The following is a 227,877-nucleotide window of genomic DNA, read 5'->3' on the forward strand; positions in this document are numbered from 1 at the left end:
AGTATTCAATAGGACTCCTAATGTGGATTCATCCACAAATGAAAATAGTACCTAAATGCAAAATGTACACCTGTTTGTTACAGATGTGTATTTTCTTACAGTGCCTAAATGTTATGCTGTTAAGTGTCAGTCTCCTCAAGTAAAATTCATAAATGCAGTAAACAATCAAGCGTGTTATTATTCCATAGATCATCTGTCATTCAGTTATTCAAATATGAATGGACACGTCTGCTCTGCTTGCTCATTCTAGTTAAATACATTATTACAATAAATAATAACAATAAATAATTTAATAGAATCCAACAGAAATATTTACATCAGAATTACGGATAAGCCTTTGTAAAACAAACACTTCGATACAAACAAATAGAATGCATATCCTTCAAAAACACATTTTGTTAGTAGTTAAAATGGAGTTGAGTTACGAATTTGAAGTACATATTCTGAATTGTAATGTAGTACTCTGTGTGTGTATGTGCATCTGAGAGGCACATTCTCTGATAAATGTTGTTTTATGTGCACTCCTTGATGCAACAAAGTTAATATTCTTCAGTTGATAGGTTACCCTTACAGTATTTGTATGTATATATATTTTTCTACCCCAATATATTTAAATTAAAACTACACAGAATACACAGCATTAACAAATAAGGACTCTTTTTATTTGAAATTATTCACCTTTTACACACCGACAGTTACTATACACAAGCCTTTGTGGTCCCTCTGGCCTGAGACATGGTCAGTGACAATGGGCCTCATTCACCACTCACCAATATGAGCGTAGAAACTTTGCACACAAAAAAGTGTGGCAAATTATAGACGGATTCATGACACATGCGCATTGGTCATTTTTGTATTGAACACAATGCGAATGGTATTAATTCAAATTTGTTTTTGCACTAGATATTTCTGAGGAAAGCTGATCCTTAGAGGCTAACTATAAAAAACAATGAAAACTAAAACAGTTACATTACATTACAAAAAGTAAAACAATTGCACGGTTTGTGCACAGATTTGTGAGTTTGCAATGTTTATGAATGAGGCCCAATGTGTCCTGGATATCAACTAGAATGGCTTATGGCAGATGAGAAGCACACACACACACACACACACACACACACACACACACACACACACACACACACACACACACACACACACACACACACACACACACACACACACACACACACACACACACACACACACACACACACACACACACACACACACACACACACATTCAATTACACACATACTTATTCACATGGACAAGCACACATGCAGGAGCACGCACTTCTACACACATACACATATACTGTACAGATACAAAAACACACATCACGACACATACTCTAACAATCTAACACAGTCTAGCCATCTAATGTAGACATCAACAGAGAAGGAGCTTAAAGTGCATACAGGAACTGAGGAGGGCCTTACTCGCTCTTTTATCAGTTACAGCCTTTTAAATTACGAGCGACAGTAATCCTCCACTAAAGCATGATCTTAGTGCCACGCTGTATCTTTTCAAAAAGCATATCCCTTCCCTATTTGTAGCTCAAACTGTGCCTTGCATCATGAAATAAAGACACTGCATAGTTCACGGGGTTAGTCTTATACATTATTGCGGTACAATGTAGAACCAGGTAAGGGGTCCGGGTGTGATCCGTGGGCTGCAGGTTGGCACAGAAAGCATGTATATTGTAGCCCAGGTCTCTTCAGTGGGATCAGAGAAATTAATCCATCATGAGAGCGCCCATTGCTTCGCCGGGTTTAGCTTTAAATGCGGGATAATCCATGTGAGGAGAGGTGGGAAAAAATGTTTCCGGATGCATAGAAGGAGTGCAGATGCTGGCACGACTCCTTGGCCTGGTCCTGGTGTAGCACATGTTTTGGTCCTTAACAGGAGGCGGTGCAGATCTCCCCCCCCCCCCCCCAGGGTCAAACAGGTCAATAAGGGGCAAAGAGGAGTTGTGGGTGGGAGGTCCTCACAGGACCAGGGGCCGGGCGGAGCAGTGCAGCGGGGAGGGTCTGAGTCTGGAAGAGGTTAGGGGTCGAGGCGTGGTTAGTAATGTGATTAGTGCGGTGCGTGAAAGAGTTGCTGATGGCAGCCGCCACTGCCGCTAGGTGAGCCGGTATGATCTGTGTGTTCAGAGGACACAGGCGCTCCTTCCCCAGGGACAGCTTCACCTTGCAGAGGGAGACAAGATACAGTCAGTACAGTCTATGTGTACACAGGTTGTGCACAATTATGGCTACATGGTCTGTTTTGGTTATAATTGTGGTTTAAATATTGTACGCCTTCAAGTAAGGTCAACTATGTATGGCTGGTCAATTGATGTACAATAATAGAGACTAAGCTGAACACTAGTAGCTTTGAACTGTTGAACATTTGTAACTTGTACCACATGTCTTTTCTAACTGTCTTCAATAAAGTAAAATAAAAGTAATAATAATGTAAACAAAAAGGCCAGATCTATATTAACATTGCATATTCTGCTAAAATTAACTATTATAATATAAATACTTTCACCATTACAGATTAAAGCAAAAGTCAGCAAATGGTAAATGTCATCTAAACATTATATTTTTCGATATTTGGAGACACAATTTGGTCCTTACCAAATTACTGGTTCAATACCAAGCACACTAGCCTACTAAAAGAAGAGGCTTGAATGGAGTCTGTGTACTGCAGAGGTGCCCTTGATCAAGTCACCCTGCCCCCACACTGCTTTCCAGGTGCTTCCTAATACTAGGATGGCTTCAATGCAGGGACTACATACTGTATGTGTGTGGCCCTGTAAACATGTGGGTGAACATTAAAGGGGATTTGATTTCAATCTTGCATTTCCATTTCATTTCCATACAAAATAATTTGCCTATTAATCTAAACTGTATAAGCAGGAAATTAATAAACTGTTATCTTGATAATGCAAAACAATTCCTATTTCCAGGATCCCCTTGTTAATTAAATATTGTGGTTTTTGTACGGTTGGTTGGACAAAACATTTTTGTGTATCACTAATGGCGCATTTCCACTACAGCGCGGAGCGCGGTTTAAACGTGCCGTGCCGTGCCCGGCCCGTTTTTGGTTGCGTTTCCACTAGGCGTAGTTCCGGCTAGCGGGTACTTTTTCACAGTTTTTCTGGCTCTCCAAAATCGAGGTTCTTTCCGGGCCAACAACCGGGCTGAGTATGCTAAACTAGTGAGAGAATCGCTGGCAACTACAACATATTTTACCGTGATTTAGTTGTAATACACGTTTCAAAATGATGCCGAAGTAACAACATACTGATACCGGTTAGTACAAATGTATGCTTTGACAAGTCTGCAGACAGACGGCAGGCGAAAAACCTTTTAAAATGCGTGTTTTCTGAATGGAGATTGGCTAAGCTAACGTTGTATATGCTCCGACCGTCCACACTCACAACAACGGCCTATACAGACATAAATAAACCAGCGACTGTATTCGCCATGACACAGACAGTCTGTGGTTTTTACTTGTTTAACTTTTGTCTAGTTTCTGAACAGATATGAGGAGCTGTGAGCTCTGAGGGCTAACAGCTAACGGCTGATGTTGGTTTTGTATTTCGCATGGAAGATGACGTCACAGCTCCGCCTACACTGCATTACTATAGTTACTACCCCAGTTCCTAAACTGTATTGGAAACGCAGCATAAAGTGAACCTGGCCTAACAAGGCCTAACGAGGCCTAGCCATACTGTACTGAGGCGAGCGAGGCCCTGCAGTGGAAAAGCGCCAATAGTGCTCTGGGATAGTCTGGTTTTTATTATGTTGTTTATCTCTTTTGTCTTCGGGGTTTTCCAGACTTCTCTGTTACAATCCTGGTTCCACAGAGACACCATGGTGATGTCACAAACATTAGTTTTCTTAGAAGAAACGTAGTTATGGTATGTTATGGCTGAGGACATTGCTTTTGAAGTGCAGTGTGCAGGCACAGAGAGAGAGGGGGGAGAGGGGGGTGCAGGGGAGCAAACAGGTGCCAGAAATCAGATGCTAAGTGCTCCAAGTGTTCAACATAATCTGAGGCACAAAAGCTTGGATTGGATTTTGCTATTTCAAAGTCAAAATCCATAGTAGTGTGCATTGAAAAAGAATAAGGAAGAAGGAATGCAAGAATCTACAGAAGGACAACTGGGAAAAAAGCATTCAACCTCCAGAACCAGCCTAATAGGGTGAAAAGGTCATCAAAGTTATCTGGCTTAATCTTCTGTATCAGTAATGGAAAATCTACGGTCTCACAGCACCGCGATGGCAGCCGTTGTCATGGGTTATCAATCACTGACTCAGGCATCGTAACCCTATGGGAGGCATTCTTTGCTCTCCACTCATCAAAGAAGCTTCTCTCCGTTAACTCAGTCAATGATGGGTTTCAGAAAAAGTCATTTCCCCCACACTGGTAACCCCCGCGCATTGTCTCGGCAAACAGTGTGTGTGATTAATGCCTTCTTCTGGGGGCTTCTGTAAGATGGAAAGTCAGGCGCTCCTTTATCTTTCCCACGTTTAATCCACACGACTCCTTCATGCATCCTACCAATCCTCGTCATGTGGCATTCAATCCTCCTGGAGTGTGAGACTGCTGGGGGTTCAGTGGCACAGGACAGTGAGTACCAGAAAGTTTAACTTAGTAAAACATTAAGAAAGTCCTTTCAGTTCACTTCTCTTATTCTGTGGTTTGAAAACTCGCCTGAAATTAATTTGGTCTTGATGCAGAAGCTGAGCTACTCAAAAATAGTTAAAACTGACATTTACAATGACTTATAAATAGTATTTGACCCAAGTCCGCATTCCACCTCCAGCGTGCTGGCTCAGAGGAGCCTTGATTCATGCCATTTTTGTCAATAAAATATCAAGTTTTCAAATTAAATCCCACCGTGTTCTGCCAGTGAACTTTAATAAAAGGTAACAGGTGAACCGTTTATGAAAGTTGACATGTTATTGAATTAGCTGACGTCAAGCAAATTGAATGCTTATCAAAGAACAGAAACTTTAGAGGAGCTGTGCAGGACTTTTAGCTGATAAAGAGAAACATTAAACTGCCAAAATTCTGCATGCAGTTCTTTCCAAAGTTTTCTCCTATTAAAAACAAGCAAAAATGAGGGGTACGTAATCGGTATGGGCGCAGACCTATGAGTGACTAGAACGAGAGAATGACACTGAACTCAAATATCAAACAATAGCTGTTTGTCATGGGTTGTCTGTCTCCAAAGAGGCTCTTAGAACTGAGTCATCGTTATTGTTGTGATAACATGATTAAAGCGTGCAGTGACTCACCGGCTGGTTCGTCTGTCCTTGCGGTTTGCTGTACGGGCTGTATTTCGGTTTGGCTGGTTTACCTGCTGCTCTGTCTTTATGACGCCGGCTGCTGATGTGCTGAAAAGGAGACAGACATTTTTGTTTTGAATGTTGCAGACAGGTGACAATAGACAGGTAGGGTTCAGGATGTCACTCTAGTGTGGTTAAAGCAGCAATAACAATGAATGAATGTATAAACAGAATAGAACAGTTCAACAAATTGGTTTCTGTGTCTAGCTCTCTCTATATTCATGCCAAAAGTCTGTATTTACCTGAGTGTAAAAGTACATCTGACTTCATTATAATTAAGGAAAGTTCCCTGTTGGTGTTGCAAGAGGTAACCAATGAGGCCAGGAAAGTGGAGGCAGGAAAGAAGTAAAGGTTCTTTCAGAAATCAAGCATTTGCACTGCTGCCTCTATTGTGATCAGTTGCGAGTAAAAGGAGAAGCAGGCCGGCTGCAGCTATTAGGAACATGCACTTCTTTTTGCCTCTTACATGATAGCTGAACTATTTGGCCACAGCCACACCGAGGAAAACAATGTGAGAGTGGTTCGGGATCGTGTCTAAAAGGTAACCCTACATTTAAGGAACTTTGTGAAAATTCTTAGGAAACTCACTATCTGACATCTTATCCTTACCTTAAACATAAGATATCTAACTTGAACCGAACAAAGAGACAGATCAATCAGCAAACACAGTCTTTGCGTAGCATCCTCTTCCAAGTTTCAATAGTCTTCATTCAACAATGTTTACGATGTTAGTTAGCTAACTTCTTTGTTCATCATGTCAAATTGCAACATCTCCTTTCATTTAAGATACAAATCACAGTTTTTTGGCTTCCCAATGAGATTAGATTTGATACATGGCAGCAACGAGTAGTGTACAGGTTGATAAAATAATTGTATTCAACAACACTGGGGGACAAAGTGTTGTGTCTTGCTGCCACCTACTTAAAATACAGAACCTGTCCTGATGACAATAAAGCTATGGCCCTGGGGTCATTACAATCTGAAAGTTTCCTCTTTTCATCTCATCATTTGGCAATCTAACAATGTTTATATTGATTGTGGGAAAGATCAGGGGGGTCAACAACACAATAAGGATCTATCTTCTGGGGATCACGAATACCCAAAGCAATCCATTTATCAGATTTCGTGATAGGTTGTTAGTGCTGTTGTTCAAAAGAAAGGTTAGTTCCATGGCAAAGCTGAAACACCACTTTAGATGTGGCATCTTTCTCTGGATTTTCCAAAGAGAAACTGTGAAAATCCTCATTATCTTTTTATTACAGAGGTGCTGTGATGCTTTACAGTTGCCTGTTACCTCAGCCTCAGGGTGGATGCCATTTTGGGGCAGATAGCTTATCATACGTTGAGGTGGGAACCCAGAGAGGGGGGGGGGGGCAAAACTAAAAATACACCTTCTGTCTCAAGGGCGTAAAGTATTACAGCTCTAAAGGTTTCATTGCGAAGGAAACCACCCATGGTGAAAATTACTGCAGTTATGGCACTGCAGCAAAGTACAGCGCGGAAAGCATTCATATGACGGATACATATGCTCATGTAAAACATTTTCTCATACACAAGAGATATGAAGCTTTTCTGATATTTAAAGACCAGAGAGAAAAGTGGATGTGAATAACCAGGTAAAATACAAGAGGCTGGAACACAGAGATCCTCTGTAACATCAAGCCAATAAATAATTCAAAAGGGATAAATGTTGACAGTAAAAGGCAGACGTCTAAATGTCACAAGTCCTTGCAGTGGATTTAAAAATCGCAATGTTCCTCTGGTTTCAAGCTCTAACAGAGATTTGTCATGCTGGATTCTTTTCACAGAGAATCACTACTGTCTTAAAAGTACTCAGTAAAAGCCCCTCCATGAAAGATTCATACAAAGCCTCTCTATTTTCAGTAAGGGAGCTCAAGGTTAGCTCAGACAAAACCGAGTCGTTTTCTAGTATTGTAGATAAAACTCCCTCTGTGACAGAATGATCAGCAGCTACAAGGAAAGAACATTTGCGGGGTGCCCCAAAGCAAAACGCAGGATACACAAACCCAGGAAGAGTTTTCAGCCAGGCCTCAAAAACATCACTAAGAGATAAGTTCATGTCATCCTTCAAGGGTAACCTAATTTTGCTGAACATATTGTAAACTAGAAAATCTTTTTCTTATTAGAAGAAAGGGATTAGCAGAAACTTGACTCAGTTAAGTCTATTTATAATGGAGAGACCTCATTTATTGGTCATATGCTTTACCAGATTTCTTAAGAGTTTTTGCAAAAGACAGGGAAATCTTAGCTGTGACAGCGGCGCAGCAGGATGAAAGGAAATATTATCAGGAGTGGCAGTGAGTCTTTGTATCCCAGCTTTTCTTCTTTTTTTTTAATGCAACAAAAAGCTTAATCTGACACTGAAGTAAATTAGTCTTAATAAGAAGGTTTTCACAGATGAACAGCAACCTAGTTGTGCAATTAACTCGGTAGACTGGGTGCTTGATGACACATTGAGGCTAAGTAGTAAGAAATGTTGGTGCATCAAAAGAGGAAAGTTACTATCATGTACCCCTGTATTATTTCATTTTGAGATTTACATTACATATCATTCCTCTCTTTTTCTGTAAACCACTGCTCTAATTTGGTTGAGTTCATATTAAACTCAAGGGTGTATACATATATTCTCTTTACTCATGTCACAGTGTATAAGCAAAGCAATGAATGATGACTGAATTACATTAAGTTGCTTTGGTCTCAGGTCCTGATGCTTATTATGACATTGTCTTAATTCGGTTCATTTTACTGTGACAATGTGGGTAATGGGCTGAAATATATTTTTGCATAGTCATTTTCAATATGAAAGATAAGTAAGAGGTTATTACCATTCCTCTAGTTTAATGGAAATAATGAAAAATGGGCTTATTTCCCTTATTGTTATCTAGTTGTTCAAAGATAACAAATATATACATTTGTTATATCTGATAATGAGAAAATGCAGTGAAATATTATTATTTTTGTGTCTCTATAACCCAGGTTAATCCATTACAATGTAACTAGTAGTTTGATTGTATTCCAGTCCAATTCCTGTCTATGTCCTTTCATCGATCCCTTTTGCTTGAATTTATTTATAAAAGCTTCAGTTAAAAAATGCTTTGTGTGCAGGAAAGAATTGGTTGATCATTTCAATGTTGTTGTGTGTCCCTCTCACCTGTTTTAGCTGAGTCTCTGAGTTGACATGCACATCACACGTCTCACAGTGAAACGTTTTGTTCTGCAGGCCCGTTAATGACTTGACGACTGGAGCCAGTTTGCTTTTGACTCCCGGCCGAGGGAAAGACTTGATGGAGCCCATGCCGGTCCTGGCCTCGAGCATCGTCTTGTGCTTCGTACCTGCAGGTTCAAACAGAGGCAGCGCGGTCAGTACATTAACGTCACAAAACAGATGCTTGCCTGAAGGAGAGGTGAGATCAGAGGCTCACATCTGTTATCCCTTTTTCTGGTGTGGGAAGTATGAAGGTCAGACTTATAGATTCATCTACAAAGCCCCTGATAAAAGTAAAAAAAACCTTGTTAAAATTGTTCAGGAAAAATGTGATGTTTGCACAAATCTTTCAGTTTTAGATGTCCCCGCAGGGCACTGTTAGCACTGAGGTTTAACTCAGCCTTTAAGTGACTGAACTTGCAAGTGCAAACACCATTTTTATTCCCATTTCCAATCTCTGCTAATACTCCTCTTGCCGTCTTTCACTCTTAAAAGAGGAGCAGCAGCTGCCATTCTTAAGAAAAATCCCACCAGCATCAGGGTTGAAATATATTCTTTTGTTAAGTTTATTGTATGTGAAGAAGGTTACTCGCTGAATTTCTACACAATTGCCTAGGATCAGTGTTGAAGTGTTCTTTGGCTTATTTATTGAAGTATATTGGCTGTCTGTTAATACCTAATTAACAAATACACAGAGTGGGGATATGAAATAAGTCCTCTATATCCATTAATCATAATTAATGCACAGAAATGTCCCATTGTTTTTGCCTCGTCCAATTACTAATGAACATTTAATTAAATGTTTGAACAAAAGAACAAATCAAATAGCAATCTATAAAGAGTTGCTTGGCAGACACAAACAGACTGACACCCCCTAGATTGAAGGCAGTCCATAATAAATTACACAAGTGACCTCAAAGTTATTGATAGCCAAGCAGTGAGGGTCCAATGTTAACTCATATTGATCAGGCTTGTTCGACAAAGAGTATATGACCTTTTAATTAGCAGCCTGCCTAATGTTTTACGAAACTACATTCCCACACAAATAAACTGCAAAATCAATTATGTTTTGAAGGAAAATGTGTTTTTCTCCCAAATAACTATCAGTTTAAAACACTTGGTAAACGTTGAAAACTGAAAGATAAAACAAAACAAAAACACAACAAGACTACTTGGTTAGGTTTAGTTACTAGTTTTAACAAGTACGTACCTCATAATTAGACTCATAACAGACATGTGTGTGTGTGTGTGTATTTGTGTAAGTGTGTGTGTATGATTTGAGTTTTAATTAACTTGCCAGCCCCGGGACAGATCTACTTGATTGTCGTGTGTGTTGCTGAGGACCCAAAGGAGTGCCGTGCCGTACTTGTAGTTGATAATAATTTAATTCCAGTTTTGGTTAAATTGCTGAAGTCACTCAAGTGATCTTTATAATTTATTTGCAGCAGATTTAGCAAACGTCTCTTACCGCTGTTGTGAGCGTCTAGCTGTGACGCCGAGTTGACCGCCACTTTGCACAGCGAGCAGTACAGAAGACGACGAGCTTTCTCCTCTTCTGTTTCAGCATCCGTCTCGACCTCGGGTTCGGCCTCAGGCTCCAGGTCTGGTTCTGAGGGTGAGTTTAATGTTGAGTCCCCTCCAGCAGCTGAGGTAGTCTCGGGGGCTGTGGCTGCCATAATGCTCGGGTCTATGGGTGAGGCCACGAGGGCCGGCGTTGGCATTGTGAAAGTCGTCAAGGATACCAACGGTAGCGCCGGTCGGAGCACCGGAGAAAGCGGCAGGGGCATTGCTCCAGGAACAACATCTGCAGAGAGAGGGATTATTGTGTGATTTTAATCGTATTTAATCGTATTCATCACTTGGATGCAAATAATTATTGTGAGGCTCAACCAACCTGTGGCTAAACAGACTTTGAGATGTGGATTTAAAAGATACATTTACTAAAATAAATAGCTGTATCTAATTGCAGTAACAAGATGGGTTTCATTAGGGTTACGTGAGCGTTGGGTTAAAAGACAGACATTCTGTTATTTTGTTGGTTTTAGCATGAGTGAACATTAAAGGTTAACACACTGCCAAACACAATAGGACTGAAAACAAGTTATGAAGACCAGAACTGGCAACACCAACAAAACACTAAAGCAAATGAATAAAATATCTTCTCCAAACACACAACACATGTGCAGCATTTGACCAAATACAGAAAGATGCACAACACCAGGGAAACATTTACAAATCCACCAAAAGACACAACTTAACTACTTGGTAATGTTAAGGCAAGACAACTACTTGGTAAGGTTTAGTAAAACATTGTGGCTTGGATATAAAGATGTTTGTTTGTGACGTATTTTATGTTATTGACATAGATTAATGTTTTACCCATTCATCTATTCCCCTCCGTCTCCTCAAATTTGCAGACTACCACAGACTATGATTATTAAAACATTATACATTTAAAACAAATGTAATATGGGATAAAATACTAGATATGCAGGAAAGTTTTGTAAAGACCAACTCAAGCAAACCAAGAAGCCGATAATAATCAGACTTGTATTGTCAGTGTGTGAGATCACATTAACATGTAACACAAATAGCTTCGGGCTGTGAAAGAAATGTCTGATATTTTTAGGCAAAGGGACAGCAGCAGATCAATATATTTGACTCACAAAACAACAGCACATGTCAGTGTTTGGAATACAGAGGACTTGCTGCCACATATACGAAAATCTAATTTTGCCTTGGGAGCACCGCCTGATCGATGCCAATGTGTCGGAGTTCTCTGCACTCCAGCTTCACGAAATGAAGATCATCCCGCTACGAGAGCAAATCAATAGTGAATTATGTCATGCTATTTTTGTGAGCCATTATATATGGTCCTTATTTATCCCATTGGAGGTGTTGGCAGTTGGCGTCGCAAAACAGCTCAGAGTTACATTGTCAACAGGTTCACTTCTGTCAAAGGTTAAAAAAAAGACATGAAAGGTTAGGAACCATCATTCTGTTACGACCTGTGTTTAAATAAGTATGGCCTCCCCTTTAGATAAGAAGGATCAGGAAAGAGCTTCTGGAGAGTGGTCTCTATTTATTCAAGCTGAGTTTTTGAATAGCATCCAAGGATTGCAGCTTATTGCAATGGCACTCTGAATAAAAGCTTCAGCTAAATGCTTTAAATGTATGTAAATATATGCATTGTCAAGTATTTCAGTGTTGTGAGCATCCAATCCATTAACCTTTGAAATAGGTTTGCGGCACACTTGTTGTTAGACTCTTCTTACAGTTGACTGACTCCAACTGTGAAATTTGCTGCACTTTCACGAAACTCGCTGAGTTCCCTGAATGCAGATCTCGAAAAGTAATGAACAGGAGCAGGTGGTAGATAACCGACAAAAATATGTCATTTGCATTGAAATGAAGAGGAAAGCTTTAGGGTGGCTTGCTTCAGTGATATGCAACAGAATCATAAAACGTGTGATAAATGCCAGACCTTTTGCATAGTTGGTGAGCATCGAAGTAGAGCTTAAATGAGAGTGATGCTGGTATTTGAAAACGTATATTTAACAGCGCTTTTACAACACAGGGTTCAAGAGCAGGACTATTATTTCGAAAGGGCTCTCTTTTTGAGGGCCAAGCCATAGTAGCTGATTTTCCACCAGGTTGGAAACAATTACCGAATGTTCACAACATGGATCCAATGGGATCCAGGCATTGCCAGGAGAAGGAATTAATGCATTTATTTGTATTTGATTCAAGTAAGGAATGGTGAAAAGTTAATTCAGGTTTCTCAGAAAAAAAACCTTGAGAAAAAAACCTTGAGAGTAAAAGACTGGAAGGGGGTATCAGGTTATCAAAGACTGTTTGCCATCTTATATAATATGTACTATCCAGGACTATGTCAGGAAACAACTATTTGTTCTTTAGTGTTTGGTCTGACAAGCAGCCCATCTACTCTTTGAATGAAACCCAACATCAGCAGGGAAATCAAGAGCCTTGCCACACTCTCAGCTCTCCCCTCAGCATGACAGTCCATTACAATTCCCACATAACTGCAGAGAAAGCATCAATCCGCATGTTGAGCTCTATCTCACCCTGACTCTTGAACAAGACCAAGGTACTTGAACTCTTTCCCTCGGGGTAGATACTGTTTTGTAAAAAGCAAAATTCAAGTCTGATGTTTTCAGATGCACTGTTAATATCCATCTCCATCTTCTCCCGCTTATCCGTGGTCGGGTCGCGGAGGTAGCAGTTCCAGCAGAGAGCCCCAAACTTTCCTTTCCCTGGCCACATCAACCAGCTCTGACTGGGGGATCCCAAGGCGCTCCCAGGCCAGCGAAGAGATATAATCCCTCCACCTGGTCCTAGGTCTACCCCTCAGTCTCCTCCCAGCTGGACGTGCCTGGAACACCTAGGGAGGCGCCCAGGTGGCATCCTAACTAGGTGCCAGAACCACCTCAACTGGCTCCTTTCGACGCGAAGGAGGAGCGGTTCAACTCCAAGTCCCTCCCGGATGACCGAACTTCTCACCTTATCCCTAAGGGAGACACCAGCCACTCTGCGGAGAAAACCCATCTCGGCCGCTTGTACCCATGATCTCGTTCTTTCGGTCATGACCCGTCCTTCATGACCATAGGTGAGGGTAGGAACGAAAATGGCCCGGTAGACAGAGAGCTTTGCCTTCTGGCTCAGCTCCCTTTTCGTCACAACGGTGTGGTAAAGCGACTGCAGTACCGCTCCCGCTGCTCCGATTCTCCTACCCATCTCACGCTCCATTGTTCCCTCACTCGAGAACAATTCCCCGAGATACTTGAACTCCTTCACTTGGAGTAAGGACTCATTCCCTACTTGGAGTGGACAGTCCATTGGTTTCCTGCTGAGAACCATGGCCTCAGATTTGGAGGTATTGTTAATATCTCTATATTTAAAATGATAAACTGGATTTCATGGGATTGTGAATAAGAGTGCATTAAGCGGCTTCTTTTTTCAATCTCCCAGTGTTTCTGCAGCAGTTATTTTATACTGTTTAGAGGGCCCTAGAGAGTATCTGTCCATCACCTGACCAGATGACCTTAAGCAAGGGCATCTATAGATTAAGGTTGCCATCAGAGGATTGATCGTTGGTCATGCAATGTTGTGTAGCGATAACTAATTGACCTCTACCCGTTCATCTGTGTGCTTTCAGTGGACACTGCCTGTGAACTGATCTTAAGAAGAACATATGGCATGAAAAGGCCATTAGGCCAAAAAAAAAAAAGGCCAGGCTGTCACACTCAATGCCATGACTGGAACATTTATTTAAAGACTTTGGACTCTGAGAAGGGGGTCAGTGACTTCAGTTATTAGTTGTGCGTAATATATGTTCTGTTTAAATTGAGATAAGGCTGAATACGCTACACGCAAGAGCCAGACAATCTATACAGATCTTCTTATCCAAAACGGCTATTCTTAGATTTAATAAAATCACATTAATATTGATACAAACAATGGAAAGAAGACATCAGCACTCCCACATTTGCACTTTAGCGAAAGCAATACATATTTCCGGGTAGGTTGATATCATCAGTTACTATTAAACCCAAATAACAAACGACATCAATGACCTTAGTGTAATGTACATTAACATGTCAGATCAAGCCCAAGCCATTACCAATAGAACAATAATTAATCTGTGAACTATTTATGATGTGGCTGACCTTGTCACTCTTGATGAATAATGTTTATGCCTTGAGCAGAGCGGCAGTGACCTCTTCGCCCCCTGCAATTAGCAACCACCTACTCCGTGTCGGCTCTTGTGTGCCAGGCATCAAAACAACCTGAAATCACAGAGATTAGCTCACTCGATTTCACCGTGCTCACCAACGAGCTTAAAGCTGCCATCACACCTGCTTCTCTGGGCAGCTTTTCAATGGCACGGACACCAGGCTGTGTGTGTTTCCAGAAAAGTGCAAGTAAAGGTTTTGGTGGTGATGTGAGCCAGCAATGTTTTGCCTGTGAATTGTTATTTAACTGCTTTTGGCATATTCTCTGGTCATTGTTAGGGATAATGTGTTGGTGCCGTGATGTGTTTGACCGTTTCTTTTTGAAGATGGCCCTCATTTTTCCTCTTTCATTTATAAGCAGCTGGGAAGTATAATGTCTCTCTGGAAAAGACTGACTGCATTGACACAGGGTTCGGATCAGAAACGAGCAGTTGGGGAATGGTAAATTGTTTTGGTGTTATTAACAACATTTTGACAATATGCTTATTTGCTGTGATTTGTGGAATGACAAGAACAATAGAAATGTATTTAATATGAATTCAGCAGATGGCTCCATGATATGTTGAGCCTATCTTAGCACAGAGACTGAATGTAAGGGGAAAACACCTTCCAAAACTTTTATTGGATGTATTCTTCTAAAAGGTTGAATTTTGAATATCTCAGCTTTCACTCACTGGCTTTTTTACTGAGATATTCAATTTCTCAGTCTCCATCAGTGAATGGTGTCTGCTAAGCGTTTAATAGTGAGTGTGCTAAAATAAGTATACAATTTATCAACAAATCGAATAGGTGTCAAAACTGTGCAAGGATGATAAACCACCATGTTTGCTGTGTCAAAATTTCTTCTTAACTCCCCAAACTAATGATAATTAGCGAAACACCTATACATTCATAACTCTCTTGTAAAACCCAAAATGGTCAAGTGGACATTTCTGATATTTTCTGATCAAACAGACACATATGGGCAGCTCTAGAAATGTTGTTAGGCATATATTTCACTTTACAGAGCCATGCTAAGCTAGCTGTTTCTCCATCCTTACAGTCTTTATGCTAATAGGCTAATCGATTATTGGCTCCATCTCAACGCACAGACTTGAGAGTATCAGCATTCCTCTCATCTAATTGGCAGCAATATAGCAAATAATTGTATTTCCCATAAAAATTAGAAAACATTTCATTTGAATGATGTGTAAAAACAGCTTTGGAGTCGTTAGAAGACACTTTTGACACAAAATGTTTGGCATATATGAGATCTTCATGGTTCTAAGCTAGGCTTACAAGAACCCACCCCTGTCATTAAAGTATATTGTCTAAATGGGCCTTCATATGCAAGAGAAATTTGCCACTAGTATTTCTTTTAATTCTATCCCCAGTAAGGACTACACAAGTCAGAGCTGATAGCTGTTTAATCTCTGTCTAACCGAGCAAAGAAGCTTAACATATGAATCGATCAACAAGAGCAAAACAAGGTTGTGTCTTTATCTGCCTGCTTATAACAAAGGCTGGTTGGTGAAGCCATGTTAAGCCATGCATGTCTTTGCCCTTGTGTTGGGGTGAACCCATCTACCAAAGTGTCATTAAAGAGCTATTTGCCATTGGAAGGGCAGGTGATTAAAGTGTACTTTGGCTTTCCTAGGACGCCATGCACTCTGGGAAACCTCCAGTCATCTGTATCCCCAGTCCGTGTGACCTGGCTGGCTCTGCAAAGCCCAGTTAAGAACTCAATCCCCTCTCATTAATGGAGGTAATGACTGTGATCAATCTAAAGTTGGTATGGGCAAGCAAGTCCCGACAGAAAGATTTGGAGGACGAAAAAGAGATAGGAAGGCCAGGTAACTGAAGAGGATAAGCAACAAGAAGAAAGGAGGATAGATTTGGAAGGATGGAGCTATAAAAAGAGAAAAGTTCAATGAAAGTGAAACTGGAAAGTAAGCAAACTTTGAAGCAGAGAACAACATTGAACGTTTGTGAAATGGGGTGAAAGGAAAAGGGGTGGAAGTGGGTAAGGGACGTGAGAAGGTTAGGGGAGAGATAACATTGAAAGAGAGTAATCGAGTATGGGACACAATTAAAGAGCAAGAAATGTAGAGGCTAGGAGTGGTGAAGGCAACAAAGATGGAAAGAATCAAAAGAGAGAAAAGATCAGGACAGGTGCTGCGACCCTTGGAGATAGGACACTGCCTCTTTTCATTCCTCCATTTGTACCTCAGCCTCTCACACCTCTCCCCAGAGATTTGCTTTGGCGATAGACGAGAAACGGCGCTCTGAAACCCTTCCACTCTACTTAGGCTTTCAGGCAATCACAGGACTCCCTACTGATCTGATTACCTTTCTCAATGAAGCTGGATCAAGCCCTTTAATTAAAATGATTGGGCCTTATTATATGCCGTCACAACTTAAAGGACAGAAATCCCTCATGGCTCTTGAGTTCTGTCAAATCACATTCGACGGCTATGATTTCCCCCCCCCCCCCCCCCCCCCCCCGCCCCCCTCCCTTCTTGTGAGTATTACAAGCGAGTAAATGAGAAAACAGTCACAGTTGAATATTCCTAAAATAAAAGATTGATAAGGTAAGAAATTTGCATTCACAAATAAGTGTGCATCCACGCTTGCAATAATCTTTCTTGTTGAAGGGGAAAAAGCGACATTATCTCAGATATTTTACAAGCGGCAGGAGTCACTGAATCGAATTTGAACTGATTTATCCCTTTCCAATTTCCTCCGAGCGCAAATGATCCGCAACTAATTTCTGTTGGGAAGTTTCAGTTACACATCAGCATCCAAAATCCTCTCAAATGAGAACATTTGAAGCATCGCACAGGTATAAAGCCAATCACACACTCATCAGGTTTGCTGCCTGTCTGACGTCTGCCTGTAGGCGCTTTTTCCAACCCAGCGCGCAGCTACGAAGTTAGACAGAAAGACAGTTTTTTCTTTGGGTGGAAGAGGGTGCGGCAAGGGTGGCAGAGGGCGTCGGCATCCGATGGGGACCTGAGGAAGATGGCTGTGTGGAGGGAAAAAGCCTCAGATAGCCTCCTGGCTCCCTGCAGCCGGCTGCATTGTACAGCTGCTGTCAGTGCTGGCATGGCTCCCCTGACAATCTGCTCTTTAATAGCTAATATCAGGGTACATTTCCTCAGGCACTGGACTGGAACTGAGAGATGGCGGGCTGTGCTGTGGGCATTTCTCTCTCCCCCTCTATCTCTACTCTCTGGCACTGGTGTAAGGACACACACACACACACACTCGCACGCACGCACGCACGCACGCACGCACGCACGCACGCACGCACGCACGCACGCACGCACGCACGCACGCACGCACACACACACACACACACACACACACACACACACACACACACACACACACACACACACACACACACACACACACACACACACACACACACACACACACACAAACTTGACAGGCGGCCGCTGAGTCACCCGGCTAATACTATCTCACTGTATCCAGCTGTCCATCCATCTCAATTCAACACACACAAGTTCAACGGTGGAGTAAAGAACGCGGATGCTCGGCGCATTTGATGAAATCGACCCTATGATTACCATCTTTCATGCAGACTCATTATTCCCCGATGATGCACTTATGTTCTTCGCACAACAACTTCAACTGCCCTGAGCAGATGGACTAAATGGACACTTTTGATTTACCTCCATTACGTTGTGTAAGGAGTTGTTAATGTTAACTCTAGCAATTTGTTTTTGTTGCATCTCTTGTTACAGAGTCTTCCATTAGATAATATAATAACACATAGAAAATGTTATGCCTACCATCATACAGGAATCCACTAAGCTTCAGCTTAATGTAAAAACTTTCAATTAATTCAATTTCTAGTTTTCATTTTCATACAATTAGAACTGTTGGTGGTCGAGTTGCATTGTGGGTAATGTAGACACCAGGGTTTGACAAGGAAGAAGAATGTGTAGATTAAAAAACTCTGTCTTACTCGGTATGTATTTGTTTCCTTTCTTTTGAAATGTCCATTGAGAGTCTAACAATGTTATGTCTTTAATGTAATATAGCAGACTTCCCAGCATGCACTGTTTGAGAGTTAAAATCTCCAGACACCCCCCAAATATGAACAAGGCCACTAGGAGCAGATTGACATTTTCATTGTTAGATCAATAAAAAACAAATAATGTGCAACTAAACAGCTACACTTAATGATGATTACACTTCATTTATCTGTTTCACAATTCTTAAAACTTTTTTTTAGACCACAAGAAAACTTAAATGTTTACCTTAAACCAACATAAAATGTGATTCAAGCTCTTGTTAACAAACAGCCCCTGATTGACACAATCAGGTTTCTTTCTGTGACAAAAACTGAGCAATTACCCAGCATTGTTCCCTGCATGGATATGTTGTGTTTTGAAATACAATGATTACATACCAAAATGTGTTTTTCTCTGGTAATGTTAGAGCAAAACAAACCTATTGAAAGCCGAGTCTGAAAAGGTAATATTTTCCCTCCCTGTTGATTCTGCCTACTCTCAATATGGCCATTACTCTTCCCTGAACTGTGCTTTTCATTAGAGCCAGTTTGGTGCCACTGACATACCGTCAAATATTTCAGCATTACAGATAATGCAGCATTTACCCGCCTCGACAATTAATTCCTCTGACATCTGAGCACATTAATATTCATTACCCAGTGCCATTTGTGACAATCCGCCGCCCCCGTGCACTGTAGATACGATAGTGAGATGGTGCAGAAATGTGCCGGGGGTTTTTAAGGGCACCGAAATGATTAATAGCTATTTGTCTGTTTGGTTATGAAGGCTTGTTGTTTAAGGTCTCTTGAGTTCTCCGTCTGTATTTAATGTGTTTACAATTTGATATTTTTTTAAAGTGCATGTTTAATGTCAGATATAGTGCACTACGGATTACAGATGGCTATCTTAGTGCAGAAACAATCTGTTAAGCACTCCAGTCATGGATGTGTTGTGTTGTTGGAGTAAGTCATGAACGTATTATTTAATCTTCTATTACGTATGCTTCTATAAATATATCGGGCTTAATTGGATATGTGGGCTGCATTACATTTCCAGTGGAACATATTTGCTTTACATTGTTTAGTAGAGTGCTTCTTTCATTTAAACTTAAAATCTGCCTAGTTAGTTACTGAGTCTTCAACGCTCAGGGTTCCCACAGCACATGAACACCCCTCAGTTCACAGCCGTAATGTGGTTGTATACATATGAGTGAAAATGAGCTAGCAGCTATGTTCTGCAAAATGTGATCCTTTGAAAGGTTCAAGTTTACTGGAGTCATGTATCTAATATTTAATGAAAATGTATTGTAGCGACTCTGATAGGATGCTGAGGGTGTCACTCAGGTATTCCCCATCTCTCTGCCAATCATAGAGCTGCACCGTGATACTGGTTGAGGTGCGGGCCTGTGGTTGGGGGAGCAGACGGGGGAGGGCGGGAAGTTGTGACGTAGTCTGGGTTATAAAGGTGTGTGTGTGAAAGTGAGAGTGTGTGAGGGTGAACCTACAAGCTATATTTGTACCTGTGATCCTCAAAGACAATAAGAGTTATTAAAGCCTAATAACTGGAAGCCTGGTTCCGACTCCATCTGTGAACGTTACAGTATATTTCTTTCATTTATTCTAAACATATTACAAAGAGGCAAAATAAAAAATATATATAGCAAGCAGCACTCATTAAACAAGATTGTTCACGTTCATCCTACCAAACACTTACTCATCCCTACACAATGTTCCGTACATCTTCTTTAATTGTATAATGTTTGGAATTTGCTTCTAAAGCCAAACTATCCCACCCAACAATCATTACTATTCACACTTTTTATTGGGTATGAACTGTGAACACAATATTTTTGAAATAAAATGTTCTTGAAGTATAGCCAGTCGCTTTTTTTTTTCGAAATGTAAAGCAAGGGGGCGGGGTCTGCGTAGCCGGTGTAGAGCATGCAGGAGGCAAGAAGGACGCAGATCTGCCTACACCGCGGCCACGTAGCGGCTTTTGGAAACGCTGCATGGAAACAACACCATCGACACGTTCATTCGCTAACAGAGAATTTATCAGGGAATGAGCGGTTATATTCACACATGGGCATAATTGCACTTCGGACGTATACTAAGTAGGTTGCAGGATAAAGGCTGTTTAAAGTCCAGTCCAAATGTTTGGGGTGCTTGCGTTCTCACTTACAGCTCCTCCGGGTAATATTCTGATAATTTCAGGGTTGCAGTGCATGTGTGAAAGTGGCTCTAGAGACCTTGTAGATGGCCGCCGAAGGGAGCATAACGTCACCTGAAAGCTCTCTTACGGTAAATGTTGGTTAACTGCAGTGCGGATTAGCTCAGGGGTTGCTTAAGTGCAAATTGCTCCACTTAACGGTCTGACAGTATTGCAGTTTAGTAACTTTGGGATGCGAGACAGAATGCTGCCAGGTATAAAGCTCTTAAAATACCAAAAGACTGTGACCTATGTGAGGTTGAATATGTAAAGTTAAATACTGGTTGTCTCTTTGAACTCAGGAGAAGAACATATATTAATATTTTTAGCATTTATGAACCAGAACCTTCCCTTCAGAGACATCGTATGAAGACCGGTTTAGAGCATAAGAACCGTTTAATGGCTCAGTTTTCACCTCAAGCGTTAAACAGGAATAGGTCCGACTTGACAAATAGGTCATGGTGCACATTGAGCTACAGAAATGTGCTCCTAATTGAAAAATGTGTGGAACATTGGAAGAAGACATGGGCAGAGGTGAAATTAATCCCAGAGTGTGATGGCTCAATGTGTTTCCAATCCCTTTAAAAGTCTATTGCTACAGATGAAGGGGAAGACTTTCATTGGGCCCATTTCATGACATTATAACAAGCAGCTTAAAGAGCATTAAAGGGGAGGAGGTCGTGAGAGCAGGGCTCCTCGGCAGATGTTATCTTCCACAGAACCAAAGTAAAACACTGCAGATAAAATCATTTAAAATAATCTGCATCTGGTTCCTGTCAGGTAACTGAAGATGCAGTTCTTGTTTGTTTACTTTTTCAACATGTTTTAAAGTAGGAATCCCGCCGAGAATAGAAATGTTTTTCGTCAGACACCTGGCCAAGATAACTGGATTTAAACAGCCACCTGTCTGCTACGTGATGAATATTAAGTTACACACTGTCACGGCACAACAATGTGCAAAAACTCAAATGCAATTAGGAAAAGGGATGAAAGGTAGGTACACATCCAATATATGAGGCATGACTTCTGGAGCAGGCGGTTATATAAGTGGCAGCAAGATGAAGATTTCAGTATGCTTCAAACAAACTAGTGTGTAGCGCAGGTCTTCCAACAACTCTGAAGGTTTAACCTGATTACATTTAAAGGATGAAATACATCCCCACTGGCTGCCACCTTGACCTCCTTCCCAGATCTCTATGGCTATTGTGTCTCTGCAGTCAATTGTACAGCCAATCGATAATGTCACACCCTTTTAGAAAGTCTCTCCTGAAAGGCATGCATGGCAAGTACAAGCTTAACAAATAAAAAGGTGACAAAAGTAGAACAAAGAGGGTGTTCAACACAATACTGCATAGTTGCATTCAGACTGCAGACTGAAGAAAACGTGGCATTTTGACGCTGCATCGAACAAACACAATGAATAACGGAGCTTAGTTTTTTCCTAGAGTGCTGGTTGTGATCAGGACAATCAAACAAACGTTTTGTTTGAGGCATAATCAGGCCCTGCCTAATTCTTCTCTACAACTCTACAAATTCAATAAGTCAGCAGCCAGCCGTTGGCAGACCAGCCAACACAGGGTTGTGATTTAATCAACAGTGTCCAGGTCCTAAAGTGATTGCATGTTGTTTGCAGCAAATGTAAAATGCCAAAAAGGTGTTTTTTTTGGGGTCCAACGTTCATCCTCAACAATGGCAGCAGCTTTAAAAAGACCACAACAAAGAACATGTGTTGGGGAATGTGCAGCAGGCAGGAAAACACAAACCTTTCCTGTCGGTGCCGATGGGGACCTGCGAGGTGTTGATGCCCTTGGCGATTTCTTGGTTGGTGGTTTCCTTGGTGACCACTGAGCCTTTGAGCTTACTCTTCGGAGAGTCCAGGGCTTTTAGCTTCTTGGCATGTTTTGTGCCCTTGTAGTGGGCCAAGGCTTGGCTCTGTGAGGAGAACAAATAACAGGCTCGATTTAGCGCTGGGAAAGCAGCTCAACACAGAGCCAGGATGAAATAGAATATGAAAACTATAGGAACACAGTCACTCAGCGAAGCAGACTGAACACAATTTGCAAGGGACAATTGATATGTCTTTCTGTATAGCAAAAAGTGGAAACAAATCTTCTAGTACAACATTGTTCATAAATCCATAAATCCAGGTACTAGGTTAGTAATTTAAATGCTGTGTTTTGGCAGTTGTTTTTATATTTTTACCCAAAAGGATTTAACATAATGAAAGCACCATTGGAAATAATTAATTGTTCCATAGCAATGATCTATAAGAAAGCCTTGATGTCCATAACAAATAAATAAATCAAATGTATTTGTCCCTGAATAGTTATTAACATTTCAAATTTGTCTGGCTATTGTAACTAAGAGACGTCAATACAGGGACAATGTGATTATGAAGCCTATTTCTTCATTAATAAAAATGGACAAATAAGTGATTCAGATATTTGTGTGACCCTCGATGTATAATCTATGAAGCCGCTGTTTGTTTTAAAGTCTGATCACGTAGCGCCACTAAGTTTCACCTTCAGGAAATACTAACAGGCATACAGAAGTGGGACATATGCAGGGACTTTGAACTGTCCTTGTTTATCTTTGCTCATGCCCGTGCATACTTCGCCTGTGGCAGGAACGAAGGTATCAGGAAAAATGCAATTGCCTCTCGGAATAAATAAGCAAGCCAACCACGCATCCCCGGAAGACATTTGGAAGAATCTTTATTTATGGGACCCAGTGGGGACATTCACTAAAGGCTGAAAGAGCACATTCCAGGTGGTCCCTCTTTGCATTACAATTTAACCAAAGAAGTATTCCTTTCCTTTCCTTTTGTTCCTCTTCAGCAAGAACAGCCAGTTCTTTTTAGACAGTGGGGGATGGAGTACTCTGATAAGGTGAACGCAATCACCAATCACTGTGACTACACCCAGCATGGAAATAGCCCATGTATGCCAATAAATCCCCCAATCAAAAAGTACAAGTTAAACTCCTAATTCCAAAATGTAAATACATATTTTCGTCAAATGTATATTAATATAAAAAGTTTACTATTTTTATAATTTACTGTCAATGGTTTTGATGTTGTAGTTCCTCAATGTGGAGCCAATTTTAGTGACTTTGTATACTTCTGGGTAGTGGGAACTGCTCTCAAGCGTGTCATATGTTTTTAATGTAAAAATAACCCAGCAGCTATGTCAAATATAGGTGCAGTTTATTTCCCTCTGAAATATAATGGTGTGGAAGAATGAAATAGCCTAAACTGAAATATTTAAGTAAAGTACATGTACCAAAATATGTAAGGTTATGTAATTACATTCCTCTACTGGTTGTAAGCAGTGGTAAGATTGGTCTAATTGTGAGAAAATAGGCTCATTATTTGTGACAAAGCTCTTAAAGCATTTTATTTTAGTTAAGGCAAGTATCACTTAAATTATCTTTATTTTCTTACAATATTGATCTAATATCTAATATCCATTGTGATTGTGAAGGTGTATGTGAATGGTTAATTTAACAAGACATGTAAAGAGATTTAATTATGTGGGGAGAATACATTTAGTTCAAATATTTTGTTGGCAAAGCTAGTTTGTTAAAAGGGCTTAAACGTTTTCCTTTCATTCCAATAAAAACATTTATGGATAAGGAAGGCGTCACTTTTTCAAACTGAGTGCACATCTTGTTCTGGCGTGAAACTATTCATTTTGACCCATATTCATCACTCCCCAGGTACTGAAGACATAACTTATATTTTGTCATGGGACTCAGGTGATATGAATGGTTGTTGAATGCGACTGCGCCATAAATTCATCTTTCATTAGAGAAATGGAACGAAAGAATTGCCTGAATTCCAAGGCTGACACATGCATGATTAAAGCTGTGAAGGGAATCATTTGTTTTCCTTGCAGGTGAGCTGTGAGGGGGGAAAAGACATCAAACAAAATCATAGTCGGAGGGTTTTAAGATTAAGAGGAGCTGTCTGGAAACCAAAAGGTCACCATTTAAATCTCCATGTATCAATCAACGGTCATGAGAACTGTTTTTGGCACAGTAAGTAAACCTGAATTTGAGCGTCAGCTGAAGTGTAAACCTAATTCAGTTCTTCCATTAAAAGCTCTGACACATTTTTGCTCAACTGGATTCTTACGAGCAAGGGGCTACTACCTGAAAACACAATTTTTTGAGTAATTTCACAAGAGAGATTTCTGCATTTGTGCTTGTGGTGTGCTCCTGTGTGCTCGACCTCAACTGTTAAGTCTTAACTAAATATAATAATACCAAGGAACCATAGCTTGGATAGTATTTATTCAGTCCTAAGAAAAATAACATTTTAAATAAACAATTGAAACTTGAAAGGATGTTTTAATGGAACAATGCTGTTAGTTACTACTTTCACCACAGCAAACACATTGTAGTTTAAACCACTTAAACAATGTCACTCTTGGATAATGTGTCCGTTTGTCTTTTGGACATAGTTTGTAATCTGTACTCAAAGAGAGTTATTGAATGCCTTGTTCCGCCCATCGCAAGCTGATCATTATTTCCGTGTTAACAATTAAATAAATAACTATGTGTGATGTGAAAGAAGCTGCTTGGGGCTAAAAATCCACAGAAAATGGCCACAAACGCATCATTTTCCCTAAGCTCTAAGGACCGATTTGGTTTAATGGCCCTTAACTTTATTGTTTGGGTTTATTCTCACTACACTCATCAGCTTTGCCTGTTCCTGTTTTTAACAAAAAAGCTCTAAATAGTGGAGTATCTGCTGCATCAAAGCCAGATATACAAGTAAACAATTAGACAAACGGAGCAGGTCTTTGAATGAGTGTGTTGGTCTGTGTCTGCTGGATCTGCAACAGTTTGTCAACCCATAAACACTTTCAGAAGGTGATAATATGTCAGTGTTATCTTTACAGCCAGGGGGGGAAAGCAATGGATGCAGGTGAATGAAAGCCAGGCCCGGTTCTACGGGGGTGCATAAGGGTGCATTGCACTCTCAGTTGAGTCGTTATGCACCCTCATTTGAAAAATGAAAAGTGAAAAAAATGAAAAGTGAAAAATATTATATATATAATAATAATAATAATAATAATAATAATAATAATAGTAATAATAATAATAATAATACTAAGAATATAGTATAATTGTGGTTAAATAACATTGTCTGCTGCATTTATTTGGTCAATTTAAATGGTAAGTAAGGTTTTATGTCAGGTACGTGTGACCTGTGCCGCTGCACGTTCATCATCTGCAAGGTGCTTACACAGCAGTCAATGATGGACATCAGAAAATGGTTAAAACAACCAGCCCTTATCGCCAGCAGTAACACTGCATCTACTGCAGGTAATAAGAGTTCAGATCATGGGGACATTACGTTACCCGCGGCCACTGTCGTGGACACTAACGCCCGACTCGCTGGCTATGCCCGCCTCGCCCACGGAGGCGGAGCAGCCGCAGCCGTCTTCGTTGCCCCAAACACCGCCACCCCTCAGCGGCCCACACGTGCCAGAGGACCTCGGCAAAACAGAGCCTGCCCAGGTATATTTAAAAAAGTACTGTTAACTGTGTTCGTTATTCTCCCGACCAGGAGAGAAGCTTTAAACGGAGACTAAATGGAGTCTCTGTGAAAGTTCAATTGGGTACTTTAATTAAAAAAGGCGCGGGTTGGACACAAGCATGATATTGTTCAGTCAGACAAACAGCTGTGATCTGGCTCTCCTCGATAGGGAAGAGAAGAGAATGGATCTCTCCTCCGGTGCTGTTTATATATCCTCTGCTGGCTCCTCCCCGCCAGCCGGCTCACCTCGTCTCCAATGTCCATTATTGCATTTAAACAGAGGATAGGTTCTTTTCACATTCAATATATGCTTAACACGCCGTTTCTCCTCATATTCTCTTTCATCACTTTTCATTTAACACATTCTAAACGCTGTAATCAATACTCTAAACCAGGGGTGTCCAAACTTTTTTTCCTGAGGGCCACATACAGAAAAATATACGAAGGACTGGGCCACTCACTAGACGTGAAGTATACTGCCTCACTTCTAATGCACTAATATTGGTAAAATCAATCAAATGCAGATAAATTACGTTTGATAATTGAACATGTTTGAAGAAAAAAAGCCTCCATCACAGCTCTCCATTAGTAGATTTTAATTTTGTTTTTTACAAATAAATAAATAATTGGGCTTGTTAACACATCAACTAATGTTTGTTAAAAAATTCAACTTTAATTGACTGAATTTATTAAGTATTTGGGCTTATTAACACATGAAAACTGTGTGTATATTTTTAACTCACCAGTAATGGGAAGAATGTTGCACTCAGTGGGAGCAGTGATGCTGCGCTTTGGTCTGAAGGATAGCTGGCAGGTCAGGAGTAAGTTTGGTGGTTGAGATGCGAAGGACGTCACAGAGATGGCTGTCGGTCATTCTGGTTCTCAATCTGCTTTTGTTCAGCGTTAACAGAGAAAATGTCTGCTCACAGATGTATGTTGAGCCAAACAGACTCATCATTCGTTTTGCGTGGCGTCTCATCAGAGGAAACTTGGCCTTTTCCAAGCTCCGGTAGAAGTCAGGTAGGGAGAGAAGCTGATGTTGATTCTTCAGAGAATCATCACACTGCATTTCAATCAGTTCTAATTGCAGACTCTCTTCCACTTCTTCTGCATCCATTGAAAACGGAGCCGCAAACAGTGTGATTTTCTTCTCAATGACAGAAAAATCTTGAAAGCGCCGACTGAACTCTGTAATGAGAGATGTGATCACAGACACATATTCTCCCATTTTAGCAGAGAGGGCATCTGGAAACGCGCATTTGATTTCGGTCAGCGTGGGGAAGTGCGCTACATTGAAGTTGCGCAGTTGTGACTCGAAGAGACGGAGCTTCGCACGGAATGCTTTCATGTGCGCATACAGCTGTGATACCAGCTGCTCTTTGCCTTGTAGTCTCTTGTTCAGGGTGTTGAGATGATCAGTGAGATCAACTAAAAAAGCCAGGTCTGCCAACCATAAAGGGTCACTGAGCTCATGCAGAGGTCTGCCCTTTTCTTTCAAAAACGTGTCGATATTTGATCTCAGGGAATAAAACCGCTGCAGCACAGAGCCACGGCTAAGCCAGCGCACATCAGAATGGTAGAGTAGGTCCCCGTATTCAGCATCGACATCAGAGAGGAACGCTTGAAATTCTCTGTGGTAGAGCCCTCGTGCCCGAATTATATTGACAGTTTTCACAACTGTGTTCATCACATCGCCAAGCTGGACTGACTTGGCACAGAGGGCTTCTTGGTGGATGATGCAGTGCATTTTGACAGCCTCCCCTCCGCTCTCTCGCACCTTGGCGCATACCATAGATGCCATTCCTTTGCGCTCGCCTGTCATTGCTGGAGCCCCATCCGTTGTTAGTCCACACAGCTTGTCCCATTTAAGTCCAATCGAGTCAATTGCATCTGACACAGCTTCAAAAATGTCCTTACCAGTTGTTGTCCCCTTTAGACTCCGAAGATCAAGCAGTTCCTCCGTAATGCAAAAATTATCATCAACTCCCCGCAAAAAGATTAACAGCTGTGCAGTGTCCGTGGCATCTGTACTCTCATCACATGCAATCGAGTAAAAATCACAAGCACAAGCTTTATCTGACACTTGCTGCTTTAAGTTAGCCGACAAGTCTTCAATTCGCCGCACAACCGTATTTCTAGACATGCTAACGTTGTTAAAATCCTGCATTTTCTCCGGGCACATTATTCCCACGACTTTAGTGAGGCACTGTTTGATGAAGTCACCGTCTGAGAAAGATTTCCCATGTAGGGCAATGAGTTGAGCTACTTCATAACTGGCTATTGTAGCATTTTCTTGAGCTTTGTTTGCACGGAAAAAAAACTGTTGCTGGGTTAGCAGGCTAGCTGTCATTTGCTTCACCTTCTCTTCCCGCTCGGCGCCAGTGTAGGACGTGAAGGTCTGATGTTTCGTCTCGTAATGTCGTCGTACATTGTACTCTTTCATAACGGCAACCGTTTCATTGCAAATCAAACACACACACTTCCCCTTGGTTTCTATGAAAAAATATTCATTTTTCCACCGAGTCTGAAATTTTCTGCACTCACTTGCGATCTTGCGTCTTTTTGGTTCCGCCATTTCTGGTGACCCTGAGCAAATTTTTTCTTTGATTGCTTGCTTTGTAGGGACGCTGCCTTGTTAAAGACAGTAGCTCCATCTAGTGTTGAAACTAAGAAGTACAATACAGTTAAACGCAAATATTATGTGTGGGCCATAGTCCATTATACTTTTAGATTTTGAAACGGGCCAATTAAAAATGGTTGGCGGGCCGCAGTTGGCCCGCGGGCCGTAGTTTGGACACCCCTGCTCTAAACAATACTTCTCGGCTCGTTTGGTTTCCGGTCATTCCGGATGTTGTCACATGCTACTCTCGTCTGTAAACAATAATGTATTCAAATAAACTGTACCTTCATTTAATATTCAGCATGGTAGTATCTCGACATCTATAGTTGTAGTGTTAAGTCAGTAGGCTTCGGTTTGCACCACTCTATATCATTTCGCTACTAAATTCACCTCTTCAGGAAATCGTATATTAGCCACATGCTAAATGCTAACCGTAGATGAAGGATTTTCAGAATAAAAGCTTAACTGCTTGTGCACAAGAATTTCTGGTTTTTCAGTATAAAAGAGCATTAAAACTGACGGCATGTTTAAACTACATTTCCCCATTAAAACATTGATTTGAATTTCTAACAGTACCCAACTCGCCTGTACAGTGGGGTAAGGCACTCATTTTGCAGCTCATGGTTTCAAAACAGAGATTGGCTGGAATATTCCTGTAAAAAAGATGCCATCTATGCATGTAGACATTTCGGTTCAAGTAAGTCAGATGCCTTCACCACAACTGGCTACAACAACTGGCGCCATGCTCTTGTACGTGATAAGGGACTGGGAAGGCATGAATAAAGCAAAGAGCTCATAGATCTCTTCATTTTGCTCTCAAAGTGCACCAGATTGATGCTTTTAACTTCAATATTTAAAAAAATAATCTTCTTGTTAGGTCCACTCCCCAAATATAAAAATAGCACTTTACCACTGCACCTTCTCTAATCTCAGATGCACCCTGAGTCATTTTGTTCTGGAACCGGGCCTGATGAAAGCACTGTTATTAAATATATAATTTAATACACTTTGTTTTTACAATATAAATAAATAAAACCTACTACTCTTCCAATGTGAATTTCCTTTTTAGCTTATTAGATACAGTAGATGAGGTGAGGTTAACACTTGAGGTAATCTGAAAACTATTTGCTGTAACTTCAGTGGTTCAGTCTGTATCAGATAATTGCAACACATAGTTTAACGTTTCATAACCTGCATCGTTGCCTTTATTTAGAATTGCGTGTTACATCGGACATCCTCCTTTTTGTATTTAGGAAATTATATTCTCAATCCCAAATTCCTGATAAAAAAACATGGCATGTGGATAAGGATTATAAGAACACATGTAATTGAAGGTACTTTAAATACTAATAGTAGTCTGTGGTTTTGCGTCACAACATATGTCAAACAATCTCAGTAAACGGGAGAGGCAGGGTCTTGGAAGACGACAAGACCAACTTGAATTGTTGAGATAAAATGTATGAAATCTTTCCAAATCCATCAAGAAAAACAACTTGACTGAAAAAAAATCACAAGTTTCACAAATTAATTACAATATCAAACTGGTCGATGTTTTGCTGAACAAAAAGGGAACATTTTAGGTTTTAAGAAAAGGGGGGGGTTTCCAAAACATGTTGTTCTGGTTTCTATATTAAATTAACTCAACGTGATTTGAAAAAGAATGAGCAATTTCTTCCATAAACAGACCATTCTGGTAGTCAGGGTGATTCAGGACAGAGCAAAAGCTAAACACGGAGGAAAGTTTACAAATGTGTTTTTTTATTTCATTGACTCCTGCTCTCCAACAAATGCTCATAAATGTAATGTTTCAAATAAAAGTATCTCCAAAGCTCAACATTGATGTAATGGAGGGTTACCAGCTTAAATCATTTTTATTTGTGGAATAGTTTACTCAAGAGTATTTAAGTGCAGATTTTCCAAAAAAAATTGTTTTAATTTATGGAGTTGGAGTCTTCTCCCACTTTTATTTATGGTTCTGAATTTATGCACCATTTTAGCCAGGCATACATTTTTGTGACCTAGTTTCCGTGAGTGTATGCCAGGGTGTGTAGCCAGTACTGTAGAATTTTAAGGATGGAAGGACAGTCTATGCCAAAAGGAAATAAAAACATTTTATGAATGTTTTCCTCCTCTGCAGCACCTGGTTTTATTGTATGATTATTACCCTGAATATACTTTAGTTACATCCAAATACAACAGTGTGAATTTGTCTAGGGATACATGTGTGAAACCAGCAGTCCTTATCTTCCCACTTGAGTCAACTAATGCTTTGTTTTTAAAATGCAGAAAGGTTTACTCTCAGCATTAGGAAAATCAACACCTGTGTTGTTTACAAACCTTTTCAGACCTCCCATTTTAAAGAGCATAGATTCCTCCCCACTTAGTGAAGTCATGAGTTGACACGTGAATGTAATCACCAAGCTGATTCCACCCAACACACATGTGCATTTAACCAACAGGGGAAATAAGTCCCCTGTTGAAAATGATAGTTAATAGTAAAGTTTTATCAGCAAAATGTAAGAACATTTACTTCGATCTGCTGAAAACAAAGGCTGCTACAGTATAATGTCATTTACATTGATTTGTCATTGCTCATGCATTAAAGTTAAAAAGGTGGAGCTAGGTGTTAACCTTTTTAAATACAGATAATAGTGCAGTACTTCCAAAAATGTATTAATTGGTTAGGATGTATGTAAGATCTGCTACACAAAAGAAAGAAACTCTGGACTTACAATTTAGCAATTCCCATGAATAAAATCAAACTTTGTTCATAGTTAAAATGTTTAATAAGAAATGTAACAGTAAAAAAAATGTACAATGAAGCAGAGCCCAATAAAGAAGCATTCAACATGAACATGATGCCTTGTCCTTTGATAAACACAGGTAAAGTTCAGGCCTTGTGATGAACATTTTAAATTAAACTTTTGAGTCCAGAATTAATTTGACAGAGCAGGACTAATGAGAAAATCATGCCCAGGATCATCAAAATGCCAAACCCAAACGCAATGCCTATGAGGGTTTCTGATAATCTGTCCAACCACGTGAAAATGTATGTCATACACGGTGTCGCAAAGATCTCACGTGCTTCCAAAAGAGTGCAGTTTCTGGAGGTGTCTGTGCAGTTACAGGAGCCTGGCACCACTGTGGCATTTCCCCAATCAAGATGTCCAACGAAGAAACCGCAACAAAAATTGGTCCTTTCCACATCCTGAAAGGCAAGCTGAAAATCTTCAGGCTGTTCGCTGAGCGGTAGCAGATCTTTCATGTGTTTCTTCACAATCCCCTGGGAAGATGCAGTTCTTGATATGGCTCCCAACACTCCCACAGACAACAGCATGAGGAACATTACCAGCAGGCCCATGAAGAAAATGGCCAGCAGGCAGCAGCTCTCGTGAAGTGCTCCACAGCAGCCCAGGAAGCCAAATGCCATTGTCATGGCACCGACAAAAATCAGGAGGTTTACGGCTGGGAGAAGCTCAGCTGTGATCTGGAAGTCTGCTTTGTTGATCCTGACATATGCAGAGAAACTGAGAATACCAATTCCTCCCAGGAAAAACAAAAGGTTGAAGTTGAAGAGAAGGTATTTGACGAGCTTGCTGACTGCCATTGTGTCAGGAGGTTCAACTCAACCATGAGGCTTAATGAGAGTCTCCCTGCAGCTGGGTGCTGCTGCTTAAATAGGGGTGGGAACCTTTGACTCTTTGTTGGGGGCGTGTTCAGGTTATTGGGGATCACCTTGTTGAAGCAGAGAACAGAGAAAACTGACCTGGTGGAGTTAAGAAAAGTTGTCCTCCCAATTATTCAAGCTATCCAATCACAGAACCTCCCGGTGCTATCACACAAACACTTAGGGAGACTGTTGTTACTCAAACAATGTCATGGCATGGAGGGACAGGAAATCATTCAAATGTAACAAATAAATATAAGAAAATATCTAAATCCAAAGGTTATTTTCCTTTGAGTATGTATTACTTTTCATGTGGCCATTACTTTAAAAAAACAAACAAGAATGAAAGTAAAAAGATTAAAGGTGGGGTATGTAATTTATTTCAGAAACGTTTTTTGTTCTATTCCATGGAATGCTCTTAACATCCCGATAGCAATGAATATATGAAATGCTTTGACAATAAATACATTAAAAACATTCTGGTCCTCGTCCTTCAGCCCAGAAGCCGCTTGGTCCTGGTCCTCGTCCTTCAGCCCAGAAGCCGCCTGGTCCTGGTCCTCGTCCTTCAGCCCAGAAGCATCCTGGTCCTCGTCCTTCAGCCCAGAAGCCGCCTGGTCCTGGTCCTGGTCCTGGTCCTTCAGCCCAGAAGCAGCCTGGTCCTGGTCCTCGTCCTTCAGCCCAGAAGCAGCCTGGTCCTCGTCCTTCTGCCCAGCAGCAGCCTGGTCCTGGTCCTCATCCAGCAGCCCAGCAGCAGCCTGGTCCTGGTCCTCGTCCTTCTGCCCAGCAGCAGCCTGGTCCTCGTCCTTCTGCCCAGCAGCAGCCTGGTCCTGGTCCTCATCCAGCAGCCCAGCAGCAGCCTGGTCCTCGTCCTTCTGCCCAGCAGCAGCCTGGTCCTTGTCCTTCTGCCCAGCAGCAGCCTGTTACTCGTCCTTCTGCCCAGCAGCAGCCTGGTCCTTGTCCTTCAGCCCAGCAGCAGCCTGGTCCTGGTCCTCATCCAGCAGCCCAGCAGCAGCCTGGTCCTCGTCCTTCTGCCCAGCAGCAGCCTGGTCCTCGTCCTTCTGCCCAGCAGCAGCCTGGTCCTCGTCCTTCAGCCCAGAAGCAGCCTGGTCCTCGTCCTTCTGCCTAGCAGCAGCCTGGTCCTCGTCCTTCAGCCCAGAAGCAGCCTGGTCCTCGTCCTTCTGCCCAGCAGCAGCCTGGTCCTGGTCCTCATCCAGCAGCCCAGCAGCAGCCTGATCGTCGTCCTGCCAGCAAGGATCTCCCTCTCCCTGATGATCAACAACCTTCAACTCCTGAAGACGACTGTCCATCCCGGTCAGGTGAGGGTAGATTAATCATTGACAGTGATGTAGAGAGTGAGTACAGTTCTGACAGTGAAAGCCCAAGCTCTGATTCCAGCCCTGTCAGCCTTACAGCTGGTCAGCGAGTCAGCATGCCCCTTTACTCGCCCCCTGAGAGTAACTCGGGGTCCTTCTCACCAACTCCGGAATATCCAGACCCCCCGACCGAGGGAGGCTCAGGGGGAAGCCCCGTCTGAGGTCTCAAAAAAGAGACCTGCAAGTAGAAACTTGAACTTAAATGGGCAAATGTAAATAAATCACCATAGTTCATTTTATAAACCAATATGAGCTTCTTAAATGTCGCAACCTGGAATGCACGTGGTGTTCAGTCTAAAAGACTTTCGAGAAAGGAAAATTAAATATTTATTAAACACTAATTATTAATTCCTCTTTATGCGAGAACTTAGACTGATTACCACCAGTGATGCTGATGATGTGTGTAAAATGTGGCATAAAGGAAAAAGTATTATATCCATCTGAGAGAATAGAGCTGACGGAGTTGGTATTTTCTTCAAAGAAAAAGACATAACTATTATCAGAAGAAGGGACATAATCCCAGGATTTTCTTTTTGCAAGGGCGGATATTAGGTGGGGATTTTAATACAGTATCAGAAGACATAGATAAGAATGTGATATAGATAATTACAGACATTTAACTATAATAAATACTGATTATAAGATACGAGCACAAATAATAATGAATAGATTAACAGATATACTAGATCAAATAATAGATAAAGAACAAGCATGTGCCATAAAAGGTCGCCATATGTGGGACAACTTAACAAACTAAGAAGAAGAAAAACCCTGGACAAATGTTGAGTCTGTGACCGAACTGAGTCTCACTGGAATATAGACGTGCTCTCTGTTTATGTTATTTATATATTTATGCATTGTGTGTTATGTGTATTATTAATGTAACTTGTGTATATTATGTACTGCCCAAATAATTTAAAATAAAGTTTAAAGAAAAAAAAGAAAGAGGGACAGGAAATCATTAAAATGTAACAAATAAATATACAGTGTTGGAGCGCTGAGGACGGTGGTCTGAAGCCCACCTCGGCTCCGCGCGTCCCTTGATGAGCTGGTTAAATTATAAAAGAAGGAATTCGAAGCACCAGGATAAAGGATAAACAATAATCTGTTTTAATGGTAAAAAACAACAATACCATTTTTAAAGGAGTACCCCTGCTCTGGTCCTATTGCTGCTAGATCTTAATATCTTGGCAGCATGAGAACAAAGAGACCGGACAAAGGACACAACAGGGATACATGTCATTACAAAGGGAGGAGTTGTGTCGGATGCTCCTCCCAGAGGGGTCATCTATTGGGAGATACAAAAACGATGGCCTGTCGCAGCGATTTGGTGTCTGGTACGAACTGCTCCGAATAACAAATTTGTTATCTTGCATCTTTCAGCCTGCACACACGCACACATTTTGCATTTTGGCATTTTTAAGATATAGTTCTTTATGGTTGGCTAATACAAGTAAGTTACTTTAAGGTGGAGCTAGGTTCGACCTTTTTTAAATATTCAGTTAGTTAAGGGCAGTACATACAAAACAGTATTCATTTGGGAAGATTTACACAAGTTTTGCTACACATATGAAGAAACCTACAATGTATCAATTAACATTTAATAAAACTGCTTTTTCCACAGTTAAAATGTTTATTAGAATCAGAAACAGGGTTATTACCAGGTAGGTTTACACGTACGAGGAATTTGACTTGTTGTCGTGTTGCATACATAAAAGTAAAACAAGAATTAAAAACACAGGTAGAGAACTAGAAAAATATTAAAAAGAATTAACCAGAAAAGCTGCATAAAACAGGTTAAAAACAATTGTTGAAAAACGGTTTTAAAAAAATAAAATGTACAGTGAGGCAGAGCCCAGTAGAAAAGCATTCAACACAAACAGGATGCTTTGTCCTTTGATAAACACAGATAAAGTTCCGTTGTGATGAACACTTTAGAAAGAAAGAAAGAACCTTTTATTTCCATCACGCAGCTGACAGAACATGATCGTTGAGAAAATCATGGCCAGGATCATCAAGATTCCAAATCCAGACGCAATGCCCATGAGGGTTACTGACACCCTGTCCAACCACGTCATATAGTACGTCATACACGGTGTCGCATAGATCCTACGTCCTTCCAAAACAGTGCAGTTTCTGGTGAAGTCTCTGCAGTTACAAGAGGGCGGCACCGCTTTGGCATTTCCCCAATCATGATGTCCACCGAAGAAACCGCAACAGAACCCGGTCACCTCCACAATCTGAAACGACGCCTGAAAATCTTGCGGCTGTTCGCTGAGCGGTAGCAGATCTTTCATGTGTTCCTTCAACATCTCCTGGGCAGATGCAGTTCTCGATATGGCTCCCAACACTCCCACAGACAACAGCATGAGGAACATCACCAGCAGGCCCTTGAAGAAAATGGCTAGCAGGCAGCGGCTCTCTTGAAGAACTCCACAGCAGCCCAGGAAGCCAAAAGCCATGGTCATGGCACCGACAAAAATCAGGACGTCTACGGCTGGGAGAAGCTCATCTGTGATCTGGAAGTCTGCTTTGTTGATCCTGACAAATGCAGAGAAACTGAAAATACCAATTCCTCCCACGAAAAACCATAAGTTGAAGTTGAAGAGAAGGTATTTGACGAGCTTGCTGACTGCCATTGTGCCAGGAGGTTCAACTCCTCAACCATGAGGCTTAATGAGAGTCTCCCTGCAGCTGGGAGATGCTGCTTAAATAGGGGTGGGAACATTTGGCTCTTTGTTGGGGGCGTGTTCAGGTTGTTAAGGATCTCCTTGTTGAAAGTAAAGAACAAAGAAAACCTATGTGGTGGAGTTAAGAAAAGATGTCCTCCGAGTTTTCAAACTATCCAATCACAGCACCTCCTGTTGCTATCACATCATCCCTTAGGGAGACTGTTGTTACTAAAACAATGGCATGGAGGGAAAACAAATCTTTGAAATATAACAAATAATGATTAGAAAATATCTTAATCTGATCATTTCTTTCCTATGAATTTGTATCACTTTTCATGTGTCTTTTACTAAAAAAAACAAAAAGTACGGAAGAAGTAAGACTCAGCATTTTATGATATTAAACAAAGAAAACTCATTAAAAAATCTCTTTCATGTTATTACATTACATGTTACTTGTTAGACGCTTTTATCCAAAGCGACTTACATACTCAATACTGTGGGCAATCCCCACAAGAGCAATTTGGGGTGAAGTGTCTTGCCCAGGGACACAACGACATGCTGACTGCAGTGGGGTTTGAACCTGTGCTCCCCTGATCCGAACACCAACGCACAACCCACTGCGCCACACACCTCCATGTACAGTATGTTATGTATTTGATACGAGCAAAGCATGACAACAACTATTTTATCTACAAAAGAATGTATTGTATGCAGTTATCCGGTTACATACAGTATGTCTGAGTTCAAAGGGATAACTTCTTACAAAGCACTTAAAACTCAAGCAGATTCAAATCTATGTTTAACTGAAACATGTTTTCTGTATTGTTTTGAAGCAGAAATGTCTTGAGTTTAGAATCATGTCTATGAACAATTATCATGAAGTTGAAAAATCAGTGTATCCTTGAGCCCAAACAAAACAGAACTGTGTTTTGGTGCAATCTTCTCGGACAATGAAACAACACATACTTATCATGTTCTTCGTGTTCTTTTAACTTTAGAAAATGGCTTCATATAAACTATGCTCATCACTGTTTGTGATTTGGTGGCGCCTTTTTGCGACCATTGTTCTAAAGAAATGAAAAGTGCTCTATTCTTATACCCCTTACTTTACCACCCAGTGCTTGTTTCAACTACAGCCAGTCTGAAGCTTGAAAAGCTTTGGACAAGAACACATCACACACAAACATTGAGCCAATATTCTCACCCAAATTTCACTACGGTTGGAGCCAGGGTTTGAACTTCTCCCTTAAGCTCTAAATACAACTCTTCAAGTCACTTGTTGTTTGCACTCCTGCAACACCATGAATGCATTGTGCCATTATCTATCCAATATATTGTGTAACCCCCTCTATAATGTCCAGACTTGTAACAGGGCTTCATTTTTGAGTGTTGAAAAACTATAAACTCAAACTACATTAAGTTAAAGCCACTTCTGTTCCTACTGAACCCTATTAACAAGCGAAAACCCATTCAAAATAGGTGAGTCATTTCCTATTCCAAGTAGACGTGTATGTCATTAAGTTTGTTTTTTCTAGTATTATTTTATGTATTACGCAGAGTAAAGCAGTGTTAGTAAACAGTGTTCATTTCTTAAATATATTTTAATATACAGTGTCTTTTAAAAACTAAAACCTTATTTGATGGTTGTTGCAACAATGGAAAAATACCCTTGAATACACTGGAAACGAAAGCCGGGTGTAAGTGGGTTTTCTTTCACAATGGGAAAGGGGTTTGAGTAGAAGAAAGCCTGATCAGAAGGTAATAACCTTTCTGATACTGGTTTAATGTTAACTCTGCTCCAATCTTTAGAGTAATGTTCTTGAGTACCTAAAATACTTCCTGTCCTCTCATAAAAAATCCTACGATAAAAACAAAAATAGGATTATTGTCTACATCTAATTGTAATTATTGAATAAAATGTAGACTCCAAATCTCCTTTGGATGTGTATCTTGTAAACTATAGGTCGGTTAAGTAAACTTGTAAAATGTTCTAAAAACATGACGCATAGAATGTAAACATAAAGAAAAGTTCCCTGTTAAAGGAGTAGATCAGATCTGGTGACTCACTCGCTGTCAACAAATCACAGACGTAAGTCCAAATGACCTTGACTCACGCGTGCATCTCGTAAAGCAGCAACAACCTAAGATCGTTTGAAAAAGAGAAGCTTTCCTGTTTATGAACTCACATAATTGTCTAACAAACAGACTTTCTGCTCTCCGACAGAGCAGCTTGGATCTGTATTTAGCAGAACCCCACAGGCTTCCTCCTCTGCATCATCCAAGCTGCAGTTTTATTTTATGACAAACTGTCACTGGAGTTATTAAGATTCACTCCTGCTGTAGCTGTGGTTTAAATAGAAAGAAACAACACCGCCTGGGTATCTGAGGGGTCCCAGCTCAACACAGCCCCACCTGATGATTGACAGGTAAACACAGAGTCTATCTCTCTAATGAAGTGTTCAAATGAACTGCTGATGGACAGTAAATATATACGGATATAGATTTCTCCATGTAAAACATAATAAGCGTATCCTCAGTAATCACTGACAAATTCAGTGTGAGAAATAGATTGATTACTCCCTTAATGAAAGAGCGATGACATTGCTATTTAGGGATGCTACTGATTTAACAACATGCAGCAGCAGTAATTTTCCTTTCAAATCCTTTTGATTACTTTGGAAATGGAATGGAAATTAGATGCGAGGGAAATCGAAACCCATCTGCTAGTTCATCGCTTAGATTTAGCAAGCTTGTATTAATGCAATGCATTTCACTATTGTACTGAAGAGTGCACATATGAGCTAATGACTGTGGAAATACTTCAGGATAGACACAGAGTTTGTAAAAGGATCTCCTTCCTGTAGTCGGTTTTGCTCATATGATGCAATATATGGAAACTTTAAGACTTGTGATCGAGTCATAATGAAGCTGCCGTGGATCAGGATGAATCCAGAGAAAGCTGTAAGTGAATACCCTGAACACCATTGGGGGGCATGCTGGAGACTTTTACATAAAAAGCACCCCCTGTGGACTTAAAACGGTTCCCATTGACTCAACTACTTCTGTTGTTTTATCATCGTAAAGCTGACGGTGCTTTGTTTCAATATGAATGGGTAGCTTCAGGCTGGTCACTGATGTGTTTCCCCGTTCTTTTGTTTTGTAAATGGTGTAATTGGTCTTTTCACACATCAGTCTGACTACAGTTGGGTGTAACCACTAGATCGCATCACATGTTGAGAATTTCCGGAACTCATTGAGAAGCCTAACAACCATTTGTGGTCCAAGCAAGTATAACTATTGTTAATAACTTATTGCAGATATAGATTTTGGTTTCCATATCGTTGTTGACACGAACAAACAGTTGTGTAGCTAATTTAATGAATACTCTATAGGAAGATAAATGAGGTCAAACATGTGTTGAGCGCCTCTCTTCACTGCAGTAAAATAACAGGAACAATCTCTTCACCTTTCTTTTACACTTTACATTTGTACCACAGTATTTTACAAAAAAGACCTGACATTCTGTTTAAGACAACCAAAATATCACCCTGAACAATCTCCATATTTGCCTAATTGTCATTGCTCTGGAAATATGATGGGACATTTATGGACCATTTTGCACATGGTTTATTTACATGCTGAGGTTCAAGATAATAACATTTCCTATTGCTTATATCACTCATTGTCATGTTTTAGTTGTTGTTCGGAGATTGTGGAATGGAAAAAGGCTTGCCTGCACCTCCACGTTCATAATGACTGCGGCTTTGATATTTATCAGTAATGTGTCTTTTTGACTTGTACACAGTAACACAAACACAGAGATGATTTGTTTTTTCACATCTTTTGGTTCATCTGACAAATGAGAGCCTCCGAATTTAATGGTAAAATAGCAGCTAACTTTGTGTGACTCTCCATCAACCTTTTGTCTGATTCACTCTCAAATTTTATCTCTCAATGACCCGTCATTAAATCTTCATTTATCTCTTTATTTGTATTCATATCCCTCATCCTTCTTATTTTGATAAATAAAATATGTATAACTATGAGCATGTTGTGAAATATTGACGTCATGTGAATAATACACATAGGATAAAGCTGTTTGAATAATTCAGAACCTATTGAAATGAACGTTAAATCCCATTGTCACCTTTTCTGTGTCCCACTGCCCTTTCAAGTTTAATTCAGTTGAAAAAGAAAAAGAAGGAAAGCTCAATGCTATTGATGGCATTTCATGTTCATGAATGTTGCGATAATATTGATTATTGCAACTTCTATAGGATGCGATAATCTGATGTTAATGGCAGCCGTATTTTGAAATGTTGGAATAGATGGTTTGGTATCGAGCTTAAATCCTTCACTACTTGTTAACATGTTTACTGCTGAATTTCAGTACTCCTTTAAAAAGATGAGTCAGAGTAAAAGGTTTTCCACATGCTGTGTATTGCTATGCAAAATAGAGGCTCTGGACGACAACCATTCAGACCTAACTTCAGGCACAATTGAATTGACCTGAAATGTACAAAGACTTAAGAAACGACACAAAGATGGTTTCGAATGAGTTCCTGAATACACCAGACGACCAACTAAACGGCTGGAGCTCCCGTGCTAGACGCCCCTGCAAATCACACAAATTAGCACCAAAACAAAGGAAAGCTGTGGCTGACGGGAATGTGATGTGTGTTTTTAGGTATTCACAAATAAAGTGAATGGACAGACACAATCTATGAACTGATGATAGCTATGCAGTAAAAGTCATAGAATCACAAGAGATATTACAGTCCACCCTGAGAGAACTGTAATATCTCACTCTAGTCTTTGCTAATAGTTGTGCCAATTCATCCAAAACATGCCAAGAAATGTCATAAAATAATGAACATCTTGAGTTGGTGATGAGGGATACACCGTAGTTCAGTTAATACATCCTCTGCAAGCCACACATCTTTGGAACAAAATCTTGGCAATCCATATTCCAGTTTTTGGAATATTTTTGCAAAGAAAATAGGAACTGGCAAACAGACACATAGCCACACTACTGGCATGGCTGAAACACATTACTTCATATGTTCAATTACTTTTTTAAATAGTGCTGCATTATTTATTTTTTACCAAGGTGTACTACTTTTTTTTTTTTTTATCTTAATAATGTGTGCCTATATTTTTATTTAATGTACATCTATTATTCTTTCTGTCACCTGTGTTCTGCCTTTTGTCTGTACCTTGCTGCTGTGACCCCAATGTGGGACGAATAAAGGTTTTCTGATTCGGACACGACAGCATACTTTTTTACTCAGTTTTCTACTGTTACTAATGAAATAAATATGACCTGCCCTAACATAATTCTATTTATGTGAAGGTCATCAAGACTGACACCAGAGCAGGTAGGTTGTAATGTGGTTTTGGGGTGTTTTCTGTGTATATTTGTGGCAGGAGCAGTGGCTCACCTGTGAGTTGAACCTTAGCTGGCAAACGCTGCAGGAGACGTGCCTTCTCTTTACGGTGGGAGGGAGGCCGAGGGTGTGATGGAGGACAGCTTTCTGCACAGGGTCCATCTGGAGGAGAGAGACACAGAGAGAGGCTAATTAAAACAGTTGTCAACTGGCCTGTAAATCTCCACTCGATCGATCACTCGGCTGTAAAGAGGAAAGATGCTGCCTGGAACTTTATAGAAAGCCGGCAATTCATCTTTTGCTTCAACAGGTGATTTCTGTCTCTGACATTAACAAAGACATAGTCTGGAAGTAATTCAATATTTGATTACTAGAGGCATTCTCTCTATCAGTGTTTAACTTTAAGGGACCTTAATGTAATGGCCATAAGCAAAATCCATCAAGTGAGCACATTACTTTACACTGCAGGCATTTTTGCATCTCTTTATTATCAGCAATTCCCCAGAAAAGACAAAAAAACATTGATATATTCAACAAGTTCTGTCTGTGACCACAGTTTGACAATGATATTGTTGTTCCCAAAAAATTTAAACACATAAAGGGCTGTTCTTTAATTTGGTGAAATAGATATTAGTCAGTGATGCATGACAAATACTCAATAATAATCTAAGCAATGTAAAAGGATACCACATGCAAACGGCTGACATCTTTGTCCATGGCAGACGTTTTTTGAATATAAATACGGTACAAATAGGGTTCAAAGCCTCACTAGATCCAAGGAGAATAAGTTCTTCAACTCCCTTTTCAACTTGACATAAGCGCCACGAGGTTTTTATCATGCCTAGCAATTGACATATTTTTCTTATGAGAAAGAGCTAGGAAAGAAATGATAGATAGACCAACAATCTGTAGTCCCATCTGAAGGAAATGAATTCACTTAGTTTATTTTGCAGTGAAGACATACTGTGCCTGATGCTGCGACTGGATGACAGCCCAGCTCTATGTTGAGGGGCACAAGCCATATCAAGCTGTTGCTTCGCTGAAAATACCTGTTGGCAAAATAAATTCCTTGGGCCTCACGCTAAAAACCCACCAAGTAAGCAGGTAAATCCTTTCATTTCTCCTATGTATAAATGAATGTGATGAATGGCTCTGGCCTGTGTCATGCATACTCTCATCACTGTGGCATTAGTTGCACACTTCGCACTGGTTACAATGCAATATGTGCTTGTAAGGTTGATCACAGTGTAATATGACCTACTCTATGTATAATATTGCTTTGGTCCATCTCTATGATATGCATGTCTCGGTCACAGCTTCCCATCGAAGTCATGCATTGCTTTACTTTTATTTTTTTTGTTTCAGCATTTGAAGTTTACATAATATCTTTCCCTTTTTCTTTTATGATACAACATTTAGATGTATTAATAATACATTTTTGGTGCCCTAATACAACAACTGACATTGCAAAATGTGTTGTGCTTTTGTTTGCTGATTACCTAAAGCAATTTAAATTCACCTAAATTCACAAATAGCCTCCACATTCATGTTTTGGGCTAACAAGGAGTGTGTACGCTCCTGCTCTGCTGCACGCTGCTTGTCTGGTTGGTATCTGCCTCCCTGTGTGTGGTGACAGGGCTTTGGGGAATGAACAAACACATCCGCCTTGCAGAGAAAGTGTCTCAATAGGCCCCACTTGGCTGCAAAAGCAGAAAAGGTGCCGGCAGTGTGTGAGAGGATTAATCCACCATGACAATTGTGCTGCAGAAGGTATAGGCACTATGCTGTCACTTTCTGTGGACGACGTTAGGCTGAACTGTGGCTCTTTCTTTACTGTTTGCCGTTTTCAAAATACTTACTGTATATGCAGAGGTTGAAAAAGTTTTCTGAGAAATTGACCTTTGGAAAAACATTTGTTTCTACTAGCAGTAATCATCTATGAAGGTTTAATTTACCCTTATGCTTTATGTATATGATACATCCATTTTGTTTATTGATATTATATCATTGACATGATAATACTGATGATCTGATAATTGTCTTATTTCCTATTTTTATTCATCCATCTTTTACATATTTGAATTGCCAACAATCCTTTTAAAATTAATTGATTGTTATGTTTTTATTATACAAAAACATGCTTTGAATGACCTCTATTTGTTTAAAAGAATCACAGAGTTATTTGTTTATTGGATACGCCTGAAAGGCTAATGCAATGTATTATGGGTACAGTAAATCCTTTTTTATTAAAGTCAAATGTTTAAAAGGGAGGTAGTTTCAACTATGGTGATGTTTGAGGTTGTTGTTGCTGGTCTTTACTGGAAATTGTTCAGGATATTTGGATTTTCACCGACATTACCCTGGAGCAGGCATGGACATCCGGCAAACAATTTTTGAAGACTGACGCAGGAAGGCGAGTAATCAGGTGCAGGTGACAGGGGTGGCTGGAACGCTGCAGCAGCTTGGAGACATTGACAATCTGGCAAAGACTGGCTGTAAACGGGTCTCTGTATTCACACTGTGACGGGCTGAATGAGGAGCAGCTGGGCAGGCTGGGGACTGGGTCAAGTGATTTCTAGAGGAGGTAAACTCACAAGGTCGACTAAAGGGGTATGTGACGTAAAAACATGGAACGGAAAATTCCAGGAAAGTCAGAGTTTGAAAAGAGAAGAAAGAGGTTGAAGAGTGGGAACAGGGAAGCCTTGAACACGTCGCTATGACAGAAGCTCTGCTCGACGGACGGCCTCCATCCCTCCAGGCCGGTCAGGGGGGCCACCAAGAAGTTGGACACAGGATGACTTGTCTTAGAGGGACTGAATGATAGATAGTTTAATGAGACAGAAGTTCAAACCTATAGCATTCAGCCCATAAATTGCTGCGTGGAGTTGGTGTGACTGTCAGATAGCTTGTTTCAGAAAGTCATATACATTTCCTGATTCAGCCCTGCCACATATGACTTCAGCAAGGTGTAGTTGGATGGGGTTTCCTGAACTTCAACCAGCTGACCGTTCTGATGGAGTACACTGGGGCCTTTATACTCATGTGGTTCTGAATTTGACATCAGAAATAATGCAAAAAGGTGCAATAAATGCTCATTACTCAGGATGTTTTGACGGAGCAACGGAGTCAAAATCTATGAATGTAGTGTACACTAAGAACTGTACATTTTGTATCCTTTTGATCCGTATGCCGTGTCTCCAATAAAGGGAGCTGTAACTGTGGGATCTTAAATGGTTGCACTTATACAGATTGAATTCACTCAATCGTTTCTGGCAGAATGAATGCACTTGCTTTTAGACATGTAATCAAAATCTGGCTACAATAAAATGTTCCCCTCACAGCTAAACAATTACAACAATTGAGTTGTCAGTGAAGTGAGAGAGTCTCACATGAATCACTCACAGAGCATATGTTCACAGACAATACTCAGTGATACTCCGTTGTGACACTTAACATAAAATGTGTTGTGAGGAATGGCATTTTGCTTCAGCTATGCAGCACATTTATATTTCTGATAGGATTGTATCCACAGACTGTGCTTCGTGTAACCCTGAAAAAAGGTGCTGGTCTCCAGGGAAACTATATACGTTATTTAAGATAAAATTATCAAACTGCTACAACCAGGACAGATGCTACATGCTAATACTATTAGCTAATATATTTTTAATAGAATCGGAGGGATGAAACCCCTCTATAATGGTCACACATGCAGAGCACACAGCACACACAGTAAAAGTTGGCCTCTGTATTTAACCCATCCTCATACCAGGAGGAGTCTAATAGGAGCAGTGGGCAGCTATTGCACAGCGCCCGGGGAGTGAGGGGGGAAGGGGGTTGTCCGGTGCCTTGCTCAAGGTCACCACGGCAGGGCCCAGGAGGTGAACTGGGACTTCTCCAAGTAGAAGTCCACACTCCATATTTAGGTCTGTTCGGGGACTTGAGCCGGCGACCCTACGGCTCACAGTCCAAGCCCCTACTGACTGTGCTTACAGGATGTTGTAAGTAATGTAATTTTTTTTTTTAAAAAGCCTATCTTACCAAATGTTTCTATATTATATGATATCAATGACTCTGAAATTAATGTTTTAATTGTCTTATATCGAAAGAATGATAATTTGTTCTCTGTCGCTTTTTTAGCATCTTGTAGCTCCTTGTGGTCTTATTTACCAACGTTTCTTAATATGACCTATCTCTCATAGGAACACACAACCACACACTGCATTTCTTTATATCTGTTAGTAAATGCTAAATGGTCAATCAATGGTGTGATCAAACAAATGCACTCTACCAGCTCAGCACCAAACATCCCCAGACGCAGTTAGCAACTAATCATAGTGGGACACTTTGCAGCTAAATTCCAGATATTTCACTTAGGAATAGTTTTATACTAAAACAGAGACACAATTAGAATGGCTATTGCTCTTATCATTAGTAGAAACACACATTTAAATGGATGCTAATTAGACTTGATGTGTAATTTGGGTAATGGTTGCCAACACGTGACATATATCGGCTTCAAAAAGGTGATAATATATTCAGTTTAGGACATTTCCCACTGCGTGTGGGTGGCCAAAAAACTCAACCAATGCAGATTTAGGGAAGAAACAAGTCTGATTTGCTCTTTATATGTATTCATATACGATGGATATTGCACTTCAGAGACCATATGAGTGTAAGGTCTACTGGATGATGCAGATGGAGAAAAGGGCATCTCAGGTCCTTTTCCCTTACTGCTTAAGCGCAATTTGCAGTTATTCTGAATTGTAGCTCTCATGAATGTCGAGAGATAATAAAAGCTTTAACTGCTTTACCAGTCTTCAAAAGGTGGAATGGTATAAAACACTTAACAGTTGGGGAAACACATTTGATACATTATAATTTCCTGAAAATGTGTCCTAAAATGAAACTACTATATTACACAGGAGAGCATTTAAAAGCAGCTAATGTCAGGGAGTAACCTTGCTGTGCACACTCAGCCTTATGAAACAGGCTGCATTGAATGTGTAGGCAATGTCAAAGAGGTAGAAGCAATAGCACCCACTTCCTCTATTGAAATGCACATAATGATATTCAGTGAGATGTGCAGCTTTTCACAAAACACTGAAAACGCTGCATTACAATATCAGAGCGGGGACTTTCCTCTGCCTTTGCCCTGACACACTGTGTTGCTGTCGTTATGCAACAGTCTACCTTTGTACTGTAAATCTCGCTCAAGTTTTTGGGATGGGAGTAGAGGATGACACATGGGACTGGCGAGGCTCGCTGGCAAAGGGGAAAACACTAGAGCAGAGAAGCAGACTCACTGCAGCCTGCTGGGAAAGCTCTGGAAAGCGAACGCCAGTTAAAAACATCTGGGCCACGAGAGAACGGATGACCTCTTCTTAGAAGCACGCACTAGGCAACATGTTATTTCTCCTTCACTGTGGCTCAGATGCTGTGAAATGGATCTGTGGTGTCGACGCCACAAGAAATGGCACAAATCTTGCACAGTGATTAGCAGAGATTTAAGTACGTGGCAATGTCATTAATCACCTGGTATAAAGTGGATCTGTGAGAATATATTCCACTGTGCTATTATTGGCAGTGTCGCTATTTCAATCACAATTCAGTGCCATTATTCCACCACCTACTGTGAATCATTTCCATGTTTCTTTCAAAGAAATCCCCCTGTCACATAGCATTTTGCCTCTGCTCTGAAACATGATGTTCAGGGCTCATCTGCAGAGAGCAGCTGCAATGCTCCGGCTCCCATCACCCACCCACTGAGCTACACACTCCACAGGGCCACGCCTGCTAGGGACGGGAAATGTCGCCGGAGCAAATGTACCATGACGCACATATAATGCACGCCCAAACACACAGTACACACACACAGTACACACACAGTACACACACAGTACACACACAGTACACACACACACACACACACACACACACACACACACACACACACACACACACACACACACACACACACACACACACACACACACACACACACACACACACACACACACACACACACACACACACACACACACACACACACACACACATTTCAAGCCTGCAGCAGCGTACAGTGTCATCTTTCAAATCACTTCCTGAAGCACTAATATGCAATTTTTAGTCAGTTGGTTGATTTCCAGCTCTAGGACTTGTCAATCATCTTGATGAGCTGTCTGCCTTGAAACAGCTCCTCGCCTGAAGCTGAGGTAACCGTAAAGCCGCCGCAGACGATCAGAGAGCAGATGGCAAACACAACCAATCCGCAATTAAAGAAAAAGAAATGTCTGCAGTGTTTTTGGACAGGTCTTGTACTCGCATAAACATCCTAAACAGTCAAAAAAGCTATTTCAAGTGAACATGGAGGGTTACGGATGTATCACAGTGTCAAAGACAGCCATGTGTGCCTTAGCTGATTTATTTAAGTAAATGTTGCATAATGAAGCTTGAAATAGCTTTCATTGGGATCCTTGTTTTTATTTAATGGGTTATTTAAAAGGTAAGTCTAGCTTCCTAGAATTAGGAGGATTGTTTCTAAACCTCCTTTAATGTTTTTCTCTTTCTGCCTTCAAGTACACTTTTTAATTATTTAATGACATTTCAGAGGTGTTTGACCATTAACAGCAATTCAAAAGCTTGACGATAAATAAAGTATAACTTTTAAATTGTTAATTTGATTTGTTGGCCTTCTGAGAAAAAATGCATTAAGATTCAGTTACCGTAACAATGTAAGTAAATCAATGTTTCCATTCACCCTGATCTCTGTCTGTGGGTGTCTCCTTTCATTCCTCTGTCTGTCTTTGATTCGCACTGAAGTGTCTCTGTCAGAAGAAACGTCGGCAGCGTGTAGACAGCGAGGGGGTTTAAGCAGATCATTTGCTGGATACTATCTGACAGCCCACAGAAGGCCTGTCCGTCTCAAAGTTCAGCACAGCAGCCGCCGCTGACGCCCTGCCCCACTCAGCGCTGCCAGACAATGTGACAGGACGAGACAGTGATGAGCTGAGAGGCCGGCTGACGGCTGATAAAAGGGACGAAAACACACACTGAGTGCTATCTGTTTTGGTCGCACAAGGCTTTTGTATGCCAACCGTCCCTGGTATCGGCTTGTGTGTGACAGAAGGAGCTGGTGTGGAACAAACAAGCTGGGTTTAAAATACTCAACAAAGGCTCAAATAATCAATTATGTGACATGTTGGTTTAATTCCTCTGTCCAAATGCTTTCTGAGGAGATTACAATCTTTGAAGGAGCATTATTGCCCTAATTATCCTGCATCATGTATGAGGTTTGTTTTCTGTTACGTGATGTGTTTGTGAAAGCATGTTATTGACTTTTTACAGAAAGTCCCACCCCGCAGTAAACAAAATATTTTCTCTACTACCAAAAATTGACATATAAGAGAACCTGCTTTCCACCAGGCAATAACAATCACTTAGTTGTTAATTATTGATGCTGTTATGGTTTGTTTGTCAGTAAAGCCAATCTGTATTTGGTTAGTCATCTTATAAGCAACACATAAAATGGTGGTTTTCCATCAACAGTATAACTCAAAGTGTTTAATTATGCATGTGAATGAATACATCATTTATTTGGTCAAACGAATTATCATCAGAATATCTTGGAGGTGTAAACGTGCTGTCTACGAACACAACTGAGAGCACTACAGCTCATGTTTTGGAGAGAAAAAGAAACACAATCTCACACTTGAAAAAATCTATATTATTACAAAAACAACTTGACAATCTTTCTTTATATTTTGCCTTCATGTTTGTTTAAAACAAATCCTTTTTTGAGTGAACCAACCACAGGATTCTTTTTGAAAAATGATTTGAAAAACTTCTGTGAAATACACCTGCTGATCTTATAATTAAACTGCAAATGCCGTGTATATGTTTATGCAAATCATTTGGTAACCATGGTAACAGAGCAGGGTTTTTGTAATCAATCAGTCAAACTGAGTTGGCAGCGCTTGTATCCGTGTACTTCACTTCATTAACTCCATTAAAAAGTGTGTGACATAGCGATCCCACAGTAATACCCTGCGGATCATGGCTGTTCAAGCCTCTTTTTTATTATTCACAACATTTGGTCGATTTGCAGTCTAATAATTTTAATAATGTTCATAATAAGTTCTTTCTTTTACACATATATATACATATGAAAAGCTTTGAAGTACAGCAGGACCTGCAGTCAGTCATCAGACTTTGATTTCCCCATGAGTCCAATAAATGAAACTCCTGTCTGTATGACTTCATGTGTACTCCTCTCTGTTCATTTATAAAGAAAAGTCAGTTTGAACACGAACCTGCAAGAATAAACCAAACAGTGGGAGTCAACATTTTTGTAAAACATGGCCATGGTGGTGAAAAGAAACACATTTTGACAGCAGGTAGGAGAAGGAGTGTAAACCACATGCGCTGATGTCAAATTCTATCATTTCATAGCCCGATTTTCCACCTGAATGACTTTCAAACGAGGTTAAAGAGACAACACTCAGCATATCAGGAGATATAAACACAGGTAGCTTTAGGTGTTTCAAGATAACGGCCTGTCCACGCGGCGGCGTGCGTTGAATAAGGGGACGTCACGCTTTGCCGAACTGCATTGTGGGAGCTTCGTTTTGCTCGCGTTGCTCGCTTCAAAAGTTGAGCAATGTTCAACTTTTGAAGCTTCGACGGAAGCGTCAGCCAATCAAATCATATGCCAGTACAAGCTCTAGCCAATCAAACCGTGTGCTTGTGAGTCCAGGGCAGGAGATTCATGTGATTGGTTGTTGGTCGAGTGTCAGACACGCCCGCCGGCAAGCTTCAACGCACGCCACCGTGTGGACGCTGCGGGGATGCTTTCATTGTTGTGGTGGGTTCAGTCTCACTTTGAAGAACGTGAGACAATTCTAGGTTCATTTGTTTTCAGGGAAAAAATGATATTCTTCAGATGTTGCAACGTGTTTAAGCAGCCAGATCAGAAACAACTAGATTGTACTCCTGTCTATAGAGTTTTCTAATAGTTTTAACTGAATTTCATCAGAATTTTCCAGATAAGTCAAAAATATTTTTGCTTTCCTGTGTCATCTTGCAAGGCGGTTTTACCTACAAAAAGTAGCGCAATATAATGTATGTATCATAAAATCTTGTGTATAAGGATATGTTGAAGTTCTACTTAGAATGTAATAATATAAGAGAAATAACCACAAAAAACTGAAGAAATTTGCCCAAAGAAAAGCTAAAAACCAACTGCAAAACCTTCATTTCAAATAATAGGTATTTCATCGGCAGCAGTGTCAATTTTAAATAACCATTTATGAGTTCTTGAAAATGTCTATAGAACCGCTGGATAGCACATACCTGTCCAACAGACCCCTATCTTTTGATCTACTATATACAATGTAGTCTATATTTAAATGTATGTATGACAGAAGCATGGAGTGTTTATACTGGGTGTTCTCTTCCCATGCTCCAGAAGTACGCAAGAATCTTTTCTGTTTTAGCTACAAGGAAATATACATTTATATCTAGTAAAACACATATAGAAAGAGCGAATGAGCGGTCAATGAGGGCTCCACTGGTGAGGTCTGAATGCTCTGTTCACAGCCGTCAGCCTCACTTACTATTAACTAAAGTGGGACGAATGACCTGTCAAATGTAATCCTCCCCCCTATGTGTCTCCCAATTACCTCCGCCGCCTGACCCAGTGCGTTAGTTCATCATCAGCCGATGTCGTGGATTGTTGCCACACGGGATGGGCTTAAAGAATTAGCAAGTCAAATCTGATGGGGGGATTTCATTGGCTTATAATGAGCGATAACAGGCTCTTAAGGTGTTCGTACAAAAACAGAGAACATTAGGATACGTGAGGAAAGTGAGCAGGGAGTGTCCAACAAGATATTAGGCCAATTAAATGTAGGGTGACTCCGAACTGTGCTAGTTGAAAGGTAAAAAATCAGCGTTAAATAACTAAAGCCAGTGCTTAATATACGACTGAAGCCCTAAAACTAAAAGGAATGTACCGAAAGGATATCGAACAAAAGTAACAAAATAGATAACATTGTTAGTTAGTAGTTACATAATCCAAATGCAGTGTACAGACGTTTTTGCCCTTTAAATCTCCATACTAGATTTATTTGGTAAACGTATTTGAGTGCAATTAGGAGCAGTAATGGGTGTAATGAGTCTAACAGGCACACACACAAGGACCGAAACAGTGACAGACAGGAAGGCAAACACAAGAGATTTCTTTTGTTGAGCGCTTCACTGGATAGGAAAATTCACAGTGTCTGTGCTTTGAATGAAATTCATCAAATCTGCTTTCCGTCTTCAAACGCTCTTCCATATTTTATCGAATCTAACTGAGTTACGAAAGATTTATTTGATCATTCTCAAACTTTGAAGGAAAAGTCTGTTTCCACTAGATGATAAAACTTGTTTATCCGCCTTTTCTACTCAGCTGGAAATATATCTATTTGGCATTACATTCAAGCAGGTAAGTGTATTAACATTTTTGTTAATATGTAGTGTTTCTGTCCAATTACAGAATAATGAGGAGCCAGGAACTATGCACATTTCATACGTCTCATTATTTCCTTTCAAGCCAGGTTGCCTAGTAAAGAAATGGATTGCCAAAAGAAGGAGAAGAGAAACCAACATGAAAATAAACGTGCTGCACGGGCCAAATGGAAGTTCTGTTGTGAGGAAGGTTGAACATAGGTCTGTATTTGCTTTCACTGGCTATCTCTTGTTGTTTTTATATCTTTATATGTTTTCCACTCTTCAACACTCAACCCTCTCCCCACTCCAAACACAATTTCTTGTTTGTCTCTTCCTTTTCAATTATTTCTCAATTTTCTGAAACCCTGACCCTTTCTGTCCCTCCTTCCTCTGCTTTCTTTGCACGTGCCCTCTCAAAGACATGGTGTTTTTTTCACCAGGTATGAATTTTCCCTCCAGATTTTCCCATTGCTCTTCACCGCTGACCCCTCTCACACAACTGGCCCTATCAGGATGAAATATTGAACTAGGAGAGCCCCCTCAAGGCATTTGGCAGCTTCACAGTCTCTTCCCCTCTTCAGCAAAGATAAAAGATAACAATATAACACCGTAGCCCCCCTCTGCACCAGGTCCTCCTGCAACGTTAAAAAGCATTACATTCAGCACGGCTGTTATGCTGCTAAAGCTGGCTACAAGGCTTCCACATAGACAGTTTAAAATAAATATTAAACTAATTAAAGGCTTTTCTTTGTGGCCAATGAGTCCTGCCTGTCCACAGAATCAAGGCTTTGACATCTGCCATCTTAAAACATCCAAGGTCCGATAAAACAAGATGAAATACTCCATAGAACCAGCATTTCTTGTACAATGTTAATTAACAAATGCAAGAAAGCTTTCGTTCTGTTATTTAACATTGTTTTAGATTTTTTTTGTCACAGTATGACAGAATGAATCGCAGTTTGGTTGAACAAAAAAAAATCATATTTGATGCTGCAGTGGACTGCATAGAGCATGTAATGTCTTACACTGCCAGCTCCCACATACAAACAGCTTATAAACGAATACAACTGTGTTATCTGTAAATGGGTGTATTAAATAGTGATGACATTGCAGCCAATAGTAAAAAGGAACATGTATAAAAACTGTGTTTTTAGTACCTATCACCTAACGCTGTACAACAAGAAGTATAACGCCACCTACAGAAATCAGCATCAGGTAAGATTTCAGTAAAGCAAATATTCAAAAATCCTACTAATCAATACAAAATATACAATATTTATGAATAATATTTTGTTTATGGAAAGGATCATGGGCTTTAAATATGTGTTCATCTTTTATTATTACTGTTTTAAAGTAAAAAAAAGTCGGGACATTAAAAGTGTTTTTGCATCTGATTCATCGTCCTTGCTGTGAAACTCAAGCGGATGGAGTTCGATCGTGTTTTTTGCTAAATTCCCTCTCAGGCTAATTTCTAATCTATCATTCTATCAAAGTGATCCAGCTACACCCACAGGATGGAGGAGAGTGTCTCACTCATGACAGGGTTCAATAGAAACTAAGATTAAACGATTTATCTTCTCATAATATTCCACCATGAATATCAAACAAGGCTGATACCGGCGTGGTAATGAGAGAGGAGCCCGAGGAGTGTGGCCATCTATTGGATTTAAAAAAAATCAATGCCCTTAGATGGAAAAAATGCATGAGCCACCTGCAGACACTGGATCTGAACAATGCAACGTATCCCTGTGACTCTCCTCAAAGAACCTGCGGGTCCTCGTGCTTCTTATCCTGCTTTCATTCAAGTTAGTATTCGTTAGCTTCACTTAATGCAGGAAAAGTTTGCTGAGCACGCATGCCCTTTATCAACACTCCCTGATTTTCATTTATTTAGTTTTACATATTAATGCATATTATGTGCTATAGAAAAGCCTACAGAGGATACAAACTCATCAACTCCACTCGAGGGGCTTCCCTTCTGGTTCTGTGTGCTCCTCAAAGAGCAACACAACGACATTTATTACATTTACTCTACATGGATTTCCCAAGGCAAAGCTAGGAATTCAAACTAACTTTCCGCCCAGTTCCCTCAACTCCAAAGCAGCTTCCAACTTCTTAACAGGACTTTGCAGCAGAAATGATTTATGGTTGACCCTCGTTTGAGTTCTCTGAGCACACAGGGGACAGAGTTGTGTAAGAGAGAAAAAATGCTACTCGTGAGAAAAATAGGTACAAAATAGCTTTTCAGAGGGGAAGTATCAGTGTGGACAAGAAGGGTGTGTCCAAAGACCTCGTGTGACTGTCAGCCCCAGGCCGCCTCATCAAAACCATGATTTAGTCCTGAGAGTATGTCACTCTCATAAATCCTTGGGTCAACCCTGTCTCCGTTCAAAAAGACACAGTTGAATTCTCCCTCTGGGACCGGTGTGCTTTTCATTATGGGAACAATGGTGTTGCAGGTGCGAACTCCTTGCACTCACGCTCCAGCTGGTTTTGTTTTGACATTAAAACACGGCACAACGCAAGTCCAACGCTGACACACACACACAGAGTTGAGGGGATTACTGAGGGACAGATGTCAGAGACAGAGTATGTTCCGCTCTGGGAAAGTCACACAGCTGTCTTTAAGGGTAATAGCACACGGTTTTCATGTGTTTGCAATGTGTGTGCAGTTTGTTATATTTCCCTGATATAAACATTTCTTTCAGGCAGAAACAATCCCCGGATGAGTTAAGCCTCAATGGGCAAAGACAAACCACAACTTTTCAGGCTAAGTAGCGGCAGGCCTCCAGTGAGACGGGCTGTTAACGTGAGAGAGAAGAAGATAAAATGAACATGAACTACTCTTCCTGTAAACATCCAAATTGAACCCAGCCATAATATCACAACGTCATCCAGGGCAATCATTTCCCAACTCTTTGGCTTGTGAGCTTTTAAAAGGAAAGAGATTTTCACTAACAACCCTTTGTCACGGTTAGAATAAAAGAGTGATGTTTAATCATTTTCAGCAGCCTGACAAGGTAAAACCATCCAGTGTTTCAGTAGTGAGAGAAAAGTATTACTTATGATCTTACCAATTGATGAGTTTCAGGTTTTTTCGTGCGAACTAAAGCCTTTAGATGTGAAGGAAGCAAAACGTTCTTCAATATGATGGGAACGGCTTTCACTCGTGGAGCAGTTTTACATAATTCTTTAATTATCTGCACTTTTGTGTTTGGTAGGAAATATACACACATTTTGACATCTGACAGTAAAGTGTATTTAACCGTTGACTAGACTGGAGTGTGTAGTCTAATCTAGAGTAATGTTACCTACTGTGAGTTCTATTTTAATTGCATCCACTCAGCAGGGGTTTAACCACAATTGGCCCTAAACTTAACAAACTCTGGCTATTTGTAATGCTCATGCCTTCAGATAAGTTTTAAATGAACAACAGGTGGCAGTTTTTATAAACCTCAAACTGTGTGCATTGTCTATGTCCGCTGCTTTTAATGTTGTTTACAGAAATGCTGCTCATCATTCTCTCACAAACTTAAAATCAAATAAAGTGCTGCTTTTAACGGCAACACGAATTCTTGAATCTTTAAATTGAGTCATTTTCCCCATTTTAGGATGAGCAGATGGGGATTTAAAGCTGACATATTTTTGTTATCGCCTCAAAGAACCTCAAGCACATGGCAAATAAGCAAAAACAGATTGTTTCTATCTTCCATTCCTCTCCTACATGATCCAAGCCTCTGATGTGCAGACTATGAAGCACTAAAACACAGGAGAGAAACAAATACACATCACTGTCCTTCAGCTCAAACCTGTGTTCATCAGTTATCGCACCGTGGTTGACATTTCACGGAATTCAAACACCCAGAGGACTTTTAAAGTTGTTATGCTGACTGGTGTGGAGTACCTAGTAGGTCACAGAGACAAGGATGAGACACTGTACTGTAGCATCGGCACAACTCGCCTGGGAAGCTGGCTCTAAGCTCCTCTATAAAAAATCATCTTGAGCTCCCCATTATTATCTCTGCATTCCACAGGAGAGAGCGCGGAGAGCTGGCAGCTATCCAGAGAGAGTGAAATATTATCGTGGGAGAACACATAGAGACGAGCTCCGCCAACATAAAGCTTCCACTCAGTTCAGGGGGTTAAAAAGCCCCAGAGCACGGGCTAAATGATAAGGGCCGCTGCGCTGCACATTAGACAGATATCCACTCCACTCCACTCCACTCCAGCAGGTGTGACTCGCTGGAGGGGAGCAGCGCGGTGGTCCCGCTCGCTCTAAAGCTTTGATCCTTTCCAGTCGTTTGGTGCACTCGCACGCTTCCCACTGGGATACATTTTATTGAGTCCATCAGATGTTTATGGGACATGTGTAAATCAAATGAGAGTATGCAAAACAGACCGGACTTGTCCTTTGTTCTTTTTATTTTATCTTCACACAGCATGATTTGGGTGATCATTCTTCATTTGAAAGTCAAAAATAAATACAAAAAGCTGAAGGGAAGAAGGAGCTGCTAGTTCATGAAGTAGTTGTACTATGCTGGATCCTTTTTGTACTCAGATGATATCCAACTAAACGGAATAGTCTCTTCGATAATGTAACAATACCATAGGTATCGGATAATCACTTTGTGACGTTATTGTAAGACAAAATTGAAATGATAATATTGCTTCCAGTTTTAATCACTTCATCTCTAGGTGTTACGGCTAGGCGTGTTGACAACAGCCCATTCACATATCCAGCAGAAAAACAGCAACATTAGCCCTCATTTGGAGAGGGAATCTCTAGATTTTCAGCTGCAATTCAAAAGGTCATATCATCGGATTAATACAGAACATTGAGCGAGAACTAAAGCAGTAATGTTTAAGGCTTTAAAATCAATCGGAGAGCAGAAAGATGCTAAAATGCTCCAAAGAGCCGAGAGAAGCAGAGTCAAATGATAATTATTAAAAATGTTCACCTTACATATTGTCAATCAGAGCAAATGGTGGAATGAGCTCCCCATTGAAATCAGGACAGCAGAAAGCTTACACATCTTCCGGCGCAGACTGAAAACTCATCTCTTTCGACTCCACTTCGAGCGATAGAACTATTAACAAAGCACTTGTATACTAATAAAGGTCTGGCTTATCTAAAGCCAGTTGAGTAGCACTTGAAATGTTTTAGCTCTATGAAACCTGATGTATTTATATGATTCTGTTTTCTTCAAGTTTGTATTTTGTTGGTCGAACGCACTTATTGTAAGTCGCTTTGGAAAAAAACGTCAGCTAAATGCAATGTAATGTAATGTAATATATAAACACATCTCAAATACATGATAAACTATTTTTGGCATTTTTTGTGGCCCTTTGGTAATTGGCCATCCCATAATACTACAATACAGATGAGCCTCAGCTTCTGTTGCTATGGAGAGCTTTGGACAGAGGTGCAGATGAAATTTCACGCTGAAAAACTCACCAACTGTTTCTTTTCTGACCCGTAAAACAAGGTTCATCTCACCTACAGAGCTCAACCGTTCCTTCAAACAGCCATCAATGAGTCCATCATCTGACTGATAGTAAACACATCGGGGATTTGATTCTTGGAAGTGCTCCACTGTCACCTTACATCGACCATGGACAAACCAATGGGATATTTACTTCTAGTGCCGTGAACGCACAATAGGATTTCTCTGGCTTCACTGCGTTATGTGCTTTGTCGAAAAGCACATTACAGCCATTGAAGCTAACATTGACTTAGCGAGGGTGGGTACACATTTAAAATGGACTGTGATGCTGTCGTGGGAGCACACGGAGGCCTCTGTGTCATTGCTGCTGCAGGACTACAAAGCAATTTCCCAGCGTGCAGATCTGCGCACAGAATCGATAAATCACATTCCTGATTACTCTGCAGGCGGAAATGGAGGTTGTATTGTTTCTTCAAGACAAATGTAAGCTCTGGGCAAGATAGATCTTATTTCCCGGGCCAAAGAAAGACACACACACACTCACACAAACACACACCTCGACCACTCTGTTAAACTGAAAACTACTTTTGCCCCGTTCACTTTTCCCTTTCATTACACTCCAAAACTCAGCCGTTCCTGTTGAGCTCTCCTTCCTTTCCTCCCCTTTTTCTTCTCTCGTTTGCTCCATTTCTTTCGAGGTGGCAATCTCAATAACTCTTCCACGACTGAATCAATTGAAAGTTGCAGAGCAATTCAAAAAGTTCTTCAAAGCTCTCGTTCTGTTTCTTTCCCCATGGAATGGCCTCTTTACTGTAAATTAACTTTAAAGCATCCTCAACACATTGAGTTTCAAATCAGGTCAACAGCAACACAGTATACAGTAGGTTTAGGTTCCGAGGTATCAGACTTTTTTAGAGGACATAATATTCAGATGTTCAGGTTCATAACTGTATTTGGTGCCTCTACTTTGACATGTTTACATACTTTAACATTCAAAAAGGTCTTTATTGTTCTCATACTGCCTGTGCTGCATCGCCTCTTTTCACCCTCTGTCTGAAACCAGAGCCCAGTCTGCTCCGATTGGTTAGCTGGCTGGCTCTGTTGTGATTGGTCAACCTCTTAGAGTTGTCCCGCCTCTTTGCCTATCACATAAAATGTGTTGGAGCGCTGACCAATAGAAGCACAAGTGTTACATAATGATTTCATTATGTTATGGAAGTAAACAAAGGAGTCCAATGGAGGCGTTTCAGGCAGGCGGGGCTGAGTGTGTGGAAGGCTCGTTTAAAGGTTTCAATATGAGTGAGGCTGGTTGTTTGATTCCTCAATTGTGCACTCTATGCCCTTTTTTGTTTTTATACAAGCGCCGTAAATGCCTGAAGTTGAAAAGATGTATGATGAATAAAGGATGAATAGTGTTGAATGTTGCTGGATACCCAGAGCTATGTGACTAAACAACACGGTACCATGATAAAAACACTAGTCCTTGAGTGAGTGTGGTACTTAAGATTTCCTTCATTCAAAATGTTCAAAATGTGTAAAAGCTACCATTCACTTTTATGTTTTTCTGTCAAGCTTACATCGTTGGTAAAATATTTTGAAATCATTCTGTCTGATCTGGCCGCCTTCAACAACATAAAAAGGCAGAGAGATTCGCCTCGCGTTTTCAAGCTGCAAAACCCATTCTCGCTTTTTCTGTTGCTTGGTATTCTGATTTTAGCGTTCAATTTTGATGATTAAGTTCACTGATTTCACTCCGGCTGCAGGATTAATTCGCTCATTATGCGTTGAGAAAATACATTGAATTCCTAACGGCAGGGAAGTAATACATTGTGACAGGTTGGTCATCATTTCTCGTGCTTGGCTCTAAATCCACATTCTGTCCCTAAAAAAAGAAATAAAGCAAACATTGAATCTATTCCCTAATCATATGAAAACAAATGAGGAATGTTACGTTAGACAGAGCCCGAAAACTGTGATTGCAACAGACATGTTTAATTCATTTCATCAAGATCTGTCACTGATATATTTATCAACAGGCCAAGCCGAGGTGCTGCCATAAATGAATATAAGGCCACTGACTCGGATGTGTCCAACTAAGGCCTACATGTTGATTACATTCTCCACAATGGAATTTGATATTACACTGACATGCACACTTGCACATAGACTTTTATAAATATTTACCAAATTCATAATTAATCACATATATATTTATGCCCCATTACATTGTTACATTACATTTATGTATTATGTTGCTTCTTTGATACCTGCATTTTCTATGAGGATTAATAAGGTTTATATTATCTTATCTTAAACTGTGAAAATTAGGCAATGGAAAATCTAAAGTAAGTCAAGTTTAGATTTTGAATAGAGATATTCATGTGAATATTCTGTTATCTTCATCTTGCTTCGTGTGTTTTTTAAGAGAAGGAAAGTGTGATTAAAATGCAGCCTGTTTTTCTATTTATTCCATCAACATATGTTCACCACATTTAATTTACTCATGCATGTAAGCTATTCATTCGTGCACACTTCAAATTATGCTCATGTGCCTCTTAATTATCTTTGAGGTGTTTTTCTACACCTGATCCAACTATGGTTCGTTCAACTGATTGGGCTGGATCCTAGGTGGGAGAAGTACTTGAGTTAAAGGAGAAGTACCAGAGTGTAGAAATACTCTGTTACAAGTAAAAGTCCTGCAATCAAAAATATTACTCAAATAAAAGTACAAAAGTACTAACATCAAAATATAATCATAGTACCAAAAGTATAAGTACTCATTATGCAGATTGATCAATTTCAGAATAATTTATATTATATGTTTTTTTATTATAATTATTGATGCATTAAAAGAGTTATCAAAGCTGGTAAAGGTGCAGCCAACTTTAATGACTTTGTATACTGCACAGAACCTTTACTCAGTTACTTTACTCCAGGTGTTATTTAAGTGTTGATTATATTTCACAACATTAATCCAAGTAAAGTAACTGAAGGTACAACATTAATGTAGTGGAGTAAAAGAACACCATTTACCTCTGAATTGTAGTGGAGTAGAAGTACAAAGTAGCATAACATTGAAAGTACAAGTTCGCACTTGAGTAAATGTACTTAGTTACTTCCCACCTCTGGGCTGGTTTTGAGAACACACACACACGACTGTAAACTCACAGGTGACGAAGAAAATCAGATCAAGAACAAGCCTCAAAGTCACGGAACGATCCTGCAGAGTTTAGAGAATTGCGACAATGAACAGATCTAAAGGAGGCTGCAGAGAAAATACTGCATGAAACGTTTTATTAGCCCAGCCTATTTCATTTCTATTTGTAGGAAGTTTGGAACAATTAGGACTCTTCCTAGAGCTGAACAAACCAGGGAGACGGGCTGCTGTAAGAGCGCTGGCATGGATCCTTAAGGATTCTCAGACCGTGAAAAACAAGATTATCTGGTCTGATGAAACCAATATCGAACAGTTTGGCCTGAATTCTAAACGTCTTGTCTGGATGAAACAAGAGTAAAATAGTGAAGCATAGTGGTGGCAACATCATGACTACATTTACGTCTGTAACCTAGTTGTTACATACCCATTTTGAGCCAAACCATGATCTTTATTTCTAAAACCAACAAATTAATGTAATTGCCTTTTTGTTTTGTTTGGTTTTGTTTTACAACTCAACCAACTGTTTAAAACCGCATCCATTACGGTTTAAACAGTTGGTCGGCACAATAGAACGCTTCCCTCAAAACATGATCGAGAATGTAGTTCAGTTGTCTGGCAATGGGTGACTGCAGAAGGATAGATACATACTTAAGCATGACACTATATTAAAACAATACCTGAATAGAATAAGACAAATTAGAATAACCCATTTATTAAAAACTGAATTTATTCAAATCACTCAGGGTTGTGTTAGGCCTGAAGAAATAGGAGTGGAAATAAAGAAGCTCATAAACTGCTCCACACCTGGTAATAAAAGAACGACCACCACAAGACAACACTCTCAATCTTCCTCTCTTTTATGAACTACAGAATGACTTTGTTTGTCTGAGAGCTCCTTTCAAACTGGAGCCTCCACAAAGACCTTTTTACTCCCGTGTGTCTCTGAGCACATGCAGTTACATGCATGAAGGGTTTTTTTATGTCCTGAAACCACATTTTTCTGTTACATTTCCTTGGATTAAGAGGCTCACTAGGGAAAAAAGAGAGAGGGAGAGAGAACATGCAGTTGGATAACAAAAAGTCTTTCTTCCCCTCCGGCTAAAGACTTCCTTGAAGTGTCAGTCACTACGTCCAGAACAGGATTGCACAAAAGCTCGACAAGAGACTTTGCTATTAGTCCCATTTCATGCAGGTGTGGACACGCACACACTTTTAGTATTCTCTATTTTTCTTTTGCACCACAAGTGAAAAACACATCCAATAATGTGAGTGTTGCTGGGAGGAAGTGTGCCGTTATTGTGTTAATGGAAGAACTGTCATCATATATAGGATTATTTCATGTTGTTTTATAATAAGAGAGTGTAAATGTTTATTGAGCCCTGAGGGCACGTAAGCATATCTGACCTCATCTCCAGCAGATATTAAGAGTGTGCCGTCAGTGGGAGTTCAGATGGAAACTTACTTCAGCCGTAAATCACACTCTGCTGCAGTCAATCGAACAGCTGTTTGGTTTCTGTGTGCAATTACAGAGATCTGCATCTTCTGATACACTGCTTGACTGAAGTCATATTACCCATATGTGGAGGCAGAAAGAACATTTTTTGTTAAAGTCAAGAAAGTTATTTGCATACTTTAATCTTGAGGATATTTTTGTAATTCCACGTGGCATGCTCGATTTGTAGTTGGAAACAAATGTTACATTTAACGGTACAAACCCTAAATATATCCCTAAGCTTTTTTTTATCCTTTCTTCTTGTTTTCTTCCCTTCTGTCTTTCTTTCTTTATGTGTTGATTTCCTTCAATCCTTTTTTAGCTTTTTTTCTCAGATGTTTAACTTCCTGGCTTTCTTTTCTTATATTTTTCCTTATTTATTATCTTCTTCAATGGATCTGAAAGCCAACAAAATCCTTGCAGATTCAAGGTTGTACTTTCACTTCAGGTACAATATGTTGCCACTAAGTTTGCTTTAACTTGACTCAATATTTGAGTCAAGGACTTTTCCCCTGTGGCACTGATTTGACATCTCAGCTCTTGGTTATTATAAGATTTGTAAAACATATTTTCCCACCCATGAAACCACACATAACACGTAAAGAGACACGGCCCACAAGCTTGCATCAGGCTCCTTTGTTGTACCCTTAAAACAACGAACTTACACTGGTTTTAAAAGTGCTGAAAAAGTTGAAGCCTGCAGAGTGTAAACCAATAAGTTATGTTTGAAACCAGAGGCTGGTGTCAACTCGTGCTTTTACAACTGATTATAAATAAATCACGAGCTGTGAGAAAAGTTTGAGAGAATAAGTGACAAAAAGGAAAACTGAGAGAGAATGAGAGGAAAGCGCAAGAATGCTGTGTGTGTGTGTGTGTGTGTGTGTGTGTGTGTGTGTGTGTGTGTGTGTGTGTGTGTGTGTGTGTGTGTGTGTGTGTGTGGCCTAGCATTACTATCCTTGTGGGGACCTAAATCTGTTTACACAGTCCCGTGTGGGGACTCGCCTCCCTTATGGGGACATAATGGAGGTCCCCATGAGGGGAATCATTCATTTTAGGGGGAAGACTTGGTTAGGTTTAGGATTAGTTTTTTTTAAGGGTAAGGCATGTGTATGTTATGGTTAAGGTTAGGATAAGTCTCCAGGAAATGCATGTACGTCAATGTAATGTCCCCTGAAGTGATGTATACATGGTGTGTGTGTGTGTGTGTGTGTGTGTGTGTGTGTGTGTGTGTGTGTGTGTGTGTGTGTGGGTGTGTGTGTGTGTGTGTGTGTGTGTGTGTGTGTGTGTGTGTGTGTGTGTGTGTGTGTGTGTGTGTGTGTGTGTGTGTGTGTGTGTGTGTGTGTGTGTGTGTGTGTGTGTGTGTGTGTGTGTGTGTGTGTGTGTGTGTGTGTGTGTGTGTGTGTGTGTGTGTGTGTGTGTGTGTGTGTGTGTGTGTGTGTGTGTGTGTCAGAGAATGAGAGGTGATTACTTCGTGTTAATCTAGTATCAGCTTTCCACCACTTGGAGGCTTCCCAGTGTATTACTCATTATCCGAAGACAAGTCTATTAAATACAGATTAGACTGGGAGAGAGAAGGGACCAGTATTCCTGACATTTCTCACGAAACATCTATCATCAAGGGTTAGGTTCTCGCCTTGATGTCCCCACTTTTCTTTTTGTTCCTTCATGTGTGTTTTTCCCCTCACTCTTATCCAGCTGTGCTCCATATTTCAACCCGTTCTTTCCAACAGATTTTAAATTGAGCTATCCATGTAATTCAAAAGAAGACACTGAACAAAAAAAGCTTTTAGACTTTTATCTGTCAGGGTTTTTCTTTTTACCAGGAGTCATCATGTTGTTTTGATGGCCTTGAAGATATGAGCTGCACATGGCCACATATTTCTTCATAATTACTTTCTGCTTTTAAAAGAAAAATCAATAGATCCATATGAGTGTGCGTACGAGTCCTGGTACAGTAAGTGCATAGTGGATGAGTGCTCCATTTAAAAAGGTAGTGCCTCAACAATCGCAAATCCAATAAGGTCTGTGCAGCCACATGCTAGCATTGCATTTCAGAAAGCTGTTAACATCAGTTCTCGATTCTGGAGAAAGGGTCTAGTATAGAGTTTGTTTCCGTGCCTGTTTAAAAAACGATGAGCTATACGGGGAGTCTTTTAAATCTATAAACATGATGCATCCTTTTCCACATCAACTTAACAACATAGAAATTAATATATAACTTTAATATTGCAACATCAACAATGAATCATGACAGGAAGGGGTCGCTACTGTGTTCAGGGCTACACCGTGTTTATTATTTTCATAATCGTCTAATCTGCAGACTATTTCTTTCCATTCATCAATTTCATCGTCTGTAAAATGTTGGAAAATACAAACATCTTGATTTACCTGAATACACAATTAAAATGGCTTGTTCAAATCGGATTGAAAATGTGTTTAATACTCCAGAAGCTATGAAAAATGTGGCTTCCTTGCTTTAAAAATTACAATTATTCAGTCATTGTTTCAAAGTAATTGCTCATTGTCCTTAATTTCCAAACGGAGATTAGTGCAACATGGAGTATGTTTTAGAAACGTTCATCGCTCTCAGAATGTCTCACAGAGATAAGGCTTACTTAGTCATTACTCCGTAACCTACTGCACATTTAAAATAAATGGTTCAGACTAGAGTAAATTGCCAACTGGCTTTCAGCAATTTCTATTGTAAAATATATTTCTGTATTGGGTTTAAATTAAAAACAGATGTGGAGATGAATAAGAAGATGAGTTGCATTCGGCAGACATATTGCTTAAGATATAAATAACTATTAGTGAGTTTTGGTCTTGGAGTCTAAAGACAGAGCTGTCAATAAATCTCCAGGATAAAGTTGAATATGCAAACTGGCAGGAGAGTAAGAGCGCTCTCAGAATAATTGCACATTGTCCACAAATGCGTCTCGGGAAAAACGATGCGTTTGCCATAATAGAAAAACACAGTCGAGACTTCTACATATTGCATACATATTTGCATAACAAAACATACTCTCAGATGGAAATGTACTCCTCTAAAGTGGATAGTCAGAAGCTCAGAACCATTACAAATATTCCTGTTGTGCTTTTCTTTATAGTCTTGCATTAAAAGCATATTGAATTAGATGTACCCAGGCTAACAGAGAGTGCATTTTATATATATATTTTATTAAAAAAAAGAGAGATGCATGAACTTGACAACATCAGGTTGAGGAAGGTCAGACCTCGATGCCTTGAAGCTGCTCTTTGTCTGCAGCGTTGAATCAGTGATAACGGTTTTAAATAAAGATGTCTCCAGATATGAATATTTCAGAGATATATAACAAATAGATGTGGAATCCTGAACATAAAGCAGCTGCAGATCATGTGACAAATATAGGATAAAGATGAGACTCACCGCGTTGAATCCTTGGAAGAGGCTGATGGCTGCGGCCGTATCCAATGGAAACGGGAAAAACTGCTTCATGCCCAGTGAGGTCTGGATGCCAGGCAGGGTGGGACGCACCAGGGTGGGCATGAGGCCATTTTGACATGTGTTACCTGTAGGAGGCAGAGCAAAGGCAACATATTGAAATGCAGATGGCAGCAGGGAAACAAAGCTGAGCCGAAATCTTCCGAGTGAACCGTCAGAGTTTGTTTAGTCTGTAAAACAATGTGTCTCTGCACTGTGTAACATCTTATCTGTATTACTCATACATTCAAGTATGTAACTCCTCTGTTAACAAGGCAGCCAAAGTATGCATACCTTGCATTAGTTCCAGCGAGTTGATTTGATTTATATTAATACCAGGAGTAAAAACAACTTTTCAGATGTTCTACAGTGGGTTGAACCTCAGCTGGAGGCACGGAAATCCCCCAAAATCTCCAATTTGGATGGTTTTAAAGCTTCAACACTGGAGTACCTTGAACCTCATTCCTTTTTGAGGATTTCCATCATTTAAAAGACATCATTTTATAACATGGTTTTTATTATACATCACAAACTCCCAATACCTTCATTTTCTTTCCCTCATTTTTGGGTATGAGAAATTTTTTTTTTGGCTTTTTCATGTCATTCATAATTTCTTTTGACATAATAATATCAACTGAAGGTCTATGTTTTCTGAACTTTACAAGGCTTTAAATAGCAGAGTTGCAAGCTCCAGAATAACTTGTCGGACCTGGGGTTGAGACTATACAAGGTCAAGAGTGAATTTCCATGCTGAAATACATTTATAGAGATTTTGCATTATTTTTTCAGCATTTCTGTATGGTTTTATTTCAAAATATCAGTATATGATTACATAAATGTCTTTCTTTTCTTTACAAACTCTGAGAACTTAATTATTCATAGTTTTCATGCTTTGACGCTGAATGCCTGATGTTTGGACAAAATTAAAAAGGTCAATTTTTTAATCTCGGCTATTATTGAAGTATGTGTACATTCTGAGGTTTGTCAACCCGTTAACACCACGATTACGGCCCGTCTACACTACAGGCATCAAAAAATCTTGAAGCTGGGCGTGTCTGAGGCTTGGCGATTTCTCACGCCCAAGGCGACCAACAACCAATCAGGAATCTCCCGCCCGCCCCCGGCATACAAAGCAAAAAACATCCCGCTTCTTCAACGAAGTAAACTGGATATAAACTCCCCAAACAGTTGAAAACCTACCAGTTTCACCAACTGTCTCTGCCACCTCCCGCCATGCCTGGTTCCTCCGGTTTAGGTCCCGGTAGGTGAATAGAGTACAGTCATACAGGACTGGGACACTTGCCACGGCAATGATTAATTTATCCTCCATTTTATGACATATGGAAAATAGTCAAGACCTGCGGTATCAGCATACACACGGTTTGATTGGCTAGCGCTTGTACTGGCGGGAATTGCATAAACGGGATTTGATTGGCTGATGCTAAGCATCGAGCCTCAAAAGTTGAACATGGGCAACATTGCTCAAATGCAGTTCGGTGAAGATTAAAAATCTTCTACGTCACCCCATTCAAGTGAATGGGCGAAGCGTTGAAAGCATTCGATGCCTGTAGTGTAGACGGGCCGTAAGAATGGTCTCCATTGGCTCAATGATTGTGTCTGTGATAAATTGACTTAAGACTCAAGAATTCTGGATTTAGTTTCTTCTTTAAATCACAGTCAAACCCATATTATGCACTTGGAATAAACTGTAGATGCAGATGATAACTATGTGACACAGCGATGATGTTAATCCGTCCAAAACAGATGTTCTCATTCCACAAAGAGCTGATGTGGAATGACTGTAACAGGCACAGTTTGTCTTCTGAGATGAGTTAATAGCAAAGCAGGCCAGGCCTTCACATCTCTAGGAAAAACAAAGTAAATACTTTTATTGTCATGTGAGTTCGCCACGCCAGCAGATCGCTTTAAAACCCACAATTGGAAACAGCACACGGCTGATTTCAACACTACAGGATGAAAAAAAGGCAAAGAAAACCGTCATAGCCCTCCAAAACATTAGGAATTAAAGAAGCCATTTCACGAAGCTGTAATCAGAACCAGAGGGATGATTTTTGTATTGCTGCACATTTAACAACAGTGGAACTCTGGGCCAGCATGGCTCTAAAGCGCTGGCAGATACTGTATCAAACCGCCGTCTTGAGACAAATAAAAACACGGTTTGCCACGTTTTGGACCCCAGGCTGTGGTAAGGGGTAAATAAAAGTCATAAACACAAGAGGAGAAAAGGGAGAAACCACAGACTGTCTCCCCTTCTCCCACTCTGTCTTCGCCCTCCAGCCGCGGAGCGCTGCCATCTGTTGGAAAAAGAACACATGCCGTCTCTCATGTGGAGGCACGTCTTCGTCCCAACTTTAGCAAAGCATGTCATTCTGTAGGGATCATCCAACCATGCCATCTCTCGACATGCCGGCCTGACGTCAACCCACAAGCACGCCTCACCACGCGCCGGCCAAATCCAGCACTCATGGCCCGACAGCCAAACACACCAGGGCTGATGTGGGGGATTAGTCTGCAGCGAGATGAAGACTGACAAACTGAAAAGTGCATTTTGACGATAGGGTCATGTTTGGTTTGCTGAGTGATAGGAGATGAAATATGATGTGTCATAACGACTGGAGTCCTTCATGACAAAACATCACACAGAGATGATTAGTTTCACATTACAGTCTTAAGTGTTTTGTATTGACACTGTAGCCGCTTGAAGAAGTATCCTATTCAGACCCTACAAGAATAAGCTTAAAACACTCCATATGAGAACTCATCTTGCACTTAAAATGTCCCTTCTGTAAAAGGAACATGGTTAGAAGTACATTAGGCCTTCTGTACCTTTTAAATAATATTAACGTGATACTTTTTCTTTTTAATGTTGTACCTGGGCAAAGAAGAACTATTTAAACTACTTTATTTCATCGCGTGTAGTTCGATTTTTATCACATTTTAAACGTTGATCATATGTTCACAAAAAAAAATTCTACAACCATGTTGGGCACAGATGTGTTTCTTGCACAATCCAGCATATATAATCCTGCCTATATTTCACGCAAACTAAACACACTTCATCCATTTCAGGTGCAACTACAGTGACTCCATGTTTGGTTCTGAGAGCTGCTAAACTGAGGGTAACCCACATTCAATTTCAAGTAGACACAAGAGCACACATGGGCAATGAATATGCTATTCAGTACTCAATTAGTTTAGCAGGGATTGGAAGTAAACCATATTTGAGGACAAATTACAATTTTAATATAAAAGGCATCGCAGTTTTTCCCAAATGTTGTGACAATCTATTCAATACGTCTTGAGATATTTCCGTCTGGACAAAAGAAGTGAAGCCACTGGATCCAAAACAGGCTGATAAAAAACTAACTGACTAAGAATAACTTTTATGAATTTTCGATCACAAGTCCTCACTTGCAGACGAAGGAAAGAAGAAATTGATCATTGCCATCCTTAGAGACACGATGCTGCATGGCTAAACAGCAACATTTGTAAAGCTTTAATAGAGTTTCCAAATAGTATTGCAGTTTGAAGTATTGAGTGTTTGAGTAATACTTATTCTTCCTCAATGTAATTGTCACTGGATTTAACCTTGTTCACCTCATATACCTTCCACCCCCCGTTCGAGGTAAAATAAGGCAAACATATTTTTATTTTGTCTACCTTTGTAAAATATAACACGCAACAATCGCAATCCAGAAAAACATGCCTGAACAAAAAGTCACATTCCAGCCTGCTGCAACAGTTTCAACGCTTTCAGCCTGATCATCTGTCATCATCAGCAAATGTGTGAAAAAAAATATTAAGCAGAGCAGAGAAATTAGCCCTGGCTGCTATTCTGATCTTTAACCCTGAGTCTCCACACGGACTTCAAGATGCTTCAACACTAATGCAGAAAAATCCTGTTACAGCATGCTCTGGCACAGAAGCACAGATGGCAACCATAATTATCACTTTGTTAGAGATGTCAATATTTGACTTGAGTTTGGCTTAAAAATGTTAATATTTGAGTTATGTGGCCCGCTTCTAAATGTTGACTCCGTCGACAGAGTGCAGGGCCCCGTGTGGCCTGAGTCTCGACGGCATGCGCTGTCATCTACTTCGCATAGAGAGTGGCTCGGGAGAGTGAAAGGTCAGCAGGCGAAAATCATTAAAATAACTGAAAAGAGACTGTCTGAGCAGCCTGGGAGTTAAGTGTGGAAATGTGGAAAAAAAGACAGTTTTGCCATCAGCCTTATATTCAGTTTTTTAGTCTGCAAAATTTATTTATCAAATCAAAGTAATCAAAACAAGTTCAAGCCAAACAAATAGAAATCATAAATTCAAATGACAGCCTGGTTATATGTCATTGCCCCATCTGTACCATGTCCCCCTGCACTCATTTCTTTACATAGGGAATGAAGTCTTGTATCTGAGGGACAATTTCTCACTATGAGCTTCTCATGCAACGACCGAGAGGAGGTATGTGCTGGTTAAAAGTGAAATGTGAGGTTGTGAAATGTTTGCCTATGTAAATTGTAGCCACAGATTTATTTAAAGCCACACAGAAAGCTGCAAAGAGTGCTTAAAACCAACAAACACCAGGAATTCCAATAGAATATGTATCATAAAAATGTGATTTAGAAAGAATGAAAGAATCAGCTGATATAGCCTTGGTGCCACACAACCCCTCCTCTCTGTGTACTGCATGCATTGCTGGAATACTACTTTTTCTGCATTGTCATTTAATTGCACGTGAATTAATTTCTAAATATGCAATATATAAGCATATTATTAAAATATTAAAAGTCTCAAAAGTAGTTTTTGCACAACTGTTTTGTTCAATCCGATCTTGTCTGCATCAATTCCAGATACCACAGGCAGCTGTTTTTAGCAAAAAAGCCAGAAAACAACTCTATACCCAGCACCAATTGTCAAAGTCAGGGACTAGCCTGTAAACATTTGGCAGCTAAAGAGACAAAACGGAGCTGGAAGGAAAGTGAATTGCACGTACGGTACTCACATCACCAGAGACATGTCTCTAAATGAATGTTAATGTTCCCTGATGTTTGCTGGATGTGTAAACAGTTTGCTAACACATTACCCATAACACATTTATAAGGCATTAATATATTAAACGTGTGTTTTCCAGCTTCTCTCAGAGTAGCCAAACGAAACAAAGTAACGCAGCTTTAAAAGCTCTTATCATGTCAGATGATATAATGCTTTAGGGGTGCATATTCTAAAACACAATTTTAATTAAATTACCACAAACCAGTTGACACAAACTGAACCTAGGGCTTTTTGAGATTGCTTTTCTGCCTGCTTTGCCCAGAAGTGTAACGATGCAAAAAAAAAGATGAAATCTGACTTCCAGAAACATTTGAAACAGATTAAAATTGATGAAAGTTTTTTACCCAGTGGCCTTTGTTTATCCATTCTCTTTGAGGCTGTGTTTAATGATGCAGTTTATACAGTGTTAGACAATACGAGCAGTTCATTGGACAGGATGTGTGTACTGTACATCAGGGTGTGTTTCAGACTCGGCTGTCCTCTGCATTGCCCTTCCTGAAATATTCCCTTATCTGGGCTGAAGCGCTTTTTACTCCTGCGGCATTATGTCGAGAGAGGGGGAGAGTTAAAATGATGTCTGGAGGACGCCGTCTGGCATTAATAATTAATCATCTTGCTCCGCTCTGCTCCACCGTCCTCCTTTTAGTGTCCTGAACCTGGCTGCTCCCCCGATAAGATCTGCCCAGAGAGACTGAGAGTCCACACCGCCGGAGAGCCTCCAAATAAAAAGCTTGCTCTGGCACATAATTCCTTTTCCCTCAGTAAACATAAATCCAATTATTAGATAAATCTGAATTTCTCTGAAAGTAATTTGTATGCTGATGACGCTTCAGATGTGATTAACACCTTTGTGTTTTCCTGGAGTGTGCTGATTGTATTCTGCGGCCCTTAGCATGCTCTCAGATCAGTACCACGCTTCCAGCGAGGAGGATAAGATCATTTCACCCCTATTACATCGAACAAAGTGAGCAAAAAGGACAGATTTAAAGCATTCTTATTTATTTTGCTTTTAAGCTAAACTTTCACTGATTTTCCAATTAACCTTTGCAGGATAAACTCTGTGTTCGTAAGAAATCCCATAAATCTCACAAGCGTGTGGCTTACAGCATGCACTTTGCTCCGAGGTGCATAACTCCTCTCCAGATTAGCATACTGTAGCTTTTGCTGCTGTCATGACTGAGGCTCGCTAATAAACTCAGCTGTCTCTGAACCAGACCCCAAAATCACTTCCTATGTGCTCTGTAATCTGAGGTTAACCAAAAATATGTTTACGTGCCATTTAACGCCGACCACAAAGCCAGACACACCGGATGGTTTTCCTCCGGGCCCTCGACGAAACAACACTAATAGCTTGTATGATTGCAGCACCAACTAAAGACCTATTATCCTGCTGGGTTACGGCTCTTTTTACGGCCTTCTTTTGATGTATGCAAGAGGAGCATTTTCTTTTGATCTGTTTATATTCTTGTCTATTTTGGCACCGAGGTCAAGAGTCTCATGATATATCACCGGATAATAATTACTTTAACAAAAAACGTGTTCCAATTAGGTAGCAGCAATGCAGAGTTGCTGAACAAGCAGTGTTATTAATCTTTTAACAGATACCATCTATTTTCTCTCTGGAGTGCAGTGCGGTTGTGCACTAAGGATTCATAAATGTTAAAGCAAAGCAGCTCACAAGTACACAAACACAGTGACCTTTACTCCTCTTGTTGTTTGCTTCACATTGAGCCCTGGAGATAAGTTTGTTCTTTGTCAAACAAAAAAACGTATGAAAAGAAACATCACCAACTCTTCGTTTGATTTCAGGTTAAAAAGGGGACAATGTCCAAACCCATCCATTCTTTGCTTCCCAGAAGCTGCGCACCTGACTGATGTCGGCGGTCGATTCTCAAAGGGCTGAAGCTGTCTCTGCACCTGAAAGCTTATTCATTTCTAAGCCACCAGCCCCCCCCCCCACAACCCCCTCCTTCTCTGTGTATGGCATAACAAGAGAAAATCCTTCTCGCACTTACAAGCCACAGTCTGTAACTTCAGATCACTTTAATCCCCGGGATGAAAAAAAAAATCGTTTTTCATTTAAGAAATCACCCCCTCAGCGCTCCGGATCCCTGTGTAATTATTCCTCCTATGTGACTGTAAGCCAGCCGTGAGAAGAGCACTTGACGAGGAGCCACTCGCGCATTAAGTCTTCCCAAGCCTTCTCCAGTCTCCTCCATAAAAAAAACTAATGGAAGGGGCCTTTCCTTTGATTTCTGTAAATATACTATACAGATGAGAATATCTAGTGGCTCTCAGTGTTGCCATCTCTGATCTTACTTGAATTCCTACGAACAGTCAGCTGGTCACAATGAAATCCGAAGCTTGTATTCTCAGCAGCAACACCACCTGGGATTCAGTCCAATAAACCAGAGCATGAGCAACACAAAAGGGGGGTTACCTGAGGAGCAGGTTCATTCAACAGTTTTGGGATTCCTCAGTGTGCAACTTCCCTGTAACAGCACCCGGCTCCCCCATCCATCTTGTTTAGTTTCAAGAACAAGATACTGGCGGGCTGGAACCCATTTACATCTAGGAGAGGGGGGAGTGTGCACTTATACTGTACATTTGACTGTGATAAAACCCATGCAGTGAACACACACACAACATAAAAAACAGAATCTCCCCAGTGTAACTTCACACTGTTTTGCCTTTAATGTAAACCAGCGCTTCTCCTGTCTGTGCTCTCAGTAACCAGAACAAGTCAAAACAAACACTCTTAGATGAAGGAATCTGCGGACACACACGAGGATGAAATTATGCGCGTGAGCACAAATAAATAAAAACTCACCAAAAAACATGCTGCTCTCCATGACTCCTCAGGCTCTGGGATGTGCTGTATTTCCTCTCTGGTGCCTTGCCAGTGTGTGTGTGTCCATGGAAAGCAGCCTGGGCATGTCTCATACACTCCTCAGGGGTGTGTGTGTCTGTGCATGTGTGTTCAATCCAACTGCAGCGTCAATGGCCAGTCTGCGCTCTGCACGCCGCTGTCTGTGGACCTCCGTATCTGCCTCTCTCTCTCTCCTCGCTCTGGTCCTCCCTTGCTTGTCTCGTCCCCTCCCCTCCTCTTTAGCTCCCCCTCCTCCTCCTCTGTCTTCCCCCTCCTCTGTCTTCCTCCTCCTCTCTGGCCCCTCCACACACTGGATCCCGTCGCTTCTTTCTTCTCTCCCTCCGAGTTGTCTATCTACATTTTCCAGCAACAGCCTCTTCTCCACAATTGCCTATCTCTCCCTCTCTCTCTAGATGTCTCATCTTTGTTTTATGTGTCAACCAAGCCTCTCTCTCTTACTCTCACTTTCCCCCCGCTGCCTCTCGTTTATTTGATCTTATTCCCCTCTCCCTGCTTCCATCTCCGGCGCGCTCCTTTTTTCTTTATTCTGACTGTTCCCTTGCTTTCCCATGAATCTCTCTCTTCCTTATCTCGCCCTCTGTGTTTCAAACTCTGTAAATATCTTGCTGCCTTTCCTCACTTACTCTTTTTGTCTTGTCATTTTTCTCTCTTTCATTCAGCATGTTTAGAAAAAGTAGAAGGTAGCTGGAAGAAATTAGGTTATGTTGGAAATGTAAAGGGGATTATCACCACACTGCAGTTCCACTCAGTTCTACAAGTGTTTTAGTAATTTCAGCTGTTTTGGTTTAACAGCCCACAACTTCTGGATCACTCTCGCTGCTTTCATCACCCTCATTTTCAGCCACGACACACTCCAAGACCCCACCTACTCTGTATTAAACTGCAGGCAGACACAGTAAGCAACTAGCTGGTGAACATAGTGGAGAATTAAGCAACTAAAGAGTCCAATAGTTTTCCCAGGAGTCGGTGGAGACCAAAAACAGAGCTAAAGAAAGAGTGAATATTGCACTTGCTTTCAACTTATAACCAAATGATTTCTAGAAGGATTTTCTTTCTTGTTTTTAACAACTCTCAAAGAATGATAAGTCAACTCGATTCACAAGCAGGATGAATACAAAATCCTGCACATAGCCAAGTTAACTTACGAGAGGCACTGCTCGTGACTCTTGTTTAGCACGACTGTCATTAATCGCACTCCACATATGCCATTGAGATGTTGAAAGCACCTGCTCTCTGAACCAAAAATAAAATGACAGTCGTTAATGAGCCTTTTTTCTAGTGTAAGGAGAGCATTCACTGCTGCCACTGGTGGCCAACGTGTTTTAATCACGAGGTGTAAAAGCTCTTCTGAAGCCCAAAAATGTCTATTTCTAGTCCAGTTAGAAATTGCGAAACATCTCTGGCGTCTTTAATTTGACCTGATTTGTATTGACATTAACGGGAAAATATGTATTTTCTTCTTCATTGTTACTGTTTTTCTTTTTTTGGCAGTTTGGATTCTCTCCTTATCTCAGCCTTATTTTGGAACCATGGTTAATTTATTTTTAATAGTTTACAGAATCTGTGGAGAGGACTCTGTTTTTTCTTAAACTGTGCATTTTAGAGATATCTGTCAAACCTGATTTATGTATACTTATGCAGGCTGCAGTGTTTAGGTAGAACTTGTATTATCTTACTTTCAAACTTAGATGCATAACAATCTTCCTTTAATCCTGCTGTGCTGTCACACTGATATTTTCCTTCCCTGAAGTAATTTCTGGAGAGATATAGAGAAGTAAACAAGTTTCTCAATTTCTCTTTATCCCAATTATGGAAACCAGGTTTCTTGTTTACTTGACATCAAAGAAATCAGATTAATGCACAAAGCTGACAGTAACACAGTTACTTAAGTGTGTGTAAGTGCACTGATTGATTTTCTTCTTTTACACCTCCCTTTCACCCTTTGTGGATGACACTCGAGTAGTATGAGTAGTTTTTTGCCCCTCTCTAGCTGGTTGTAATCAGACTCAACAGAAGCTGATATCAGACTGCTGCTGCTCTGCTTCTGCAGCCATGAGACTCTGCTGCTCCTCTCTCACACACACACACACACACACACACACACACACACACACACACACACACACACACACACACACACACACACACACACACACACACACACACACACACACACACACACACACACACACACACACACACTTTTTAAAAGACACAAAGCATGATAACTTACGAATACAGATAAGAAGTAAAGCTCAACAAGATATGTATGTAGGCTGGAGGCAGCAACAACAATAAAACACAAGCACGCATGCGCACGCGCACGCACACACACACACACACACACACACACACACTTAAAAACAGATAAACAACCACACTTTTGAAATGAAATACACACTGAACATACCTTTGAAAGACGCACCCAATTCCTGACATTTGTAGACTCACATGGACCCAAACAAAGGCAATATGAAAACAGACTCATTTATCCACAAAGAAAAGTCTAGTGAACCTGCACACCTGCTTAAAGGCCATTGCACAGCGGGGTCATGGCGAATAAGCTTAACAAAAACAAAAACAATACATACCGGTATCGACTAAAATTCGCGGGAGTTGCAACACAGACGTGAATTATTTGCAGAGTCAGAGGACGGAACTTGGATCGTATTGAGAGTAGCGTCAGGTAGTCTGCATGAGGTGAGTTATTGTTGAGTCTCAGCTAATGTTGTTAGTTGCTATATTATTGGTAAATGTGAGTTCCCACTGGTAAACAGTTTGGCAGGAAACGTGTCTAGGGCTTTTATTGTGAAAGGACGGAAGAAGTGGTCTGTCAATGCTGAAAGGAAAAATAAAGTTTTTAGTTTTTTTTAAATAGTCAGGTTAGTGTCCAGCTTTTTTTTCTCCAAACATGAAACAAAAACATTACAATTCAAATAAAAAAGAGGTAAACAAAACAATTATATGCAACAAACATATGTAAAAGCCCATATTGTGATATTTGTTTTACGAGCACTAAAAAAAGAATATTTTTAGGTGATTAGAAATGGCTTCCAAATGTTTGTCAAACTGTAGTCCTCCATTCAAAAGGATGTTTACATAATAACTAAGAGCTGACATATCATCACAGCTTCCCACCTGATAGAATATGTACTGAATGTAATTGTAAAGAATTGATTTGTCTGCGTTGTCCAAACCATGGGGGCCCTTTGTATCAATTTCGTATGTCTTTATGATGCAGTTGAGGCACATCAGAGGAGGGGGAAACATCTCCCACAGACATTACAGCTGTTTTGAGCTTATAACTCAATGTGCATATTAGTGAGGCGCAGAGGCAGTGTATACAAACTGGTCAGTAGAAGCAATGACATGGATAGACATCAATCTTTTTTAAATCAGTTTTCGGTTACACCACTTGTTAACTACTAACTTTTGTTGCCATGCTGGAGAAAGCTAGCAGGTCCACGCATGAGTTTACACCTTGTGTGTGCTTTTTAAAGGCTTGCTGGTGTGTTTAGCGATAAGCTAATAATCCAAATCCTTTCTAGTTTAAATGTTTTCCTGTTGCAAACATATACACACACAATAAAGCAATTCCCGAGCAATATGTCTATGAATGTAATACATTGGTTTTACAAGTGATATCAAAGAGAATCTGGAGGCCATTAAATGCAACAACTGTCCACGTCCGTTTCCAGAAATAACCAAGAAGATAGCAATCGGTTGTCTCCTAATTGTCAAAGTTTTATTTTTCCTTCTCAATACCCCAAAGTTGTTCCACTGGTAGTGACAGTCGATGGTGTTGGTTGTTATTTTAAGGATTCAACTCGCAGGATTGTCATCATCACACCTCCAGTGTTTGAGGTGTGAATGCGAAGCTAAAAAGCAACAAGAAGGAGCAGAATCAAGCATAATTTGTCTCTAATCAGCTCTCATTATGTTTTATTGCATCTCACCCAAACTGATAGACAAATATATTTTAGAAGTTTCTCTGGTCTAAAACCTGCTAACAGAGGCAATCAATGACTTTACGTTTATATATGTGTACATGTGGTGAACATTCATTTAGTTAAAAGAAGCATATCTATGCAGAATAGAGGAAAAAAGTGAATGTGTGTGTTTGATGCTATTCCATGCCCATGTTTAACTTCCGCCTGGAATTATGGTGCATACACACACAGACACACACACACACACACACACACACACACACACACACACACACACACACACACACACACACACACACACACACACACACACACACACACACACACACACACACACTTTGTCTGATTGGCCCACTGTAACGCTGCGGCTGAAGGTCAGACAGGATTGACCGCTTTTGAGCCCCGGCTGCTGGTATCGACTAAGAATAAGATGGTTTCTCGATCAAAGTGATGTACCCCCACACACACACACACACACACACACACACACACACACACACACACACACACACACACACACACACACACACACACACACACACACACACACACACACACACACACACACACACACACACACACACACACACACACACACACACACACACACACACACACACACACACACACACACACACACACACACACACACACACACACACACACACACCCCTAAACGCAAACTGAGATATCAAGCCAGACAGTTGGTGGCATCATCAGCTGTCTGCTCAGAGTGGGGGAAAAAAACAGAATCAAATATATTATATGTTCTCAAGTGCTGTGTGTGTGTGTGTATTATCCCTCTATGCTATCATCTCCTTCAGGCTCCTCTGCTGCGGCCATTTTGCACAGCACAGATGTTTTCAATTAATCCTGAATTCCCATTTTCCCTGTCCACCCCCCACCCTCTCCCACGACTCCCCTACAGAGTACAGCTCCAGTAAATAAGTTTATTCTATCTGAAATGGCAGCTCTCCCCTTTTTTCTCTCTCCTTCCTCTTTATCCTCTCTCTCCACTTCCATCTTCCATGCCTTTATCCTCATTCCCCCATTCTGACGTTTTCCACCACGCACCGGCTGTGGCGAATATGTTTTTTAACCTTGACTCGCAGGTGTCAGTGCAGAATGGGGCATTATTTGTCACCATAAATAGCGTTTTAAGCAGCGGCAGCAGCCCTGCAGGAGAAGCCCAGTGTGCCTCGCGCTAGTGCTACCCGGGATACTACATTAATCTTGCTGTCACTTCCGCGACGCTTTTCATTAGTTATAGGGCTATCTGATCAACAGGCAGACTCTCCACTTTTCAAAGCAGTCCACCAGCAGCCAGGGAGAGGAGAGAAGAGGAGCTGGAGGTTTGTAAAGAGAATGAGACTTACAAATAATCAAAGGAGGACTTCTGATCAAAGTTTTTTGGAAGTTGGACCCATGTGGCGCTACTGAAAACCTGCTGACCCTTTAACAGAAACATTATGTGATATGAAAATCGAAAAAATGTGTTTCTTATCAGTTATAACTTGTCCGTTTGGATGATTTTATCTAAATCTCTCTTTATAATTGGTCTCAATCAGATTGTTTTATTAAACACAAGCAAAACAATCTGTCAGAGTGTTGAAATAAGGACATTTACTTTACTCAGAAAATAAACTTACTTGAAAAGTCTGCATACTTACAGTTCAATCCCTCAGATTTTCATAAAAAACAAACTTCATTCTTGTTGGCACTTTTCAGAAATATCCATTCAGTGTATTTACATTCTGTGATTAGTTTTCCACATAGTAGCTTTCATTGTTTGTGGCGGAGTCCACCGCTCCTGGCCTGGGTTCAAAATGCCTTCACATGCACACGATTCACAGAAAACAACACATGCTTGTAATCCAGCGTTACTGTTTGCTATTCCCTTTCATTGATATCAGCCTCGCTGTAGCTTTTCTGTTGTTTTTCTCCAAAGTAGCTGCTGAAAGAGTATTTACAGTAGTAATACAAAAAAAAGGATGTTACCATGGTAACCACGGGTGTGGTTAAATCAAGCAAGACTGAAGTCATATTTCTAAGACTTCATGCTTGTGTGATTGCCTGCCTCTTTAGTTTTATTTCAATTCTTATTCCACAAAAATGGCCTATAAAGGAAACAAATATAGTAAGAAGAGCAGCTTCTAAAACAGAGTATTTGCATCTGGGTTCAGTTCATATTCTCATGCTGCAGTTATTAAGATGAATATTAATGTCAGCTTGTCCTCACTGACAAGTCGGTGTAATGCAAGATGTTGTAATGCTCTGTAACATCTATTATCGACACACCTCTCTAGCGCGCCTAGCTGAAATGTCATGACAACAGAGTCAGGAAAAAAATGAAATGTAATAAGCTGAAGCTTTTTTGAGGAGCCATTATGAGTCATTCACAGAGAAAAATATCATAACCACACAAGTTGAATTTCTACACCAGATGAGAAAACTCGGGCCCACATTGGCTTGATCAGAAGTTTTTTTAAATTTGGCTCAGCATTACGCTGATGACTGATGACTCTCATTGAGGTTTTATGAACTGCTACATAAACCTGCGCCATGTCCAATGTGGCTTGTGTGTAACCCACCTCCACGTGTGCCGACTACACTGCGGCCTGCTTCCCTCCCACTAAGCCTTCTGGGATTAAATATGGTTTCCCACCATTTCCCCTCCATGTGTTTTAAATCTTTGGCTAAATAGCGAACAGACGAGAGATAACAGCTCGTACCTGTAGGGCAGAACACTGGCTGAACAAAGTAGATGAAGCAGTTTTATTCTGAAATGTAATATACACACCTGAAACAAATGCCAGTATTCTGAAACCAAGCTGGCATGCGAGTAAAGCTCATAGTTGTTTCCAGTTACAGCGATGAGTCATCCAAATCTGTGTGGAGAATAGTTTTATTTTTTAAAAGATCAATGTTATTGAAATATTGACTGAAGGGTTTCTTCGCTGTGAGTTTAAAGCCAGGTTTGATGGCAGACTATAGCAGTTAATAAATATTACACACATAACACCGCTGCAGTCACACTCCCAGTTACCTTTAGATTGAACATGGAAAATAAATGTGGTTTGGTTTCAGGTTATCTGTTTGAAAATGCTGCGGCTGCATACTCTGCAAAGCTCGGCCGCTTACACTGTTGATCTGTCTCTCATCCTGTTTCTTTTTTTTATATATGTTCTTGCCTCAGAGTTTCTCAGCAGAGAGGATCAAAGCGTCTTCGTAGTACTTTTCAACATCCTCCTAAACCACCAGCACCCCCCTTTTTTACCCAATAAGGTAATTGGAAACAGACAGTGTGCGGCACCCTGCATGGGTACTGTGATCGTTAGCAGGAATAAAAAAAATGAAGAACAATGATTGCAAGAAGTTTAAAGTTTGACTGCTAAACAGTGTGTCTGTGATACTTAATTTTAACATCTGAACGTCCTATTCAGAAGAGATAAAAAAATAAGATTAAAAACCCTAACCCTAATTTAATACTTTATTATTAAGTATCAACATCTGGGGATGTTCAACATGCCTTTCATCACATTTCAAAAGGATTTTTATTTTCATTGTATTCTGTCAGAGAGTGGTAGATACACGTTAGTTTTCAGATAAAGATTGCAACATCAACATGAGATGTGTATCGTTGTCCGATAAAAAAAGTGCTTTCCAAAAATGTGGACATATTTAGTTTGTTGGACATGATTGATGATGATATTTCTTTCTTTCTTTCTTGGCATCTTTTGCCTCATTAACATACCGTACATGGAAGAAACTGAAACATTGACTTTAATTAAATGTATTATGTCAACACATTTCACGATACTGTATTAGGTTAGTTTCATAATATTGCTTTAATTTAATGCAGTTATGTGAAATCTGTTGACATAGTACAATTAATTAAAGTCAACGTTTCAGGTGTTTCAGTGTATGTAGCAACATGAAGAAAAATCAGTCAAATCCTTAGAAATGGTAATCCACAGCACAGGGCTTTGACACCTGAGACCAGGGTTGTGTATTCCCCGTGTGGTTAGGTTTACGCTACAAGAAGATCCTTTTGTTAATGTTCAGGAAAGATGGTGGTTTTGGTTTTTCTTTTATATAATATTACTACCCTAACCTCAAGTGCATTGAGATGCCTTAAAATAACTTTAAAAACTGTGATTTAGTTTCCGGAAGGAGATGAAAACTGTTGTCCCTCAATGTTTTTATAGATATATTTTGTTATTATGTTGATGGAAACATAATGAGGTATTATATTAATCTCATAATGTATTAAATGTTGGAAATAAGGACATATATAAGTCTGGAGATCCAAGATGTTCAAGGAAACTCATTTTGAATTGAGGACCATTTGTATTTTTTCTCTTCAGATTGTTAAGGTTTTACCACAAAAGTATAAAAAGGAACAATCTTTATTTGATGCTTAACATTTAACCTCACTGAATGAATCAATTGTGGAGAAATTGATATTGTTGCAGGAGTAACTTAAGGATACAGCTTTTCAATTTTCACCTCTTGTATTTTCACTTCCCACCTCTGGATGAACTCTGTCAGCCCATCTTATGTAACGAACATCACCAAGTATCAGGTCTCATTATCAGCCTTTTATCAGCCTGTCATTCATCCACCTTTCACATGATGGATTTTCCACTCTGTAACTTTGTAATGAAATCTCATTTTCTGCACACATTTAATTTGTTCATTTAATTGTTCAATTATATCGTGAAGAATAGCGCAGTGTCCGCAGCCCTGAAAAGGATCTTAAATTGAGTAAAACAAGTTGAGGAGCTGCTTTGAATACATAAATGGGAAAAGACGAACTGAGACTCTTCCTTTCGTTTCAGCCGAATGCGTTTATCAGGCTGTGGGAAACTTCAATTACACTGAATGTTTTGTAAGTTAATCTTTTATCTAAAGGTCTAATCCGTCCCAGAGACTCCTTACCATACAATATATGGGTCGCCCTGACTTGACAAGCTGTTAATCTTTAAAGAAATTCGATTAGTCTGACTTTCAAAGGAGAATTGACGAGTCTCAGTTCTTTTTTAACCCAAAGCACTGACTATTTCTAATGTTTTTGTAGGAAAGTGGGGATATTTAAAGGTAAAGCAAGTGTTAGGCTTCAGAAATCCCCACTAGTAAGAAACATTTGTCAGTAAGTTTTATTTCAGGGAATTAAAATAGTGCAAACATCCTGGTTACTTTGATCTGAAAACACCACACTGCCCAAGCAGAAAACACCAGGGAAGTCATGCTCTAGCCATAAAACCAATTCCAGATTTACTCAGCTTGGCTGTTGTGATTCCCTCCACCTCTATTTCCCTCTCTCTTTTCAATCTCACTCTCCTTCTTTCTTTCCACTTTATCTGTCTTTACAGCTTGTAAAGCCGAACAGGCAGAAAGAGATGAGGCGAGGTATTGATCTCAGGGGGAGGGTGAATTGCTGCAGTCTAACGAACACAAATTGGTGTCAAAAGCTCATCACTCGACTAAAAGACAAGTTTGCCTCAGATAAATGTTTACCGCCACTCAAAGACATCTAACGGAGAAAATACAGGGTTAACGAAAGTCCTTAGACAAAGGAGGCATCAAAGTTTAAAGATGATTTAAGTGGAAAATAGACCTGATGTAAATGTCAGCTCTGATGTTTTTCCTCTTATCTTGGACTGTTTCACTCTTTCTCTACGTGTTGATACATACTTTGGAGACACGAGACTGTAAAAAAGAGCCAGCTTACTTCAAGCCTTCGGCGATGAAGTCACTCTATGTCAGGACAGAAAAGTCAAAACAAGAGTTCTGCAATTTCTGTAAAAACATGGTGAACTCTGGTGGACACTAGAATGATGTGATCTAAGACAACAGGCGTCCAAAATGGATTTTATTCACAGGCACTTCGACCGCCAGCGGCTGTGATTCCCCAGAACTGAAGCGAGGATTATTCACTCCACTCCCCCTTTAGACACGAGAGCAACGGTGGAACCTCTACCTCTGCCAAACTCTACACGCAAAAGTTCCCAGTTTTAACAGAGTCTAATTGGATACTGATGTGTTCCTCAAGACCTACGCCAACTCCATAAAGTCCCCTTTAAAAGTCATCGCCGGCACTAAATCAGGAAAAGCAGCAACGTGTGCTAGAGATGGCAACTATCTAAACATCTGTTTTTACAAGGAACATAAAGAGTAAACTGTTGTTATTGCAACACAGTCCGCAGTTCATAACCCCTGGAGATGCAGACAGAACACCATTACAAATTCAGACATTGACACATACTGTAACATTCATTAAGACAGAGTGCAGGCGTTAAGACTCATTGAATTGGATGAGATCTCTGTGGCGGCTATATATGAAGAAATATCGCTGGCTGGCTGATTATGTTGAAAGACGAGGAGGTATTAGCGGTGGAATGTCATTACCTACACACCAGGGATGGCTTTCGAGTGCTCGAAACAAAGTGTGTCGCTGTGGTAACATTGTCAAGTCAGGCCAGATGACTAAAACTTCAAAGTATCGTCCAAGAGTCTGCACTTTATCCTGGTTGATCTCTGAATGGGACTCTTTCCGTTGTTGTCGTTGGCGGTCTCAGGCCTTAATTAAACCTGCCAGGAACGGGGCGTTTCTCTGGGAATAAATCAGGGAGCCTGCTGAGTAACACAGTGGTCCTAAAGCTGTTCTGGTGCGGTAATATCGATTGCAGCCCAAGCGGCTCAACCAAGCCTCCAGTATGTCGGGTCAATGCGGATCTGATTTGCATCACCGTCTCAGAAAACTGAGTTGGAAGTTTCCTTATGAAATCTCCAGATGAGCGCCTGGTGCAGCTGCTGAGTCTGTATTGAGGTCATTATGGATGCTAGAGGAAATGACAACTGAGACAAACCAAGACTTATCTTTGCTGCACTTACTGTTTGATTGTGTTTCCATCCGAATCAAAACCTTGTGCGGAAGAAGCAGCAAGATATCTTAAAATTCAGCTTGTTTGTTTGATTGCTTGGTTGGTTGCGTCAGTATGCGTCTTGCCAAATAAAAGTGTATCGCTTTTTATGTTTTATTGGGAGTTCTTTATAACAACCAATGAACCGCACATCTTTTACAAACCTTAGCCTGCATTACTCTGTAAACATTTTATTTATTCGTGTTCTCATTATGCTTATCTTTTTCATTCATTTATTTTAATTTATTTTCCAGCAGTTTAAATATGAAAAATAATTAAATAATTACCTATAACTTACTGGAGGAACATAGCTTCTCATTATGAGCAGGAGAAGTAATTATAAGTATCATAAGAAACATAATGTGAACATCCTCTATCCTATTAACAATAGGTGGCTCAGGTGGCCTAAATTAATGTAGGACAAAGACTTATTTTCTCACAGTAGATGTCCTGTTTTTAAAACTTTACTGCAAAGCAAAACCCAGTGGATATTTTACTCAAGAGGTGTAGATCCTGGGATTTAAAAAAATCAATTTTCCTATAAAATCCGTCTTCATTAGTTTTTTCAACAACCAAGAATGTTCCTGAGATCAGGAATGCACTGGGTTTAGTAAGCACTCCACTGCCTATACAAGTATGTCACACATCCACTCGCCGTGCTTCAAATGCATTTTGTGATCCGATCCAACATTTTCTTGGCAGGTCAACAAAGGCTGCCTTTGTAAACCATCTGAAAAAATGTTTGCTGTATTTTCCAGCGTCTCTGGATTAGCGAGCTGAGAGGAGAGAAGAGGAGCTGCAGGAAATTAATGCAGCAGGTCGACCCTACAGCCAACGTGTCAATGAGCCTTCTGCCTAATGAGTCCTTCATTTCACGACAAAAAGACAGACAGATCTCATCAGTGCATTGTGCTAAATGGACCCAGACCTCATTGTCGAGTGTGTTTATTTTAATAACAGCTAGCGGGGATCTGTATTAACTCTTGTCCAGTATTTCATTTATATTTTTCTGATAAGTCCTAGATGTCTCGGGATAACTGTTTGGAATATGTAATTTGCACAAATGGGAAATACACTGAAACAAGTTAATAATAATAATAATCAATGTAGTCATTTGTTTACATAATCTGATCACTAGTTTGGGGTATTTCACCTTCTTTGATTGTTGGTTTTCAGAAAACAATATCAATTGGCGCGTTCACACCTGAGTACTTTTCCCCCAATAGTTCATCAGAACTCAGATATATTTGCGTTCACACCAAAAAGCCCCCTGAACTAAATTAGTTAATCAGAACCATTTGTACCCCCTTTTCAGTCCCTGCTAGAGAGCAGGGACTTTCGTGGGAGAAAAAGGTTCCTATGTCTGATTGGCTGGGCGGAATACAAACCACACCCCGTAAAACTCCTAAAAGGTTTTGTGAAGCCGCCATTTTATTATCCTCACGTTAGCATTATTAGCATTAGCATTTGCCCAGCGCAGAACACATCCATGGCGCAGAAACTCAGAGAGACTAACTTATGGCAACACAAAAGAAAACATGGGAGAGGTGTCGGCGTTCTTCTACTGAAGCCAGTCCCCAACTCCGGGGACTTCTGGCCGGGGACTTCGGGGGGCAGTATACGCCGTGAAGTTGTTTGCGGCCTGCCAGTAAACCCAAAGCAGAAGAAGAAGAAGTCACGTCAACGGCTTCATTTGACTAATTCACCCCCAGGGACCAGGGACTCATTGCGGTGTGAACGCGATCTGCTTTAGTTCATCAGAACTAAAAGAGTTCTGATGAACTATTGTGGGAAAATAACTTGGTGTGAACGCCCCTATTCGGTCTTACAAAAAAAACATGGATACCTTTTTTGTGAAGTAGCAGGATTTTTGTGAAGTAGCAGGATTACCATTACCTGCTAGTCTCTGCAGATTTTTTCGTGTGTATTGGTGCTTAACATTTGCCGTGGCATCATTGTATTCCCTCCACCTCTGTTCACGCTCAACTGGGAATTGTACTTGTATATTCTTTTATATTTTCTTCTATAGGGCTTCAATCATAAATTCAACACAATGTATCACTCAATAAAAGACATAACCTCGAGGTTATTTACAGGGAGCTTCCAACTACTATCATCTGGGCCCATAATGCACGGAAAGAATGTGCACCTTGTCACGGGATGACACCCAAAGCCTAATAAATCCCGCTGCTGCCACTGGACCACATGACAAATGGAAACCTCCTCCACCCAAACTACCAGCAGCCACACACCACCAGCAGTCACTGTCAAGGTTACCCAGAGCGAGGCACTTTGTGAGGGATCAGCACTCTTTATTTTCCATCATTGCAGTCCTGAACCCCACACAGCTGGATTGGAAGATGTCCAGTGTGAGGAAGTGGGGGATCAACGTGTGATGTCTAACTGACAGCTGAGGGAACAGACTGCCCTGAAAGAAACTCATATAAAGGCAAAGCATTCATTTATTCATGCTTCAGTTTAATTAATAGTATGCCAGAGGTTAAACACAGACAGTTTTAGAAAATAATAAAATCGTTTTTCATGTCTCCCACCTCTCCCTGCAGTCAAATCCATGCTCACGCCATGATGTGACCAAGCTTCCCCGTTCTTTAAATCGCACTGTTTTCAATGTTGTGAACTAAATATTTTAAAGCATGGATGGAACCAAAACAAATTCATCCTTTTTTCTTTCATTCATTTGATTTTAAATCTCTCATAATGCCCAAGATCTCAGAAACAGATTGGAGTTTTATTAAAACAAACACAGCTGCATTTGGAGCATAAATAATCATATTGGTTGGTTAAAGCTCCACAAGCAGAGTCAACAAACCTATTTCTTTCAGAGCCAACGAATGGAAATCGTCAACTGATGGAAAGAGGAATATTGATTGGAAATGAAATACAAATATGAAAGGTAAATAGGTTTGGTCAACATGACGATATGAGATAATGGACATTAGTTCGCTTTCTGTAATCACACATGTTTGTTGGTGCATGTGTTCAGCATGTACACTCATGGCAAGTAAAATGTGTCGGTTTTACATCTTTGTGAATGTAATGTTTCCATCCAAATGTCTTAAATATACCAAAATTATGAGGACATTTAATAAAGATAAGGTCAAATCATGTTTGATTTGTTCTTGTTATGCAATTATTAAAGGGGACCTATCATGCAAAATGCACTTGTGTACGTCTTTTATGCATGAATATGTGTCCCTGGTGTGTCAGGGAACTCACCAAGTGTCAGAAAACACAACCTTCTCTCTTTTCCTCCATACCCAAATCTCTAAAAACGGGGCTGCAAGGGAGCTGATTATTATTTGAATTTTTCTGATGTCAGAAAAGGGGTGTTCCGCCTATATGGGCAACTCTCCACCTATCAGGGGAATGAGAGACCGCTCGAAAGCGCTGGAGACGCTGTAGTACATATGCCAGGCCTGTAAGTGGCGCTGTAGTCTGCCACAAAAGCAGAATCAGCCCCTGCAAAAACAGGACTTGCAAATAGAGCGAAATGAGGCATGGCTAAAATGCATGATCTGTTTGGTATTTTGAAAAAAAAACTTCACAGACATGTTTTATATAGGTATGGCCCTACAATATATGTTTCAAATATAGCATGATAGATCCACTTTAAGTTAAGTTTATTAAGTTTATACAACGTGATGTAATTGCAAGAGCTTAGCATAGGTTTTTGGAATTATAACCACTTTATTGTATTTTATGTTTTATAATTTTAAGCAATCATATTTTGTTTGTCATTTTGGCACAGTGTTTAAGTCTAAATACTACAAGTGAGCCTCACCTTTTACGTTAGCTGGAATCTTGTGATATTACGAAAACAAATGATATGTGTTGAAACATATCCATTTCACACGCTATGTTGAGTTTGGGTTTCACATGTGTTAAAAGTCTTGCCTTTCTTATAACCATCCTGTTTGAAGTCCTCCCTACTCTTACTTTATTGCTCTTTATCCTTTCCTGCTGTCCTAATGCTTCTGTCATAATATCTACAGTCTCTGGAGTTTGGAGTCATGTTCTGTATTGATATTGGGGAATAACCATGTAAATAAACAATAACTCTTCTGTTGGTGAAGTTACGTTCAGAAGTTAGTTATTCTCTATTCACATGGAGTACCAAACCCATATGAGGCTGATAACCTTGGAAGTGGTTGACCTTGGATGCAGTTGCGACGGAGAAATACCAGTAAGATAAATGTTTTGTCATGAATTTGTAATAAAGACACAGGAAAATACTGGCCCAATTAGTCTAGAATGCACACTTTAAAACAAAACAAGGATTCTGACAGACAAGAAACACAAAGTGGTCTACGCCACAGTTGATCATTTGGAGTGTGCTGCCCACCTGTAACGCATCATTAGAGAAGAGAATCGTTGCTACTGCCACGTACGAGACTCACCAGACTTCTGCTATTTCCTGGTTATTATTTTTCCGTTTGATAGCCCTGAAACTGGAAGTGCAGGTATTGTTTTTCATGTTTTTTCATTGTTTTTCTTTCCTTATTGAACGTAACACTACACCCAGAGAAATGCAAATTGTGTTGTATTGCTTCCTTGTTACAGAACGTGTTTTTGGCTATTTATTTTAAGAGATTTCATTAAAAACATTAAAGCAAAGTAAAACGAATAAAGGAAAGTGATGCCAGGTGAGTGGAGGGTTTCATCACTTGTTATACGATGCATAACGTTAAGATTTACAAAAGAGATAAAAAAAACAAGAGGGCTTAACTAAGATATTAGCAAAAATTGTTGCCATGTGGATCTTGTTAAAGGAACAAAGTCGACTTTGTGTATTCAGCAGCGGTTTTAAGCTCTGAATAGTATGATGGGAGGCTGAAGAGAGGCTGGGAGATTAGAATAATAACATAATGATGATTAGATATTTCATTATAGTTGTTAACTAAGAGGAACATTAAAGGCTCTCATTACAATCAGCTACAGTGAAGGAAAGTTGTTCACGGCTGGCTCCATCAACACCCCAACCTGCCAAGGGTGACTCAGCACAATGCAGAAAACCACAGCGTTTTCACGAGGCACATTACCAATTAAACAGAACATCATGAAGGTGAGAGCACATTAGCAGCAAGTTCATTAAAATGATCAGTTCTTCAGGACCAAGTGCGCACACATAAAGACAAAAATACATAGGTGCAAATGTTTTCCCACAATTTGTAACAAAATAAACTAAAGAAATCAGACACCTATTAGAACATCTTCTAGGTAGCTAGTACTTAATTTGCATTTCATTTGTAATCACTTTTAAGACTGAGCAAAAGGCAAGATCAATCAAAAGATAAATTTTTGTTGCTGTCTGGAACAACTGTCCTCCTTTTTCCTTTGCAAATTCATCCACAGGAGTAAGAAAAATACTCACTCTAATAATTGATATGCATGTACTGTTTTGGGCTATGTAAAGGCCCGGACACACCAATCTGACAACAAATAACTGAAGCAGACGGACCCCGACTGTTGCGTCGCCTCGCGCCTCTGTGTTTTGGCCATGTGTCGCACTGGAACACACCGCAAAGACTTCAGCCGACGGCCAAGAAGCACGTACGAACTGTGCTAGCGTGAGTGGCAATAACTCTCCTTACCAGCAGGCGGCGGTAGTGTGTATTCGTCATTCAAAAGAGGCAACAACCGGAAGACAGACTGCGCGATAACCGAGAGAAGAAGAACAGACTGCGTGATTTAAACAAACAACAAATAGCGTGTGCGTTCCATTTTCACTCTACAGCGAGAAGCTCATGGGGCTTTCCCCAACCTGTGTCGAGAGCTGGAGTTCAATAAAATCTCAGATTTGCCTTCTTAATAGTTTGTTTAGGTCCCTCACTTCCGTTTCGCTTCTCATGCACTGATTCGCTAGTTTTGAACAGCCAATCAGAGTGATTTCTTTCGCAGACTGCCTTTGGCCGACAGGGGTCAGGTCGGCTGAAAAGACCCGACGGTGCGGGACCTGTGCGGGACACACCAATCCGAATAGGGCGTGTCGACGCTCATCGTCGGCCTGACGCCCACCAACGCCGATAATCGGGTTGGCGTGTCCGTACCTTAAGAGAGTATCAATATATTAATGTGGTTATCCTTCTATCATGTATGCCTTCATGTGGTCCCCAACAAACAGATGTTTGCTCGTCTTCGCTGAAAGAAAAACAAATTAAAAAGCTTTCATATTTTAATGTTTTCACACTTTTAGCCTTTAAGCTTTGATTTTCTTTCCCCCACAAAAACATCAAAACAGTTTTCACTTGTTTGGAGCTGCAGCTAAAAAGACAGACAGAGAATTCAATCAAATGAAATAGGAGGTAATATCATGCAGACTCTAGACAGCCTGGGAACAAGGCTACCAAAGGATGTACGTGAAAGACAAAGAGTTTTTGTTGTGAAGCTGCAGTGTCTGAAATATCAACGAGGCTTCTAGTCTGTGGAGTATCATTAGTCGAAAACACTGGGCTGCGAAGAAGAGTCTTGCTGCCTCATGCTCATCATCAGAACAACTGCAGAAAGAAAGAAAAGGTACAAACTCAGCGAGGGACAAAACACTAAGCTCAATTCAGAGAGAGCCTGAACGAGGCTACCACAAACATCGAGGTAAAACAAAATAAAGAGGTGACATTGGGACATCACCCACTCTTTTTATCTATCTTTTTGTATGGGTTGATGACATCTGCACCCGTCAGCAGGCCAGCAGAGAGACACCATCTTATTTCACTCCTGTAAAGTGACACAGCATCTCCCTGAAGCCTTATCTGCAGCAACAAGGTAACACACAGCGCGCCGCTCCACTTAGATATCTGCAAACATATAAGCAGAGAAATGTGACAGAGCCGACTGCATCTCAGCCGTTATCACCCAAACAGGAGCTAATGTGTTTAAACACTGCCGCTGTTTTCCTGTTGAATCCCTCCTGCCTGATCAGATAAATATGTCATCAGAAAACTAATAGATGAGGCGAACTCTCAATCACGCAACGGAAAAAAACATGCTCCAGATATACATACAGAAGGCTTGGTAACCCCTCGCATGATAAATAGTAGCTGACAACAGAGAGGCCTGTTCATTTATCATCTGAGGGGGAAAATATATATCCCTGTGGACTTCTTTAAAAACCTTATGGGAGAGTCACTCACCAAAGAAGCACATCTGCGATAACCTAAATTAAAACCTAGCGGTGCTGTCAACAAGTTTGATTTATGTTTTTAACATCACAGCAAGCAGATGTAGAACTTTCAGCTCTTAACAGTTTTAAAATTCTTGATATCTTTAAAAGACAATCTAACAAAACACTGTCGGGTATGGACTGGGAGGAAAAATATCTGATCTGTTTCACATCAGCACTATTTACGGAAAAATGCCACACGTTCCACCCTGGGAGCTGTATCACATTTTCCAGATAGGTGTAATTTAATCTAAGAGAACATCTCTCCGAGTTTGTTTTGAGTGTTTATTTATCCGGGGAATGACAGCTGAGCACAGTGTCGCCCCTTTTCACTCATTCAACCCACTTCCACTGTTTCCCAGCACGGCCACCGTCTGCTTTCTGCTGCTCACCGAGCCGCTCTAAAGGAGCTCTTATGAGGACGCTGCTTATTGAGGGAGCGGGAAGTATTATTCATTTATTTTCCCCTAACCAAATTTTCCCAGTCAGACTCGGAACTGGTGAGTGTCCAATCTCAAACCTGATCGTAACCCCTGCAGACGGTTCCTTGCTCTTTTTCGTGCACTGAGTCATATAGCATAAACTAATTAGTAGTGTTGTTCTCCGTGCATCGATAAAAAAAACAATCTTGCTTTGTATTGTGCTTTCCTTGTGACAACTTCAGTTTATATAATATTCAAGGTCACCTATTATGCAAAATCCACTTGTTTATGTATTTTCTACATAACCATGTGTCCCCTCCGTGTAAATAGATTCTGAAAGTTTCAGGAAAAAAGATTCTCTCACTTTTTGTCCTGATCCATTTATATAAAAACCTGTTGATCTGATCAGATTTTGGCCATGATGTCATAACGATGTTTTGCCCCCCCCCCCACCTTATCACCTGAATCTCCTCCTAGAGCACCATTGTGTTCTTTTTAACCAAATCTCTCTCAGAGGGGCGTGGGGAGGGGCTGCTTATTCTCATCTAAAGTAACAGACAGAGAATCAGCACTTTTGAAACAGGGCTGAAACAGAGAGGATTATGGGATGCTGCAATGATCTGTTCGGTGAGCCAAACACTTCAGAGACATGTTTTGTATATATCTGAGACCTTTAATATATTGATTTAAAACAGTATAATATGGGACCTTTAAGACTTTTGTCTCTCGGAAAAGGTTAGTGATACATTTATGATAATAATTATCAGATTATGTTTGAATAATTCTTAATGACAACTGCTGTTTTATAGAGAATGGTGTTGTATGATCCGTTGAGTATTGATAACCAGAAAGAGCTTCCTTTGTACAGATTCAGGGCCCTGGAGCAAATGTCACTGCCTTTCAAGCCCACATTTCAGAAAGGACAAAAGGGGTCAACAGCAGACTTATTTCAACTCATTCCTTCAGAGCCTCACGGTGTGGAGAGGCTGTATTGCCCTTTGAGGTGGATATTGAAAAGACAATATAAAAAAGTAGACAGCCCAATCCATTATTCCTCTAGAATTACATTTTCCTCAAAAACAGAGGAGCCTTGTGAGACCCAATTCCCCGTGCTCCAGGAGATGGAAATAATTTGGCCCAAGTTGGCTAATTCTCACAGACTATGTACTCCTCACTGACAGCAAGGATGGTGTGACACCAAAAAAAAAGATGGGTTTCACAGAGGAAATATAAGACTGAAATGTATTAGACATAACTCACCCATAGCAATTGGAAAAATCTGGCCACACAACCGCTACCAAAGATGATGAGTGAGCTTTAACCTCATTGCTTTTTTCATAATCTGAAATTTTTCAGATTACGAAATGTTTCTGTCAGCGTGTTGAGCAACCAAAGCAACACGCCTTTTGTTCAGCATTTCAGTTACAGAGAGAAAACTGACAAGAGAGAACAAAATGAATTTGGGAACAGATGGCTCCCCTTGAGAATGCCTGAAGGGTGTGATTCAAATTAAAAGAAAATGAATTATATGAGTGTTTTCTGTTTTTGTGATTGAATTGTGCCGTAGCGACTATCACCAAGGGACAGAAGTGAAAATAAAACAAGTATTGTGAAATGAAAAACTCTGTTGTCCATAAAAACATTAATGATTTTTCTAAATGTTTGATGCTCTGGGATATGAGGTCTTGTATCCTCCTTAGAGCTTCAGACATAAATACATTACAGAGAGCAGGTTTGGGTCTCCTCTGCAGCTGTCTCGTTTTGATGACATCAGCAGGAAGATGTCTTGTTGTCCGGATCGGTGGCGTCATCGATCTGAGAATCAATTCGCTCTTAGAATAACCACCAATCTGCATCTGTGAAGGCCAGATAATCCAAATGCATTGCTTATGTTATCTGCCATTGAGTAAGAAAGCTTCTATTCTAAAGCAACAATCAATGTAACAAGAACTTTAAACTGAATGTATAGTAGGTACTCATAGACTCAGGGCAGGGGGACCTCCCTTGGTGACCCCATGACTGAAATAAATGCAACAAAGGCACTCCAGGATGCACTTCCAGTGGAGAAAACAAGATGCAGTTCTCTAATGGGTGCTTTAAAAAACATAAAGTTATACCGTGTAGGCGGTCCTAAGTAATAGAAAACCTTCTGTCTTCTGCTGGGGCAATTTTTTTTATTCCTTTTCCTGTTCAAAATGAAAATGTACATGTTAGCATACTGGCATATGTTAAAAAACAGAAAGTAAGGGGTGATGTGATCTCGTTATTTTTGCAGGTACAGTATTTGGGCGCTAATCAGAGTATTGGATTGAATGAGATCTTCACCCGATGATGACACTTGATAAAATCTTGTGATCAAAGTACAGTTCATTCTTTGGGTACAATAAATGCCACTTCCAAATATCACAGCAATCTATTAAATAGTTATTTGATAATAGCGAACTGTAAACCTCATGGTATCACTACAGGAAAGGTCAGGCTATCACCAAAGTAATTAGGGATCATTGTCTGGGGAACATGAACGTTCATCAAGCAGTTTGATATGTTGCTGTTCCTGCTCAACCCAGTCTCAGAGCATTTTGTGTTATAGTTACGAAATGTATTTAATCTATTGATACGTGATACGTGACCAATACCATTTTTGCATTTTTTCCGTGTCACGCAGAACGATTTTAAAAGCAATGCATTTCTATTGGTAGTATGTTTCGTGCCTGCACCACGTCTTTTTGTCCGGTCGGGTGTTGGAAGACCGGAAGCTGTGTGGTTCATAAAAACATTTTCTTACTCGATATCTTACCCTAACCATTTTATTTTAAAATGTATAATGTCAGAGATTTTTTGCTGTCCGCGAGGAAAAGAAATGGGGCTCAGAGCCTCAGAATACTGAAATCTGTATTTTTTTATAAAATAATTGTCCTTCTAATTTGCTATTATTTGGTGCAGGCATGAAACATAGGCTACTACCAATAGAAATACATTGCTTCTAAAATTGTTCTGTGTCAGAATACTGAAATCTGTATTTTTTTTTCCTTCAAATTTGTTATTATTTACATTGCTTTTAAAATCGTTCTGTGTGACATGACAAAAATGTGAAAATCGTGTTGGTGAACACGAATCGATAGATACATTTTGTGACTATAACACGAAATGCCGTGAGACTGGGTTGTCCTACTAGTGGTGCTTGATGAAAAGTTAAGGAATTAAGTTGTTCTTGGGCAGAACATTTTTATTTCATCCAATATTCAATGTAGATACATTTAACTCTCCATCTTTTTTTTCATTAGTTTTTACTTACACGCTATCATCTCAAATCATATTAGATTCAAACGGTTCATTGAGCTTATCACAGGAATTCAGCAGTTATGATTCTAAATCCAAGCATTAATTCGCTCTGCAAACCCCGGGCACCCTTAGTCCCAGCCGGCATTCGTTGATGATGTTTTAAAGCTTTTAATTGGGAACTGCTGTTTCTGGTTTATTTAATGGTTTTGGTAACATATCCAAATGTTGCCCTCGATTTTCATGGAGTGTTTAATGCTCAAACAACGAGAAGCAGAAGCAGCAGGAGATTTAAAGATTTAAAACATGACAAAAGAACATGATGCCTAAAAAGATATGAAAAAGGTTTCCCCACCAGGGCAGGATACTAAGAGGTAGAGATGGGGTTTCCTATTCTTGAAAAATAAATCTGCTGGCAGCTTTCAATCTTTGGTTGCTCCCATATTTGTTCCCTCATTGATTCTGACCACAAGAGGAAAGAAAGTGGCTTCCAAAACAAATATATTACGTTTTTTTTATGGCCAAACTATTTCATACTTTGAAAACAAGCAAACTCAATACAAGTGTCCCATTGGATTGTATTTTCTTTCCACCTGTTCAATGTTATCCTAATGTGTTTCTGTCCCCCAACTTGACTCTTTTGGTCTCTTAATCCTTATGTTTGTTTTTGTTTTTTTTGCCATTTTATGTAATCCTTCCCCATTTGTATTTGTATATTAAATGTTTTATTTTGTTGCCAAAGACCAGGACCTACTGGCAAAAGAGATATGGTTTTTCAATGGGACGTCTTTGAATAAAGAAAAAAAGGATAAATATTAAATCTTCATAGAAAAAAATGTTTGGTTCAATCTCAAATGAAGCTGGGAAAACATCAATGGGTTGACATAAAAGTGGTGTGTTTGAGTGAGCTGCATGCTAAAACAGCACAGGAATCCATTGAAGTGTTATCAGCATAAGTTTCACTAAATGGAGCTGCATACCAAATTGTATGAGAAGCTTCAGAAGCTAACATTTGCCGTTAGATAATAAACATAAAAAAGCTGCAGGCCCGATTCATGTAATAATCACATCCTGTCAATTTCACAAAGGAATGTTTGGATTATACCATCTTTGTTGAGACTTTATATTATTCCACATACATTTTATTGGAATAAGTTACAGATTTGTACAACAAAGCCTACACATGCTTATTGTTTATATACTGAAATAACCGTGTCTTTAATCACTTCTGTATCTGCAACAAACCTCATGACTGAGAAGAAAGAAAGTGATTAATTAATTCAATTTCTTGTCAACCTCGTGAAAGCAGTGTGACTCCAGTTTACCATTCCTCCTAAAATTGGAGATTCCAACCACTTAACAGTCAGACTCATGAAGCCACTCAGCGAGACAAATAAACTACTTGATCTGAAATAATTCAATCATCTAAAACTCTTCTTCAAAGTATGTAGAAGTTGCACGAGCAGGTAGAAATAAAGCTGGAATTAAATCTTGTGTCTCTCCGCTTTAGAAGACACCGTGACTAGTCGGTGAAACTGCATGAATGATTTCTATCGCTTGTCACAACGCTGGCAGTTTCTTTGATTTAGCTCAGATGTTGCTTTTTTGTTTGTTTCACAGTCTGCCCGCAATGAGCTTTGATCGAGATTTGAGATATCCGAGATATCAGTGTAGCAAAGGGTAACATAAAAACCTATTAAAGTTCTCTGAAAAGGATATGAAATTACATTACATGTTACTTGTTAGACACTTTTATCCAAAGCGACTTGCATACTCAATACTGTGGACAATCCCACAGGAGCGATTTGGGGTGAAGTTTCTTGCCCAGGGATACAGCGACATGCTGACTGCAGTGGGGTTTAAACCTGTGCTCCCCTGATCCGAACACCAACGCACTAATCCACTGCGCCACACACCTCCCTGAAATGAATGATATTCAAGATTTCTGACACTTTTACAGTTCCAACGGTTTTTCTCAGATTTATGTCTGTATGGCAGATTTATTTAAATGAATCGGTTAAAAGACAAATAATTAAACCGATCCCCAACTGTGCTTTTGATGAAAAGTGTGTTGAATGGTGGTCTGGACATCATGCCGGGTCTGGCGTCTGAAACAAGCTGAGATCACATGTTTGGAAATGAAGGGGGGGGGTACACTATTTCCTGTGTTTCTAACCAGATTTCTATTCACCAAAAGCCCAAGCTTGTCTAACTGACAGCTCCATTGACAGCACACTAGTGACACATTGGACCGGGCGAATAATAACAGAGACTCAAACTGAAGAATAGGCTGCCCCAGTTGCCCTTTGTCAGCGATGCCTTCAAATTCTGAGGAAAATAGCTGGGTGAGACACTTGTGAGCAATTACTTTTGTGGATGCTGTAACTGCAAGAGAAATTATATCCTGGTCTAAATCAGTGCAGTCTAACAGCCTTTCATTTACTGCCACTCTTTTATAAAAACTGTAAGTTTCTTAATGTCAGGGTGCAGATGTGGAATAACCAATATACATTTGTCTACTTCCCCGTTGATAAATCTCTCTGTCCATTCATCTTTTAGTATAGTATGTTATAAATATTTCCCTCCCTCTCTCACCGGTCCTATCACTTCACCACTTGAAATCCAGCAGTCTCAGGCCGCAGGTTATTTGTCACCCCTCATTTCTTCTTTGATCCCCCTGCTTTCCGAGGCTTAGGAGATTCAAGCCATCCCCGTCAAGTCTTTTGTAATTCATGACAGGCTTCTTTCTTGGGAATTCAATACATTTGTTTTCTTTTTCCCCCTCAGAACCAGCCAGCTGTTTCTGCTGCGTCCCATAATAATCGTTCGTTGGTATTTCTTGGTTCAGACTATAGCAAAGAATTTGCATGCGTGCCAGCGGGTAGTGAAGGATTGTGCTGTTGCTTTACTGGCCCACCTTGGACACCAGATGATGTCAATTCCTATTGAAATAATTGGTCTTAATAGGAAACAGGAGGGCTTTGATATGTGTTTCATCCAAAAATAAAAATAAATTATTATTATTCGCGATCAAGTATTTGCTTGTTGGAAAAGGCAAAAGAACAGTGCCTTCTTCAGGGATAACTGATCTCTTATTGTTCACTTATCTCCTCCGCTTATTCATCAGAAACAAGGAAAGACTATATTAATCAAAGAAAGGAATAGAGCTGAAAGAACACCGGGAGCAAGAAAACAATATCAGTAAAAAAGCCGTGTTTTGCCTGGGAATTGAGCCAGTGTGTAAACTAAGACTTTGGTTCTCTGCGCAGCATGTGGTGTTTAGTTGTGTCCAGGCCTCTTACCAGCTTCTGCCTTACACAGGAGGAAAAAATTAGGAAAGAAGGAACATTTAATTGTAGCATGCTTGAGTTAACCACTTCAGTTGTGAAAAGGTCACAGTTATTAACTTACCAATTGTCAGCCGATCCGGACTGAGGATGATAATATGTGAATTTGTTGAACATGGTGAGCTCAAATCACACAGGGCGGCAGAAGGCCTGGGTTGAAAATGTCATCCTGAGATTTGGATCTGAATCTGGAAGCTACTGCTTTTCCCAGTATTTGCAACTGTTTGAGCCCACACATTTATTAAATATAAATTGTAATACACACAGATTTTATCGGGGTTTAATCACATCCTGTCTAGTCTGATGCTTTTTTAGAAGTTAAAGTGACTTGTCGAGGAGCTGCACGTCACTGATAGCTTCTCAGCCACTGTAGGTTTAAGCCAGAGGTTACATTAAGACTTTCCTGCAAGTTTAAGATGCCTGGGGAGATTTTTTTAATTGAATGAAGAAGAAAAGCTCAGTAGTCTCATTTAATCTAGCAAAGCCCGGATCACTTTCAATACATCCATCTAGTGCTCTGGTATAATCAACATGAAATCAGGTTTAGCTTCAGGTTGCTTTTATTTACCTGAAGGTACATTTGATTGGCAGTAGATATACAAGGAATTTGTCCTGACACAAACTTAATAAATAGCACTGATATTACACAAATCTGATTATATGACTATATCCTAAATCTTGGTATTTGCTCACTGATCTCTTGAAATGTGCTTCACACTTCACCACTTTGAGGAAAGTCACCAAAGTTTTTCTGCAACCAACACGTACACATGTCTAGTTTTTGTAATGTATAGTTTCAAATGTTTGCTTTATTTGAATTAGATTTACTATTTTGTTACCTCACTGTCTTAATCACCTATTGTCCTGTGACCCCTTTAGGAACCGTTTTTTATTAGATTAGACTCCACTAACCTTCATGGTCTAGCTGTTTTCAGTTTATATTTGTATATGTCGCTATCAAATAAGCCATAAATAAGTAAGAAACCATCGACTACCAGATTTTAAACTACAACACCCCCCTAATACACTGTGTGTGATCAGTATGCTCAGTATCTCTTTGCTACTGGTACTGTAAAAACACTTTCTTAGTGCTAAAGGTTCGGATATGCTTAGTCAGTTGCATGACAACAGGTAAAAGAAAACATGTCCTTGTTCCAAATGGCCACACTCAAAGCCAGGGCAAAACGGCTGCCTGTCAAAAGGGCAGCTACAGTTTTCACTTAACTTATCTCTCGTCTCCAGTTCCTCCATGCCCATTTGTTGCCGTTCTCCACACATCCACCAGAGTGGGTGTTTGTGTGTGTGTTTGTCTGTATTCCTTCCTCGGATTTTAATGCGACAATTCAATCATTGAGAAGAGTGAGACACAGACCATCTTTAAAGACACAGAAAAGCATGTGTTGTGTGAACAATGAAAAATGAGAGCTTCATTTCAAAGCCTGCCTACTTTCTGATCTCTACACATCCGCCCAATCGCTGCATGAAGTGGGCATTCTTGCAGGATTTATGGTTATTGAATATTATACATTGTTCCTGAATGTAGCCCCCCCATTGTGAGCAAAGTGTTGGAGGATATGGTCTCAGGCACATTTTTATGATCCAACGAGCACTACATTTGAAGCATAAGGCATTGGCGCCTTAAGTTGGATGAAATGTAATTAAAAATATGGCTGATGTGTCCGCCCTTGAGCTCAAATGTAGGGTAGAGACAGAAGGAGTCTTTTTCTTGGTGGAAGCATGCATTTTTGGAGCATGCAGATTAACAGATGCATGTGATTTTTGCTGCAGACTTTGGTAAGCATTAAATTGATATCTGAAATATTCTCTTCCTGTAAAAAGTGGTCACTGATTGGATAAAAAAAATTGCTAAAGCTGAACCCAGCCCAACAAATCAAATTTCCTTTTTTTCCTACAGGCTCGCAGGGAATGTACTGTTTGTTTTTTAAAAGATAGGTTTTGATTCCAGTATCAGTGAACGTTTTGGTGGCTGAACACCATTTACAAGCTTTGATACAAATCAAGCCCCAAAGTCAAACAGGAACTAAACAACATGAGTAGGATGAATTCAGTCCTCTCTTCCAATAAAAAAGGCTGCTGATCATCAGTGTCAAGAGGTTGGAGGTTCCCACAGCTCTGAACGCACCACAGCACAAAAACAAATGCCAGCCGCTACACAATCAGAGCAGCCTGCAGCAGACATATCAAATCAAATAATGACCGAAAGCATGGGAAAAACCCTGTTAGGGTTCTTGAACGTCATTATAAAAGATTCATAATTGATGGAGGAGAAACCGTTAATTCTTCATTCTTTAGCATCAATGATCAGCAGTGGAAGAAGACTTGGATACAAAAATAAGACGAATGTGATGTGGCAAATATTCACTCAAGCTTATCCAAGAATTCCTCAAACTGCAATATTGGCTTATAATATTTTGACTGCATTAATTGCATCTGTATAAAACTCAGCCCCTCATTAGCCTCACAACATTTCTTACCACAACATGCTGAGTGGGAGCAAATCAGTACATGTTATGTGAAGTGGTACAAAAACCTAAATCTCACCATTTCTTGACATCCTTTAAATTGTTATATATTTGGACACATACATGTGATATATACAGAAGCAATCAGGAAAGAGTGCACCCAAAAGGCTGATGTTAGCTTTATAGTTAATTGTTAACCACACTATTAATCATAATCAAGGTTTTTATATTACCTAAACATAACCATCATCACCATAATTGTATTTGACACCACCATGACCGTCTCATAAATTTGATGGAAAACACCCCTCATCACACAGGACCAATCACATCACTGGAACAACAAAATATCTAAAAGTACACACTTTGGGGCTTCAAATATACATGTTATTATTTATGTGGTTTTACTTCTAAACCACATCAAACACAGATTTCTATTTGTGTCTGATGGAAAGCAAACTATTTGACATTAATTGGCAAATATTTCTTGGTTCCACCTATCCAAATATGAGGATTTGCAGCTTGTATTCTTTTCATATAACTGTGAATTTAATATCTATCAATTTTGGAGTGGTTGGATAAAGCATTGGTTCTGGGTTTGAATATCATGATGGGCATTTTCACAGTTTTCCCACATTTCAAAATGAAAATAATTTTTGGATGCAGACATTGACATCGACATTTTGATTGAAACACGCCACAGCATATATTACTGGAAATGTAGTGAAATGTGCCATATTAGTAAATATTCTGTCCCTCAAATATTGCGTCTTAAAACTATATTTGTAATGAACATTAAATGTTGAAGTCTGTAAACCAGACTAAGATATTAGAATAAATTTTTTTCGTATGCAGGGAACAAACAGGAACATTTTGTTAGGAGAATATTTGACTGGAAACATCTGCAGTTTGAAATCAGCATGGTGGAAAATCAGCGGGGATGAGTAGATGTGTGTGTGCATTTACCGTCAACCCTGATGACTCCAGTACAACTCGTGGTTCTTCTCCTGCGAGTGATGTTCTTTTTCAAAGACCGCAACCTTTAGATTGGTTTCCGGAGACTGTGCATTGCCAAAATGTAAACAGTGTGACCTTGTCTTAAGCAGAAGTGGAGTGCTCGTTGAGAGGACATGATGAAGTGTATGGCAGTGAATCAGAAACCTCCGCCGTGATGAGCCATTATCACTCTCCCCGGTGTGGCCTTATTTCATTCCCACCTTACAACTGACCTTCATTGAACAATGGGTCCTGCTGACTTAAAGGTTCCTCTGTCCTTTCTGCATGGATGATGGACGCCCCCACCTGACGTCCTTCACCCAGCACGAAGCCTGGACAGAGGCAGATGTCTGTGTCGGGGGTGACGACCCACGGTGCCACCGATAAGGAAAGTCTCCGATACAGTCTTCCTCTTCTTTTTCGGAAATGGACTTCAGGCTCTTCAATTATTCACGCTGTTGAATAATGTCGTTCTCCGCCTTTATCTGCACTTATCCTGACCGGTGATCCTTATCTGAAGGTTGAGTAATGGCAGAGTCAATGGGAGTTGGCATGGTTTCAATACACGGTCGTCGTCATTGGATGTAAAAGCTGAATAACAACGATGAGAAGTTCAAATTTCATGTAATGAGCTACAAAGGCAGGGGGAGAATACAGTGTCCATTAATCACTTTCACATGTATGTGTTGGACTAGACAGCTCGGAACTCTACTAAGTGCTATGATGGAACACAACTTAAAGCTGTTGGTTGCAGTGAAGAAGCTGCAGGCGATTATCACCCTACTCCCTAGCTAATTTAAACTCATTGTTTTGGTTTTCCTGACACTTTTACACTACGGTTCATTCTCACTGTTCATATCAACCCTGCATCCAGCAGCAGCAGGCAGCTGTTGTAGCTAAAATGCTCCAAACCAACAGCTGGATGAAACCTGTCAAGCACCAATAGACGGCCAAATCCAGCTAGCGAAATGGTGACGACCAAAACACAGCTAATGCAGACTAAGTCTGGGTTATCCTCACATGTGTTAGATCGATTGAATCACAAGTCGTGAATAAATAATGCTGGCTGTGTTGGTAAACGTTTTTCTGCGTCAGGTTGTTTCTAAATAACATTATCATTTTGGTCTGAATTGTCCTTGGGGTAGTGTCCAACAACAAAGTAAGGGGCATGCCCAAAATACTTCTACAAATTCCTTTAAACAGAGCCGGTAGAAGTACTCAGGTCTTGTACTTGAGTAAAAGTAGAAGTACCATAATGTAGTAATACTCTCTTACAAGTTAAACTCATGTCTTCAAAATGTTACTCAAGTAAAAGTACAAAATAATAAAAACGGGCTGAATTTTGTTTCCGTATACAACAAAGTAGAAAATAAACAAGAAATAGAAATGTGATGTATTTGACGATATTTGTACTATTATAAATCATTTATTTAAAACCTATTTGTCTTATAGAGAACCTATATTTGATTGCATATGGGTTACTCACTTCTGAGATAAAGATGTCACAATGACAATGACATGTTGTTTAATGAAATGTTCTTACATAATTAGTGTACAGGTCTACTGAAACTATGTGTGAGCTATAACTTATACCTAGAGATAACTTTAAATGCAAAACAACATTGAACTCTGTGTTACTTTGTCAGACAGATTAATCTTTAAGATAATCACTAGGAATGTAATCCAGCTAACAAATATTAATAGTTTAATATGGGCTGCAAATCATTTTTATGAGTGTATCAGCTCAGCGCAACAGCGTGGAACTCAGTTTCACATCAAGCAGAGCTGCCTGACTCCACTGAAAGGTGAACACGTGGTGATTTATAAAGATTTTGAAGGTGCATTATCAAGCAAAAATGAGCCATTATTCAATATGACAAGACAAGAAAGTACTCGCTCTCCTTTCGCACTGCTCAGAAAGTATGTTGACAAGAAAGAGCAATGCCAGTGTCTCATAACAGACAGCACATTCCCGAGCTGTCAGCACACTGCAAGAACTGACACACCCGTAAACAAATCATTACACTGCAGGGACGGCTGCACGAGTACACACATCCAGAACTAAATCGAATATGTTATCCCTGAAAAACTTTTATTGTCTGTGTACATATTTTCCAAAAAGTCTGTCATGGAATCTTGTTTTCCTTTCTCAGACTGAAAATCATAAATAAACAAAATAAATGAAAATGTAAACACATTTAATGAAACTACAGCTATAATAAATAAATCCCAACTCGGTTGTGCAAACAGGAATGGCAATCAGGCAACAGTAACTTGGCCAAATGGGTGATATGACTCATAGCACAATAATCTGATTTTGAACGGGCATTTAGGAGGTCAAAAACAATGAAAGACTCGCAGACTTCCCAGAAGCTGAAGCAAGTACCATTTAGATCCAGTAGATTGTGCTCTTTGATACTGGCAGTGCCCCGAGACAGACAGAGGGAGGCAGAGACTCTGCGATCCCATCTAAGCCTCGTGACTAATCTCTGACAATGATCTGTTCTTTATGAGGATTAACTTGCCATCAGTAGTCATGTTCCATGAGAAATGTGTTGAGCTAATTGATAACAATGGCCTAGATCAGGGTGAAGTGGAAAAGCTGCAGTAAGTAGCCCATCAACCAGAACAGATGTTTTTGTTGTTGATGTCTTCTCCCTCCTTAAAAAACTTTAAATCACTTTCACTTTCTCTCTAACAGTCAATCATAGCATGTCTGGGCACAGCAGGCTCATCTAGGGTTTGAAAGCAGTTCAGGAACTCTTTCCTCTCATTTACCTTTTTAAAGCAATCAAAAAAAAAATGTAAAGGGTCAGGCAATTAAAGGGAAACATTCTCTATCAAAGAAACAATCCCTGTAGAAACTACACAGTGAGGTCTGGGTTAGTAGCTGACCCATTCTTGAGCTATACAAACATAACTCCGATACATTTAGCATAACAAAATCTGATTCTACACATACATATTATGTTGGTTAGGAGCAGTAAAACTTAAAAGACCATTATGAGCAAGTGGGCGAATATATTTGTTGTTGTTTTTAGTGCCTGGATTTTGTCATCCAGTCTTACCAGGATGTGACGGAGTCTACCTTTGAGGGAATGGAAAGCCAGGCGGTCCAAATGCTATTTTAGCTAATTAGCTACTATCCGCTTTAATTTCATCTTCCCTGTCACAGTATAAACTGTTCCACCAAAAGGCATGCACCACGGCAGTCAAGGGTACCAAAATGTGTTTTGAATAAACTGTTAGCTGTTAGCAACCAAGCTCAAGAGCTAGCTATGCTTTGTGAATTCGTAAAAACACGAAACACCACAGTAGCCAAATGTGTCCCAAATTGATATAGACTTTTAAAGTGAATCTTTTAAGATGCAACCCATCTGTTTATGTAAACATATTTAAGAATAAATAATCTTTGATTAGCCTCCTGCTGGGATTTGGTTACCAGCACGTCAAAACAATCTATTTTTTTCCTTGTAGGAAAATGCACATCAACATTGTTTTGAATATTATCTAAGATCTGAGTCTTGAACATGAAGCATGAAAATAAAGAAGAAATTTGAATGATGGAGGTAAAAACTAATCGGAACAGATGTGCCTTCCCCCGAGGAAATGCCTCCCCTCCCTCATCATCTACAAACGAATGTTTCCAAGGCTGGCTGGAAAGCTCTCAGCAGCCTATCTGTTTTGATCATCAGATTTCTGACAGCACCATGATTGTAGATCACATAGCATGTTTGCAGCTCGGGTACTGCCTCCTCCTCCACTCTTGATTTGCCTTGCTTGCACATTTTATTCCATATGCAGCACTTTGTTGGATGGCATGCATCTCCTGATGAATGAGGCAGACCTTTGGCCTTTGTAGCAGCGTTTGAAAACAAGTGGAAGCCGTGAAAGTCGAGTCACGCTGCCGGCTTAAACTGGCATGCAATAATTCATCGTTGACATCCCATACACTCCGAGAAAAGAAATCTGCCTTGAATAAATATAATAAATGTGCTAATTATCAGCATCTCCGCAACATCAGCTCTTTTGCATTTTAGGAGGAATTACCAGCTTAAAATAAAAGAACAATACATTACAAACAAAAAAGTCCCTGCAGTCACTCTGCTCTCTTTCCCAGGTTTTTGCCAGTGGCTATAAAAAGACCCTTCTTGGACCAATTTCTCTTTGTGTTCTTCCAAGTTGGAAACACTATGCCAGAATTGTTCAACCTGAACAATTAGAGCTGACCCATACTGAGAGCATTACTGGTGGTTTGGCCTCATGTTTCGGCTTGGCATTGTCACAGCGGGTCAGAAATAGAGAGAAGGAAAAGAGGGAGAGTTTTCAAAGGTTGGTTCAATGAGGCTTTCCATCACCTCAGCTAGTTACTACCCCGGGATAATGACCCATATGGAATCCATGTGCTTGGCCAGTGTTACTATGAATGGGTTAATGTTAGTCACGGCCAGGTTGTCAAGCTTCAGATACAAAAGAAAGCTTTGATGGACTTCCTCTCGGTTTAACGCCGGAGCCGCCGGGAAATCTTAAAGTGAGTGTTTTGCTGGAACATCTGTCGAGTGATTCATTTGAAGCATTGGGTTAATGTTGTGTTCCTGGCTTTACGATTTAATCATCATGCAGGCTAATAAGAGGGTAAACAACAGAGATCAGATCCAAACGTTCATGTTGTTGGGTTTATATTTAGTAGTAGCGGTCATGCTCCTGTGAGTGTTTGCTTGAATCCGAAAACACAGTTTACATTTCACCTCGTATACTTGCGGTTCTATGACTCTTCAAAAGAGCTCATGCGCAGCAGAAAGGGCTAATTGGGTGGAAATATGTTGACATTTTGCCAACACATATTTCTCGAAGTAGCATGAGATGTATCAAATCAATTATTCAGATGAACTAAGCATGAATAGGAGGAGCATGCGATGGGTCACTGCTGGACTTACACTTTCCTCCTACTTTAATTACTAATGGTTCATTTAGAGAACTTCTGCTTGGTGTGTTGCATTTGCTTTCCGGAAGGAATGTCTCATCGGACTGTGGGCTTTCTGTAAGACATTTTTCAACGAAACAAAATGGGTCTTTGTGAGACCCCCTTTACCCTGGCCTATACTGATGATAGTAATGATGAAAAATGTTGATACTCTGAAAATGAATACAAATAAAAAATAGGCCCTTGATTGTTGCTTTTTGATATCTCAGAGGAGACGTGGGTCTGGTCTGTTTATCATTATATGATCAGCGTATAATGTCACATGAGAGCCTCCACAAAGAACAGAAAAAACACTGAATTTGCTGAACAAATCTGCAAGCTGATTTACCCTCATATAAATCTACATTTCACACTGTCTCCTCTCTGCACCTAAAAGTATCTCAGATTTCAAAGCCTGATATGAGTCCCACATTTCTGCACACAGTACGCCTCCAGCAGCAGTTGCTTTGCCACCACATATCTGTCCCACATCTGTTCCTGTCCCTTCCTCTCTACAGCACACTATCCTTGGATAGGTCCTTAAAATCCAATGTATCATTATAATGTGTTTTATGTTAACAGCCTCTGGGTTCAAACTCGGGGAAACCGGAACTGATCACTTTGGATATGATTGTGATTAGGCTCAAATACTGTATACAGCTAGCATCTGTGTGTGTGTGTGTGTGTGTGTGTGTGTGTGTGTGTGTGTGTGTGTGTGTGTGTGTGTGTGTGTGTAGGTGTGTGTGTGTGTGTGTGTGTGTGTGTGTTGTTGTTGGGAGTGGTCATGTACTGGATGCAGTGTGGCAGGCTGGGGGATTGGAGGGAGGAGAAGAGGGGAGTCAGGCTGACGGTGGCGTTCATTACACGCACCGGTGCACACACGTGACCTCGGCTCATACACAAAGCCATCAGTCAAACACACACACACACACACACACACACACACACACACACACACACACACACACACACACACACACACACACACACACACACACACACACACACACACACACACACACACACACACACACACACACACACACACACACACACACACACACACACACACACACACACACACACACACACACACACACACACACACACACACACACACTTTTCTACTGGCTGAGAGGACAACCTGCCTGTGATTCACCTTCCTGCCTGTCGGACTACAGCATGCCCTTTTAACTTTTAATCAGTGGTGCTGGGTAGCAGTTTAGTTTTCACCAGTGGGAATGTCATTTTGGCATGTGGAAATGATAATTTAAGATATCAGTAAAACAATTATAACATGTTAACATGTCGCCATTAAATTTTGACCAGTCAAAACTGATTTCCAGATTCCTATGATTTAATTGTAGATATCAGTTATATGTTTGAATACAAGTCAATGCTAAAAGTTGACTTGTGGTAAGTTACATCTTACACCTTCTATAATCTATATTTCAACAAATAAGAAGTTCATTGTTGAGATCAAGAAATAACATTGTTAAAGTGAAATGAATTATAGATATCTTTAATTAGAAATGCTTTTACTTTATGGATGTGATGGCTTTGAATACTAAGTCAAAAAGCAGTTTTTGATATCTACAATTTCTGTTCCTAATGCTACTGATAAAATGTTTAAAGGACTTGCCATAGTGAGAAAACCACGCACGGATGCAAATACAGTTATTTTTCCTTAATAGTTGTACATGTACAGTTACATCCATTCGCCTCCTTTAAATAATGTCTTCAGTCACTTCAGTACTGACCAAAAGGTTCAACACAATCCAAACAGATAAGGTAATGTCTCATGTTCCCGACAAAAAGCTTTTGGTTTTAGAATGACATCCATCAGTTGCTGTAAACACGTTGTTAAAACGTTAAAACAGATAAACATCTCTATAACTCTGTGTTTTTACAGAGAGGGGTCTGGTGGTTTTACTTGTAAATGTCTCTTGAAAACAAACAAAAGCAGAGCAAATGGATTCAAGTGCTTTTATATGAGTTTATCACACACGTTAAATTCATTGCAATGTGATGTCATGCTTCACATGGGATATTTGAACTTCACTTGCTTAAAACGTGCAAATGAAACGCATACAATGTGCTTACCAAATGTGTTTAGATAAAATCACATTTCATACTTTTTGTCAATGTAAAAATTATATAAAAAAGTTAAACGCAGAAATATCACATAAGAAATGCAAAAACTATTAATAATTCATGTCCAGCTGTTCTCTTAACTAGACCGAATTACTATGATTAGGGCTCATTGTTCATATTAATTAGATCTAGGATTTTATCAGGTTTGGTTTTATTATGTATAAAAAAAGATTTATTACAATATCTAAAGAAATAATGATGCAAACAAATGCAATTTCACATTAAAAATAGGATTTGCATCACATAAAGCGTATATGATCAAGCTTTTTTCACTAACTATATAGTGGTGTCAGTTATTTTTCTCACCATTTCTTTTGAAAACAGTGATTGGTGAGCTTTCTTTCAGCAGGAAACATACCATTCATGCTAACTGAAAACTCAGGTTAAAATGTTCAAAATCAACTCTGATGATCATTAAGGGCAATCCATCCTGCATGGCCTGCAGCCTGCCGCCATCTTGAAATATTGACGGCAGAAGGTGCAGGGAGTTTTGTTGGTTTCCTTCACCGCTGCGTCCCATTTGAACAGATTCAGGTCAGAGAACTTGACAAATGATTGGCTGTGTCTCAGTGACACACCGGCCCAATCACCACTGGACGTGTGGATGAAATTGCGGTGGAGATAATGTTGCTGGCAGACTCATCATTAATTACTGCCCTTCTATCAATATCTAATTACACCGGCTGTCTGGCTGAGCGAGAAGGAAGATGAACCTCATACTGGAAGTCATTTTATTGGCTATATAGCCACCAAGCCGTGATGCCGTTCCTCTAAAAGCAGACGGTTTCCAACCAGGTCCTCAGTGCCCAGAGCTCTGTCGGATTTAATTTTAGCTGTTTAATCAGAAGCCACTTTCCTCTCCGGATGCAAAGTGAATGCAATTAATTTTCATTAACCACCTTGCATGAAAGATAAAAACGCAGTAGTAGGAGTCTGAGATCCAGTTCCTTAGAAGAAAGCCTCTCACTCATCACACCTTGTATGTATTATGTCTGGAGAAAGTCAATTCATGTTGGGTGTATAATCATGGGAAATATATAGATTCACATGAAATGAAAACCAAATGAGCAGATCAGTGTAAAATGATTTTCTCCTGGATTTTCTTTTCCTTATGTTTGTCTTGACAGTTTTCATGTTTTTGTTAAAGTACTTCCAATTGCCTTGTTGATGAAATGTGCTTTATAAATAAACAGACCTTGCCTCCGTGTATGTTTTTTCCCAACTGCAAGGATACACAATCCTCTTCAAAAACCAAACAAGTGTAATTTGTAAATGTGAACTCCCCCTAATGTCATAATAAACACATACATTTACTTAATTATGATGGGAATGAGGGGCATGACCCAGGTGTCCTAATGGGAAGCTATAAAGACCCATCTTTCTAATATTTGTATTTGTTTCATTTTAATACAAATTCCCAAACTTCTATACTAAAATATAAACAGTCATAGAAGATATTCTGTTTTTAAATAATTTATGTGGGGCACCATTAAGCAGTTGATGAGTATTGGGCTGAGATGTTTTATTCCATTGATCCATACTCCAAAAATGTGCCGTCACTTCTAGAAGACAACAAAATCAGTCACCTGCCAGTGTTTCTATTTCTATAAAAATGTGTGGAGAAACTAAAACAAATCTGCCCTCTCAAAGGACGCCATTCAGTCTAAAGTAAATTATAGTAATGATGAAGGACAGGTACTTATTTTCATAGAAAGTGATATTTATAGGTTATATAATATACCAGAAATAGAACTGTTTGTATATAACATCAATATCCAGCTGAGAAGAAAGGCACCGCCAGATAAAAGTTGGACCAGCAACAAAAACACCATTAAGGTTTTAATCAGCGTGCAGTAGGAAGAGACACAGTGCATTAGCTGAGGTACGTAGTGGAGATCAGGCTGGTTATTTTGGCAGTCAGATCATTGTTGCATTAATGTGTTTCCCTCAAGAGGACGATGCAGCTGTCCTTGAGTAAAGCACTTAAATGCTATTGCCTCAGTAAACACTCGCTGCCAGGCGGGCGGTCGAACAAGGGAAAGGACTGCGGAGTGATTGGCCTGCTGTTGTAGTAGAGGTGAAAGTCAGGCTAAGGAACTGAGCGGCGTTTCAATAATCCAGATTGCATGAGTGAGCAAATAGAGCGAAAACCTCATATCATATCTACTTTCTCATGAATAAGAAAGGGAAGGTAATCTTTAATAGTACAACAATACCCAAGAGACGGTTTACTTTATCGTCAGAAACTCATTTTCACTATATTGCACAGTTTTAAATTACATTAAAAGTGGCTTTCAAAACTATGTAAAACTTATATCAAGACATTTTTTGATTCCCGCGGAACAACAGAGGAAAATGTATTATTTGCGAGCTGATAGTTTACTATAGTATTAAAGGTTTTGGTTTGAGTTGCTTACATGCAAAGACCAGTAGCTTTTTATCCTTGCAGTTCTGCACCATAGTTCAACGATAACACGAAGAAACGCACGACAGAAGAAAGAGAGACGGCGATTTCCTCTCACAGCAACCTCAATCAAAGAGTAACCAAAAGTGTTTTGAGTAAATAGTGTTGTGGATATTTTACCCTCGTTAATACTGTAAAGATGTAAAATGAGAGTAATCAATAATAAACTGGTGAAAGCAAACAGAGTTGTCTTAGTAGTTCTTTATACAAGCTTGTAGGTACGGTCATGCAAAGTACAGAGTCAGTTGCAGGAGTGGACTGTGACGAAGGTGTGGACTGACGGCTTCGGGCCTTGTACTATTGCACATGTGGTTTTATTTTGAAAAGTGTTTCCCTTTCCCCATGTCTGTTACTCCTGATTATGTTCACCTGGTGCCCTTTGTTGTCTCCTCACACCCCCCCCCCCCACACCTGTGTCTAATTGCTGATTAGAGTATGGGTATTTAGGCTCTGTTTCCCTGTCTGTGTTGGCTGGTAGTGTGTGTGAGGTCCTTGTGGCTGTAGGCTGTGTTCAGGGAGGAACAGCAGGATTGAGGCTGTGTGTCATGTGTTCATGATTTAATAAATGCCCACACCGGGTTGTATTTTGGACGTTCTGCCTCTGGCTCCTTGCTTGGTCGGGCCGCTCAACGGTCAGCTTCACATGGACACAGGGGCAATTGTGTGTGTGTGTTTTATAGAGGACTGTTGCTGTGCAGAGAAGAGAAAGAGATAACTCTTTCTCCTGACTTATCTTACAATGCTCTCATAGGGAGAGCCGCATTCTTCAGGTACGACCTTGGCAGGAAGCTACCGTGTGATACAACGGGTCGAGTTGACGAAACATTTCTCAGCATAATATCATCATTTGGTTTTACCATATAAAGTAATATAAGAAATTGCCACTACCATAGTGCACCCACAACTTTTTCTCTCTCACAGTTCTTTTAAAATGTGGTTTCCTGAATTTAACCACCAAACCGAAAGGAAATAATAAGTTGTCTTGACAAATCCAACAGATATGTGCAGGTGTACATGACATGGACAAAGGAAGAGTCAAAACATGTTTCTGTAAAAATCTCTGCCGCTGATGATATCCGAGTGCATTGAGAGACAGACGGTGGTCCAGCAGTACCTACAATCAGATCTGTCTCCTTCCTGCTGTCTTACATCCCTGCTTCACTTTAAAGAGCATATACCTTGGGGGTCATGCAGGTCAATTATCATCAGTGTGCCCCATGCACAGATGACTCCGGGGAATGTTAATCAATGCTCCAGGCTTTCAGCAGGACCTACCTCCAATTATTGAAAAGTCTGAATCAACCTGAAAAGATCATTTTTCTTTTTTGTTTCTTGAATTGTTAAAACGCTGGCATATCAAAAATATTCTTCCTCCTGCTACATCAAATCCTCCAGGAGGTTCATTAGGAGGAGTACTATGTAAATATCTTTGTCAGCAAGAGAACTGTGGCATCATTCCGACAGACGAGGTCATGTGCTTTTGAACAGACCTGTACAAACAACGCTAAGGTAAAATACACTATAGTAAGACCCACTTAATTGACTCCCTTGAGGAAACTGGGTCATTGTGGCAACAGAGTGAAAGAAAATGAATTAAAAGTCAATTGCGGATATAAATATTTATAAGCCTCTGTGATGCGTGTAAAAGTTCCACATTTGAAAGAACTGCCGAAAAAGACAGCAGTTTAAACATTTACATAAAATGAGAAGGCGAGGAAACAGAGTGCACGTCATACAGACTGGTTTTTTCATAAAGAAAACCTTTAATAAAGATTATAAAGAATATGGTCTTGACCTTATCAATATGAAACATGAATGCTAACTTGTATTATAATATTTTATTAAATCTAATCAGCACAGACATTAAGGATGATAGATAAAGTTACAAACCAAGATATGTTACTATAATATATGGTTATTTTAGATGTATAAATGCTCTCATAAGCTGAAAGGAAGGTAAGGAAGTGAAGTAATATCCCAAATAATTTTCTACCAATCATGAAGGTGGCAACAACAGTATCATTAATATTAGTTAAAGTTTATGGTTATGGCAAGTAAACCATGGTTAATGTTTGGTTTGTTTCTAAACACATGGAGCTCTTTTTTTTTAACAACCAGCTTCAGCTGTGCTCCAACAGTTTGCTATTTCGTGAACTTAAAGTTAGATGTATTTATTTGTGAGTCATGTTGGTGCTCAGTGCAGAGAGCATGGTGCACAGGCACGAGGGTCATTCAAGTATGGTAGGTGTTGTTATTTAAGTGGAAAGTGGGTGTTAGATGTTTCACTGACAATATGTTTCTCAGAAATAAGTTTTCTTCCGAAGCAACGTTCTGCTGCCACGCAAAAATAATACTTAAGATGAAAATAAACAATTTGAATGAAACACACTTGTTTAATGTGTTTAAAGAAAGAACATCTGTAACAATGTCTGTGAATTTTCCAGAGCCTCAAATATCTTGTGTTGATTAAACAGTACAATTCCCAAAGAAATATGATGTTAAAAAAATGACTTTACAACAAAGAGTTGTCAAGAAGTAGTTTGATCATTTGTGAGAAAGATCCTAGTAACAGCTGCTTCTCCTACTACATTTATACCAATTTGCATCAGTAAATATGTTTTGAAAAAAACAAAACGCCCCCCCCCCCCTGAATTTACAAACCATTGTTGTGCAGTCAATGTAGTGCTTAACACAAAAAGATTCCTACTGTTAACATTACCCTGGCTCCAATGATGATGTTTCCTTCCAAATTATAGCATTTTTTTAGCATTCTTGATTTGTTAAACAATGACTAAATCATCAAAATGTGCTATTGATGGGGTATGCTCATCCATACTGTTTCTTTCTTTAGTAAAATCCAGATTAACTGAAGTCTTTGTCTGCAGATGATTAGCTGGAAACAAAAACAAACTTTTGAAATGATTTGAAAGTTCTGGTGGAATCTGATTTACAACAGCACTTTTTAACTTGACTACAATCCACTACATCCTCACCAGCGACTAATCAATTCTGGCTATATTCTTTTCTCCACATATCAAAATGTGAAGGAGGCGAGTAGAGAGCTGTAGCTGCCAGCGACTCAGCAGAGGATTAATGTTCATTGTATTCTACTTGCTGTGCTGAAGAAAATGTGAGGAATGAAAAGCAGAAGGGCCACGTTTCCTCTTCTGCAGGATTATCTCAGCGGGACGTGTTGCGCAGGGAACTCAGACGTGGTGTTCCTGCAGATACTTGACCTTAGGGGAAGACACACTTGACACCAAAAACAGTCACGTTTTTAAGTCTGAAAGGAAATAAACTGGTCCAACTTATAAAGCGTATCTCTGTCACTGCACACTTAGTGTAGTCTGATGAATTTGAGCACTTAGCAGGGTGTAATTAGTTCTTGTGAGACCTAAAAACAATGAAGAATTAGTAGGCTCTGGCTGGATGCTCAACTCATATGGAATTACAAAATGTACTTAAATTGCATTGTGCTAAAGGAAATGGTATTACTGGGTGTGAGGGCTACAAGCCTCACAAACAAACACACATGCTAAAGGTTATGCTTTTGTTTTACATCAGACATACACATTTATTTGAAACAGCTTTATTTTTGCTAGATTGAGTGCATGCGATATTGTTTAAAATATCTATTGTGCTGTGTGTAATCCTATTGTCAGTGTCTTGCAGCTCACCTTGCTCCTGGGAAAAGGCTCAGCTGATGAAAACCATGCCTTTATAGATGTGTCAGCTAATTGGACTACGCCGTTCCTCTCAAACCCTGAAGGGTGTTTAAAGAGGCTACTCCATTTAAGCCACCCCTTTTTAGGGCCTTTTCCCCCTGCACGCAACAATGGACTGGCCAGTAGTGCTATCAATTCCAGCAGTGTGGAGATGAAGGGGGGGTATGTGAGTTGCTCTTGGGCAGAAGAGCACACAGGATGTCACCTGTTTTTGTGACATTTTGTTTATCCATTAATGCTAATCCATTAATGCTAATCCATTAATGCTAGATTGTGTTGGTGTATATCATTAATAATACACCTTTTTTTTAAATCCTAATTGATTTTGTTACCCATTTTAAAACTGTACATATATTGGGTAAATAAAATCCTTATTTTTTCCACTTCAACCTGGATTCCTGATTTTTGCGTACCCTAGTCCTTCACACTGGGGTAGAAAAAGTGAAAGTATACATTAGGTCATCTAGAATTAGCTGAAAGTGAACACAGTAATTCTTCTTTAAAACATCTGGTTTATTTATTTGTAGTTTTGACCAACAGTTTACGTCACAAGGAGATTTAAGTCCTTATTTGGAAGAAAACACAAATTGTTGCCACGTCAGAACAACTTACAGACTCTACACAGCAACTCTCACTTATGGAAATATATCAAATAAAAGGTTAAGTAGTTTCAAATCCTAGATTGGATTGAATGTAGTTTTAAACAGGTACCTGAGAGTCTTCGGTGATTCCTGAAAGAGGACTACCCATTTCTCTGAAAATACACTCTGCTACTGTGGCAAGACATGACCCACCATACCATACTCTGCCTTTGATTGACTAGTCTGGTGACAAGAACTGACTACTCTTACTGTCATGGCTTCCTGAGTCATCTTAGATACAAATATTTTTTTTACAATGTTGAAAAACAGGAAGAAATTGACAAGTCATTGTGACTGAAGCTCATTTTTGTTCCAGGCACTGTCAGATCAGACAATTGTAAGGATTATATCAACTTCTTCTTTGTTTGACAGGAACAACTTCAGACAATATTCACTTCTGAAGAAGAATCCAACCTTTCATGATATGACCTCAAATCTAGGCCCATTTTTCAAGGATCAAATGTTTCTTGCTTGTTTGTTTTGCATCCTGTGAAAGTCAAACAAGTTCAATGTGCCTCCAGTTTATTATGTAGTTGCACTAAGTAATCACATAGATTTGATTACCATACTCACCGTCACATTCACACACTCATTGCTTCCCTCTTTGAATCACTTCACCAGTACTTGCAGCAGCTTTCCATGCAATTATTCATTTATGTTGGTCCACTCAGCGGACGTCCTCTGCATGTAAAGCTGCTCTGGAAGTTTGATGTATAGCGACGTGAGTCCCCAGGCCGCCTGGCCAGCAGCCGGACACTCGATGCCCAGAGTCAACACGCCCCAAGGACAAACCAGCAAGACACATAAAGCCGGGAGCATTAATTATTCAGAGTGGGGACGGTTGTCTGAGACAGATAAATGTGCTTTAACAATTCTACTCTTGCTTTTCACAGCAATTTATGCTGGAGAGAAGGAAAATAGGAGCTCAGTTGTCCATTATCCTGCATTTTATCCCCTCAAACCGACAAACCCCCTCCAAAACAATTTAGTAAATTGAATTGCAACAAATGAAAAGAGGAGCGAGGCCCTTGAAAAGCTATGTTTGGCGAAAACCTTGATGATTAGAATTGCAATGACAGAAAGGTAAATCAATAATGTCTACGACAGCTAAAAGTATTTTGGAGGACTAAAAAACAACAACAAAAGGAAAAATATATTTTTAAATTACTTTTATTGTATTTCAAAACTTGTATAAAAAAATATGTGCGCAGCCGATATTGGACATATTGTTGTTACTGAAGGTTCATCTTCAAACGATTTCTGTCTTACTGTGTACCTTAAATATATAAAACTATAACTCATATTATTCAATAAAATAAGTCAATGTAAGAAAATGTTAATCTCTGTGTATATGTTTTTCTTTTAAATGGATTTATATATATTGTCTTTTATCAGGCGTTTTGTTGCAATAGGTCTAACTGTGAAGCACATGTCACTGTTTAAATAGAGTTTAATTATGCTTTTACTCAGTCATTTGATCCAACAAACAATGTTCTGTGCAGTGAAAACATATTTATTTGTGATCAGAAATACCTATTGTAAACATAACTTTGGAATAAGATGTAAAAGTTGCGCGAAATCCAAAGAGTAAAGTATGTTTTGACAATCAGTTTAATTCAGGGTAAATATACGATTGATATGTTCAATGGACAGACTGCTGCACAACACGTTAGCTTGGACTGGCTAACTTTTACGAAAGAGAGAAAAGTGACTCCCAAAGTTCATTCTAAGGTCTCCAAAAAGGTTCATGCTCTGGCCCAGGTGAGGAAACTAAAAACAAGGCAGTTATGTTCCGCCTCCATAAAACATTTGGGGAATACAAGGTTTCCCCTCTGACAGCAGCGATGTGTTTATAATGCAAGTGTGCAACTGAATATGAGCATGTACGTGTATGCCCCTGAGTGCCTGTGTGTGCCTGTGTGTGTGTGTATGTGTGTGTGTGTGTGTGTGTGTGTGTGTGTGTGTGTGTGTGTGTGTGTGTGTGTTTGTGTGCGAGCGTGTGTGTGCGTGTGTGTGTGTTCACAATCATTGCTGCATCTGCGAGCCACTTCAACTCCTGCGTTGGCGGGAAGATCTCTGCGTTGCTGCACGCTCTGTCACAAGAAGCTCCACCTAAACGCCTCTACTATTTATCTTCCTCTGGGGATTACAAAGCATTGCAAATACATGCCGCCCGGCGTAACCGACAACAGTCACATTATTGAAGCCTGAGTGGCGATAAGGCGCCTTGTGCACCGCAGGGTAGTCTGTGGCCTTTCTGCAGCTATCTGAAAGTGGAGCACATATAGAGAAAATGAGAATCTTTGCTCTTTGAAATCTCTGTGATCCGACTTTTACCACTCCTCTCTGAACAAACTCAGCTAAAGCTCCTTTTTGGCAGAATATCACTAGACCTCCTCGTCTTTCAGGAAGAGAACAAACAGGTTTCTCGGTCAGCTGCTCCTCTCATCATCTAATACAATTCACTCACATCTCCCCTTGTTAATTTTAGCACCACCACCTCGTCACTTTCTCCCAAATCACAGAAGACCCCCCCTGTCCATAACAACTACGCCTCCAGCCAGGAGGATGGAGGATGTCCTTACTAAAGGTTATTACAGCACATTTCCTGTGTCATCTAGAAGAAGAAAAACCTACGCTCTGATCCTGAGCAGCAGGGAATATATTCACAAAGGATTTTACACAAGGTCGAATCAATGGGCGTGTGCTTAGTTGATGATTAGCATTATTGCACAGCCGAGGGCACTTTATTCTCTCAGTGGGAGGCTTTCCTTTAAGGGGCATCTGAGGTTTTTGCCAAATCTTAGATCTCCTTTTTTGGTCCTGAGTACTTTGAGTCATAAAAGGACTTTATTCGATGGTTTCTAGTTCCAAAAAAAGCCCAATAAAAATCCACGTACAACGGGTGACGTGCACTGCTTTCAAAGATCTTCAACAGCTCTCAGCTTAACAGCTTTTTCCTGCTGTGTTACCTTATTTAGCCGCTGCTGTTGCTGTGGAGAGGCAAATAACAGCCAGCTGCTCCAGAGGTGGAGCTGGGCCAGCTGAGAATGTGTGCAATTGTATGAATGTGAAGCCTTACGCACTGAAAAAAACGTGGAGTGACATTTACTTAGAAAAACCTCAGTAGCAATATTCCACGCAGAAATTTAACAACCTACATTTCAAGTAAATTCTACTTAAAGTTCAGAAGTGTTTCTAACAACAGGTACACAAGTAAACTTTACTGTGCTTTCTGTTTTTTCTTATTTAAGTGTACTCATTATTGCATAGTATTTTTTTACTTAAATATATAAGTAATATTTACATAATATTTCTTCTTCTATTTAATTGTACTCACTATTGCATAGTATTTTTTACTTAAATATACAAGTAATATTTACATAATATTTCTTCTTCTATTTAAGTGTACTCACTATTATATAGTATTTTTTACTTAAATATACAAGTAATATTTACATAATATTTCTTCTTCTATTTAAGTGTACTCACTATTGCATAGTATTTTTTACTTAAATATATAAGTAATATTTACATAATATGTATTCTACCTTTAACAGCACTACCCTGTTAAATATGGGCATAGAAAACATGAAACAATGTACTCTTTAAAACAGCAACTTTATGTTTTGAAACACTGGTAGAATTCTGACTTAAAAAAAAAAAATCACATGTGGCCCTAATCATATTCAGCACATGACTTTGCAAGAAAACTAAGTGCAATCACTCATCCCTGACATCCTTTGCTTTTAGTGTTATAGAGAATAATTACACAATATGTAGTTGTACAGTGGCCCTGAGAATTCAACGCACTCAAGAAAACATACAAAACACAATCAAATGAAGAAAAAAAATCTTCACCAATTTGACATGTGCCGCATTGAGCTGCAAATACTCAAAGAAACAAATGAAACTGTTTCCAGGGGAAACTAAAAAGGGCTGTGTCAAGAACCCCCTCAACAAGGTTTTGAAACATTATCTTAACAATATACAAAACATGTAGTTGTACAAAGTGGGCTCAGGCAAAACATATGAAAAAGGTCACTGTTGCTAGACACCATAACTACCAAGTATTTCCTCTGAACTGCAAGTTGAAGAAACACCTTTGTACAGTATACACTTAGGCTACAAGTTTGTTGCACAATGCATGGACTTTTGGAGACATCTTCAGGACATTTAGCTCAAGAAAAAGCTTCTGAAATACTTCAAAAGTGTATTTCATCTTCGGTGGATAACTTAAGTTCATTGCATATATGAAGCCTGTGAGCAGAAGGCAAGACTTTGACACACATCTGCAGTCATCAAGAACCTCACTTCCCTCGATGATGATGGACACATCGGCAGAGCCTTCGTGTGCTGCACTTCCACAGAGGACAACTATTTTCATGACGTGCTCAGCATAGTTCTCTCTGACGAAATCTTTGCTCACATCCTGTCAAAACATGTGAATCGGTGTTGAGATACACTATACTGTACATGTTTTCTTTAAAGTGAATGAATATGCAAAAGGTGATTCATTAGGTTAAAGTGGCCATTTAATAGGGCTGAACTACCAATCAAAATGTTATCGAAACTGCAATATTGCCTACAATAATTTTCAAATCGCAGCAGGTGCGATATTTGTAAAAGGAAAAATGTAAATAAAACATTTTTGTTTGCTACAAATCCTCGCAAAAATCACACCATGATCATTTAAAAATGTTTCAGTGAAAATGAGAATAATGATGATCCTTTCCTGATATCGCAATTGCAATATCAGTTAAAATAATTGCAATTACATTTTTTTTTTTAATCGTTCAGCCCTAGTATTTAACTAACTATTGATTTTATAGTTCCTTTCCTTTTGTAGATAAAGACGGGGTAACTTATGTAGGGAATTTGTATTCACTTTTATTTATTGGTTTAAAAAAGCTGCTCTGTTCCAAGCAGGAAGTAAAAGCTGGTATAGTACTGGATTCAGTTTAGCGAAAATGAGGTGGGATCGGGGCTTTAAAGGCTCAAATCTTCAATTCTACTGAAAACCAAATTATGAATCAGAATGTAAAAAAAGATCATTAGAGAAAGAATGAAAAAAAGAATGAATGTAATAAAGTAAAATGTTTGCTTTTATTTTAAATATATTAAATATCAATTTATTTCATCTAAATGTTAAACTTAATTAAAAGGACATGCCTTTTCCACATACTGGCATGAGTCACTAACTTGTAGAGATATCCATGTACAAATATTGAAGAACAGACAACATGTTTATGGATACAACAATCATCAGAACATTTACCCGGTAGTCTTTGATGAGTTCCTCTGTAGACTCTCCAAGGAACTCCATCAAGCAGCGGATGATGGCATCTCGTCTATCTTCTACATCAGGCCTATTCAACTGGCGGCCCGCGGGCCAGATGCGGCCCAGAACCAACTCCCGAGTGGCCCAGCCTCCCGTAGCCAAATTCCTACACTAGTACAGACCATGAACGCAATACTCCGCGTTGCATAGAAACCACCAAACCACAACGCAGCACGTTTTTTGAAAGTGCATCTAGTGGTGCTAGTAACGGTGGTCCTATGATAGCAACTCTAAAACATGTCTCTCTCAACTCTGAAGCGTAAACAGAGACAAAACGGTCATTGATCTTGTGGAGCAGATCCAAGTCAAGCTGGACCTTTTCGCGACCGACTTGAGCACGGGTCGGATGCTGCATCTTCCGACGCTCCCTAAACACATCACATCTCCGGCACAAATCACGGATGTGATTACAGATTTCATTGCGAGGTTGAAAGAGAACTTTGCCGGTCGATTGGATGGACTTGCTCTGCCCACAGAGGTGATTGGCTTTGCCAGATACCCCTTCACTGTTGCAATAGAGGGGGACGTATCAACCAGAGCAAAGGAAGTGGTCCCCTGCATCGACAAGGGGAAATATACACTGGAACTTATTGACATGCAGCGCACTAACGGGCCAGCGAAGTTTTGGAGTGATGTCAAAAAACGGCAGTTCCCTAACATTCAGAAAGTAGCGATCTGTGTGCTCAGTATGTTTGGATCAACATACACATGTGAATCAAGCTTTTCACACATGAACTCAATCAAAAGTAGCACTCGCTGCTCCCTGACTGACAGTACTCTTCACCAATGTCTTAGGATTGCATTGACATCCTATGAGCCAAAAATCACTGCTCTTGTTCAAAACAAAAAATGTCCCTTCTCCCATTGAGAAAGTCAGCGATGACAAATCACAAATAAGGTGATAGTAAGCACCTAGTTTACTATAGTAGACGTGTAGTGTAGTATTCATTCATATAGTTACCCGTATCCCTTGTTATGGGTTTGTGCACTGAAGGGTAACTGGACAGTTCTTTCTGTATTCATTTAAGTGCACTTTGTAATGTGTCTGGGTCAAATGTGACCAAAACGTATGATTTTTTTGTTATTACTTGAAAAGTGAAAAAATAGTATTGCTACAGTACTACCTCTTTGTGTTGCATTGGAGCTCTTTAGCTGTGTTTTTTGTATGTCAGGAAATGTATTAAGACTGCTATTATTGTATTCAGTAAATGCACTTTGTGATGTGCCTGGTTCAAAAAACATAACCTGAATATTTGACTTCTAAAGCAAACAAATGTAATGCTACAACTGTGCACTTTTTTTTTCTTCAGATTCTGTTAAATTAATGCTAATTTGTTGTGTTTTTATGCACTTTTTGACCTACCTTTGTGAGATGAACAATGAATAAAAATTGCATGTTTTTCATCGCAGTAATATGTGTTTGTTTAAAATGTGTCACTACCCGCTTTTTACAGGCCGCTGAATGTCTGGCCCAGCTGAATTTTGTAGTTATAAAATATGGCCCAACTGAATGTGTAGTTGAATAGCCCTGTTCTACATGTAGCTGTTAAAACCGACAAGTACATTATTGTAGAGAGAAAGAAAAAGATGTTGCGTAATGGTCAATTGAACCTGTTACAAAAGAAGGCACCAACTAGGTGCAAGGATGCAAAGGAGGATCAAGCTGTGCATACAAATGAGTTGATACACATTTAACTTAAAACATCCTATGATGTGCCAAATGAGACCCAGGGTCAGTTGGGTAGATGCCCTGCTGGCTTTGGGTCTTGGTCAGGCCGGCCAGATCATTACATTATTATTATTATCTTTTCTCAGTGAATAAGAGCCCAACATACGTTGATTGATTGTAATTGTATGAATTTTACACTTTACCTGACTGAGTGAATCCAGCAGGGGTCTTATTTTTGTGCCTGCAACTCCGCCTTTTGTCTCAAATATCTCCTGCAGTTTCGGGGTGTAAAAGTCCAGTTTGGTCAAAAAGGTTAGCTCGAGATGAATTGTTGTAATCCTTCGGAACTCCTCTTTGATCTGAAACAACAAGGTGATAAAAACGAATTTAATTCTTCATGTCCACTTTTTGCTGACGGTTGTGGTAGAGGAGCTGTAGATTTTGCACTAACATCGGTAGCATGGTTGAGCTGTAGATTTTGTACTAACATCTGTAGAATGGTCAGAAGCAGTAGCAGTAGCGCTAGCAGTAGCTACTGACAGTAGCTACTGACCATGCTACAGCAGTGAGCAGCAGAGGTGGGGAGAGGCGGGGCTATGGCTTCATCTATCGGGAAATGATCGTATAGAGGCGATTACACAGAGCCGTTTGACCCCCCATAGCTTTTCTGTTTGCAAATCTATCCACCTTGGGACCCGTTATCGTTTGTGGGGCCGTTTCTATTGTTTTGTTACAGCCTCGTGTAAATGAAAGGGCTATATGCAAGAGAAACTATGCGGATACAACCCGTTTTGTTCTCGTGTAAACGGGGTCTCAGAGCTCACAGCTCCTCATATCTGTTCGGAAACTAGACAAAAGTTAAACAAGTACAAACCGCAGACTTGTCAAAGCATTAATTCATGGTTTTTACTAACCGGTATCAGTATGTTGTTACGGGCCGGGACAAACCAAACTGTGCTACGTGCTGCACTGGAAAGCGCCAACAGTGAATCCATTGAGGCAAACACACAGACACACTCACCTTTTAAATCGTGCTGTTCATATTTCATTGCAAATATAATATTCCTTGACCACTTTGTCCTTCTCTAGGCTGCAGTGAAACTGACCGCATCACGTAGCATCGCACATACTGTTGAGTATTTATTTTGTTGAGCTGGAGCCATGAACACCTCCCTCTCCCGAAATAAAAACTATTCAAATTTTAAAAAGTGCGCCAGTGCCATAGTTTCCATTATAAACGGCGAATGTTGTCGTAGTCGACAACTTTGAAGCTTCAAATAAGCCTTTAAAAAATATATATTATATCTGATGTGTGCAACTTGCATGAAACCGGGCTAAGTTTGCTAGCACGATAACGAGCTAGTTAGCCAGTTACTCTGTCAGCTAATGTTAGCTAACTTAGCCTTACATTTTTAATAACCAAATACTGACTTCAGCTGACAAGCTAATAGGAATGTAACAAGTTAAACAAGCACAAAAACATACTCACATGACTCCAGTGGTGTAGTCTACTTTTTTGTAGTGGGTATACTGTAATAATTGTATTCATCCTGTCTCGAAGCAACACCTCATGAACACCATCACACTTACTAATGCATAGACTATTCTTGAGACTGGTTATGTGTTATCAACATGTCAATGTATTATAAGCATTTTTATGTGACTTTTAACTGCCAGAGACATTAACAATAAAAAAATAAAAGAATGAACAATGATGGAAAAAGCCCACTTATCTTCTAGGGTTGAACAATTAATCGACATTTTTATCAAAATCTCAATATGGCCTACTGCAAACACTGTCTCTGACACAGCTCTCACCAAATTTCCAACTAAATCCTGTCCACCCTTCTCCGTGAGCTCCTGGGCTATTTTGTGTGCTCTGGACGTCTCATGTCGTCTAATCTTGTTTCTCAAAGAGGCCAGAGATGTTGATCTGCTTGAATCTGAGGACTGGATCTTAAAGTGCACCCACTCCTCAGACATAGACACTCGTTGTTCTGTGAGGACACCTGTTGATTTTGTAGCGCTGCAAAGAGCACAACCTGGAAATAAACAAAACCATGACTAATTAGCATAATACAAGTTTTTACCAATAATATCTGCAGAAAAGAGCCAAGATTTACTCAAAAGTATTTAATAAACTGCTTACAATATTTACATCATGGCTAACAAATGCATGAAAAGCAGATAAAAGGAGAAACATTTTCCACTTTTTCAATAGCTAATTATTTGACAACTACTGATAACTAACATATAGTAATATAATGGTGCAAATGTTTTAAATGCACTTTTAACATGACCATGAATTAACTCTCATTTGCATAGTCATTGACTTTATGAATTTCTGTTGTTTAGATCAGCTTTCCTTTGCATGTGTGCTGACATTTACCTAACTTTCTGTCCCTCCACTCTAACCAAGGATGCCTGTTCTTACATTCCAGCTACTGTTACGTTAATGATAACCATGCTAATTCCACTTACCGGGTAAATTTGCGGCAGCGCCGGGCTCGTTCTCTGTCACCTTTAGGACAGCCGCCTGACCTGGCTCTTCTTCTGTAGTGGTAATAGGGGAAAACTTCGGAAAACATTAAAATATTTTCGTCTGTTTTCGTTTCATGTTTGCTTCCTGTTTAGCGCTCCGCGAACTTGAATGATGGAAGGATCAAATTCTGATAACGTTAGAGAAACGTGGGGTTTGTCAGAGGCGAACAAAGTGTGTTGCTGTTGCTTAGCAACAGGCCAAAGGCGACGGAAGCCCCAGACGTCCAAAAGTATTAACACAGAAGGGGGCGAAAGCGTGAAAGCGAAGTCACAAAATGATGTTGTTACGTATCATCGCTCATTTTTAAGAGGGCATACGGAAATCACTGGCATTTTCTAGTGGGTATACGGCGTATACCAGCGTATCACGTAGACTACACCACTGCATGACTCCACATCGATGAATATTCAAATGAAATGGTCGACCAAGCAGTCTTCAAGTTCCACTCAAATGTCAACCTTCTGAGTGGACTGTCCGCGCATGTCTGCGGGGGCAATGTGCGCGGGAAATACTCTCTTCTGACGTCACCCACAGTTAACTCGCATTTCCCATGCACATTTTAATAGCTTTAACAGGTTGTACAGTCAATACAATAATTTAGGTAATATTTACTTGGTGCTATTGTTAAAATTCACTTATCAAAATGAAGATTCAAAATTACATAGAAACACAAGTAACACATTAAATAAAAGGAGACATTTTGAGTAAAATTACTGAAATAGTAATGTGTTGTAGAATTTAAACATATAATCAAAGTAATATTTACAAAGCCAAAAAGTCCTTTTTTTCAGTGCGTCTTCGTGAAGAAAACCTTGTTCTGAGCTGAAGGTTTTTACCAATTATATCAGATTGTCTGCCCTTGTATTATGCGCACTCTGAACAATATTGTCCCGAATGTCAGCAAAGGTGCCCCAGAGCAGTTATCATTGCATCCTTGTTAACTCAATGCAAACCGTAGATGTGATTTTCTTTTTTTAGTTTGTTTGTTTCTGAACCAATGAACCTGAGAAAAAAAGGGCTGAATGCGTACACAGAGAAAAAGTAGAAAACCTCATTTTATTTGTCAACGCTTTTAACCCAAGGGGGAAGTCCGCAATTCCATTGCTTTCCTTTAGTGGGCAAAGTGGGAAAAACACAGCTGGAGTCTGGTGAGAACAGCAGCAGTCAGGGCTTGATTTGCTCCCCTCAGCACTTCAAGTTTTATAAAACCTTATTGGAATTGTGCACAACTGTGAAAGAAATATCTCCTTCTTTGATTGAAATAGATTTTTTCCATGCTCCATTATTTCCACACAAGTACAGATCTGCTGATACTTTGTTTTTTTGTGACGCCGGCCTGACAGAAATGTCTTGAGTTTATGGTCAGACTCACGCCTCCATCGTTCCCGGAAATGCATCCACGGAGGACCCATCAGTGTATCCTCGGTTAGAGCTCCTCCAGAGAGCCTCCTCGATGGTCGATGCTCGGTCCTCGATGTGCATTTAGAGAAATGAGATGTCCTTCAACATGGTGCGCTGAAATCCATTTCCGGGTTACTACCGGAGGACCGAGGAGTCGAGGAGGGGAAATTAGAGTATTGAGAAACCTCTTATGTCTCCCCACTCTTCCCTCTCCCTCTCGGGGCCCTGAGTGGGGGTCAAAGGGCATCTGGGAGGAATGCCAGAGGGGGAGGGGTGGTGAGGTCTTTTGTCCTCTCATCTCCAGTCGACCAATCCTGGCCCGTGTGACATATCAGCTCTTTGCATACTTTACCCACAAGCCCTAGCAGTTCCTCTGCAGAACTGAGGGGGGTCACTGTAAGTCCTGTGGGGTCACTTGAGGTCCTGAGGGGTCACAATCACACATTAACACATGTTATTCTGCACATATAGAGCCTTTTGAAGCAGGGTTTTCCTCCTCTGAGCCTCCAAGTATCCAGCTGCACTTGCCCATTCTTCTCTGTGAAATGAGGGGGGCAAGGAGAGGAAAGTGGGCCCTGGTCCGTGGTTTGATCCCCAGCTGTGGCAGAGTGCTGGACATTGGAACAGTACTTCGGCGGCACTCAATGACGTAGTATGCTTAAAATAGTGGCTCTGGAGCAGCTTTACTCGCGATTGAGAAACACCCATACTATACAGAGATGCTGTATGAGAAACCAATGTGAGTTTGGAAAATTGCACAGTATAAATCTATTCTAGTAGACCTCAACAATGGAATTATGATCAGTAGAAATGGCCATGGGACCTTTAAAGATAAACAGAAAGAGCTGTTTTAAATCCACAGCTTCACACAGCACACAAAATTATTTAACTTAAAATATTAGGGGATATTCATTCATCAGTAAACCAGTTAGGAAAATATGTTTCCTATAACCGTTTTAATACATTTCCCCTCTACAAAATATACCATGAGTTAGTAATTAACATTATTCATATCGAAGAACTATCAGCTGAATATCTTTCGGTTTGCCTCTGCTTACCGGAGGTTTTAAAAGTACCGAGATGTCCGACTCGCCTGAACGCAACCTAACGGTCGGCGCGTCTTCAGCTGGAAACACAGTTTTTCAACCTTAGAAATTTAGTTTTTATCTTTAAATAATCCAATTCAATCCAAAACATTTCCGAAGACTCCCGGGTTGTGCCTGTTGACGTGCAGGAGGCTTCAACTACCCGCTCACAGGTGAGTGTACAGGTGTATTATCAATGAAAACTCCATCACACATACACACATGCCTTAGCTTAGCATGCCGTTAGCTTTGCACGCTGTTAGCGTAGCACGCTGTTGGATAAAGATAAGATAAACCCTCACAAATAAACATGAATATTCAGTTTAAAGTTCTGAATCCAACTTTAACAACAAAAGCGATGTTAGGATGTAATGTATAAGATAATATGATAAGATAATAGGTACTTTATTGATCTCAAATTGAGGAAATGTTTGCTTTGCAGCAGCATAAAAAACAAGAAATTAAAGAGTAGAAATAAACAATGCTAGAATTTATACATCTCAAAATATAATTAAAACTGCATTTTAAAAAGTAGAAAATATACAGTGGACTGTGAAGATAAAACGTCTTTGAACTCTGACAATAAAACACTATTGCATGCTGCTAGCCTAGCACAGTGCTTCTACTGCGGTCAAGCCAGCCTCCACTCGGGAAAACCTAGTCAAGACAGCCCGCACGTGATATTGCGGTGCGCGAATATCCTATGCATTACGGTAGAGTCCTGGAAACACTGCCTCATATATGAGCTATCATCCCTGTTTTTAGATGAGAATAAAACAAAAACTGTCCAGTATCAAAGACTCATCTCACTCCAGGGTGATAGCAGGACACCCCACCTAGTCACTCAGAAAAAATCAGGACATTCTGATGTAGAGTTTCAAAATAAAAGATCTTTGAAGTCTCAGATATTGGCTATAATCCCTCTGTTTTAAGATAAGAATAAAAAAAAAACTCTCCAGTATCAAATACTCATTTCACCCCAGGCTGGTAGCAGGACACCCCATGTAGTCACTCAGCAAAAATCAGGACAATCTGATGTAGAGTTTCAAAATAAAAGACCTTTGAAGTCTCATATATGAGCTATCATCCCTCTGTGTTTAGATGAGAATAAAACCAAAAACTGTGCAGTATCAAAGACTCATCTCACTCCAGGGTGATAGCAGGATACCCCATCTACTCACTCAGAAAAAATCAGGACATTCTGATGTACAGTTCCAAAATAAAAGACATTTGAAGTCTCAGATATTGGCTATAATCCCTCTGTTTTTAGATAATTTATTCTCATCTAAAAACGGATGACAGCTCATATATGAGCAGACCGCTGTCGACGTACTGGGCACCTCTGCTATAGATGTTCTCTGATGCTATCCATGCTATCTGATGCTATAGATCAGGGATCACCAATTACATTTGTCCAAGGGCCAAAATGTATCCAATAGACACTATCGCGGGCCAGCGATTTCTATACAGGACTGTCTCAGAAAATTAGAATATTGTGATAAAGTTCTTTATTTTCTGTAATGCAATTAAAAAAACAAAAATGTCATACATTCTGGATTCATTACAAATCAACTGAAATATTGCAAGCCTTTTATTATTTTAATATTGCTGATTATGGCATACAGCTTAAGAAAACTCAAAAATCCTATCTCAAAAAATTAGAATAGTTCCTCAGACCAAGTAAAAAAAAAAGATTTATAACAGCAAAACACAATCAAACATTTGAAAATGTCCATTAATGCACTCAGTACTTGGTTGGGAATCCTTTTGCACGGATTACTGCATCAATGCGGCGTGGCATGGAGGCAATCAGCCTGTGGCATTGCTGAGGTGTTATGGATGCCCAGGATGCTTCAATAGCGGCCTTTAGCTCATTAGCATTGTTGGGTCTGGTGTCTTTCAGCTTCTTCTTCACAATACCCCACATATTCTCTATGGGGTTCAGGTCAGGGGAATTTGCAGGCCAATCGAGGACAGTAATGCCATGGTCAGTACACCAGTTACTGGTGGTTTTGGCACTGTGGGCAGGTGCCAGATCATGCTGGAAAATGAATTCCTCATCTCCATAGAGCTTTTCAGCAGACGGAAGCATGTAGTGCTCTAAAATCTCTTGGTACACAGCTGCATTTACTCTGGGCTTGATGAAACACAGTGGACCAACACCAGCAGCTGACATGGCTCCCCAAACCATCGCTGACTGTGGGAACTTCACACTGGATTTCAAGCAACTTGGATTTTGCTCCTCTCCAGCCTTTCTCCAGACTCTGGCGCCTTGACTTCCAAATGAAATACAAAACTTGCTTTCGTCTGAAAAGAGGACTTTGGACCACTGTGCAACTGTCCAGTGCTTCTTTTCCTTAGCCCAAGTCAGACGCCTCTTCCGTTGTCTTGAGTTCAGAAGTGGCTTGACCATGGGAATACGGCTATTGTAGCCCATTTCCCGGACACGTCTGTGAACAGTGACTTTTGATACCTGGACTCCAGCTTCAGTCCACTGTCTTTGAAGCTCCCCCAAATTCTGGAAGCGACTCTTCTTCACAATGCTGTTAAGGCTGCGGTCATCTCTCTTGGTTGTGCAGCGTTTCCTGCCACATTTCCCCCTTCCAACAGACTTTTTGTGGATGTGCTTTGAAACTGCACTCTGTGAACAGCTTGCTCTTTGAGAAATTTCTTTTTGTGTCTTACCCTCCTGATGGAGGGTGTCAATGACGGTCCTCTGGACAGCAGTCAGATCAGCAGTCTTCCCCATACTTGTGATTTAGTTTACTGAACCAAGCTGAGTGTTTTTCAAGGCTCAGGAAACCCTTGCAGGTGTTTCGAGTTAATTAGACGATTCAAGTGATTCGTTGAACACCCTACTAGTATACTTTTTCATGATATTCTAATATTTAGAGATAGGATATTTGAGTTTTCTTAAGCTGTATGCCATAATCAGCAATATTAAAATAATAAAAGGCTTGCAATATTTCAGTTGATTTGTAATGAATCCAGAATGTATGACATTTTTGTTTTTTTAATTGCATTACAGAAAATAAAGAACTTTATCACAATATTCTAATTTTCTGAGACAGTCCTGTATAGCCCAGAATTTTGAAGTTGTTGGCCGGGGGGGGGACCCGAATAAAGCTTAGCAGACTCTTCACGCTAACGAAGGATCACTTCTAGGCAGGGTTGGGAAGGTTACTGTGTAAATATAATCAGTCACTGAATACTGAATACATGCTCTGAAAGTAATCAGAATACAGTTACAGTTACGTGTCTTAAAAAAGTAACATATTCAGATTACTTTTGGAATACTTTATTTTTCCATAACAGATGGGTATGTTTTGGTGAACAGGAGACACGTATTTTACTGTTTTAATGGCTTATCAAGAACTCAAACACAACATCTTGGTTTCATTCTGGACAGCTCCCGGACTGCATTCTTTGTAAGTCTTAAAACCTTTCCTTGGAATATGTTATGAATTGTAAGGTGTCCTTGGGTGCTTTGAAAGGCGCCCCTAAATAGAATGAATTATCATTATTATTTATTATCTGAAACGATATAATAACTTTTAAATCTTTTTCCAGTCACTTGCCCCATGCATTCAGCAGCAGCAGGCCATTTATTTGATCCCGTTATGAAATAAATGGCCTGGGGGGCCGAACGCAGTAACCACTCCGCCAACGCAACAGTCACCCCCGTCGTGCGGGCCGGATTAGAATGTCTGGCCGGCCGGATGTGGCCCGCGGGCCGCCAGTTGGTGGTCACTGCTATAGATGCTCTCTGATGCTATCCATGCTATCTGATGCTATAGATCAGGGGTGGGGAACCTCCGGCCTCCGGGCCGTATACGGCCCGCGAGATCATTTGGTACGGCCCTCGAGGTAATTTATAAACACAAGCAAAAAAGAAAAAAATTAAAGAAATCTAGACCGCAAAAAAAATTAAACAAGCAAGTGCCTGTTTTTCCTGGCCAAGGTCAGGGTCCTTGAACACAACACGAGCCTAACGTGTCATCACGTGGTATATGTCTCGTCTGACAGGGGTACAGTTCTGACGGAGAGCACCAGAACACGGCTCCAACACTTCACAAATTGCAGTAGGCCTACCCATAAGGAGCCGTACACATGCCGCAGTTTTTGCGTGGCTCGGTGGCTGTGTCTTTAGTTGAAAGCCCAGAGGCGATCTGTTCATCTGTCATACTGATCATACAGTCAATAACTTTCTTGTTATTAGCATCTGGTTAGCTAGCTATGCTAACGAATATAAGAAGCTTTTTCTCCAACCAGTGAGGTAAAGGCACATCTTTATATGGTCATTATAGTTATAACAAAATAAGAGAATAAAGTAAACAAGTATAAAATACTATATGACAGTAAAAAAAGTTGTCATTAATAAACAAGAATACAGTTTGAAAGGGGAGTGATTTGTAAAATATCCATAAAGAAAAAGAAATCTGCTTACAGTTCTGTTTCATATGGGTGTTGAGAGATGTATCCATAGATCTCTTCATGTTGCTCTCAAAGTGCACCAGATTGATGCTTTTAACTTCAACATTTAAAAAAAATAGGATGCTAAATACATTTGCACACATCTTGTGTCCATATCTTTCTGTTTTGGTGGTCATGCCACAACCGTGCACGTGCATGCATGCACGAGTCATGGTGAGATATCTGGATTCAGAGGTTGCTGTTTCTTTGCACAGCATGAAAGAAAGGCGAAATGAATGGGCTGTGATTTTAGTATTTTTAAGCAGAGCTCAATCATTTGTACGGCCCTCGGAGGATGTTGAAAAAATTGAAATGGCCCTTGAGAGGAAAAAGGTTCCCCACCCCTGCTATAGATGGTCTCTGATGCTGTCCATGCTACCTGATTTTATAGATGCTAACACTTTTTTGTTAATTAGATAATTCCATATGTTCTTTCATAGTTTTGATGTCTTCAGTATTGTAGCTCCCTCCAGTAATGACACGAGGCTGAGGTCTTGACCTATTCCAACCCGTGAGAACTGGCTTGTAAGACAAAAAATATATAAAAGGTAAACAATAAATAAATATGGAATGTATGCATGTCATCACTAGGGGTGTAACGGTTCACAAACATTTTGGTTCGGTATTTACCTCGGTTTTTAGGTCACGGTTCGGTACGTTTTCGGTAGAGCAGAAAAAATGATCACAAAACATAAAATATATATATATTTTTTATTATTATTAAACTGTGAATAATGTATTCACTCAAATAAATACAAAATATAATAAAATAAACATTAAGGTGCAGCATTTCGATGAACTGAAACAATCTGTATTTGAACTGTACTGTACTAGTACCTAAGCAGCCAGTTTGACATTATGACTTGCTTGTCATTGTATTTTCATGTTTTTTTTAAGAAAAATTAACTTGTCCACATTGCTTGCCGAAAGGGCAGATCTGCTGGCACTAACAATGTCTCCTGCTGTGGAGAACACCCTCTCGCTAGGGACAGAGGTAGCAGATACAGCCAGGTAGCGCTTTGCTAACATGGCAACATAAGGATATTTGGCGTTTGTAATAGCTTTGGCTCGGTCTGAACTTTTTGCGAGTGGTGGAGGCTTAAATGCTAGTGGGAGTTGGGTTGTGATAGTCTGAAATAATTAATCCTTAAAAAAGCTGATCAAAGATCTGTTCATATGGATGGAAGTTAACTTAAACTGGAATGTCTGATATTCAAGATGTCAAGATAACATATGATAAAAATCTCCGTGTGTGTGTGTGTTTACATTTGAAACCTTATGCAACTGCTGTCACCTGCAGGGCAACATCAGCACTGCACGCCATCCTCACTACTGTGTCCTGATTCGTTTTTTCCGCCCAGAGAAGTCAACATCTTTAAAAATAGATGTGGCTGAAATAGAGCAAACAGCTTCTCCTCTGTTATAAATTATGTTTGCATGGATTTCCTACCACAAATAACATCCGATGAGTTTGTTAATGACAACTCAGCAGAATCTAAGCAAAGCCTGCTCCAGGAAACAAATTGTTAGCAGACAGAAAGTACAGTTTCTGTGAGGAATAAGAAGTTTTCAGTTGCAATTGAGACAGTGGAGGGGATAAACAGATTGTGATGAGAATTGATCAATAAAATGAGAAAATGAATACAAATAGAGTCCAGATGCAGTAGAAGGGTTCGTTTTACTGAGCAGCTCCAACATCTAAATATCTGTAAGTGACTGCATCCAATCAGACGGCTGCTTCTAATGCTGACTGTGATGGGGATGAAAGACATAGAACAAGGATTATTACACTCGTCACATGTCTTTGTTGATTGTAATTAGGGCTGGGCGATATGGTCTCTAAATGATATCGCGATATTTACTGACTATATCGCGATATACGATATATATCACGATTTTTATTTTTTTATTTAACCCCTTGATGTTTACAGTCACGCCAGTATGATGATTCTAGTAGTCCCTGCAACATATGTCTGCATTAAAAAAATCGACTAATAATGAAGAAAATGAACACATTTGTTGCAATAGTAATTTATGCACTAACTACATTACTACTTGTACTACAACATTTGAATCATCAGTTCTTCCTCATTTTCCTCAATTGTTCATATTTGGTTTATGAAAATAATGATATTGTGGTCATTGTTCAAAAATGTCTGCTATTATTATGAGTATAATGCGCTTTCTGTCTTCCTGTCATTATCAGGAATTAGACATGTAATGGCTATGTATTAGATTAGATTAGAACCTTCATTATCCTAAACTGCTGGGACATTTCCCGATAGCCAATACCTTTTATATTTTCTACTCTTCACTTACTTGTCAGCATAGGTCGGCATTGATGTACAGAGCCGACAGAAGACCTTGTTTATATTGGCATCATATTGAGAGGTGCAGTGACGCGTCCTAAAACCAGGAAGTAAGCTGCTGGTTCCCTCGACAAAAAAGCAAAGGGATTTCTCCATAGGGTTTTGGAAAATAGCTGGAAATAAGGTCTGTGGAAAACAAACCTGTTTGATAAATGCACGTTTTGTTCAGCCGGATAATCTCCACATGTCTACCCTACTTTTATAATTTTCGAATCATAAATCTAATCGATAGATTATAAAAGGGTTTTAGGACGCGTCACTGCACCACTAGAAAACAACTCCATCGATCAAGCTGGCTGAAACTTTCTCTCCCTCTTCTTCTCATGCTACCTGTCACTCCTTTAACTCCTCCGGTGACTTTCTTTTATTTGAAGATAGTTTTTTGCCCGGCGCTCACGGGCAAACGGGAGCCAGCGCGAGCAGGCTCCCGTTTGCCTTTCACCCAACAACGACAACCGCCTCACGAAACGCTATGTTGTAGCGTTAATAAACGAAACAATTTAACAACATTGCTTGTCAAAGTACCTATACCACTGGACATTTTTTTTTTTTTAAGCAATATTTTTAGTGGCCCGATCGGGCAAGTGGAAAGTACGTTATGCTGGCCCGGGGTGTCTAAATAGTGCTTCCGAGCCAGCGGGCCATTTATAATGTCGAGCCCTGCTCTCTGTCACTGTGCATGTGTGTAATGTTTGTGTGCAAGTTAGACGGGGCCTGCGTGTGTGCCTGCGTGTGTGACTGTGTCTATGAGGGAGAAAGGAAAGCTCATTTTGGCCGCGGCGGGAAATTGATTTGACAACATAATACTCGATGTTCACGATGTGGTCATTTACGACATCGCATGGAGTGCAATCCACGATGTATCGTGTAAACTCGATATATTGCCCAGCCCTAATTGTAAGCATTTTACTTTAGCTGCAGAATAATTAAGATTAGCAATGAAATTATACTCTGAAAGTCACATCAGTGTTGAACAGCTTTGAATTTCTTAAGATTGTCAGACAGAAGGCACAGAGAGAGTGATATCATTAGATGTCTAAAACTTAGTTAAACAATTGGAAAACCTTTCTTAAAGCCAGTTTCTAATGTAACAAGAGCTGACTGTGTTTCCAACAGCTAAAAAAACTCATTAGTTGAATCCACCGCTCTGACAGAAATACACATTCTTGACATTCAAATTAAAACCCCAAATTGTATTCAGATACTACTTCTATAACTTTATAAGAATCCAAACTGAGTAGCACTCGTATAACCCGATTGTATCACAAAGATTTATCCAAACTTTTTCTCAAAACAAGCGATGACTGTTTTTTTGCTTGAAGATACAGCAGATTATGAAAGAAAATGTTCATGTTATTTAGACCTTTGCCTCCAATTAAATCATGTTTTGATGATGGAATAATTATTTCCTTTGATAGATTTTAGATCGCAGGAATGAAACCTTTTACTTTTTCAAACACATTTATTCAGTGGCCCGCTGTTTCATTACACAGATAATCCGAATAATTAATATGCAGCAACACCAAGACCTGTTTTTCAGTCTTTTTTCATTCATTGCCGCCTTTCAATGACTGATACCAATTATGTATGAGTTCAAAAGGGGATTATGATCATGTTGTCGGACTTCAAAGGCTGACATCAATCTGTTCTCAAGGGATTAATGTGCGAACCCGACAGCTTTCATGATGAATAAACAAACATATTCCACATTTTCTCCTGCCAAACATCTTGCTTAGCCAAACAGCTCCTATCAGGCCCGTAACAAGTCAATGCAGGCCCTGAGCACACTGAAAAACTGAAACATTGACTTTAATTAAATTTGTTATGTCATCAAATTTCACATTACTGTATAAGGTCAGTTGAAATATATAATATTAAGTTGAACCCTAATATTCTTATACAGTAGTGGGAAATATATTGACATAATACCAGTGTTTCCCCTATATACAAATAGTGGCGGCGCAGCGCCGCTGCTGAAATATGAGCGCCGCTGCAAGGGGGCGCCAGCCAGGTACCCAAAAAAAAAAAAAAAAAATGTTTCTTTACTTTTTTTAATTTAAATAATAATAAGTGGTGACCCTTTTTCATTTTTGATTGTTTGTTATGTGGATTTGTAGTATTTGTGTTACTGTATGTTCAATAAAGGTTCATTTTTGCTAAATCTTGAGACATTGCCACTGTATGTACTAGGCAGGGCCGATTTCTAGGGCGCCAGATCTGGGGGGCGCTGCGCTGGTAGCTTTGGGAGGGGAAAAACATTTTTGACCGTTGGCGCTCATCCAAATGTTTGGCCTTGATGTAACAACATTCATAATTAAGTAAATGTAACACCCTTTTCACCCCGGTTACACGTTTAATTTGCCCTGTACGATGGGCACTGTAAGTGATGAAAGTGGGGGATGTTGGCTTATCAGGCGCCCGCAGCTCACAGCCAAAGTGCGAGCGTGGTAGCGAGAGAGCGAGCAAGGGAGAGGGTGCACCGGTACCGGCGCTAGCTGCGCTAACGGATATAAGAAGTAGATGTTTCTACAACCAGGGTGGAGGAGAGCTCTCCTGTCAGACTGAGAGGCTCAGTGAGGTAAAGGACTCTCTGAGTATTTAGATAGTTAATTTTAGTCTGAGTTATCTCAGTGGGTCGATTTGACCACAAATTATGTAAACGCATATTTGCAAGGCACTCCTTTATAATTATTAGGATAAATAAAAACAGGTTTGAAATCATTCCAATGTATACTATAGGACAGTAAACCAAAAATATCGTTTAAAGTTGGAGAGATACACAAATATGCATAAATAAATAAATAAATGTTAACTAGGTAAAATAAGATATGAATGAACAACAAAAATAAAATAAGCTACATTTATTTGTTATTGGCTATGGTAGGTTATTGGTTATGTTCACATACTTATTTGATTATTAAAATGTAAACCGATCTTTTTCATATGGGCGTTTTAGAGTTGTGCCCCCTAGATCAGGTCTCTAGTGTGCTAGTGCAAGTGTGCTCAAAGTGCACCAGATTGAAGCATTTTACTGTAAAATGTTAATAAAAACAATCTTCCCGGGGGGGCATACCCCGGACCCTCCTAGAGGATGTGACATCCACCCCCCAATTCAAACATGTTCATACAATACTGAATACATTTGAAGCCATTTTGACGTCTATTATCTATGTCAATAAGTTTCTGTTTTTGCAGTGTATTTGTCTTTTGTAGAGGTTTTTCATTTATTTTTTACATATAAAATGCCGCCTAAAATCTCACCTAGGGCAGCAAATTGTCTAGAACCGGCCCTGGTACTAGGCCTCAAGAGCCTCTCTTGTGCTGACACATAGAAACAAATTGGCGGGGCGCACTTCGCACGCGCACACACTAAACAATTCCACGCGCTCCGCGCTCACATTATGCTGGGCCCACGTGCCTTAACACCGCTGCTATGACTCCATCCTAGGGGAAACACTGAATAGATTTCATTAAAGACAACGTTTCCATTTTGTCCAGTGCACAAGGTGAACATAAACACACATAACTTTGAATTGCATTTCCAGAGTTCGGCTAATAACAATTAAGAATATTTTCCGGCACATATACTAAATCTCTATTAAATCTGCTATACCTTCCTTAAAATGTTTAGTTCAGCACACACATCAATTTATTAGAACCAAAAGTCTCATTATTTGGTAAAACGTGCCAACAATGTGTTATAGTTAATATTTTTGCAATACCCCTTAGATCCGCGGTTTAATATAGTACCCAGAATATGTTCTCATCCAACATTTGTTAGAGAACCTTGCTCCCACTGACTTAAAATGCAGAACACCACTTCCTGTCTAAAGGCTCCTTAGTGCCCAATACACTTTTTATTTTTCAAAACATTTGACTGTGCCCATAAAATCTCCAAGCTTTACTATTGTAAAACTCATCCATCAAATCAGTCAGTTGTTATAATTTCATGAATGAACATAATATCTTCATCATGTCTACCAAACATTTTGGAATTTGCTTGAGAGAAAAGTAAAAAACGTGGGTCCTTTCGCACCTCACAAATAGAGCTGAATAATCACAACATGAATTGAATTTTCTGATTGTTGGGTTTAGTAGATGTCGTCACCAATCTTATGTTAGAAATGTGTAAGCTGTGTGTGTTTCTGACGCTATTTGACCATCCGATAAAATGAATATAATTACCTACTAAAGTCTGTATAGGACTGATAGGCTTTCATTCTTTGGGTGCTCCTGTCTCCTGTCTTAATTTAAAAGAAAACATTTGTGGGACCAAAGTCGGGGTAGGTAGCTTAGTACTATATAGAATTAATATTATTTTAAAGGTAAACTATCCGTTCAAGCGGTTTTTTTTCTTGATAGGCCTCTCTCATCAACTACAACATCACCATTTGTTTATGAGTCTCTACAAGTATCTATAGGCCAGAAGCTAAACACACAGAAAGACAAACAAACAGTAACTTGAACATTAACTACAGTATATCTCATCTGTTAACAGTAAATTCCTCTTACACTGTTTCCTATCCGTGCAGTACTCCCCCAGGATGCGTTTCCCCCTTCCAGCCACATTTATCTTCCTTTATATGTCCTATATGTAGTGTGCTGCTTTGGACAGCACAACGATGAACATCACGCAGGGAATGCAAACAAACCATTAATCTCCCCCTGCCGATAGGAAAAACAACCCACGCTGCATGCGAGCATTTCGTAAATACTTTATCCTGCGTATGAGACTATGTTGTTAAATCTGCAAGGATGATGCAAACTGCAAGGCTACAGCGTATTTGTTTTAAAAAAAAGAACTGCAAACCAAACAGTTTATTAATATTTTACAGCGGGGAACCCAGAGGGAGACAGTGAGGACGTCTAGAATCATCGTCTGGATATTAACAGAGTCCCTGTGTGTTTGTGAGTATGAAAAAATAACTAGAAATATCAGCAGCGCTTCCACTCTCTTTCGCTCAATAACAGCCAAAGTTGCAGCTTATAATATTGGCTTTTAAAATCACCTAGGCTGCCAAAGAGTAAAGAGGGGGGAATAAATAAAGGATAAAGAGAAATACAGTATGTAAAAAACTGGGGGGAAAACAATCAGATCTCAAAAAGAAATGCAATATGACACAATGTGTTTGACTCAATGTGAGATCTGATATATGTAAGTAAATCAGGATCGTGAATACAGCGACCTTCTGGAAACTTACTAACACAAATGATGAGCAATCAGATGAGATTGTTTTGGTAATTGGAGAGAAGTTTTGTGATGTTCCATCGTACAACATGGTTGATTGTGTTTGAATAGATGCTGATTGAAGCCTCGTTCAGCCAAACTGGGCCCAACATGTGTCCCTTAAGAAATATCAAAATTGGTTTCCCAGAAATAAAGAGTAACACACTTCTAGACATGACACACTCAAAAGCTCTTAAGGCACTCATTTTAGCCCGACTGCTGGGCTGAAATTACTCTTTTGTAGAGAGGGAATACATTCAAGGGCGAATTTCATGATGGAAAATGAACAAGCCAAGCGCCATGCGGTGTCAGAAAGAACACAGTAGATCTCACAGTCTGCACTAAAACTAGTTATTTGAGGGGTTTTTCATACAAGTAAAGTCATTGTGTGCACTTTATTTTAATTCTATTCAGCTCATTCATCCCACATACTTTTTAGAAACTTCCTGAAACATTTCTGTTTTATATAATATCCCATTCTAACTCTCTTCATATTAATTACAAAAATTCAGGGTGGACATTTCTAATAGAGAAAAAATACTTTTTGGTTTTCGACAGCAACAAATTATATAACATGCGGGCAAATTCATGTTCCTACATATTTCTATTTATGGATATGTAAATATAAGTACACCTGTTGAATGTAAAGTGTTAATTGACTTAACAATATTAAGTGTTTTGTGTGCATGACATAAAGGATTTTTCCCTGTGGGCCATCTAAGCTAATTTACAGATGGCCCTGAGCCCAATAGAGATTGCCCTGAAAAATGCGTGCGGACGAAATGGCACGGGGGCCCTCCCCCTAGAAAATGTAGATGTTTGCAGGTCTTACTGTAGATGCTGTCTGGTGCATTCTCTAGACTGAATTATAAGATGAACCACCACAATATTATATTGTACAATTTCAATTTTATTCTTCATTTCACTTTTTTGTTTGTTCTTGTTTTTGTTAGCTCGCTTGCATGCCCTGCATAGCTATAAGAAATACTTAAGTTGTTGGTCAAGACACTTTCCATCTGAGGAAGGCAAATGACTTCCCAGATGTAAAAAAGTAGAAAACATTACATTCAGTTGTAAATGCCAAAACAAGCATTATTTACACTATTATGGCCCCTGTTAAAAATGTTTGTAATGTTATCTACTGTAAGTTGGTCGAACGAATGCCTCCTCATCCGGAAGCTGACCGAGCAGACCCGAGCAGCAGTCGAGAAGCACACAAAGTGGCGACGTCAGAGTTCCCGTTAGCCGGCAAATCTAAATCTCTTCGTCAAAATAATTTCCCTTTAGCGCAATACCGCTTCAGTTGCGCAACTTATGTGACAGACAAGAAGAGTATGTGACAGACAAGAATAGTCAATTCTAATGTCTAACACTTAGTGTGGAGAAAGAGATGTCCTGTATGGGTTGATTGTGCGTTGATCTGTTGGTACTAGGCTTGTTTGAGACGCGTTGCGGCTCGCCTCGAAAGTAGACGAGAATAGCCGATCGCAGCCGGGGGAGGTCTCAAAAAGCTCGCCTGAAGTCGGACAGCTCCGAGTCGGCTTCTTCTTCTTCTTCTTCTCTCGGTTTTTTGGCGGATTGCAAACAACTTTAAGGTGCATACCGTCACCTCCGGAGTCGGCTTGACTCGGTTTGCATTTATAAAGAATGCACACATGTGTTTAATCGTTAATGTCAGATATGTACTAAGTAAATACATTTGTTCCTGCTCAAGATTAGATTCAACTCTATTGTTATTGCACAGATTACAGGTACTGAGACAACGAAATGCAGTTTAGCTTCCAACCAGGAGTGCATAAAGCAGTAAAGTGAAAAGTAATGTACACAATCTACAGAATAAAAGATAGAATGAATTGAATGATGAATAAACAGTGAGGGGTAGGAATATACACAGCAGCCTGTGAGCAGTATGAATATGCTAAGATATATAAAGTATGAAAACGGTAAGCAGTGCAAGTATAGTATAACATATATACAGGACTGTCTCAGAAAATTAGAATATTGTAATAAAGTTCTTTATTTTCTGTAATGCAATTAAAAAAACAAAAATGTCATACATTCTGGATTCATTACAAATCAACTGAAATATTGCAAGCCTTTTATTATTTTAATATTGCTGATTATGGCATACAGCTTAAGAAAACTCAAATATCCTATCTCTAAATATTAGAATATCATGAAAAAGTATACTAGTAGGGTGTTCAACGAATCACTTGAATCGTCTAATTAACTCGAAACACCTGCAAGGGTTTCCTGAGCCTTGAAAAACACTCAGCTTGGTTCAGTAAACTAAATCACAAGTATGGGGAAGACTGCTGATCTGACTGCTGTCCAGAGGACCGTCATTGACACCCTCCATCAGGAGGGTAAGACACAAAAAGAAATTTCTCAAAGAGCAAGCTGTTCACAGAGTGCAGTTTCAAAGCACATCCACAAAAAGTCTGTTGGAAGGGGGAAATGTGGCAGGAAACGCTGCACAACCAAGAGAGATGACCGCAGCCTTAACAGCATTGTGAAGAAGAGTCGCTTCCAGAATTTGGGGGAGCTTCAAAGACAGTGGACTGAAGCTGGAGTCCAGGTATCAAAAGTCACTGTTCACAGACGTGTCCGGGAAATGGGCTACAATAGCCGTATTCCCATGGTCAAGCCACTTCTGAACTCAAGACAACGGAAGAGGCGTCTGACTTGGGCTAAGGAAAAGAAGCACTGGACAGTTGCACAGTGGTCCAAAGTCCTCTTTTCAGACGAAAGCAAGTTTTGTATTTCATTTGGAAGTCAAGGCGCCAGAGTCTGGAGAAAGGCTGGAGAGGAGCAAAATCCAAGTTGCTTGAAATCCAGTGTGAAGTTCCCACAGTCAGCGATGGTTTGGGGAGCCATGTCAGCTGCTGGTGTTGGTCCACTGTGTTTCATCAAGCCCAGAGTAAATGCAGCTATGTACCAAGAGATTTTAGAGCACTACATGCTTCCGTCTGCTGAAAAGCTCTATGGAGATGAGGAATTCATTTTCCAGCATGATCTGGCACCTGCCCACAGTGCCAAAACTACCAGTAACTGGTGTACTGACCATGGCATTACTGTCCTCGATTGGCCTGCAAATCCCCCTGACCTGAACCCCATAGAGAATATGTGGGGTATTGTGAAGAAGAAGCTGAAAGACACCAGACCCAACAATGCTAATGAGCTAAAGGCCGCTATTGAAGCATCCTGGGCATCCATAACACCTCAGCAATGCCACAGGCTGATTGCCTCCATGCCACGCCGCATTGATGCAGTAATCCGTGCAAAAGGATTCCCAACCAAGTACTGAGTGCATTAATGGACATTTTCAAATGTTTGATTGTGTTTTGCTGTTATAAATCTTTTTTTTTTTTACTTGGTCTGAGGAACTATTCTAATTTTTTGAGATAGGATTTTTGAGTTTTCTTAAGCTGTATGCCATAATCAGCAATATTAAAATAATAAAAGGCTTGCAATATTTCAGTTGATTTGTAATGAATCCAGAATGTATGAGATTTTTGTTTTTTTAATTGCATTACAGAAAATAAAAAACTTTATCACAAAATTCTAATTTTCTGAGACAGTCCTGTAGATATTCATTTCATGAGGATAAATATTGTGGAACAATTATGAACATTTTTAATGGAGGGGGCGACGTAAAACCATGCGTAAAACTGACACAAAACAACAAACTTTTGCCGAGCCAATTGGAGAGTTTCATCACCAGCACGTAGTAAAAACCACCAATGAGCGCTCGGCTCGAGATACCAGCGAGTCGTTTCCCATCAAGCATTTAGCTTCCGCAGCCCGTGGAGAGGACCTGCGCCGCTTCGCCGCGCCTCGCTCTCAAGGCTGCGGGCGTCTTTGTCCCGCGAGATTTCAACGTCTCATGTAGGCGAGCCTCCAGAGCAAGTCGGACAAAATGACTAACCATCATGCAACGCACGAGCAAGACGTTGATCGAAATTGCGCAGGTCTGCGCAGGTCTCACTTGTCTCAAACAAGCCTAATGCCTCGGGGATCCGGTGGGCATGTAAACAAATGCATAATGCTGCGAAGTCTAATCTAACGGGAGAGAGAGATCAGCTGCTGCTGACGAGTCGACACGCAGCTCTGCATGATCACATGCAGCGGTGAGCGGACAAAACACACACTTCAGGTTAGAATATCACACGTAGCTATTTTAATTACCTCTCAAACTACTGTAACTAGTTATAGATATGTTTAGTTTTACTGTCGGGTCACTCATTACTGGATCCGCGAGCTGCATGATACTGGCATAATAGATTGCCCGATCGGGCAACCAGCAGGTGAGGCTTCATTGCCCGAGCTAAATACTAGATGGCCCCGGGCCATCGGGCAGTCCTTAAAGAGCAACTCGCAGGGTTTTTTCTTGACTACATTTATGCTTAACCTTGTCTGAAAATTACAATTAAAAATGTTAATGCAGGATTTGATATGTTTTAGACATAAGGGCAGGAATTCAGAGGAAAAGGAGCCGTTTTGAGCTCTGCTACTAAAAACTGCTTTTTTTTAACGTCATACGTCAAACGCGTCATATTACGTCACATGGGGCAGTTAACTTTCTCGGACTCGTTCTCTGCCCAATCCGCGGTAGTAGTTTGTAGTTGGTTTGAGCGGTTGTGATTTAGTGAGCTGGTATTTTTTCGTTAATTTTGCATTGCATTTCACCATTTGTAATCATGGTGAGCTTGTGTTTGTGCAGGTTGCACAGCCTGTCAGGACATCGAGTCCACAGTTTCCCTCACGGCAAAAGGACCGGAGCTAGCGTTCGTTCCTGGGTGCGTTGTGCATCCACCTCCCTGCAGCACATACTCCGTCTCCACAGCTTTATCAAGAAACCGTATTACATCTCTCTCCCCCCCCTTCGCTGCTCTCTCTCCCCTCCGGTACACGGCACCGTAAGACGTAGTGTGGACTGTTGCATTAGGTAACGCTGTGGTGGCTGTACTGCTCCAGCCGTCTCCTTTGTGTTTGTTTGTTTCCCCCTGTCTGTGTTGTTTGTGTGGGCGTGGTGGCTGTCACTCCTGGCTCCCGGCTCAACCTCCACTCACCTGCTGCAATCAGCTGTGCACCCTCCCCGACTACACACCTGCTTTCCATCAAGTCATTTACAACGGCATATCAACGGAGGCTCCACAACCTTTCTCCGCCAGATCGTCAAGTATCAGCCGTATCTCGCGTCTCCCCTCCGGTCATCACCGTAGTGTGGAGTTGCATTAGGTAACGCGAGATACGGCTGATACTTGCGCATTCGTTTCTGTTATGGATCAGTATCAACAGTCCTGCCAGTAACGTTACTATATTATCAATACTACTTTAGTTATAGCCTGATATATGATTGCTAACTTTACAATGTTGTGATGTGACTGACGTTAGCTAACATGCTAACGCCCGTCACTCACCAAGACAGCTGCTCTGTTCTCCACTGGTTCTCCACACACCAACGCTCCATTTCTCTCTGATGTCCGTTATTTTTTCTAATCCTTGGCTGCTTCTGGTCTCTTGGACGCCTAGCAGGCTCATACTTATAATCATATGCATTCGAATATATATTTTCAACCTCTTCTGTGTCAAAACTAGCATTGTGATGCATGTTTATTCATACGTTAGACCGGCCGCTCTCCCCCTTGTTTCCCCCATGTTACGTCACACGCGGGAGGTCACGTGCTGAGGCTTTTTTATGCGGAAGTGAAAATGTCTTACTAAAACGACGCCAGATGTCACTGTAGTGTATATTTTGGGGAAAATCTGGTGTATTCATCATTTTCCTACACATTTATTCACTGGTGTCTCTAACCTGCAAGTTGCTCTTTAATGTCGAGCCCTGGTATTGAACCAAACTCACAAGTGATGCGTTTCAGACTCCTGTTGTTTTGTCAACGTTATGATAGTGAGTGAGTGGCTGTAAAGGGCACAGCAGCGTAGCAGTGCACAAACAAAGGAGGTGACAAAGGAAAGCAAACTAGCAAAGATTAATGTAAACAAACTATTATTTAAAGACATTTAAATTGCAAAGGGAAAAAAAGGAAGGACATTAACTCCATTTGTCTTCAGTACAGATATTCAGAATGTGTTGTGATGAGTTACATTAAATGTTTAGTGGAAAGCAGGGGTTTGTTGGTTTGTAGTAGTACAGTATTACTAGAAGTTGTGTTGACAATGCCAACATGACGTGAGAGAAGTGATTCCATAATAGATATCAAATACACAGAATCATATCACAATGATCCTTTATACGTAATCTGCTACATTTGTTTACAATCAATCTTCACAGACTTAATAATTCTCTACACTGAATATGAAATGGCATTAAAAACACTAATGCAGATGTTTGGTAAAGTAAGAGGAAACTTCTTTCCCTCTTGCTGATGATAGAGCTGCATGAATGTGACCTGGAGGATTCCTAAGGAGCTGACTGGACATAACTATGAGTTGAGTCACATTTTGGGACTGACTGTTGAGAGAACAGGCTTCAGAGAAGCAGAGTGTGTCAAGGAAGCAGTGAAATGACAGCTGAAAGCAGTAAAGAGCAGCTTGACAGTGACAGTAATGGTTGAATCAGATGAGTTAGAGTAGGGGGAATACCAAAAGCCAACCTGGGATGACAGCACAGGAAATGTGCATAACTATTTTAAGAGCATGCATATGAAAAGTATTTTTTGGATGAACTTGTGCTGAGCACTAAACTACTTGTTTGAAGTCCTTTTAGACAATTATGAGACTAAATTCTAGTGACGTGAGACAGCAGATGTTTTTGCTGGACGGGGACATGGAGGACAGAGTTGCTGGTTTCAATCCAACACACAGCTGCTCCCGCAGAGATACTGGCCACCGGTGTTGGGGAACTCCAAGCTATGGTTCTGCATTTTCGCAAATGAAATAAAAATCTGGTTGCTGATGAAAAATATTATACTCCATAAACCTTTTCCCTGGATGCATAAAGGTGAAGAAACCCAGAAAAACGCATAATTTACTTTGCTGGCAGAGTTACAGCAAAAAGAAGAATGTGTCTAAGTTTCAATAATGGCAACACAAAGCCCTTAATTCCAATAAAGAAGCTTTTTTTTGTTATCATTTTTGCACTGCAGCAAAGTCTTTAGCTGTGACTCAGAGCCAGTTGGAAAGTATCCAGCTATCCAACTTGAAAAGTGAGATTCACATGATCAACCCTGAAAATAGAACAAGACAGCCATAAAATGCACTGCTGCACCCTCAGATGAGGTTAGAAAAGCCTCAAGTCTCCAGGTTTGACGATTTGATTTTAAAGTGACTAATCCACACTTATGTCCATTCTGGGACCAGAAATGTCAGAGCTGGGGATGAAAAGTGGAGTTGCTTTTGAAAGTCAGAATAGACTTTACGTTTGGCCATTACCTGAGAAGTGTAACCTGTCTTCTCTCCCAGCCAAAATCCACTTTCATACCCATGTGTAACCGAGTTTAAGGACTCACCGCTATCAAAGAAAAGCTATAAATGTCTCTCAAGACCAAATGCCTTTTCTTTGACATTTCAGGAGGGAGATTACACCTGGTAAAACAATTGAAAGCCTTAAAGGATCATTGAGCATCTAACGATTCTGGGCCGAGAGTTCATTTTTCCATGCTTTAGGCAGTTTAGGGTCTATGAGAGAATCCTTTAAACTGCCTGTCCGTCCCATGATGCATTGTGAAGTCTGTCCTACTTTGAATAGAGAGATGATAAGTGTGAGTGACCTTGGCATGCTGAGGTTTGTCTCGTCACAGAGAGGCAGACCCGTCCTAATCAAAGACTCCCAGACTCGAGTACGGCCATCCCTGACAGGACAAACAAGACCCCCAGGAAGGATTAGCACAGGTCTCACAGCCCCATCTTGTGTTCAAAGGCAGGAAGTGACACACACGCGCGCGCCCACACACATGCGCACACACACACACACACATGCACACACAGTGAAAGAAGGTTAGAGTAATACTTTCCAAACTGAGTCCGAGAACCTGAGCACAGCAACAACACAGATTTGTTTTTTACGAGGCAGTGATGCAGACTCACTCACATAAACAAAAACACACACTTGCTCACATGCACACAGACACAGTCAGGAGCAGATGCCTCTGATTAAGTATTATGCAATTTGGCTTTTGGGTTACAATGTGTCATCATTCATAGCTTTGCACAATATTGAACTGAAAGCTAGGAGGTGTAACTAATTAGCATGTCTTATTGTTACTCTGACTCACTATTGCGCCTGTCATTCAACCAACACTTTAGCTTTTGGAAGAAGGCATTGGTTGGAGGGCCACTAGTTCAGTCTAATACAAATATATAACAATTATTGAATGGATTTTAAATAAAGTACAGGCATTGATGTTCAACAGAGGACCAATCCTACTATGGACTCTCTTATAATAAGGATACAAAATATGCAGTTGCAGTCCTCAGCTCCATCCAACACTGAACACAATTTATAGACGGCAAAGCTTCCTCTGGAGCCACAAAAGGCCTTACACTTCTTTTTTTCACACATACAGTTTTACTCTTCAAGTGGAAAATGACTCTGATGTGTAAAATTGATGGATTCTGTGCTTAAGGATCATCATTGTGATCATTTGAGCATGCTGAGATTAGCATTTACCACCCAACCTGACTTCGGCTTTAGTCTGTTTTACTTCTGCATGCTCCTGAAGCAGATCCTATCCTCAGTTTGTGTATGTGCCACTAAACAATAAACAGTTAGGTTTACAGATCACTGCCTGAAAATCTGATTGCATGCTGCCGTGCAGGACAAAAGATGAGCTCATGGTGAATCAGCAGGACAGCAGAAGAGATGAATTGTGCTCTTGGCATGAAGCGCATTACAGCCAGCTGACATGGAACATATTTACTGCTTTATGAATAGTGAGTAGGTTTTGAATGTGTACAGAGCTATATTTAGTGTCTGCACTGATTTTACTCTGCCTGCCAGTATAAAACAAGTTGAGCTCAGAGGAGATTGGGGAATTGCTGTATTTATTTTTCCCCCTCCCAGGGGAACTTAAGACTGGGTGGTCCTAAGATTTTTCAAACTTTCTTTGTATGTACAACCGTGGAACAGTAAGAGCCTGATTTGAGCCTGTTTTCAAGTTGTTCGCCTAAGTGAGTAATCCTGGCACCAATAATATTTCCTCTTATCTTGAATTACATGCTTGTTTCTTCTTATTCTTGGCTTGATCTCAGCCCAAAAGTCAATTGATTCATGCACGTTATTACAGATGGATTTAATTATCTTTGCTTCTCCCTTCCACCCCCTCTGTCTCATTGCCTGCAACATCTGTGTCAAATCTAAGGGATACAATGTCACCCCTCTCTGGCATACTTAACGCTTATCCATCCAATCTGCAGACAGGATCATAACAAGGATCTGCCACGGGACTCACAGCCCTATTGCTTCTGAATTGGAGCAGGGGTGACCGGGGAGGGGGCTTTGCGAACATGGAGGACCAGGTTTTGGATTGTTCTAGGGGTTAAACTTTATCCAAAGGATTTCCATCACAAAAGCCTCCTCAGCAGCGAGCAGACGTGACCTTGGGGCCTGCCAGGGACAAACTGAGGAAGTGAATTCACTGAAGCGTCCCCCATTCACGTGTAGGCCTTAAAGGTCGCTGTCTATCACGCAGAGTACCGACCCTCGCCCCACCTCCCCCTCCTCTCACACTGGCCAGAGTCCCTTTTATTATGCTGATCTAATGACTGTGGAGGGTAATCCAAAAGACCTTCATTAGAATGAGGGTGGCGTGTTACACACTGAGCCAGATCTGAACTGACACTGGGTGCTATACCTGCCAGCTTGGGTGAGATTCAAAGGCAGCAGTGGTAGCATAACCGTTTCTTCTTTTTATCATTTATCAATTGATTTATTTTAAAGCCACATTTGTAAATTCCCTCTTCCACCTCAAACACCTCTAGATGTACAAAGAGCAGTCAATACAATGCCAACACAGACAGAGAGAGAGCAGCAGTGTAACAGGAAATACGCACCAATCAGAGATAACATGTTGCTACTTTGCAGAAGATTACTCATTCTGATAAGTATGTAAATAGTTGTGTGATAATGGAGAGAATATATCTCAGTTCTGGGTTTGAATAAATATGTGATTAAGAATAAGATAGCGCATGAATGCCTATATGTCAAAAAGATTGTATTTATCGATGCTCTGCTAACTGACTGAGAGTGTGACAGAAGTCATTTTCACGAATGAAAAAGAGAGTTTGATAGAGACGTGCTTTCACACAACAGGCCAGTCATTGCTTGAAGTGTCTATGGTTATTGGATTGTAGATTTTGGAATAATATTACACATTGTCTGTGTAGGGAAGGGGGGTTTCCAGACACTGTTAGATGATCTAACAAGCACTTTGTTTGAAGCACGCTGATCCCCTTCACGCAATGATTGAACAATCCAATGCAACAGTGATAGAGACTGTTTCACCGCACTACAAAGACATGCAGAGGACACAGGGTTATTTAAGAGAGTGGTGCAGCCTGTAGTAAGCTATGGTGACAATTTGGACTATGGGTATAAACACAGATTACATCTTGCACAATTTAGTTTGAATTACATTTTGGTCACTCAGTCCACCCCTTTGGTATTTATGAAATACATGATTACATAAATAATACGCCAACTGTTGGATGGATTGCAATTCAATTGTTTGCAGTCTTTCATATTCCCATCAGGATAAACCATATATTGTTGGTGCTCCTCTAACATTTTCTCTAGCACTGCTAACATATTGACTTTCTCTGTAACATCTACTGGATGGATTTTCACAGAAGGGTTTAGAGGCTTTCTTGTTCCCTAGACGATGCACCCTAATAACTTTGGTGATCCCTTGACGTTTCCCGATGTGCCAACATGAGGTTGATATTTTTGCTTTTTTATTAAAACCACAAAAACAAGTGGATGGATTGCCTTAGCATTTTGTTCGGGCGTATATGTTCCCCAGAGCATGAACTGTAATAACTTGATATTTCATGGAAAGCCAGGTCAAAAATATTCTGTCGATTCAATACTTTGGTTCAGACCTGTAATATTTTTGAGCATTAAAATAAAGCCTATCAGAGCTGGTAGCATGGCTGTAGTCTCCTCAACTTGTCTAATTAAAAGTGAAAGCATTGCACTTCATAACTTCTGTTTGCATTTATTTCAAACTCATGTTGTACTGAAAATGATTTCTCAAACTTAATTGTTAATTCTAGTCTGGAGCCCAATGTTTCCCCAGAATACCAAATCAGTAAGTCTGAATTACAGGGAAATATGCGTATAATGATGCAGTAGACATTTAAAAGATTAAATGTAATGCAATGCTGCAGGCCTAAAAATAACAGTGTAACACAGCATCATTAAAGGGTAAGAAAACATAAATACAGAGTGTGCATAATATTACATGTGATGTTTTCTTACAGGAGATCATTTTATATAAATGTTAATTCTATTTGTAGAAACATTCATGGGAAAATAATGTAACATTTTCAGGCATTTCTCAGCCTTTGACAAATGTCTTTGTAATGTTCAATTAGCAAAACGTAGGAATAAAAGATGCTATCGCTACGCTGGATTATCAGTGAAGTGAATAACTGCTCCCAGGCTCCAGACCCCAAAGGCCCCAAATTCCTTGTCTGCCACTTAATTTTGATAAATTGCCAATTCGTTTTGAAATATGTTCCACTAAATTGTTGTATCAAGTCAAATAGGTCTCAAAGCAGATTTTGCATTACTGCCTTTTTACCTATTCCGAAATATTCATGTTTTTATATTCCTAGTAGTATTTGTGTTTAACCAAATTACCACATTGGGGGTCGGGGGGGGCACAGCCAATGTTTCCCTTGGGGTTTCCCTTGTGAGCCATGGGTCAAACTAAATGAGTCAAACTCGTGATCCAGGGAGAGGTCACAGTTGAGCATAATAACATGCAGATTTTTTTTTTCTTACCATTTCTAAAGAAAAACATGTAATCTCTCAACATGGTGTCCTTCATGGTACCTTGCCACCTCCACAATCAACACTCGTTTGAATGTAACTGTGCTTGATTGAGAGCTCTGTAATGACACAGCCGAGCGTCAAGAAGTGATTTGGACCTGGTGAGCATCTACTCCAACTCCTTCAAACTACAGGACACTCAAGACTCTTCAAGAAACCATTTATTACTTTTCAAACTCTTTTCAACCACTTTCATTTTCTCCGCTGGCACCTGGAAATGTTTCATGTCTAAAAATCAGCTTGACTTTTATTGACATATAAAAGCGCTTTTTTATTAATATGGGGTAGTGCATGGATGGACGTTTCTGCAATCAGTTTTTTGGCTACTTTTCTCTATTTTACCTAACTATTTTGCTCATTCAAATTCTCATTCACTTAATATCATGTTGAATTTGACCTCAAATGTAATATTCAACCTTCTGTTAAATGCATAAATGATACCTTGTTTAGTCATTATGAATACAAACATACCCTTTACAGCCTCTAAGTTCACCCTTGTAAAAAAAAAAAGATCCTCTGTCAGACCTTGTGGCAAGTGTTCAGTTATAATAAACATCTTCTGCCCAATAAAACTATGTAAACAAAATGGCACGCTTTTATCACACGCTGAGCCTGTGTGTGTTTTATTGATCCTCGAACACACAAGGAGGTGAGACTGTGAACCATATAAGATTATGGTTATTTATACATGTTTCCTTATTTGAGGAATACTGCCTTAGAAATTCAGGACTGTAATGAACTGACATTTCACACAGGACGGGTAAGTTTTACATTGAGTGCTGTTTTGGAGCCATTTATTGAACAATTTATGCCGTGTAGTTTACGACTGAGCTTCCCCTCAGGCGTTCCTACAGATCTCAGAGGATTGACTCTTGAGGAGGCAGAAGAAAAGAACAGAGCTTCCAGTAAGCCATTACCTCTGACTGCAGGGTTATTAATCCAGACAATAAAGGCTTTAGCTCTCAGCAATCCATGTTTTACATTTACAGTGTGGGCTTTTAGAGAGAGTTACAACTGGCATGAAAATGCAAGTTTGTAGTGGGACAATTTGAGTCGGGTAACTTTATATCTTGTTAACCAGTAATGGCGGAAGTATTCTGAATCCTTACAAGAACAAGATAAGAATAAACAAATACACTGATGAAAGTATTATTTACTTAACGTACTGAAGGTAGTCCTTATTCAGAAATAATGTCTCCATTTATAGTGTTGTATACTATCGTATCATATTAGTTTAATCATTGTATATATTGAATGACTATTATTGAACAATTGTGCATTGCATTCTATAAACCCTAATATTATGTATTTAAATACTACAAATATATAGAGTAACTAACTTAAGCTTTAAAAGAACTTGTGGAGTGAATAGTAAACATATTGAAAAGCACACCCTCTGAATTGGAGTGAGGTAGGAGTTTGAATTGGAAATGGAAATACGTAGAAGTATCTCAAAATGTGAACCGTTTCTTTAACGCGCCAATTCATATCGTAATCATCTCGTAGTCTCCTTAAGAATTGTTATCAATTTAGATTGTTTTTATTTCACTTTGATTTTCCGTCATTTGTCATGAACTTGCACAAAATATAATACATGTTCTGAACACTTCTCTGTGTCAGCACAGATCAGGCCCTTATAAGGAAGATATAATCAGAGGAGGAAGTCATATGGTTGCACTTATCTTGTTTTAGCTGTTTTGTATTAAACCTCTGAGGGACAGTAAAAGGCTACGCTTTTAGACCCTCCACTGAGGACTTCTCACATGTGAAACAATAACAGTTATATGTAAATCAGGCCAGCAGGAATTTAAAAGTTGAAACATGTGTTGTATGAGATCCAATGAAACAAGAACGATTCCCTGGTCATTTCAAGAGCCAGCATCAAAGATGAATACAACACACAACAAGTAAACACCATAAGAGTTCAAGCTCAGGGTGCTATATTAGATAAATAGATGAAGATGGTAGATGTGCATAACATGAAAGTAACTAATATTACTTCTTACAATCATTTTACTCGTGTACGCTACGCTGCATTGTGTTTCTAAACATCTCTGCTGTTGAAAGTCTTTATACATTTTCAGGAGACAAGTTTAGATTTTTCATTTTATTTGTGAGTGCTTAAATCTGCATTGTAACCCGTTCACAGTCAGATAAGATCATCATTTACATGGTGTCCTGAATATTCAGGGTCATATGCCTGAACTTATGTTATGATGGAACAAGTGTTTTAGTGATTTGTGGGTGCTTGGAGTTTGCACAGTTTTAAAGCGAGTGAAAATAAATTAAATAATCCATGAAAGTGCTGCGCCAGCTCTGTGCTGTTGAACTAAGAGAATTGTTGAACAGTTGCTGGAAGTACTTAATTCATGCATTGAGTTTTCCAATAAAGTAAAATAACTATTTTTAGGCGTGCGCACGTTAATCTTACTAGCTTCTAGAAAAATATTTAATTTGAGTGCTGCAGGCATTTTGGGATAGCGTGGATTAGTGGAGTGCAGTAAAAATATCACAAAACTCTGTAAATGTCAGCCAATACTGGTTTTCCAACTATATAATTAAAATGTGTACATAATGTTTAATTGAAGACTTTCAGTTCCTCTTTTTAAGGAAATAAACTCCTTTGCAAGTTGAGGGAGGTTTGAAAATACAAAGATCTCAACCATTCTGTGTTGTGCCAGCCTAGCTAAGAATTAACACGAAAAAACTATTTTCACAATACCATGAAAAGTTGTTACAAAAAAGTCTCAAATTAAAGCTGACTAACACCTTTGTTTTTTTTAGAGCCTACATTACCTGCCGCCAACAGCATATGTCTCTCTTCAAAACCTAAACTGAACGTTGCTGAATTATTCCATTGAACGTGACAAAGTGGACTGTGGACTTTGGATCATATTGTCAGATTCAAACGACAGCTGTGAAGCCTTACTGCTCAGACATTGTCTACTCCAACTGACACGTCTTCACCTAAATTGGCACTTTGAATGGCATAATGTTTTTGTTTGTTTGCATGCATCCTCAAAGCTTATAATTTGCACCTCATGTACAGCCTGAAAGCACATTAAGGGCTCTGTGTAGAAATTGCGGCCTACTTCCAAAACCCTACAGACTTCATTTATTTCACCTATGTAATTGTCAATGCACAGTTAGCCTTGTGCACTCCTAACTCTGAAATGTTATAACAATGTTGAGTCATCCAATGAACATCCACAATTAATCTTTCCCATCTCCATCCATCCGATTTGAAGTGAATGTAGCAGTGTGAGGCAGATGTCCTTTACTCTAAGCTGGAGTATTTAATTGCTTGCTCCCTGTTTATAAGCTAAATAGACAGTTTTAAGTGACCGTCAAACTATCATTAGGTTAGGAATGTGTGGTTATATGAATCAGAATTTATTTTTGCCAATTCCTGTTTATAAATTGGAACTCTTACACTGATTATGGTTCTTATGACACAACACTCCGCTTTGTGGGTAATTCCCTTAAGACTAAATGGAAAGTGTGTATTAGAAGCTCAAAAAGTTAAGCAGAGCACTCAAAAATGTGCCCCATTCACAGTGCAGTAGCCCTGGGCAATCGTAGTCTGTGAGTGTTTAACAGCGGTAATTGGCTGCAGATTTCACCCAAGCTGTCAATACCTCATTGGGATTGGCTGTCTCACATTTCAAGAATTAGACTTTGGGTTTCAGTGTTTCCCATATATTGATTTATTTGTGGCGGGCCGCCACAATTAAATATCATCCGCCACAAATGGATCTCATAAAAAAATATATATATATTATTTTTTTGTTTTTTTGGTAGTCTAATTGATAGTGAGGTGGGCTGATGATTGGAAGGTTGCGAGTTCAAATCCTGCCTGGAACACCACTACTAGTGTGCCCTTGAGTAAGGCACTTAGCCCTCTGTTACTCCAAGGAGAATGTCCCTGTAATTGGTTATTGTAAGTCGCTTTGGAATAAGGCGTCTGCGAAATGCCTGAATTGTAAATCGTAAATGATATCTTTGGGAGAATAAACCCCACGGATCCTCAACGCCGGTGTGTTTCACTCATGAACAACGCAACACAGAGCAACAATATCGTTGTCTACAGTAGCCATGAACTTGCATGTATTATCTTATTTGAGGGGGGGGGGGGGTGGATGCATGGACCACCCGAATAGGTTAAGGGGCCTTTGGCTTTTCTTGCCGGGGGGGGGGGGGGGGGGGGGGGGGGGCGGTGCCCCCACAAATAGAATCAAATTCTGTGGGAAACAATGGGTTTGCATATTGGAGGCCATTCGATGGATGTTGTGTGCTTTGTAAGCGTGTCCATGATGAAGGAAATTCAAGGGGGCAACATTTCCGGCACAAGCGGGGCATAAAGTAGATCTACTCAAGTACTGTACTTTATTTTGAGGGACTTGTACTTTTCTTGAATGTTTAATTTTTGTTGCTACTTTGTACTTCTACTTTACTCAAATTGAGCGGTAAATCGTGTACTTTTACTCTACTAAACTTTGCCGATTTGTATTAATGATGTGAAATATAATCAAAACTGAAATAAAACTTCAGTTACACCCGGAGTAAAAATCACAAATTACCCTGCTGTATACAAAGTAATTCAAACTATCTGCACCTATTGGCCTACCAGCTTTGATTACACTAAATGCATCTATGACTATAATCAAAACATATGATATTATTCTGAAATAGGCCCTATCTGCACAATGAGTGATTCAACTTTTGGTACTTTAAGTATATTGTGATGCCAATACTTTTTTTTACTTTTACTTCAGTCACATTTTGATTGCAGGACTTTTACTTGCAAGAGAGTATTCATTCACCCTGTTACTTATTTTACGTAAGTATAAGATGTGAGTACTTTTCCCACCTCTGCACGTGGGTCCCATAGTTTCTGTCTACAGCCGTGAACAGAGAAGTAAAGAAATCTTAAATAACAAACTCAATATCAGTTTACATGTAACAGTACTTACCAACATATTTGTCTGTATTTGTAAGTAATGAATCAGTGGAACACCATGGTGTCGCGAGGGCTACTTCTCTCAATGCAGTGCACGTGCACGAGCATTGCGCGAAGCCGGGAGCGCGCATGGAGGCGGTCCGGGGCTGCCTCAGTTTTTCTGTAATCGCTTTTCTGCTGCTGCTACCTCCAGTTAAATAGCTAGGACACGGGAGCGAGAAGACGGCCGTGTGAGGATATACTTTTTCGGTACCTTGGGATTACCACGCGGAATTGCAGCATCGACGGCCAGCCGCCAGGTAATATCGACACACACATTAAGCCGCCTCTCGTAACGTTAGATACGCTAAAAGTAAGTAAATGTCCCGTGAAAAGTGTCGTTTTTTCAGTGAAGAAGAAGGAGGTGGTGGTGGAAAAGAGGGGGGGGAGGTGGTGGATGTGTGGGACGAGCCTCCCTTTGTGCGGAGGCAGGGTCACTGCTCTCCAACGCACAATGTGGACACTCCAGAAACGGCGAAGATCCGCACATTTGGCCCTCCCGCGGACCGTCCTCCATCAGCCCCGCCGTCGGCTGTTTCGGACGAGTCTGGCAGAAACGCCTTCTTCTATGCGTCTTTTCATTGACTTTAAAACACCGAGGCCTGTTAAGCTGTTTCAAAGAAAAATACCCCCTCAGCGCTAATGTAACGCACCCTACTTTCCGCCTCCTCCCCCCGGCCTTGTAATGTCAGCCAGCTCCCAATAATGTTTATGATCGCTTTGTAGGACGGCTCGGTTTCACACCCCCGGTCGACCCCTATTGTGTTTTTCCACCCCAGAAATGTTGACTTTACCGGTTTGACCGAACTATTTAAGTGTCTGGCGATAATACACACACATTTTAACTTGTATATTTGTGTGGAGTATCATGTCTCCGTATCGACCCCGGCTATTGAACCGGGTACATGTTAGCGTTGATGTCCCTATCATTACCGTGAACGCCCCCCGGGGAAGGCGAGCTGTCCTCTACTTCATTACCTCGTTTTGATTAACTTAATATCACATCGCTTATATCTGTCTGTTGTTATATTACATTTCTACTATCGATACGTATCTATTTTAGCCGCTTCTTTGTCGCCTGTAAAGGAGTGATGAAGTAATCCGGGAAATGTTCCTCTTCACGGATGGTCTCTTCATTTTTGTCTTCTGATCTGTCAGCGATGAGATGTGGTGACTTCACTTAATCATATAAAGAGCAATTTTTTTTCCATCTACTGGCCATATTACTGACCCAAAACCACAACCATTTCCGCAATTAGTTTAAAGGGAAATGGGGTGAATCATGACACAAAGGTTTGTTTTATAAATCTAGACCACTCACATAAAGCCTTCCAAACAATTAGCCTGTAATATATAATCCCCAATAGATCATTAGGTGAAAGGCTTATAATATACTTTTTTACAAGGGATCCATACAGCTGTAATTCACCGCCCTGTAAGCTTTGACAAATGTATTTTCATAAGCTCACACTATCCCTGCTTGGCTCATCCAGCTGTACATTGATTAAATTAAACCCATCCTACTATAGCTTCCCCTCAAATCTGCACTGTTTGCTGAGAAACTGACAAACAATTTGCCCGTATCTCCTTTATAGTGGAAATTTGCTCGGCCATTCTTACAGGTTGTGGTTTGACATTACTTTCCAGGGCCCACGATGTCCAGCGAAGTACAGAGACCGGACGACAGCCCCAGCACCAGCGGGGGAGGCTCAGATATTGATCAAAGGGAATCGGTACCACCTGAACAGGAGCGACAGCAAGAACAGCCCAAAAAGAAGGAGACCAAGATCTCAAGCAAAACCGCTGCTAAACTTTCAACTAGTGCCAAGCGGTAAGAAAAAACTGGCTCTGGAGTTCAGCATTCACACAGGGGTTGTTTGTTAAACTAAAGGCCTCTCCCCCTTGTACCCTGAGGGTGTAAAGTTATATAAAAAGACTATAGTCCCACAGGCATTGTCATTTCAAACATCCATGCTATTCAGTGTGACACTAAACCCACAGAAAGGAGGTAACTCGCATAGCTCGGCACTGGAGTGTCATTGCTGTCATTCGAAAGAGATATTCCCATTCCAGCCTGTTTGAATAGGTTTTGCTTCATGCTCTGCAGCACTCTGCTATTTCCTACACTGCCAACACCACCACCAACACTTTCCTTCACCAGTCTTAGCACTAATGCCCAAAAAAACAACAGGCAAATGATTATGTAACCAGTTGAGCAAAGGGTTGGCTGAGGCCACTGAGTCTTTTTATAACAGCGACCAATGTTGAGAACATCTCCCTTTTGTAAATCTATGCTTCACTTAAAAGTATATTCTGTGAGGGCCTTCAGCCCGACAAGGGGCTTCATGATAGAGAGGCTTCTCTGTTGTTTGAAGTACGGTGTTTATATTAATGTGAGCTTAGCAGCGTTTGCACTGGGCTGCTCTTCACAGTCTGAATAATAATTTTGCACGGTTATCTGAAATTTCAAAGCAGTCGTGTTCATCCCCATGTTTGATGTTTCTTTTAATTTTGTGTATGCACCACATACTTATGACTTCAATGAGACAGACAACAACAAATAAAAACTCAATATATTTTTAATCTTATTTATGCTGGAATGATTGCTTTTCCTAATTGATGGTCTTCATATGGACAGCCTATTTAGTAGTTTACAACCAGCATTAATGATGTGCTCTGTATAGCATATGAGTAAAAAGTGAGATTTTAAATGTGACATTTACCTCTTCAGAAGTTTAAGCACTGACTCCATGCTCTATAAAGAATTGTCCATTCCTTCAGCTTATATTCTCCTCAGGAGATCTGCCCTCCAAATATAGATTTTAACAATAATATTTTCTCTTCCAGGATTCAGAAAGAGCTTGCAGAAATAACTCTAGACCCACCTCCAAACTGCAGGTAAGACGATGTTATCTTTTCAAAGATTTTCTCTAATGACTCATAAGCCTGTTCATACAAATGTTGAAGCTGTAATGGATGTAGACGGCAGAAATGTGCTTCTCTCAAGACTTCCTGTCTCTTGAAAAGGAAAGGCCACGCTGCAATGCACTCGCTTTTGTCTCCATTCCCATAATGCTGTTGTTTGTGTTTTGTTTGAGATGGTAATCTCAGGTGAATTGGAGAGACTGTAGCCTATCCTGGCTTTGTTGTTGCTGCATAATGCACGCTGCAACCTCTGTTGAAAGCACATCCTTTTTAGATCGCAGTATTATGGTTGCAAATGAAATGTTTGAAAATGAGCATCAGTGTTACTTTAAAAGCTGTTTCGATTCTTGTGTGGTTCCCCCCCTCGCTCTGCTGGGGATTTACAGCAGACAATGGTTATTGTGTGCCGCTGCTCTCAGCCCTTTGAGGAAGAGATATGGTTGCGAGCGAGTGGCACACCACATGTGCATCAGTCTCTCCTGACTTGACAAAGGGCGTGCCTCTGGGATGTAGTGCTCAATCCTTTTTTTTATTAACTTAAAGAAGTGACACGTGTATTGATTGTGATGCTGTTTACAACGGCACAGTAATTACTCGACTTGCAAATTAGGAAAGAAAATGGAGGCCGGTCAGTGTAAGACTGAGGAACACTTGTGGGAGAAGCGGATGTTCTCCGGTGGATTGGCTGCATTCGTTCATAGGCACCTTCTTCAAATGATTAAGGAAAATAGATTCGTATGACTCATCTGGCGATTTGGAATTACTTCACCCCAGACGGCCTTGTTTATTGCATGAATTAATCGCCCCTGCTGGGTCTCATCAGAGCCCCACCATCATTAACGATAAACATTGAGCTAACCTTTTCATTCTCGCTCACAGCCCAGTTTTGTTATTGTACTAGAGGCTAAAAGAGATGTTGTTTTCCTCGAGGACTCTAATCTATTTCCACCCCCCACCCATACACCTCCCCCCCCCAAAAAAAAACTAGGTTGGCTCACATGGAGGATTTAGCTGGAGGACACGAGTAAGTCATTTGAAAGTAAAATAATCACTAGCGGAAATTTCACAGCCATCGTCTTGGTGGGGTACTAGTTGCCTGGGAAACAATTAAGCTTCTTCAAGATAATCCTTTTCTGAGTGTGTGGGGGTGTGTGTTCCCTTTCTGTACACTCCAAAATGATACTGAAATCTAATAATGTGTTTTCTCTGATGCAACCAAATAGATTATCCCTCTGTTAACAATGACAGGCAGAAGGGGGGTGGGGGGGGGGGGGGTCAGCTGCCTCCCAACATATGATTTCTCATGCAGACGATCACAGCACCGTTTACATTCTCGCATGAATGAGTGCGCGCGGTGGAGCCAGTGTCGTCATTTGTATGCCAAACGCTTCCCGCTCCCGGCCAGGTTAGCCTGAAAGGTTCTTCATTTCTCTCCCTGCGACAAAATGAAGTCACAGACTGTTGGTCCCCTTCAGGAGGCAGACCGAGAGTTGTGTTAAAGAGATTCACTTTGGCACATTCAACAAACGCTGCGCTGGGGACCCAGGCGATGTATGTCCTCTCATCTGTTTCTCGGCTGAGGAGCCTCTCTCGCTCCCTCGCCACTTTGTCCCGGTCAGAGAGAATAAGCCGTCCTCATCACGTTAGTTAAAATCTCCTTCGTATCCTGTACAATCTCTTCAGTATCGCCTTCAGGGCCGCGTGTGCGCGTTTCTCTCAGCAAAATGGAGAGCCCTGCTTCATGCCTTTCAGTGTGCTGAGAGCCAGAATGTAACGCCTTGGAAGTGTTGAGGATCTAATTTAAGGAAACATCTGTGGCAGGAGGTGCCTGTTTGATAAGTCTAATAAAACGCCCACCTCTTTTCTTCTGGCATCTATCTAAGGTTACTGTGTTAACCCTCAGCTGTGTTTTAATATCACCAACTGTTGTTACAATAACCTGTCTGTGTTGATAAACCACACACTAGCTGATGTTTCCCGTCTTTCTGTGGCCAGCTAATATTAATGATGTTTAAGAAATCCCTTTCCATACAGTGTGACTGAAAACTGTCTTAGGTTTTAATGCTTTGTTACTTCTTGGGAATCACTAGCAAGTATTTACTTATTTGTCTCCAAGCTTTATCTCACTCAAAGCATTGTGATAGCTCGCTCATCAACTCGGCAGTTGTCATGCATCAAACGAACACGTTGAAGCCCAAGAGGATTTGACATGGCAATTATTCTTACTGTCAAACACTTGAAGTATATTGTACAGGCAGCTTGTGCCTTCACATATATTGATATCAATTAAGCAGGATCTGCATGAACTGTGTTTTCCTGCCCTGCTGGTTGCACTAATATTGTAGTAATCTTATTTGGAATAAAAAGTGGATCAGACATGCTAAAAGCGAAAAATGACATGCTCATGATTTCCACTGTAATCATAATTTGTTTTCATGCTGTCATATAAAGACACACAATCGTCTTTTTACTTGACAGGTGTAAACCAAAACTGTTAATACCTGAAAAATGAACCAAATGGTTTCTTGCATTTTTCTACATCCTCCTTCATCCTAAATATACTTTTTTTTAAGTTGACTGCCTGACATTAGGGCCGTAGCTAACATACATTTTTTTCAAGTGACGTCCCAAAAATGCTTGTTTTGTCTAACTGCCAAAAACCCAAAGCTGTTTACTATGATCCCATACATCTCAGAAAATCTGAGAAACCTCACAATTTGAGAAGCTGGAACCAATGAGTGTTGAGACTGGATTAAATGACGTAGAACAATCTATGAAAATAGTGGAGTTTGAGCTTAAAGGCCCAGTGAAGTGCATGTTTTTGCACCAAAATGAAATGGCAGTTTCATTCCTTACATATCATTGTGCCTGTTCATGGCTAAAATAATTTTTAATAATTCATAATTAATGAATTAATGAATTATTAATTTTGCCGTCTGAGCCTAACGGAAGTTGCAGACGATAGTGGCTGTGACGTCACAAGATGTACCCAGTTGCGATTGTAAACATGGCGGAGACTCTGGAAAGTGATACTAGTGTGAGAGAAATGATTGATTTGGACAGCTTTTCGGAAAGGATAGATGAGGAAAGTGATCAATCTGGTGCACTTTGAGGGCAACATTAAGAGATTTATGGATACAGCTCTCAACACTCATATGAAACATATATTTCAATAATCAAAAAACATTGGAATGATTTCTTAACCTATTTTATACAACTAATATTACATAGATGGAAATATTTGTTTACATAGATGACCAAACCCACTGAGATAACTTAGGCTACAGTTTACCTCCCTGAGCTGACGTTATCTCTCTCAGTCCCACAGGAGAGCACTCTCCCTCTCCTTATTGTTGAAACAGCTAATCTCCGTTAGCTCCGAGCTAGCACCAGATGCTAACAACAACCCTGTAACTCTGTCAGTCTCTCTTTCTCTCTCTCTCGAATCGACCAGTGGCCTTTATTTATCATGATCAATCAAAGAATCTACGAAACAATGACCCCAGCCAGGCTCACCTTCATCTTTTGGGAACAGAAACATCGCCACTTTGGCAGACTTGACATTACTACAGCCAGCGGCAATGCATCGTTTCCCCTGTGTTTTTCATCCCTCTTTCTTCACTGTCGCCTCCATTGTCAGGTTTTCTCGATTGAAAATCACTTCCAGTCGACTCCGACACACTTTCCAGGAAAATACTAGCTCAAAAACGTTGAGAAATTCGACTTTGAAAAAGAGAAAAAACGAACGGTGGTGAATGTAAACAGTGCAGCGGCGTCCATCTCGTGACGTCACGCAGTAGATCGCAAGCCACGCCCACGAAGGCGAAGGTCGACTGCAGATTTCCCCGGAAAATTCAAAACTCGTCAAATTTGTTGCTATTCCAACATTTTTTGATATGGGTTCCAATGGACAATTTTGGTCATTACTATACGTATTAGCATAACAGATCATGCACAGGTGCACACTTCACTGGGCCTTTAAGATGTACTGGTTACAGTATTATGTCTGTCAAAGAACAATGGAAGTGATTCTTGAACTAAAATAAACAACACCCGTCTGATCACATTGCATCTCCGATGTCCGATATGCTCCTCTCATAAAAATACTCCTTTCTACTTCTCAGTTCATATTTCTCCTGCATTCGCATTCCCATGCTGTAACACAAGAATTGTTATACCTTCCTGCGACTGTTGTGTCTTGTAACTATTCCTTCCTTGTAATGTTGACCCAAGGATGCCAACATTTCAAGCTGAAATCCAAACAAAGAAATGTTGAAGTTGTTAAATGATCAGTCAGTGGTGTTGTACCTCACAGCTCTGGACCACTTTGCTGTTTGATGTGTTTATCTCCTCCTCTCAGATGGCCAAACAGATACTTTTATTACATAACAATGGAGTGATGGCAGAACAATATTCAGCTGCCTAAAACATAATGGTACATGTCAGGTTTTGGTTTCAAGCCATCAGGATTCAAAGCTGCTATTGTTCAGTGACGTTCAGCATTCACAGCCGAATAATCCATTGCAGAAGTGGCAGGGATACCAATTTCTCATCTGAGGCAGGCAGCTGAAATACATTAAATGCAATGCAGCCACAACCCATGGTGCGCTTTGAGTAACAAGTTCACCCCCCTCCTCTGTCAAGTTGCCATAAATCATTCTGGGAAATATAAGAAATGAAAGTTGATAAGGTTGAAAGAGGGTAGACACAGGGTGGAAGTCATTTACAAAACCTAATCGCAGAAAAACTCCTGTAGCGCTTTGGACTTAACACACAGAGAATGGTTTAACAGTTCAGGCCTATACCGTAAACGTAAATGAAAGATCCCCAAATAGATGCCGAGTCCTTTTTACTCGGCAGGTTTGGTTACACATACATTTTGACTAATAAACACACCTTTCTCTGTTTAGTTTTCACCCCTTATCTCTTTCATCACACCAAAGTGTTGTCACAGACAGGAACGTGTGTTATAAGAGGCTAAAGAGAGAGGTGTGTGTGTCTGTATGCTGCTGGGTGCCATAAAGCAAGTGTTCTTAACCGTCTCTGCAGCGAAAGATGCTCATGTTCAAGATGCATTCAGGGGCAATGTTGAGATACTTAGCCCTCATATTTAGGTTTTGGCCCGCTTTAAACATAGACACCACCATCCAGACTCTTTACATTCGGAGCATTGTTTCAGTACGTGGCGAAATCTTAAGCGTGACAGGCCTCTTTATTTAAGCTATAATTGGACCATCACTAGTTAAGGGCGGGGTTAAGCAAACTGTCAATTTGTTTGTATTGTTTGTCTCTTGCATCAGCTAACCTCAAATGCCATTCCTTCTTTAGTGCAGCTGTAATTTAAGGCTCGTCTTTGGAACAAAAAGCCTTGAAAGTCCCCACATTTTCCTTGCGTGATGTAAGGCTCCCATGACGCCCAAAACAGAGCTGTCACTCCCTGATGACATCATGCATACTGCAGGGAACAGCCTTTTTTTTTTTTAATGAAGCGCGCACACACACACAGCTGGTCACTGCGTCCTACGTTTGCTGTCTTAAAGCCTTGACATGATGCATCTCCATCATCAGCAAGTCTCAGCAAGAAATGAGGCGCTCTTCATCGCAGGTTCTGACCTCTAATTGTCTCCTGGCTGATGGGATCATCTTCATGTCTGTGATGGCTGCATATTAGTTTGTGCCATGGCCCTGGGGGATTATGTGCCAGTGACACACCCAGCATCATTTTTCACAGCGTTACCATTAAGCACAGCAGGGAAGGTTATCAATATTCATGAGGGGGCGGAGGCATGAAGACCGGAGGCAAGGGGGGAGGGGGGGCTGCAGGAAACCTCCTGGGTGTTCAAGCCGATCACTGTCTTCTGCATGAATTACTTTGGGAAAGATCTTTTTTTAAATGTGATTTCAATTTGAAGCGAAGACAAACACGCCATTGCTGGAGATGAGACACAATTCTCCTTGGATAAATCAGCCCTAATCTATGTCTTGTTCCATAATCACAGCTTTATAAATATTGATGACTTCTAGGCGCCCATCTGTGTCTGAAGCTGGCACGTTCCTGAGCTTTCTGTGAAGGTCTTGTCCACTGACTGCGAAAGCTAAAAACCTTCATGAAGGCATCGCGTCAGAATCGCTTTGTTCACAAGCAGAATAAATTAAAAGGGGGGCTTCTTTGAGGCGTTTGTGTTGGAGCATATCAAACAGCAACAGGAAGGTTCAGAGGGTAATCGGTCAGTTGAAAAATACATATAGGATAGGATATATAAGGTCCAAGAGGGTTTTCAAAGCAAGTAATTAAAAAATGTAATACTTGAAATGTATAGTCAATATGATTCTAGAGCATTACAATATATCACCTTTAAACAGGGCTGCAGCTAAATCTCCATTATGGTTTTATCTAATAGTTGCTTAGTTGACGAAATGTCAAAATAGGGTCACATTTCTATTCAGAATTCTGAGTGACACTTTCAAAGGTTTTGTTTGTCTGACCAGCCATCCAAACCCAGAGTTATTTAGAAAAGATCTTATGAATATTCTTTCTTTGCTTAGATGAAACAAGGAGTAAGAGATGTGTTGGTTAAAGAGAAAAAGGACCCTCTTTTGCAATGTAACAGGCAGCAGTACACCGCTTGGAGTACTAAGGTGTTATGTAGTAATTCAGTGTAAATATATGATCTCTTAGATAAATATAAGTGCCCTCAAAAGAACAGTAAGACTGGATTATCTTTGATTTGTTACGGCCCCCATTCCCCCTTGTGCACCTTTTTGACACATCTGCTGAAAACAATTTCCTACCTGAGCAAACCAGTCTGCCCTCATCGTTTTTTCTCCTCACACAAAGTTGAGTGTAGAAGAAATAAATGTGCTCCTATGGAACGCCGGTAACATACGCTCTCCCTCTGACGCCAGAGTTTAATGTATCCTTAATGTTTTCCACCGCGGCAGTTGTTTGACAGCAAACACTGCCTGCCTTGATTCATGTCTTTCATTGAATTCTCAATGTCCTCATTTGTGAGGTAGTTTTCTGGCCAACATTTTTCCACAATGTTATTAATGGGTTTGCAGGGAAGCCGAGCAAGAAGCAAGTGGACATTATGCGGCGTAGTGTTGCTATTACACTGCCAGTTTCAGAGAAGCAGTTCAAGTCGTTCAGAAAGACTAAATGGTAATCTGACACGAAAGCAAACGGAAGACTCTTTTGGCAACAGAGGAAATACAGTAACTCGCAAGTAAACAGTTTGGATGAGATCATATCAATCCTCCTGAGAGACCTCCAAACCTGATAGATTTCCCCCTGAAGTCACAAATCATAGCTCCTGCCAGGACGCTTCAAAGTGTCTTGATGACATGCAGTCTGGAAGAGGAAATGTTAACACTCTTGTTGTAAATGATGAAATGAATATAAAGCGATGAATTACATCCTAAGGAAATGCCCTTTTCCCTGTGCTGATTTGTTTAACCTGCAGCTAAAAAGTCCTGTTCCCTTCGTCTACCTGCAGACCTGAGGGCTAATATGGTGTCAGGGGAAAAGACCAGCGGAGGATTGGCTGCAAAGCAGATCTGGCAGCTCCTTCTGATCACTGACCTTTTGGTAATAAGTCCATTCCCTCGGCCGAAAGCCAAATGTCTGCCAGAGGACTTTTGTGGAAGCAGGATGAATAGAGTTTCTAATCATGGCTGAATATACTTTGGTGCAGGACTGTACAATTAAACATATTAACATCATACTCTGGACTCGTTTAGTTTATGATATGCAACAGGCTGCAGTTTAGTCTTGAAGGCAAAACAGTCTTTTAGGCCGTTCCCTTTCCTGAAGCCGTGTTCCTGTGAATCACTGGACTGCGCACCAATTTGCATGTCAGCACAAAATCTAGCCTGTTTTATTCAAGCGAGCACATTTTTATAATTACCCTTCAACAAGACACACATACCCACTTTATTCTTTTCATTTCTTGCTAAAAGGATTTTGAAAATGCTGCTCTCCACATCAAATGTCTGTGATAGATATCTTAGACAATGTGCTATTTAAATGTTTTTATTTCCTACCCAATTGCCCATCTTTGGTTTAAGAGTCATGAGTCTCTCATTATACCCAGCTTTTTCAGCCTCTTTTAATATTACTTGTGTATTTTGGCCTGGCCTGCAATGCTTTGTTGGCTAAGTGATATTTTTATGACTCATGATGTTGTGCTGTTTTTTTTTTGTATGCAAAGCCTGTGTGTTGTGGAAATGTTATATGCTCTGCATTATTCATTTTCAGCCACAGGCAAACATTTGCAAAGCATCAGACGCTGGCTGCCTCTAACAGCTCAGATGCGGAGAAGAAAATGCTTACCGCACCAAAAACCGTGTTGTTCCTCAAGGATCTTGCTGAATTATAAAAGATAAAAAAGAAACCAATCCCCAGCTTTTATTTAGGGTTTCTTTGTGTGACATTAAACCTCAATGAGGACAAACTTCCTGAGTGAAAGGCCATACTTCCTTATTTCAATACTGACTGCTGTTTAGATTGATTCAGCCCAGCATGCGAGGTTGCCCTCCTGTGAGAACAAAATGGTGCTATTCCCTTCAAATCTAAAAAACATGCCACCACCTACTCAACCATTTCCCCAATTGCTGGATAAAGCATCCGGTCAGTAATTGCAGTACTCATTGTACACATGAACAATAAAAGGCTTGATTAAAAAACAAACCATGTCATTTGAGACAATAAAGAGAAAAGAACAGAGGAAGGAGGTGTCACCTCGGCCGTTGAGCTGCACAGTAATTGGTCTTGGGGCTCTTTCACGGGCGGGGGGAAAGAAGATTGCTTCATTAAAGTTCCTCTTCTGATAACCGCAGCAGCCCCACTGACCGAAAAGAAGATCTTAACTGAATGACGGTGCCATTAGGATAAAAAGGGCCCCTGGGGAACCAACTGGAATGGCGAATAATGCAGATAATGGCTTTATTTGTGCATGATGGTATTCACAAGCTCCCAAACATACTGATTCACATTCAATTACTGGTTTACTCTCCTCTTTTATTCATCAGCCCCATGGTGCACTTCTTGGCTCAGGCAGCTATTTACCTGCTCCCGTCAACAGCTCGCTGTGTGACCGGCTGCTTTGGGAACACACTGGAGGGTTTCTCTCACCTTTTCATTTCATTTCAAACCTTTTATTTATGCAGGTGAATCCCATTGATCTCTTTTTCAAGGGTGACCTGCTGCAAGTAGGTTCCACGTGAATACATATAAACATAACAGAAAAACAAAAAGGACATCATACAGCATATTTACAGCGACTACAGTTTACACAGCTAGTAACATTTACAGGTTCCAACAGTTTTTTGATTTTGTGATGTTAAAGTGATATTTTATCTATTTGATTTATTTATTCAGTGTAACCTTGTCTTATAGTATCTAGCTCTCTGGACTTGAAAGCTTTCTTCAATATGTTTGCAGTTTCTTCGATTCATTCGGGTAACATTGGATTCCAACAGGGACCGCATGTGTCCATCTATATGCTGTGTATGTTCCAACCACTATCATTTGTATTCTTCTTTTATCTTATACTCTGCTGACAAAGTGCTTAACAATTTGTATTTTACAAAGCACGATGACAATAAAGATTAGAGCTGTGCATCTGTCAGTGCAGCCTTTGGAGATTATTGTCATAGTAATGTCTTCCTGTTAAGAAATCGATACCAGCATCTGCTGCCAAAGGTGGCATACAAATGTATTTGACCGGGTCTGAATGTTCCTTTAGATAAAAGGTTTTACTTGTTGGTTGTCTTTTTTTTATGAGGAAATACATTTCACAAATGGCCCAACATCATCTTTTCAAAAGCCTGTGAGTTACAGAGCTAGTTTATTATAACTGGACAATAAGAAGAAAAAAAAACCTCCTCTGCATTTTCTTGCGTTCTTCAGCCTACTGCTGCCTCTGCGTTCAGTCTGGATCTAACAAGACTCCTCTTTGATGTCTTTGAAGTCTTTCCAGTGAGCTCTACGGAGCGGTTTCTTTGACAGCGGACAGGCCACTTTAAATTGTTTGTCTAAATGAAGGTTTCCCTGAGACTCTTATTACTTCCACACTCATTTTAGGTAAACAAGAGTGTTTGTTCATGCTGTTTACCTACAACTGGGCTTTTGACTCCCGCCTGTTTTTATGCTGCTTGCTCTCAGTGTTGTCTTTGATGTAGGAACTTAACTTTATTCTGCTGTGTCATTGTCATCTGCTTATCATTGAGTGGATGCTAAATTCCCCAATTGAAATGAGAAATCCATTTTTGCCTATTTATGAATCCCTGTACATTTGCTCAGAGTAGACCAATTTATCTTATTAATTCAATGATGAGCGTCTCAGACCTGTCCCGTGAGTACATGGCTTTTATCCACTTAACCCCAGTCCCGATGCATTTGGAAATTGGCTCGAGGTGAAGAGAGAAGTTAGAGATTTTGCGAAGATTAGTGCAGCTCTCATGCCGCTAGATAAAGGTTATCTTTTGCATTGGCACCAATCTGCAGATTACCCTGCCTATGAAATAAAGCAATGTGGATGATTTAAATGGGCACCCCGGTCCCAAACACTGCACGGGGTAGGAAAGGTCATTCAATATATATGGAAATGATTACTGTTGTCTGTGAATATGGCTACAGCTTGGATAGGTTTCAGGAATTGAGAATGAAAGGTAACAATTACAAAGTAGGTCTGTCGTAAAGTGTCCCTTTTTTATATTTTAAAAAAGGTTTCCTTATTCCACCTCTTCTGCAAACTGTCTCAATGCAGTCTGAAGTTTTCAGTCTCAGTTTCAAGGTGTTCAATCTTACTCAGCCTTGTGTGCGATGATGAGTCTTTGTTGAGGTGAATCACTGAGCAAGGTCAGTGTGGGATTACTCGCTTCCTCACAGGTTCTACAAACAAGTCTATGACTGAAACATGGTGATACTACTTACCGGGGTTGATTACGTTTAGTGAAGGACCTGCACTAGTGTTTCTATTTAAAGGTCCCCTATTATTCTGTTTTTCATCAATATATTAAAGGTCTCAGATATAAACAAAACATGTCTCTGAAGTGTTCGGCTCCAAACACCAAACAGATCATTGCAGCATCCCATAATCCCCTCTGTTTCAGCCCTGTTTCAAAAGTGCTGATTCTCTGTCTGTTACTTTAGATGAAAATAAGGAGCCACTCCCCACGCCCCTCTGAGAGATATTTGGTTAAAAAGAACACAATGGTGCTCTAGGAAGAGATTCAGGTGATAAGGTGTGTGTGGGGGGGGGGGGGGGGTTACCTTGGTTGGTCATTGGCTAATGGTTACACAATCCATAAAATCATTATGACATCATAAAGTGGCCAGAATCTGATCAGCTCATTTTCAGACAGGTTTTTATATAAATGGATCAGGACAAAAAGAGAGGGGGTCTTTGTTCCTGAAACGTTAAGCATCTCTTTACACAGAGGGGACACATGTTTATGTATAAAATACATGAAAAGAGGATTTTGCATAATAGGTGACCTTTAAAATAGAAATAAGAGGAACTGTAAGGGAAAAAACCTCACAGAAAGAGAGCGGTGTGAATCTGTGATTGGACTCTATTTTGGTGCCCCGTTGAAAAGGAAGCAGCCCAGCTGTCAGAGTGGATTCCTACATGAGCGTAATCTCTTAGGACAGGGCAGTGGCAAGACTCTCACGGACACCCGCACACTAATGTATCCCAGACTCTTGAAACAAATGACCTAAATACTCACTGAATCAAGGCATTTGGCTGACAGAGCAGATGTAGTGTTACTTACACAGAGGTTAGTATTATTACAGCCTCCAACAAAGCCCATAAGCAGCACTGTTACACCAGTTAACGTCATGTATTTGTGCTGAGCACATCTGTCTGCTCGAAGAGAAGATTGTTTTTCCGTAGAGAGAGGGGGGAAAAGACAGGAGTGACACAGAATATTCATCTGACTCGCTTTCAATTTCAAGGCTTTGTGTTATATTGTTTTTCTTAACGACTTCCCATTGATTCAATGCTCCGATATTTCAAAGCCAAATGAGGTCTTTGCAGCAGTGCGGGACAAGACAGACAGTTGCTCTTGTGGAATTCAAATTCATATAATGCTTTAATTAGCCAATGATTACTGTGAATTGAATTTGTCAGTTGTAGTGCGTAATATTCTGCATAGCTATTAACCAGGGTCAAGGGATCATCAGCTATTTAGCTCCTGTCATTAAGCATGCATTAATTAAAGACTGGCGAACGCTTCCCATGCGAACACTCAGTGATCCTGCAACGCTGCGTTTTGACTCGAGCTTCTCTCACACCACTCACCTCTGCTAAAACTAATGGCCAAGCAAGAGACTGTCAGAACCTGAATGAGCTGGCCCTCAACCAGATGCAACAAAGCACCACAGGAACGCCCAAGCCCGCGGGGGGAGGAGGTCTCCAAGCAACAGCCAGCGGTGGCATGCACATTCAGCTATTGACTTAGCCTTTATCCACAGCCCTTGTGTGGTTGTCAGATCCCCTACAGCAATCTCTCTGCTGAGCGAGGGCCTCTGCCATGCCCGCTCATCTCTATCCTTCCATCATGTCTAAGTTATTATCACGGCTACAAACTCATCAGCCTCACAAGGGAGCGAGCACCTGCTTCTGTGAGAGATGTATGGAAATGCAATAGCCAGCCGTCTCTTGACTGTTGTGTCAGGGAAGCGTTGGAATAGTGTAGCGGTAATGGAAGTGTTACCTTGAGGTGTGGGTGGGTGGGTGTGTGTTTGTGGCACAGAAGTGTATACACCTAGGGGAGATTGCTTCAGCGTGAAGAGAATAAGCTGTGTATTTGATTCTGTCAACACAGGAAATGTTGAAAGTAATGTGTTGAGGGTTGACGAGGGCTCACAACAAGTTCAGCAGATATTTGTCAATTAGTCAGGGACACACCGCCTAATTACAAGCCAAACAGGAATTGCTTGAAATGATTATGTTTATAGAATATGTCGTCCGACCACATCTGAAGTGTTTATAGCTGTTCTAAGCGGCCAAAATCAAAGACCGGGTGAAAAGGCGGTAGTCAAAGACAGCAATGAGACGTGATACTCATTCAAATATAGGATTATGGTGTGGACTTTAAGGCAATCTTTCCTTCATACTCTCTTATATATTCAACAGCTGCCATAAGTGATTTTGTGAAGAATTTAAAATATAGACCATGGGAGAGAAGTTTAATCTTTGCGTTCACACATCACATCTGCACGCTTGGCCGTTTGTAAAATTGAATTATACTTATGCTTTAAGGCTGCCTGTTCTCAGCAGGCATTCAGAGAGTAAACGTTAGGTGGTGTTTCAGATGCATTGCAAACCCAGAGACTGTATTTTACAATTGTTGTGAAGGTACCCAAGGGTAATCTCTTGTATCTTCCGTCAAGGCAATCACAAACGTATTTGTCTTTCAGATTTGGGTAATGGTAATTATATTAAAAGTATCAATCGCATCAATTGCTCCTTGGCTCTAAGTAAAATATTCATTCATCTGAAAAGGGCTTCTAAATATTAATAATAACAATAACAATGCAGTTTGACGATTTCATTAGTTTGTCAGGGAACTCCTCTGACTATTTGAACTAACATTTCCTCAGTCAACAACAGCCTTTCAAGTAGGTCATTTATTGAACACAAATGTATTTTGGCAACCCGACGTCAAATCTCCAATCCCAGCAAAGGCATGATGGAAATATTGAATCCCTCTGCTTTAATTTAACTTTTATTAAATAACACAACAGAGGAATGTAGGAACAGCTGAATATGACCACCAGTTGTACTGCGGTTCACCCTCACTTTATATTGTTATGACAGGCTTTCCAAGCACAAGTAACTGCTGGCTATCACATGTCCACATCTGTCTCTGTGTGGCTATAAATCCTTGTATTTTGAGGTCATTTCCTGTAGATGGTTCAGATCTTTTTTTGCTCTCTCCGACCAAAATGCAACACAGTTTTGTTTGTTCCTGCCTAACGAATATTGTTATAATGTGAAAACACTATTTCACACTCCATTTGACAGCTTATACAGCAAACACCCTCAATGTGTTTGGTGGAAGTGATCAATTACTGCAGTACCAATTTAAATATTAGGTGTACAAAGTACTCCATATGCACAAACAATACCCTGTGTGTTCCCTTTACATTATTTGCTTTTGTTATTCTATTTTACTCTTACAAAAAATATTCTCTTTGTGCCTGGAACAACAAGTCTAGATTGGCGACGTCCTAATCGCCAGTGTATTCTTGAAGTAATTCCCCAGAGAAGAAGTAATCATAATTGGCTAATTAAAGAAGGCTTAAGAGAGGGGCAGTGTGGAAGAGTGGCAAAGTAGATTAGTGGAAATTTGCATGTGCTGATACTGAAAGAAGAAGGAAATGTCTAAAGTCTTACTTCTATTTATGGAGGATGATCTGTATTTTCGAGGGTATGCTTGGAGCCAGATGCTGCTTTTAACAGTTGGCTGTTTGAGGTTATTTCACAGGAGATCTCTGCCTGAGATTATTGGTCTGAATAAAAATAAATACAACCGGCTTTAGTGAAAGCAAACCCTGTGTGTGGGGAAGTTAGCTTACACACATTTGTAAGCACATCTGCCAGTAAGCTAAAGGTTGGCGATAAACACCATCCCTGGTAATTACATGAAATCATAGCGATTGTTCATTGTCCCGGGCTTTGTGATCTGGACATTGTCCTGCTCTCTTCATGGCTCTGTGCCAGCTCAGGGTCTTACCACAAACAACAATGGGGGAGGGAGCCCTTAATATGGAAATGGCATTAATTACTGGGCCTATACAACAGATGTGACCTTCAGCATAAATACTCATCTCATTATTAGAAAAACTCTTGAATATCAAATCATGTTTGCTCTTGTTGGCCTGTAAATATATTATTTTGCTCAAGACTTTCTTTCGATCCTTATTGAATTCCCAGTTATACGTTTTTAACTGGTTCACCGGCTTCAGCCACTCCAAACAGCAAGTAATGTTTCCTCCTTATCAACATTTTTTTAAAGATAATCTTAATCCTACTAAAATAGCCTTGAACTGAAAACCCTCAAACCTCCACGGCTTTAGCATTCCCTAAATCTCCATCATTAACTTGTCAGAAGCCGGCATTTACCGCCTGAGCTGCTCCTTCCCCCAAATCTCTGTCAGCCCTCTGGCAGTTAGAACACCAGGCTGTGGAGTCCAATGCTCTGTGCTGATTAACATATTAACGCAGCTTTTGTTTCAATTTTCTAGCGCTGGCCCCAAAGGAGACAACATCTATGAGTGGAGGTCGACCATCCTGGGACCGCCGGGCTCCGTGTACGAGGGAGGCGTCTTCTTCCTGGACATCGCCTTCACACCTGACTACCCCTTCAAACCCCCCAAGGTCAGCAGCAGCCAGTAGACATAACTGTGAAGATGTTTGAGTAGCGGACCAAGTATCAACATCCTGCACAGGGCCCGAGAAACGCAATTTTAAGGATCTGAAAAATCTATGAAATGAAATTGTATTTACATTGCCCATTATCACAAATTACACATTTGTTTCAGGGGGCTTTCCAGTGTCTACAGCATACCCTCTGTCTTTCCCAGCAGACAAAACTACTCTCACAAAAAGAGAACCCACAATTCATCGGGGGACAATGGAAGAAGCCTAAATGAGAGCAACAGAGCAGGGATCCCTATTCGAGGACGAATAGATGTACAATAGATGTTGGGTGTATAGATAAAAAAAAAGATACAGCATAGATAACCCAAATAATAATGGAAAAGTATCAATTTAGGTGTCATAAAAACTTAAAAGTGCCTACACATATAACAACTTTATTGTCATTTCAACAAGACACAGTGTACTATTAAAACAACATTTCGTTGTACTGGCTTACAGGAACAGGACAATATAAAAACGTGCTAAAATTGTACATATAAATAAATAATAGTGACATGGTGCTGATAAAATTAAAGAAAGTGTGTGTGTAAAATATAAAGACTTACTATACATATAAATAAAATAGACATACTATATAGAAAATATGTGCGCCTTACACAGCGTACTGTAATCCTAACCCTATTCACTTTATATCCGATGTTCCTTGTGCAGCTCCATATGATCATGTGGACTGTTATTACCAGCAGATACCGAGCGACATTAGCATTCATCTGGAGTCACGTCCCTGGCCACCTGATGAATTGTTCCAATATTCACCATGCTTTCATCTCCTGAGAAGAAAGGTTTAGCTTTTTAGTTTCAAAATGTGACACTATGTTTACCGCCACCTTTGTGTGTCTGCCGTGTGATGCTGGGCAGGTAGCGAACAGTGAATTTATCGGTGTTCTCGCTGTGACGGCTGCCGGCTGGGGATGAAAACAGAACTGATGAGAGCAGTGAGAGTGAGAAAATGCTGAAATTCAGGAGTGATCTCTAAGTCACAGTAGTCATGTGATCCATTTATGGTTAAAAAAATATATAGATTTTGACGGGTTTTAACTTTAGATTTTAGTAAAGAATTGTAACGAGGAAGGGCTACTGAAACCACAAAACTGATGAACAGTCTGTCTCCTTTCCCATGCATTTTAGGCTTATCAGAACAGACTCATTATCTTTCATTATATAGGTCATGTTTTTCTTCAAGCAGCCCCGTGACTGAATAGAAACCTGTCCACCCTTCGTCATGCCCTGTGTTTAATGGATTAGGCTACGGCACAGACTTTTTAGAATGTACAATATCAGGTAACAGTTTGCAAATTTAAAATTATAAGATAGGATCCTACTTTTTTTTACTGGTTTACATAATCATGTAGGTCCAGACATCTGTCTTCCATTCAAACGAGTCTTGATATGAGTTAGAAAACAGCAGTGAGAGACAGACACGATTTTGTATTTATTTGTGTTTTCTAAATGAAAGATAGTGTCCTCGAAGAGATTATATGCACTGCTGAAACCCAGAGGGTGGTGATGACTTGTTAGCTCACATACTGATAGCATACTTCAGTTTAAAATCAGTATTGTATGTTGGGGTTGTGACAGGGAGTGACGAGAATTACACAGCGCAGACAGATTGCGCCAAGCTCAAGGTAATCCCAGCGAAAAAGCCTATAATAGCCTGTAAAGTTGTGTAATTATGAGTCAGCTTTTTTTCTTGCCAAATCATATAGTTCAAATGTTTGATGGCCGAGTACAAGTCAACTCCAAGGCACATAAATGGGATCCTTGGCTTTACAGGATAAGCGGGTACAGGAGATAAATGAGTGGAAGGCCTGATGTAGGGTGACTTTTATGAGCGACAGCAGTATAAAGGCGAAAGTAAGTTAGGAGAGCACATTAAATCACACTGGTGAGGTGTGGGACCCGCACTGCAGCTTTTCGACACTCTACTGCTTAATTTGCATTTTTTTTTACCCTTTCTTTAACTATTGTCCTGATTTGAGCTCAAATCCTGTTCGATGCTTAGCGTCTATTTGTTTTATGTGGTGAGAACTTAAGGGATGTCTCAACACAACGCAGACTGTCAGCACCAATCTCCCTTTGGTTTGCGATGCACCCTATTACCCTTTTACTTGGCCTTAATTTTCCCCTCTGTTACGGACACCCCTCCCCATGTTCCCTTGCCCTCCTCTCTGCCTCTCTCTCGCTCTTTGTGCTGTGTAACCACCAGCTCTGTGTTTGACAGCAGACTCAAACAAATCCACAGGCTCCGGACCAGCTTTTTTGTTGCCAGAGGGACTTGAGTGTTTCCGCCCCCTCCAATACCTCCTACCCCTCCGACACACTGTGATCTGCAGCCAAAGCCCTCCACACACACACACACACGCACACGCACACGCACGCGCACTATCCCTTCGGCCAGTAGCTTCCATGCACTCACTCTGTATAGAAACGCTCCACTGAACTGCAGTTGCTGAATGCAGTCAGACCTCAGGCTTTTGGATCCAGGATCCGACTTTGAATCTCAAGACTCTAAAATACAAACAAAAGACGACAAGTTTGCCAGGTGGATGTGTTTCTGTTTCTGAACGCAGGCCAGGAGAGGAGCTCTGTGCTCTGTTAGGCGCTGGGGGTGGGGGTGCAGTGTTGGTTATTTATAACGTCCTGCCCCCGTGTGATTTTTGGGAATGCCAAAGCTCATTAGAGGTTTCCTCCGAAGGGTCAGGGTCAGCGAGGCCAGATGTTGGTGATTGGAGCAGCGGAGGCAGACAGTGGTGTCGAGTGTCAGAAACCAAACGGATGTCAAGCTCAAATCTGAGCCGAGACAGACGGCAGACACAGCAGTGGGCTGGTTTGTGAGGGTGTTTGAGGTGATCAAGGTTTCCAATAAATCACGGTAACATTAGTCTACTTGTTATGGGTCACTGTTTGTAACTGTGTGGTGTACTGACCAGTAAAGGATTTAATGTACACTTGGGTGTAACAATGGGGTCCAGTTTTCACAGAGGCAACAAAACTGTTGTGTTTTGATTTTACACCATGCTGCCCTCTGTTGGTCTGATGTATTCAAATATCCTGAGAATCAAAGGTGTTGCTTGATATGAAAGAAAAAAATAGTAAATGCTGTTTTCATACCCAGAGAATCCAAATAAGACAGGTTTCACTTTATAGTCCTTTTATACATCATGTGTGGCTACATACACATCCAGACACATGAACTAATATTGTTAAATGGCCATCAGTGGAGCTATCAAGAAGGTACATGGCTCTGTTTGAATATAAGTGAAAAAGAAGGTGATCATCCCCTATAACTTATAGGTTGAATTCAAACAAAATAAAGTAGTGTTTTTCACAACAAAATGTGAAAGCCAATTGGTTGAATCCAAAGCTCCTGTTTCCTAAAAATCCACCTTTCTCTCAGTGACACTCTGAAAAACAATAAATCACTCCAATCAAATCAAACTACTCTGATGAGCAAACGTTTCAGCTTCTCAAATGTTCTTCGTTTTCTATAAATGAATGTGAATATGAATCTATTTGGTTTTTGGACTGTTTGTTTGCAAAAACAAGCAATGAAAACGATTCACCATGAGCTCTGGGAAAGTGTGATATCTTTACTATTTGTATCATTGTTTATTCATAATTATTTTCTTCTTCGTTCCAGTAAAGAGTAAACAACTATAATTATAGATATACATCCTTTCATCTATGCACCACAATTTCCACCGTTGTGGCAGTCCTATTTTCTTGTATTTGGCTAAATTGAGAACATTCTGTTTTCAAATCTCTAAACTGTAGCATGTTTGTTTTTGCAGGTAACTTTCCGTACGAGGATCTATCACTGCAACATCAACAGTCAGGGGGTGATCTGTCTGGACATCCTGAAGGACAACTGGAGCCCAGCCCTCACCATCTCCAAGGTGCTGCTGTCCATCTGCTCCCTGCTCACAGACTGTAACCCAGGTGAGATCTGCAGCTCTCTGCACGACCGTTAGATGTTTATATTGTGATCATTTAGTGACGTTATTTTGTCTCTTTATCCACCTCTTTTTAAATTTGTTCTGTGTAATGTTTATTTTTGCTGAAGGCATTGTTTAATGCAGTCAAGAATAATGTTTCCAGACTGTTAAAAGTGTAGTAAGTACCGTAAGCCATGACCAATTGAAACCCTCATGGTTTCTCAATGCTGTCCAACACTGACAGGTCTTTGGCACCGTCTCGGGGCTGAAGCTGTAAATAATAAAACCACATTTTCATAGCCGAGAAAAGCAAAGGAGCTGCTGACAGAGCAGCTACAATGAAAAACTAATATCATCCTGTCATATACCCTAAATATAAGAAAACTGATGATCTGTTTAGGCTTTTTTTGGCTTAAGAACAAAATATCGTGCAGGCTGGAGAATGTGTGTGAAAGAAAGACAGCTCGGGACTTTGTGAAGGGATAATTGGGTCAGTGGTCCACCTTGTAAAGATGTAAGATGGCCATATATGTGAGCATAATGGGAGTACAGGGAATTAACCTGCAAGATGGTGGTTTTATTGTAATTTTACCGCCTTCCCTTCTCCCTAGAGTCTTTGCTGCTCCTGTAGGGGATTGTCTCAGCCTTTAATATGATTAACTGGCTATTGATACAGCTGAATGTGAGACAGTGTAATCAAGTCTACTTGAAGGTCTCCAGACCATAATAAAATGAACGCTGCATCTCTCCCCCAGGCAAAACTCTGTACAGTTTAGAAACTACATGAGTCTGCTATATGATCTTGAATGAAATCAAATGACATTTATATCTATCATGGTTAATAATGAGGAGGAACTTAAAGGGGACCTATCATTCAAAATGCACTTTAGTACGTCTTTTATACATGAATATGTGTCCCCGTTGTGTCAGGGAACTCACTAAGTGTCAGAAAACACAACCCTCTCACTTTTCCTCTGTACCCAAATCTCTAAAAACGGGGCTGCATTGGATCTGATACCGACTGATACAGATTTGAAATTGTTCTGATGTCAGAAACAAGGAGCTCCGCCTATATGGGCCACTCTCCACCTATCAGGGGAATGAGAGGTTGCGTTGCATGGTAACAGCATGGTAACAGCATGGTAACATGACACTCGTGCCTCACCCCCCTCCTTTGCAGGGGGGCGTGGTCAGTTGCAGCTCATTTGCCACAGAAACGGACCTTGCAAAAACAGGGCTGGAAAAGAGCAAATAGAGCGAAATGAGGCATGGCTAAAATGCATGATCTATTTGGTATTTTGAAAAGAAAACTTCACAGACATGTTTTATATAGGTATGGCCCTACAATATATTATTCAAATATAGCATGATAGGTCCACTTTAAAGGAATCAATTTTGACCATAGTTCTAATGCTCTTTATAAATAGTCAAATGTGCAAATTGTACAATTAAAGGAATCTCAAAAAAAGAGGATGGCAAAAATGGTCCTTACATTTTCAAGGATGTAATATGCGCTACAATAGTTATAGCTTGTTGATGAACGTTTATCATCTACAAAATGTGTTGGCAGATTTATTATATTTGTGTATGTATAACCAATACTGTCCTTGTTTTCAAGTTTCAAAAGAGCCAATAGAAAATGTTGTTTTATAACTCATTTTCTCCCTTGCACTAACGTTTACATAATCTGAGCCTGAGAGGATAAACATTTTTGGGAAAGTTGTTTTTGTTAACAGTAGCTCCACTGTTTGTGACTCCTGCTTAGTGATTGATAATCCTTAATGATTTTAATAATGTCTCTGTTTATTTACCTTTCAGCTGACCCTCTGGTGGGGAGCATCGCCACACAGTACCTGACCAACAGAACAGAGCATGACAGAATAGCCAAACAATGGACGAAGAGATACGCCACATAGACTACCAACCACCCCCCCCCCCTTTACCTCCCTCCCCCCTCACTGTACCTCTCTCTACCTCTCTCTATCACCCTTAGTCTGTCAAAGCACACTCACTAAGTGCGACGGTAAACCTGCCCTCCTTTCACCTGCCTCCTTTTCCTCCTCAACACCAACATTTTATCTACCTTTTCTGTGTTAAAAAAAATCAAATAAGACAAAAAAAAATTCCTTTGTTCCTTGTTGACTTGAAAGCTTCTTTTTTTATACAAAGAGTAGATTGGGATTTTTATTTTTCCAATATCTGAATGTTGGAAGTATTGTATTGGAGAAAAAAAAAACACATATTATAAATATCATCCTCCTCGTCCTTCAGCTATACAGTATGTATTCTCATTTTCTTAGTGGCACCTGGAACAAACATGCAGAATATATGCTTTTACTTTGTTTTCCTTGTTTTGTATTTGTCATATGTTATCTGCATGGAACAGGAAGGTTTAAGTCAATAGATCCTTCATGCGTTTGAACTTCCTCTGATTTTGTTTGTACTGTATGTATTTTTTCAAAGGCTTTTGAGGCAGACCACAAAAGTATAGGTCTGCCTGTGAAAGAGGCAGGACTTGTATATTTACTGGCTACCCGCCACCTCTGCAGTTGCAGAGTGGTTTGTTGTGCACTTGTATTACTGAAGCACCCAATAAAACACACTGTGGTCGGCTTGTGAGAAAACGCTCGGCTCTGTCTGGGATTTGTGTTTGACTACAGCCTCAAATATTTACACCTCTTCACTGATCTTCTAACACAGCTCAGGACAGCTTAAAGTCTCACACGCCGGATTGTAAAACTTTACAATCTGAAACATCAGCTCAAATATAATAAAGTTCTTATCAGATGCCTGCTTTGGTAGCTCATTATGACTCATGCCTTACATTGTAGCTTTTATTACCTCCATAAAGGAGGTGTGATGTTTTCATTTGTGAGTCTCCTGCATGCAGCATACCTGAGAAACTCATGAACGGTTCTCCATGATAGTCTATGATTGTGTTTAAACTATAATCCAGGTCTGCGATGTCTCTTGTTAGTTCCTGATTAATATATATTTCAAAGTAGTTTTTCAAATACAAGGCCTTTTCGTTTAAAAAAAGCTGCACAACTAATGATATTCCCACCAGGCTTTGCTGTAATTTGTATTTAGTGTTTGTCACAGAATGTTAGCGTTTTAACACACTAAACTAAACTGGAGTTGTAAACACTAAGCTTGCTTAACATCAGCATTTAAGCATCGTGAGCATGTTCGCAGGTCGAGGATAGTATTTAACTCAAAAGCACAGCTGTGCCAAAATCGCTAAAAGTTGCTAATTGACTTCAGATTTGTGGTCCATCAAAAATATCTACAAATGGGACAACTGATGCTTTATAAGGTAAGATTTCAAGAAGCATAACTTAACCCAACATTAAGTGGAATAGCCATTGGCAAAGAATACAAACATTTATAATGCAGTCACTCACTGTTGCATGTTGATGCTCACCTGTTTCCTTTAAATAAAATGCAGCACTTACATTGTAAGCCTGTATTAGAAACCAGGATATTTATACTGAACATGTATTGTCATAAATCTGCTTAAAACGCCACCCCTTTTTATTGATGGGTCATTCCTTGTAAAAAGACAAATAAATTAGATACACTCACCAAAACACTTCAGAAGACATTTAAATGAGACTGATACAATGTTAACAGATCCAAGTCACTTGACCCGACCAGCATGAGCTCACTTTTCAAAAGGTTATAGCCTAACCCCCACAAACATGTCAAAGCACAGAACCTTAACACACAACAACCTTTTCAACAGAGATACAACTCTTGATGTTACCGCTCTGTAAGATTTTAAATGCTTTATTTAATTCTGAACAGTACCTTGACAATCTTAAATATGTCATGATCTGAACAAAGCATGCTATAGGTAAACAAGGGTGTCAGTCTATTGCAGAGTAAAGTTATTTCAATTTTCAATTGAAGTTGGGAAACAAAATGCTCTAGTGATTTATCCGACCTGCCCATCGGGATTCACTGTGAATCATGCATCCTGGGTTTTACTCAGTTTTACAGTCTCAATAAAGTGTTGAAGCAGACAGATGAGGTGTGAAAAGGTTTATTCGTTCTGTAATTTAAGAGAGTACAAATGGGAAATACATTATTCAGGACTTTAAAAGGGTTAAAGATGAGCACATACTGTCAAAAATATTTACCCAGCGGTGTACGGAATTAGAGATTAACCTTTTAAACACACACATCCACCAGCAGGTAATAGTAGCCTACATAATGTTCTGCACGACTCGTTAAACTGCTTTAGAGCACCTGCTCCAGCTTACAAATCTCTTAATATGTCATTTATCAATAATTGCACCATGATGCAGTTCAAATGAAATGGGTTTGAAAGGTTGGTTGCACATGAAGGATGCAGAAAGTGCAGAGAATTGATGCTCTTCATTACAAAATTACAAACTAGACATATCATTCACATTTCAAGTGGGCTCTTCGGGCTGCAGCTTCCAGCAATGAATATTTTCAATTCACTGGCCCTATCATAATACCTTCTTAGACATGAGTCAGACCCGCTCAGTTTAAGTGGTTTTTCAGTTTCTGTGGCAAGTGATGCAGCAACAGTCATTGCTGAAGGTCTAGATTAGCTCCCTGACTATAGTAAATAACAGATCATCCTTTCCAGATCATCTCATTGAAATGGCATTGAATTAGTGGCTAGTAATTATCATCACCTAATAAATTGTAAGTTTAATTTTTTTTTTATCAAATAGAAAAAGAAAAAAAACGAATGAAACAATTATGTATTTAGCATGTGTTGATTAATCGATTAAACTATTTGGTGTTTAGACTTGAATCAGACCACCATCTGCTCAAATATTGAAGTTAATGTAACTCAAAGACCGACTTACTTTTGCAAACAAATGTGCCGGAGCAAAATGCTGTTTAGATAACAATACATCAGTTAAATTGAATGAACACATTAGTTAATCTGTATTAAAGTCGTCATAATGTAAACTGTCTTGTTTCCAGTCTAGGACCGGGGCCGTACAGCCCACTGCAGCCGCGGTAGGCTACTTCCGTTCCGCAGAGGGCGACAGGCACCAGCCAGCCTAGACTGTGGCGGAGGTCCAGACACAATAGACTGGGTAAGTTTAATTAGCGAGAACAAATAGATGATCTAGGGACGACATTTTACCGAATGGTCAAAGTTAGCAGTTCGGTCTGCTGCCAGTGTGTGTTTCCAAGTGAAGTCGAAGGTCAGTTTGTTGCGTGAAAAGAAACAACACGGTCGTGGTTAGTTGGTTGCACGGAAAAGGGGCTCCGACTATGTGCTGGAACGGAGTTGTTCCTGGCTGCTGTCTGACGCGTTTAATGTCTCGTTGTCATTTGTAGCCTATGGATGTATTTTTAAACGGTCTGTTTTTATGTACATCGCTGTAACGTTGTGTTTAACTCTTAATGCAATCCATGTGTACGTTTATGTTACGGTTACCCGGTTGTCCGATCACTTGTGAAGGATGCTTAGCAAGCAGCTTTCCCCACGCCGTTCCAAGAAGTAGTCTTATCCCTTAAGTCGTAGGGCCTGGGTGTTCGTTGAGTTAAAGGGGGAGGGGGGCAACCGTTTTGCAGGTAGCCGTGTTTATGCCAGGGTCACCAAGAGATTACTAAACCTCTACATGTATTAGGATATAATAACTATGGTCTTGAGTTTACAGGTGTGAAGTGGTTAACTTGGATGTGTGAACTGTGCACTTCGCTAGCTTGTTGGCTAACGGCATTTCGTTCCCCGTCACGGAAACGTTAGCTAACGATAAATATGTGGAAATTAAAGCGCAGAAGCTACCTGCCGTGTGTGACGCCCCCTCACACACACACAATAAACACTGCATAACTAGTCTTCAATTCCCCTGGTTTATGAAGTACTCAGAGGTTGTACTTGAATAACACTAAAACTACCAGAATGCAGGCATACTCTGTTACAAGTAATTGTCATGCATTCAAAATGTTACTTCACTTAAAGTACAACAATATTGCCATACATACCTAAAGTAACAACAATAAATGTGCACATTATGTACATTGGCTAATGTATGTTTTGGTTATAATTATTGATGTTTTTATCAAAGCTGGTAAAGGTGCAGCAAATGTGAATTACTTTGCATAAGTCAGGGTAGCTTGTGAATGTTACTCCAGATGTAATGAAAGTCTTATTCAATTGCTGTTTATATTTCAGATCATTAATCCAAACCTGCAAAGTAACAAAAGGTATTAAGTAAATGTAGTTTAATTCTACTCTACTAGCAGTTGCTCATGAAAATATGCAAATGAATGTTTATATATAGTGAAATTAGCTTGTGTATTATGAAACATATCAGCTATTGTGGCCTCACTGAGGGAATATTTTGTTTTGGTTTGAAATCATTATGAAACTACTCCACCTTCTTGCAGCTGTGGTTTTTTACTGAGTGTATTTTTGCTTTTCTTGTTTTTATCCATCAGGTCCCGGCTCTTCTCCAATCCAAACCGGTATGTCGGATGAGGATTCTCGTGCCAGCACCAGCTCTTCTTCATCACCGCCTTCTTCCAGCCAAACCAGACAGAGGGACACGTTTTGCAAAAAGAAACGGGAGAGCAAAGCCAGTATGAGCAAGACCTCCAAACTGCTTTCCACCAGCGCCAAAAGGTAAAAATAAATCCACAGATTGTTTATTAATGAATCATTTTGTATATTCTGACAGCCAAAATCAGTCTGATTTTCTTTCTGGGAGTATTTTAGGATTTCCTTTTTGGAAGAAAAACACCCAAAATGTTAAACAAACTGGTCGCTTCTAGCTAATATTTTTGCATGAATACATGAGTAGTCATTGTGATACTTCCCAAGCATCTGCAATAAAGTTTGATAGAAGAAAAATGCAGAAACATGAACTGTCAATTTCAGAGGAACAAGCAATGTTTCCTAATACTTCTACCAGGCATTATCATTCATCTGTCATGGAGGAAGAAATCCATCATAAAAGAGGAAGACTAGGAAAACTAGTTCCACTAATTCTTACTAGAAACTAGCTTCATCTGGCCATACACACTCTAATGTGTGACAAGATGTGAATGAGTGGCTCAGAACTTCCTTTTTCTCCCCTGGGAAAATATTGAAACCAAACCTCTCACACTCATATCTTTCTTTCACAATCAATGTTGCTCTGCATTTACACAAGACACCTCACAAAGTGATGTGTTGTAATCCAAAATGTAAATCAAAGCTCAGAAGATCAGATATCAATGATACCTTTTTATCTATTTACATTTTCACCGTGGCCAAAGGACATCACATATCATCATTATAATGATCATGTTTTTCTATGTTGAGGAATGATGTTGGGCCAGTGACTGATTTTTATTTCATTGTGTGCAGGATTCAGAAAGAGCTGGCTGATATTACACTGGACCCTCCGCCGAACTGCAGGTGGGCTTCACTCTTTGATTTAAAGTCTGTTGTCTGTCCATTAGTGTACTCATTAGGAGAACACTGATCCCACTAGTTCTCTCCCTTTACTCATTGTAGTAATACCCCAACTGAGACACTAAGCACTCATCCGTATCCCACTATCCTATCTTATTAATTGTGATCATTCCTCACTGTGCAAGGTAACATGCTGCTATAACTACACATGATATTTTAATTATAAGGGAAGATGCTCTTAGACCAAATCTATTCTTAGGCTTGCTGGAATTTTAATTATGCAATCCTCAAAGACATATAACACTGTTACATTTTTTAAAGACCGGTGCTAAGAAACAATAATAAATATGGATTGCTTTCATTACTTAGTGTCGTCGCTGGTGGCATTTTTCTTTTAAAGTCCATTCGGAACTGATGACATGTCATGGTATCTATAGCCTATAAAATGAATCAGTTAGTCGATGATATAAAACTAACCTGCAACCTTTCGACTATCAAATCTTCATTGGTGGGCACAGCTCCTCAACTGCTTCTCATCGTTTCACTATATGGTAATAATCTGAATATGTTTGGCTTTGCAACACAATACATATATATTGATATGTTATTAAGCATGATGACTTGGCTGGGACTGCAGCTAGGCTTTCTTTCATTTGGAGATTTGAAAGATTATTATTATTATTATTATTATTATTATTATTATTATTAAAAGCAGACCGTCTGGGTTGAAGCTCCCCTCGCAGCAGGTGTCCTCCCTCCTGCAGGGTCCTGAGGCAAATCACTGAAGCCATCCCTGCTCCAGGCTGCCTCTGACCTCTGACCTTCCTGTCAAAGGAGAAATGATAAACAGAGCAATCTTTCTCCTCATGGCTCAGGAGATCAGACGAGCCACCTCAGGCCACAGATCATCTAAAAAATGTCCACCGTCTGGATATTTGTTGCTAACTTGAAGAAAACAGCTTTGTTGTCACAGTTGCATAATTTAGAAGAAAAGTCTTTCTGTTTCGATTTTTCTGTTGTTTCTTTAGACTTTCTATCATGTTAAAAACATCTGCTTCACAGCCTGAGCGGGAAAATATAGCAGTTCTATTCTCTCGCAACCTTACAGACAACCAGCCTTCATTTGGACGTAGTCTGTTTATATTGCTGCTGGGGAGAGCACGGCATGAGCAAATGTTTGACTTAACATAGCACAAATATTTTGTTTAAATTGTAGATATCTATTTGGAAAAACTCCTTGAGATGAACCCTCCCGCTCACCAGAGGGTGTGAGTGTGTGCTTACAGCTGTTTAAAATGTTAAAAACGTATATGAATTGATAAATTGACGCGCACTCACAACATTTGCTTTTACGATTCAGTGATTTTATATATATATATATATAAATATATATATGAATTCCTAGTAAACCCTTTTACAAGCTTTCCTTCTTAAGAGCTGAACATTTCAATTGAAGCTTTGAGTGACACTCAGACGGGGATTTGTTTCTGTGCCGATCATGACTGCAGCATGATGGAGTTCTTGGTTAAGTTAATGACTTGAATAGTGGATTAATGACGGATGACTGCAGCTGAAGGACGACAGCACTTTCAGCAAACAGGCTTCTGTCATTTAGGCAAATTCATAATGGACTACCTAATTACAACAATGAAGTGTGACAGCTTAACACAATACCTGCCCCGGCACATGATGGATTAAAAGCCATGTTAAATTGACCTCATATTATATGATAATGTTATATGTAATTACCTAAATGTTCATAATGTAAAAAAATCTCAACTCTCAAATCAAATCAAGTTTTATTTATATAGCACATTTTAAAAACGATTTTTGGTCGAGCCCAAGTGCTGTAAATATAATAATTACCTTACAGTAAGGACACCATACAGTAAATACAACGGCACAGTTTGTGCAGAATATCAGTAGAATTGAGTTGAGATAATGTAAAAAAATCTCAACTCAAGCTTGTTATGGAGGAGGAATGTAGCACATCCGCATTTAATCTATTTAAATTAATTAACTAAAGACCAGAGTATTTTTGTGTTCCTTTCTGGCTATTTCTTATTTGGCTCAAACGTGTTTATTGTACAGCTTTAAATCAACAGATGGTTGATGATAGCAGTTGTTCAAAGTCCCCAAAAGCACTGTCAATATTGCCAAATATATTGTGTGGATTATTAATGTATTGGTTGATTTAAAAAGGCTGCAACCAATAATTATTGTCATCCTAATCATCAGATATTTTTCTTATTCAGCTTATGAAAAAAAAAAATCTTATTTTTCTGATCAGAAGAGCATTTCATTTAGCAATAATAGAAAACTCAAAAAAACTGAAAATGATCACATAGGAGAAGCTGCAGTCTCTAGATTTTGTTACATACATGTTCTGTCCATCTATTAAAGAATAGTAATTTCAGCTGTATATAAAAATCCATCTCATTAAATAAAAACACTGGCTGTGAGTTTCTATCTGAAGTTGTACAGTAATGAGTTCTGCAGCTGCATCCCCAGAAGTTCAAGCTGTTCCGCTCAAAGTTTCCATCTTGAACACATTTTCATATTGCAGCCATGAAAGATAGCCAGCTGTACTGAAACTATACACGTGACTTAGTGCTTTGATTGATGGAAAAGGCTTCTTTGCACCACTGTCATAACTATATGAAGCTCCATGAATGGATCCTCTATCAGTATGTTCTGTTGCATCCCTTAATGCAGGGCTGTCAAACTCAAATACACTAGTCGAGGGCCTCATTCTGTTTTCATTTACTCGTTCGTTATCTGACCAGCTTCAATCTTGTAGGCTACTCACTTCGTTTCTTGTAGCCCTCGAAAGGGTTTTGGAGGTTGATGCCTCGGTGAATGTGAGTTGAATGGCTTTCTTGTCCGCAGCAGCAGAAAGCATTTTCGAATGTTTGAATGAATCAAAGTGGGTCGCCACCGTCGATTTTCTCTTACGCTCCAACACACAGTTGCACGGGGTGCAGAATAGTTTCCCCCCACTTTTTGCCCGGTCTTTAGTAGAAATGTTCGTCGGTAAATGAGATGGATTAGATTTTCTCTATCGTGTGAGCTCCACACGTTCACTCTATACAGTGTTGTTTACATTCTGTGATGCGCGAGCTGATGACGTCAAGACGAGTTAACTTTTTTTCCCCTCAACTTTGTGTGGAAAAATGCGGGGATTATGCGGCCTTTTGATAAATATGCGGCCTTTTAAAAAATCTGCGCCATTTTGCTGATTATGCGGTAAATTCTGCGATCACAGAATCGCGTTTTTCTGGAGGGGTCTATCTTATGGCTCTATCTGCAGCTTCATTTCTTATGATTACATTTTTCCTCAGGCCAACAACAGCTTCAAAAAAACTATTTCCCTCAAAGAAAAAAACAAACATGCCCTGTTGTCTCAAGAGATAAAGTGCAGAAGGAAACATCCATGTAATCTCAGTGTGCTGCTCTGTGATGCAGTTCAAGCCAGATACTTGGCATCTCATCTCGGGTGCAAATTCATCAATGTTTGTGCTCAGGCTCTGAGAGGAGGAAACCCTCAGGATGGAGTGAAGGTGTGCGTGCAATATACCGGCGGGCCAGATCTAATAGTAATTCGAAATGATCCTGCGGGCCGAAATGAAATCCACCAAGGGCCTGATTTGGCCCCTGGGCCTTGAGTTTGACACATGTGCCTTAATGGATTATCATGACTGCTGATAAGAGTGAAATGGTGTTTAAGGCTGAGAGGGAATGTCACATCATTAAAATCATCCACTTGAACTCAAAGTTTTTAATATGATGGACATTTTTCATGTGTCATATTTCCAGTAATTTTAAGTTAAATAGTCCAAACTGCGCTTTCTGGATCGACTTTCACTACTGTAGCTGAAACTGCCAAACGTGTTAACGTTGATCAAAAAGCACAGCAGTGCACAACATCTGCCCCCCCCCCCCCTCCCCCGACAGTTTGGATCAATATTATGATGTCTTGTGCTCACGACCCCAGGGGGTTCGATACCACATGTTCTGCATGTAAGAGGGATAAAGGCCGGGCTGCTTTGAGGAGAAATCAATACAGATAACAGATCATGACGCATAGACACATCGCTGGGGATTTGCTTTGAACTGAGGCATCTTCTGAATGATGCACGAGGGAAATGAATCTTTCATCACTCCACATTTAAAAAGAAAAATTACACTTTTATGACCAATAATCTTTGAAATGTACTCGTGTGAGTGCATTTCATTTTACAATTATAATTATTCATTTGCCGCATAACATGTTAGATTTGCATTCACCCTTCAAAGGCCGTGCAGTTAAAAGAATCCAATGAGGTTTTCCCCCTTGATCATTTTGAGCTTCAGAAGTGATGCACATGTTTTCAGTGTTCTCCTGCAGAGTGAACTTGCTTTGTTTTGGTGCAATTTCCCTTTAATCCTACATTGTGCAGATCTTGAATGGAAAGGGGCAGTTGCTTTTGGTTCAATGCCTTTTTGAAGACGTCAAAAAACAACGCCCACATCCTCCAGTGAGCTGCCAGTGAGCTTTAGTTGTTAGCGATTCTTCATGTGATGCACGGTACATGAATGAATGTGTGACTTTCATACTGTAGCACACTCTTCATTGATTGATGTAGATCCAGCTCCCTCCTTTTGAAGCAACAGAAACCTATAATCTGCCTTCTTAAATATTGACTGTCTTCCTTGGTGTGTGGGTGTCGTTTTTTTCCTCTAACTTAGTTTATTATGCTGTATTTAGTATGAGATGAACTTTATTATGGTCCGTTTGTTTTCCCTGATGTTGTTTTTCTGCCTCTGCGTAAAAGATAAGACAGTGTAATAAAGAATAGTTAACACTGTTGACCATGAAAGATGAGAAAAACATTGATGCTCAAAGTTTTCAAATATGAATCATTGTGCGTAGTAGCAGATTAATTGTATGTTGACATTTCAGATGAGTGTAATGCTTTCAGTCAGAGAATCATCGTGTTAGAAGTTGCATTACGGATAGTGAAGTTGTTTTTGATGCTTTAAGTGATCATCTGTATCTGTGCCTGCAGTGCTGGCCCCAAAGGAGACAACATCTATGAGTGGAGGTCGACCATCCTGGGACCGCCGGGCTCCGTGTACGAGGGAGGGGTCTTCTTCCTGGACATCGCCTTCACACCTGACTACCCCTTCAAACCCCCCAAGGTATTGTTATATTACTACATGTCGGCTAGCGCCACACATTCAGACTGTGGTCACCACACAAGTATAGTCCAACTTTGTTGTTGCTGTTCTGAAATGAAACGACATGATAACAATTGGGATTCCTGTAATATAAACTTCATAGCTTCAGTTCACATAACAAAGCCAGAGATTCAGAAGAAAATGCACTTCCATTAGACAGAAATCCTTTTACCTGTAATCAGTTTACAAGGTAGACTGATATCATAATGAAGGTTGAGATCTGACCTGACACCACAGGGTGTCCGCGGGGTCCTAAAAAGTATTAAAAGTTGATAAATCAATTTAGCGAAAATTAAGGCTATTAAAAAAATATTCAACGGCATTTCCAAATGGTTGGAAGATAAGGAGGAAGGACAATCAATGCTGTATATAGTAAATGTGAGGTAAAGTGTAACCGGTTAAAACTCAAAGTGGTGATGAGGTCTTAAAATGTATGGAAAGGGTCTTTAAAGAAGGTCTTAAAAGGAATTACATTTGGCTTCAGGATTCCTGCATATACCCTGAATTAGACCAGAGGTCGGCAACCCCTGGCACGCGTGCCACCGTAACCAGTGGCACACCAGGAATAAGTGAAATAAGTGTGCAAAATATTTAAATTGTATTTTCGGATCCTGAACGAGACCGCCGCCAGAGTTCCTCCCCGTTACCTGCAGAAGGAAGCCATGCACGCAACGCAGCCCCGCTCTCTTTAACTCCAGGCGATTTTCTGCCGCTTTCCTCCGTGGTGCAGTGCTGATCGTTTCACCACGGAGGAATGCACTTCACAAATTGCAGTACCCATAAGGAGCTGTAGAAATGCCGCAGTTTTAATGTGGCTGTGTCTTTAGTTGAAAGCCCAGTGGCGATCTGCTCATCTCTCATCGAAATAACATGCTACACAGGGGCGGACTGGCCATCTGTGTGCCCTGGAGAATCACAGAACGGGCGATCGTCCTTATTATTATGCCGTTCAAACCAATTATTTCTATTTCAGTTTGTTAAATTCGGCATCATGTAAGTTGCGCTGACAGGTCCACACACTGCTTCCCCGCTGCGAGGCTCCCACCCCCCGTTGATGATTCACGATCGTCGGCACGCTGATACCATTTTTTTTTTTTTAATGGCACTTCATATCAAAAAGCTTGCCGACCCCTGAATTAGACAGACCTTAGTTTTAAGTGTTATTTGCTCCAAATAGGGATGACAATGATGTAAATGCCTACATGTGTTTTGTATATAGTAGGGTAATGAAATAATAACGTGTTATGGATAGATTTATATTTCTGTCTGTGTGAATGGAACGTTTGGTTCACTGTGTAAACATCAGCAGGAAATTGCCTAGTTAAGTGAGAGAGGCAAAGGTGAACCGTGATTTAAAAATACCCACACAAGCCACTGAGAATCAGAGCGGCGTGTGAAAGACGGTCTTTATGAAAGCATTATTTGACTCCACATGTTCTGCAGATCTACACTGATATTTCCACAGCTCACTTTTCAATTTTTCATCAGAACATTAACGGTTAAAAACTCCGATCTTTCTCAGCAGGTCAATGTTCACCTTTTTATTGAATAGTTATTTGTCATGTTTGTGTAAAAGCAGAGGTATTTTGCTGTCTAGTTAGTGTTTCCTGGCGTTCAGAAGTACCTCTATTCATCCACCAGAGGGCTTTCATGTCCTGTGTGTGTGAGGTAGAGATGTTCAGTGTAGCAGCGACTGCAGGTTTCATACTGAAAGTGTTTCTGTATGATTTACCTACTGACCTTTTATAACCCATGTCTTAATACAACATCTACAAACAATATATTATAACAATTTAATATTACATTTATCAAAAATGTTTAGCTGACATGTGACTACTTAAATCAAAGCTTTTACGATAGTGTTGGAGAATTAATAGATAAAGCTGCAAGGCAAGGCAGACTTTTGTTCTAGGATCATGAACTGGTTGTAGCGTCTTTGTCGTGGTCAAATATGTCGATGAACAATATAAGAAAACACATTTTTCCCCCTGACTGTGAACGCCACCTTTTTGTTTTTTGCAGGTAACTTTCCGTACGAGGATCTATCACTGCAACATCAACAGTCAGGGGGTGATCTGTCTGGACATCCTGAAGGACAACTGGAGCCCCGCCCTCACCATCTCCAAGGTGCTGCTGTCCATCTGCTCCCTGCTCACAGACTGTAACCCAGGTGAGGCTGAACTGTCCATCAACGCTCAGTATTTAGAGCAACTCCACAGCGAAGCAGAGGTGTTAGGAAACAATTGTTCAGTGTCTGAGGTCAACAAGTTCAAAGTTGGATTTATGAGTTGAGCAAGCTGCAACAAGCATCTATCATACCATTTTGTTAGTGATAGAAAGTTCTACTCAAGGGAAGCTTTTTTTCATTTTTTCATCTGGCTTTCTTCAAATCTTCTCTATTTACGCTCTACTTCTCGCTCCGTGTCACATCAAGTATATTTTATAAAGAGAGACAGGAGAATAAATCCTACTTTAAGGCCAAATGCCTTCAGAATGTCATCTGAATCACTTTCGAGCTCACTTTAATAGCATTTCCAGGGTTTTAGAAGAGTAATCTGAAACTCTGGCTGGTGAAATGTTGTCGGTGCTGCCACCTTGACAGGAAACCCTGCGTCATCTGGACATCCTATCGTACTCTTTAAATGCCGTTTGCTCGTAAGAGTGAAAGCAAATTTGCATGTTACCGGCCAACCAGGGGCCACAGACAAAAGTTCATTTAGTTATGCAGAAAACATTCGATGCCTAGTTCGTGCTGCTTTATTAAAACGTTGTGACAGGACGGGACTTGTCTGATAATGCTTTGGTAGAAGAGATGTACTCCAAAATGTTATTAAAGAAGGTTTTCAAAAAGGGTAAGTTGAGGTAGTGACACCAGTATTAATATTCCTAACATGCCACCCAAAGCCTTCACTTGATTTTGCTTTGTACCTAACATTAATTCTTGTTAACGAGTAAATAAAAGTTCAACAAAACAAAATGGTAATGGCAGACTTTATTTTTAAACCCGTTAGTGTATTTTTCTCCGTCTGTTGTTTTATTTCTAAGTGCATAGCAACTTAATGTGAAACCTATTTTCCCGTCCAGCCGACCCCCTGGTGGGAAGCATCGCCACCCAGTACACGACTAACAGAGTGGAGCATGACCGAACAGCCAAACAGTGGACGAAGAGATACGCCACATAAACCCACAGAAGACGACGAAGGGTGAAGAAGAGAAGGGGGGGGGGGGGGGGCTGCGGGTTGTTGTTTTTGGGGGGTTATTTCTATCTCAGATTTGTAGTGCTTTATTGTCTGGTATATTTTTTGCTTCCTGATTAAGTTATCTCTACAAATATGGTAATAAAGGAACACAATGGAGAGGAAGTGTCGTCTCTTTTTTGTTTACATTGTTATTAAAGGGCGGATTCCTCATGCAAACCTGCTGAACACATGAACAGTAATCACTTAGTCATGCTGAAAACACTTCCATTATTATAACAAGTTGCACTTAACTATTGTAAATAAGGCTGTGGTGTGAGTAGATTTTGGCTCATTAAATGATACGTATCAAACACTTAATTAATGGATTATAACACACTAATAATAGACAGATATCATTTGTCTAAACCTGCTGTGTAATACCTTCTGTTGATTGCCGGAATTAGTTGGTTTGTAATATTGCCATGATGACAAGAGAGGAAAACAGTTGTAGTAATATAAAACAGAAGTTACATAATAAATTATAAAGTTGTTGATAAAAAACTGTCATTGTTAAAACCTTTCCTTATCTTCCTACAACCACAGTTTATAACACAATATATAGATATGTTTATATAATGCTGTAAATGTTAAATAGGGGTGTTAAAGTACAGGTAAAGTAATAGTGATACAATCTGTACAGTTTTGTTCTGGCTGCAGCTGCCACATTCCTCGACTGCTCGACTGTTTCAAGAACTTTGCCGAGCATCAAATAAACATTTAGATTCAATGGCTTGCCGTCAAAATATCTACCAAATAAAAAGAAAGCCTCCTTTAACTTTGAATGTTTGCCTCAAATCATATCAAAGCACCATTGGTAATGCCAACACACCTGTCTGAGCCTTTTGCAGGAAGAGCTGTAACCCGTGGCAGATAGGCTAAAGACACGTTCCCCTATGTATATCACAGTTTAGCAAAAATCACAAAATGGTTGTATACAATAAACTTTTCAACTGTTTCTCCCACACATGAGAGCTGCCATAGACTAGTATGTTGTGTATTACATTTTAATTTGTCATTAAATAAGACAAAGGATTCATCACTTAATGGTCATCACAATACAATTGCTGTGAAAACAGGTTAATCGGATGATATCATTCTCCGGCCGTAACATCATTGCAGTTTTGACTTTGTTTCTAATTCTTGGTGAAGATAAATTGCCACTGTTTGGGTCTTTTTTGCATAGCAGGATCACTACATTAGCTACATAACCACACTGGTATCTAGGAAACAACCAGCACCAACTCTCTACTTCAGGCTTTGTTCCACGTTAAAGCACACAAGACCATAATTCTTCTTCGTCACCCTTTTCACTCGGTGTTAGGGTAGTTGGCATTTTGCTCAAAGTGAAGTCACCTTTCCAACATCGTCCAGGGCAGCCAAGGCCAAGAAAGATCTGTCAATCTGTTTGCAAATAACCGCCTTTCTCTTTCTCACTCTTCACTTCAGATTTTAAATGGGACTTTTCACAATGCTCTACATTCAAAATGTATAGTTTTCTCTTTTTACAACACGCATGCCAGTCACAGCCAGTCACCATTTTGTGTGGACTGTAAGGTCATAAAAACTCCAGTTATTAATATAAGTATACATTTCAGAGAGGTGGGGAACACGCTGTCATGTCCTCAGGTGTCAACACAGGAAAAGCGATATGTTATATTATCAATTCAGTCCAGGAGGTGATACAAATGATCAGTGCCTCATAAAACAATTATAAGTTGACTATTTAAGATGGTCACCTCATTGATAATACCGTTTTTTTATGTTAACTCAGTACAGCAGAGTCATTACAAGCTGCTTACTGTAAGCCTTAAGAATAGATTCATATCCCCACTGAAAAGAAAGCAGCAACATAATCAAGTTGTTTTTGATCAATTGGAAAGCAATAAAGTGTAACATAAGCATTAAGAGAAACAAACAAAGTCCTAAGAGTTACCTTTCAGATATGCTGGGGATAAAGTACAGTGTGGGAAGGCAATGTTTAGAAGGCCCTCGTATGAAAGTCTAAAACCTTTCACCCCCGTATGAATGGGAAACAGTATTTAAAGCAGTATTTGTGAAATCTAATTGGATTATCTTCTTATTTCCCCCCCTTGCTTTAGAAAAAGTAAACCTAAGGGATTAGTCTCAGAATATGTTTTTCATTCAACTCACTTTTTTCTTTGCGGGTAAAGGTTATATTCTTGTTTTTCCACGAGAGATCTGGCCAAGAGAGCAGCCTTAAAGGATTGTTACACTGGCAAACCGGAAGACACCAGGAACCATGAGATCATTTATAAGTGTCATTCAAATCAAGTCACGTGTACAACTTTCCAAAACAAAAGACATGTTCCATCCGGCATATGGCGTGTTCAGGCTTCTTGATCTGGTGAACCACAGAAGCCTAAACTGGCCTGACAGGTTAATCTGGTAGATAACAATACACCTAACTCTGTACATGTATAAACATGTTTTTTAAACGTACAAAGTGTTGCTCTCTATTCTTTGAATAATCTTATGTAACAGTTGAAACAAACCCAATTGGTTATATGTACCATCACAGAAAGTGTCCAAAGGTAATGGTTTACTATTTTCCAAACACAGCTGATGTTGTGCAATAACAAGTCTCAAACGTGAAATTCCTCTGGTCAGCAAGTGTAAAAGTTAATCATTTGCTTTTGTGTCAGTACTTCAGAGAAGTATACATTTTAGCCTGTGAGAGTAAAGTCACTGGTGATACAGTAGCCATAAAGAAGTAATATGATGCAGTAAACGGACGATAAGTACATAGTGTTCTAACAACAGCTGCCAAGAATATTAAAGAATGTCAGCTCGAGATCAATTCCTGTGGTTAGCCTTGTTTTGATGAAACATTTGCGGTGCATAGTGGTTTCTTAGGTTATCAAGTTCACAGATTTGTTGTTCACGTTTTAGACATCTAGGTCAAACATTAAGTGTTCCAGTGACTGGATTCCAGAGTATAATTCAGATCCCAGTGATCCTGCATGATTGTCTTTATTGTTCCTTTGGAATATGTCAGATATGTTAAAAGAGTTTTTAACAATTAGATATTTTAGGGAAACTCTGAAATACATATAAATGTATCCATCAGAATCACAATAACAATGCTACAGCATGTGCATGTTTTCCATGTTCACCATCTGAGTTGGAACATGAATGCCAGTGGCAATTTTTATGGTAATCCATCCAATCAGAGTGAAGACATTTCTCTTCAAACCACAAATGCCAAGGGTGCACGTGAGCGCCACTTGTTGATGGTAGCAATTAGCAATGTTATATCACAGCAGTAGGTGTGTGCTTCGGTTGGCAAATATGTGTTTCACATTTCATAACAATCTGGTTAAGATCTAATGTATTCATTACTCCCTTGTCCTCTTGCTTCTGATTTGACAACATGGGGTGGTGTGGGTGGAGGCCAACAGTCTGTATCCTTTTACTAAGAAGGGTTTAGTAAAATCCTTTAAACACCACATCGGCTATCCTTTAAAATACTCTAACTGCAGTTTCACATGAAGTGCTTTTTACTTGATTTATAATTTGCCAATTACGTCCTTCGACATGCAACCATCGAATCTTTGATTTCTTGGGGAGTCTGAGGACTTCCAGGGGATTTGACAAAGTCAAAAATAAAACAATTTCACTTTCAATTCTTAGAAATGGTGACAGTGTGTATAAATAGGACTGTTTTTGTACTGATCAGTGTCTTCAATATAAGTCCTGTAACTGTGCGTAGGTGTCATAGACTCATTTGTCTAATAAAAGGGATTTATCATTTAACAGTGAGATTATCTACTCCCACTCTAAACTGACAAGTAAAACACAGTAACATAACACAACATTATTTGTATCTGCATAGCAAGAGCGTTGCTTGGGGGTTGATGTAAAAAAGGTCTGGAAAACATTTGACTGATTCATGTTGGATTTAATAGGAAAAGCTAGGACCTACTTTTGAAAGTAGTCAATGTAAGGTGAAGGTACGTTTCAGAAACAAAGGCAATTCAAAGAGTTTTACACAAGCACTTACAAACAAATGAACTTCATAAAAAATAGATATTTAAAATCAAATCACATAACGTCTGGATATGAATTACTTATGATAGTTTAGTAATGCATTACCTACTGTCATCACTGATGTTAGTTTAGTTAAAGCTACTAGAAGCCTAATTTGCAAAATACGTCTTATTATTTAATATATAATGTTGTCTGTATTTTAATTGTGTCTACATAATTGCTTCCATGTACTGTACCACACATTTCATTTGAAACACAAAGTAGTTTCTTAGAATGTAACTTCAAAAATAATTTCCATGAACTGCATAACCGTGCTCTGTTGTTCCGGCTTCTCCCTTCTTCACGTTGTGCTCTGCAACCATGTCTGCAACGTGAGCGCTGTGTTACATTCCTCGTTACGTCCACGAGGCGCTTGGCTCCGCCCCCGTGGTGTCCTGAAAGTGTGTCACTGGGTTAAAGTGGCTCGAGCGCCTGGGTTTAGGGGCGTGGCCGACAAAATGGGTCACATGGGCGAGCCCACTATTGAGAACATTTAGTTCTCCTGAATAACCCGCAGTCACACACATCAAGGGGGAGCTCCTCCGACTCAGACGCTAGTTCTCTCTCACCTACTCGGACCTGCAGATTATTTCCACAAATAGACTACTGAAATTAGATTTATCTTTAAACTGCTCACGCACAAACAATTGTAATATCTTCGTGGGTGTTTTGGCGAAAGTGGCAACAGTCGTGACAGATATTTTGCATTATATCTGTTTTCCTATTCCTCAAAACGAAATGCCTGAGGACATGGGGACAGCCAAGCCTGGTAAGAAACCAATATTTTAAAACGATTGTCACAGTGAGATGCAAATACTGAGTTTTTCATTGCATGCACTATGCAAACTTTATTGCAGGGATAGTGTCAACATTGACGTAAATATAGTGTTATGTATAATTTATTATAAAACTGATTTAAAGTAGGCTACAACAAGTTGTGTTATGTATTTCTTGCCGGTATTGATAGTGGCATGGAATTGTGATAATACTATACATATATATACTTATGAGTTGAATTCACCGAATGCATCATAATGAGTTTTAAAATCCGTCCAGGAATTAAGAAAGTATTTCTTGGAGGGCAAAGCACTAATGAATGGCGTCCTGCCATTGAAACTGTTTTCTGTTTTGCTGTAGTGCAGCATCATAACCTGTCAGGAAATGTTGGCACACTTGTTAAACACATTCTTTAAATGTCTCATGTTTTGTAATAAAACGGCTGTTGTGTCCACAAATCGCGTTTTATAAAACGGGGTTAGGAGTGCCATTGCGAGGCTGAGTCGCTGCTATAAACATTTGACACAACAGTGTTTAGCTTCCCTCGCTCACATGGACAGCGTAGCCTAGCCATGTGCCCGTGTGTAGACGGGCTCATGGAACACTGCTCTGATTGGTCGAGGGGCGTTCCTCTCTGCGGGCATGCTCTAAGTTAGAACTCTTCTATGATTGGCTGGAGCGGAGCCCATGACGCAGAACATTGTATAATCCACGCTGTTTCACAGCCATCCCCGCGAGAGGCTGCACTGCAAGGTACACGTGAGAACGTGTAGACAGCAGCCAGTGACCTAGATCTGCTTCATCCCCTCCTCGCGCTTCCCTTTCACATAAATTCATGACAGGTCCACGTGTGGGTGGGCACACAAACATTTTAATTTTTTTCGAGCTGATGAGGAATAACACACGTGTTTTACACAAATATTCCTCTCAAGACGTGCATTTAAACTTTAAATGGAAAATAACTAGAATGTTTGGAATTTTTCCCTGCTTCAAGTCTCTCACTTTAACTGGAACAGTTAATTTCAAGTATTTTTGCCCAAGGGCAGTTGGATAAAAAAATTTAAACAATGTTTGAAAAAAAGGTTACAGTAATTTCAAATAATAAACTGCAACTATTATCAAGATAAATATAACTGCCAGCTATTTTTGATATTAGCCATTATTTAAAAAAAATCCCAAGTCATGTTTGAAGTTTCCTAAAACAGAGCTTTACAGACACAAAGCTGACAGCCACCTGATGTTGATCCTCTAAAACTTTAAATGCCATGTTCTTATTACTAAGCAGCTGAGCTGTTTTCTGGCCAAACATTACATAACCCCATCACTTACCCTCTGCATTTGTTTCTTGCCAAAACTGTTATGTTGCTCCAGTGCTTCACTGACCCTGTCTGAAGCACACTCCCATAGCACAGAAACCAATGTATGTTATGTAATGGTGTTATTCAACCAGTAAGCACTGGAGGTGAGAAAGCGGGTCAATCTTAGCAAGATATCATCAGCCAGAGATCACACAGATTTTGGACTGCATCTCTGTCCGGGCGTCTCAGACATCATGTACTTTCTGTACTGCCAAGAGTTTTTTTATTTGCCATATAGAATTTCTTTTTTTTTTTTATAAACTCCTGCTATCATCTCTGGTTCACAGTGACTTTGGCAAGCTTGATATGTTGCGGAGCTGCAAACACATTCAATATCCTGATACGGTTGTTAATAGTGGTGTGTGTATTTCTGTTGCTCAGAAATAGATTGTCAGAAGCCCAAAGATAGCCAATTTTGCATTGTGTGTTTGCTAAAGGTTTCATATTAGAACACTAGCTATAGGATAGTCTAAATGACTAAAGTGCTTGAATGGCAAACCACTGGTAACAATGCATAAGAACATGGATACTGCCATACTGGATATAGTAAATTACATTGACATTTTTTTTTTAAATCATTCCATTAACTGCCTTGAGATATGGGGAAGTGATTAACCTGCTATAACATGTCATGTCTCTCCCTCTCCACAGGAGGAGTCATAGCCTATATTTCCTCTGGCTCTGCCTCCAGTCCAGAGTCCTGTATGAGCCCCAGCAGAAGCTATTTGTCCACATCCCAGGCCGTGTCCCGCCCCTCCCTCCCCAGCAGGGCAGTGGGCATGGTGGTGGATATCTCTCCGCCTACTAAAAATGGCCACCAACGTAGCCATGGCATTGAGAAGTCTGGGCGCTCCTCCACATCTACCAAGAGCAACATTACCAGTAAGCATATCAAAATGTTATCATAAAAAAGATTATGCTAATGAGAAAAAATGGCATATCTGATCACTGCTCGTGTTTGTCTTTGCAGAAATTAACGGCATGGTGCTGTTGTGCAAGGTGTGTGGTGATGTGGCATCCGGCTTCCACTACGGCGTCCATGCATGCGAGGGCTGCAAGGTGAGACTAGTTCCTGGAACAAAACTTCTCCTCTAAAAATGTTATCTTCTTTGACTAACGCTTTTCATCTTGTGGTTCCTTAGGGTTTCTTCAGAAGAAGCATCCAGCAAAACATCCAGTACAAGAAGTGTCTTAAGATGGAGAACTGCACCATCATGAGAATCAACCGGAACCGCTGCCAGCAGTGCCGCTTCAAGAAGTGTCTGTCTGTCGGCATGTCCAGAGATGGTGAGCAGCATATTGAGTTTAGTTTCAGTGAGCTGGTGTGATTAATTTACTCTTGACACATCCTAATGGCTGTCACTTTGCTACTCCCAGCTGTCCGATTTGGCCGCATCCCAAAGAGGGAAAAGCAAAGGATGTTGCTGGAGATGCAGAACGCCATGAACAACATGATGAGCAACAACAGCCAGCTGCACAGCATGCTGCACGGCCACCAGAGTGCATCTCCCATGGAGGCCATGACCAGCGACGCCGGCTCCTCGCCCTCTTCCTCCTCTGCTTCCGATTCCCTGTCGAGCTCAAACCCCTCCTCCCCGCACTGCCCCCAGGACTCAGAGTCTGTGGTTTCAATGGACACCAACTCAAGCTCTGCCTCCTCCTGCGCGTCAGACAGCGGAGAGGATGAGTCCCTCATTGCTTTGAACAGGCAGCACCAAGAGGCCTTTGCATTCGGCCAGCAGGGGGCACAGCGACAGGGCCAGGCGTCGCCCACGTTGAGCAGTGCCGCCCTGGAGGTGGGGGGTGACGGCCGGGCGGAGGAGCAGCAGCAGCAGCAGGAGAACTGGAGCTGCTGGAACAACAATGCAGTTGTGGGGGGGTACCAGCAAGGTTCTTACAGTAAAGTCCAACACGTCAGCAACACTGCTTACAGCGAGGAGAAGGTTTACCAGCAGCAGCCTCAGCAGCCTCAGCAGCTCAACAGCACCCTGAAGTGTGAGCCGTCAGATGACAGCAACACACAACATGGGTTTAACACAAAACCGGCCTCAAATGGTTACGATGGACCAACCAGCTGCGTGAATAATAGAGCATACTTGGTGAGTTATCTATTCATCTATAAAAACACATTTCTATTCTGCTTTTACCACTGAAGTTAAAGCTTTGATGAGCCTCTCTGATTGACCTTGTGTCTGAATGTTTCTCCAGGTCTGTCCAATGAACGCTTCACCCTACGTGGACCCCCACAAGCCGAGCCAGGAGATCTGGGAGGAGTTCTCCATGAGTTTCACCCCCGCCGTGCGGGATGTGGTGGACTTTGCCAAGAGGATCTCGGGCTTCTGCGACCTCCCAGAGCACGACCAGGTCGGCCTGTTGAAAGCTGGAACTTTTGAGGTAAGAGGGTAAACAAGCAACACTTTATAGTGAAACACTGCAGACTCTTTAAACACTAGGAGCCAATGTGGCTCTCCCAAACAGCTGTGAATAATATCTGCTCTGAAAGTTTCAACAGAAATAAAAGACACTTCAACATTTTTTCTTTTTGCGCAACTGAGATTAAATATGTTTTTCATCATATAACCACCATCAGCCTTATTATACAGACAGATTAAATTGCATACCTGCACAAACCAAACCATAAACTAAAGAAACCCTTCCCTTTTCTGACTCCCAGGTGCTGATGGTCAGATTTGCCTCCCTGTTCAACGCCGTCGAGCGGACTGTGACCTTCCTGAGTGGAAAGCGTTACAGCCTTGACACGCTGCGGGCGCTGGGCGCCGGCGAGCTGCTCAACTCCATGTGCGAGTTCAGCGAGAAGCTGGCTGCGCTGAGGCTGGACTCTGAGGAAATGAGCCTCTTCACAGCCGTGGTGCTCGTCTCAGCCGGTAAGAACACACTTTGAATATTTGTCATGTATGAGAGCACATTGGAATGGACAAGTTATTCACTATTGCTGTTAGAATGCTCTTTATGAACCTTGCAGCGAGAACATATGATCTATTTGAATTTAATCAACATATACACAGCATTAAAACAACTATTGATGTATTTAAGGGGCAACCACACTGCACTACACATTCAATTTGTTAGAGCAGTCCCTCTGATGTGATTTAAAACATTCTTAAAGCCCTGCTCTGTCTGACATTGACCTTTTCTCCCCTCTTGTCCCGGCACAGATCGTTCAGGGATCCAGGACCTGAACTCGGTCGAGGCCCTGCAGGACAAACTGATCCGGGGTCTGAGGAACTTGGTGATGCAGAACCACGGCGAGGAGTCGGCCACCACCTTCACCAAGCTGCTGCTCAAGCTTCCCGAGCTGCGTTCACTCAACAACATGCACTCGGAGGAACTGCTGTCCTTCAAAGTGCACCCTTGAAATCTTCCTGAGGGGTCACACCTCCACCTAATCCACACACCTCCACCAGGACCTGCCTCTATCTTCCCCCTCACCCTCCCTGTTCGACCAACCCAGTTGTTTGTTTCTAGAATGTATTGAAAGTTATTTTTTATTCTATTTTTGTTAAGTCGACCATGTGGGGTCTGAAGAGAGAAAAATATAAAACATGTACTGTATTTATAGAAGAGATAGCTCGTTGCACACAAACACACGCAAGTGCATGTGTGTGAGAGGTTCTTAGTTTTGCAAACTTGGAGGCGCTTTTCAATTCTCCAGAGAACAAAGAGTACTTAAATGGCTTTGTGAAAAGATATGAGTAGAAACCAATTAGTCGATTCCAAAGTGTGTTCTCTGATGAGCGGGTGAATGTGAGAGACAATATGAACCTTACATACCGCATGTTTGTTTGGTCCAATATTTGACTGATACATGTCGCAAGGAAGGCAAGCTATCAGAAAATGTATTGAAGAATGTGTGACGACCGCTGCTAATGCATGGCTGTATTTAATGCAAACTATTATTACTTGGATCTTCTCTCCTTGCCTCAGAAAGCATCAGTTCAAAGTTTCAGCATTTATAGTGTTTTTATTTAATTTTTTACTTGTGTTTGTCAACTGCCTGTACACTGCCTGGTGATTTCTGGGGGGGATCAATGACGCCATGTTCAGCAACACTACATTTGCCCATGTTCTGGAGCAGAAAAACCAAGTAACATGTAAAGGCTACATTTAAACGTTTTTGCTGTTTACCCCACTTTCTGTTTTTTTGTGTTTTTAATCAAAGTTTGTGTGCATTCAGCATAGCACTGAATTTAATGTGGTTGTCATATATTTTGTTGAAATATCTGTTTCTTCAACTGGCAACAATGCCATATGTAAATATCTATATTAAAAAAAGTATATATGAATATAGAGTATAAATATGATATAGTATGAATAAATACAAGTGAAGAATACTCCGTGTTTTTATTGATATCCAAGTATTTTTGCACATATCAATCTTCAGAGTAGTAGCGACTGTTATCCACTGGGTGGAGCTATTGTTACACCTTGACTTCAACTCACTTGAGAAACCATGTTAGTTTGTCTTTGCAAGTTGTTGCATAATATGAATGATATTATATATAATACTCAATAAGTAGCTTCTCTTCAGAGAGATTCTCTTATTTACTTGTGAATTTCAAATCAGCTGAGCTGCATTTTTTTTTAAAAAGAAGACACTTTCAAAAGCCTTCTCATAGGTATTTCATTTCATTCATCCATGTCATGGCCATTTCTACTGATCATAATTCCATTGTTGAGGTATACTAAAATAGATGTACATTGTTCAATGTTCCAAACTCACATTGGTTTCTCATAGAGATTCTCTGTATAGTATGTGTATTCACTCTGTCCTAAACGGCTTGTTGGAGCTCCTGCCCCCCCCCTGCTCAGAATGTATGATCATTGTATTAAAAGATATGTTTCAGAATAACATTTATACTTATTCATAGCACACACATTCTTACATAGCACACTAAAGATACAACAAGGTGACATCTAGGATTGATTAAAACCACCTCGATGCAGAGCAGGTCCACAGATTTAAAGCCAAAATTGCAGACCCAAAACTTCAAAATCTCTAAAATCTGGCTGCAGAATTCCACATATATTAAATACAGTAATTGTACCGTTGCATGATAAAAGCAGGAGCTACATATCAGTGAAAAAGAGGTATAAAACAAATCACTTAAAACAGCTGAGGATACTTTTCTCAGATATTTAACTGTAGGCTAATTTATTTTCAAGTCAGTGTTTTAAGAGTGGAGGTTGCGTTTGTATTCAGAGCTCTTATGTAAATTGTCAGCAAATATTTACGAGTTTAAAGTCCAACGATCCATGAGCAGGCTGCACAATAGTCACTAACTCGTAGCAATTCATCATGCACAAAGTGAAAACACCTGTGGAGGATCATCATGTGCGTGTGCAGGTTTTTTCCATGTCATCAATTTATAAACCAGGTAAAGAATTACACTTAAGAGGAATAACTGTGTTTAGTGTAGACAATTCAAATATGTTATTATAATACAAAAAAGTCATTAGTTTTTGGTTCAGTATAGAATTGCCTGCACAAACATTTGATCCTCTTTGTATCCAAATCTTTTTTTTGTTTTATTCAAATGTGAGTGACCACACGACATCAACATCCACTCTGATCTCATGGAGAAGAAAATGAGTCAGGTAAAGAGGAAACCACTTAAGCAAATTCTGATGTTTTGTGTCAGAAATATGAGGGAAACTAAACTGTGATGGAGTGTTAATGTTCAAACATTTGTATTACAATTAAATCGCACCCTGTTCAAACAGATCAGAATAAAAATGTTGAATGTGTCACAAAAGGCAAATATCACATGTTTAAATGACAGGAAACAATAGAACACATTTGTCTGATCTAGGATCCAACTTTCTGTCCTACAACCAATGTTACTCACCGAAACAAGCCATGGGAGTGCTCATCATTTTCCTATGAAACCCTGGTGGCAAAACGCCACAAGGCATCTTTTAATGTTTCTGATTTGTTTGATTGCTTCGGGTACATTTTCTTGAACCTGATCACTAAAAGCACAAACTATAGTAGCAAGCTTCAGAAAATTTGCAATTCAAGGCTTTCTAGATCGTTAATTCAAATCTGAGAATAGACTGAACGTCAACATACACTCAGTGCTGATGATGATGTAAATGTGGCAAAACATAAATCTCTGATATTATCGGTCAAAAATAAAGTTGGAATGAACTAAACAATTTCCACTTAGTATAAAACATCTGAGTGTTCAAATAGTTCAGATAGGCTCTGATGCAAAGTCAGCCGCAGCAGTTAGCTGGACATTTTTCAAATTCTGGCGTCTTTGAAAAGAGCCAATTAATATCCAGTATAATCCTTTTTTGTCTTTTTAAACCCTTGGGGATAAAGAGATGTTTGAGTGTTTTAGATTTTAATTTAGGCTCCTAAAGTAGGATCAAAAACTGGGATTTTAACAACATTAAGTTGTATATAACATATCAATAAAGGCTGGTGCATTTTGAGGAAAAGCAAGTGCCTTTAACTCTCTTCTCTATCGATATACAGGACTGTCTCAGAAAATTAGAATATTGTGATAAAGTTCTTTATTTTCTGTAATGCAATTAAAAAAACAAAAATGTCATACATTCTGGATTCATTACAAATCAACTGAAATATTGCAAGCCTTTTATTATTTTAATATTGCTGATTATGGCATACAGCTTAAGAAAACTCAAAAATCCTATCTCAAAAAATTAGAATAGTTCCTCAGACCAAGTAAAAAAAAAAGATTTATAACAGCAAAACACAATCAAACATTTGAAAATGTCCATTAATGCACTCAGTACTTGGTTGGGAATCCTTTTGCACGGATTACTGCATCAATGCGGCGTGGCATGGAGGCAATCAGCCTGTGGCATTGCTGAGGTGTTATGGATGCCCAGGATGCTTCAATAGCGGCCTTTAGCTCATTAGCATTGTTGGGTCTGGTGTCTTTCAGCTTCTTCTTCACAATACCCCACATATTCTCTATGGGGTTCAGGTCAGGGGGATTTGCAGGCCAATCGAGGACAGTAATGCCATGGTCAGTACACCAGTTACTGGTGGTTTTGGCACTGTGGGCAGGTGCCAGATCATGCTGGAAAATGAATTCCTCATCTCCATAGAGCTTTTCAGCAGACGGAAGCATGTAGTGCTCTAAAATCTCTTGGTACACAGCTGCATTTACTCTGGGCTTGATGAAACACAGTGGACCAACACCAGCAGCTGACATGGCTCCCCAAACCATCGCTGACTGTGGGAACTTCACACTGGATTTCAAGCAACTTGGATTTTGCTCCTCTCCAGCCTTTCTCCAGACTCTGGCGCCTTGACTTCCAAATGAAATACAAAACTTGCTTTCGTCTGAAAAGAGGACTTTGGACCACTGTGCAACTGTCCAGTGCTTCTTTTCCTTAGCCCAAGTCAGACGCCTCTTCCGTTGTCTTGAGTTCAGAAGTGGCTTGACCATGGGAATACGGCTATTGTAGCCCATTTCCCGGACACGTCTGTGAACAGTGACTTTTGATATCTGGACTCCAGCTTCAGTCCACTGTCTTTGAAGCTCCCCCAAATTCTGGAAGCGACTCTTCTTCACAATGCTGTTAAGGCTGCGGTCATCTCTCTTGGTTGTGCAGCGTTTCCTGCCACATTTCCCCCTTCCAACAGACTTTTTGTGGATGTGCTTTGAAACTGCACTCTGTGAACAGCTTGCTCTTTGAGAAATTTCTTTTTGTGTCTTACCCTCCTGATGGAGGGTGTCAATGACGGTCCTCTGGACAGCAGTCAGATCAGCAGTCTTCCCCATACTTGTGATTTAGTTTACTGAACCAAGCTGAGTGTTTTTCAAGGCTCAGGAAACCCTTGCAGGTGTTTCGAGTTAATTAGACGATTCAAGTGATTCGTTGAACACCCTACTAGTATACTTTTTCATGATATTCTAATATTTAGAGATAGGATATTTGAGTTTTCTTAAGCTGTATGCCATAATCAGCAATATTAAAATAATAAAAGGCTTGCAATATTTCAGTTGATTTGTAATGAATCCAGAATGTATGACATTTTTGTTTTTTTAATTGCATTACAGAAAATAAAGAACTTTATCACAATATTCTAATTTTCTGAGACAGTCCTGTATGACTACTGTTGTCTGGTTCTCAGGACTTTCGTTTGATCTGTAATTAACTAAAACCTTTGTCTTAAATTAAGGTTTTGGAGATCTAGACATTATTTAAAAAAATGTCTTATATATGCACATATACAGATAAAGCTTGTATTGTGTATATATATATATATTTAAGTAATAGCTCACGACAGGCCGTGGTATATGCTCATTATATCACAGCTAAGGGGCGTGGTTCGGCCCGACGCGAAGCGGACGGTCGACAACCCCCTTAGCTGTGATATAATGAGCATATATCACGGCCTGAAGTGAGCTATTGCTTTTATAAAACGGTTACCTAGTGTGGCAATATGAAAGAAAAATACACACTCTAATTTAAATAGTTTTTATTAGTAAATAATTATGTTCAAAATAAAATAGTCCCTCCGTTGCCTTCTGCACAAAACATAGTGCAAGGTGGTTGCTATGCAACAACACTAACAGCAAGCGAACATATTAGACAGAGAGCGTTGATCCATTATTTGGCTGTTTATTTACATTAATGTGTATGTTGCTGTTTATTTTTGCATCCACTGAAAAACTGTCCAGCATCAGTAGCATGGCTTACGTGGTCACTTGTATAGGTGGAGGTTGTTCGAGGCTGTTGCTTGGCGTGGCGAGAATATTGCTCCACTTTCTCCGGTCCCCGAGATTGGGCTTCCAGAAGCCCTGGAGAGAGCTTTTGCACCTCTGGCCACTAACGGTCATAATTTCTCTGCTTTGTTTCAAGACCCGCATCAGAAAGCTTTTGAATGGTGGTACTTTTCCAGTTGGTCGACTACCTGCTCTTCACGTAGCTCTGCATGTCGTAGTTTAGGTGTTTTTTTTCTGGAGATAGGCACTGCTCAATCCACTCCTCAATACTATAGTAAGACCCCCCCGGAGGTCGAAGTTAATCTTAAATGTTTCCATTTTATGCTTTGTAAGTTTGTTTCGTAACGGAAGAAATTTAAATATATTTATAAAACTGACAAGTCAAATCAAGCAATCTGATTGGTCGATAGCGTTTTTGCGGACCTCTTTGATTACAGATTTGAAAATATCGTTGCTTGCTTTAAAAGTAGCACAATTCGTTATGTTAAACCTTCAAAAGTGTCTAGATATCCCTGCCCTAATGCCAAAGGAACTGCACACTGAATATGTTTTACCGTTTGATGTATATGTCTGGACCGCTGCGTCAAAAAGGAGGGCTTCTGCCCCGTTACTTCTCCGCTGCTTTCTTGTTCCAGTATGAAAAGCGGTATACTGTTTTTCTCAGACGCGGAGGGATACTGACTTGTTGTGAAAAGTAACTTACAATTCTACTGTAAGTTACTTTTCACAACAAGTCAGTCAAAGAGGTCCGCAAAAACGCTATCCACCAATCGGATTGCTTGATTTGACTTGTCAGTTTTATAAATATATTTAAATTTCTTCCGTTACGAAACAAACTTACAAAGCATAAAATGGAAACATTTAAGATTAACTTCGACCTCCGGGGGGGTCTTACTATAGTATTGAGGAGTGGATTGAGCAGTGCCTATCTCCAGAAAAAAAACACCTAAACTACGACATGCAGAGCTACGTGAAGAGCAGGTAGACCAACTGGAAAATTACCACCATTCAAAAGCTTTCTGATGCGGGTCTTGAAACAAAGCAGAGAAATTATGACCGTTAGTGGCCAGAGGTGCAAAAGCTCTCTCCAGAGCTACTGGAAGCCCAATCTCGGGGACCGGAGAAAGTGGAGCAATATTCTCGCCACGCCAAGCAACAGCCTCGAACAACCTCAACCTATACAAGTGACCACGTAAGCCATGCTACTGATGCTGGACAGTTTTTCAGTGGATGCACAATAAACAGCAACATACACATTAATGTAAATAAACAGCCAAATAATGGATCAACGCTCTCTGTCTAATATGTTCGCTTGCTGTTAGTGTTGTTGCATAGCAACCACCTTGCACTATGTTTTGTTCAGAAGGCAACGGAGGGACTATTTTATTTTGAACATCATTATTTACTAATAAAAACTATTTAAATTAGAGTGTGTATTTTTCTTTCATATTGCCACACTTGGTAACCGTTTTATAAAAGCAATAGCTCACTTCAGGCCGTGATGCTCATTATATCACAGCTCAGGGGGTTGTCGACCCTTCGCGTCGGGCCGAACCACGCCCCTTAGCTGTGATATAATGAGCATATACCACGGCCTGTCGTGAGCTATTGCTTAAATATATTTAGATATATCTATATATATCTATATAGATATATATATATATCTATATAGATATATACATTATTTCTACTTATGGTGTGCTGCACTTCAAATGTTTACGTTTATAAACAGCAGAAATGTGTCTTCAGACTTTGATAGAGGGAACACTTTTTCATCAAAGCTGTGTCACAGACTTTCTCATCCAATCGGTGTCTTTTAAAGTTTATCAAGCAGCTGGAGATGAGCTGTACGGATTTGCATCCATGTATAAAAGCAGCCTCAAACACACAGTTGTGGTAAAACACCAAACAAGCAACTGAAGAAATCTATTTTTGGTAAGTGGATATCTAAGTAAATATAGCTTCATTAAGTGTAATTGTTTCTGTAACTATCTTCAATTTCTTTATTTTACTTGTGACATGAAACAAGAAAGATTAGTGAGGAGAGACAGCATAAACATTTTAATTGTATTTATCTTGTCTTAATTGTATTTGATTTTTATCGACTTCAGAATTCCTTATTTTTTCTGAGAAGAACATGAATATTACAATTTTAATTTCTCAAAGGAGTGTGTAGTTGTCACCCACAAGCCATCTGGCAATATATAGATACTCATTAATTAATCAATATTTAATATTATATATCAATCGGAAATGGGCCATTCTGCATGACTCTTATGGTTTGTTCTTAAATGATATATTGATGCTTGTACTTTTAGTAATTCAGTATATGAGTGCTAATTGAACATGCTGGATCTTTATTGTATCTACAGTTAAAGTCAGCATGGACGAGACTCTGATGGTGATTCTCCTGCTCTCAGGTGAGATCATGTGAAGAATGATAGATTATGAGATTATGGGAACAAACCATCAAATAATCCGATGTGTCAGCTGTGAGATGTTTTTGGTATTTGGTCTGTATATGTTTGAAAATCATATTTTTCAAAAAACATCAAATGTTGTCCAATTATTTTTGAGTAAACGTTTTAATTTCTGTTTGACTGTCCAAATATCACGTTTCAACAAATCTACCTTGCTCCTCAGGCTTCTGCACCCCATGCACACCTTTTCGAAACGACTACCTCTTCATTAATAAGAACATGACCTGGGATGAAGCATATCAATACTGCCTCATGGAGCAAAATGAAATGGCCCAAATACAAAGCCTGGAAAACAACACCTCAATGATGAACACTCAGACTGCGGGGTACACAGACAAGGCCTGGATCGGACTGTTTGAGAAAGCTTCAGATTGGACCTGGGTGGATGGAGAAACAGCCACATATTTTGAATGGGGAAATGTTCAGCCAGATAACATTGACACTGACGAGTACTGTGTGACCATCGACAATGAGGGACGCTGGGGCTTTGCCAACTGCTCACTTAAGAAACCCTTTGTTTGTCAAGATGGTAATTAGCATCGTTTTGATATTTCAGTGCTCTCCTTTCTGGTTCAACTCAATTAGAATGCTGACATCTCGTCTTACTTAGCAGAATATCTTACATTGCTGCAACAACATATGATGTTTCCAGCGCTTATTTTCCACAATCTACACATTTTGGAGGTCCTCGTTCCATACTTTTTCATTGTTTAGCTTGCATTTTTATGCATTATCATGATGTGGAGTCAAAGTTACATTTATGGCCAAATTGTACACCAAACTTTTGTACTTGAATTATTTTCATTAAATGTATACACATTGTATACTTTGCTTTAGATGCTCACCTACTTTTTTTCTCTGACAATCGTTTAGTTTTGCTACTATATTATAATACTTATTTATTTTTGTATCTCCACACATTTAGAGAATTTACATGAAGGTGAAGGAGAGATGACTTGGAATGACGCCAAAACCAGTTGTACAGAAAGTGGTTCGCTTCTGGCCACAATCCCTGATTCGGAGGTGAATTCTGAGGTACAGCCAAAGGGGAACCAAACAGAAATATGGATTGGCCTCAGCAGACCTAAACTCTGGTATTGGTCAGAAGCTGGAGAAAACAACTTCACAAACTGGCAAGAGGGGCAACCTGACAACTCAAGCGGAGAAAACAGTTGTGCAGCCGTAGTGTTGAAAGATGGAACCTGGACGGATGAGCCCTGCAACGCAACGTACCCTTTCTTCTGCTATGGAGGTATGACTTAAATATTTCCCCTGTTTTCAAGCAGATAGAAGCGGCATGTGCGGAACTGTCTCATTACGCAAAGCATGGAAGGTGTATTAATCATATTTAAAGTTCAGTTAGTATCAGCAGGGGCGTCGTAGTGGGGGGAAAAGTGGGACTGACTACCCAGGGCCCAGATGGGGTGAGGCAGAGGTGGGAAGTAGTGGAGTACAACTACTTTGTTACTGTACTTAAGTGCATTTTTCTGGTACCAGTACTTTACTCCATTACTTATTTTTCTGACGACTATTTACTTTTACCTCTTACACAAATACCTGTAGTTTCTACTTCTTAGCTAAATTTTCAAAACAGGTTTGTTACTTTAGTTTTAATCTGTGTTTGGTGGCCTGATCATTATTATTTAGAGTCATTGCGTGCATATTGATTTGAACACGAAAGAAGAGGGACCAATGAAAACTTTGTCATTTTGCGGTTGTTCAGCATCGAAAAATTAATTAGCTAACAATGACATTGTTGTTCTATTAAAGTTCACCTATTATGCAAAATCCACTTTTTCACATCTTTTATACATAAACATGTGTCCCCTCTGTGCAAAGAGATTCTGGGAGTTTCTGGAAAAAATATTCACTCACTTTTTGTCCTGATCAATTTATATAAAAACCTGTATGAAAATGAGCTGATCAGATTTTGGCCACTTTATGATGTCATAACGATGTATTGGCTTGTGTAACCATTAGCCAATCACCAACCAAGGTAACCCCCCACTCACCTTATCACCTGAATCTCCTCCTAGAGCACCATTGTGTTCTTTTTAACCAAATATCTCTCAGAGGAGCGTGGGGAGGGGCTCCTTATTTTCATCTAAAGTAACAGACACAGAATCAGCACTTTTGAAACAGGCCTGAAACAGAGGGGATTATGGGATGCTACAATGATCTGTTTGGTATTTAAAGCCAAACACTTCAGAGACATGTTTTGTCTACCTATGTTGTAAATGTATTATCTTTTCGATTTACACACGGCATCTATTGCACGTCTGTCCGTCCTGGGAGAGGGATCCCTCCTCTGTTGCTCTCCCTGAGGTTTCTCCTTCCTTCTTTCTTCCCCTTTAAACTGTGGGGTTTTCTCTGGAAGTTTTTCCTTGTACGATGTGAGGGTCTAAGGACAGAGGGTGACGTATTGTCATACTGATATTCTGTACAAACTGTGAAGTCCACAGAGACAAATGTAACACTTGTGATATTGGGCTATATAAATAAACATTGATTGATTGATTTGTATATATCTGAGACCTATAATATATGGATGAAAGAATAGGGGACCTTTAATATAAAGTGAGGTCAGTCACTCTTTAAAAACGTTGGTAGTTATGGGTACTTTTTACTTAAGAACATTTCGAAGCCCATACTGATTTACTTTTACTTGAGTAAAGACGTTTAGGCAGGACTTCTACTTTTACCAGAGTAAACTTATACTTTTACCTCTGACTATCAGTATGAGATAAACTGAAGCAGTTATCTGGTTTCTGCTGTTTTTGCAGATGTCACTCATTGCAGGAAGCCCTGTGTGAAGCGGAGAAAATCTGGTAGAGTTGGAAACATTGGGGATTAAAATTCATGTGGATTGTTTCGGCTGTATTTACCATGTTATATGAAACATTTTTTTTTTTATAAGGAATGTTAAAAAGTAAACAATTTAGTTGATTTGTTAGATTAAATGCATTCACAACACTATATTAAACTTAATTTAATAAAGATTAAGTCTTTCAGACGCTGAGGTCCTGCTGGAGCTAAAGACTATCAAAATGAATTAAAAAAGCATCTTCACACTCAAATCTGTACAAATCTTTTTAAAAAGCAAGTTTTAGTCACAGACCTTTTTCAAGCAAGAATAACAAAAAAGTTGTAAACTTTTCATTTAATTTCCCTTTGAAAACTACTGAACATTACATGAAAATTAACACAGTTTTCCTGCATCTTTTTATGAATCCCTGCTGTTTGTGACCGTGTGCAGTTCACAAAGCGCGGAAAACCGTGGTGAGAATGAGTATCAAGTCCAGCGCAAACATGGAGGATCCAGCCTGCAGTGCAGAACTGCAGCGGCAGGTGTGTGTGTGTGTGTGTGTGTGTGTGTGTGTGTGTGTGTGTGTGTGTGTGTGTGTGTGTGTGTGTGTGTGTGTGTGTGTGTGTGTGAGTGTGTGTGACTTTTGTTGTTGTTGTGACTCAAGTTATTTTTGTTGAATTTTTTTTTTTTTTTACTATGTTCAATCTGAATTTACTTTAAAATAAAAAAAATCTATATTGATTCTGACTTTTCTACATCCAACTCACAGGTTTATCATTGCTTTGAGAACAATTATTATTAATTTACCCCTTTTAGAAGTGAAGATATAGTCATTTGTTCTGGGCATGTCATTTTTGAGCCTGAGACCTGAAAAACAGGCTCAGGGCTTAACTGGTTTTAAAGGGATGGAAACAGGATTGTGTGTGAATATGTCTGTGTCTATGTGTGTATGTGTGTATGTGTGTGTGTCTGTATTACTGATATTGTGGGCACATACTTACATTACATTACATGACACTTGTTAGACACTTTTATCCAAAGCGACTTACATACTCAATACTGTGGACAATCCCCACCGGAGCAATTTGGGGTGAAGTGTCTTCAGGGACACAACGACATGCTGACAGCAGTGGGGTTTGAACCTGTGCTCCCCTGATCCGAACACCAACGCACCAACGCACAACCCACTGCACCACACGCCTCCCTATTCTAGGGAGTTTACACACTCACTCTGTTGGGACATGCATTATTTTCTGGGAACAAAAAGATTGTAATCAATGTTATATCTCTAAAGTGATGGAAACAGGACTGAGGAAGGAAAATGATTACCTGTCTCCTTCAGTTGCAGGCAGCACTTGCTAAAAAGGGAATGACAGACTTCAAACTGACCTGGAAGAAACTGCCAGTAAAGCGCACATGACAGAGCAGTGACAGGATTAAAAGGTACACACACACACACACACACACACACACACACACACACACACACACACACACACACACACACACACACACACACACACACACACACACACACACACACACACACACACACACACACACACTGGAATTTCTGCAAACACTAAACAAGCTTTTTTCTTTCTGTTTAGATTCTTGTTGATGCTGTGAGAGTAACTCCCAGAAGAATGCACCACAACATGGAGTATACACAGCATACCACATACAAATAATGATTACTATCTGTATTTCATTAAGTTACTATGGAAATATGTTGTTCTTTTCCCCCTTTTGTAATTAAGACTGAACTCAGAAAAGCTCAGTCTCACTTTTTACATGTTTCAGTTTTAAATTAATTTACATTACTGTAAACTGTTGCGTTTTTCACTTCATGTGTGACTTAGAGATTATTATGATTTATATAGTGACTTACGGTATATGACTGTATAAGGTCTGAAATATTCTTCATATCCATTTATTTTCTCACATAACAAGGTTGGTGGTTCAATCCTTGGTCTGATAATAAATGCTGAAGGGTCTTTGGAAAAGTTACTGAACCCCAACTTGCTAGTTGGTGGCATTTCGATTGTTTAGCCTCTGCCACCAGTATATTGAACCACCTTCATAAAACAATATAAGTGCCCATCAGCACTTCAGCTTGCCTGCTGTCAGCCCTTTCTGATGAAGCAATGTCTAGGCTCCATTGAAAAAAACAGTAATTTAGTGCATTTGCTTTGCATGCATGGGCAAAAAAAAAAAAAGAAGAATTGCTAAAGTCTTATGTTTAATACAACAAAATGACAAGTTTAGCAAACACCCAGAGGGTCCTATGAGTAATACTTAAAGGTATATTTATGTATTGTAATTATCCCTTTTTTAATTGTGTACTTCAATATAAATGAATACAATGTTTTATTTGCATCTAAGCTCCTCCAATTAGAACATGTAGAATATTTGCTTGTTAAACATGTACTATTAAAATGTTAAACTAGTAACTGTTTTCGTGGTGAATGATTGTCCTTGGTCCTTGTTCTTTTATTAAGAAGTATAATAATCATGAACAACAGCTGCTTATTGTATAATTTGAATAATTTAAATATTCATTTTATTACCTAATAAGTGACATCAATTAATTGGTAATTGTAATATTTGGAAGAAGGGCACAATAAATCTGTTTGGATCATCATATCTAAAGTGCGTCACACAAAATGCAAAAGCTGAGACACGCACACACACACACACACACACACACACACACACACACACACACACACACACACACACACACACACACACACACACACACACACACACACACACACACACACACACACACACACACACACACACACACACACACACACACACACACACACACACACAAATGTTTTGCATAATGAAAATATTGTTGGGTGTGTTGAAGCAAATGATTTCGTCCTCGGTATCTTTGAAGGTTAACTGCAAAGAGCTTTTTTATAAAAAAATCTACTTACAGTAAGATGATTTTTAACGGCGAGCATACAACTTTGAAATTGCTTGTTTTATTTCGACAATCATTGTTCAAAGTATTTGCAGGTAAAAAAAGAGACAGGCTGATGTAACTCTGCTTTTTTTTACACCAGTTAATGTTTTTTTACATGAAATGATTTAACATAACTTAAATGACTTTCTAACAATGGTAAGCAGGTCCTCATTACACAAAAAAAGTGGAGCCCCATTGTGGTCATGTAGAGGTTCTTATTACATCTATTATTTTCTTTTTTATTTATTATTTTCTTTCTTGTTTGCAGTATACATTTGAAATTGATTTCTACGTGACTCGTGACTGAGTTGATTCACACAGCACCACAGTATTGGATAGAGATGTATGCACTTATAAAAGATAAGGATCGAGATTTCTTTTTATCCACTGTATGTTTTCAGAAAGTCCTGGATCATATCACCATGGTTTCCCTCTCAAAGATAGTTAAGTAGAAATAAAAATGAAAACTCAATGCCTCAAAATTGTGATAAAGTTTAAGTTTAGTAAAACAGATAAACAGTTGTCAGACTTCAGACAAGACGCATGAGCTGTTTGGATGAATGCTTTTGTATTTGAATGAAATCCTAATAATATTATTTCAATTTGTTTAAAGTTAGGTTTTTAATTATTTTAAATATTTTCCTCACATTAACTTTCAGGAATTAGCCTCAGCTCCTGCTCTCACTTCCCAACACGTACGTACTACTATGTTGACTTGAAAATGAATTGGACCGATGCTCAGGATTACTGCAGAGAGAAATACACTTACCTGGCGACCTTTGGATGATATAAGTATGCTTCAACCGCATTTTCTGTATTCATGGGCATGGATCGGACTCATAATGACCGAAAATCGTGGAACAAAATCATGGGCAATGAACCTAACTCCTAGTGAAACCAGAAAAACTGGTTTCCAAAACTGGGCTGCAAACGAACGCGATGGACATGAATACTGTATTTTAAAATGGTAAGAAAGAGTTAACCCAATGGATTTGACTTACATTTGTTCTCTTAATAATCTAGTGTTATTTTCAAAGTTGCTTTTAGTTTGAAAATGACCTCTTTATGCACGTGTTAAACATGGTCTTTAAAGATTAGATTTCTGTTTATTATAGTAACAAAGGGAAATAATGAAGATGGTCAAACATATCTGTTCATCTCAACTGAGAAAACCTGGACTGCTGCCCGCGACTATTGCAGAGAACACCACACAGACATGCCTATGACTGAGAACGAAGAAGAAAATAATGAGATATTTTCTGTCAAAGCACCCAGTGTTGTGTCTTGGATTGGAATGTACCGAGTGCCGTGGATGTGGTCCGACAAAACCCAAAGCCCCTTCACAAAATGAAAAAGTGGCAACCCAAATCACATTCTGGGTATACAGGACTTTACGGCTGAGAACAATCTGAATGAATGGGATGACGAGGTGTCTTCGAACAAATACCCTTTCATCTGCCATCAAGGTGATTTTTCAACACCACAAATAATTTCTTCCGGGGGATTTTAACGATCAAATTTGAGTGTATGTTTCTCAATGTTTTGAACTGTGAAGCTGCAAAATTGAAGACCATAGTTAAAATTAAGTTCGAGACTGACCCTGACGTAACAGATCCAGCTACTAACACCCAGATCCTTCAGTAGGTAAAACTATTTTTCTTTTTCTGTTTTGGTTTTAGTTTACTGTGGCAGAAAGAACAGATCATGTTGGTATATTTATTTCATTCTTCTCCCGCTTGGTGCACTGCTAACAAGTCAGGGATGGACTTTGAGCTGCAATGGAAGATTCAACCGAAGAAAGTGGAGGCAGAGAAACTCAATGAACCTCACTGCATTTGACCTACTTACAGTTTTTCTCGATTGCTAACACACATTTTTTTTTAATTGCTCAGTTTCTCAGAACACTAAACACAATTCACAAAACCACACACCCAAAGTGCAAATCACCTCATTTCTCCTGCTAAATTAATAACTGCCCTCAAAACTACATAAACACTTGCCAAATGCAAACTTTGGCACCAAATATAACACACTTCATTCATAATACTAGACACTGCTGAGCATAATCTAAAGCACTTCCATCTTCTATGGGCTATGCTCTGTACATAGAGGTTTCTAGAGAGAAAGATTGCTTGAGTTTACAGAAATACAGTAAATTAAGAAATACAAATGAGTTGTTGAAAAAAATCACATTTTATTCAAAGATAACATTGTGCAACACACATCTCAGCACATATTTACTATGCTTCGGATCTCTCTAAGTGTGATGGCATTGTTTGCCAAAACCCAGTTTGTAACTGCTGCTTCCTGTGCCTCATTGAACATCCTTCCACCTGCACCTCTTTGTTTCTCAGTCCTTCAGATAATCAACAAAGATATAGTTACCACAGTAAATTGTGCAGGATTTGTGTACAGTTATAGTATGCAACATGCAAACAATTCAATTACAGTAATGAAGTAAATAGGTTTCACACAACAGATGTAAGCACTGATATATCATGATTATGCAGGGCGAAAAACTGGCAACTAACCTGTTTTCAAGTCTAAGTGTCCGGATTACAGAAGCAACAGTAAATCGGCTTCGATTAGGCTGAACCCTCTGTCCAGCCTCTCTCATCGTCAAACCATGGTTGATAACATTTCATTTCATTAGAGAGTATTCTTCCTCCTCCTCTCACTCTCAGCCCAGCTCTTCCTCCTCCTCTTGCTTCCATGTTGGCTTCCATTGTTGCTGTAAGAAAATACTCACCTGTGGTCTTTTCATAGTGCTAACATCCTGATCGATGAGATAACAATTATGCTACCAGGTGTTTGGTCAGGTGGAACGTGTTTCTTGATCATTGGTCCATGTGTGAGGCATTTTGAATATCAGTGTTTTAAACCAGCGTCTTACGTGGAGAAACGTCAGCAGTGGTTTGCAAAAAGTGCCGTGTTGATTTGCAAATTGTGTGAAAAGCTGAAAACGTGTTTAGAGTTTTGGAGATTTGAGCCGATGTTTTGCTCTTTGAGTGTCAGTTAAAATAATTGTGCTTTATTTAGAATTTTAGTGTGTTAGCAATCGAGAAAAACTAATATGACAGCAAACCTAGTATGATTTTGTGTTGTAAATCAAGTAATGGGTGTTCACTTTAGCTAAAATAAACATAACAAAACAGTAATTTACAAAAGAGATGCTTTTTGTTGTGTGTTCTAATCCAATCCATTTTATTTATATAGCACATTTAAAAACAACAGAGTTGAACAAAGTGCTTTACATCAACAACTGTATAAAAACATAGCATAAATACATAAAAACAGACAGGACATGAAACAAATGTAAAACACGAGACAATGAAACCAGATCAAAAGCAACAGACTGAAAAACTCTCCCGCATGACTTAAAAACAATAAAAAACACTAGTAAGATAAAAATCCAAATTTAAAAGCACAAGTGTCACCTGATCTGTAAAAGCCAGGGAAAATAAGTGGGTTTTTAAACGAGATTTAAAAACAGGCAGAGTTGGAGCAAGTCTAACCTGGAGGGGTAATTCGTTCCATAACTTTGGAGCTGCAACAACAAAGGCTCTGTCTCCTCACTGCTTTAGCCTTGATGTTGGGACTTCCAGCAGGAGTCTGTCAGCAGACCTCAGTGACCGTGTGGCTGTGTATGGTTTTAAAAGATCTGCCAGGTACGGTGGGGCTAAACCGTTTAGGGCCTTGTATGCAAACAGTAACATTTTAAAAATTGTATTGTACATTAACTTGGTGATTTAGTTAACAAAATAGGAAGAGCTCAAATGACAAGTCACCTCTCGGGTTCAGAGCAGGGAGGCCCTTCATGACTCTCCAAATGTCTCTATCATTGCCAACATGTGCGTTGAAGTCTACTACCAAGACCATGAAGTCCCTTTCATGTTCCCCATATACAAGTCTCTGTTCAGGGTCTTCAAGAAGGCTGAATACGCCTAGTTTGTTTAGTGTATGATACAGACAACAGTTAGTTACATTCATTGTATTATTTTCTGTTATAATACTTTGTATTGTGTTGTCACTGTACACAAATGTATTGTATATACTATTAACTGTCTTGACTTTAACCAGCTTTGTTTGAAATCACTAACAGACCAGCCTTTCCTCCTACAAAAAAATGACCAAATAGGTTGATTGTTTTCCGACCCACAGCAGCGTTTTAAAGTGTAGCACCTCTAGTGGTCGTGTAAGAAACAACATGCTCCCGTCTATTCATTTCTAGCAGCAGTTTATTACAACCTATTGTCATGTTTTAAATTGAGCAACTCCTGGCGGATCGTAATCCCGTGAACTTTAACCTTGCGCATCAATAAAAGTGCGACGAGCGAAGAAGAATAATTGTTAAAGAGCGTCACAGCTGTACAAGTGGCAAATCTGATTTCTGTATTTCATTTGATTTGTTTACGCTTTTAATTAATCCTGTCGTTTTTCTACAAATCATGTTTAACCACGATATTTCAGTTTTACGTTTTAGGGCTGGCCCGTGGCATAGGCAGTATATGCGAATGCTTGTTGTTAGCAATAGCAGGTCTGTAAAGGTTAGCACTTAGCTTAGGTATAGATGCGGATATGTATTGCAATATAAGAAGGTTCTTCTACAACAAGTTGGAGGGAGAGTTTTCTCCTTCGCACAAAAGGAGCTAAAATCTTGCCTAAAAACAAAACCGTTGGTAGCACGTGACATAAAACATAATAATGGCAAAAGTATGTATATTCAGCTAACCAGATCTGGGGCCTCATTTATAACGTCGTGCGTAGGATTCACGTGGGAAGGTTGCTTACTTAGTAGAAATCCAAAAAATAGGTACAGAAATGTTCAGACATTTTCCGATTCACCAAACATTGCGTGCCGGGGAGGAAAGTGCGTACAGCACTTCCTACGCCAGTTTCCCTTTATAAATCACAATCGACTGGAAATGCGGTGCAGCTTTTGCGGGCTTCACGTAACGCCCATATTTGCCTATAAATAGTCAAAGAAACGCCCTTTCATTCATTCATTTTGACTGACTTTATGAAGAAGATAGCAGGAAATGACGACAGAACAGCTAAAAAAAGACCTCTCACACCGTGTCAGATTTTGGTTATTTTGGGGAGGTGGAGATAAATCATATTGTTTGGTGGATGCAGTTTGAACCAGAGTAGCAGCATGGAGGTCGGATCGTCACCAAAATAAATAAATAAGTCGTCCGAAAAAGGTTAATGACAAAAAAAATACACATAGCCTTCCTTAGGCAGTGTGTTTGTACCGGGGACAGGAAACCCCCCCTTGATGAGAAACTCTAAGAAATGATCGGGGAATCCCTCCGGAGTGGAGTCATGGCGACTGGATCTGAATTATGTTTTCGTATTTGGTGGTTTTTGTCCCAGCTGTCGATCAGCTGTGCGCATTGTCTCCACTGCAATCAATCAATCAATCAATCAATGTTTATTTATATAGCCCAATATCACAAATGTTACATTTGTCTCAGTGGACTTCACAGTTTGTACAGAATATCAGTATGACAATACGACACCCTCTGTCCTTAGACCCTCACATCGTACAAGGAAAAACTTCCAGAGAAAACCCCACAGTTTAAAGGGAAAAATGGGAGAAACCTCAGGGAGAGCAACAGAGGAGGGATCCCTCTCCCAGGACGGACAGACGTGCAATAGATGCCGTGTATAAATTGAAAAGATAATACATTTGCAACATAGGTAGTCCAAATGTTTGGAAATGCATGTGTGTATAATAAGAAGATGAATCCACGAGGATATCCATCCAGGACTTATGATCCAGGACCACAGCCACGACTCAAGATCCAGGACTCGCAATCCATGACACAGGACCGCAGGATCATCCATGACTCCGGATCCCGGCGTATATAGACACCAAAAAGAAAGACATTTGGGGAAGCTGGGTTAATCGGAACATGAGAGTACACAGGTATAGACAGAGAGAAGGAAGAAGTAAGATGTCCCCCGACAAACTAAGCCTATATCAGCAAAACTAGGGGCTGAATCTAATCAGCCCTAACTATAAGCTTTATCAAAAAGGAAGGTCTTAAGCGCACTCTTAAAAACGAATAGGGTGTCTGCCGTCCGAACACAAACTGGAAGCTGATTCCACAAAAGTGGAGCTTGATAAGAAAAGGCTCTGGCTCCCATTGTACTTTTAGAGACTCTAGGAACAACCAACAACCCTGCATTCTTGGAACGCAATGCCCTAGTAGGACAATAGGGTATAATGAGTTCTTTAAGGTAAGATGGCGCCTGCCCATTAATGGCTTTGTAGGCGAGAAGAATAATTTTAAATTCTATCCTGTGTTCTATAGGGAGCCAGTGTAAGGCAGCCAGAACAGGAGTAATGTGGTCCCTTTTCCTAACTCTGGTTAGTACACGAGCTGCAGCATTTTGAATCAGCTGAAGCGACTTGACTGACTTCTTGGTACACCCTGATAATAAGGAGTTACAATAATCCAGCCTTGAAGTAAAAAATGCATGGACTAGTTTCTCTGCATCGTTTTGAGGCAAGATATGCCTGATTTTTGCAATGTTACGTAGATGGAAGTAGGCAGTCCTTGAAATTGATTTTATGTGGGCGTTAAAGGATAAATCCTGATCAAATATAACACCAAGATTCCTTACAGTCTCACTGGAGGCCAAATTAATGCCATCCATAGTTAATATATCTTTAGATAATTTGTTTTGTAGATTCTTCGGGCCAAGTACAATAACTTCAGTTTTGGTCGTGTTTAACATCAAAAAATGTAAGGTCATCCACGTTTTTAAGTCCTTGAGGCAGTCTTGAATTGTATTTAGATGATTAATTTCATCAGGCTTGATTGATAAATATAGTTGAGTATCATCCGCATAACAATGAAAGTTTACAGAATGATTCCTTATAATATTGCCTAACGGAAGCATATATAGGGTGAACAAAATAGGTCCAAGCACTGAGCCCTGTGGCACTCCATGGCTAACTTTGGTTTGCATGGAAGATTCATCGTTGACACGTACAAACTGAGAGCGTTCAGATAGATAGGACCTAAACCAGCCTAAAGCAGTTCCCTGTATGCCAACTAAGTGCTCTAGACTTTGCAATAGGATATCATGGTCGATAGTATCAAATGCAGCACTAAGATCGAGCAAAACAAGAATAGAGACAAGTCCTTTGTCAGAGGCTATTAGAATGTCATTTGTGACTTTAACCAGAGCTGTCTCTGTGCTATGTTGTGTTCTAAAGCCAGACTGAAAATCTTCAAATAAATCATAGTTTTTTAAGTAATCACACAGCTGTTTTGCGACTGCTTTCTCAAGAATTTTTGAGAGGAACGGAAGATTAGAAATAGGTCTATAGTTGGCTATAACCTCTGGATCGAGGTTGTGCTTTTTAAGAAGCGGTTTTATCACTGCTACTTTGAATGATTGTGGAACATAGCCTGATAATAAAGACATATTCATAATATTTAATAAAGAAGTGCTAATTAATGGAAAAACTTCTTTTAACAGCTTAGTTGGAATTGGGTCTAAGATACACGTTGATGGTTTAGAAGAGAGAATCATTGAATTTAATTGTTCAAGGTTTATGGCTGGAAAGCATTCTAGTTTACTATCTAGTGTAATATTAGAACTTACGTTTCCGGGAGCTGTTGATAACACTATACTGGTCAAAGGCAAGAGGTCATTGATTTTGTTTCTAAGAGTAACAATTTTATCGTTAAAAAAGCACATAAAATCATTACTACTGAGTGCTATGGGAATAGAAGGCTCAGTCGAGCTGTGGCTCTCTGTCAGCCTGGCTACAGTGCTGAAAAGAAATCTTGCATTATTCTTATTCTCATCTATTAATGAAGAGTAGTAGGCTGCTCTCGCTTCACGCAGTGCTTTCTTATATTCATTGAGAGTAATATGCCAAATTAAACGAGATTCTTCAAGTTTAGTGGAACGCCATATCCTTTCAAGTTGTCTCGACTTTTGCTTTATTTTGCGGGTTTCGGCATTATGCCATGGAGCTAATCTATGTTGTTTTATTTTCTTCTTTTTCAAAGGAGCAACAGAGTCTAATTTTATTCGCAGCGCATCTGTAGCACTATCAACAACATGATCAATTTGGGGTGGTGTACATTTTGTATAAGTTTCCTCCCCTACATGCAGACATGCTATCGAGTTAAGTATTGGTGGAATCTCTTCCTTAAATTTGGCTATAGCACTAACAGATAAGTTTCTGCTGCAGGAGCTTTTGGCTAATGCTTTGTAGTCTAGTAACAGTACTTCAAAAGTTACTAAGAAATGGTCGGATAAAGCAGGATTATGCGGTTCGACTAATAGTTGCTCAATTTCAATACCATAAGTCAGAACAAGGTCAAGAGTGTGATTATAGCAGTGGGTTGGTTTATTTACACTCTGACAGAAACCAACAGAATCTAATATAGAGTTAAATGCAACAGTAAGGCTATTTTTATCATCGTCAACATGAATATTAAAGTCACCTACGATAATTACTTTATCTGTTTTAAGTACCAAAGCTGATAAAAACTCAGAGAATTCTGATAAGAATTCTGAATAAGGACCTGGTGCACGGTACACTGTAACAAATAAGATTGGCTGCAAAGTTTTCCAGGTCGGATGCGTAAGACTGAAAATGAGGCTTTCAAAGGAGGTATAATTTAATTTTTGTTTAGTATTGATAAGTAAACTTGAGTCAAAGATTGCTGCAACTCCACCTCCTCGGCCCGTGCCTCGGGCAATATGAGTATTGATATGGCTGGGTGGAGTGGCCTCATTTATGCTGACATATTCTTCATGTCTCAACCAAGTTTCAGTGAGACAGCATAAATCAAAATTATAATCTGATATTAAATCATTTACCAGTATTGCTTTAGATGCTAGAAATCTTATGTTTAAGAGACCACATTTAATCTTCCTGTTTTGTTGCACTGTAGTAGTTGTTACATTTACTTTTATTAGGTTATTATGTATGACACCTCTATTAGGTTTTACCTTAAATTGTCCTTGGGCAGACACACACACCGTTAATATTGGGTATTTTATTGGGGTCGGGATTCCTATG

General features: G+C 40.0%; 8 protein-coding genes across 21 annotated transcripts; 4 read left to right on the forward strand and 4 right to left on the reverse strand.

The window, feature by feature from the left end:
* Positions 1–640: 640 nt before the first annotated feature.
* Positions 641–76,573, reverse strand: znf385d (zinc finger protein 385D). 4 transcript variants are annotated; one of them, XM_079691840.1, is made up of 8 exons: positions 76,415–76,573; positions 65,810–65,952; positions 41,877–41,984; positions 22,322–22,490; positions 10,044–10,379; positions 8,522–8,703; positions 5,299–5,397; positions 641–2,193 (listed from the first exon to the last, which is right to left on the reverse strand). In XM_079691840.1, exons 2-8 carry the CDS (start codon positions 65,927–65,929, stop codon positions 1,954–1,956), a joined length of 1,254 nt encoding a protein of 417 aa, XP_079547966.1. In that variant the 5' UTR covers positions 65,930–65,952; positions 76,415–76,573; the 3' UTR covers positions 641–1,953. The 4 variants fall into 4 exon arrangements, with proteins under 4 accessions (XP_079547966.1, XP_079547964.1, XP_079547963.1 ...); XM_079691838.1 differs by lacking the exon at positions 76,415–76,573 and adding an exon at positions 73,764–74,038 and having other exon boundaries at positions 641–2,187; XM_079691837.1 differs by lacking the exon at positions 76,415–76,573 and adding an exon at positions 73,764–74,038.
* Positions 31,458–32,378, reverse strand: LOC307045856 (tetraspanin-8-like). Its single transcript, XM_079691842.1, has one exon. It carries the CDS (start codon positions 32,328–32,330, stop codon positions 31,635–31,637), a length of 696 nt encoding a protein of 231 aa, XP_079547968.1. The 5' UTR covers positions 32,331–32,378; the 3' UTR covers positions 31,458–31,634.
* On the reverse strand, positions 35,330–36,717 carry LOC307045855 (tetraspanin-8-like). Its single transcript, XM_079691841.1, has one exon. It carries the CDS (start codon positions 36,400–36,402, stop codon positions 35,698–35,700), a length of 705 nt encoding a protein of 234 aa, XP_079547967.1. The 5' UTR covers positions 36,403–36,717; the 3' UTR covers positions 35,330–35,697.
* A 14,367-nt stretch (positions 76,574–90,940) lies between the features above and the next one.
* On the reverse strand, positions 90,941–126,354 carry LOC307013200 (uncharacterized protein). 6 transcript variants are annotated; one of them, XR_013800893.1, is made up of 5 exons: positions 125,842–126,354; positions 124,850–125,402; positions 123,564–123,719; positions 121,629–122,246; positions 119,861–120,782 (listed from the first exon to the last, which is right to left on the reverse strand). XR_013800893.1 is itself a non-coding variant. In XM_079640478.1 (4 exons), the coding sequence occupies exons 1-4, from the start codon at positions 125,341–125,343 to the stop codon at positions 91,153–91,155; spliced, it is 546 nt and encodes a 181-aa protein (XP_079496604.1). In that variant the 5' UTR covers positions 125,344–125,831; the 3' UTR covers positions 90,941–91,152. The 6 variants fall into 6 exon arrangements, 1 of the variants encoding a protein (XP_079496604.1); XM_079640478.1 differs by lacking the exons at positions 119,861–120,782; positions 121,629–122,246; positions 125,842–126,354 and adding exons at positions 90,941–91,214; positions 91,349–91,511 and having other exon boundaries at positions 125,179–125,831; XR_013800895.1 differs by lacking the exon at positions 125,842–126,354 and having other exon boundaries at positions 124,850–125,831.
* Positions 126,355–128,395: 2,041 nt separating this feature from the next.
* Positions 128,396–182,411, forward strand: LOC307047175 (ubiquitin-conjugating enzyme E2 E2). 3 transcript variants are annotated; one of them, XM_079693939.1, is made up of 7 exons: positions 128,396–128,561; positions 140,066–140,138; positions 159,120–159,303; positions 160,320–160,370; positions 175,657–175,789; positions 179,644–179,791; positions 181,606–182,411. In XM_079693939.1, the coding sequence occupies exons 3-7, from the start codon at positions 159,128–159,130 to the stop codon at positions 181,701–181,703; spliced, it is 606 nt and encodes a 201-aa protein (XP_079550065.1). In that variant the 5' UTR covers positions 128,396–128,561; positions 140,066–140,138; positions 159,120–159,127; the 3' UTR covers positions 181,704–182,411. The 3 variants fall into 3 exon arrangements, with proteins under 3 accessions (XP_079550065.1, XP_079550066.1, XP_079550064.1); XM_079693940.1 differs by lacking the exon at positions 140,066–140,138; XM_079693938.1 differs by lacking the exons at positions 128,396–128,561; positions 140,066–140,138 and adding an exon at positions 157,567–157,732.
* A 2,338-nt stretch (positions 182,412–184,749) lies between these two features.
* LOC307047174 (ubiquitin-conjugating enzyme E2 E1) lies at positions 184,750–195,759 on the forward strand. 3 transcript variants are annotated; one of them, XM_079693937.1, is made up of 7 exons: positions 184,782–184,871; positions 185,960–185,991; positions 186,226–186,409; positions 187,136–187,186; positions 192,232–192,364; positions 194,426–194,573; positions 195,488–195,759. In XM_079693937.1, exons 3-7 carry the CDS (start codon positions 186,255–186,257, stop codon positions 195,583–195,585), a joined length of 585 nt encoding a protein of 194 aa, XP_079550063.1. In that variant the 5' UTR covers positions 184,782–184,871; positions 185,960–185,991; positions 186,226–186,254; the 3' UTR covers positions 195,586–195,759. The 3 variants fall into 3 exon arrangements, with proteins under 3 accessions (XP_079550062.1, XP_079550063.1, XP_079550061.1); XM_079693936.1 differs by lacking the exon at positions 185,960–185,991 and having other exon boundaries at positions 184,750–184,871; XM_079693935.1 differs by lacking the exon at positions 185,960–185,991 and having other exon boundaries at positions 184,854–184,982.
* Positions 195,760–200,179: 4,420 nt separating this feature from the next.
* nr1d2a (nuclear receptor subfamily 1, group D, member 2a) lies at positions 200,180–206,176 on the forward strand. The gene is made up of 8 exons (XM_079640114.1): positions 200,180–200,458; positions 202,476–202,706; positions 202,795–202,883; positions 202,967–203,111; positions 203,202–203,923; positions 204,033–204,218; positions 204,499–204,709; positions 205,001–206,176. Exons 1-8 carry the CDS (start codon positions 200,428–200,430, stop codon positions 205,198–205,200), a joined length of 1,815 nt encoding a protein of 604 aa, XP_079496240.1. The 5' UTR covers positions 200,180–200,427; the 3' UTR covers positions 205,201–206,176.
* Positions 206,177–207,168: 992 nt separating this feature from the next.
* Positions 207,169–218,222, forward strand: LOC307045961 (macrophage mannose receptor 1-like). 2 transcript variants are annotated; one of them, XM_079692039.1, is made up of 10 exons: positions 207,169–207,220; positions 207,387–207,440; positions 212,376–212,488; positions 212,926–212,973; positions 213,197–213,562; positions 213,959–214,285; positions 215,817–215,861; positions 216,290–216,381; positions 217,182–217,282; positions 217,450–218,222. In XM_079692039.1, the coding sequence occupies exons 4-9, from the start codon at positions 212,937–212,939 to the stop codon at positions 217,257–217,259; spliced, it is 945 nt and encodes a 314-aa protein (XP_079548165.1). In that variant the 5' UTR covers positions 207,169–207,220; positions 207,387–207,440; positions 212,376–212,488; positions 212,926–212,936; the 3' UTR covers positions 217,260–217,282; positions 217,450–218,222. The 2 variants fall into 2 exon arrangements, with proteins under 2 accessions (XP_079548165.1, XP_079548166.1); XM_079692040.1 differs by lacking the exon at positions 215,817–215,861.
* Positions 218,223–227,877: the final 9,655 nt, after the last annotated feature.

This window comes from Notothenia rossii, assembly GCF_949606895.1.
Source record: "Notothenia rossii genome assembly, chromosome: 7".
Classification (NCBI taxonomy): domain Eukaryota; kingdom Metazoa; phylum Chordata; class Actinopteri; order Perciformes; family Nototheniidae; genus Notothenia; species Notothenia rossii.

Excerpts from the sequence above, each read along its gene's own strand:
- LOC307045856 (XM_079691842.1), bottom strand. The coding sequence starts at position 32,330 with ATGGCAGTCAGCAAGCTCGTCAAATACCTTCTCTTCAACTTCAACCTT.
- LOC307047174 (XM_079693935.1), top strand. The coding sequence starts at position 184,925 with ATGGTCAAAGTTAGCAGTTCGGTCTGCTGCCAGTGTGTGTTTCCAAGT. Across the intron at positions 187,187-192,231 it reads GACCCTCCGCCGAACTGCAG|TGCTGGCCCCAAAGGAGACA; the intron begins GTGGGCTTCACT and ends CTGTGCCTGCAG. Across the intron at positions 194,574-195,487 it reads GCTCACAGACTGTAACCCAG|CCGACCCCCTGGTGGGAAGC; the intron begins GTGAGGCTGAAC and ends TTTCCCGTCCAG.
- LOC307045961 (XM_079692039.1), top strand. The coding sequence starts at position 212,937 with ATGGACGAGACTCTGATGGTGATTCTCCTGCTCTCAG. Across the intron at positions 212,974-213,196 it reads GGTGATTCTCCTGCTCTCAG|GCTTCTGCACCCCATGCACA; the intron begins GTGAGATCATGT and ends CTTGCTCCTCAG. Across the intron at positions 214,286-215,816 it reads CCCTTTCTTCTGCTATGGAG|ATGTCACTCATTGCAGGAAG; the intron begins GTATGACTTAAA and ends CTGTTTTTGCAG.
- nr1d2a (XM_079640114.1), top strand. The coding sequence starts at position 200,428 with ATGCCTGAGGACATGGGGACAGCCAAGCCTG. Across the intron at positions 200,459-202,475 it reads CATGGGGACAGCCAAGCCTG|GAGGAGTCATAGCCTATATT; the intron begins GTAAGAAACCAA and ends CCCTCTCCACAG. Across the intron at positions 203,924-204,032 it reads TGAATAATAGAGCATACTTG|GTCTGTCCAATGAACGCTTC; the intron begins GTGAGTTATCTA and ends ATGTTTCTCCAG.
- znf385d (XM_079691837.1), bottom strand. The coding sequence starts at position 73,785 with ATGGAGAGCAGCATGTTTTTTG. Across the intron at positions 10,380-22,321 it reads CATCGGCACCGACAGGAAAG|ATGTTGTTCCTGGAGCAATG; the intron begins GTTTGTGTTTTC and ends CTCTCTCTGCAG. Across the intron at positions 8,704-10,043 it reads GCTAGACGCTCACAACAGCG|GTACGAAGCACAAGACGATG; the intron begins GTAAGAGACGTT and ends TTGAACCTGCAG.
- LOC307047175 (XM_079693939.1), top strand. The coding sequence starts at position 159,128 with ATGTCCAGCGAAGTACAGAGACCGGACGACAGCCCCAGCACCAGCGGG. Across the intron at positions 160,371-175,656 it reads GACCCACCTCCAAACTGCAG|CGCTGGCCCCAAAGGAGACA; the intron begins GTAAGACGATGT and ends TCAATTTTCTAG. Across the intron at positions 175,790-179,643 it reads ACCCCTTCAAACCCCCCAAG|GTAACTTTCCGTACGAGGAT; the intron begins GTCAGCAGCAGC and ends TTGTTTTTGCAG.
- LOC307013200 (XM_079640478.1), bottom strand. The coding sequence starts at position 125,343 with ATGTCTGAGGAGTGGGTGCACTTTAAGATCCAGTCCTCAGATTCAAGC. Across the intron at positions 91,512-123,563 it reads TGCTGGATTCACTCAGTCAG|ATATCTAAGTGGAGCGGCGC; the intron begins GTAAAGTGTAAA and ends ATATGTTTGCAG. Across the intron at positions 91,215-91,348 it reads CAAAAAGATAGATAAAAAGA|TTGTTCTGATGATGAGCATG; the intron begins GTGGGTGATGTC and ends TTCTTTCTGCAG.
- LOC307045855 (XM_079691841.1), bottom strand. The coding sequence starts at position 36,402 with ATGGCAGTCAGCAAGCTCGTCAAATACCTTCTCTTCAACTTCAACTTA.